The sequence below is a fragment of the Moschus berezovskii genome, chromosome 12, assembly GCF_049115385.1.
Source record: "Moschus berezovskii isolate FMDL1 chromosome 12, NW_MosBer_1.0, whole genome shotgun sequence".
Lineage (NCBI taxonomy): Eukaryota > Metazoa > Chordata > Mammalia > Artiodactyla > Moschidae > Moschus > Moschus berezovskii.
The window spans coordinates 69239087-69484133 of record NC_142471.1 but is presented as its reverse complement, the minus strand read 5'-3'; the positions used below and the strand labels follow the sequence as shown (position 1 = coordinate 69484133).

At 41.4% G+C, this 245047-nt stretch overlaps 3 protein-coding genes and 2 pseudogenes across 4 annotated transcripts; 1 reads left to right on the top strand and 4 right to left on the bottom strand.

Moving 5' to 3' along the window:
* Positions 1-10157: 10157 nt before the first annotated feature.
* CNNM2 (cyclin and CBS domain divalent metal cation transport mediator 2) lies at positions 10158-181460 on the bottom strand. Of its 2 annotated transcripts, XM_055424742.2 has the most exons (8): positions 179632-181460; positions 35812-35955; positions 32832-32969; positions 30651-30820; positions 18523-18616; positions 15296-15361; positions 11246-11430; positions 10158-10615 (listed from the first exon to the last, which is right to left on the bottom strand). In XM_055424742.2, exons 1-8 carry the CDS (start codon positions 181250-181252, stop codon positions 10406-10408), a joined length of 2628 nt encoding a protein of 875 aa, XP_055280717.1. In that variant the 5' UTR covers positions 181253-181460; the 3' UTR covers positions 10158-10405. The 2 variants fall into 2 exon arrangements, with proteins under 2 accessions (XP_055280717.1, XP_055280718.1); XM_055424743.2 differs by lacking the exon at positions 15296-15361 and having other exon boundaries at positions 179632-181458.
* LOC148776020 (ubiquitin-ribosomal protein eS31 fusion protein pseudogene) lies at positions 109416-109793 on the top strand (annotated as a pseudogene).
* On the bottom strand, positions 125418-131217 carry LOC129555388 (zinc finger MIZ domain-containing protein 2 pseudogene; annotated as a pseudogene).
* A 12492-nt stretch (positions 181461-193952) lies between the features above and the next one.
* AS3MT (arsenite methyltransferase) lies at positions 193953-212306 on the bottom strand. Its single transcript, XM_055424746.2, has 11 exons — positions 212134-212306; positions 211900-211940; positions 211517-211644; positions 210168-210318; positions 209526-209662; positions 208766-208835; positions 207384-207465; positions 205959-206090; positions 205488-205630; positions 202948-203082; positions 193953-196084 (listed from the first exon to the last, which is right to left on the bottom strand). Coding segments are annotated over exons 1-11 (1125 nt in total). The 5' UTR covers positions 212135-212306; the 3' UTR covers positions 193953-195979.
* A 5902-nt stretch (positions 212307-218208) lies between these two features.
* Positions 218209-225788, bottom strand: BORCS7 (BLOC-1 related complex subunit 7). The gene is made up of 5 exons (XM_088842290.1): positions 225602-225788; positions 221431-221493; positions 221291-221334; positions 219867-219887; positions 218209-219089 (listed from the first exon to the last, which is right to left on the bottom strand). The coding sequence occupies exons 1-5, from the start codon at positions 225764-225766 to the stop codon at positions 219038-219040; spliced, it is 345 nt and encodes a 114-aa protein (XP_088698416.1). The 5' UTR covers positions 225767-225788; the 3' UTR covers positions 218209-219037.
* Positions 225789-245047: the final 19259 nt, after the last annotated feature.

Below are 245047 nucleotides of genomic sequence, written 5' to 3'. Positions count from 1 at the left end.
GCTTTAAGCTACCACCCATTTTGTATCATTCTATTCACATAAGAGCTTACCCAAGAATTTCTTTTCAGCTAGATGAGTCTCTGGTAGTGGATCCAAAGACTGAGAAGTGAAAAAGCACACTCCTGAAATAAGAATTCCACTATTGGTCACAGCTTTCTTCAGGACCACCAAAATATATTTTAAAGACCTAGGATTCCATGAGTCTGTGACCCAGAGCAGATCTGTTGCTTCTTTGCACATTATTCATTCCTGTTGGAAGAGAGTGCTAGGAGGAAGTGGTCTATGGGCAGCTAGCAACTCAGAGTAGCTGTAACTGGACTTGTTAAAACATGAGTTTCTCTCTGTTGTTAATAATTAAGGAAGTTAAAACTATAATTTCCTTTTAGAAAAAACAAAAAACTTCAGGTGTTTAGGCTGAGAGGAAGCTCTCCCAACTCTTGTTTCTTTCCTGGGTATATGGTGAACACTACTTAGTTTCAGACTCCAAGGCCCTCAGCACCCCAGCATATGCAGCTGCTGGTCAGAACACAGCCTAACCTTTGCAGAAGGACGCACCTGCACATACATCTCTACAGAGGTGGTCAGGCAAAACTCGAATGGTGCACTTCAGAGAAGTTACTTAGTGCCAGGAAAGTTTAGTGTTCTGTTCAGACCTTAAGTTTTCTACCATTAGATCCTTTGAGACCTAAAATAACCTTTCTAAGGTGCTTTTAGGAAAAGCAGGTCTTCACAGAACAACTAAGAGCTACAAATCCTTTTGACATGTTAGTGTTGTTTTTAAGCAACCACTTTAAAAAGTCACTTGCAGTGACATGTCAGATTTAAAAGTACTTTGTCCATGTTTAGATATTCCTAAATCAGATTTATTTGTTTAAGAAATATTTTGTCAGCAACTTTAAAGCCCTGCAGTTTTTCCAAGGCTGCCACAGCATTTAAAAATACTCCCCCTTTCACCACAAATAGCCTGAGACAAACAACGGCATATCTAAGTCTACATTAAGGGTAGGAGCCTTGTCCACATTCCACATTATGGAAACTATTTAACCTTTCTTTGATGGTGGGAAAAATGATAACTATGATCTAACTATTGCCATACACTTAATCCCAACTCCTCAGTTCAGTAGTTTATGTCTCAACACTTAGGTTTCTCATGACATTCTTTCTTGGTGACTAGAGCATAGTGCTATTCTTAAAGTTTTTCCTCAAATGGAACAATGTCAAATGATACACAGCTGTGGGAGGCCCTGAAAATGAAATCTCAACCATGGGGCTACCTGAGAAGCCTTGAAAAAAAGACTCGGTGCACGGCCACCAGGGAGGACACGCGCATGCACAGCAGCCAGGTGACTTCCCAGAACCCACATCGTCCCAGCCCACGCCTCCCGGAACAGGAGAGCAGCAGGACACGGTGTTCTCACTGCTGAGCGTGGAGGCATAGCAGAAAGCAAGTCATCTGTGGAGAGAGAGCATTCATTTACAGGACGGACAAGGCTGTTGTTCTGTTTAGCCTGGCAATTTCAGGCATCTCCCCTGCCCTCAGACAGCATGTCTTCCTCCTAAGGCCACAACTATCTGACTTGTTCCCACAAAGGTAGATAAAAATATAAACAATAGTTTAAGTGCCTTCAAAGAGCTTTAACCCCAAAAAGTACTCCCGAGTGAGCACAGAATACTTCCTCTCAAGCTCATCAACTCTTACTATCAGTTCAGTTCAGTTCAGTCGCTCAGTCGTGTCCGACTCTCCGCGACCCCGTGAATCACAGCACACCAGGCCTCCCTGTCTATCACCAACTCCCGGAGTTCACTCAAACTCATGTCCACAGAGTCGGTGATGCCATCCAGCCATCTCATTCTCTGTCGTCCCCTTCTCCCGCCCCCAACCTTAAATGTAAGTAATTCTATTAATTTAAAATGACAGAAATATTTGGTCTGGTCACTGCCCATAAAATACCTTTGCTCCACTTTATGGATTAGACATCAAATTAGGTACATAGATATTCACCGAAATGCTCTCGTCTCCCACTGTGCTCTTCCCAAAGCCGCGTTTGGCTGGGGCTACAGATGAGGCTGTAGAGGCTAGGCCAATGGAAACCTCATCACCACACACTGGAGCCCAGGCAGCTTGAGTGCACAGTATTCGCGTGAAAGACGGTATTAGTCCTTGCGAGTCTCACAAGTTCCTGAGATAACTGGAAAGAGGACTTGTCATGCACACCTTCCCAGCACTGAAAAATAGTAAGTGTTCAGTGTCTGCGAGAGGGTTTGCACAAAAGATAGTGTTTGTGGGTGTGGAAATTTTGAAGCAAGTAACTTTGTTTTTGGACCCACTGCCCTCAGGTCAGTGATGTAGCAGAGTTGTCGCAGGGAAGCTGGCTTCATCTAAAATTCCTGCCATGTGTAAGCCTGTGAGTGCTTCACAGTCACTCATATCCTAGCAGGAAAAGCACTCTGATAATTCTGGTACCCAATTCCCCCTGCATCTTTAGGCTTCACAGTCATCCACTAGGGGAGATGTCATGCCACCAGAATGTCACAGAGAGGCACTATAACCACTGCTTTGTTCTGGGACTTTTTGAAAGAGCAGAGAGAGATGTGAGGATCTTGGGGGGAAAATGATAAAACAATCATACAAAGAAGCCAAACATTTATTAGCCATCTCATATGATTAAACATTTTGGCTTTAATAAGGAATTATCTATTAAATTACCTTCAAAAAGGGTGTTTCCAGAAACCAACTCCAGGCTACAAAAAGGTCATTTGTACTGGTCACTTTCTCTGTAAGCCCATCTGATCACTGTCTTTGTCCTCAGAAGTGCTGGGTTAACGAGAGGTGCTGGGGGGCATAATGCATTAGATGAAATAAAAACCCCAGAGTTTTTATCATGATACAGCTCGGGAATGAACCAACATGCAGGCAACCCCGTGGATGCAGAGGGAAGGCTTAGGCAAACCTCATCTTCACAGGAGGAAAAATAACATTTTCCTTTGAGAATTTCCTGATTTGAGCTCAGGACTCGCTTAGGCAAAGTGAGTAAAGCAGGAAAAACTAAGCAAAGCAGTGAACTGGGAGCAGACATGCTAGAGAGAATTCCTTCCCTGGCCCTGCTTTCTGCTCTTCTTCTAAGGAGAGCAAATAGGCTCCCCAGAAGATAACACTTAACTGGGGTGTAGCTCTACCTTGTTCCACTTTCAAGAAATTGGGGGTGATGATTGGGGAGGTGGGAGAGGTGGTATCTTAGCCAGTTTTGCCAGCAGTTCTTCTCTAAAATGTCTCCAATCCACAGGACTAGTGTAAGTAAAATAGATCAAGAACATTGTGGTTAAAACAATATGGTAGGAAAAACAAGGGACTAGTCACTAAGAAGCTCAATTCTCAGAAGAATGTAGAACTGAGACAGAGGGGAGGTAAAAAGGAATCCAAAAGGATGTGGTCTAGGAATAGATCACAGAGGGTCCGTGAACCTCGACTGGAAGATCTTCAGGATGTGGTCACGTGGGTGAGGAGGGTAAGGAAGAACAGAAGCCTGGAACAGAAGTGGCAGTGGAAGAGGATGGGGCTCATACAGGAATCAGGGAGGCCCACCGAATCCTGAAGAGCATCTGACCACGACTCACCACCCTTGATTTTAACTTGAGGGTAAACCATCTATGCCTCTTGCAACTATTGTCTTAGGCTTCCCATCACAGAGAAAGATCTGCAGAGCCATTTTCATCTTTAAGAGCCAACTGAGAGGCTTGAATGAGGCCTCTGGGCTTGCCTAGGGAAAAAACAGTTAAGACATTTGCCAGCTGAAGTGTTTTTAGTGATGGAGCTGCAAATGTCTGGGGCAGTTTGAATGGGTACCCCCAGCATCTTTATTTAGATGAACATCATCATTTTAGAATGAACTGATGGGGAACAGATTACGATCCTTGAAAAAGAGAATACAGCCCTGCTGTTGGCTCGAAGTTGGAGGCTCAAGTTCTAGCACCTGCTTCTCTTTTAATGTAAGTCTTGGTAGTGTATATCCAAAGGAAACGCCCTGCTGTGTTGCCTTGGTGACAATCAATTCCAGCTTTCCCACTAGGCAGGGGACGAGGCCTGTGTTGGCAGAGGTGATAGGGGATAGAGGGAACACACATTCGCTAGAAGGGTGAACAGAAATCATCATTTATCTAAATAGAATAATAGAAATGAACAAAATCCTTTTAAAACAATCACAAAATTTACAAATAAATTGATACAAAATAAATAGATTGTAAATCTACAACATCGTTTGAATTATAAAATGCATTCATTATGACAATCAGCTCATGAAACCTATACATGTTGTTTGTGCTTATTTAGGTTTATGTACACAGCTCTAGATAACTGTTCAGAAAACTCTGCTGCTGCAAAGCATGAAATGTACACTATGATACAGTGAGTAAAGATTGAGGAGGGTGGAAATCAGACTCAGAGCAGGTCTTCTGTGAGGTGCCAAGGCAGTGCTGGCATTGGACCTCAAAACCAAGAAAAGGCATCTCAGAAGCCCAGCTGGGCAGGCAGCTTCCCCAGTGCACAGAGATGGGTTCTGTGATCCAAGGTGGGAATTGGAGACCATCCCTGTTGTGGGACCAGGCCACCAACCTGGCTTCGGAGTGTGGGAGTGGAGGCCCTGGCCTCAAAGCCACGCTGTACCACTGCCTAGAGAACAGACCCAGTCACCACGAAACCACCTTTAAAGTATTTCACGGAGGTCCCTGAAGAGGCCCTGCCGTGAAGTAGGAAACCTGCCTCCATCCTCATCTCAAAACACTTGCTGTCAGGAACAGAGGTGGGTCCAATAAAAGGGCCTGGGACACTAGGACCAACTTAAGAGCAGCAACTTGTTTAAGACGAAAACAAACACAACTGCTCCTTCTCACCCACTCTGAAAGACAACAGAACCCTAGGCTCCACGGATGAGGGACTTGGGAACAGATCTCATCCTAGTCACAGACGTTGCACTAGCAGTAGAGGCGTATGTACATAATAAATAATAATATAAAACAAAGCATATACATTGGTGGACTTAAAGGACTCCGGAAACAAGAAAAGTTAATGGACTGACACACTCCACCTTCACAGTAGACTTTAGACATGGGGAGTAATGAACCAGGAGTGAGGCTGGGCTCTCTGGGGAATGAGAGTCCTGAGGCCTTACTTTTTTCTTCCTCTCCCTTCTGCTCTGTGAGCCTGAAACCAGCTGTTTATACCCAAGGGGCCTGGGCCTCCAACTTAAGGGCAGGTACCCAAGGTGCACCAGGTCCACACTTGATCGTTCTCTCCAGGGTAAGTCTGAAGAGGAATCCGGCCCCACTTCTCAAATGAATCCTTGTTGGTCAGATGTGGGCAAATGCCAGAAGATATGCTGCCAATGAAGACAGTACTCTCAGTCATTCTTCCAAGTCATTCATGTCTGATACCCAGTGGGTATTCAAGCTTGAAGATGAGTACTCACCCAAGTATTACAGTGCGTGTTGGATCTATGCACATATAAACCTTGGCATGCAAACTCCTAGAACTTTACTCTCTTGCCACTTGGAACTTTTTGTTTCCACGTTGCTTCAAGTACAGCCCGATATTTAAAATAATTCTTCTGAGATGATGTCAGTGGCTCTAGCATATACAGAGAGAAAGCTTACTTGAGCCGAGTCAACCACAGAAGTCTGCAAAGAAGGTCCCCAGCCCAAGATGATGGGATGGAAAGCTGCCTCAAGTGCTACAGCTGCTGTGAACTGCCCTCTTCCCTCCTGTTCTCAGGGCTGACCAGGGACTCCTAGCATCTCCAGACAGGGCAGGAGGAAAGCCAACTCATAAGCACTCCCTGTAGGAAGGATGCCTGCATGTGCTGGAGGTGAAAGGCCCACCGTCACAGCCTTGAGCAAGCTTGGTTGGGTGCCCTGCACATCCAAAACCAGAGGCAATGAAGAGCAAATGAACAACATTCCCCAAACTCATCCCTTCTAACAGCCCACTCAAATACAAAAGAAATGTGGAAAGATAAAAATCTGCAAATGGCCCTGAGGTATAAAAATCCACTGAGTAGGTTGCTCACTGATAACGTTTACATGGGAGAAGTTTCTAAATTCCCAAATCACTTTCATATTGAACTCCTTAAATCCCCCCTAATTCTGCATTAACCTGCCAGCCCTCCAAGATGCCCTTGCTGGCCTGAAGCACCACTAGTCCAGAGGCCGTAACAGAACCACACCTGACCTGGGACCAGAGCCCATGTCCTCAAGTAAGAAAGTGAGCAGTGGCACTTCAGAAAGCTCCATGCCCTGAACTGCCCAGCTCAGTCTGGCAGTCCCCAACGCTCTGCAAGAAAAACCATCTCCAGGATCAAAGTGGAGAGGGGAGTTGTTCCCGCCCTTTTGCTAACAAGGAGCCTGTGTCATGTGACATGCACCAGGCCAATCCTCCCTGGTGGCCTCCTACTTAGAATCCCAGGGAACAAGGTGAGCACCTTCCTGTGCCAGCCCAGGTGAGTCCTTCTGCCTGGACTGGGCCCTGGCGAACACTGTAGGGATACTGGTCTCTTGGCCCAGGAAAGGAGAAAGTGGTCAGATCCCTGGCTGGTTTTCAGAAGGTGACAGGGTTGGGTTTTGTTTTTGACCAGCCATGACACAGGCTCAGTGGGCCAGGGTCTACTTATGTCTGCTCCTCGACTTGAGGTAATTTGAGGACAGAAGTTCATGGTCCCTGCTTAGCCCAAATTCCTATTGCTTCATTTCCTAAGGGAAATGCACTTCTTGTATCTAGCACTGTTTTCCAAGACATGGAAAAGCTGGTCCTTTAACTGTATGGTACCGGGGACAGCACAGGTCAATATATTCACAGTTAATGTTCCATAATAGTGTGAAGTTTTACATTCAACACGTGCACTAAAGTTCCTTGAAATGATATTAGGAAATGGCAAGATGCCCTATTCTTCCCACCGAGGGAAGACAATCCTGTCAGTATGGGCACTGAGCTCTTCCAGAAGTGAGGTGAGGAGGGAGGGAAGTTACACAGGGTGCCCTTTCAAATTCCAATTATGTAAGAACCAAGGCTTAAGCTAACTGTAAGTTGACCAACATCCCAATTTCCATGCACAAATCTTAAGGTTCTGTTTTCCTAAAAGTTTATAAACACTTGATTTTGGACTTGCCTGATGTCAGGCAAGATGAACAGAGAATTAAAAGAGAGGGAACCTCTAAAGCACTAGGAAGTCTCATTTATGAAGAAAAAGCAGATTGTCCTCGGAACACCTGGATCCCAGAATCTGGATCCAGGAGGAAACTTCGGGATGCCGGAATGGCTGCTCAGGAGCAGGAGGTGGCCCTGTCTGGTCCCTCAGAGCCAGGGCTCGCAGCAGGGGCTCCAGAGGACACTGAAGAGGAGAGTGAGGCCCTGGGCCAGACAGTAGGGCCCCCGCACACTCCAGAAGCCCGGGCCCTGTGTCTGCTCCATGACCCACGCTGACAAAGCCAACAGCCCAAGGAGAGGGCGATCCACCGGTGGTGCTAAGGACTGGTCTCCACACATCAAGATCTCAACTATCTGAGGGTCTTTCTCTGCCCTCCTCCTGTTTACTTGACAGACATGAATTGCACAGACCTTCTAAGCCCAAGTCACTCTCCTGCTTGCCTGCCTCACAGAAGCAATGAGCCAGCATCTCTCCTTCAACAGCCTGAAGTTAGTTTCCAGAAGGAAAGTGGGTCCTGGGAGAGATATCTATCGTTCAGATGTTGAGTGTTACCATCTGAAGGGTCCTAAGCTTTCCCCAAAGGAGATGTAACTGTCGCCAAATGTTAGCTTTCATTCCTTCAGGCACCAAACAGGACCCACTTGGGATTCCCTGTTGATATAAAACAGTGTGAAAAATCAAAGGTAAAGAGTAGTTTATAGAAAATAAATACGAACTTGGGAGACTAAAATTTCATCCTCCAGGAGCCCCACAGCAAAGCCCTCCTGCCACCAACTCCTTTAGAGAGGACTTTTCCAAGAGCCACACGGAGCAGGTATGGCAGTGTGGAAAAGTTACCCATTTCTCCCTGAAGCCAAGGAGCCAGCAGCTGGAATCCTCTAACCAGGGCTGTCGGATTCTCAGAGGAGCAGGTGGACTCCAAATAAGATCCAACACACTAACAGGGATTCCAGAGGCTCCTTCCAGTGGCAGCGCACCTGGAGATGGACTGTGTGGGGAGGCAGACCGAAGCAGATCGGCCAGGGGAAGCTGATGCGCGGAGATCCTGGAGGCCAGAGGTACCTCGGCTTGGCAGCCTGGCTCCACCAGACCACTGGGATGGCAAGTGCTGTCCCAGCCCAGAGCGTGGCCCAGGGGCTGGGGCAGAAACCTTCCCCAGCAAGGCCCAGGTTTCCCTCATTACAGGGAACTTTCATTTCTGCACGTCCCCCTACACAGACAATCCCAGTTCCCGAGTCACACCACGCTGGCAGTGTGTTCAGCTCAACGCATCTTAAGAAAGACTTTTACACTTTATGTCAAGCCCGACAGTGGCAGTGCCATCCCATTGGTGGCATCCTGGGTGCTGGCAGCAGGCCACTCAGCCCCTAAGGGGGCACCCCAGCAACTTCTACCAAGTGAGGCAGTACTTCCCTCACCAGGGGACATGGCACCTTCTGGGAAGGTGCTCCAGGACCGACGTACCAGGGGAAGCCATCACCGGGCACACATGTGATACTGGAGCCACCAAGCTGCTCCCTGGGAGGCAAGCCCAGCGTGTTTCTGGTTCTTCCCCGACCACAACTCCCACCCACCAGCGCCCAGCCTGGGGTGCACAGTCCTACCTGGAGGAAGGAGAAGAAATTGCCGCTTAGCCCCGGGGCTTCCCTCCGTGCAGTGAGACCCAATGGAGAAAATGCTATCTTCTTGCCTAGAGACTGGACACAGCGCGGACTGACAGGTCTACATGAAAACCGTGGTCAGTAGGAAGTCACTTCAGTGTATGAATGTTGCCCCCAAAATGCACGTATCCCTTGGGTTAACACTTAAAACACAGCTAAGAGTTAAGAATTCAGTCATTCAAGAAATACCTCCTAACATTAATCTCACTACACGTGATGAATCTGGTATTAAAATAAGACAGAGACACACATGAAATGGCCATGACACACATTTGGTTTCTGAATCCCTGTTTGGGGCCAAACTGACCCTGGCTGTTACAGGCAGCCTCTCTGGCATGGGCCGAGTCTGAGGCGGAGGCACAGAGGTCCTCGGGTGGGGACACACAGCCCCTGCTGCCCCCATGGGCCCAGGGCTGAGGGGAAGAGGGACAGTTGGCTCCCTGGACGGAGGGGCAGGGGCTGGCAGTCCCCAGAGTTCCCTCCATGAGAGATACGGGTCTGGATGCACCTTCTCAGCGGAGCACACAGAGCACAGCTGGAAGGTCTGACTCCTTTTCTAACAACCACATACTGTCCCAGCAGGAAGGGCAGGCGCGTGGATGACACACCTCAAGTTTACTTGAGGGCCCCGTGGAAGATTTCCATTTGGCATCTGTGTAGCAGCATCTTGGGTTAACAAGAGCAAGGCCGGGGGTGGGGAGGGATGACGGCGCTCTGGAGGGTCAGACGGGGAAGAGGCCTGGCTGAGCCAGAGGTCCCAGGCTGGGGGAATGCTGCGGGGGATCCACCCTGGCCTCTTGCAAAGATAAACCATCAGTTTAAAATTCATTAACATTCATTTTGGTGATAAAAAAAATTCCTTAGAGTGGGAGCAAAGTCACATTCCAAGCAAATGTTAAACCTTTCTGAAGGGAAGGGACACCGTTAAACATTAACTTAAAACAACACTGAGCTCAGAGAGGCAACTGCGGGTCCCTGTTCGGGCTCCACCGCAGGGCAGACAGCCTTGGCAGGTCTATGTCATTCATCCTTCAAGTTCGACAGCGACACCCACTGGGGCACAGAGGGAGGGTGCCCCTCCTTGGGACGGTGGGGAGGGAGGGCCCAAGGGAGGCCACTGGAGGGACAAGTCCATCCTCTTGCGGTCACATCATGGGGTCACAGCAGAGTTCAGACAGAACAACTTAAAACTCTGCAAAAGACACTTTTTAAAAACATGATCTCTCCGAAAAAAAATAAATCGCGACAATTTTCAACTTCATGCAAATCGAGGGAGGAGGAGAGTGAATAACGATAAAAGGTACAGCTGAAAAAATAAACATGATTCTATTTGGGCGGAAGAAGTTCATCTCCATAATCTCGAAATGCCACGCCCTGGCTGTCGACTTCCTGTCTCCGGTTTCCGGGCCTGCCCTCCCCGGCCTCCTCTGCTGCTTCCAGGAAGGGGACGGAGTCTTTGGTGTCGGGACGTTGCAGGATGCAGCATGGCACACAAGCTCACGCTAGTGGGGTTCACGGTCGGCCGGCGGCCTGGCGTGGGGGCCGGGCGCCCTAGATGGCGCCTTCGCTGTGCAGGCTGTGGTTGGCCTTGGTGTGTGTCACACAGTTCTGTTCGTTGAGCAGGTTGGCCGTCTCATCCGGCAACCCGTCATGCAGCTCCGTAAGAGTCAATTCAATTTTAGTGTTTTCACTGTCTGAAGACTGAGGAGTCTTGTCCATCCGGGATGCCATCAAGGCATTTTGGTATTGCTGTCTTGAGATCTGGGGCCAGGAGATGGTACAGAAAACAAACCAAGATAATATTTTTAGGCTATCTTTTCTCCACATGGCATTATATTTATTACACCTTATATCCCCTGAAGGGCCCCGAGTAGCTGCCCTAGGTGAAAACCATCCTTCAGTCACTTTTTACAGTTCATGTTGACTCTATGAACAGGTCAGTTTATACTGGTATAAACTATACCCAAATTTTGTCTCAAAATTCCACCCAGACTAGAAAATGGAGATAGGCTTCCATCAGCTAAAGCTGGCTTGACCCCTCAAAGCCATCTTTATTCCAGACTGAGAAAAAAGCTCTGTCCCAGGGGAGGAAGTAAGGGTTCTCCCTAGCAAATCCTCCAAATTTCTCAGAAGTCCGTGAAGATTGGCTGAAAAGGTTTCCTCTTTTTCTTACCATCTCCAGCTCTCACTCCCCGAAAAAGCTACATCTGATTTGGTAGCTCACTGGACAGAGCCAGGGAGATCAATGGTCTTCCCCGGCAGAGGCAGGGGCACAGGAGCTGGAGGCAGGGCCCCCACGAAATGACCAGAAGGCTCCGTGCAGGGGCCAGGGAGCCACCTGCTCACAAGGGAAGCTGACCTTCCCCTGCCAGGCCCGGCCTTCCCTCTCACCTTAACAAACTGGAGATCGGAGAGGGCTCGCACTGAGTAGTCAGGGATGTAGACCTGGAGGAATGCAGAGTTGAGCTGATTGTTGCTGCTCCCCAGAGTTGGCGTTACCGCATCAATTCGGTCGCTGCGACTGAGAGAGTCCGAGTGATTCAAGCCGCACGGACGAGGAGGTGACTTGTTTTCACCTGGAAAAGGAGGGAAAAAAAAAACCCAGCTGCCTTTTAAGTGAGGTCAGATGTCACTCAAAGTCAGCTCTTTATTTTCCAAGTAAAGTAATAAACAAGCTCAACTGCAGGGTCTCTGACAGTGTGCTCACGGCTTCTCCTGCAACAGATTCCCAGCCCCATCCACGTGAACACACCGAGTCTCCAATAAGCAAAGACCTGTGGCTGCATGCTATGTCAGGCAAGGCGAGGCCCCAGACACAGAAGCTACTTGATAAAAGCCTGGGCTGCAGGAAGGCAGCACGGCATCATTTTGCCAGGAGCAAAAATGCTTGAGAATGTTCCTAAGTCAGTATGTGTTTTTAAAGGATCAAAACAGGTCTATCTGTTCATACTTCCCAGCCAAACCTGTTATATTTGCCTCTGACCCCAGTAAAATCCCAGAAAGGCAGGCTGAGGACATCTCAGGATTTTAAGCACCCTGCTGCTGCTGCTAAGTCGCTTCAGTCGTGTCTGACTCTGTGCGACCCCATAGACGGCAGCTGACCAGGCTCCGCCGTCCCTGGGATTCTCCAGGCAAGAACACTGGAGTGGGTTGCCATTTCACCCTCGGAGACACCAAACCCCTTTAGAAAGTTTGATTAGGTTAGATTAGGTGCTGGGGCAGTCTTCAATGAACTCTTTCATTAAAACAAAGTGAAAGGAAATCCAGGTGAGTCTAAATGTTGCTGCTTTTAAAGGCACATTCACCATAGCTTCTAACACTTTTCATTAAAAATAAAACTCACCTCCCCTCACCAAGGCTTCTTCCATTTTTACTTTTCTAGTCAAACCTATTGCACAAATATCAACTGGGTGCCCACACTGAATTGCACAATGTCACAGGATGAAAGGGGACCTACTCTCCCATCTGATGGCTGGCTCCTCTTTCCAATGGATCTGACTGGCTCTTGGCTGGTCCCACCCTTCAATGACTGGAAGGTCTGTCATCAAAGCCATCCAAATCTGCTTCCTCAACTTCAAGTGACAGCCTCTACACTCTATGGAGCTCTATCGAGTAGCTTCCACTCCTCTGCTACTTGGATAGCCCTGAGGAATCTGAAGATAGTTCTCTGAAGTCTCTTCTTCTCTGGGCCAAATAATTCAACCATTTACCTCGCATTTTATCTTTCCTTTGCCCATCCAGACCACCATCTGAGACACCATTGAGCAAAAAGTCCCTGTTTAAATATGACAAGTACATGGCAAGTACTCAAGGAAGCTCAAATGATGGGTTCATTATCTCCTAAAATTTTCATGTCACAACTTTCTCTACAGTTTTCATGTCAGGAGCCAATTTTCCATTGTTGGTCAAAATTAAACTCAACAGCACTTCCTCTTGTTGCTTCCACTTAAGAGAACAAGGCAAATTAATAATTTATCAGATATCTTCTATTTAGCAGGTGACCTAACTTTGATCAGATGGCCCAACTTTGCTAAGCCTCAGATTCCCTATCTATAAAAAGCAAACAGTAATAGCACCCGGCTTGTAAGGTCTGATGATGAGTCAACATGAGATAAGGTAAAGCGCTTAGCATGGTGTCTGACACCCAGTAAGTGCCGATGAATGAGCCTCATTAACATTATTATAGTCTTTCCCCTAAGCCCCACTCCAGACCTCTCCACCTCTCTCCTACCCTCAGGATCAAGCTTCTCTGTACTCCAGGTAACTCTGCACAGGCTGACAGATGCAACCATCTGTGAAACAAGGGCTCCCACTCTATCTCCAGGCTTTAGCCCCAAATTTACAGATACTTCTGAAATGGTGTTTACGTCTTTCAGTTTCAATTTAATGTTATGAAAACAAGACGTTCGGGAATGTTCTGGCTGTCCAGTGGTTAAGACTCAGCACTTTCACTGCTGGGGGCCCAGTCAGGGATCTAAGATCCCGCATGCCGTATGGTACAGACAATAAATAATAAATAAATAAAAACACTTTCAGAGCACTTTTGTTATTTGATCAGACTTTGTGCATTGCCTGATTGCTGTCATGAGGCTTTCTGCTTCTCAATCTCCTGTTACTTTTCTCCTGAGGAGGATTACAGGACAATTTCTCTGGTCTCCCAAGGTATCTATTAACTCCCAGTTAGCTTCCTTTCAGCCCACCGACCTCTGTTTTTTGAGAGATAAACCCTCCCCTTTGCCAGGAAACCACTGCCTGGCATCACAGCCACAGTCCAGAGCAACAGACCATTTTCCAGGACCTTTTCTGCAACTTAACAGAAACCAGCACGCTCACCTTTTATCATCATGTGGTGAGATGTGCAAGTCCTCACACCCAAAGATAACAAGACTTCAAGTTGCCACGCCCCAGTGCAGGTTTTGTTGCCAAATTTATGTGCCAAGGTTTTATGATGATAATTATGAAAAAAAATCAATTTTAATTGCTCTTATGCTTTCTCAGAATTTTTTTTTTTTTGTCTTGGTTTATTTTATTCATCCTACTCAGGAATCCTTTCATTAGCTAGTAAGCTAGAAAGACACAATAAAGAAACATCCCAGCCTCCTCCCTTAGAGCCGTGAGGCCCTGTGTGGAACTGGCTGCAAATCACTGGTGTAGTTCAACCTCCATTCATCAGGTATCTTATTATTGTAATGCCAGCAGCCCGAAGGCCTGGACCCTCAAAATGGATTTTCTTACGACTAGATCAGATGGAACAGGCTGAACTATGAAATCACTAAGTTCTAAGAAAAAGTGAAACACAAACGACATTTCCAGGAGCTTCATCCAAAAGTCAGTTTACTTCAGTATCTAGGACATTTTAAATCAGTAGCAGATGCCAGCAAATAAAAAGGGGAGAAAAAAATACCAACATGCATATAAATACATGTTTATGTGTACATATGTATGTACACATGTATAAACGTATTTCTGTCAACTGGCCGGATTCAAGCAGCCTGATAAGTAGTATCTTATGGCCAAACACCCTCAGATCTTTTAAGAACAAAGACCTGAAAAATATTACATTTCTTCTAAGACAATTAAGTATTGCCTCCTTTACCAAGTATTGGCATTTTAGACTTTTGCTGAAACTGGATGAGGAGATACAAATTTCAGTCAGATTTTAAAATATAAGCTGTATTGAACAAATTACAGAAAAACTGGACTACCAAGTAGGAAAGCCCAGCAATTTTAATTAAAGAAAGATTAAACCTTTGCTGTTCTCTTTAGCAGCTGGACATATTAGGAAGGCATGACCACATTCTCCTGCGGGGCAAGAACCAGCAGCTCCTTAAGAATGTGCACTGTACTAATTTCAAAAAGAAGAAAGCGAGACAGGAGAGGTGGGGCCACCTGCCTGACGGAGGGTGGAAATACATGCACCTCGTTCATGTGGACATCCGAAAAAAGGACCAAAGAAACAGGAACACTGGGGCCTCCGAGGACAGAGAACCAAGGAAAGTTCACAGTCCTCCAGCCTTTCGGCTGAATGCGTTCTGCAGAAGCCTCAGGTTTGGGGCCTCTGCAGATTCCACACACCATGACTCTGCTGAGGTCACCAAAAGAACCAAAGGGCAGCAACAAAAATCCAAGGTCAGCGGGATGGGTGGGACTTACAGAGAACACTGGTGACTCACGTTAGAACCACTCTTCTTTTCCCACTGTCGTCTCTGCTCATGTTTCAAGATTCCCTTCCCAGCTCCCAAACCCTCTCTGCCATCTGTTGAGGGCTAATGCTTTCCTGGGTAGCTCACTCTTAGGTCATAGAACCATGGACTTTAAGAGCTCAAAGAAAAATTGAAAATGGCCTTAACCGAACAGAAGGAGCAGATCTGGCCAGCCGGGCTTTGGTGGGGTCAAGGGAGGCAATCAGGAGAATTATGAAAAGGAAACATGCAGAATTACCTGGAGAACCTGCTGCTAACAACTCTGTTCTGCTGACAACAAAGGTACGAGACAGGGACAAAGGAACTGAAAAATGGAGAAGAACAGGGTGAGACCGTTTCCAAAGGCAAGACAGGAGCTCTGTAACCAGGGGACAGGAGAGGACACCTGTTCTACCCATGTGGCTGTTTGGTTCCAGATATGCAGAAGCCTATATGATATATAAACCAAAAGAACATACACTGCTTTCCAGGAAGAGGAATATAGGAAGGCTGAAATCAGGGGAAATTCCACTCACATGCTTCTTTACTAACCTAGAAACCTCTTAAGCCGTTAATACCCAATTGCAGTTTATAGCTCAAAATGTGCTCTTAAGGACTTCAATCACAGCTAGCCACACAGACTGGGAGCTCGACCCGTCATCTGCCCCAGGAGCATGACCCAAGCCGCTTTTGCCAAAACACCGCGATGTTCGTTCAGTGCACAGCCTACAGCATCCCCGTCTCTGCCAAGCAATTAGTTATTCAATTCATTTACACTCTTAATTAGTCTGACTGTAACTCTGACCGGATTGTTTGAAATTGCCAAGTATTCCAAAGCAATTCAAAGTATCAGAGGAAGGTACTGGGTTGGCCAAAAAGTTCATTCGTTCATTTCCCATAAGCACTTACCCAAATGAACTTTTTGGGCAACCCAATAAATAAATAACATCATACGCAGATTTCCTGGGAGTGGCAGACCAAAGTCAAACAACATGCCCTACCAGACAGGGGTCATATTTTCTGGGCAGGTTTTTTTTTTTTAATTGAGATATAATTTGACAAATAACTGTGCAGGACTTGATAACTGATTACCACAGGGTTTTACTAGGCAATCAATAATAACAAATAGAAACATTATCTTGAGATTATAATACTAACGCATCTCTCAATGGATATACAAAACCCTGAATCCTAATTGTAGAGTCAAGTAAAACGCTGGGCTTTTGTAGTAAGCAGGATGCTAAGTCTCTTCCTCCTGGGCATTTGCATACTAGGTAAGGCTATTGCAGCCCCACACGCTTTCTATATGGAAGGCCTGCTCTTCCTTTTCTGAACGCGATTTACCCCTATATGAATCCATAGTTCAGTATGAACTGGGCTAATATTTATATTTCAAGAACTAGTGACCAATACAAATGTACAACTTACATTTTTACATAGAGGACTAGCTTTCTGTACAAAGCCACCTTATACACTGAGCCTGCTAACCTGGGGCTAACATGAGGACGGTTGCCAAGCAAGAGTCGCAATCTCAGCACCTACTTGTTTAAAATAAACATTTCCTCTTGTGACTTAAAGGTTACAAAGCCCTTCCTTGTGTGAGTATCATCACATTCTAACAATCACAGGAGATGATCTTATATCCTTTTAATAGTGAGGAAGCCAAGAGCATTTCTCAGTTGGGAGACCCATAAATGATGGAACTCAGGCTGTCACCCAGGTCTTCTTGACCTAGTTAAGAATGGCCCTGTCCTCTCACTAGTGGTGAAAACAGAAGATCACCTTCAGGTTTACAGCAGACACCTACTAATTACGTGGGATTCGACAGGCTTGTGCTCACACTAGGTGTCAGTCGGCACTTGACAATGGAGATGCTGGCCCATGGAACTCAATAACCTGCACCAGGGCAGTGAGAAGATGTAGGGGGCAGGGGAAGCTTAGAGCCTCAGAATTCTTGGCCTTTCTCTTGCTTTCTGACTGTAACATCTCTGGGTGCCCGAGACACCGTGTGGCGCAGTAAATGAGGACCAAGGTCACAACACAGACTTGTCTGGAGACGTCCCCTCCCACTTTGAGACTGGTTTTCAGAAGTGAGAGCACTCTTCATGGGTGATTTTTAAGTTTGAGGTTTATGAGGAAGGTAGGTCCTAGCACACAGCATGTCATTAGGCATTCTGACCACAAGGTGGTACTCCAGGCCCTGTTTACCTGCCTGCCTTGCTGTGCTGTGCTGACTCCTGTTCAACTCTTTTTGACACCATGGACTGTAGCCCGCCAGGCTCCTCTGTCCATAGGGATTCTCCAGGCAAGAATACTGGAGTGGGTAGCCGATCCCTTCTCCAGGGGATCTTCCTGACCCAGGAATCAAACCAGGGTCTCCTGCACTGCAGGTGGATTCTTTACTAGCTGAGCTACCAGGGAAGCCCACCTGCCTGCCCAGTTAAAGCAAAGGAAGCTACACAGAGACCATTCAAGGCCCATCCCAGAGGTGAGCCAAGTCTCTGCAGCCACATTCCCACTAGCACAGATCCCGCTTTCTTGCATTTTGTGTCAGAGCACTGGATCGATACCCTGAGGGTACACCCACCCTTACTTGGCCGACTTAACTGGCCAACTCTCTATTAAGAAGAACTGGCTATAGACAATGGATATATATCAACAAACTCAATTATCCTCAGAAAAATGAAAAATTTTAAAGTCCAGAATAGTTAACACCTAAAAGATTCAACAGTATCCAGCGGTGGACAGGTGGATGTGAAGCATTAGCCCCTGCCCTCATTAGCAGGGGCAGGCATGTGGAAACTCCTCAGCCACTCTGGGAAACTGTGGGGCAATAGCTATCAACACAGGCCCCCACACTCTGCTCTTACATATAGACCTGACAGAAGTCTCTTCACCAAGGGACGTGTGCAGTGTTACTGCCACACAATTCACAGTGGCCTCCAACATGAAGCTCCCCCTGTGTCCACCAGCATCGAAAAGAACAAATGCATTGGTATATATTCACACTGTGGAACACGACACAGCAATGAGAAGAAAGAGGGTAAGCTCGCACAGCAGCACAGATGAAGGTGACCGGGACAACACTGGGTGGGAGAAGCCAGATTCAGTGCAATAATTCCACTGACCTGAAGTTCAAAAAGAGGCAAAACTTGTCAAGGCTCAGAAGTCAAGACAGTGGTTACTCTGGGAGACAGTGACTAAAGGGGAGGGTGGGGTGGGGTAGGGGGGCAGTTTCCTCTGAGGGTTGGTGATGCCCTGTCTCCTGATTTGTGAGCTGGTCTACACAGGAGAGCTGAGTTTGTGAAAATGCTCAGAGGTATATATGTATGAGGTAAGCAGTGTTTTTTGTATTCAACTTCAATAAAAAGTTCATAAAGTAGAGAAACAAGCGTGTTTAGCCAGCAGGTACAGGGATAAAAGTGACAGTACAGGGCGTTATTTCCTGACACCTAGCCCTGCCCTGAGGCTGACAAGGACACTCACCTGGGGATGCCGTAAGGGCCATCACGCCATAGTATGAAAAAGCACTGGCTTCAAACTTCATACCTTCTTTTCCAGCTTCTACTTCCACTTTGCCCTGTGAAAAGGAAAAAGGGAGCATTTTCAGCCTACTTATATGAACCCCTTCGTAAATTCTATGCAAGATTTAGTCCTTCCTCAGATTTTGGTCTAAATTCCTTTCCCAACAAAACCAAGGAAGTAAAAAGCCTCAGGTAGCCCTTTCCCACTTAGACAGAGGAGAGGGTTAACGCATCTTAAATATGAGAAACTGGATTTAGCTGGAGATGCACTGGGGATGGTAGTGTGATGTTTAATTTCCATGAGTTCACTTAGTAGTCCCCAGCACCCCAGTCTGTGGATTCAAGAGCCCTCCCAGGGACAGAAGGATGGGGCTTTTGCCCCATCCACGGAACAAACACTGAGAAAGTGCTCTGTGACCGTCAGCCAGGCAGTCCCATGGGAGGCTGAGTCGTAGCAGAGTCGGGGTCAAGGGCCAGCATGGTTTGTGACCATGAAACAGAGAGGACTAAACCAGTTCCTGAGGGCACAACTCACTCTTCTCTCCCTATCATAGTCCTGATCAATTGAGCAAACACCCCGCAGGCCAATCCCTGGTCACCCAGACACCCAAGAGGCACCGTGACACTGTGGTACTTCTCTTGTCTTGGAAAAGCACCTTAAGAAATGTCCTTCCATTAGGACAAGACCTTTTCTAAGGTTCTCCCTTCCTTCCTTCCTCTAACTTGATCACAACTTCTTCATTCTCCCCATTTCTTCTGGGACAGGCTGTGCTTTATTCATTCCCCCAGCCTTAGGGTTCACCATAATCTTTTCATGGTAACTGATATCAACATGCATTTTTCTGGGCTACTGGAAAACCCTCATAAGCAAGTTGTAGTCTAGATTTCTAAGCCAAGGATCAGGAAGGTTCTTGCTCATCTTACCTGTAATTCTTGCCTCTCTGGTAAGAGTGTACCTTCATGGTACATCCTTTACCATGGGTAAACAAAACTTAAGCTACCATTTATTGAAGAGGAACTGGGCCAACAATTCACACTGCTTTATTAATTAATGCTCACAATTCTATGAGGCAGATACAATCATTACCCTCATATAAATCAGGAGAATGGGGCTCAGAAGGATGAAGTGACCCAAGAACAAGCTCTTAATCGGTATGCTACACTGTCACTCACGAACGCAAACTCTTATCACTGTGATCACTCCCTTTTATTCTGCACTGAATTCCCATTTATGGAAGTCTTTTCTTGAATCCCTTCCTCAGAAAACCATCTGTTGTCTCTCTTTTAGGTTTTCCTTCACTCGATGGAAAATACTAGTTTTATCAACCTCCAACCAATTCTCTTGCTATAATACAAAATCAACCTGCAAACCAAAAGGTGCTAAAGCCCTGACCACACAGGGTCCTATAGGAGAGGCTGTGCAGCCTTGTGAGAAGGCAGTCTTTGTGCTCCAAGGGCACACAGTTCACGTAAGGGGAGAGCACTTGAAACGTCATGATACAAGGCAGTGAACAAAAATTCCACACGAGGAGAAAGACAAGAAGAACATAAGGAGTTCAGGGAGGGAGAAACAAAGTACTTCCTGTTCTTGTATAAAGACAAATTTTACACAGGAAGGAAAATCTGAGGAGGAGTAGGATTTGAGCCATGGAGAAGGAAATGGCAACCCACTCCAGTGTTCTTGCCTGGAGAATCCCAGGGACGGGGGAGCCTGGTGGGCTGCCATCTATGGGGTCGCACAGAGTCGGACACGACTGAAGTGACTTAGCAGCAGCAGGATTTGAGCGCAGAGAAGGGAACGGTGTTAAGGAAGGTCAGAGGTGGGCAACAGCAGGCTCAGTGGGTTTAAAAGAGAGTTTGGTGAGCAGGTCGGACTGTGGAGCTCCTTGAAGGAACGGCTAACGCAGTCAGGTTCTTGAGAAGGTTTCAAGGAGATCAAATCTAGATGGACACAAAGGCAGTAACCACAGGACTGGAAAAAGATCGCCATGAGAGGAGCCACGGATAAAGGGAGAAAAGCATCCGGAGAGAAATGGCGGGGGGGCGGGGCGCGTCAAAAATCGCAAGAAAAGTTTGCTCCGAGTGACTTGAAGAACAGGGACTCCACACGTGGAGGTGGAAACACTAGGAAGGGCAGTGATAGGAGCTGGAAGAGAGGACGAATGCCCTTCGAGAAAACAAGACCTTCTGAAGAGCCCATCAAAAAGGCTGAAATGGAAGAACAAAGGTCAGGGGAAAGGTCAGAACTGGAGATGGGGATGTGAGAGAGAAAAGTGGGTGGAAAGAGAAAAGGAGAAACTGCAGATCGTGACAGAGAGCAGGAGGAAAGAAGCCACCGGGAGCCCAAGGGCAAACAGACAAGCAGAACCAGATGAGCGCACCACCGCAGAGGAGGCGGGGAAGGGCCTCAGAGTGGAGGGACGGCCACGGCCACTGTCATGGAGGACAGCGCGGTGGCCTGAGGGGGTCCCTTCCCGAAGCAATCAGACAGCGGATGGAAAGGGAGGACAGGCAGGGCAAAGCACAGGAGGCCGGGCCACAGAGGGGAGATGGCAGCAGGGTGAGGAGGGCGCTGTGGGGTTAACGAGGGCTGTTCTGTTGTTGTTGCTGTTCAGTTGCTAAGTTATGTCTGCCTCTCTATAACGCCATAGACTGTAGCCCGCTAGGCTCCTCTGTCCATGGGATTTCCCGGGGCAAGAATACTGGAGTGGGTTGTTGCCATTTCCAGGCAGAAAGGGAGGACAGTTAGTGGAGGGAGAAGAGGTGGGAACTCAGGGAGCAAAAGTCAAAAGCTGGCGGGAAAGAAGGGGAGGCAGGGTCCCTAAGAGAGGTAGGGAAGGACAATATTCAGAGATGGTGAGCAACAGAAATGGAAGTGCCCGTCGGTGGATCCCTTCAGTTACTTATCCATTTCATCATGGACTAACCCTTGATTTTGTATCAGGGAGCTAGGATGCACGTAGATGCTATTTGAAAATGTCTGCCTTGGTGACTGTAAACTCAAAAGGGGCTGCAAGACCATCTCATAACCTGCATTTCTACACAGAAAATCAGGAGGCAGGATCAAATGCCATAGAGACTCGTAATGATGTCCATCTCGATGAACTGCCTATTGATCTGGATCTTTTTTTTTTTTTTAAAGAACAAATGATAGGGCCTTCTGTGTTCTATGTCCCTGCAAATGGGTATCAGCTCTGGAACCTCTGGGCATTCTGGCTTCTCGAGAGACTCCCCACAAGCTGTCAATTAGACCAGGACGGCTGTTCAAAGATTCTCAGCCCCCTCAGCTGATCTCTCCCTGCTCCCCAAGACAGGCTGGCAGGCAGAGGAAGATCAGCTATCTTCTTGTGGAGTCTACTGAGTCTAGATCCATCATCAGATTAAAGGCAGGTAAACTAGATCAGTGGCCACAGGACCGGAAAAGGTCAGTTTTCATTCCAATCCTAAAGAAAGGCAATGCCAAAGAATGCTCAAACTACCACACAGTCTCACTCATCTCACACGCTAGTAAAGTCATGCTCAAAATTCTCCAAGCCAGGCTTCAGCAATACGTGAACCGTGAACTTCCAGATGTTCAAGCTGGTTTCAGAAAAGGCAGAGGAACCAGAGATCAAATTGCCAACATCCGCTGGATCATCGAAAAAGCAAGAGAGTTCCAGAAAAACATCTATTTCTGCTTTATTGACTATGCCAAAGCCTTTGACTGTGTGGATCACAATAAACTGTGAAACATTCTGAAAGAGATGGGAATACCAGACCACCTGACCTGCCTCTTGAGAAACCTATATGCAGGTCAGAAGCAACAGTTAGACCTGAACATGGAACAACAGACTGGTTCCAAATAGGAAAAGGAGTATGTCAAGGCTGTATATTGTCACCCTGCTTATTTAACTTCTATGCAGAGTACATCATGAGGAACGCTGGGCTGGAAGAAGCACAAGCTGGAATCAAGATTGCCGGGAGAAATATCAATAACCTCAGATATGCAGATGACACCACCCGTATGGCAGAAAACGAAGAGGAACTAAAAAGTCTCTTGATGAAAGTGAAAGAGGAGAGTGAAAAGTTGGCTTAAAGCTCAACATTCAGAAAACTAAGATCATGGCATCTGGTCCCATCACTTCATGGGAAACAGATGGGGAAACAATGTCAGACTTTATTTTTTGGGGCTCCAAAATCACTGCGGATGCTGACTGCAGCCATGAAATTAAAAGACGCTTACTCCTTGGAAGGAAAGTTATGACCAACCTTCAGTTCAGTTCAGTTCAGTTCAGTCGCTCAGTCGTGTCCGACTCTTTGCGACCCCACGAATCACAGCACACCAGGCCTCCCTGTCCATCACCAACTCCCGGAGTTCACTCAAACTCATGTCCATCGAGTCGGTGATGCCATCCAGCCATCTCATTCTCTGTCGTCCCCTTCTCCTCCCACCCCCAATCCTTCCCAGCATCAGACTCTTTTCCAGTGAGTCAACTCGTCGCATGAGGTGGCCAAAGTAGACAGCATATTAAAAAGCAGAGACATTACTTTGCCAACAAAGGTCCGTCTCGTCAAGGCTATGGTTTTTCCAGTGGTCATGTATGGATGTGAGAGTTGGACTGCGAAGAAAGCTGAGCGCCGAAGAATTGATGCTTTTGAACTGTGGTGTTGGAGAAGACTCTTGAGGGTCCCTTGTCCTGCAAGGAGATCCAACCAGTCCATTCTAAAGGAGATCAGTCCTGGGTGTTCATTCAAAGGACTGATGCTAAAGCTGAAACTCCAATACTTTGGCCACCTCATGCAACGAGTTGACCCACTGGAAAAGACTCTGATGCTGGGAGGGATTGGGGGCAGGAGGAGAAGGGGACGACAGAGAATGAGATGGCTGGATGGCATCACCGACTCGATGGACATGAGTTTGAGTGAACTCCGGGAGTTGGCGATGGACAGGGAGGCCTGGCGTGCTGTGATTCATGGGGTCGCGGAGAGTCGGACACGACTGAGCGACTGAACTGAACTGATACTAGGTCAGTGGTTCCCAGCTTGGATCCCAAGAACTAGGAAAATCCATCTTCCTCCTCAGGAACAAAGAGAGGGTTGCCACATTTTTATTTCATAAGAGATTTTTTTTTTAATACACAGCTATCTGTGTGAGACCATGATTTCACAGAAGCCCAGATATTTTAAACCCCAATATATAAAATACATAATTTCAGAATGTGCGCTTAGTCGCTCAGTCGTGTCCGACTCTGTGACCTCATGGACGGTAGACCACTAGGCTCCTCTGTTCACGGGGATTCACCAGGCAAGAATACTGGAGTGGGTTGCCATGTTCTCTCTCCTCCAAGGGGTCTTCCAATCCAGGGATCGAACCCAGGTCTCCCGAATTGCAGGCAGATTTTTTACCAACTGAGCCACCAGGGAAACAAACTGAATACACACAGCTTCATGAAGAACTCATTGCCACTGTCCTTTTTACCCCTCATTTTGCCTCAAACGGGAGAAAACTTCGTCAAGTATCAAGCATTTAGGAACTGCTGCCCTAGGCTAGGAGAAGGAAATGGCAACCCACTCCAGTGTTCTTGCCTGGAGAATCCCGGGGACGGGGGAGCCTGGTGGGCGTCCATCTATGGGGTCACACAGAGTTGGACACGACTGGAGTGACTTAGCAGCAGCAGCAGCAGCCCTAGGCTAATCTTGCTTCATTTATAAAACGGCAGTAGAGAAGACGAACCCTACGGTTCTTTCAGTTCTAACATTCTGTGATTCTACAACCCCGCCTCCCCCAACCATCCAGCCCTCCTTCTCTAGAGTGAGGCTTTCCTGACTGGCAAGTTTTAAAAACATCCAGTGAACATTTTTTATTAATCTGTGTGTGTCAATGACTCAGAAAAGTGACCATTTTCAAGTAAACCTACCAGTACACAAAGCAGGGCTGCCCTTTGAGGAAATAAATATCTTGGCTGGGCTCAAAACTCCATCAAGGAACTTCTCAGATAACTACTTTCCATATAGAGAAGGGGCCACGTATCAATTTTACTTTTGAAACATTCATGGCTTTACTCTAGCCTGTCACCAAAAAAAAAAAAAAAATTGGTACGGGGCAGGACAGACTTCCAAAGGAAGGAGGGGCACACCTCAAGGATAAACTGACAAACAGGAAGAAGGCTTCACTGCCCCAGGCCAAGCTGGCTCCTCGAGTACAGTGACTCCCACAGGATCCCACCTTTCCTTGGAAAAAGGTGTAACTCCTTTCAAAGTTTCCAAGCATCCACAAAGTGCTCAGCGGTCGTGTGGACCAGGCCTTAAGGGAGAAGCCTCAGCTGTCCTCGCTGGCACAAACAAGGTCAAGTGATCAGTGGAGGCCATGGGCTCATGGCTGGAGACCCTCAGATCCCATATGCTGAGCAGCTACTTGGTCTCCTGCTCGCTCTGGAATTGAGTTCTCTTTTTATTTCCTGTTTTTCAAATCATCATCACAAAGTAGGCTTTGACACCTACAGGGAGACACCATTAAATGCCAGGAGCACAAATGCCAGGCTGTGTTCACCAGCAGCACCCAATAGGAAGAGGAACACCACCCATCCATTCTAAAGCAGTATTTTTCAATCTGGAGTCCACAGATGTAGTCCTGGGACTCAGCAAGTTTATAAATGCTTAAATTAAAAAAAAATTTTTTTGACAGTCAAAAATTAATGCACACATATTTCAGGCTATCTGGTTGACCATCACCTAACCAAGTGCTACCACCAGATGTCAGTGCCAGCACTTGCCTTTACTGCTCAAATCTGTTAGGAAGCTGTTCTTACTACATGAATCATCGTGGCTAAGCCTTCTACTCATCCAAATGGGAGCTTGTTAAGACTCCACCCTAGATGTAAGGAATCCTCAAGAGATTCCCAAGCACACTGAAGTGTGAGAAGCACTGAGCCAAAGAGAAAGCAGCAGAGGAGGACTAAGCATAGAAATAATCTGGTCACACCCAGCAGAGGGCAACTAACAGCACAACATACTGTACAAACACACAAAGTAGCTCAAACTGAGCACAGGGCGGGAGGGTGCCAACCTCACCAGGCACACGGGAGCCGAGTGCGCTGGATGCAAGAGCAACAGTCTGGGACCACTGGCACTTTCCTGTCAGCCAAACAACATCATTTAGACATTTAAAGTGCTAATTACAAACTTGTTCTCTTTATTGTTCTATACAAGAGTTCTCAGCTCAAAGGGTTCAAAAGGAGCTTATACTGGTTTCATATTGGGTGGACCAAAGAGTTTGTTGAGATTTTTCTGTAAGCTGTTATGGAAAAACTCAAATGAACTCTTAAGGCAACCCAATATTTATACATACTTTTTAAAAAAAAATTGGGTTGACTCTAGGTAGCTAATTTTTTTCTTTAACGTGACTGTGTTATCAGTAGATGCGTCAAGAGTGAGGAGATATCCGCTGAGACACATAAGATCCTGCAACTCAATACTCCATGAGAAGGTTTGATATTGAAGGCTTAAAATTCCTTTCCCAAATAACAGGTGAAATGACACTAAGTATTGTCTTTTTTGTTCACTGTTCATCATGGATTTTTACAGAGATTTTTTTTTTGGGGGGGGGGGTTGTTTTCTAAAACCAAGAATGGATGTTTACCTCTGTCAGTTGCCTTTTTGGTAACTATCGATAGTATAAAGATTTTTTCTTTTACTGCTTTCTTAATTAACATGGCATATTTTAGTTTTGTTGTCCTTCTATTAAACTGGCCCTGAATTTCTACAATAACCCTAATTCAGTCACAGTGAATAACTCTTTGGGTCTACTGTTGGTTTCTAACTGCTATCTTTTTATTTAGGAATTCTCCATCAATGTGGGTGAGACTGGCACACAATAGTATTTACTCAGACTTAATTAGATAAGGCCATATTGTCCTAAAGAATGCATCTGACTGTCAAATCATTTTTTTCTATTTGTGTAATATAGAAATTGAGTTCTTTAAAGTCTCAACTTTTCCCTCAAGCGATTCTTTTGATTCGAGCTACTTTTGGGGGGGGCAAGGGAGAACTTCTAGTTTTGCTTTTTCTCTTATCACATTAATTCTGGCATGAGAATACTGAGTTTGCTCATCTTTTAGAAGAACCAATCTTGTTTTGTTTATGTAAAGTTTTTTCATTTTAAAAGTTATTTTCATGATAATCTATTATTTAATTTGTTCTTTTGAGTTTGTTGCTTTGTTCTTTTTCTATTACAGAAAATTATAGGTATCTTTTATCTTATACAAATACTTAGAGAAATAAAATTTTAAATTTTGACATATTATGTATACAGTATTTATATTATTTTAATAGTCTTATGGTATTTTATGATAATCTATATATTTTCTCCCTAATTCAGTTGCTACTTAGGGTTTTTAGTTTGCCATTAATTCACAATTTTTAACATATTTAAACAGTACATACACATGGAAATTCAAAAAGAGAAGTAAGTTTCCCTTCCACCCTATTCCTAATCCTCCAAACCTCCTCCTCAGAGGCAATGATTATTGTGTGTGTGTAAAGGAAGAATGTAGGTTCCTTTAACACAAATGAGAACATATTATACTGTCTGTTCTATACCTTATATACACATCTTTGTAAGAGAATTGACCACAATTTTAAAATAGCTCTGTCCTTTTCAATTATGCATTTTTATGTTTAATTTTATTTCATTATGATCTGTGCAGATTGTTTTTATGAAATTTCTCTTTCTGAATTTACTAGAATTTATATGTGACAGCAAACGACCAATTTTTATGAAGTCACATAAAATGTTTTTAAAGTGTATTCCCCTAGCTTTATATTTAATTTTCTTCAACTTGGTTAATTTTGTTTTATTATGTACACAACTTAAAACTAATATTTTTTCTTCCTTTTTTATGATGGTAGTAAAAAATTTTCCATCAAAATTATGTTCCTATCCATTTCCATTATTTTATTAATTATTTAAGGTATGTAGAGCCAATAAAGTTTTCTTTCACTATTTACTGTGTTTTTATCAAAATACATTTTAGTTAAAAAACTATTTTCTCAGATAAAACTTGAAAGTGCCTTTTTATACATCTGTAGTGGGAGGTACGGAGAAGGCAATGGCAAGCCACTCCAGTACTCTTGCCTAGAAAATCCCATGGATGGAGGAGCCTGGTGGGCTGCGGTCCGTGGGGTCGCTAAGGGTCGGACACGACTGAGTGACTTCACTTCCACTTTTCACTCTCACACATTGGAGAAGGAAATGGCAACCCACTCCAGTGTTCTTGCCTGGAGAATCCCAGGGACGGGGGAGCCTGGTGGGCTTCCGTCATGGGGTCACATAGAGTCGGACACGACTGAAGTGACTTAGCAGCAGCAGCAGCAGCAGTGGGAGGTATGTGCCCCATAACCTATAGGATATTTTTTAAATTAAGTTTACTTAAGTGGTTTGCCCTTTGAATAAATTAAACTATTTCATCTAGGGTTTAAACTCAAAATGATATTTCTATTTATAATTATATTCCAGACATCAATCATTTGATAAGAGTTTTCAAGTGTCTTCAGAAGAGGGCAGCTCGCTAGCCCTGGGGCAAGAAGGGAAGGCAGCTACTGCTGCTTTCTCCTAATTTAATGCTCTTAAAATACAGTGGAACACATTCAATAACCTGGCATGAATTTCCAATGATGCATTAGTGATATTTTAGCTTGGACTATACTCTGTATGGGGCTTCCCAGGTGGATCAGTGGTAAAGAATCCACCTGCCAAGGCAGAAGACACAGGTTTGATCCCTGGGTCCAAAAGAATCCCTGGAGGAGGAAATGGCAGCCCACTCCAGGATCCTTGTCTGGGAAATCCCATGGACGAAGGAGCCTGGAGGGCTACAGTCCATGGGGTCACCAACAGTCAGACATGACTGAGCGACTGGGCCTATGTTAGACTGACAGGGTATTAGATTTCATTTTTTCATACTCTGGGCACCTCAGGTAACTGGCTGGCTCACAAGAACATGACTTTCACCAAACTCTATAATTTGAACACCTCTACAAATCCTGTAAATCTCTATAAAACCCTCATGACATCATCAGTTCCAAGAACTTGTCACATTTACAAAAATATTTAACATGACACAGGTATTCAAATATATTTACATAGACGTAAAGCCTTCTGAAAAATATCTTTAAAGATTTACTTATAAAGGGACAAAGATTATGAAGTCCCTCTTCCATAAAATCTACTTTTAGATCCATCAGCCAGGAAATAGCTTTCTTACATATCAATAGAGCATTAATGAATCAGAATTCATAAATGCTAACTATATAAAAATCAACAATTGAAAGCCATAGAGTTTCTACTATTACGGAAATTCACAATGTCAATCCTCAGAGTTCTCCAAAATAAACTGTCTTTAATGTCATTTAGCTTCTATAGGTTTAAGGAATATTCATATCGACCTTTTATGAGAAACATGAATGTTTTACTCCTTCACTGTAGTATATAAAATTAATTCCCAATAGCCCCCTCAGAGTTTCAAGCTTGTCTATCCCCAGAGAAACGAAAAACACAGTTCAGGATTGAATGAGACTAAGTTTAGGAGAAGCATCAGGGTACTGACTTAGAAAACCTGCAAACAGAATTTTCCAAGAAACACCCTATGAAAGCAGCATATACCCAGTTAATCCAGACTTTTCCACAGCTCCTCACTGCTGCATCCAGAATTCACTATACAGGCCAAACATGGGGCAGGAACACAACACTTCCCAGAGTTTCCAACATCTAGACATTTGATAAAAGTTACTTTCAAATAAAAGAACTTTAGTTCATTTAGATAACTAGGACTTGGTAGATGCGAACTGTAGATGGGCCTGCTGCTGCTGCTGCTAAGTCACTTCAGTCGTGTCCGACTCTGTGTGACCCCATAGACGGAAGCCCACCAGGCTCCCCCGTCCCTGGGATTCTCCAGGCAAGAACACTGGAGTGGGTTGCCATTTCCTTCTCCAATGTGTGAAAGTGGAAAGTGAAAAGTGAAAGTGAAGTCGCTCAGTCGTGTCCGACCCTTAGCGACCCCACGGACTGCAGCCTACCAGGCTCCTCCATCCATGGGATTTTCTAGGCAATAGTACTGGAGTGGCTTGCCATAGATGGGCCTACCAAGTACTAATTATACTCTTAAAAGATCCTTCCAATTCTTACTAGGAAGTAACCAAGAAACAGGAAAATGCTAAAAGAGCTAGTATTCTTGAACCGAAATACACTCAGAATTCCCATAAAAGTAACTGTTCACTAAAGAGGTATAAGAAATCAATAAAACTAGCACACTGTTCTTTGTACTATGCATCTTGGTCTCCATGCCAAGAACTGTGCTTTACCAGGTGAAACTGTGAGATATCAAGGGCTTCCTGTCAACTCAAGCATAGAAGCCCCTCTAAGAGGGCTCAGAATGGAGGGACCTTCTCACCTTATATAGTGGATTATGTTATAGTAAAGAAGGAGGCAAGTAACCATTGTCATTAGAGGCTGTAATTACCCATCAGTTGCTCATTAAAACAGAAGCTGGTTAGTAACCAGGAATAAAAACAATAAATTTGGGTTTTTTCCGTAACACCTTATAGAAAGGTGTTACGGAAAAACCCAAATAAACTTTTGGGCCAACCCAATAAATGGATTATTTTGACGACATTAAGAGAAGAGATAATAAGGAATCTCCAAGAAGCTGTGTAAGGCCAAGTCTTAATGAGGGGTGGAAAAAAGAAAAGACAATGAAAAGAAGACCCAAGGAACTCACAACACCGACATTTCAAATGTCCAGCCAAGATTTAGACACACACAGTTAATTCCCCAAACTCTTCCAAAAAACAAACAAAACACCTGAATTCACCCTTCTTCAAAGGAATGCCTCAATGCCACAGCAATCACCAAGTGCCTATCAGTATTGGAAATTAAAGTAACTAACAACACTGCTTTTGCAGATATGAAAACAGGGAGATGAAATTCTCCCACATATAGAGCCACCCCAGAAGTTAAGTGTGCAATCCTTGACACCCATTCACCTACACCAAGTCTCCTCATAGCTGGAAGGGTGGATACTCAATGAGATCAAACAACTATTGATTAATACTTCTGACCTGCAAAATGAGAACGAAGTAGTCTACAGGTTTGTTTCGCTGGTAGAGGTAGTATTCTGGAGCTTTCTTGTTCTTCTCATCATACTTCAGTTCCTGGATGACATTGGGGTGCTTTAGCAGCCTTAGAAGGATCTTCTCTGACATCTGGGATGGGCTAAATGCTTCTACTTCTATAGATATAAACACAACTTGATATTACACTTCAAATGGATGGAAAAAATGATGCTAGTGATTAAAGTGTTTAAAGAATACTTGGAATCGAAGCAATACAGCATGGATTAATGAGACTTCCGTTTTGTGATCCACTGGGGGCAGATAACCTGGGAGAAATTAGAAAATGCTGAATTCTCATGTTTGTTGCTTTAGAATTTTTCTTTTTCAACCTGTCATTGGTTTCAGGTATCATAAAAAGAAATACCCTCATTTTCTGACTGACACAAAGGAAAATCAACCAGAAGCAGGCTCCATGACTGCCAGGACACCCTGCAACAGGCCACAAAAGACTGACTGTCCAACAGCCAAAGGAAGAAGCAGAGGTCAGGAAGCGTCTAGGCGTGGGTTAGTACCAGGTGCTCAGACGCAGTGCTCACATCTCACTCTCCCATCAACTACCCTGAGAAAGTCTGGAAACAGAGGAAGGTAGAGATTCAGAATAGAAGCAAGGCACGTGCACACATCAACATGCACTCCAGCTTGCTATTAAAAAAAGTAATGTTGATCTGAATTGATAAAGATTGTGATTTCATTTAAAGTAACAGAACCCCAAGTTACTGACTTAAGGGTGCTATACTGAAAGTGGACTTTATGGTATCTCTGAGGCAGAGTAGGATAACATCTAAATTGTGGGTCTTAAATGATGAAGAACAATATTATCAGAAAGAAAAAAACTAAGTTAAAGATATTGTTCATATGTCTTAAAATGTTTTAAATTATATGTGAGACCTATAGATTCTGCATTAGTTCAGTGACTTTTTGTAATAACAAAATAAGATAGTACATCACAGAAGTTTTGGAAAATATAGAAAAAGAGAAAGAAGAAAATAAACCTATAAACCAACCACTCATAACCATTCTGAGCAATTGGTGAGTATTTCTTTCCCATACCTCACCTAGGCGTGAGTGCCATGTACGTACATGTGTGTGTACACTAAAAACTACAATGATAATCTTGTGTACACATGGTTTTATGCTGTTTCTTCTTACTTTACACTAAGTATTTTCACATGTGATAAATATTATATGATGAGCCTTTCGAAGTATCTGAAAAAATGATCTTAAAGAGTATATAACATTCCATCGTGTGGTTGCTGTTAGCCTTCTTTTCAAAATATCTCAAGTACACTGCATTCAGTTGAAAGGCACTGGCTGCCCATCTTGGACACAGACGTCTTCTATAGGCCACTGGGCACTCTCAGATTCTCTCACACTTCCCCCTGGCCAATAGAGCTCACCCTTCGCCTAGAGAGCCATCTGGGGATGTGAGCAGGGTTAGTCAGTCTCTCAAGTCCGTTCGACCTTGACCTCCCTGGAGCAGTCACTGCCGGCTGGGTTGGTGGTTTTAATAATGTGAACACTTGCCTCCTGGAATGGGCCTGAGTTAACAATCTGGTTTGAAGAGGCCATCAGGAAATCTATGTCAGAGTTCTGAGGATTTCTGATTTCATTACAACCAGAAAGGGTAAAGATTTAATTTTGAGACTTTATTGTTCTTCACTGCAAATCATAGCACTTGTGTCACCACTGATGTCCAACTGTTCTTCCGAGGCAAGCTGAAGAGAGAACTACTCAATGCCTGACACACGCCGAGATGGGGTCTGGTACGCACTGTCCGCCTGCTCCGCCAGCTGGCTCTCCCCTGGACCGAGCTGAAGCGGATGGCCTGGGCTACCATTCACATGCAGTGTGGCACTAACATTCATCCTTACCTTTCAGACCAATTTTAAGTTACTGGTCCACCCCTGGCAAATGTCTCAGAGGGTTCATGCCGACACTGAACATAGGAGAGGAGAGAATTTAAAAAGAAAAAAACAAAACAAACAAAACAAAAAAACAAAACACAAAAGTGGCATTACTTATCACCCCAGTTCCCAGGCTCCACCCCCAGCCCACCCCAGTCAGCGGTGGGTGAGAAACTTGCTCCAGGGTTGGCAGAGATTTCAAACTGTGATAAGCGGCACTTGCCTGTTGCTAGGAAACGGTGCATGGCCAAGAGAAGCTGTGGTGATATTTTAACCTTCATCTCGCTATCTGTTTGCTTAAAGGCAGAAAAATCTTGCTTTCTTTCTCGATGGGCCACTTTCTTTTTCGTTCTGTTATCAGCTGAGGGAGGAATGAGAAAAGGAAAAAGTAAGGAAACACATTCCATTAGATCAGGGCTCTTTCTGAATGAAAAATGATACGATATATTGGAAAGGCTAAGCTCGCTCTCCAGGTGGTGGGCACGCTACATACAAACAGCATGTGGAGAGGGGAGGGACAGAGAACCCTCATCGGATCAGTGCAGCACAGGCGTGGCTATGACAGGATCCAGAGTGCGAAATCACAGGTAACGTGATTAGGAATGGCTGTGGACACACGCTGGACAGATCGACAGGGCCATTATTAATGGGCAGCTGTGGACAAAAATCCTCCCCTCGTAGAGGCTTTACACAATCACACAACGACAGGACAGGAGCCCAAGGTGTACATAGGCTCCTACTACTCAGGCTGCCACACAGCAGGAAGGACAATCATGCTACAGAAGACACAGAGAAGCGTGTCCCTGCCTTAGTGTGTCCATGCCAGCCTCTGCTGAAAGAGCACATACACACACACACTGCCTCCAGAAAGGAACAAGAACACTTTCACAGAACAGTGATTATTTGTGATTGATTTTAATAATATTATCTGTTGATTTTAGTAATAATACCCCAGACCATGAGACCTTCAAGGTCAAGCAAATACGAAGGAAGTGATTCAGAACAGAGGTCAGTACATTTCCTCTGCAAAGGGCTGGGCAGTAAATATTTCAGGCTTGCGGGCCATGTATGCTCTGTTGCAACTACAACTCCGCTGTTGAGCAAGAAGAAGCCATGTGAAAATGAATTAGCAGGGCTGTGCTGCAGTAAAACTTTATTCCGGATAGGAAATTTTAATTCTGTATCATTTTTACATGTCACAAAATAATATTCTTTTGACTTTTTAACAACTGAAAAAATGTTGAAAAAAAATTTTTTTTAGCTTGTAAGCTGTAGTTTGCCAATCCTTGATCTTGAAGGTGTCAAATGCAAAACTTCTGAGTATTTTTCTGGACAAAGTAATGATCAAGAAAAAACTAGGTTAGAGACAATATGCTTGCTTTTCCTAATTGCTTGCTTTCCCCCCTTAAGAATCTTGAGTCTTTACATTACCATTTCACGCCTAAGGCAAAACAGTGATGACTAATCAGGCTTGTCCTGGGACGAAGGCAATCACAACCTGGAATTTTCCTCTGTCCCAAATTCTCTTTTAAGTCAGGCAGCAAAAATCAAGGCAAGCATTCTAAATCATTTTCTAATGTCAAAGGTTGTCATCATCCCTGAACTGAATCAAGACTATCCTTGAAACACAAGTTCAGTACCTCATCTCAGGAATCCATGTATGAAATCAGTCTCATCAAGGTTTAAAAGAAGTGAGCTGACGCATAAACATCAAAGTACATAAATGTCTAGATTATCTTTCTTACACTAAGGATCACCCCTGGGGAAACACATAAATATACAGAGACACACTTGGTATTAAACAGTCTCTGTGAGGAAGGATGAAAAGAATGTAAACACACAATTAACAATATTCTCTATTATGAAAGCTCTGATTATTCTCCAAGAGTCAAAAGGATAAAACACATAGGGACTGGGGTTGTTTAAAGAACACTATACAGATGTGAGGAAAAAAATAAGATCCATTCGGGAAGCAGGACAAGAGCTAAATATTAATTTTTTTTTAAGGGTGGATGGAAGACTTTAGTTTTAAAATGAGGGACATTTCCTTTCTAGTAGGACTGAATAAAATGACTCTGCTTTGAGCAAGGCTGGCTTTGTCCTTGGTGCTCCAGGCCATCTGAACGGTCCCTTTTCCCCTCCAATTCAAGCCTGAAAAGCCCAACAGGACACAAAGAGCCCAAATTCTCCTTCTCTAATATCACCTTTGACAGCCCATAACATCTCAGGCCTCGGGCCATCTTTGGCATTAAGAAATCCTTGAAAGTGTATTACTTTGCTAAGAGTGAGGCTGAGGAAATTCAACAGTTGTGGATTTAATAGGACAGAATGCAGGTTCAATACCCAGCCCAAGATTGAGCCTGTGTGTGTGTGCTAAGTCACTTTAGTCGTGTTTGACTCTGTGTGACCCTAAGGACTGCAGTGCACCAGTCCATGGGATTCTCCAGTTAAGAGAATCCTGGAGTGGGTTGCCATGCCATCCGCCAAGGGATCTTCCCAATCCAGGGATCGAACCTGCATCTCTTAAGCGTTTCCTACACTGGCAGGCAGGTTCTTTACCACTAGCGCCACCTGGGAAGCCTCAGGATTAAGCCTACTCCTGGGCAAACAGGTGTGGATACCCACCTTCCCCGATTCAAGCCCACCTCCCCAAAAGGCAGAGAAACAGAGAACGAGAAATTCACACTTCTATTGTGTGCCCTAACCTGTCCTGCTTTTGCTATATACTCCGCAGTGACACTACCCCAGCAAAACTACACCTGCAAACTTCACTTCTATCCTGACCCATGGGTACTAGAACAAGGAAATTTCAACAGTTGCTATCCACAAACTCTTCTCAGTTTTCAAGCATTTGAATTATGACTTTAAATAGAGACAGAAACTTAACTGAAACAATTTGCCTAACTGTGTAAAATGAAAGCCAAGAATGGAGTTTTCTGTTCAGGGCAAGTAATGCCCAGCTCAGAAGCAGTTGGCTTTTCAAAAAAAAAAACATGGCCAGTTGATATTACAGGACCAGCCTCTTCTTCCTCTGTGGTGGAAGGACTGGTATACACTTGTAGGTGGTTCCCAGCCTACACACACTGTGTATAATTAGAAACAGACAGACAACAGCTGGAGAGGTGTCAGATGACTCACTCACAAACAACATGGCAAATAAAAGCAAAGGTTTTGGAAAATTACACTCAGGCAACGGTACTCACTGTATAAATCTGTTTCATCTAGAATCTCAGATTTGATGATTTCTTCAATCACATCCTCTAATGTGACAATTCCCAGAACTTCATAAAACGGATCCCCCTCTCCCTCATTGTTTACTCGCTGCACAATAGCCAGGTGAGATTTACCTTTAAAGAAAAGAAAGCAAAGAGGTAATTTTCAGAGGTGATTTTCTGAATTTCCTGAATGAAGTCTTATAAAGGATTATGTTAAAAACAGCAGCAAACACAGATACCAGATTATCAAAGTCTACGTTTCAGCATTTAAAAATGGTTTGGAAATGTTTGTCCACAAACAAATGGAAAAGCTTCACTAGCCATCGAAAGTAAGACCAGTTAAGCCAAAACAGCATCACCATCTACCCACCAGGTACCACCATGGTGCCATCTGCTTCTAATGGTGTTGGTCTCGGTTATATCAGCTGTTCCTTTGTGACCACTTAGCAACTGCTGCTTTACTTGAGGACAGCAGTTCTCAAAGGGTGGTCTGTGGATCCCTAGGGGTACCCAGGACCCTTTTAGGAAAGTCAGAAAGGCCAAATCCTTTTCATTTAGATTACTAAAATGTTCCTGGATTCTTCTGTGTTGGTATTTGCACCAATGGTATAAAAGTGCCTCAGCACAAGTCAAGGCAGCGGTAGCAGTAGGTTGCTACTAGTGTCTTCTCCAACACACACAGACAGTAAAAGGGGGGAAATCTGTTCAAGTATTGTTTAAATTAGGAGTTTGGGATTAAAACATACATATACTACATATAAAATCTACAGCCATCAAGGACCTACTGTATAGCACAGGGAACTATACTTAGTATCTTCTGAGAACCTACAATGGAAGAGAATTTTAAAAAGTATATAAAACTGAATCATTTTGCAATACACCTGAAATTAACAGAACACTGTAAATCAACTGTATTTCAATTAAAAATTGTAAATTAATTCTTTTCCGGAGGGAAAAAATATCCTTGATGATGCAGTAGAAGTAATCGGCTTCACTGAATCTTGATTCTTGGGACCTGACTTTCAATATTGTACGTGACAAATTGAGAAGTACCATAAAACATTTCTGTTGCATTCTGAAGTATGATAGTTGTTTTGAGGAAAAGGACTCATGCAAATTGAGTTGCAAGTTGGATCAATTTTTTCACCAAACATTTTATTTAAACGAATAACTACCAAGCTATGGTTATTTAGATTTGGATATTTGGCAGACATTTTATTGAAAATGAACATGATGAGCCTATTACATTCAGGAAAACAACAGCAGTGTTCACTGCCAAACATAACATCTGCGCTTTCAAGGGAAAATTAGGATTTCGGGAAACTTGTATTCACCACCGTGAAACTTGAGAGCTTCTCAGTGAAGACTTACCTGATGAGATAGGTGGCGCTATTAACAAAAGTGATTTGTAAAGTATTGAACAATAAAAGGTGTCAACAGTTCAAAGATCTGCCTAACTCTGTGAACCAGTATTCTCCAAATGGCCATGATGTTACCAAAACATGCATGGGTAAACGATTTATTCAGAATGCAATGCATAACAGTGGATTTTTAAAAACTTTTTATTTTGCAGTAATTTAAGAATTACAGAAAAGTGGCAAAGACAGAGTTCTTGTATACCCTTTACTCAATTTCCCCCTCCCACTATTAACACCTTACTTTCAGTTCAGTTCAGTCGCTCAGTCATGTCCGACTCTCCGTGACCCCATGAATCACAGCACGCCAGGCCTCCCTGTCCATCACCAACTCCCGGAGTTCACTCAAACTCATGTCCATCGAGTCAGTGATGCCATCCAACCATCTCATTCTCTGTCGTCCCCGTCTCCTCCCACCCCCAATCCCGCCCAGCATCAGAGTCTTTTCCAGTGAGTCAACTTGTCGCATGAGGTGGCCAAAGTATTGGAGTTTCAGCTTTAGCATCAGTCCTTCACCATGACATATTCATCAAAACTAGAATTTGACACTGATATGGTAACAGTAAGTACATTCTAGATTTTATTTGTATTTCACCAGTTTTTCCATTAATGTCCTCTTTCTGTTCAAGTACCCAGTCTTGAGGACCACACTGCACTTAGCTGTCGTGTCTTCACAGATTCCTCTGGTCTGAGACAGTTTCCCAGTCTGCCCTTGTTTTTCATGAGCTTGACAATCAAGTAGTTCTGGTCAGGTACTCTGTAGAATATCTTCTGCTTTGGACACATTTTTCCGATGTTTTTCTCACAATTAGACAGGGGTTATAAGTTTTTTTGTTAGATGACATCAGGGCTCACATCATCACAGGCAACGTTCATGGTCATTATGTGGCCAAGGTAGTGTTTTCCAGGTTCCTCCACTGCAAAAGTTACCAAATTTCCCCTTGTCCTCATTCTCCTCTTTGGAAGCAAGTCATTTGGTCTAGCCCACCCCCAGGGAGGGTGAGTGGTAGGAATTAAGCCCTCCTTCTCGGAGTCAGGTAATAGCTACACACATTACTCAGAATTCTTTTGTAAGGAATATTCCAGACCAAAAAATTTTAATGGAACAGGGCACCACAAGTCCACTGGCATAGTTTCAGATGCTACATTGCAACTAACCTTTAAGAAACTATCACTTGGGGAGTTTTGGGTTATTATCAAAGAAGAACATCCAAATATTCATAAAGGTTTAATATTAAAATACCCCTTCCTTTTCAAATACATATCTGTGTGAGGACAGATTTTCTCCACATACCTCAATAAAAACAGTGTATAGCACAGACTGAATGCAGAAGAGAATCTAGCTGCCCTCCATTTAGCTTGACAATAAACAATACACAGAAAGGCAAACACTACTCTCTTTACCATTCAAGTTTTGGAAAAAGTTATTTTTAATAAAAATGCTACGTTAACATGTAATGGATTCATGGTTGTCCCTTATGGATTCATGGTTGTCCCTTAAAAATAAGTAAATGTTTAAAATTCCTCAGGTTTAATTTCAAATATAGTAAACATCAAAAAGATATCCTATAAGAACACATGCTGTGAAACTGACCACTTCTGGATGTGAACTCTGGCATCACCACTTTAGCTACCACCAGCTGTGTGATCAGGACAAAGGCCTATGTAACTTTTCTGAGCCTCAGTCTCCTCTTCTCTAAACCCAGGCTCATGATAATTGCTGCCATGCAGGATTATCGTTAACATCAGAGAGAATGTACCTAGCAAAGGCAGTGACTGGGATCAACTGGGTAATCAATAAATGGTAGCTTAATTTATCAATATTCTCCCTCAATTTTAAGGCACTATCAACTATTACCAGCTTAGTCAGAAAGAAAAAATCTACTACATTAAATGTTCATTGTGATAGAAACATAAATTACCATATGTAAAATAGACAGCCAGTGGAAATTGGCTGTATGATGCAGAGAACTCAAATCAGGTGCTCTGTGACAACCTAGAGGGGTGGCAGGTGGCAGGGAGGTTAAGAGAGAGGGGACATATGTATATATATGGCTGATTCACGGTGCTGTATGGCAGAAACCAACACAATATTGTAAAGCGATTATCCTCCAATTAAAAATTTAAAAATTAAAAAAGGATGCATTTCAATTTCAGAAAGATCTTTTAAAAATATTAAATGTATCTCATACACCAATAATTGGTTTTCCTAACCCAAGGCATGAGGGCAGCTGAAACGTATCCTTAAGCTAAGCCAAGGAGACATGATTATCTGGAAACTTCATGATCATTTTAACATTATATTATTTTCTTTAATTGGAACATAATTGTTTTACAATGTTAATTTTTGCTGCAGGACAACATGAATCAGCTATACGTATTCATATATCTTTCCCCTCTTGAGCCTCCCCCTACCCAACATATTATATTTTTAAATGACAGGGTGAGGTTTTTTTTGGAGGTGGTGGGAGTGAGGGCGTGTCATTTAAATAAAATTTACTTCAAACTGGGTGAGTTTGCTCAGACACAACCAGCCAAACTAAAAATATCCTGAAGGCCAGTTCTGATGAAGTTCCCAGCACCTACTCAGAGGCTGGCTTTGGGTCTGTGGGTTCATCTGCCCTTTCTGCTCTGCCTCAGACCCCTTTGCAAGAAACTGTCTGGAGACTGAGAAGTTAAGATTGTTACACAATTAGGCATCCTAACAATCTGCATCCTTAGCGTGCTCACACTCAAAGAATGAAAATATTTTGAGCAAATGAGACTACAAGTGAAACTTATCAGCAACAGATATATAAACACCGCATCAGGTCAAGTCAATTCTAGTCTAGTCAGTTTGGTTAGGTCAGTTTCTCCCATTTGCTTTCCCAAGGACCCAAACATAAGCAGTTAAAAATTCTTGGTGAATGCTGTCTGTCGAAAGTTAAATTCTTTTGCTATTCCCAGCTTGTGATCATTTAAAAGGAATTTTCCAAAGCAAGGTCTAATATTAGACTCAAAATGAAGTTTCCATTCCACTGAGGCGCTATTCTCACCAAAGTAACTACCGCATAATCAGATTGTCTTGGAGCAATTCGTTTAAATGCAGATGGACATACTTGAAATACCAGCTCGATAGCACCAACAGATCTGACTGGAAAAGGCCTTACTCTAGAAATTATTCATGTAAGCTAGGCTTCTTAGATGGAAAATTAAGTTTTCTTCCTAGCTCAGTGTTCCCTTTCACACCCCCACCTCCAATGTTGAAACTTCTTCATCTGCCCCAGAGTCACATATTTTTAGCTTTGGAATTCCTGGTGAGAAGTCTTGTTTTCTAACCTTCTTCCCAGTAAGCAGTACCAAAAAAAAAAAAAAAAGATATCCCTCTTCTCTAATCATGCTTTTGGAAGACAGCAATATAAGGTACCTCTTCCCCTACTTAACCATTCACTGCAGGGAGTTCAGCCTTTGACCTCATCAATGGAACCATCAAAGGGAAAATATAAACTTATCAAAACAGAAATTTAAAGAACTGAGCTCAAATAACATCGTTCTTAACCTGAGCATTGGAGGGATTAAGCCAGGATTGAAAGCAGCAAAGCAATCTTGGGGAAACTAATAAAAGATATTTATAAACCAAAAACTGGAAAAGATTATGAACTGATGGATTCTTAACTTCCAAAGAGAAGAATAAAAACACAGCAATCAGCACAATATGCGATTACAGGCATGAAATAGCACTTAAGCTTTTTAATATAGCGAGATTATATAAACTTGATTAATTATATATAGAATAAAGCAGACATTGCTGGCACAATTAGGGCTTGGAGACAGCCCTTTGTGGCTAGCTATAATGGGTCTTGCAGTATACATGTCATTTCAAACTGTCCTATACCTACAGTCTCTCTCCATCTAGTCTGGTCCTAGATGACTAACGGAATACTTAAATCAGACCTAAGAGAATCTATGCAGGCCTCTCTTCAGAGTATAGGGCTCCATAAACACATTTCTAGTCAAATTCAGAACTGTTAAGTTTACTAAGAAGTAATCTCCTAGATTTTAACTGCTATGTGTTCAAAACAGGGCACTTGCATAGAGGAAATTATAATAACACGTCTTCACTGTGAGGTAGGCTAAGTAAAATCATCTATATGCAATAAAACTAGGATCAAATTTCTGCCTCCGCCTGCTTCCACCTCTCCCCAAATCAAAGTACTGCATCATTTCTCTGGAGAATCAGCTCAGAATTGCTGCCGGTTGCCACGCTTGAATCTTTTAACCTTACCACAATGCTAGGCTCAGATTCTGAATGACAGACACCATTTGTATTTTGATAGGGATAATTAACTAGGTAATGATTAGGCTGACAAAGGGTACCTTAACTGCCTGAAGAAAATATGGACTCATTTGCTCTCATACAAGTTTGATGTCAATCAAGTGAAATGGAACAGCAGGCAGAGTAACTGAAACACCTAAGGAAGAAAGCCAAGTGAGCAGATGAAGTAGAATGGAATCAGGAAAAACCTGACACAGCTAAGCTAATAACAAGTGACAAGCAGTAGTCCAAACGACTGAACAATGTGAGTGCAAGGCAGACAGTCCTAAAAATGCCACCTGAACAGCAGGAAGAAAACAAACAGAAGATTCAACAATAAGAAACTAAAGCCAAACATTTTACGTCTGCCATGGCTGCTGTGTCCCACAACTGTAGGAGAGAAAGACCTAATGGTTCCCATGCAAGACCCAACGGTTCCCGTGAGGTTGTGCAGCGTCATGCGTGCGTGCTAAGTTGCTTCAGTCGTGTCCAACTCTGCGACCCCATGGACTGTAGCCCACCAGGCTCCTCTGTCCATGGGATTCTCCCCGCAAGAATACTGGAGTGGGTTGCCATGCCCTCATCCATAGGATCTTCCTGACCCAGGGATCAAAACCCCATCTCCTGTGTCTCTTACGCCACAGGTGGATTCTTTACCACTGAGCCACCAGGGAAGCCCATGCAGTGTTGTAGCCCCTCACTAAACAAGGGTATTAGGGCAAGGGAGGCATTTGATATGCCTCTGTTTTTAAACATTTCCCAGTTTATCTAACATAAGAATTATAATAATTCAACAAGTAGGAATCAATAAAGTTCCTAAGAATGGAACTAGTGATAAAATAAAGAAATGCTCTGTAAGTTAGAATTCAGGTCCCCCATCACTAAAACAAAACAAGATGGAGGATAGATTTGAAGGCCATACTTAAGATCTCCCAAGGAAACCAGTTTGCATATAGGCCGTCAAGGAAGTCAATACACTTTAAACAGCATTAGATTTAGTCTGATGTACAAAAATTGAACACACTGACCAATGATCTAATGTTTTTGAACATAATGTATAATCCATAAGGTACAATGCTATGTAAGTGTCAATGAACTACAGTCATAAACTCATTCACTTACTCAGTAAACATGTACTGATGTCTACTATATTCGCCAGGCTTATACCTCAGGGCACAAAACAAAGCTCTGGCTTTCAAGGAACATTCTAGTAGGGGAGACAAACACTCAGGGAAACAGTATAAATGCATGTCCGACTGTACAAAATGTGCTGTGCAGAACAAAAAAGCAAGAGACCAAATTATTTAGCTTAGGCTGGCCAGGGAAGGGCCTCCCTAGTAACAGTTGAACAATGCTGGAAGGCGTTAAGGAGCCAAATGAAGTAAGTAAGGGGTTGGGGAAGATGTTTCAGGTGGAGGGAACAATGGAGCCCTGGAGAGGAGAGGCCTGGTGTGCTCGAGGGACAGCAAGCAGTGTGGCTGGAGCAGAGTAGGCAGGAGAGAAAGAAGCAAAAACGAGATGGGGGTTCGGGGGGGAGGCCGGGGTAATTGGGGATGGGCGGTAGCGCAGATCACATCTCTATCACCAAGACTTTAGCTTTTACTGAAGTGTGTGTATTGTGTGTGTGTGTGTATGTGCACGCGCTTTGTGCACAGTTGCTCAGTCCTATCGGACTCTGCGACCCCATGGACTGTAGCCCACCAGGCTCTTCTGTCAATGGATTTTCCAGGCAAGAATACTGGAGTGAGTTGCCATTTCCTACTCCAGGGCATCTTTTCGATCCAGGGATCGTGTGTATAAAATAGATAGCTAATGAGAACCTACTGTAGAACACAGGGAACTTGACTCAGTGCTCCGTGGTGACCTAAATGAGAAGGAAATTCAAAAAGTAGTTGGAATCAAGATTCCTGAGAGAAATATCAATAATCTCAGATATGCAGATGACACCACCCTTATGGGAGAAAGCGAAGAAGAACTAAAGAGCCTCTTGATGAAAACGAAATAGGAGAGTGAAAAAGCTGGCCTAAAACTCAACATCCAAAACACTAAGATGACGGCATCTGGTCCCATCACTTCATGGCAAATAGATGGGGTAACAATGGAAACAGTGTTTATTTTCAGACAGACTTTATTTTCTTGGGCTCCAAAATCACGGCAGCCATGAAATTAAAAGACACTTGTTCCTTGGAAGAAAAACTATGACCAACCTAGACAGCATATTAAAAAGCAGAGACATTACTTTGTCAACAAAGGTCCATATAGTCAAAGCTATGGTTTTTCCAGTAGTCATGTATGGATGTGAGAGTTGGACCATAAAGAAAGCTGAGCACTAAAGAGTTGACGCTTCTGAACTGTGGTGTTGGAGAAGATTCTTGAGAATCCCATGGACTGCAAGGAGATCCAACCAGTCAATCATAAAGGAAGTCGGTCCTGAATACTCATTGGAAGGGCTGATGCTGAAGCTGAAGCTCCAATACTCTGGCCACTTGATAAAAAGAACTGACTCACTGGAAAAGACCCTGATGCTGGGCAAGACTGAAGGCAGGAGGAGGAGGAGACAGAAGACGAGATGGTTGGATGACATCACCGACTCGATGGACATGAGTTTGAGCAAATTCTGTGAGCTGGTGATGGACAGGGAAGCCTGGCATGCTGCAGCCCATGGGGATGCAAAGAGTCGGACAGGACTGAGCAACTGAACTGAACTGATATGTGTATGTATAACTGATTCACTTTGCTGTAGAGCAGAAACTAACACAACACTGCAAAGCAACTATACTCCGATCAAATTAAAAAAAAAAAAGTTATTTCGGTGATCTCAGTGACAAGGATGGTGGCCTGGACCAGATGGCAACAATGGAGGAGGTGGGAAGTAATTAGAATCCAGGTGTATATTTTAGATCAGAGCCAACAGGTTTGCTGATCGACTGAATGTAGTCGGGAGAGGAGGAGACAAGCCAGGGCTGACTCTAGGATTTTGGGGCCTGGGCAGTGGGAAGGATAGAGTTGCCATTTATAGAGGAGGACTGTGGAAGGTACTCGCCTGGAAAGAAGAAGAAATCAGTTCAGTTGTTAGACAAGTTAAGTTCAAGATGCCTACTAGACTTCCCAGTGGAAATATCAAATAGGCAGTTACATACCTAAGTGCAGAATTCAACAGAGTGTGAGCCATGTGGGTTACAGATGAAGAGTGAGAACTCCCAGAGAAGAAAGGCTCGTGAAGCCAGACACCAGTGGAGATCACCAAGAGAGGTGGTGTGCGCAGCCTGAGCCCAGGGCAGGCCAGCGTCTCTAGGGCAGGAAGTGGAGACCGAGAAGGAGGGGCTGGTGGCGTGAGCAGAGCAAAGAGAGATTGGTGTTTGGAAGCTCATTTTTTTTAAAAAAACTACTTCAAGCAGCAGAAAAGTGGCCAACATATCAAATGCAGCCAAAAGATCATGAAAGGTGACTTTGGGGACAAAAGATGTTCAAGATAAGAAAGGTCACAGATGAAGAATCCAAGGATCACCATCTCCGTGTGTGATCCCAACAGCCTTCCTTCTTCTGACACACTGGCCTGCCTCTGCCAGGGCGCCTTCGCCTGAGAGCAAAGACCTGTCTGTGCCTTTAGACAGTCTTTGTCCTTGCTTAGTAACACCTCCCTCTTCTAAGTGCCACATCTGGAAAGAGTGCCACTGGAGTGCCAAACTCTGAATCACCTTTGCCTCTTTTCTCCAGATCTTTTCTTCTTTCTTTCCTTTTGAATGAAGAGTGAATGAATGAATATATACCTACCTGCAATAACATGTAGGGGCACCGAGTGCAGCAGTACACCATGGGATCGCCATTATCTTCATTATCTCCACCATAGTTTGGCCTCAGGTCAAATAACAGGGAGGGAACACAGCCTCACCCATCAATAGAAAACTGGATTAAAGATTTACTGAGCATGGCCCCACCCATCAGAATAAGACCCAGTTTCCCTCTCAATCTCTCCCATCAGGAAGCTTCTATAAGCCTCTCATCCTTCTCCATCAGAGGGCAAACAGATTGAAAACCACAATCACAGAAAACTAACCAATCTGATCACATGGACCACAGCCTTGTTTAACTCGAAGAAACTATAAGCCATGCCGTGTAGGGCCACCCAAGATGGACGGGCCATGGGACGGGCCATGGTGGAGACTGGAGAAGGGAATGGTAAACTACTTCAGTATTCTTGCCTTGAGAACCCCATGAACAGTATGAAAAGGCAAAAAGATAGGACACTGAAAGATGAACTCCCCAATATACTACTGGAGATCAGTGGAGAAATAACTCTGGAAAAAATGAAGAGACGGAGCCAAAGTAAAAACACCACCCCGTTGTGGATGTGATTGGTGATGGAAGTAAAGTCCGATGCCGTATAGAGCAATATTGCATAGAAACCTGGAATGTTAGGTCCATGAATCAAGGCAAATTGGAAGTGGTCAAACAAGAGATGGCAAGAGTGAACATCGACATTTTAGGAATCAGCGAACTAAAATGGACTGGAATGGATGAATTTAACTCCAATGACCATTATATCTACTACTGTGGGCAAGAATCCCTTAGAAGAAATGGAATAGCCATCATAGTCAACAAGAGTCCAAAATGCGGTCCTTGGGTGCAATCTCAAAAACAACAGAATGATCTCTGTTGGTTTCCAAGGCAAACCATTCAATATTACAGTAATCTAAGCCTATGCCCCAACCAGTAACGCTGAAGAAGTCAAAGTTGAACGGTTCTATGAAGATCTACAAAACCTTTTAGAACTAATACCCAAAAAAGATGTCCTTTTCATTATAGGGGACTGGAATGCAAAAGTAGGAAGTCAAGAGATACCTGGAGTAACAGGCAAATTTGGCCTTGCAGTACAAAATGAAGCAGGGCAAAGGCTAACAGAGTTTTGCCAAGGGAATGCACTGGTCATAGCAAACACCCTCTTCCAACAACACAAGAGAAGCCTCTACACATGGACAACATCATATGTTCAATACTGAAATTAGATCTCTATTCTTTGCAGCCAAAGATGTAGAAGCTCTATACAGTCAGCAAAAACAAGACTGGGAGCTGACTATGGCTCAGATCATGAACTCCTTATTGCCAAATTCAGACTTAAATTGAAGGAAGTAGGGAAAACCACTAGACCATTCAGGTATGACCTAATTTAAATCCCTTACATACAGTGGAAGTGAGAAATAGATTTAAGGAATTAGATCTGATATACAGAGTGCCTGAAGCACTATGGACAGAGGTTCATGACATTTTACAGGAGGGAGGAATCAAGACCATCCCCAAGAAAAAGAAATGGAAAAAGGCAAAATGGTTGTTTGAGGAGGCCTTACAAATAGCTGTGAAAGAAGAGAAGTGAAAGGCAAAAGATAAAAGGAAAGATATACCCATTTGAATGAAGAGTTCCAAAGAATAGCAAGGAGAGATAACAAAGCCTTCCTCAGTGATCAATGCAAAGAAATAGAGGAAAACATAGAATAGGAAAGACTAGAGATCTCTTCAAGAAAATTAGAGATACCAAGGGAACATTTCATGCAAAGATGGGCACAATAAAGGACAGAAATGGTATGGACCTAACAGAAGCAGAAGATATTAAGAAGAGGTGGCAAGAATACACAGAAGAACTATACAAAAAAAGACCTTCATGACCCAGATAATCATGATGGTGTGATCACTCACCTAGAGCCAGACATCCTGGAATGTGAAGTCAAGTGGGCCTTAGGAAGCATCACTATGAACAAAGCTAGTGGAGATGATGGAATTCCAGTGGAGCCATTTCAAATCCTGAAAGATGACGCTGTGAAAGTGCTGCAGTCATAAGACAGCAAATTTGGAAAACTCAGCAGTGGCCACAGGACTGGAAAAGGTCAGTTTTCATTCCAGTCCCACAGAAAGGCAATGCCAAAGAATGCTCAAACTACCACACAATTGCACTCATCTCGCAAAGTAACACTCAAAATTCTCCAAGCCAGGCTTCAATAGTACATGAGCCATGAACTTCCAGATGTTCAACCTGGTTTTAGAAAAGACAGAGGAACCAGAGATCAAATTGCCAACATCCACTGGATCACTGAAAAAGCAAGAGAGTTCCAGAAAGACATCTACTTCTGCTTTATTGACTACGCCAAAGCCTTTGACTGTGGATCACAACAAACTGGAAAATTTTTAAAGAGATGGGAATACAAGACCACCTTACCTGCTTCCTGAGAAACCTGTATGCAGGTCAAGAAGGAACAGTTAGAACTGGACATGGAATAACAGACTGGTTCCAAACAGAAAAAGGAGTACATCAAGGCTGTATATTGCCACCCTATTTATTTAACTTATATGCAGGGTACATCATGAGAAATTCTGGACTGGATGAAGCACAAGCTGGACTTAAGACTGCCGGGAGAAATATCAATAACCTCAGATATGTAGATGACACCACCCTTATGGCAGAAAGCAAAGAAGAACTAAAGAATCTCTGGATGAAAGTGAAAGAGGAGAGTGAAAAAGCTGGCTTAAAACTCAACATTCAGAAAACTAAGATGATGGCACCTGGTCTCATCACTTCATGGCAAATAGATGGGGAAACAGTGACAGACTTTACTTTTTTGGGCTCCAAAATCACTGCAGATGGTGACTGCAGCCATGCAATTAGAAGACACTTGTTCCTTGGAAGAAAAGTTATGACCAACCTAGATAGCATGTTAAAAAGCAGAGACATTACTTTGCCAACAAAGTCTCATCTAGTCAAAGCTATATAAATACAGCAGTAGTCATGTATGGATGTGACAGTTGGACTATAAAGAAAGCTGAGCGCCAAAGAATTGATGCTTTTGAACTGTGGTGTTGAAGAAGACTCTTGAGAGTCCCGTGGACTGCAAGGAGATCCAACCAGTCAATCCTAAAGGAAATCAGTCCTGAATATTCATTGGAAGGACTCATGCTGAACCTGAAACTCCAATACTTTGGCCACCTGATGAGAAGAACTGACTCATCTGAAAAGACTCTGATGCTGGGAAAGACTGAAGGTGGGAGGAGGGGACAACAGAGGCTGAGATGGTTGGATGGCATCACCGACACAATGGACATGGGTTTGGGTGGACTCCGGGAGTTGGTGATGGACAGGGAGGCCTGGTGTGCTGCAGTCCATGGGGTCACAAAGAGTGGACACAACTGAGCAACTGAACTGAACAATAAAATGTATAAGATGCACAGTTCAATGAGTAGTTACAGAACTACCACCCACAAGGGACTAAAGGGCTCAGGGCCTAAGAGTGGACCTCAGGGTGTATGAGGCAGGAGGCAGGAGCAGGAACCGGGAACAGGAAGTGATAGGAGAAGTCGCTAAGGAAGGTGAGCAGACTTAGGCAGGTTCCAAGGGGGAACACAGGCCTACTTGTGGCCTCTTCACTAGGACCTCCTTCCCAGAACCCCTTCTCTTTGTTAATGGCAGGTCACCCCAGAATAGATGACTGGTGGCCCAGGAACATATTATTTCCTGGTAACTGAGTGCCAATACAATCTCAGAACAAGGGAAGCAATGCTCCTACTACAGTGAGTCTATGTGGAACACTGTGCTCAGGTCTGGGCCTCTTATATTAAGAGGCAAACTGAGAAGAGAACTACCCAGATCTTGTAAGATGTATAAACTATGCCACATGAAGAGGAAATGGAGGCTAGGGACGTTGAGCCAGAAGAGAAACCTGGGCCACGGTGAGCAGGACAGAGGCCTTCAAATCTCTGAAATGGAAAGCAAGCCTTTGGTTCAGTGCCTCCTCACCTGACCACCTCCTCAGCCAACTCATACCTCACTCACCACAAGGTTGTCTCCCCTTGTGATCATCAACAACACCGAGATGACAGGGGCCGCTGAGTTACTCGGATTTGTATCACCCAACATCCTCAGGCCCCACCAAGTCTAGCACGATACCCAACACCCCCACTGACGCACAGGCAATACTTACTCAACCACAACATAACCCCATCGTTCTACAATTCCCTTCAATGACTGAATTTCAAAGAAAATGTCTTTGAGTAGGGTTCAAAGGCCATCAAGAACCTGGTCCTTAACTGTCCTGTCTTTCCATCTTTTGGTCTCCAACATACTCCTCTTAGGGCTTCCCTGGTGGCTCAGATAGTAAAGAATCCACCTGCAGTGCAGGAGACCTGGATCCAATCCCTGGGTTGGGAAGGTCCCCTGGAGGAGGGCATGGCAACCCACTCTAGTATTCTTGCCTAGAGAATCCCATGGACAGAAGAGCCTGGCGGGCTACAGTCCATGGGGTTGCAGAGTCGGACACAACTGAGCGACTAAGCACAGATACTCCTCTTATGTTCTTCTTGTCCAGCCAATCAAATGACTTGATTTTCTCCAACCGTAACTTCCATGGTTTTATTCATCCCCACAGAACAGGTGGGAAGGAACCTCTCCACAGGGGAAGGGACCAAAGATCACAGGGGCCCAACCCCTGCACGCACAATCCCCAGGACTGCCCCCACCTTGGCCATACTGTGTCATATCACAGCCACACCTAACTCCTGCCAAAGCCACACCTGGGCTCTGGGATTGCCTGTGTCTCTACACCCAGAGTACATTTTTTTTTTAACTTTTTATTTTATATTGGAGTATAGCCAATTAACAATGCTATGGTAGTTTCAGGTGCATAGCAAAGGGACTCAGCCAATCATACACATGTATCCATTCTCTCCCAAATTCCCCTCCCACCCAGGCTGCCACACTCTTTACTCTTAACAGTAGATACATCCTTATCCTACCCCTCTCCCTCTCAACAAGCGCTAAATCAAAAGAAAAAGAAACCCTGAATTATAAGCTGTATTACACAAAACAGCTAATTTCTCACAGATTTTCATAATGGATACATAGATGAATTCTTACACATGCCTTGCATATCTACTGACTTACAGGGTGACAGATCTATTATTATAACATGAATAAAATGGTAAGATTTGCTTAAGGAGAAAGAAGCACCACAATTTCACTACTACCTTGCTATTTCTGTCCTGTTTAAAGACAAAATGAAGAAAAAACCCAAAAACGTCATTTCTTTTTAAAGTCTTACTTTACCTTACTATCCCCACCAGAGCTAAGTGCATTTTTTCCAACTGAATTTTCCCACCATAAAATACACCAGAAAAATGTGACACAGATCTTAAAATAGTCCTATATAAATAATACAGGAGTATATATATAGAAGCACTTGCTATATATAGAAATCACTGGTTTTCAGTGATGATAACTGTTGCTATTCCAGGAGACAAAAGCCCCCTTTCACCAAAAGTTCAACTACTTTTAAAAATTCCAATATCCACCCAGTTAAGTGGCCGGCTGAGCTCTCCCTAGCAGGACAGCTTCTCCACCACAGGTGTGTTGGGGTCCCTCCACCCCCAACAACCTCACTCCCAGTCATGTCTGCCAGGAGCTGACTGGGGTGAAATATGGCATCATGGTTTCCTAAACACTTTAATTTATGGGGGTGAGGGCAGGAGTTGATTTGATGCAGACAGTATTTCTTAATCAGGCCGTTTCCTGGGTATAACCCTAAATTTATCTACTAACTTAGATTATAACAGCTTTCAGGGAACAGAAACTGCTATTCATAGGCCAAACTCTGAAAGAAAGATGGCAATCACTTGCTGAGTTGCTCAGCCTCTAAGTGACTTTAAAAAAAAAAAAAAAGAAAAGCCTACACCTTCACTAAAGGTGACCACAGAGTCCTGGGCAAGGCACATGGAGCCCCCAGGAGTCAGAGCACTTAGGCGTGTTACCAGGGCCCAGGCCCAATGCTAAGGGCTTTCTTGGTGGTTCAGTGGTAAAGAATCGGCCTGCCAAGGCAGGAGATATGAGTTCCATCCCTGGGTTGGGAAGAACCCCTGGAGAAGGAAATGGCAGCCCACTCCAGTATTCCTGCCTAAGAAATCCCATGGACAAAAGAGTCTGCTAGGCTACGTGAGTTGGACACGTGAGTCATGTCCTACGTAAGTCGTGAGTTGTGAATCTCACGAAAGTCATGAGTCTGACACGACTTACTGCCTGAAGAACAACAACCGCCCCAGTGCTGGTCCCTGGAAGCTACCTGATTGTCTGAGCCTTCTCTCCATTTGCTATAAATACCTGCTTCTTAACATTTAAATGGAGTTTGGTCCCATGTTCCCATTCCTAACTGTAGTTTCCTATTCTATATTCCTAAAATAGAAATACCTGAAAGATATTTCAAGTAGAAAATATCTTTTAAGACAATCCATGAATTACATTTGTAGATATCTTTATAATGTTACTATTGAATTATTTTTGACTGATGGAATTTCACTTCTCCACAAAAATCTGATATAGTTGGATCAGAAATATACACTGAGAAAATCCAATCCACATGATTCTCAGATTTTGACAGCTGTATCAGTTGAGATTTGGGGAAGGCGTGGCTGCCATCAAGGACATCAATATCTACATCTGGAAAAGTTTCTGAAATACATGACAACTATAGATAGTTGCCTGGCAGAGAGGCACACAAATATTCACTAAATGAGTGAATCCACACATTTACCTAAATCCTTCAAACATAGTTTTATTTTCAATCTATACAACTTTCTGGGCTAAAATGGTATTTGTCCCACAGCTAACTACCCCCCTGCATGTTTCCAGTGGTTTCCTCTTGATTTACACTTTTAAGTTTGTTATTGTTCCGTCGCCAAGTCATATCCAACTTCTTCTCGATCCCATGGCTGTAGCACACCAAGCTCCTCTGTCCATGGGGTTTTTCAGGCAAGAATACTGGAGTGGATGGCCATTTCCTTCTCCAGGGAATCTTCCCAACCCAGGGATCAAACCCACTTCTGCACTTGCAGGCAGATTCTTTACCACTGAGCCATATGTAGTTTATTCAAGCATAGGACTAAGATATATAGATGTCTACCTCCTGAAGAAAACATGACTGCTTTTAAAAAATGGATTAAAAAATAATTAATCATATTATAAAAGGGTTGCTTTATAAAATTTTTTTTTTTAATTTATTTTTGGCTGCACCAAGTCTTGGTTGTGGCACGGAGGATCCAGCTCTCCTGACTAGGGATCAGACCCGGGTTCCCTGCATTAGGAATGTGGGGTCTAAGCCACTAGACCACATGGGAAGTCCCTAGAATGGATGATTTTTTTAATTAGAATTTTAGTTTGAAATAACTGTGCATTCTTCTACAGCTGTGAAAGATCTCATGTGTTTTCACCCAGGACACCACATACACTCTGGCCCATCACTTTCTGCCACCAAGAACATCTTGTGAAACCAAACTGTGTGACAGCACAACATAACAACCAGGATATTGACCCTAAAGCACATACAGAACATTTCTATCAGCACCAGGACCCCACTATTGTCCTTCCACAGCCTCATTCACTGCTCTCCCCAGAACAGATCATTTTAGTAGCTTCTCTGATAAAGTAAGTGCTTGGTTTTCCACTGGCAGTTGGCTCTTGAGCTTTAGCTTTTAAGTTTAAATATTTAAAAACTCACAAAATGGCAATCAGGAGGGAAGCATTTTTCAGTCAGCAAAACCCTGTTTTATGTGCAACTTTTGAAAACTCAAGAGTGGGGCTCGGTGCCGACAAGATTAACTAACCAGGCTCCCCTGGTGGAGGTGCTTGGCAGGCAGTGCTGCAACATGGGTGCTCAGAGAGGAGAGCTTGTAGACGCAGCGGACACCAGCCCTGATTCATGAACACTGCAGAAGCCCCTCTGTGGCAGTTATTTCTCGGGCAGCTCCTCTGGCTTCCCCGAATGGGATGGATTTTTGATGTGTCCATTTGGCTAGGCAACTGCCCTCAACAATTCACTTAAACATGAATCTAGGCACTGATGTGAAGGGAGTTTGCAGATGCAGTCAAAGTCTCTAATGGGTCGACTTTAAGGGTTGCTATCCTCAGTGGGACTGACTCGATGTGCTGACAGCCTTAAAAGCAGGGCGAAGGCTTTCTGAGGGAGAGATGACCTTCCACCTGCTGAAAGCAGCTGCAGACCATGCCCATGGGGGTTCCACCTGCTGGGATCTTCCCTTCCTGACAGCCTGCCCTACCAACTCTAAACTTGCTTAGACAGCCTCCACAATTCCATAAGCCTGCTCTTTATAAGAAATTCCTTAATGAATGGGTGTGTCTGTCTTCTACGGGTTCTGCCTGTTGAACCATGATCCACCTACTCAGGACCCACACCACAAAGGGATTTAGAGAGCAGATAACAAAAGAAAACTAGGATTATGGACTAAATTGTATTTCCCAAACCCAAGACAATGGATGACTGATTATCTAGGAAGATAATATGTACTTATATATGTACTAAATGCCAGAGAGACTTGCTGAATGAACTTCCTGGTAGAATAGCAAGTGAAGTAACCATTAGGAACAAAATATTAACCTAAACTGAAGTTGTGTTCAAAAGACAAGGAACCAAATCATTATGAAACCAATACTACAATGCAATTATCCTTCAATTAAAAACACATACATTAAAAAAAAAAAAAGCCAAATCATTTGCTTCAAACCATCTGCGTGGACTGCCCTATTAAGGAGAGCCCTGTGGTTCTCCCACCTAACTTAGGGTTCCAGGCCACAAATAATGGATGGCCTTGCATTACCACACCACCACCAGCTGTTCGCTCTCTTTAGCTTGTTCTTCAGTCTTGCTGCCAGATACATTAGCCAGAAACCCAAAGCGGGGCAATTAATATAAGATTTCAGTCACTATGTGACTTGCTTAAAGGCCCGTCCAAATGATTTGTGAGAAAAATCTTATGAACCAACAGAACAGAAACTGTAGAGTTTTTTCCATTATCTCCTCTCCCAGAGTATTTAAAGACTTGGACTTTCCCATCTTTAGGGGAAATATTTTCTTATAAATAGTGAGGCATGCCGGGCATCTCCACTTCATCTTTTTTGGTGGTCCGTACCACTCACTGCACACTCACTGGAATGTTTTCCTAGTAAGAGATCAGCAATGGAAAACGTGGCTAAGACAAAGGATGGCTTTCGGGATAAGATGATGGGAACCTTCCCATCTTTCCCAAGAGATAAGCAGTTCTATAGAACCAAGGGGCTTATTTTAGAACCAATGAGTCTATTTCTGTCTTTTCCTTCAGACTTGCAGCTTTCCTAAGGATGATAAACGAGGAATGACTGTGTTAGTGAGTTAACAGCCCAAAAGATGAGTAATTGCCCAAAATATCCAATAATAGGAGATTCAAAAACCAGAAATATATTTCCATTGCTAAGGTAAGATCAACTATCTGTGCTTTAATTCTTCTGTCCTTTCCTTGTGACTTAGTCTTTGAATCAATAACATTCAGAACTTTGTGTTGCAGTGCAAAACTCTCAATATTGACTGAACTAATTTCTTGGACGATTTTTACAACATAAGGAGGCAAGATCAGTAATTATACAAAACACATAAAAACATGGTTCTTTCGTGATACAGTGAATTAAAATTACCTAAGTCCAGATGATGTGCTAAAAAATATTACAGACCAAACTACCTCATACATTTGCCTTAGAAGCAGGCATTTTAAGGAGAGAGATGAGGTCATCACTTCTTTTAAAATCTGCTTAAAGGGAAAACTAAAGGCTGGTTTTGTTCAGAAAAACCTTATCCCCTTTTCTTATTCAAGTCTCCTCTTTTCAGAAGTCCTTTCTGATGACCTCGAATTGTAATGAGGAAATGGAATTGATATTATAAACTTGCTAATTAGGTATTATCATATCATTAATAATTACATGATATGAAGGAAAAGGGCTAGCAAAACTGCCAAAATATCACTGAGTCCCGATGTTGCAAGGAAAAATGAAAAGTCGAGTTCAAATTCTCATCCAGTGCCATTAAGTTCATCTGCAAATTTTGTGAAAACAATAAACTTTAAAAAATACAAAAGGGGGCAAAAATACTGAGTATTTTCCTTGCTGATCTGAGACAACAGAAGTCTTAGCATTTTACTTTTATGTTTCTTTTCCCCAGAAACCTCAAGCACTTCATCATCATCACAGAAAAGAGATAAAACCAGACTTTAAAAACCAAACCTTTTCTCTCTAAAATTCTTTCACAATTCCTCTCACCATTTCCATTATCTATCTTCCCCCGCCAAGTATCTCTTAAAAATATGTCAGAGATAAAAGAAGTTTTTATATTTCTATAAGGAAAAATATCCAACAACAGAGAACACTGATTGATTAAATTCTCAAAAATCCATATAATGGACTACTATGCAGTCATTAAACAAGATTAAAGTACGTCTACCTGTTAATGAAAAGCTACCCAAAATAAAGGAAAATAAAACCAGGGAGAAAAAAGGAATATTTTACATAGTATGATCTTATTTGTATAAATTGTATTTGTATAGGAAAATTCTGGCAAGGAATAGTTAGCAGATACTTAGTCTTATCCAAAATGTCTATGAGATGCCTTTGAAATTCAGTCTTGTCCCAAATCATGCGTCATGGACCAAAAAATGTGCAGGACATTTTGGACAGGACCAAATGGCCTCCAAGGGAACTATTTCACAGTACCATGTTGACTGAAATTTTTAATAGCCATGACAAGGTTGTGTTCTACAAGTAGGAATTCTGATAAAGTCTATTTTGTGTGATTGTCATCAAAAAGTAAAACAGAATGGAGATTTATAACAACATGCCCTGTATTAGCATATGCAATTCTAAAAACAGAGAATGTTTGACCATGAATGAATGAGAACAGAATCCTCTGTCAACATTAGATGGCTCTTAAGCGTCACTTCAAAATCCTCTTGGCCCACTGCTTACCCCGTCCATCCCTTCCACTGTCACAGTGACCAGTACCACACAGGCTCAAACTGGTTTCACACCCATGTAACCTGTGCAAGCAGTTTTCAGCTGTGAGGTCGTGTTGGACTCTTTTGTGATCCCATGGACTGTAGCCTGCCAGGGCTCCTCTGTCCATGGGATTTCCCAGGCAAGAATACTGGAGTGGATTGCCATTTCCTTCTCCAGGGGACCTTTCTGACTCAGGGATGGAACCCGTGGCCTCTGCATTGGCAGGGGGATTCTTTACCACTAAGCCACCGGGGAAGCCCAGTACAAGCAGACATCACCTCATATACAGCTCACAGCATAGCTCATTGCATCTCTCACTTCTGCTTTGGGACTTCTCAACAGAGAAGGAATTAACGCCCATGGGAGAATACGCCCCCCTCTGTACTCATGCACAGTTCTGAGAGCATCTCACAACGCTCCTTTATAAGTCCCAGGTAGAACAGAACACCTGTTACCTGCAGTCAAAAGACAACATACTATCACATCCTTGATTTTCTTCCCTTCCTTCCCATTTCACTTCCCTTGTTCTGAACTCCTGCACCTTGGGATCCCATTCCAAATAGACCTCCCAGCATGCAAGCCTTTGTATCAGGCAGATGTTCAGGCTATAATTCCATCAGAAGTTTTTCCACTAATCAGTTTCTGGCTTTGTATATTTCATCCTCGTCTATTTCCAATGATTCCAGTGCCAGAGGTGTAAAGATACATTCATATCTCAATACACTTACAAAGCTGGTTATGCAGCTTTGTATCACAATACCAGGTGAGCTGGCACAGTGCAAGAGTACTTCTCGAAGTCAGTCCTACATTGGGATGGCCAGCAATAACTACACACTGAAGTGACTGCAAACCCAAATTAAATGCATTCCCAGCTCAGCTTCTCCACAGCTAGAGTCCATAAAACACCTGTGACATTCCAATATTACCAGAGACAGAAAGAATGAAAGAGGGTAATTAAAAATGCCAAGAGAGGATTTTAGATCAACTGCAGTAATATCTGGCTTTTTCAAATTTCACAAAAACACATGACAATGTAAACACATTTGCTAGAGCCCTTCCTGAAGCCTGTGCATATGAGAAACATGTACGTTTAAAGTTAATTAGCTTTATGGTAAATCTACCTTTCACCATGTACAAATCAAGTAAGTGTAACAAAAGTAGACAGAACACGAAGACCGAAAAGGATCAAATCTATGTACTACCACCATCCCCAATCTAATCTCTCCTGAACTTCAGGTATAAAAACATCCCAGCTGCCAACTCTGTCCTCTTCACTTGTCCCATGAGCATCTCAAAGCTCAACATGCCCCACACTATCATTTTCTCTACCAAACCTGTTCCTCCACTTCTACTCCTCTTGCTGACTAATGGTACCCGTATGTATCATGTGTGGAATTGTGGGAGTCATCTTAGATTCCTCCTTTTTCTCTAGTTTCACCGTGCTATGACAAACTGGTCACCAAACACTGTGTCAAGTTGTAAACAGAAGACCACCTCCTAAATATCTATTGGCTCTAACAGCCATTGCATCTCTCCCATATTCTCCATCCCCATCACCAGCTCACTTTTTACAGGCCCTCAATATTTCTGTTCTGAACTGTAACAACCTTCTAACTTCTCTTTCTGACTTTACTGTAATCTCCCCATCTCCCCGATGCCATAGTAATCTTTCTGAAAAGCAAATCTGAACATGTTATACTACTGCTTAAAACTCTCTAATAGCTTCCCATTACACTTCAGTTCAGTTCAGTCGCTCAGTCGTGTCCGACTCTCCGCGACCCCATGAATCACAGCACGCCAGGCCTCCCTGTCCATCACCAACTCCCGGAGTACACTCAAACTCATGTCCACAGAGTTGGTGATGCCATCCAGCCATCTCATTCTCCGTCGTCCCCTTCTCCTCCCGCCCCCAACCCTTCCCAGCATCAGAGTCTTTTCCAGTGAGTCAGCTCGTCGCATGAGGTGGCCAAAGTATTGCAGTTTCAGCTTTAGCATCAGTCCCTCCAATGAACACCCAGGATTGATCTCCTTTAGAATGGAATGGTTGGATCTCCTTGCAGTATAAGGGACTCTCATTGGGATAGTCTAAATGCTTCAGTATGACCTACAAAGCTATCATGACATGATCCCTAGCTCTTTCTTTAATCTCATCTCCTACTTCTTTGGTCATTCAATATTAGAACACATTCTGCCACTTTCCAAACTAGATACGCTATTTTACAGTTCCTTCTGCCAAGAACCTAGACAGCATATTAAAAAGCAGAGACATCACTTTGCTGACAAAGGTCCATATTAGTCAAAGTTATAGTTTTTCTAGTAGTCATGTACAGATGTAAGAGTTGGCCCATAAAGATGGCTGAGCACTGAAGAACTGATGCTCTCAAACTTGTGGTGTTGGACAAGACTCCTGAGAGTCCCTTGGACATCAAGGAGATCAAACCAGTCAATCCTAAAGGAAATCAACCCTGAATGTTCACTGGAAGGACAGACGCTGAAGCTCCAATACTTTGGCCACCTGATGGGAAGAGCAGACTCATTTGAAAAGACCCTGATGCTGGGAAAGATTGAGGGCAGGAGGAAAAAAGTACAACAGAGGATGAGACAGCTGGATGGCATCACCGACTCAATGGACATGAGTCTGAGCAAACTCTGGGAGATAGTGAAGGACAGGGGAGCATGGTGTGCTGCAGTCCATGGGGTCACAAAGAGTTGGTCACAACTTAGTGACTAAACAACAACTGCCAAGAACACCCTTCTCCCCTTTGCTCTTATTCTCCTCAAGGATGCAGTTCAAGTACCCTCTCATGCTGGAAGTCTTCATCACACCACCTATGCCAGCTGGGTGTGCTGTCCTGTCTCTGCACTTCCACAGAGCCTTCATTAGTTCCATCAGAGATTTCTTATCCTGTATTACGATTTGCTCTCTTCTCTACTAGACTGTGAGATTCTTGAAGAGCTCTCTATCTAAAGTCTCGGAGGCTAGCACGGTACCAGGTATATAGCACTGTCAATAAATGTGGAATACATGGCTCAAATTAATCATAAGAAAATAAGAAGGAAGATGAAGATCGGGGGGGGAAACAGTATCATCTTTGCAAGCTTGTGTCATAAGAAGAGACTGTTTTTCTTCCTGGGACACAATACAGTAAATAGGGCCAATCAGTGACTGCCGGCTGATTGTAATTTTAGCAACAATTTCCCAGAAGAGTGACCAATTGTTGTTACCTAATCTAAGGCCTGGGACATAAAAGACTCTCATTTCCTATTTAATTTAATTGTACTGATTTTATTATTTCAGCTCCTATTGGCACCAACTTCGAGAAAAGTTACAATAGAGTTTGTCCCCAGTTGAAGCCAGCTTGAAAAACAAGTACAAATCAAACCCTGTGCTCCTTCCTGTTGAGTTTGAGAATATCTTCAAAGAATTTTCATTGTCTTCTTAAATACACAACATGAATTCAGCCTGGAAACTGAGACTCCAAATTTTGAAACATGATGGTTGTCAAATTAAGAGAGAGACAGACAGAAAGGCACTCAGCTTACCAAATGAATGAATAAATGTTCAAAAGAGGTCAACAATCATTCATTTACGTAAAGATCCTTCAAATACCTTTTGAGATATCTGCCCCTCGGTCAAGACAACAACCTATCTTAAGTTCTTTGGGAGCAGGTACTACAACTGCCTGAAAAGAACATCACCTTGGTTCCTGACAACATTCAGAAAATCTAGGTCATCCATCGCCACTAATCCTTCACCAAAAAAGTCAGTTTTAGAGCTCAAATATGTGTGCTGGGACCCCAGAGGATACTGTCAGTGGTGACTAAGGGCTCAAACTAAAATTAGACAAATCTGGGTTTGAACACTCTGGTTCTGCTACACACTTAGCTGTGTGACCAAAGACAAGTCATTTACCCTCTCTTGGCCTCTCACTTTAATCATCTGTGAAACAGAGATAAATCCTAGGCTTCCTATGAAAACTGAAGAAGTTTAGACTTTAACACAGGGCCTGGCATATAGCAAGTAATGCAATAAATGGCAATGAGTATATTCTTGATGAACTTTCTCCTGGTTCTCAAACCTAATAATCATCTCAAAGGAATATGTATAATACATTTAATATCTATAGAAGCAAGATCTTGGAATCATTGGGAAAATTCAGCTACAAGCTGCTTCTTTTAAAATAGAGGCTATGGGCTTCTATGAAAAAGCATAATTAACATCCCGTGAGCATTCAGTCCTAGACAGCCTTGTTTTAAAGTTCTTCAGCACAGCAACTCCACATATTGTTCACTCTGTTTCTCAAAACCAAAACTTTGCCTCTGAGTGGATTCAAATGGATTGTGGAGATTGTCCTCCACCCCCTCTCACCTCTAGAAGTGGTTGCTCCCGCTTACTGGATGGGGCAGTGGGGAGGGCGGCCCATGAAGGAAGCTTGTACAGCCATTGCCTTTGTCATATTTCCTCTGTGAAGAAACAGAAGACTTCAGTTCCTGGGATTGGTTAAGCCTTAGAACAGAGAACTAAGGAGCTACTTTGTATTCTCCTACGAATCTCATCTCTTTGTGTATAGCGCCATAGAAGCAGAATTGTTACACATTTTTGCATCTTGATCAGGAAACTGGAATGAAAAGGAACACAGGTAGCCTGCCATACACCATAAATGGAAGCTGGCACAGAGCAAAGAAAGACTCAAAGATTGAGGGAATGCAAAGAGGAAAAGACAGTGAAAGAATAAATTATACACAACAACCATGCCAACCTTGAAGTTTGCAAAACACTGTGAAGGTTACTATATTTAAGATCAGCATTGACTTGAGGTCAATATGGTCTCCTCTGGTGTTGGTTAAGGATTCATTTGACAAATATTTTTATTGAGCACTCATTACCTGCTGTACTAAGCTTTAGGGTTAAAATAAACACTTGAAAATAAGACTAGTCTTCACTGTTAAGGAACTAGAAGTCTAGTGTAAAAGACAAGTAAAGATTATAACATGGTAGACTCTCTTAAGGGACCTCCATGTGACAATGTGCTGATTAACTGAAATGTACATTCTCCCTGTGGAACACACTGACCGAATAGGTACTGTATAGGCCACTGAAAGCTTTTGGCTAGTAAAACTACTGTCCAGTACTCTGCATATCCTACTCCCATATATTAAGTAGACTGTTTATCAAGAATTGGTTAGTTTTGTTTTCAAACCTAGTTATGACATCTGTGCTTGATGCTACAAATTAAATGTTATAGAAACTGATGATAATAAAAAGAAATTGCTGTTTCTATGGAAACTATGATGAATCCTCTGGAAGGAATCAGCAAAAGCAAGTTGTTTTAATACACACACACACACAGACACATCAAAAACTGATAGTGAATTAGAAGTGGGCAAGAGAATCACAAAAAGTGAGGGGGAAAAATCTTTAACAACTCTTTAATTTGTACTATATGTTTAAAAAACCTTTGTAGGGACTTCCCTGGCAGTGCAGTGGTTAAGAACCCACCTTGCAATGCAAAGGACACCGGTGTGATCCCTGACCTGGGAAGATCCCACACGTCCGCGCACCACAACTGCTGAGCCCGTGCTGTGGAGCCTGCACACCCCAGAGCGCATGCTCCACAACGAGAAGCCACTGCCACTAGAGAGGAGCCCCCACTCTCTGCAAATAGAGAAAAGCCCACATGCAGCAAAGAAGACCCAGAGCAGCCAATAATAATTTTTTTTTAAGTCATAACATAATATAATAAAACTCGCTCAGTCGCGGTCGACTCTTTGAGACCCCATGGACTATCCATGGAATTCTCCAGGCCAGAATACTGGAGTGGGTAGCCTTTCCCTTCTCCAGGGGATCTTCCCAACCCAGGGATTGAAACCAGGTGTCCCGCACTGCAGGCAGATTCTTTAGTAACTGAGCTATGAGGGAAGCCCTTTAAAAGCCATAATTAAACAAAAAAAAACCTTTGTATTGTTTGTTCCACTTAAAAAGAAAACTCCAGTTTAGAGAACTGAGAGAAGATATAGATGTTGGATGAGTTCATTCAATTATTACAGGGAAGACAAATCAACCCACATTCAAAGAAAAGGCCTTGGTTCTGTACCAGAAGAACGATAATAATATTTTCCATTGCCTGTTGAAATCATACCGATTCAAGCAAAGAACATCAGTTCAGTTCAGTTCAGTTCAGTCGCTCAGTCGTGTCCGACTCTCCGCGACCCCATGAATCACAGCACGCCAGGCCTCCCTGTCCATCACCAACTCCCGGAGTTCACTCAAACTCATGTCCACAGAGTCGGTGATGCCATCCAGCCATCTCATTCTCCATCGTCCCCTTCTCCTCCCGCCCCCAACCTTTCCCAGCATCAGAGTCTTTTCCAGTGAGTCAACTCGTCGCATGAGGTGGCCAAAGTATTGCAGTTTCAGCTTTAGCATCAGTCCCTCCAATGAACATCCATGATTGATCTCCTTTAGAATGGACTGGTTGGATCTCCTTGCAGTATAAGGGACTCTCAAGAGTCTTCTCCAACACCACAGTTCAAAAGCATCGATTCTTCGGCAATCAGCTTTCTTCACAGTCCAACTCTCACATCCATACATGACCACGGGAAAAACCATTGCCTTGACTAGACGGACCTTGGTTGGCAAAGTAATGTCTCTGCTTTTTAATATACTATCAAGGTTGGTCATAACTTTCCTTCCAAGGAGCAAGCGTCTTTTAATTTCATGGCTGCTAATCATTAGAGGAAAGGGTGGTGGAGAAAATAATTTTCACATGGTGCTAAAGTATCACTCCATGAATTACCACAGTAATTCATGGAAAGGGGAGAACATATTTTTACAATGAAGACAACTGGTAGTTGCCACCTTAATCAAGTGACTCAACATCAGTAACAGTGAACGATCAGACCTGGTGCCCCCTGATGCGATATGTTGTTAAGTACATACAGCTCATTAAAATATTCTTGCCAAAGGTTGCTTAAGAATTTGGATTTAATTTCCAGTATATAGGCAATATAGGAGATCAGAAAAACTAGTTAAATGATAATGAGAAAATCATAGAAGCCAAAAATATAGAATACTCCATGAAAGAACTAGCTTGGCTTCTTTAAAAAGTCAACACCATTATTAATTTTGTTTGGTATCATTAAAACACCAGTTTGGTTACCTAAGAAAATGTTATTTTTTAGAGTTCAAAGGGATAAAATGACATGTCCTGAATTTGTTTTTAAAATATTCCAGCAAAGAAAGAAGATGAGGAAAGGTAAATACGGCAAAATATTGACAATTACTGAATCAATGGATATACTGGGGTTTATTGCCTATTTTCACTACTTTTTTATGTATGTTCAAAACACAAAAAACAGAAAACATTCAATGTCATGAAAAAACTGAGGAGGGGATTATTCTGGTTTAAAAGATATATAACAACCAGTTCAGTTCAGTTCAGTCGCTCAGTCATGTCCGACTCTTTGCGACCCCATGACTCACAGCACGCCAGGCCTCCCTGTCCATCACCAACTCCTGGAGTTCACTCAAACTCATGTCCATTGAGTCGTGATGCCATCCAGCCATCTCATTCTCTGTCGTCCCCTTCTCCTCCTGCCCCCAATCCCTCCCAGCATCACAGTCTTTTCCAGTGAGTCAACTCGTCGCATGAGGTGGCCAAAGTGTTGGAGTTTCAGCTTTAGCATCAGTCCTTCCAACGAACACCCAGGACTGATCTCCTTTAGGATGGACTGGTTGGGTCTCCTTGCAGTCCAAAGGACTCTCAAGAGTCTTCTCCAACACCACAGTTCAAAAGCATCAATCCTTCGACGATCAGCTTTCTTCACAGTCCAACTCTCACATCCATACATGACCACTGGAAAAACCATAACCTTGACTAGATGGACCTTTGTTGGCAAAGTAATGTCTCTGCTTTTTAATATACTATCTAGGTTGGTCATAACTTTCCTTCCAAGGAGTAAGTGTCTTTTAATTTCATGGCTGCAGTCAGCATCCGCAGTGATTTTGGACAAACCTTGACTGAATCCACGTTAGAAAAAAACAACTGTATATGATATTTTGGGAAAACAGAAAATCTGAATATGGACAGGGAGTAAATGATTTGGGGAACAATAAATTTTCTTAGTTATAATGGAATGATGATGATGTATAAGAAGTAATGCTGGGTCAGCTCTCATGACAACTACAATTTACTTTGAAATGGTTCATGAAAAATCATTCAGTTCAGTTCAGTCGCTCAGTCATGTCCGACTCTTTGTGACCCCATGAATCCCAGCACACCAGGCCTCCCTGTCCATCACCAACTCCCGGAGTTCACTCAAACTCATGTCCATTGAGTCGGTGATGCCATCCAGCCATCTCATTCTCTGTCATCCCCGTCTCCTCCCACCCCCAATCCCTCCTAGCATCAGACTCTAGACAGGTATATGAACATTAATTATACTAGTTGTTCAACTTCTCTGTATTTTTGAACATTTTCATAATAAGATTTTATCAGTCCGTCAAACACTTGCAAATATTTTTTTCAAAATAATATATTTAAGATGCGTATATAATTTTTTAAATTCTATACTTCAGTTAATTTTGTTATTTAGTGAACTGAAAGGTAGGAGGGGAGAGAATCCAGACAGTGGGGCACTGATATATGTTTAACAATAAGTTCTCTGGGGAAAGCAGCCCTGGTTTGTAGCATTCACCAGTTTTCATGGTATGAATATCCCTACCATGTCTGATTTCAAATTACTAACATGTCACTGAACTCAGAGGTGGGAAGAGATGAGTACAACTGGTCTTTCAAGCCATAGCCAGTTCAAACACATCAATGAATCCAGATCATAACAGAAGGATGCCAGCTGTAATAGGAGAGAGGGAAAAGATGGTTTGCAGAAAACAAAGCAGCAAGGTCATCAGCTGACAAGGGTGAGGCAGGGGAGGAGAAGGGTTTGAACACAGAAGACAAAGTATTAAATTATCTATAAATATTCAGCACAGTGCTTGGTATACAGTAATCACTAACTTACTAAGCAACTCCTACTATTGGACTATAAAGAAAGCTGAGAGCCAATGAATTGATGCTTTTGAACTGTGGTGTTGGAGAAGACTCTTCAGAGGCCCTTGGACTGCAAGGAGATCCAACCAGTCCATCCTAAAGGAGATCAGTCCTGGGTGTTCATTGGAAGGACTGATGTTGAAGCTGAAACTCCAACACTTTGGCCACCTGATGAGAAGAACTGACTCATTTGAAAAGACCCTGATGCAGAGAAAGATTGAAGGTGGGAGGAGAAGGGGATGACAGAGAATGAGATGGTTGGATGGCATCACTGATTCAATGGACATGAGTTTGAGTAAACTCCAAGAGTTGGTGATGGACAGGGAAGCCTGGCATGCTTCAGTCCATCGGGTCACAAAAGTCAGACATGACTGAGCGACTGAACTATTATTATTTTCTAGACTGATTTATAATCTAAAAGGTCATCTTATCTTTTTAAGACGGCATATGATGGTTGCTTCTAAGGAAGGGAACTGAATGACTGGGCAACTTCCATCAGGAGTGGGAAGAAGTCACTTTACTGCTCTGAGCCTTTTGAATTTTGAAAAATGTGAATGTATTATAAATATTCAAAATATAAATGAAATTGAAATTTATAAATCTTAGGACATGGGTCTCTTGAAAGAGCTCTTCTCTCACCATAAGCTCCTAATCTGACATCTATGTAGTCATGCATTTATTCCCATTATTCCTAATACAAGAATTTAAAAATCAACAGGCAACAGGGACCTCCTTGGCACTCCCAGTGCAAAGGGCATGGGTTTCATCCCTGGTCAGGGAAGTAAGATCCCACATGTTGCACAACGTGGCCAGAAAATAAAAATAAAGAATCAACGACAGTAAACTAGTACCAAAAAAAAAAAAGTTCCAAATCATCAAGCCCGGCTGACAGGGTAGAGGTTTCAGTTTAACAAGTTTATTCATATGTGGAAAAGTCAGAATCTTGGCTGCCTCAGTACCCATAAGATTCACACGAAGCCTTCAGTCACTCAGAATGCCACATTTCACTCCAAAATACAGTCATTCAACAAATATTCACTGAGTACTTTCTATGTCTTTGGGTCTGGGAACACACATGAACAGAATTCTCTCCAACTCTAAGGAGTTCTAATTTGGCTTTGGAAAATTTCCTCTGCGAGGAATTTATCTAATCTTAGGCAACTATCTTTAGGCCGAAATTACTATTTATAATTATGAACAGTAGAAGCAATTCTTACTTAGAGGAACAAATATTTTCTCATAAATGTGCTAGAAAACACATTTTGTTAAATGAATCCTGGTTTTTAAACCATAAATTAGAGATGTATTCTTCTCAGGGGAAAAGGCCACAGGAAAAGGAGTACGTTAATGTGACTCCTGGACTTAACCACTTAATCTAACTTTCTTGTAGGATTCCATGCTTCCACTGGCAGGAGCCAAGTGAAGTAGCAGAAATCAAAAGAGAATTGCAATCCTTGAAGTAAAATAACCCCCTGGCAGGCCAAAGTCAAGTGGGAGCCCCAGAACTCTGTAATTCTGACAAGACTACTCCAGGTCTCCCCTTCAATACCCATAGCCTCTCTGCCAGTGTCTACCTTGGGATAATCATGACTAATTTCATCATGCCCTTGACATCATTCACAAGAAGCCCAGGACTGCAAGGCCATTCCTTATTTTTTGCCAGCCTCAAGTGGTTTCCTCACAGGCATGTATTCAACAGTACTCTGCTAAAGACTCAGGAGAACCCTTGCAGATCTGTGCAATTCTCTCTTCTCCAGTATTCTCTGAATTCCAAGCTCTTTGACCTCCTTGAATTCTCAACATTGTCTCCTCAACTCAGGGAGACTGCAGTCTCTGTTTAGGTTGGCCCTTCTTGAATCGTGACCTCCATCTAGGTAGAAAGCTGGTGCAATCATAAGGGCTCATCTTCTGTCAAGATCGTCTTCCAGTACTGCCTGTTGTCCAACATCTGAAAACCACTATACGTATCAGTTCAGTTCAGTCACTCAGTCGTGTCCGACTCTTTGCGACCCCATGGAATGCAGCATGCAAGACTCCCTGTCCATCACCAACTCCCGGAATTCACTCAAACTCATGTCCATTGAGTCGGTGATGCCATCCAACCATCTCATCCTCTGTCATCCCCTTCTCCTCCCGCCTTCAGTCTTTCCCAGCATCAGGGTCTTTTCAAATGAGTCAGTTCTTCGCATCAGGTGGCCAAAGTACTGGAGTTTCAATTTCAACATCAGTCTTTCCGATGAATATGCAGGACTGATTTCCTTTAGGATGGACTGGTTGGATCTCCTTGCAGTCCAAGGGACTCTCAAGAGTCTTCTCCAACACCACAGTTCAAAAGAATCAATTCTTCGGTGCTCAGCTTTCTTTATAGTCCAACTCTCACATCCATACATGACTACTGGAAACACCATAGCCTTGACTAGATGGACCTTTGTTGGCAAAGTAATGTCTCTGCTTTTTAATATGCTGTCTAGGTTGCATATCTGTCTACTTATTTAAGGAAGGAGGGTAAATCTGGTCCCTGTTACTCCACAGGGGCACAAATGGAAGCCTCTTCTCTGTTTATTTTCCATCCTAACTTAGTCACTTTCTTCCACGGTCACTCCCTTGACCTTGTCATTTACAATTACTGCAACCCCTCATTATCTCAATTCCAAACATCTACTCCCCAGCCACCACCACCTCTCTCTCTTTTTTTTTTAGGACAGTCCTGCTAGTACAATTCCAGCAATCCTTTGCCTCACTTTCAATCCACTGTTTCTACCACCTTCACTTGTCTTCTTTCTCCTCCTAATCAAGCTCTACATCATTTTATTGTCAATCATTTTAACTAAACCCTCAATTCCCTGGCCCCTCTCACTTCATCTTATTTGCTTGGCTAAATAACAACCCAATTTAAATCCAACTCATTTTCTATGGAATAGTACACATTTTCTGTTTTTATCTTATTTACTGTCTTCTATTCCATAGAAGGACAGCTCCATGAAGACAGGGACTCTCATTTGCTTTTTTACTACTTTTGTATTCCCAGAGCTGAAAACAGTCCCCAATAAATGGATGATACCCAATTATTTCTTGACTGGTTTAAATAATAAAATCCAATGTTCAAAGTAAGTATTCAAGTGAAAACATGAAAAATGAAAAGCAACACTGTGCCTTAAAAGAGATCATTTAAAAAAGAAGCAGGGAATGTGTATATACTTCCAGTCCTATTTTTTTATAACCTCTTTAATGATTTTTTTATAATGTTATATACATGGTTCTGATAAGATGGCAAACTATAGTAGACTCCCAACAGAAACTTGGAGATCTCACAGACACGTTAATGAAACTGTCACACTAACAAAAGCTGTGACAAAAACCTCAGGCAACAGAAAACAGCCAGGTTTCAGCTGGAAAGAGATGCCATGGTAGGTCCTAAGCAGGTGGCATAGAGATCACTGGAAGGAGACAGGCTTCTCCACCATGTTTCCCTATGTTGTTCATGCCTTCTTGGCCCCCACTGCTCACAACACTCTTGCCCAGCTGGCTCTGACAGCAGGGTGGTATGCTTAAGTAGGCTGGGTTAAATAGAGGTACAAGCAGCTGTAAAGCCCTGAGTGTATCTTCCTCTTTCACCCTCCTTCCCAGCCAGAGTGAGGTAAGGACTGTCATCAAAGGAATCTCTCAGAGGCATAAGCCAGTGCCTCTGTGCTGTTCCACAGTCCAAGGATCCATGAAGAGATGACAGCCAGAAAAAAACGGACTCACAGTGAAGACAGATGAGCTCATCTCAGGGGCACAGCTGCCACAGAGAAGAACAAAATTAAAGCAGTTATATCAAATAAAAGTAAGTTAATGGATCAGTATTTAAAAAAATAAATTAGTAAACATCTTCCAAGGAGAACCACACAGAACTGGAGACATGCAGTAAGAACTAAGTGACAGTGTTAGCCGCTCAGTCGTGTCCAACTCTGCAACCCCAAGGACTGTAGCTCGCCAGGCTCCCCTGTCCACAGAGTTCGCCAGACAAGCATACTGGAGTGGGTTGCCATTTCCTACTCCAGGGGACCTTCCCAACCCAGGGATCGAAGCCAGGTCTCCTGCATTGCAGGCAGATTCTTTACTGTCTAATCCACCACAGAAGCTCATAAGTAAGAACAAGAAGTTTTAAAATAAACACCAACTAAAGTTAATGGTGTGAACATTTAAGGGCCAGGATAATAAAGAACGCAACAGCTGGGCTAAAGAGCCAAAGATTAGGAGAGGGAAAAAAGAGGAAAATAAATAGTGAGAGGTAGAGGTCAGAAGTGGAAGTGTCAATATATCTATGGAATGAGGCCCAGAGGAAAGGAAAGCTGTTTCTCCTAGAAAAACACAAGGAGAAAATTTTGAACAAGAAATAACTCGGGGTTCCCAGCTTTAGTAAAAGATGTGAGACCTCAGACTGAAAGGAAAAAAAAAAAAAAACCCATAAAAAGGATAAAGGTGTGAGGGGGGGCAGGGCGGGTATTTATCACCAGTCACAGTATAATGACTTCCTTTGTGGGAACTCATTATAATGCTTTCCTTGTGGCTCAGCTGGTAAATAATCCACCTGCAATGTGGGAAACCTGGGTTCGATCCCTGGGTTGGGAAGATCCCCTGCAGAAGGGAAAAGCTACCCACTCCAGTATTCTGGCCTGGAGAATTCCACGGACTGTATAGACCATGGGGTTGCAAAGATTCAAAAACGACCAAGCAACTTTCACTTCACAGTATAATGAAATTAAAGAAAAAAAGAAAAAGATGCCTAAAGTTTAGAGGAAAAGTAAATCACTTATAAAGGAAAAACAAGAATCAGATTGACTCCATAATTCTCAAAGGCAACACTGGTTCTAAGAAGTCAATGAAGTGATAGGTGCAAAGGTGTGAAAGAAAACCTTGAAACTTAAAAATAAGAAATACATATTCTGGAATACACTATAAAAAATGGGAAGGGTAATGATGAAAGTGAAAGAGGAGAGTGAAAAGTTTGGCCTGAAGCTCAACATTCAGAAAACGAAGATCATGGCATCTGGTCCCATCACTTCATGGGAAATAGATGGGGAAACAGTGGAAACAGCGTCAGGCTTTGTATTTTTGGGCTCCAAAATCACTGCAGATGATGATTGCAGCCAGGAAATTAAAAGACTCTTACTCCTTGGAAGGAAAGTTATGACCAACCTAGATAGCATATTAAAAAGCAGAGACATTACTTTGCCAACAAAGGTCCGTCTAGTCAAGGCTATGGTTTTTCCCGTGGTCATGTATGGATGTGAGAGTTGGACTGTGAAGAAAGCTGATCGCCAAAGAATTGATGCTTTTGAACTGTGGTGCTGGAGAAGACTCTTGAGAGTCCCTTGGACTACAAGGAGATCCAACCAGTCCATTCTAAAGGAGATCAATCCTGGGTGTCCATTGGAAGGACTGATGCTAAAGCTGAAACTCCAATACTTTGGCCATCTCATGCGATGAGACGACTCATTGGAAAAGACTCTGATGCTGGGAGGGATCGGAGAAGGCAATGGCAAGCCACTCTAGTACTCTTGCCTAGAAAATCCCATGGATGGAGGAGCCTAGTAGGCTGCAGTCCGTGGGGTCGCTAAGGGTCGGACACAACTGAGCGACTTCACTTTCACTTTTCACTTTCACACATTGGAGAAGGAAATGGCAACCCACTCCAGTGTTCTTGCCTGGAGAATCCCAGGGAAAGGGGAGCCTGGTGGGCTTCCGTCTATGGGATCACACAGAGTCGGACACGACTGAAGTGACTTAGCAGCAGCAGCAGCAGCTGGGAGGGATTGGGGGTGGGAGGAGACGGGGACGACAGAGAATGAGATGGCTGGATGGCATCACCAACTCGATGGACATGAGTTTGAGTGAACTCCGGGAGTTGGTGATGGACAGGGAGGCCTGGCGTGCTGCGATTCATGGGGTCGCAAAGAGTCAGACACGACTGAGCGACTGAACTGAACTGAACTGAATAACTAAATAACTTATTAACTATTGTCTAAACAAGGTATAAAACAAAACAAAAAATTAAACCCATAGCAATTCCAGAACTAGTGTTCTTTAAAAATCAAAGCACTTTTTTTTTAAGGTGGGGCATGGCTGGAGAGTAGAGAGAAAGATGAAAGCTTCGAACATACTAGTCTTTTTTTAAGTATGTGTGGGGAATACATACATTTAAAAGTTTAAAATAGAGACTTTTTTTTCAATAGGAACAAACACAAGTATATATATTATCAAATTAAGAGTTACAAGCATTGAAATTGAAGCTGTGATAAAAAATCTCCCAAAAAACAAAAGCCCAGGACCAGATGGCTTCACAGGAGAATTCTATCAAACATTCAGAGAAGAGCTAATGCCTATCCTTCTAAAACTCTTTCAAAAAATTGCAGAGGAAGAAACAATTGCCAAACTCATTCTTCAAGGCCACCATCGCCCTGATACCAAAACCAAATGAAGACAACAGAAAAAAGAAGACTACAGGCCAGTATCACTGATGAACATCAATGCAAAAATCCTCAATGAAATTTTAGCAAACAGAATTCAGCAACACATCATAAAGCTCATACACCATGACACCATGATCAAGTTGGGTTTATTCCAGGGATGCAAGGATTCTTCAATATACGCAAATCAATCAACGTGATACACCATATTAATAAACTGAAAGGTAAAAACCATATGATCATCTTAATAGATGTAGAAAAAGCCTTTGACAAAATCCAGCAACCATTTATGATTAAAACTCTTCAAAAAATGGGCACAGAAGGAATCAACCTCAAAATACTAAAGGCCATATATTATAAGCCAACAGCAAACATTATTCTCAATGATGAGAAACTGAAAGCATTCGCCTTAAGATAAGGAACAAGACAAGGGTGTACACTTTCACTATTATTATTGAACACAGTTCTGGAAGTCCTAGCTACAGCAATCACAGAAGAAAAAGAAATAAAAGGAATCCAGACTGGAAAAAAAGAAGTAAAGCTCTCACTGTTTGCAGATGACATGATACTATACATAGAAAACCCTAAAGATGGTATCAGAAAATTATTAGAGCTAATCAATGAATTTAGCAAAGTTGCAGGATACAAAATCAATACACAGAAATCACTTGCATTTCTATATACTAACAATGAAAAATCAGAAAGAGAAATTAAGGAATCAGTCCCATTCACCACTGCAACAAAAATAATTAAATATCTAGGAATAAACTTACCTAAGGAGACAAAAGATTTGTATGCAGAAAATTATAAGACACTAATGAAAGAAATCAAAGACGACATAAACAGATGGAGAGATACCAAATAGTCTACCAAATGATTACCAAACGCAATCTACAGATTCAATGTGATCCCTATCAAATTACCAATGGCATTTTTCACAGGACTAGAACAAAAAATTTCATAATTCATATGGAAACACAAAAGACCCCGAATATCCAAAGCAGTCTTGAGAAAGAAGAATGGAGCTGGAGGAATCAACCCTCTTGACTTCAGCTTATACTACAAAGTGACAGTCATCAAGACAATATGGCACTGGCACAAAAAGAGAAATATTGACCAATGGACAAGATAGAAAGCCCAGAAATAAACCCATTCACCTATGGGTACTTTATCTTTGACAAAGAAGGCAAGAATATACAATGGGACAAAGACAGCCTCTTCAAGAAATGGTGTTGGGAAAACTGAACAGCTACATGTAAAAGAATGAAATTAGAACACTTCCTAACACCATACACAAAAATAAACTCAAAATGGATTAAAGACCTAAATATAAAACCAGAAACTATAAAACTCTTAGAGGAAAACATAGGCAGAACACTCAATGACATAAATCAAAGCAAGATCCTTTATGACCCACCTCCTAGAGTAATGGAAATAAAAACAAAACTAAACAAGTGGGACCTAATTAAACTTAAAATCTTTAGTACAGCAAAAGAAACTATAAGCAAGGTGAAAAGACAACCCTCAGAATGGGAGAAAACAATAGCAAATGACACAACTGACAAAGGATTAATTTCCAAAATATACAAGCAGCTCATACAATTCAATACCAGAAAAACAACTCAATCAAAAAGTGGGAAAAAGACCTAAACAGACCTTTCTCCAAAGAAGACATACAGATGGCTAAAAGACACATGAAAACATGCTCAACATCACTCATTATCAGAGAAATGCAAATCAAAACTACAATAAGATATCACCTTACACTGGTCAGAACAGCCATCATCAAAAAGTCTATAGACAATTAATTCTGGGGAGGGTGTGGAGAAAAGGGAATGCTCTTGCACTGTTGGTGGAAATGTAAATTGATAGAGCCACTATGGAAGACGGTATGGAGATTCCTCAAAAAACTAGGAATAAAACCACCATATGACCCAGCAATCCCACTCCTAGGCATATACCCTGAGGAAACCAAAATTGAAAGAGACACAAGTATCCCATTGTTCACTGCAGCACTATTTACAATAGCTAGAACATGGAAGCAACCTAGATGTCCATCGACAGATGAATGGATAAAGAAGGTGTGGTACATATACACAATGGAATATTACTCAGCCATAAAAAGGAACACATTCAAGTCAGTTCTAATGAAGAGGATGAACCTAGAACCTATTATACAGAGTGAAGTAAGTCAAAAAGAGAAAGATAAATATCATATTCTAACACATATATATGGAATCTAGAAGAATGGTACTCAAGAATTTATTTACAGAGCAGCAATGGAGAAACAGACAGAGAATAGACTTATGGACATGGGGAGAGGCGAGGAGAAGGTGAGATGTATGGAAAGAGTAATATGCAAATTTATATTACCATATGTAAAGTAGATAGCCAATGGGAATTTGCTGTATGGCTCAGGAAACTCAAACAGGGGCTCTGTATCAACCTAGAGGGGTGGGATGGGGAGGGAGATGGCAGGAAGGTTCAAAAGGGAGGGGATGTATGCATACCTATGGCTGATTCATGTTGAGACTTGATAGGAAACAAAATTCTGTAAAGTAATTATCCTTCAATAAAAAATAAATTAATTAAAAAGGAAAAAAAGAGTTAAGGACAACTGCCAAAAGAATAAAAATAGGATGGATAACTTTCAAACAGGAGGGCTATTATATTTAGGCAATAGATGGTAGGAAAAGAGGATAACAAAAATAAGCAAACAGAAAACATGCAATAATATAGCTTTTAAAAAATCAAAATAAATATGTTATGATTATATAAATCAGTTCAGCTCACTGACATTCTCAGAATAACTTTTTAAAAGATAGAGGTAATATATGCTCAGTGTACAAAAACCATGAGGAAATAGTCTGGAAGACAGAGTCAAATGAAGAAATTAAAAATCACCAATAAAATCACCGACATTTTTCTCTACTAAAATGTGTATTAATCGTTTTTCATGAAAAATACTTTTCTGCACTTAAATCTGAGAATCTTTCCATATCAATCAACACAAACCTTCATGATTTTTACTGGGTAAACTGTAGTTCTGCATTGTATCACCATAATTGTTACATAGCCAATGTATTTCATTTCCTCTAGGTTAGACATTTCAATAGTTTCTGGTCTGTCATCTTTCATATGTTTGATACTTCCTCCCGGGAAAACTACCCTTCCCTGACTGCCACCTCCACAGGTTTAGAGAAGGTCCAAGGGTTTTATGTGGGAAGACTGTCCCCTCCATCACTTGGTTCTCCTCCTCTACTGGATAATTCTCATCAGCACATTCGAAGTCCAGGATATTTCCCATCTTTAAAACCAAAAAACCTCTCCAGCTTCTTTATCGCTTTCCTGCTATCATTCCATTTCTCTACTGCTCTTTATAGCAAAGCCCTTAACAGAACTGTCTCTATTTCCTCATCTTTCACATTCTAGTCAATATGCTGCAAACCACTCTTGTCCAATGAAACTACTCGTATAGAGATCTCCAATAAACTCTTATTTGGATACATTCAAAGATTAATTCTTAGCCCTCATCTTAGTCCATTTTTTATCACTCCTTTCCTGAAACCATCTCTTCACCTGGGTTACACCACACTTCTCTGGGTTTTCCCTTCCTTGACAGCCACTCCATCTCCCTGTTGGTTCCTCTCATTCCCCTGACCTCTAGAAGACAGAGTACTCTTGCTCTTCATTCTTGGATCTCTTCTCCACGGACACTTATTCACTCGAGTAATTCTCTCATTTAATCTCAAAGTTTTAAATATCTGTAAGTCGATCATCCCTCCATATAGTTCCAGCCAGATCATTCCCCCATCCCAGATTTATATATCCGATTGCCCACTTGACATCTCCATCAGACTGTGTACCAAGAATATGAAACTTTCTCTAAATCTGTTCTTCCTTTAAAGCGGGAAAAGATGTTATCAACATTCACCAAAATTAGTGGCTCAAGCCAAAACCCCAGGCTTCATCCTTAACTTTCTCCTCACTTCTAATCCTCTGAAAAATATCTAGAATTTGATCTTCTCTCACTAACCCCACTAGTCCAAGCCACTATCATCTCTCACCTGAACTGCAACAACAGCTAACTGTGGCCTCTCTGCCTTACTCTCGCTCTCTATAATAAACTCTTTTCAGAATAACCAAAGTAATTTTTTAAACTTCACTAAGAGTCTGTCACTCTCCTGTTCAAAAGCTCCCCATTGTGGGACTACCCTGGTGGCCCAGTGGTAAAGACTCCACGTTTCCAAGGCAGGGGGCACGGGTTCGATCACTGGTTGGGCAACTAAGATCCCATGTGCTAAATGGTGCAGTTAAACCAACCAACCAACCCTCCACCATACTTAGAGTAAACACAAATCCCTCACTATGACCTGCAAGGCCTTACTGATCCCCACTGATCTTTGTGGCTTCATCCCCCCATCACTTCTGGTTACTTTCTTTAGACACTTCCTGCTCTTCCTTAAATAGGCCAAGCATTCTCTGGCCTAAGGATCTATGCTCTCCCTGTTCCCAGTTGTGAACCACTCTTCTCTCCATTCTCGTGCTTCTTACTCCCCCACTTCATTCATGTCTCTGCTCAAATGTCACCCCCTTATGTGGTCTTCCCTGACCATCCATCTAAACTAGCTTCCCTCGACCCAGTCAAAGGTACTCTTTCTATGCAACATGTAGCACTTATTAGTAGCTGATATTATATTCCGTATTTATTTGCTTAGTGTGCTCCCCACCTCAATACAGAATGCACAAAGGCAGAACACTCTCCTAGTGACACTATATCCTTTGTGTCTGGAACACTGTCTGGCCCATAACAGGCACCATATCTGAGTAATACTGACTGCATATCCTCAGCCACACATCTTCATGCATTTGTCTATTCAGAGCTAATGATGCACCTTTTCCTATCCCTACAAAAATCAAGAGATTCAGACAAAAATTTTAAATAAAGAAAAAGTGTTATTATAAAATATTTCAGACATAAAAACAGTATAAAGAAATAAATACCCATGTGCCTATTTAAACTACCCAGTTTAAGGAAAAAAACATAAATATAATCCCATGAATACTGACTCACTCCACTAAGGCAGCTTAATATCAGATTTGAAGAAAAACAAAGGAGAGAAGTGTGTTTTTTGAATCGTCTATTTTTTTCTCACCTGCTTTTTAAAAAAATTAAAATAAAACTATTTAACACATTCTCCAGTAGTTTTCCAATAAAAGGAGTTTGGGAGATGGGGGAAAAAAAACATAAAATTTAACAAAGTACTATAAGTACCCCTTCCTCCCCCACCCCAAAAAAAGGAAAACAACTCCATGTCACAGGGAGACTGGGGGTTTTGAATGGAGAAAACAAAAGAAACAGAAGAAACACTAAGTTAAGTGAGCAGAAGGAAGCAGAGGACTGGTGGCGTATTCATGGCAACACTAGGAGGAGCAAGGCCTTAACGTCAGGAACCAGGTGCTGGTCATCTGTCTTCCCTACTGAACATATGGTCACAGAATGATTACAGACGAAGCCCGGCTAAGCACCATGATCTAAGGAGGCTCATATCACAGAAGGCTTAGACAACATGAAGGTCATCCCAGTTCAGCACAGGACCACACACTGAAGTTGGTAAGTGAATGCTGCTGTATATAGAGAGGGCAAACAAGCTGGTGGCTCAAAGCAAAAGTGAAGAGAGATGGAAATTTTTTTTAATTAGAAGAATACTTTAAGGGTTTAATAGAGTTAAATCGGAAACTCCGTGATCCATTAAAAATAGATCTTTCAGATCTTTGTCACTAAAGAGCAGTATCAGTAATCCAACGGAACAATTTCATACATAATCAAATTTCAAACATATCTAATAGCATCTAACACTATTCTGCCACAAAAGCTACTGGCTCTGCAGATAATATCTAACTCTAGTCTTGGGCAGGGGTGGGGGAAGGGATACATCAGGATGGGGCTAGAATATCTTGTTTTTGCCAGAAAGTCTAGAAAGGAGCCAGTTTAAAAGATCAAATGGCAAACTGACCATTAATTCTGTGAAAATTCATGAGTCTTAATGGTACTCAAAAAGGGAGTCTTTGAGCTATAGGGTACCTGCGGCAAACAGGGCAAGCCGGAGTAAAAATCTAGCCAGGCTTAGCTAGCTGAACCTTGAGTCGTGACCTGAGGCCTTTTGTAATTATTTCATCTACCTAGATTGGTACCTTTTAATTCACACAGAAAGTACTGTTTGTGCTAGAGATCGTCCTGGGTATGGGATTACGGTGTATGTGAATTTCCAAAAGTACTTATTTTAAAATGTTATGTGCCAATCTGCTGAAATGACTACCTCTGACTACCTCTGGACAAGGTCCTGTTGATGCAAACTCAACAGGAAAGATACCATCTAGACAAGGTCTACAGAATCCTGTCATCTCTTACATAGATTAAGAGACTATGGTCAAAAATTAGATAAGTACAGGGACTTCCCTGGTGGTCCAGTGGGCTAACACTCCTCGCTCCCAGTGGAGGGGGCCTGGGTTCGATCCCTGGTCAGGGAACCAGATCCTACATGCTGCAACCAAGACCAAGCACAGCCAAATAAATAGTTTTTTAAAAATTAGATAAGTACAAAATGAACTTAGTTACATAACAGAAAGAGTCAGACATAGAAACAAACGTATGGGGGGGAATAAATTGGGAAATTGGGATTGATACATACACACTACTATAATAGGCAACTAATAAGAACTTACTGTATAGCACAGGAACCTCTACTCAATACTCTGTAATGATCTGTATGAGAAAAGAATCTAAAAGAGTGGATATATGTATATGCATGGGCTTCCCTGGTGGTTCAGGTGGTAAATAATCTGCTTACAATGCAGGAGACCCAGGTTTGATCCCTGGGTCAGGAAGATCCTTTGGAGAAGAGAATGGCTACCAACTTCAGTATTTTTGTCTGAAGAAGTCCACGGACAGAGAAACCTAGGAGGCTACAGTCCATGAGGTTGCAAAGAGTCAGACATGACTAAGTGACTAACACGTATATGCATAACTGATTCACTTTACTGTACAGTAGAAACTAACACTGTAAATCAACTATACTCCAATATTTTTTTTTAATTAGATAAATACAAGATACAGAAAGAGGCAGAGGCTTGGGCAGTCCCATTACTATAAGGCGTTTAGGCCAAGAAGAACAAGCCTAGAATTACTGACCCAGACATGTATCTCCAACCTGGAAAGCTATAGTAGCTTCAGAAGTAATTCTGTCCACTTTGGTTGGGTACATTTGTAGTCTCTGAATGAAGAGACAGTGGTAGTGATAATTTTAAGTTGTATTTATACCGTGTAGTAATAACTTTTATTACCATTACAACCGTCAGTGGTTGTAATGTTAAAATGTTTAAAATTCTTAAGAGACGATGACTTATCTGTCTCTACTGGAAGTCTGAAGTACTTGAGGAAATCAGACATTAAATTTGTAAGTACAGCTTGAAATGTTTAAGGAACTGTAACCAAGTTTGTAAACAGTATTAATATGAGAATTTCATCTCATATTTAAAAATATTTGAGCATCAAAAAACTAGGAAATGTGTTTTTCCTTATTTATTATTTGTGGCTGTGCTGGGTCTTCACTGCTGCACAAGCTTTTTTCTAGTTGCAGCAAGCAGAGGCTACTCTTTGGTTGCAGCGTGCAGACTTCTCACTGCGGTGGCTTCTCTTGTTTTGGAGCACAGACTCTAGGGCTCAAGGGCTCAGGAGTTGCGGCTCCCAGGCTCTAGAGCACAGGTTCCGTAGTTGTGGCCGAGCTGCTCCTCAGCATGTGGGATCTTCCCCACCCAGGGACTGAACCCACGTCTCCTGAACTGGCAGGTGGATTCTTTACCACTGAGCCACCAGGGAAGCCCCAGATGTGTTTTTATTAACAAGTTTCATGGATTTATTAGAATTTTATTTTACCGGATTTATTTTTGTTGTTGTTGTTGGGTTTTAAAGGTTTAAAGAAAATAGGTTTTAAAAAAATCATAAATTTAAGGACTTCCCTGGGGGGTCCAGTGGTTAAGACTTCACCTTCCACTGAAGGGGTGCAGGTTCCAACCCTGGTTGGGAAACTAAGAACCCACATGCCTCATGGCCAAAAAAACAAAACATAAACAGAGGCAGTATTATAACGAATTCAATAAAGACTTCTAAAATGGTCCACATTAAAAAAAAAAAAACTAAATTTTTTTTTAAATTAAAAAAAGCTAAAATTTTAATAAGCTAAACTCTGACCAAAGCATACTGTCGGTACTCAGTGGCTGCCTGCATAGTAGAACCAGACAGCCTACATTCAAATTCCTGCTCTCTACTCCACTTTAGGCAAGCTACTTGAATTTTTGTGCCTCAAGGTCTTCATTTGTAAAACAAAATAAAAGCACCTGCACCAAAGTCCTTGTGAGGACTGAGTCAACACATACAAAGCACTTGCCTAGAAAACTGTAAATCCTCTACAAATGTTAGCTATTTTTCCTATAGTCATCATTATTGATAGAACCTGACAAGGCTACAAATGCCTTGAGGACAAGAACAATGTCTTATTTGTCTCTATATTTCTAGCATTTAGCACACTGCCTGGTACCCAACAGGTACACAGTAAATATTGCCTGAATTTAACCAACTAATCTGAAATTCTAGCTATTAGGTTGTAGGTTGCAATCAGTAATACAAAAGGGAACTACCATCATAAATGGCAATAGGAAAGATAAAAGGGCCAATAAAAACAAGACCCCAAAACTTATATGGTCAAAAAATATTGTTTCTTAGCAGGGTTTTTTAAAAATTTATTCCGGGTTTCTCAAGGTTCAACTCATTAGTAAGGGAGTTCAATTGGGATCAGATAGTAATAGTTGATCAAAGGCTAGACCCTCAGTCTAGAATTACACAGATTCACTAGAAAATGAGATTCCTCTCCCAATAAATTTCATCTAAGAGTTCATGGTCAAATTAATTACTTTAGCTTTTTCCAACCACAAAACTTGTTTCTGAATTAAAGTACAATACAGCCTTAACCCTTCAATTCGGGGCACCCTTTTGATTTTCCATTGCTCTCGGATTTTCCAGCAGTTTAGTCTCATTTGGGCTAATTACCAGTACTCTAGATGGAAAATTCTCCTAGTAGATTGTTCCATTCATAGCCATTTAGAAAGCACTGCTTGCGTCAGACTGTTTTCTGCTTGAATAAAGGGGGCTGTTACTGCAAACCCCAATTTTTCTTGGCGTCCAGCAGTCACACTTCATTGAGTACACCCTGTGCTTGCCTTCTACTAATGACCTCTCATAGCAAAATGCTTTATCTAACCCACCAAGTTGCAGATTTACCTTTCCTTAGAGTACTGATTAAGGCCAGAGAGGCGATAATTCCATCAACAGACATCACATGACTGCAGTACTAGTAATAATAATTCACAATTACTGAGGGCCTGTGTATACCAGGCACTAGGTTTGTATATCTCATTTAATTATCCAAGAACCCCAAGAAGAAGATACTAATTCCATTTTATAAATCACAAAACTGAGACTTAAAAAGGCTAACATTGCCTGGGTTTCTGTCCTTGTTTCAAAGGACTCCAAGTAAATTATTCAAAACAGTTTCCTCAGACAGGCCCACTGAACTACTGTCCTCATTTTATAAGAAACTGAAGATCAAAGGTCTTATAACTAAGAAGTATATAAAAAGTATATTCAAAAAACTAAGATCAAGGCATCCGGTCCCATCACTTCATGACAAATAGACAGGGAAACAATGGAAATAGTGACAGACTTTATTTTCTTGGGCTCCAAAATCACTGTGGACAGGGACTGCAGCCACAAAATTAAAAGACGCTTGCTCCTTTGGAGAAAAGCAATGACAAACCTGGACAGTGCATTAAAAAGCAGAGACATCACTTTGCTGACAAAGGTCCGTATAGTCAAAACAAACAGATGTGAGAGCTGGACGGTCCATAAAGATGGCTGAGCGCTGAAGAATTGATGTTTTTGAACTGTGGTGTTGGAGAAGACTCTTGAGAGTCCCTGGGACAGTAAGGAGATCAAACCATCAATCCTAAAGGAAATCAACCCTCGATATTCACTGGAAGGACTGATGCTGAAACTCCAATACTTTGGCCACCTAATGCAAAGAACTGACTCATTGGAAAAGACCCTGATGCTGGGAAAGATTGAAGGCAGGAGAAGGGGATGACTGAGGGGTTGGATGGCATCACTGACTCAATGGTAAATGAGCTTAAGCAAACTCCAGGAGACAAGTGAAAGACAAGGAAATCTGGTATGCTGCAGTCCGTGGTGTCGCAAAGAGTTGGACACAACTGAATGATTGAACAAAATATAGATAAATGTGAATTCTAGTTGATTCCAAAATTCATAGTTAATTATTTTGCTATGCAATCTATACAACTAAATAGAAAGTTCCTTTCATAGAACTTCCTTCCACTCTCAGCTATGAAAAAATCTGCCTGAAAAGGCTCTATTACCACTGGAAAAACCATAGCCTTGACTAGATGGACCTTTGTTGTTAAAGTAATGTCTCTTTTTTAATATGCTGTCCAGGTTGGTCATAAATTCTCCTCCAAGGAGTAAGCGTCTTTTAATTTCATTATTACAGTCACCATCTGCAGTGATTTTGGAGCCCAGAAAAATAAAGTCAGCCACTGTTTCCCCATCTATTTGCCATGAAGTGACGGGACTAGATGCCATGATCTTAGTTTTCTGAATGTTGAGCTTTAAGCCAACTTTTTCACTCTCCTCTTTCACTTTCATCAAGAGGCTCTTTAGTTCCTCTTCACTTTCTGCCATAAGGGTGGTGTCATCTGCATATCTGAGGTTACTGATATTTCTCCCAGCAATCTTGATTCCAGCTTGTGCTTCCTCCAGCCCAGCGTTTCTCATGATGTACTCTGCATATAAGTTAAATAAGCAGGGTGACAATATATGGCCTTGATGTACTACTTTTCTTATCTGGAAACAGTCTGTTGTCCCTTGGACTGCAAGGAGATCCAACCAGTCCATCCTAAAGGAGATCAGTCCTGGATGTTCACTGGAAGGACTGATGTTGAAGCTGAAACTCCAATACTTTGGCCACCTAATGCGAAGAGCTGACTCATTTGAAAAGACCCTGATGCTGGGAAAGATTGAGGGCAGGAGGAGAAGGGGACAACGGAGGATGAGATGGTTGGATGGCATCACCGACACAATGGACATGGGTTTGGGTGGACTCCAGGAGTTGGTGATGGACAGGGAGGCCTGGCGTGCTGCGGTTCGTGGGGTCGCAAAGAGTCAGACACGAATGAGCAACTGAACTGACCTGAAACCCACAGCTATATGCTGCAATCTAATCTTACATAAAAGTATCAATTTCACAGTTTAATAAGTGTGTTCACAAAATTGAGCCCAATAAATGATCATCTCCTTAATTAAGGAAAGATAATTTACTGAACAGTTTATTCTACATTAATAGTATAAACTGACGACAATTCTATTAGACAGTGTTTAAAATAGACGAGAGGTTTATTTTAGTTTGATATATATTTCATGAAACTGCTTTCCAGAAAGAATGAAAGCCTATTACCCTTAATGATGGATCGTCAATCTTTGTATTTAATTTAATGAAATATATAAAATGTCTTGTTGATTACTAGGTTAGATTTAACATAGTTTTATGTTGTTGACCACTACTATTTCTTTTTTTCATATTTTCTATTTTTCTCCTAGCATATTTATCCTTTTAAAGATTTAAAAGCTTTTCATAAATTACATATTTTGTCCTATCATTTGTCTTGCAAATATTTACCCCAATCTGTGGTTGCCTTTTAACAGATTTGGTTGCAACCCATAAACTATCAATCTTTTCCTTCATGAATTCTGGGATTTTAGAAAGGCCATCCAACCAGAAGTATAAAAATAATGTATTCTCCTACAGTTTATCCATCTGCAATTTGTTCTGGCACTAGAGGTGGTCACTTCCTCTTTTGAGAGTCCTATATACTCCTAACTTCTAAAACTCTAAGACAGATTAATCAAAAAGTGTGTGCACATTCATATTTTTCATGACTCAAAAATTTAGATGTATTCCACCCTTGTGTACGTGCTAAGTCACCAGTCCTGTCTGACTCTGTGAGACCCTATGGACTATAGCCCACCAGGCTCCTGTGTCCATGGGATTCTCCAGGCAAGAGTACTGGAGTGGGTTGCCATGCCCTCCTCCAGGGGATCTTCCCAACCCAGGGATGGGACCCACATCTCTTACGTCTGCCTGCATTGGCAGGCAGGTTCTTTACCACTAGCTCCATCTGGGAAGTCCAAAGATGAGATAGTATGAGCAAATATTAGGTGTCTTCCATGTGCCAAGCACTGTGCTGGATGTTAAGACATAGTTTCCGCTTAAGTTATATCACTATTATAATTTCTTTTCCCCAAGAGGAAGTATTTTCCCCCCGATTACAAAGAAAATCACATAGGCTTATTGCTTTTTAAAATAGGCAACAGAAAAACATGAAAATCAGGTTTAATCCCACTATCAAGAGACAATGATTTTTAACATTTCATGCATCTTTCTAAAGTTTCTCACTTAAGATATATCTTTAAAAAAAAATGGGGATCATATTATATTATTTGGCAATGCATATTTCCATTTGAAGAACACAGATAAACATTCTCCTATGTTATTAAATATTATATTTAAATGTTTCAAATTTTGTTTTAAATCAATGTGTTTATGATTAAACATCCTCCTACTTAAATCTTCTAAAATGTTCAACTTTTTAGCAGTTTCTTTTGTCATTATTCCCAGCTCTGATGTTTCTACCATTATTTCTTTTTTGAAAATTTGTAACACTTTAATAAAATAACCTGAATTAGTGAAGTCCAACGAGATCCATGCATTGTAAGTGTTAACTAACTGTTCTTTAAGGGGGAGGGGCTTACATCTCCTTTATCTGCTTGCAAAAGCTATGAAATCTAGATTGATATGGGGGTGCTGCATTGATGACACAAAAAACACCTCAAGATGAATGGCGTAAAGCTTTCAAAGTGGCAAACTGCTCTATTCACTATTTCCTGACTTAGCCCTTTTAGCCATGGTCTATGGAGATCAGCTCACTGTGCATCATTTTTATCACTGCCCATATAAAATCCTCCGTGTTCCCAATATACTTTTTATTAGTTATACATTCTTTATCGCTACCTTATAACCTTGGATAATATAATCATTACCTTCATTTCCTTTTCTATTTTAAGACAGTAGCCACTGCCTTACCACTTTTAAGGTAATGATGCTGGCACTCTTTCTATTTAGTTCTCTTCACCTCAATTTCCCTCTCAACTTGTACCATTCTAAGTCTATTCTTTTGTACAATCAAGCAACCACTATTAACTCTAATGGTTGCAGTGCTTTCCATTGTATGAATACACCATAATTTACATGATGAAACCTCTACTGAATTTTTCACTCTTAAAAACAATGCTGCAACAAACATCTTATATGCACCTTATACATTTGTTCAGTTTTTTCTTTAAGGTAAATTCTTAGAAGTGGAGCTTTCTGAGTGAAAAGAACCTTGTTAAGGCCAAACTACCTTGCAAAAAGATTTACAGGCTTTGAAATTGATTAGAAAAATGATCATCTCTGAATGTTCATACTTTCTTTCATTCTTTTTCCCAAAACTGAATTTTACTGGAAGGTCTGGTTCTCATTAAGTGTCATACAACAAATTATTCATTTACCTAAGTATGCATTTGCATATTTCTATTATATTCTGAAAACAAAATGAAATGGTTGGATATATTTACATATTCATAAGCTGATGTTTTTGACAGTTTATTTGGCAACTTCTTTTTTTTTTTGACTGCACTGTGTAGCATGAGGTAGCTTAGTTCCCCATCCACTGCGATGGAAGCATGCAGTCTTATCCACGGCCTCCTGAGGGAAGTCCCAAAACTGTCTTTTAAACATAAATCATAATTTCTTATAAAAGGTGATTATTATATAAGCAAATTTCATACTTCTCTAAATTTCAAAATTGATCAACCAGTTTAAAGACACATTTTATACACACACCCACCCCTAATGAAGTCATACACCTTTTTTGAGGCTAACAATACCTAGACTTTCCTCATATTTTTCCTTTAAATTTTGTCTCCAAAATCTAATACTGAACAACTTTCCTGAATCAATTGGTTTTTTAAAAGTCTACTAAAATGTCTTAAATCAACACAGAATTTCTCTTATTTTTGTAAACTGCTCATATTTTTAAGAACACACAAAATGTTCTCATAGTTGAGTGTATCAGGTTGTCTAAACTGACAGGCATTTAGCTAATATTATAAAATTTTATAATTACAGTGGAAATTTAAAAATCTGATTTTTCAAATGCTTGGGAGTATGCATCTCAGAGTTCAAATTTATGAAAATACAATGTGAACATCTGAAAATTTTTCAGAAAATTTCTTATTTCTGTTTTAATACAACTATTTAAAACTAATCTATACACAGTGATGACAGCAGAGCTGGTCATGAGCATGTGAGCAATGGTCAGGAGGACCCCATACTTGGTATATTATTCTGCTACTGCTGTCTTGAACTTCTTAATTTTTGAGCAAGATACCTCACATTTTCACTCATCCTCTACCTCACAAATTATATAGCAGATCCCGAGTAACAATGAGGTAACCCCGCAATTCATGGGGTCACAAAGAGTCGGACATGACTGAGTGACTGAACTGAACCCCCCCAATAATTTGAAGCCAAGATGAATAAGGTTTCTCTCTAGAATTAAACACAAAAACTGGTAAAAATAACAAAAACACACTAGCAGTTCTCTAACACAAGAAAGTGCAAATGTATTTGGAAAAAGATCTGTAACACACAAAACTCCACTTGGCAGGATTTAGGAACAATCTTAGAAAAAGAGAGAAATAATGCATGTATTATTTTAGTGAAAAGAAATTTAACAATATTATATCGAGCTTCATGAACATAGCTGAAAAGGCAACCCGTTAAAGATGAGAGAGAAAAGAATTAAAAAAAGGTTAAATTACAATATTTAGCCATGAATTGTACCTGAGCAAAAATATCCACACCTCATATATCCCTATCACTGATGAGTCACTGGGCTGTCAGAGTTTAAGGCCTTGAGAATCAAAATCATAGAAATACCTAATTAATTAAAAAAACAAGATATGCCATCAGTTCAGTTCAGTTCAGTCGCTCAGTCATGTCTGACTCTTTGCGATCCCATGAATCACAAGACGCCAGGCCTCCCTGTCCATCACCAACTCCCGGAGTTCACTCACACTCATGTCCATCGAGTCGGTGATGCCATCCAGCCATCCCATTCTCTGTCGTCCCCTTCTCCTCCTGCCCCCAAACCTTCCCAGCATCAGAGTCTTTTCCAGTGACTCAACTCGTTGCATGAGGTGGCCAAAGTATTGGAGTTTCAGCTTTAGCATCAGTTCTTCCAATGAACACCCAGGATTGATCTCCTTTAGAATGGACTGGTTGGATCTCCTTGCAGTACAAGGGACTCTCAAGAGTCTTCTCCAGCACCACAGTTCAAAAGCATCAATTCTTCGGCGATCAGCTTTCTTCACAGTCCAACTCTCACATCCATACATGACCACGGGAAAAAACCATAGCCTTGACTAGATGGACCTTGGTTGGCAAAGTAATATCTCTGCTTTTTAATATGCTATCTAGGTTGGTCGTAACTTTCCTTCCAAGGAGTAAGCGTCTTTTAATTTCATGGCTGCAATCAGCATCCGCAGTGATTCTGGAGCCCAAAAAAATAAGTCTGACACTGTTTCCACTGTTTTCCCATCTATTTCCTATGAAACGATGGGACCAGATGCCATGATCTTTGTTTTCTGAATGTTGAGCTTTAAGCCAACCTTTTCACTCTCCTCTTTCACTTTCATCAAGAGGCTTTTGAGTTCCTCTTCACTTTCTGCCATAAGGGTGGTGTCATCTGCATATCTGAGGTTATTGATATTTCTCCCAGCAATCTTGATTCCAGCTTGTGCTTCTTCCAGCCCAGCGTTCCTCATGATGTACTCTGCATATAAGTTAAATAAGCAGGGTGACAATATACAAACTTGACATACTCCTTTTCCTATTTGGAACCAGTCTATTGTTCCATGTACAGTTCTGACTGTTGCTTCCTGACCTGCATACAGGTTTCTCAAGAGGCAGGTCAGGTGGTCTGGTATGCCCATCTCTTTCAGAATTTTCCACAGTTTATTCTGATCCACACAGTCAAAGGCTTTGACATAGTCAATGAAGCAGAAATAGATGTTTTTCTGGAACTCTCTTGCTTTCTCCATGATCCAGCGGATGTTGGCAATTTGATCTCTGGTGCCTCTGCCTTTTCTAAAACCAGCTTGAACATCTGGGAGTTCACGGTTCACATATTTCTGAAGACTGGCTTGGAGAATTTTAAGCATTACTTTACTAGCGTGTGAGATGAGTGCAATTGTGTGGTAGTTTGAGCATTCTTTGGCATTGCCTTTCTTTGGGATTGGAATGAAAACTGACCTTTTCCAGTCCTGTGGCCACTGCTGAGTTTTCCAAATTTGCTGGCATATTGAGGGCAGCACTTTCACAGCATCATCTTTCAAGATTTGAAATAGCTCCACTGGAATTCCATCACCTCCAATAGCTTTGTTCGTAGTGATGCTCTCTAAGGCCTACTTGACTTCACATTCCAAGATGTCTGGCTCTAGGTCAGTGATCACGTTATCGTGATTATCTTGGTCGTGAAGATCTTTTTTGTACAGTTCTTCTGTGTATTCTTGCCACCTCTTCTTAATATCTTCTGCTTCTGTTAGGTCCATACCATTTCTGTCCTTTATCGAGCCCATCTTTGCATGAAACATTCCCTTGGAATCTCTAATTTTCTTGAAGAGATCTCTTGTTTTTCCTATTCTGTTTTCCTCTATTTCTTTGCATTGATCGCTGAGGAAGGCTTTCTTATCTCTCCTTGCTATTCTTTGGAACTCTGCATTCAAATGCTTATATCTTTCCTTTTCTCCTTTGCTTTTCACTTCTCTTCTTTTCATAGCTATTTATAAGGCCTCCTCAGACAGCCATTTCGCTCTTTTGCATTTCTTTTCCATGGGGATGGTCTTGGTCCCTGTCTCCTGTACAATGTCACGAACCTCCATCCAGAGTTCATCAGGCACTCTATCAGATCTAGTCGCTTAAATCTATTTCTCACTTCCACTGTATAATCATAAGGGATTTGATTTAGGTCATATCTGAATGGTCTAGTGGTTTTTCCTGCTTTCTTCAATTTAAGTCTGAATTTGGCAATAAGGAGTTCATGATCTGAGCCACAGTCAGCTCCTGGTCTTGTTTCTGCTAACTGTATATAGCTTCTCCATCTTTGGCTGCAAAGAATATAATCAATCTGATTTCGGTGTTGACCATCTGGTGATGTCCATTTGTAGAGTCTTCTCTTGTGTTGTTGGAAGAGGGTGTTTGCTATGACCAGTGCATTCTCTTGGCAAAACTCTATTAGCCTTTGCCCTGCTTCATTCCGTGCTCCAAGGCCAAATTTGCCCGTTACTCCAGGTATTTCAATAAATTTCAAAAGATTAAAACTTAATTTTCTCTGATCACAATAGCGTGAACCTACAAACTAATAACGAAAAGGTAACCAGAAAGATAGTTCTGAATTAACTATGAGAAATAAGGAAATTAGAAAATATTTTCAGCTAATATTAAAAATAAGGCATAAAAAGTTGCAGAATGCAGCTAAAGCTGTGCTTCAAAGGGATCCTAAAAAAGAAAGCTGAAAAATTCAATAATTCAAGTATATATCTCAATAAATCAGAAAAGTTTAAGCCCAAAGAAATGAGAAGAAAGGAAACAATAAAGCAAAAAATGAGATAGACAACATGCAATAGAAAGTTTAAAAAAAAAAACAAAACAAAGTTGGTTCTTTGAAAAGACAATGTAATTGATAAGAATTTGGCAAGTCAAGGGGAAAAAAAGAAAATGCAAATTATCAACGATAGGAAAGTAAAAGGGCCATAACTAAGGTCCCGAAGATGTTAAAAAGATACTTAAGTGCTTGTTTTGAACAATTCAAGTACCTATATCAGAATATTTTTAAAAATATGTTTGTAAAATTCTAAAAACAGAAAAATTCCTAGTAAAACACCAAAACTAATTAAGAGATCGTATACAGTTCTAAATCTACAAAATGTATTAAATCCAGAACCAAAAACCTTCCCTAGAAAGACAACTCAAGGCCCAGTTGCTTTGCCAGTAAACTCTTCAAAACATTCAGAGAGGAAACAACTATTTTATATAAACTCTTCCAGAGACAGAAAAAGAATACTTCCCAATTCATTTTATGAGGCAAGCACAAAATATGATAAGCATAACAAGGAAGATTCTATGCTCATCTCCCTCTTTAACACAGATGTAATAATTCTTAACAAAGTATCAGCCAATCCAAACATGTGTGAAAAAGGAGCAAAACATTTCAAACTCCAAGAAAAGAGTTTGCTTTGACATTGAAAAAACTCAATGTAATTCATCACATTATCAGAGGAGAGGAGAAAAGTCACATGTAATCACCTCAATAAAAGAAGAAATAGCATATGACCAAATTCAGTATCAAGCATGACTTCAAAAACAAACAAAAAACCCCCAAAAACTCTTGGCAGTTAGGATTATACAGAACCTTTTTTGATCTGATGAAGGGTATCTACACAAAATCTAAAGCAAACATCATTCTTAATGGTGAAATACTGAAAGCTTTCCCCCTGAAATGGGAAATACAAAAATACCCACTATTTCTTTTAGTATTCAACACTAAATTGGAGATACTAAGCAGAGCACTTAGGTTGAAAAAACCAATGGTATACAGTTTGAAAAGGAAAGAAATATCACTTGTTATTTGCATGATGTGATTGAGTTCACACAAAAAAAACCCCACAAGAATCTATATATAAACACTTAAAATTAAGAGAATTTACCAATATATTTGATTAAAAGTATAGTTCTATGTATCAGCCTTGACAATTATGAAATATTTAAGAATAGAACTATTTACAACAGCATTAATAAATGAAATACTTAAGAATAAACTAACAAAATAAAACTTCGTCACAGAAAGTTAAGTGTCGTTGAAACAAATGAAAGGCTACATCAATAATGGAGGGTGATATACCATATTCAGAGATCTGAATGTTGGAAAGACATCAATTCTTTCTCAAATTGATCTCTAGAATCAATATAATCCCAATCAAAATTCCAACAAGTTTATGCACATGGAAACTGATCCTAATCATAAAATGTAGATTAAAATGCAAAGGTTCAAGAAAAGTTGAGACAATCTTGAAGAAATGCAGAGTTCAAGGACAGGACTCAAATTAGCAAATATCAAGTCTCACATAAAACTGAAGTAATCAGGAGTGTAGTACTGGCATAAACAGAAAAACCAATCAATGCAACAGAACAAATAAATGTAAACAAAGGAATCTTATAAAATGCCGGTAAGAATGTAATCTGACTCAACTACTCTGAAAACATGGTGTTATTTACTAAAACTGAGTATATCAGTTATGAGTAGATATATAAGTACCATAGGATACTATAACCTTGCTAACTCAAAGTGTAGTCCAGAACTAGCACATCTGGAATTCCCTTAAGCTTGTTAGAAACACAGATTCTCAGGCCCTATCCCAGATCTGCTGAAGTAGACTGTGCATTTTAATAAGACCTCCAGGTGACTGATACACACAAGATAGTTTGAGAAGCAATGCCCTAGGGTCCAGCAATTTCACTCCTCGGTATACATACGCCCATCAGAAGTGCGTTCTCTTGGCAAAACCCTTGGTAGCCTTTGCCCTGCTTCATTTTGTACTCCAAGGCCAAATCTACCCGCTACTGAAGGTATATCTTGACTTCCTACTTTTGCATTCCAGTCCCCTATAATGAAAAGGGCATCTTTGCTGGGTGTTAGTTCTAGAAGGTCTTCTATAGGTCTTTACAGAACCATTCAACTTTAGCTTCTTCAGCATTGCTGGTTGGGGCATAGACTTGGATTACTGTGACATTGAATGGTTTGCCTTGGAAACCAACAGAGATCATTCTGTCGTTTTTGAGAATTCACCCTAGAACTGCATTTAGGACTGTTTGTTGACTATGAGGGCTATTCCATTTCTTCTAAGGGATTCTTGCCCACAGTAGTACATATAATGGTCATCTGAGTTAAATTCACCCATTCCAGTCCATTTTAATTCACTGATTCCTAAAATGTTGATGTTCACTCTTGCCATCTCCTGTTTAACCACTTTCAATTTACCTTGATTCATGGACCTAACATTCCAGGTTCCTATGCAATATTGTTCTTTACAGAATCGGACTTTACTTCCATTACCAGTCACATCCACAACTGGGCATTGTTTTTTGCTTTGGCTGTCTCTTCATTCGTTCTGGAGTTATTTCTCCACTCTTCTCCAGTAAATAGCATATTGGGCACCTACAGACCTGGGGAGTTCATCTTTCAGTGGCCTATCTTTTTGCGTTTTCATACTGTTCACGGGCTTCTCAAGGCAAGAATACTGAAGTAACTTGCAATTCCCTTCTCCAGCGGACTACATTCTGTCAGAACTCTTCACCAACAATATAAGAGAAGACTCTACACGTGGACATGACCAGATGGTCGATACCAAATTCAGACCGATTATATTCTTTGCAGCCAATATGGAGAAACTCTATACAGCCAGCAAAAGCAAGACTGGAAGCTGACTGTGGCTCAGATCATGAACTTCTTATTGCCAAATTCAGACTTAAATTGAAGAAAGTAGGGAAAACCACTAGACCATTCAGGTATGACCTAAATCAAATCCCTTACAATTATACAGTGGAAGTGACAAATAGATTCAAGGGATTAGATCTGATAGAGTGCCTAAAGAACTATGGACGGAGGATCATGACGTTATACAGGAGGCAGTGATTAAGACCATCCGCAAGAAAAAGAAATGCAAAAAGGCAAAATGGTTGTCTGAAGAGGACTTGCAAATAGCTGTGAAAAGAAGAGAAGCGAAAGACAAAGGAGAAAAGGAAAGATATACCTATTTGAATGCAGAGTTCCAAAGAACAGCAAGAAGAAATAAGAAAGCCTTCCTCAGTGATCGATGCAAAGAAATACAGGAAAACAACAGAATGGGAAAGACTAGAGATCTCTTCAAGAAAATTAAGAGATACCAAGGGAACATTTCATGCAAAGATGAGCGCAATAAAGGATAAAAATGGTATGGACCTAACAGGAGCAGAAGATAATAAGAAGAGGTGGCAAGAATACACAGAAGAACTGCACAAAAAAGATCTTCCTGACCCAGACAACCACAATGGTGTGATCACTCAGCTAGGGCCACATATCCTGGAATGTGAAGTCAAGTGGGCCTTAGGAAACATCACGACAAACAAAGCTAGTGGAAGTGATGGAATTCCAGCTGAGATATTTCAATTCCTAAAAGATGATGCTGTGAAAGTGCTGAACTCAATATGCCAGCAAATTTGGAAAACTCAGCAGTGGCCACAGGACTGGAAAAGGTCAGTTTTCATTCCAATCCCAAAAAAAGGTAATGCCAAAGAATGCTCAAACTACCGCACAATTACACTCATCTCACACATTAGCAAAATAAGTCTCAAAATTGTCCAAGCCAGGCTTCAACAGTACATGAACCGTGAACTTCCAGATGTTCAAGCTGGATTTAGAAAAGGCAGAGGAACCAGAAGTCAAATTGCCAACATCTGTTGGATCATGGAAAAAGCAAGACAGTTCCAGAAAAACATCTACTTCTGCTTTATTGACTACGCCAAAGCCTTTGACTGTGTGAATCACAGTACACTGTGGAAAACTCTTCAACAGGTGGAATACCAGACCACCTTACTTGCCTCCTGAAAAGTCTGTATGCAGGTCAAGAAGCAACAGTTAGAAATGGATATGGAATAACAGACTGGTTCCAAATCAGGAAAGGAGTACATCAAGGCTGTATATTGTCACCCTGCTTTTTTAACTTATATGCAGAGTACATCATGTGAAATGCCGGGTTAGATGAAGCAGAAGCTGGAATCAAAACTGCTGGGAGAAATATCAATAACCTCAGATACGCAGATGACACTATCCTTATAGCAGAAACTGAAGAGGAACTAAAGAACCTCTTGATAAAATTGAAAGAAGAGAGTGAAAAGCTGACTTAAAACTCAACATTCATAAAATGAAGATCATGGTATCCGGTCCCGTCACTTTATGGCAAATAGATGGGGAAACAGTGACAGACTGTTGGGCTCCAAAATCACTGCAGATGGTGACTGCAGCCATGAAATTAAAAGACGCTTGCTCCTTGGAAGAAAAGCTATGACCAACCTAGACGGCATATTAAAAAGCAGAGACATTACTTTGCCAACAAACGTCCATCTAGTTAAAGCTACGGTTTTCCCAGTAGTCATGTATGAATGTGAGAGTTGGACCATAAAGAAAGCTGAGTGCCAAAGAATTGATGCTTTTGAACTGTGGTGTTGGAGAAGACTCTTGAGAGTCCCTTGGACTGCAAGGAGATCCAACCAGTCCATCCTAAGGGAGATCAGTCCTGAATATTCATTGGAAGGACTCATGCTGAAGCTGAAACTCCATTACTTTGGCCACCTAATGCGAAGAGCTGACTCATTTGAAAAGACCTTGATGCTGGGAAAGATTGAAGGTGGTAGGAGAAGGGGACAACAGAGGATGAGATGGTTGGGTGGCATCACCTATTCGATAGACATGAGTTTGAGCAAGCGCTGGGAGATGGTGAAGGACAGGGAAGCCTGGAGTGCTGCAGTCCATGAGGTCGCAAAGAGTTAGACATGACTGAGCGACTGAACTGAACTGATCAGAAATGCAGACAGATGTCCACCAAGAGACATTACAAAAGTATTAATAATATTAATAGTCAAAACCAAAAACTACCCCAATGCCAGACAATGGAAAGAATCAGTTGTGGGATAATCACCAAAAAATGAGAAGGAACATTCTAATTCACAAATACATTACTATATAAAAAAAGCAGACCAAGAGGATACATCCTGTATATTTTCATTTACAGGATGTACAAAAACAGGAAAAACTATGCATTCTGAAGTTAAGGCAGTGGTTATTACCTTTAGGTGACCTGGGAACATTACTCTCTCTTAGTTACTATTTCATGAGATGCAGTTTTACATAGATGGGAAAATCCATCAAGCTGTATATATACTTGCATTTTGTATACTTTCTGTATATATACTTTTTTAAAAGTTCTTTAAAAAGTGCCAGAATATTAAATGGGTCACCTATATAGAAAATGAATTCTCTCTCAATGAGTTTGCCTTTTCTTTTTTTAAAGTTCTGAAAGGAAATACACCAAAACCTAAAAAATTTTTTCCTCTGGGAGAGAAGGTTTACAATGGTTGAATTCTTTTGTTTACTCTTCTAAGCTTCTCATTTCTTATTTTCTACCACTAAGGACACTAATTTAGTAATTTATTTTACAAATTTTTGTGGAGGAAGATCGGGAGATTATTCCTAGCAATGACTTCCCAAGGGTTTCAGTGACTCTGAGAAACCATTCAAAAATTAAATAATTCTTATTGTAAGTGAATAAAAACATTGTAGTTCTAAAAGCTAACTTATGGTGCTTACTAAAATGTAAGCAAAACTAAAAATGTACCCTGTGAATTACCATAATGTTTTCCAGTTTTCAAAAAGTTCCTAAAGAAAACAGGAGTCCAGCTAGTTTAGGCAGAAAAGATAAATACAGGCAAAATTTCAATGCCTCAAGTTAAGCTCTGTGGTGTTGGAAAAATTTTTTAACTAGGAGTATATGTTACTTTTACATTGTGAAGCTATAGATACCTTTTCGTGTCAATATTTTAAAGTTTACTTTATCTCCCTCCCCTTTGTTTAAAAACTTCTATAAGAAATAATTCACAGGCTGTTTCTTTCACCCAAAGTACACACTTCAATGGTTTTCAGTATATTCAGGAGTTGTATGACCATCACCACTATCTCAGGTGGGGCTAGTGGTAAAGAACCTACCTGCCAATGCAGGAGACACAGGCTCGATCCCTGACTCAGGACGATCCCCTACAACAGAGTGTGGCAACCCACTCCAGTATTCTTGCCTGGAGAATCCCATGGACAGAGGACCTGGTGAGCTACATTCCATAGCATCACAAAGAGTCAGAAACAACTAAAGAGCATGCATGAACCAGTATCTAAATGGCAGAGCTTTTTCATCACTCCCAGAAGAAACCCATTCCAATCAGCAGTCACTCTCATGTCTCCCAATCCCTTACCCTCACCATTAGGCAAGCACTAATTCACTTTCTGGGCTTCCCTGGTGGTTCAGAGGTTAAAGTGTCTGCCTCCAATGCGGGAGACCCGGGTTTGATACCTGGGTCAGGAAGTTCCCCTGGAGAAGGAAACAGTAACCCACTCCAGTATTCTTGCCTGGAGAATCCCATGGACAGAGAAGCCTGGTAGGGTTTCAAAGAGTCGGACACGACTGAGCGACGGAACGGAATTCACTTTCTGTCTCTACAGATTTGCCTACTCTGGACATTCAACAATTTTTTGTAGTTTGCACAGTACAAGTTTTGCAATTGTTTTGTAAATAGATTCCTAAGTATTCTGACTGTAAATAGAAATGTCTTAATCTCATTGTTGAATTGTTCATTGTGAATGCATAAAAATACAAATGACTTTCCTATACTATTGCTCTTGTACCCTCCCCTGACATCCAGGTGAACTCATTCACTAATTCTTACAGTTCTGTACTGGATACCTTAGGATTTTCTATAAATACATACAAGATCATGTCATCTGCAAACATAGTTTTACTTCTTCCTTTCCAACCTGGGCACCTACCTCATCTTTATAGGGGCTGGAGAATATACATCACCTATCACCAACACACTGATATTCTAAAGACTATCCTGCCTAGAGGCACCACAGTATTTTTCAAGTTCCATGAAGCTGTTCACTCTTAATTAGCATATACACATTAAGGATACATGTTAATTTCTAGAACAAGACAGTAGCCTAGGAATAATACACGCGGTTACATTTGATAGCGAAAGAAGAGTGGAAAGTACTTATCTTTAGGAGTATTGAGTAACTTGTCAATTATGCATATTGATGCGGTTAGCCAGGACATTCTAATTTCCTTTGCTATTACACTAAATACAGTCCTGAGGGACTTCCTTGTTCTAGATGCTGGTAAATCTACTTTGCAAATATAAGAAGTATGCATCTCATGAGTTCCCACCCCACCTGAAGTCACATTTGCATTGTGAGTAAGAAAGCCAGTATAAATAAGGAACTGATCCTGCTTTTATGAAGCAGGAGATAATTACTCATGAAAACGTTTCTATAAAAGCCACCTCGGTAGGTACCATTTTATGTGGCATCGAAATAGATTTTTACAAACTTTCTAACTTAAAGATATCCAGAAACAGGGGGAAGAAATAAAACCTGAATGCTGACATAAGGCTATAAACATGGGATAGTGCAAGTCCTGTGTAGTGCAAGTCAGGCTAAATATATGACTTTTCATGCTCAGGGAGATATCTGTTCTAAACCTTCATGAAGTCCAGAGGTAACATCAGTTTACCCTTTTATCCTCTCAGTATTTTCATTCCTTTAGTTGTTATATATTACTACATACTTGGTCATTTTTTAAGAGGGAGAAAATGAAATCACGCTAGAAATCTAATGGGACTGCCAAGAACATAAAAGTAAACATATCCTGGCTTAATATTGCAGTTTTCTTTATCTCTGAATAAAATACATTACACTGATTAGAACCTTCATACTCTAGCACATAACAGTACTTTTAACCTATACTGTATGGGGCTTTTTCCTGAACTGCTTTTCCATAGAAATTACACTTAACAAATATTTAAACAGACAACTTAAATATAGCTGGTCTATAGCCTGTGAAACTTAACAGTTTAGAATGCTGCTGCATACATAAATATTAAAACCAAATCACTAGACTTTACATGTGTAAATTCCAGTATATTTAAATTATTCATCAGAATTTGAAACAAAGTTTAACATACACTCAATATCTAAATTATAGCAGGTTGTATTATGTTTCTAAATCAGAAATAAAATTTCCCATAGAAATAAGGTCGTAAGTTGTGATAACATTTTTTTCATAGAAAGCTGTTTATGGGAGAGGCTTCCCTGGTGGTCCAGTGGTTAGAACTCTGTGCTCCCGCTGTAGGGGACGCAGGTTAGATCCCTGGTCAGGGAGCTAAGATCCACATGTCATGTAGGAAAAAAAAAAAAAAAACTGTTTGCTGGAGAAGACTCTTGAGAGTCCCTTGGACTGCAAGGAGATCCAACCAGTCCATTCTAAAGGAGATCAGTCCTGGGTGTTCATTGGAAGGACTGATGCTAAAGCTGAAACTCCAATACTTTGGCCACCTCATGGGACAAGTTGACTCACTGGAAAAGACTCTGATGCTGGGAAGGATTGGGGACGGGAGGAGAAGGGGACGACAGAGAATGAGATGGCTGGATAGCATCACCGACTGGATGGACATGAGTTTGAGTGAACTCTGGGAATTGGTGATGGACAGGGAGGCCTGGCGTGCTGTGATTCATGGGGTTGCAAAGAGTCGGACACGACTTAGCGACTAAACTGAACTACTTAAATAACAGTATTGGACTCAGCAATAATACAGTCAACAAACTTTTGTGGACTATTCTAGCTACCAAACTATGATGGGCTCAATAAAGGACAGAATTGGTATGGACCTAAAAGAAGCAGAAGATATTAAGAAGAGGTGGCAAGAATACACAGAAGAACTATACAAAAAAGATCTTCCTGACCCAGATAACCACGACGGTGTGATCACTCAGCTAGGGCCAGACATCCTGGAATGTGAAGTCAAGTGGGCCTTAGGAAGCATAACTATTAACAAAGCTAGTGGAGGTGACAGAATTCCAGTTGAGCTATTTCAAATCCTAAAAGATGATGCTATGAAAGTGCTGAACTCAATATGTCAACAAATTTGGAAAACTCAGCAGTGGCCACAGGACTGGAAAAGGTCAGTCTTCATTCCAATCCCAAAGAAAGGGAATGCCAAAGAATGCTCAAACTACCGCACAATTGCACTCATCTCACACGCTAGTAAACTGATACTCAAAATTCTCCAAGCCAGGCCTCAGCAATACGTGAACCATGAACTTCCAGGTGTTCAAGCTGGTTTTAGAAAAGGCAGAGGAACCAGAGATCAAATTGCCAACATCCGCTGGATCACTGGAAAAGCATCTATTTCCAGAAAAGCATGTATTTCCAGAAAAACATCTATTTCTGCTTTACTGACTATGCCAAAGCCTTTGACTGTGTGGATCACTGTGCAGAAAACTCTTCAAAAGATGGGAATACCAGACCACCTGACCTGCCTCTTGAGAAATCTGTGTGCAGGCCAGGAAGCAACAGTTAGAACTGGACATGGAACAACAGTCTGGTTCCAAATAGGAATTGTCACCCTGCTTATTTAACCTCTATGCAGAGAACATCATGAGAAACACTGGGCTGGATGAAGCACAAGCTGGAATCAAGACTGCTGGGAGAAATATCAATAACCTCAGATACGCAGATAACACCACACTTATGGCACAAAGCAAAGAAGAAATAAAAAGCCTCATCATGAAAGTGAAAGAGGAGAGTGAAAAAGTTGGCTTATAGCTCAACATTCAGAAAAGTAAGATCATGGCATCCAGTCCCATCACTTCATGGCAGTAGATGGGGAAACAGTGGAAACAGTGGCTGACTTTATTTTGGGGGGCTCCAAAATCTGCGGATGGTGACTGCAGCCATGAAATTAAGACGCTTACTCCTTGGAAGGAAAGTTATGACCAACCTAGGCAACATATTAAAAAGCAGAGACATTACTTTGCCAACAAAGGTCCATCTAGTCAAGGCTATGGTTTTTCCAGTAGTCACATATGGATGTGAGAGTTGGACTATAAAGAAAGCTGAGCACCAAAGAATTGATGCTTTTGAACTGTGGTGTTGGATAAGACTCTTGAGAGTCCCTTGGACTGCAAGGAGATCAGTCCTGAGTTTTCATTGGAAGGACTGATGCTGAAACTCCAATACTTTGGCTACCTGGTGTGAAGAGCTGACTCATTTGAAAAGACCCTGATGCTGGGAAAGATTGAAGGCAGGAGGAGAAGGGGACAACAGAGGATCAGATGGTTGGATGGCATCACTGACTCAATGGACATGAGTTTGGGTAAACTCCAGCAATTGGTGATGGACAAGGAAGCCTGGCATGCTGTGGTCCATGGGGTCACAGAGAGTTGGACACAACTGAGCGACTGAAGTGAATTGAACTATGATATTCTAGTTACCTAATTGTGATAACACAGAACATTATTTTTAATACTTAGCAAAGGCATTTTTCAAGGTCTTTTAAAAGTACTGTGACTTTTGTTCCCCTTCACAGTCATTTAAATTAATTCTTTAAGGTTCTCAATGTCTATAATGTCAATTGAAAGAAAAATATAGAAAGAAGAAGTAAAGAAATACAATAGCAGTTAATTGGAGAAAAGACAGAAATAATATTTCCTTCACAGGAAAAAGGAAAGGAAGTTGAAACTTTAGGAATGCAGCTTTTCTTCTTTAACCCTTCTGGTAAGACTGTGACCATGTGGCAAGAAAATAACAAAACTGAAGAATGCCCATCAGCACAGGGTAGGAATGTTCACGCACGACATTCAAGTCATGCACTTGCTGTACTTCAGAGTGTACGTATTTCTTCAAAAGTATTTCGAATTCAAACAGAAACATCTTTACCTTGTACTTGAGTATACAAAAAATATCAATGGATTAATTGTACATGACCAGATAAATTATTTACTATTATGAGTATATTCATTCTCCTTACTTTGAAAAAAGGATTTATTTCATCTACATTTCCCAATGTTCAGTGAGGTTTTTTACACGGGTGACAAAGACTTCTCTCTTGTTTAAGCAATATTATGTTAGTCGCTCAGTCATGTCCGACACTTTGCAACACCGTGGACTGTAGTCTTCCAGGGTCCTCTGGTCGTGGGGTTTTCCAGGCAAGAACACTGGAGTGGGTTGCCATTTCCTTCTCCAATGCATGAAAGTGAAATGAAAGTGAAGTCGCCCAGTCGTGTCTGACTCTTAGCGAGCCCATGGACTGCAGCCCACCAGGCTCCTCCGTCCATGGGATTCTCCAGGCAAGAGTACTACCAATGGCCAACAACAAATTTTAAAAGGTTTATGTCAAATGTATCATTGCAATCTCTCAAAGATCACATATAAAATCAGACCTCTATAATGGAACAAGAATTGGGATAGGACTGGCCTCCTCATCATTGAGACTGGATGCTAACAGATAGTATAGCAATCCATCAGAATTCTCAGAAAAAAAACCCAACCCAACCAGCCATTATATGAACAGAGGGAAAAAAGGACTCAGTGGACTTCCTTCACATTTTTCAATAAGGTGGTTCTTAAGGATATGTTCCATCATAATCAGGGAGTATGTCAAGAAAGAATGACATTTTAGAAAAAAGACCACAGAAGAAAGAAAATGTAATCAGGGTACAGTACTAGGATGAGAAGTGAACAGTATTTATATAGTCATAATCATGTAAGTGACTTATGATTCAACCTATATACAAAGCAAAGACATCTTAATTGCAGTTACATTACAGAATGAAATAAAAGTCTCACCAGCTTTGAGGAAGTCCTTTACTTTTAAAAACAAAAAGTAAAAAGATACCACAAGTTGGAATTATAAGAGGGAAGATGAAAAAAAGGTAAAGGCACTACTGTTCTAACCACTAAAACAGGTAAAACCAAACTTCTGGGTTTTTTTTTTTAAGTTTACAAAATTGATAAGTCTCTAGCAAGAATAACACAGAAAAAAACAGACAACACGAATTTTTATCAGGAATGAAAGGAGGGAATTTCAATACAGGCAGTAAAAGAAGAGAATACTGCAAACAATGCTACAACACAAATTCAACAATTAGGTAAAATGGGCCAATTCCTTAAAAACTCCAAGCTACCAAGACTTATCCAAGATGAAATACGTAACTCAAACATTTACCAAATTTAACGATAGATAAAAAACCTTTTGTCTACATCTCACAGATATAGAGAACAAACCAGTGGTTAACAGTGGGGAGAGGGTAAGAGAGAAGGGGCAATAATGGAGTAGGGAATTAAGAGTATGAACTATTGGGTGCGTTACAAGGATATACTGTACAATACAGGGATTAGAGCCAGTATTTTACAGTAACTATAAATGGAGCATAACCTTCAAAAACTGTGAATCACTGTTATACATCTGTAACTCAAAATATTGTAGAGCAACTACACTTCAGTTTTAAAAAAAATCCTCTGGGGAAAAAGTCTCCAGGCCCCAATGATTTCACTGGTAAATTCTCCTCTCTCTTCCTCTTTAGTGGTGAAGTCGCGTCCGACTCTTGTGACCCCATGGACTGCAGCCTGCCAGGCTCTATCCATGGGATTCCCCAGGCAAGAATACTGGAGTGGGTTGCCATTTCCTTCTACCAAACATCTAAAAAAGAAGTCATGCTAAATATATATAGTCATATATAGTCTCTACAGAAAATGGGCTTCCCTTGTGGCTCAGCTGGTAAAGAATCCGCCTGCAATGTGGGAGACGTGGGTTCAATCCCTGGGTTGGGAAGATCCCCTGGAGAAGGGAAAGGCTACCCACTTCAGCATTGTGGCCTGGAGAATTCCTGTACAGTCCCCGGGGTCACAAAGAGTTGGACATGATTGCATGACTTTCACTTTCACTTTTCACTACAGAAAATATAAGAGGAGGGTACATTTCCCATCCTATTAGACCAGCACTACTCAGATTCCAAAGACAGACACTGAAGGAAAACTACAGACCAATATTCCTTCCTAATAAACCTATATACTCAAAATTCCTCAATATGTATAATACAGCCTGCCCTCTCCATATGTGGGTTCCACATCTGAATTAAACTCACTGTGGATCAAAGATTTCATGGGAAAAATGCAAAATAAAATAACAAAATTTCAATTTCCCTCATAGCCAACTATTTACACAGTATTTGCATTATATTTACAGCTACTTATAAAACATTGGTGGCTCAGATGGTAAAGAATCTGCCAGCAATGCCAGAGACCCAAGTTCAATCCCAGGGTTGGGAAGATCCCCTGGAGAAGGGAACGGTTACCCCCTCCAGTATCCCTGCCTGGAGAATTCCATGTACAGAGGAGCCTGACAGGCTACAGTCTATGGGGTCGCAAAGAGTTGGATACAACTGAGCAACTTTCACATAAACACACACACACAACATGTAAATGCTATGTAAACAGATGTAGATACAATATAAATACTATGTAAATGGCAAGCCACTCCAGTACTCTTGCCTAGAAAATCCCATGGACGGAGGAGCCTGGTAGGCTGCAGTCTGTGGGGTCGCTAAGGGTCGGACACGACTGAGCGACTTCACTTTCACACATTGGAGAAGGAAATGGCAACCCACTCCAGTGTTCTTGCCTGGAGAATCCCAGGGACGGGGGAGCCTGGTGGGCTGCCGTCTATGGGGTCACACAGAGTCGGACACGACTGAAGTGACTTAGCAGCAGCAAATAGTTGTTGACATATACAGAAAATTCAAGTTTTGGTTTTCAGAGCTTTCCAGAAATTGTTTGAATACTTTGTATCCACCAGTTGGCTCCACACAAGGATGGGGGACACGCAGATTCCCCATCTTCCACTATTGAAAATCCATCCTTGAGTAACTGTACCTGGTGAGGGTTTAATTATGATCCCCCTTTTCTAGATTTTCTAGATCAGGAAAATGAAGCTTGGAGAGATTAACTAGATCTGTTCAAGACAGATCCCACAGCTGGAAAATGAGAATGTCAAGGTTCAAATCCAAGGCGGACTATGCTTATGGTGTGGCAGCAAGAGAATAGGATCAGGAACAGGTGAGGAGTCACAGCCCACTCACAAGAAGGCAGACTGCACAGCTCAGCCTCCCAGCCTTCCCCCAACACAAGGCTGCCCCCAACTAAGGTGGGCACCAAGCAGTCTTTGGCAGATATGTTTACACTGGAAGAAGAATGCCAAGGGACATGCTTCCTGCCCTCAGAAAGCTTGGTCTAGTTTATACCCAAAGATCATGTCCTCAAATTGCCCATAATACATGGTGTGCTCAGGGACTGTAATACATGTGCACATACACATCAGTGTGTGCAGCAGATGTAACAGTCATGCAAATGCACATGTATATGGAGAGCACTAGAGATTCTCCTGAAGTCCTAATAGTGCCACTCCAGTCATTAATGATATAATAATTCATATAACTGAGCTAAATGGACTCTCACCCTGGCTATGAGAATTAAAAAAAAAAAAAAGCTTACTAAGAGCACATCCAAGACTTTAAGAATTACTACTGGTTAAACTACTAAGAACTCTTTCAAAGTAGCCTCAAGCACTTAAACATATCTATAAACATGCAAAATCAAGACTCAGGTTGCTGCAAATTCCTTAAAGATCATGCAAGGTAATATGTGGTTTACATTTTATACATACATATATAAATATATATATAATTATTTATATGAAATTAAAAGATGCTTACTCCTTGGAAGGAAAGCTATGACCAACCTAGACAGAATATTAAAAAGCAGAGACATTACTTTACCAACAAAGGTCCTTCTAGTCAAAGTTATGGTTTTTCCAGTAGTCATGTATCGATGTGAGAGTTGGACTATAAAGAAAGCTGAGCACCAAAGAATTGATGCTTTTGAACTGTGGTGTTGGAGAAGACTCTTGAGAGTCCCTCGGACAGCAAGGAGATCCAACCAGTCCATCCTAAAGGAGATCAGTCCTGAGTATTCTTTGGAAGGACTCATGCTGAAGCTGAAACTCCAATATTTTGGCCACCTCATGTGAAGAGTTGACTCACTGGAAAAGACTCTGATGCTGGGAAAGACTGAAGGTGGAAGAAGGGGAAAACAGAGGATGAGACGGTTGGATGATATCACCGATGCAATGGACGTGAGTTTGAGTAAGCTCCAGGATTTGGTGATGGACAGGGAAGCCTGGCGTGCTACAGTCCATGAGGTCGCAAAGAGTCGGACAGGACTGAGCAACTGAACTGAACTGATACATACTTACACACACAAATGATAATATACATTCCTTGAAAAATACTGTCTAGCAAAGCAACTGACAAAGGATTAATCTCCAAATAAACAAACAGCTCATGCATCTCCATATCAAAAAAACAGCCTAATCAAAAAATGGGTGGAAGACATTTCTCCAAAGAAGACATACAGATGGCCAAACACATGGAAAGACATTCAACATCATTAGAGAAATGTAAATCAAAACTACAACACAATATCAGCTCACATTGGTCAGAATAGCCATCATCACAAAATCCACACAGTAAATGATGGAGAGGGTTTGGAGGAAAGGGAATCGCCCTGCACTGCTGGTGGGAATGTAAACTGATAGAGCCACTATGGAGAACACTATGGAGGTTCCTTATAAAACTGAAAATGGAACTACCATGTGACCCAGCAATCCCACTACTGGGCATATACCCAGTTCAGTTCAGTTCAGTCGCTCAGTCGTTTCCAACTCTCTGCAACCCCATGAATCACAGCACGCCAGGCCTCCCTGTTCATCACCAACTCCCGGAGTTCACTCAAACTCATGTCCATCGAATCGGTGATGCCATCCAGCCATCTCACCCTCTGTCGTCCCCGTCTGCTCCTGCCCCCAATCCCTCCCAGCATCAGAGTCTTTTCCAGTGAGTCAACTCATCGCATGAGGTGGCCAAAGTATTGGAGTTTCAGCTTTAGCATCAGTCCTTCCAGTGAACACCCAGGACTGATCTCCTTTAGAATGGACTGGTTGGATCTCCTTGAAAAGCCTAATTCAAAAAGACACATGCACGCCAACATTCACTGCAGCACTATTTACAATAGCCAGGATGGAAACAATCTAAACGTCCATTAATAGAGGAATGGATAAAGAAGATGTGGTACATATATACAGGGGAATATTAGTCAGAAAAAGGAACGAAACTGGGTCATTTGTAGAGACAGCTGAAAACAGAGACTGATATAGAGTGAAGTCAGAAAGAGAACAGCAAACGTCATATATTGCCCCATGCGTACATGTGGAACCCAAAAAAACAGGTACAGACGATTGACAAAGCAGAGACAGAGACAGAGACAAAGAGCAAATGTATGGATACCAAGGCAGGAGGCTGAAACTGACATACACACACTATTGACACTATGTATAAAATAGATAACTAATGAGAACCTTAAAAGAATAAAATATACTGGATATGTAAAAATGTAAAAAGCCGTTAAAAAAACAAAAATACTGTGTTTATGATTTTAAGCTAGTTAGTTCAGACTGGCCTTCCCTCTACTCCCTCAAATATTTGTAAAGTTAGTATGGCTTTTTGACATATGATGGAATCTAAGAAACAAAGTAATCAAAATTCTAAGAGCTAAGCAAACCAATGACGAAAAATGGGAGATGACCGTAATGGGAGAAAATTAGACATCACAGTTCAAATCCTGAGATCATATACCACAATTTAAAAAGAAGGCAGTCCAAAATAATTAATAAAAACATCCATTTTAATCAATGTCTTACTTCCTCCAATTATCTCTATCCCATTTTAGCTAGAAAGGATTTCATGAGAGAGAATAGAGACAACACACTCATTGAAAGTTACAAATCTCCTAGGACCACAATTTTTGAGGCCCCAGCCCAGTACCTTACCGCATTTCTTAGTTCAGGATGGCACGTGTACTTCATTTTACCTTTCTGTCTCTCAATCTCTCACATATATAGGGGCTCTGACCCTCTCACGTATATGCAATTTTCATACGTAACAAATACTTTTCTTCCAATTTTATTGATATATACTTGATATACATCAGCACTGCCTAAGTTTAAGATGTATATAGTATTAGGATTTGACATCATGAAATGATTATCACAAGATATCCATGAGATGAATGTTTACTAATCTTGTGACAATTAGTAAACATCCATCATCTCATATAGATACAAAAACTTTTTCCTTGTGATGAAAATTCTCGGTAGTAAATCCTAACAACTTTCATATGTAACACACTATTAACTGTCACATCCCTAGGACTTCTTTTTTTCAACTGAAGGATAATTGCTTTACAGAATTTTGCTGTTTTCTGTCAAACCTCAACATGAATCAGCCATAGGTATACATAGAGCCCCTCCCTTTTGAACCTCCCTTCCCATCCCACCCCTCTAGGGTGATACAGAGCCCGTTTGAGTTTCCTGAGCCATACAGCAAATTCCCATTGGCTATCTATTTTACATACGGTAAGTGAACTCCGGGAGTTGGTGATGGACAGGGAGGCCTGGCATGCTGTGCTTCATGGGGTCGCAAAGAGTCGGACACGACTGAGCGACTGAACTGAACTGAATGTAAGTTTCCCTGTTGCTCTTTCCATACAGCTCACCCTCCCCTCCCCTCTCCCCATGTCCATGAGTCTATTCTCTATGTCTGTTTCTCCACTGCTGCTGCCCTATAAATAAATTCTTCAGCACCATTTTTCTAGATTCTGTACATATGTGTTAGAATATGTATTTATCTTTCTCTTTCTGACTTACTTCACTCTGTATAATAGGTTCTAGGTTCACTCACCTCATTAGAACTGACTCAAAGGCATTCCTTTTTATGGCTGAGTAATACTCCATTGTGTATATGTACCACCATTTCTTTATCCATTCATCTGTCAATGGACATCTAGGTTGCTTCCATGTTCTAGCTATTATAAATAGTCCTGCAATGAACAGTGGGATACATGTGTCTCTTTCAATTTTGGTTTCCTCAGGGTATATGCCTAGGAGTGGGATTGCTGGGTCATATGGTGGTTTTATTCCTCGTTTTTTTAAGGAATCTCCATACCATCTTCCATAGTGGCTGTATCAATTTACATTCCCGCCAACAGTGAAAAAGCATTCCATTTTCTCCACACCCTCTCCAGCATTTATTGTTTGTAGACCTTTAGATGATGGCCATTCTGACCAGTGTAAGGTAATATCTCATTGTAGTTTTGATTTGCATTTCTCTAATAATGAGTGATGTTGAGCACCTATTTATGTGCTTGTTAGCCATCTGTATGTCTTCTTTGGAGAAATGCCTTCTTTAGGTCTTTTCCCCACTTTTTGATTGAGTTGTTTTTCTGGTATTGAGTTGTATGAGCTGCTTGTATATTTTGGAAATTAATCCTTTGTCAGTTGTTTCATTTGCTATTATTTTCTCCCATTCTGAGGGTTGTCTTTTCACCTTGCTTACAGTCTCCTTTGCTGTGCAAAAAGCGTTTAAGTTTAATCAGGTTCCTTAGGACTTCTTTTTCTGATAACTGGAAGTTTCTACCTTTCCATTGCCTTCATCTAATTCCTCTTCCCTCTTCCCTTCACCTCCAGTAACCACAAATCTGATCTCTTTTTCTATGGTTTATTCTTGAAATATAGTTAACCTATTATTAAATGTTAGTTCCTATTACACAACAGTGATTTGATAATTCTAGACATTTCAAAAGGATTACTGCAATAAGTCATTATGACCTATCACAATACAAAGATACTACATAATTATTAGTTATATCCCATATTGTACATTTCATGACCGTGACTCATTTATTTTGCAACTGGAAGTTTGTACCTGTTAATATCCCTTACCTATTTCTCTCCCCTCCATATTCCCAACCCATCTGGCAATCCAAAGTGAAATTTTAGTTTTTCCAAATGTGGAAACTTACATTATCATGTGTAAATTAGATAGCCAGTAGGAATTTGCTGTACAACTCAGGGAACTCAAACTGGGGCTCCGTAACAACCTAGAGGGATGGGAAGGAAGGTGGGAGAGAGGGTTAAGAGGGAGGGGATACATACATACATACATATGTATGTGTATATATACATACATACGTATACCTATGGCCGATTCATGTTGATGTTTGGCAGAAACCAACACAATTTTGTAAAATAATTATCCTTCAATTTTAAAAATAAATTTAAAAAGTTTTAGTTTCTCCTGTTGATCTGACTCATGTCAATTTAATTCTTAGGCTAACCAGAAGAACCTAGAAGGGTAGAAGAGAGTTTTCTTCATTCCTGACAGGTCTCAGTCTTAGAGATCTCATCTCACTCTCCAAAGATAAGGCAAACTCTCCATTTGGTTGAAGGATGGGGTAAAAGAAATAATATAGTACATTTCTGCAAAGAGCTTTAAAAGTCCACCCCCTCAAACAACCAATCAAGGCACTGCACATTAAGGAAGGGATGAAGACACTCCTCTCACACCTCACAATTCAAAAAGGGGACAGGTCAGAAAGAGGATCGAGATTACACTAAATCCACCATCCCTCGAGGAACAGCAGCCAAGATACAGGTTACCGTGATGACCATCACTCTGGAGGTTGAACCCCTGGGTTCAACAGAAAACGTAAAGACCAGGATCCAGGATAAAGAATTTCCTTCTGATCGAAGACTTCTCTTTGCTGGCAAGCAACTGGAAGACGGACTCTGACTTCAACATTTAAAGGAGGCCACTCTTCATCTTGTGTGGAGACTTCACGGTGGTACTAAGAGAGAATCTTACACCACTCCAAAAAGAATGAGGGAAAGAAGGTTAAGCTGGCTGTCCCAACAGCCACCTTCTGAGGGAGCGCCCTTCAGATGAATGTGGGTACTGGTTTTTATGGCCAGTCACTTTGACAGATGCTATTGTGGCCTATGTGGTCTGATCTACTGTTTCAAGAAACCAGAAAACAAGTAATTTTACACTGGTTAACAAAAGACATGAACTTAAAAAAAAAAACAAACATGAACTAACCTGCTAAAAAAAAAGATTACACAAAAGTATGAAGGGTTGGTGAGGAGTGTTCTAGATTAGGAATTGGGTTTGTTCTGTCCTCACTGCTATTACCGGTCTTACGCCCTGGCCACCTGAAAGCCCAAGGGACTGGAAATGTAAGGGACTGCAATGACACGGGGGACTTCCCTGGTGATACAGTGGTTAAGACTTTGTGCTTTCACTACAGGGGACAGAGGTTTGATCCCTGGTTTGGGGAACTAGGATCCAGTACGCTGTGGAGCATAACCAAAAATAAAAATTTTTTTTAATAAATGACACTCTTCCTACCATACTAATTACCTTCAAAGAACCAGGAGCCCTAGAGTTTAACAAATGAGTGAAGAGGACATTTTAAAAAACCCAAAGTACATTTAAGTGTTTCATCTTCTTAGTGTAGTTAGACATCACTCACTTCAACTAGGAACTCACACAAAACAAGTATTTTTTCTTCCCTGGCACAACAGGCCAGCCTCAATTTAAAAAAAATTATTTGCTGAAGCAACCTCAGGGAAAAAGGCAAGGAAAAAAGACCACAGCTAAGTTTTTAGATAAGACAGAACTTACTCACTGAAGGAAGAGTACTTTTCTTCAGGAGTTTTTCAAGATGACCGACAAGATAACGAACAGTTCCCCGGTTCATCGAACATGTTGCCTGGGCTTCAGCGACGGGGGGTTTGCTCGTCTGCATGGACAGAAGTGATTCAGGGAGAGGGCTTTAAACATACTTCTGTTGACCTGATGGAACTCAGTGTTTGGAATGCTCATCTCTCTCCTTTATCCATCTGCTTTCCTGGTTCACTCACCACAAACAGGAGCTGAGGTCACTGCTCAGGAAGAAGGGGGGCAAGACACTACCACACACCAGTAATATTTTATTTTTCCTTTTCACCCAGGCATGTGCATTTGGCAATGCTCTTTGCAAACATCTAAAGCATTATAAAACTACATAAGGTGAATAACCACCATCAATTAATTCACCAATCCTAATAATCAATGGCCTGCCTTGACACTCTGCTTATCACTGATACAAAAAAATTTTTGCACCAAAATTCAGAAACTCAAATCTGGTTTCCATCACATAACACACATGTTTAAGGACTTAGAGGGGAAGATTCTTACCATTTATCTGATAAATACATTTTGCAGGTGACTATTTTCAAGCCTCTGGACTTTCTCAGTCACACTCATACCCCACACCCATCATTTTTTAGTCTTGTCTTCAGCTCTGTTTCAGTCACACTCCCATCATACTCACCTTGCTCAGTCCCATCTAAGCGCCCGTGCTGAAGCCTCCACCATCAGCCCTGGAGGACCCCGCTCTTGTCTATGACTTAGCACATGTCACGCACTGAGATATTCGGATCCCCTTCCTCAAGGGAGGGGCTCCTCTTCTCCCCTCACATCTGGCGTAGGCGGCCTCAATTCATGTTGTAGAATAGTGAATAAATGTTGTCTCCCCACCTCTGAGACACCAATTCACACCCATTACTCTTTTCTCAGACTCGCTGCAGCTTCTCTATTGGAGTGGCTCCACACCAATCCTTCTTCTGTTACCATCACCACAAAGCAGTCCTTCCTGCAACAGATACTCACTGAGCCTCTATCAAAGCCAGGCACTGCTGTCCAGCTGGAATAAAGCAATGAACCAAACATAAAAAACCCTGCCTACATGGAGCATGCATTCTAATAGGGAAGAAGTGATGCCCTGGACAGTTCACATTCAATAGAATTTCAGTATAATTCAGTTGTTTTGATTCTATATTGAGTCAAGTGACTGCCCAGATTCCTGTGGTAGATATTCTGCAAAGACCGGTACCACCAACTCCTCCTAAACCTGCAGACACGGGACTACTCCTCCCATTAAGAGGCACAGTATGTTTCCTCTCTATCTGAACCTGAACTGCCCTGTGACTCGATCAACACAATTCTCAGAAGTGACTGCTGTGTCAATTCTGGGCCTAAGAAACCCAACAGTTTCCACCATCCGGGAAACCAGGCACCACGTGAAGAAGCTCAGCCTATCCTGCTAGAGAGAAGGTATGCGGAGAGAAGGGCCCCAAGGAGGAGAACCGTGGCACCCCGGGTGACAGCCAGGACAAAGGCCACAGACACATGAGTGAGGCCACCTCCTACCTACCAGCCACCAGGTGAATGCAGCCCCTTTAGTGAGCCCAGCAAACATCACTGGAGCAGAGACCACCACCTATGATGAATTTCTGAACTACAGCACTGCAATCAGTAAAGTGGTGGTGGTTTGAAGCTACTAAATTTGGGAGTGGTTGTTAGGCAGCAATAGATAAGGGAGATCTTGCCTTCATGAGACAGAGTTCTTAGCCAGAGTCAGGGTGGTATCTTCTACGTGTTTCTAGACCTTCATTATATAAACCATTACAGTTAGGCAAAAAAGAAATACCCAGCCAAGATCTGATGAGTAACTATTTTTTGTTTGTTTTTTAAAACAGGTTTATTGGGTTAGAAATTACGTACCTTCAAGTTCATCCACATAAAGCGTACAGTTTAAGGGCTTCAAGTAAATATCACAGAATCTAACTTTAAAATCTTTTCATCACCCCCCAAAAAGAAAGCCCACAATCGCTAGCAATCACTCCCTATTTTCCACCAACCCCCAGCTCAGTCCTAGGCAACCGCTGATCTACATTCTTTCTGTCTCCATGGATTTACGTATCCTAGACATTCTGTATAAATGGGATCATACACTATATGATCTTTTATTAATGCCTTCTTTCGCTTAGCATGATTTTAATTGGGGTATAGTTGCTCTAAGGATGAGTGAATATTTATAAAACTAAATGGGGGAGAGGAATCTGGAGAAGTTGCCAAAGTATAAAACACCAGAATCTGTCTTCCCACCTAGCCAACAGCTGCACAGGTGGAATCTATTTAACTAATTTGGAACCTTGAATGCTTAGGAAGGTAAGATGATAAATTGTGATGAATTCCAGTCAATTTTGGCTCTTAGCACAGTAGCAGCCACCCGTTCATCATCCCCAGACCCTTGGCAGACAACTGCGCGTGTGTTCCTGGAACCACTGCCCACAGCCTGTGGGAGCTAGGATGGGCATAAAGGACCCTGCGCTCCAAACACCGGGGGTCCCCACTGTGACTGCCAATAACTGCTTCTGATCACAGAGGTGAGCAGCCACTGTGCCTCCCCCTCCCTGCTGCAGTCCCTTCCCTTCTAGCTGAGATGACTTCCAGGGGATTTAAAAGGCCAGGTCCCTTCTCCCCCTTCATTTTTCACTTTTTTCCCCCTTTGGAGCCTGACATTAAAGACTAGGACATTTAAAAACAACTGCATATATGAAAAAAATTAAAAAGTGACTATGTGTGCCCTGAGAAAGGCTCAGAAAAGACCTGGGAAGACCTTTAGTTTCCATCTCAGTCTGATCCTCAGCAAAGGGACTGTGTACAACAATTAAAATAAAAAACAAACAATAAGAAAAACAAGCAAGCCCTAGGGAAGGGGGAAATCGGATTTCCAGAGTTACCACATTATTATATTCAAGAGTCCACTAAAATAAATCATAAGGCATGCAAAGTAACAGCAAAGTATGGCTCATTCAGAGAAAAAAAAAATCAATAGATGATGTCCCTAAAAAAGACATAACGGCTCATACTAGACAAAGATTTCAAAGGAAATGTCTTAAAGATGCCCAACAGACTAAAGGAAGATATGGAAAAAGCCAAGAAAACAAAGTGTGAATGAAAGGAAATATCAATAAAATGACAGAACCAAAAGGAAGTTCTGAAGCGCAAAAGTATATAGCTAAAATGAAAAATTCCTTAGAAGGATTTCAAAAGCAGATTTCAGTAGACAGAAGACTCAGTGAACTTGAAGAGAAGACAATGGAAATCACTGAGTCTAAAGAAAAGAAGAAAGATAGAAGAAAAGCCAACAGAGCCTGAGGGAACTGTGGGCCACCATCAAGAAAATCAACCTAAGTAGAGAGGAAGTCTCAGAGCGAAAAGAGAGAAAAGGGAAGAGAGAATACCTGAAGAAATAATGGCTGAAAACGTCCCAGATTTAACGAAATACAGACTACAAACATCCAAAGAGCTCTGTAAACTCCAAGTAAGAACACAAAGAAACCTACACCAAGACACATTCCAATCAACCTTTCAAAAGACAAGAGAGTCTTGAAAGCACAAGACACAAGTGACTCCTCACATAAAGGGATCCTCAATAAGATTACCAGACTTCTTGTCACAAACGCAAAGTGAAGAAAACAGATTATCAAATGAGAACCCTGTTTCTGGCAAAACTGTCCTTTAAGAGGGAGGGAGAAAGCAAGACTTCCCCAAACAAAAGCTGAGAAAGTATGTGACCACCAGACCTACCCTGCAAGAAATGCTCAAGTAGTCCTACAGGGTGAAATGAAAGGACACTAGACAGTATTTTGAAGCCTATAGAGAAATACAAACCTCAATAAAGCTGAGTGTATCAGCAATTACAGAAACCATAGTATTATTTTAACAGTGGTTTGTAGCTACATTTTTCTACATGATTTAAGAGACTAAAACATTTAAAGAAAAAAATAGTACAGTAGTACTAGTATAGCTAGTATTACTGTAACTTGGGTTTCTCACTCCAAATCTTATTTTCTATATAATTTTAAATCAGTGCATTTTAAGGAATTACAAGTTCATTTTAGAGTGTGTCATGTATAAAGATGTTAGTTTTGTGACATCAACAACCGAAAGGGGTGGGGACAAAGCTGTAAAGATTCACATTACTAAAATCAGAAATGAAAATAGGGACACTGGCTCTACAGACATAAAAGGGATAGACGTGAACAACTGGATGCCCACAAATCATATCTAGATGAAATGAACAAATTGCTAGAACCACAAAAGCTACAAAGATTAAATTTTGAAGAACTGGAAAATCTGGTTATTCCTATAGCCAATAAGGAGACTGAATCAATAATCAAAAATCTCCAAACAAAGAAAAGCCTTGGACCTGATAGCTTGACTGATGAATTCTACTAAACATTTAAAGAACTAACTCCAAAAGTTCTCAAACATTTCCAAAAAACTGAAGAGAAGGGGTATTTTCAGACTCACCCTGAGAGGCCAACATTACTTTGATACCAAAGCTGGATAAGGACACGGCTTCCCTGGTGGTTCAGAGGTTAAAGCGTCTGCCTGCAATGTGGGAGACCTGGGTTCAATCCCTGGGTCAGGAAGATCCCCTGGAGAAAGAAATGGCAACCCACTCCAGTATTCTTGCCTGGAGAATCTCATGGACGGAGGAGCCTGGTGGGCTACAGTCCATGGGGTAGCAAAGGGTCGGACACGACTGAGCGACTTAACTTTCAACTTTCAAGAAAACTGCAAACCAATATTCCTTATGAACACTGATGCCAAAACCTTCAACAAAATGCAACAAACAGACGTCAGCAGCATATTAAAAGGATTATATGCCATGAATAAGTAGGATTTATTCCTGACATGTAAGGATAGTTCAACAGACCAAAAAAGTAGTACACCATATCAACAGAATGAAGGAAGAATATCCACATGATCATCTCAATTAAGCAGGAAAAGAATGACAGAAATTTAACACCCTTTCATGATAAGAACATTCAAACTAGAAACAGAAGGAAACTACTTCAACACAATAAAAGCTATATGTGAAAACCCACAGAGATCATCATCTTCAATGGTTCAAGGCTGAAAGCATTTCCTCTAATATTAGGACCAAGGCAAGGGTACCCACTTTAAGCATTTCTGCTCAACACAGTATTTGAAGTTCATTCACAGCAATTATGGAGAAGGCAATGGCAACCACTCCAGTACTCTTGCCTGGAAAATCCCATGGACGGAGGAACATGGTAGGCTGTAGTCCCTGGTGTCACTAAGAGTCAGGCACAACTAAGCGACTTCACTTTCACTTTTCACTTTCATGCACTGGAGAGGGAAATGCCAACCCACTCCAGTATTCTTGCCTGGAGAATCCCAGGGACAGAGGAGCCTGGTGGGCTGCCATCTATGGGGTCGCATAGAGTTGGACACGACTGAAGCGACTTAGCAGCAGCAGAGCAATTAGGCTAGAGAAAGAAAGGTATCCAAATTGGAAAAGAAGTAAAATTCTCTTTGTAGATGATATGATCTTATATGTAGAAAATCCTAAAGACTCCACACATATCAAAAAACTATTAAAACTAACAAATTCATTAAAGTGGAAAAATAGAAAAGCCAACACAGAAAAAATTCAGTTTCATTTATCTGTATATAACCATGAACAATTTAAAAAGGAAATTACAAAAACAATTCTGTTCACAGAAACAATTCTATTCACAATAGTATCAAAAAGAATAAAATACTTAGGAATCAACTAAGAGAAAGATTTGTACAATGATAATTACAAATATTGATAAAAAGAAATTAAGGCCATAAATGGAAACATTCCAAGATCATTAATTGGAAATCTTAACACTATTAAGATGTCCATACTACCCAAAGCTACTATAGATTCAATGCAATCCCTACCAAAATCCCAATCATGATTTTTGCAGAAATAGGAAAAACAAAACAAAAAAACCCATCCTAAAATTCATATGGAATCTCAAAATGACCCCAAGTAGCCAAAACAATCTTGAAAAAGAACTGGAAGACATACTTCCTGAATTCAAAATTTACCGCAAAGTTACAATAATCAAACAAGTGTGGTATTAGTAAACGGACATATACACAATGCAATATACTAGAGGGCCCAGAAATAAAATCCTTGCATATATGGACAAATAATTTTTGACAAGGGTGCCAAACCTTCAGTAGGGAAAGGATATTCTTTTCAACAAATATTTCTGGGAAAAATGGATATCCACATGCATGAGAATGAAGGTGGACCTTTATCTAACACCATATGCAAAAATTAACTCAAAAAAATGGATCAAGGACCTAAATATGAGCCCTAAAAGTATAAAACTCTTAGAAGAAAATGTAGGCCAAAGGCCTCCCAACAGTGGATTGGGCCATGATTTCTTAGATATGACACCAATGGCATATAAACAAAAGGAAAAAAATAGACAAAAAGGTTGCTGGGAAATTTTTTAATGCTGTACATCAAATGATACTATAAGAGTAAAACAGCAACCCACACTATGGGAGAAAACATTTACAAATTATTTATCTAATGAAGGCATAATATCCAGCATATATAACTCCTAAAACTCAAACAATAAAACAACCCATTTAAAAATGCGCAAAGGACTTGAACAGACATTTCTCTAAAGATCTATGAATGGCCATGAAGTACACAAAAAGATGTTCAACACTACTAGTCATTCGGGAAAAGCAAATCAAAACTACCATGAGATGCTACCTCACACCCACTGGGTTGGCTACGATTGAAAAACCAGAAAATAAATATAGACAAGGATGTGGAGAATGTAAAATTGGTGGGAATGTAAAATTGTCCAGGTGCTATAGAAAACTGCCTGGTAGTCCCTCCAAAAATTAACAGTAGAATTGCAGTATGATCCAGCAATTCCACTCCCAGGTCTGTGCTAAGAAGAAAAACCAAAAGGAGGGTGTGGGGGAACTGGCTGCATCCCCATATTCATAGCAGTGTTATTCACAATAACCAAAACATAGAAGCAAGCCAGTATCCATGGACTGAAAACTAGATAAAGAAAATGTGGTATATATACATAATGGGATATCCTAAAAAGGAAGGAAATTCTGCAATACGCTGCAATAATCTTGAGGATATTCTGCTAATTAAGCCTTTTTGTATTTGCTAAAATACCAAAAGGCAAATAGTGTCTGATTCCACTTATATGAGCTACTTCAGGTAGTCAAAAAATCATGAGGAAAGAAGGTAGAATGGTGGTTACCAGGGGATGTGGGTAGGGGGGAAATGAGAGTTACTGTTTAATGGGTATAGAGTTGCAGTTTTATAAGGTGAAAAGAATTATGGAGCTAGAAAGAGGTCATGGTTACACAACAATGTGAATATATTTAACACCACTGAACTATGTGTTTAATGATGGCTAAGATGGTAAATTTTATTCTGCTTTAAAACAAAAAAACTTTTTAAACTTAAATTGGCTATCTATAAGCACAGAAGAGACCTAGAGCATTTTATTTTTTGGACAGAGGACTCAAATCATTTTTTACTCAGTATTCTGTTAGTTAAATGTTGACCATGTCTCCTCTATATTTTTATTAATTGTATACAAATATTACTAAATTAATGCATTATATACATTAGGAAATACCTTCAATAATAATAAGCATAAGTGTTTATACATTTATGTTTGAATAAACATGCGAGTCCTACTGCAATCTGTTGGTTAGCTATGCATGCAACTCACCTTGGGGACAACTGCTTAAGGGTAAACCAGTTTCTATGTTATTCTCTAATTTCTTCTTCCAACTGTCTCCCCTTGGCCTTTGTACTCTAAACTATTTCAGTTTTCTTCCTCTCAATGTTTTCCTTCAGCAGTTCCACTTCCTGCTTTCACCTTTTAAATATGGGCTTTGGTACTAGCCTTCTGCTCTTTCAAGTACACCCTCCCCCTTGGCAAATTCATCTTACTAACAAATCGCCAGAAGTTTTGTCAACTTGTCTACTCTCTGAATTAGTCTGCAACCACTGAACATTTACACCTGAGTCAAAAATCTCACCACTAGTGTATCATCTAGCCTACCTCACCCACATTGTCAATGCCCAACAAAACACTCCAATTTGCTTATCTACCTTCTGCTGAATCACCCAATGTAACTAGACATCTGGAGCCAATTCAAAACACTTTCTAACAGCTCTACTTATTAGAAATTCTGCTGGAATTAGGCTAAAACTGACTTCCTTGTAACTTTCATATTGGGTCTAGTTCGGGGTTCTGAGGTCTCACAAAATACCATCACTGCATGCACGCGTGCTTAGTCACTCAGATGTGTCTTTGCGACCCAATCGGCCAAAGCCCACCAGGCTCCTCCAGCCATGGGATTTTTCAGACAAGAATACTGGAATGAGTGATCATTTCCTCCTCCAGGGGATCGTCCCGACTCAGGGATCGAATCCGCATCTTCTGTGTCTCTGGCACTGCAGGCAGATCTTTACCCACTGAGCCACTGGGGAAATCTAAACACGCAAATCTAAACCAAATGCACCATTTTTGTCATCTTTAGGTTTCAGTGGCAAGACATGAGGACCTTTTCCAAGCAAAACAGGGCAGGTGGAACCTCACAGCTAATCTGTGTCCTATAAACCAAAACAGGCACTGAACACTTCAGGTGAGTGAATCAGGACAAGCGCAGAATAATGTCCAGGACTCAGACCCAGTTTAGCAGGTATAAGAAACTATGGGTCTCCAAGCTGATGGATGATACAAAGTCTGAGGCCTCTCATCAGTTGGTGGGGCATGCTTATTCTCTGCTTAGAGAACCAGGCAAGTCCTCCACGCTCCCAATTCTGCTTTTACGACTGTCCCTTGATGACATGTTGTGAACTGATTACACTGTAGCGTAAAAAGCTTTTTCATCAACCTGATCTAGTAATTTAAAAGCAAAACAAAAACACTCTATTGTGGAATAAGCCATCTTACTTACTTAAACACTAGGCACTTCTGGGTACTGATGACTTGGTCATGACATTGGAGTAGTTGATGACTAGAAGGAATACAACTAAGAGTAGTCAGTGAGACCCCAAGGAAGAATCTGAAGTGGTACAGAGTGGCACATTAGCCAAGAATATACCCAGAGAATACCAAAGAGAACACACATGAGACGGTGTGTTCCAGCCTGTCTTGGGTCATTCACACAGAAGCAAGGGACGAGAAAGACTTCTGATATCTAGCTCTGATGATGAGGAACTGGGAGGAAAAATAACTTGTGTGTTCTCCATAATGTTTTAAAAATAATTGGCTGTATCAGACAAACTATGTAAATACAGAAGAGGAGTCCTAACTAAGTTAAACATGAGGGTGAGAAGAGGAAAAACATGTAGAAAGAAAAAAAAAAAACTTAAAATTCTTCTGAGGGAAAAAAAAGGCAAAACAATTAGAGCAATTCAGAATTCTCAAGGTCTGCCAAGGTTTCCTACACAAAGCAAGAATTTTGTCCACTTGCTGTAGAAAAGAAAGATTTTTCTCCTTTACATTTCTCTTACATGTTAGAAAATGTAAGCAAAATTCAGTCTTTCAGTCCTTAACAATGACTAAAATGTAATCACACAATTACATTTAAGTTATATTGTGGTCTTGAACTGTCAAAGAAATATCGAGAATATTTCGTAAACTTTTAACACATACTTCTTTAAAATCACTAATAACATCAATTTTTTTTTCCCTGCAAAAATTTGGAACACATATTTGAAGCCACTGCTATAGCTTAAAATACTGGAATTCCCTTAATGGTTACTGGGAACTATGATAATAGAAATTATTTTTACTAGTGTTTCTCTGAATTCTATTCATTTCTAACACTTTCTATAGTCATGCTACTCCTCAGCTTTCTTAAATTGGCCCATTTAGCCTTGGCTATCCCACTAATTATATAAGCTTTTTGAATCCTGACTATTTTTTTGGGCTCCAAAATCACTGCAGATGGTGACTGTAGCCATGAAATTAAAAGACGCTTACTCCTTGGAAGGAAAGTTATGACCAACTTAGAGAGCATAGTAAAAAGCAGAGATGTTACTTTGCCAACAAAGGTCCGTCTAGTCAAGGCTATGGTTTTCCCAGTGGTCATGTATGAATGTGAGAGCTGGACTATAAAGCCGAAGAATTGATGCTTTTGCTTTTGAACTGTGGAGCTGGAGAAGACTCTCGAGAGTCCCTTGGACTGCAAGGAGATCCAACAAGTCCATCCTAAAGGAAATCAGTCCTGAATATTCATTGGAAGGACTGATGTTGAAGTTGAAACTCCAGTACTTTGACCATCTGATGCGAAGAGCTAACTCATTGGAAAAGACCCTGATGCTGGGAAAGATTGAGGGCAGGAAGAGAAAGGGATGACAGAGGATGAGATGGTTGGATGACATCACCGACTCAATGGACATGAGTTTGGGTAAACTCAGGGAAATGTGATGAACAGGGAGGCCTGGCGTTCTGCAGTCCGTGGGGTTGCCAAGAGTTGGACACCACTGAGCAACTGAACTAACTCTCTAAAATCTCTTGTCTTCATTTTTTACCTATAATGTATGTTTATTTACTCATTCAACAAACATTTACTGAACAACTACTGCCAGCCAACAGCATTCTCATAAAACTTACAACCCAAGTGCTATATAAAATGGAAAGGTTAGACTGAGATGCTATTGTCCCTTTAAGATCTAAAATTTCATTATATAAGAAATCATCTACATTTACCATTTTAAATGATCAAAAAAGCAGAAGACAAAAACTTGGCATTAATAAGAAATAGAAATATTTAGACTCCACCCAAGCAAGGTCTGCTTCAATCCTGGGTGCAAATTCTAGCTCTATCACAAATACCTGTCCAAACAAAGTCAATGTCTGTGTTGATCAAACAATGGGTCACAAACATATGAATCTCTTTGCAAATTATGAAAAAGCTGGGAAATGATTAAATAGTACATTGTAAATTGGATATTTATTTAAACCTACATAAGCTCATGTTTGAGGAGCAGTTTTTTTACAGTTAGTTTCTGAGTTCATTTAGAGAAGACCTTCTATAACTTAGGTTAGTTTAAGGTTAATTTTTTATACATTCAAAAGTTCATACTACAGTAGAAGTTTACGGAATACAATACCAACCACAGAAGTGTACTGCAACTCAGTCACTGAGTTTAAACACATGTTCTTCAAACACTCATCTGAAATAACAAAGTACTGTCATCTAATTCAGAATAATAAACATTCATATATACCAGTAGAAACACTCTTGTTTCCAGCTGTTTACAAGTCCCAGAGTCATAACTAACACACTGTTGAAAACTAGTCCTTGTAATCTAAAGGCCCTAAAGCCACAAACAACACTCTACTAATCAAAGCTTCACAGCCTTGATTACTCAGGGGAGTGCAGCCGCCCACCAAAAAGCCCAAAGAGAAGCAAGCTTATCTTTCCCACAAATTGGCAATGTTTTTCTCTCTTTTCTGCCAAATCCTTGAAGAAGGGACACACTGCACATACAGATTCAATAAAAAGAATCCTAATATTTCCTGTTCCTGAGAAGTAACCAGACTCATTTAGCTGACACATATTGTATGCTTCACTATGGCAGGCTCTAGGCTAACCTTCTGAAAGACATGGCCCCTGTCTCCAAGGAAAGTTAAGTTCTAGAGGGATAGACCAGTACGAACAAATAACTAGTGTGATAAATACTGTGAAAGAACAGTAACAATGTTAAAAGACTTCGAGGAGAATTTTACTTAATATAAGAAGGGAAAGAACACCACCCCCTGAGAAAGTAACATTTAATCAGGTATCTGAAGGACGCTGCTTATCTTAAATTTTTTCTCTGCATATTTGCACAGATATTTGTTTTTGGTCAAGTAAGTTACATATTTAAAAACATCCTATTTTGGAATTATAGTCAGCTGGTGTATTTAAAATACAAGAAAGGCACGTAAGCATACCTCGTTGCCTTCTGCCATCACCAAGTAAATATCACACCTTGGCTAGTCTGCCTGTCCCCAGGGAGGATGAGACTCCTGAAACAGAGCTAGGTCACACCAACTGTCCCAGCCAAAACCAGCAGGTAGCCAGACAACCTCCCAAAGTCAGCAGAGCCCCCAAACCAACCACCCTAGACATGTTTTGAACGAATACTTACTGTGAGCAACTGACATTTCTCAGTCATCTGTCATGCAGCATTACTATGGCAACAGATAACTGATAGACAAGATCTTCAAAAATTACTAAAATTACTAAAAATTACCTGTATCTTTTCTCTGGAAACTACTGAAGGATATGTCCTCCCAAGAGAAATGAGTAAACCAAGAAAGACTGATTTGGGATCCAGAAGTGAAAGATTTAAACACAGGAAAAAAGATAATTTTTAGGTTAATTTGTGAAGGGAAGATTCAGAGCAACAGGCTGCTACAGTTCTATAGTTCCTATTGGCAATTCTAGGACAAATGCTTCCAAAACAACCTAAAGAACTAATATATAACCCCAGGTGTGTTATTGTTAGAATCCTGGCAAGGAGTATGAGGACAGTAAGTTAGTTATGTGAAGAAGAATAAGCAAACAAAAAAAATGAGAATTATGGAAAATTCCAGGAAAAAAAAACTAAGATGTGATCATAACATATAACCTAGCTCACATGGAACAACTTCATGTTTACAATAATGTATACATTAAACATTTGACATGAGAAGCTAGAGAATAATTTCCTGAGAAACTGACATTTGTGAAGACAACTGAAAGCATGTTTCAAGAACTTAAAAACAAATTTTTAAATTTTGGACAATTATACTGGGAGGATAGGGGAAAAGGGTGTGTGTGCTGGAGAAAGAAAGAAGTTTAAGAAAAGTTGATCCGTATCTTCCAGTGTAGAAAGCCTTCAAATAAGATCTAAAACTGAAATATAAAAGACAGCGATTTAACCATAGATTTTTTAAATATCAAATTTAATAGCATAAGAAACAACTAAGCATTGAAAGTAGTCAAATCTGGGGAGCTGGGAGGAGACAGAAGGCTGCTATTTTTGAATCATAAGCCCAGTGTCTTTTGAAGCTATTATTTTAATAAAAATTAAAATTTTCAATAAAAATTAAAATTTTCACCAATTTTTAACCTCATTTGCCTTACTTCCATTCTCCCCAAATTTCTATCTCTAGACACCTTTCAGTTCAGTTGAGTCACTCAGTCGTGTCCGACTCTTTGCAACCCCATGAATCACAGCACGCCAGGCCTCCCTGTCCATCACCAACTCATGTCCATCGAGTCGGTGACACCATCCAGCCATCTCATTCTCTGTCGTCCCCGTCTCCTCCTGCCCCCAATCCCTCCCAGCATCACAGTCTTTTCCAGTGAGTCAACTCGTTGCATGAGGTGGCCAAAGTATTGGAGTTTCAGCTTTAGCATCAGTCCTTCCAATGAACACCCAGGATTGATCTCCTTTAGGATGGACTGGTTGGATCTCCTTGCAGTCCAAGGGACTCTCAAGAGTCTTCTCCAGCACCACAGTTCAAAAGCATCAATTCTTCGGCGATCAGCTTTCTTCACAGTCCAACTCTCACATCCATACATGACCACGGGAAAAACCATACGTCTATTACAACTAGAACTATTTCCTGAATTCATTTATTCATTCAACTATTTACTGGGAAGCTACTAATGTTCACTGTTTTTGATAAGCAATTAACAAAAACTAAGTCTAGTGGGGACACACAAAATATTTTAGATATATTAAACATACAGATAGGCCAAGAAGTAAGTGGTAAGAAGAAAAGTAATGCAAAACAAAGAGATGGTTGTGTGCATGCTCAGTCGTGTCCGACTCTTTGAAACCCTATGTACTGTAGCTCCCCAGGCTCCTGTCCATGAAATTTTTCCAGCATTTATATATGTTGGTGGCATTTAAGCAGACATCTGGAGTTAATAAGGGAGCAGTCCATGCAGATATGTGGCAAGAGAACAGAGGAGGTGGGAAAGCAGCTAATGCAAAGGCCCTAAAATGTACATGCACTTAGCATGTTCAAAGGCAAGTTGGAAAACCAGCTATTTAGGGTCTTATGTGCATTGTAAGTATTTTTACTATTACTCTGCATGAGCTAATGAACCATGGGTCTTCAAATTAGTTACAGCAATAGGAGTTAATTTTTACTCTTTAGAAGATGACTTGCTGGTGTAAAATCACTTGCAAAAAAAACAAAAACTGGCAATATATGCTAAGGCTTATATATATATATACACTATATGTTAAGGCTGAGGCAATATACACTAACACTGGACTTCCCAGGTGGCATGGTAAAGAATCTGCCTGCAATGCAGGAGACCCGGGCTCAATCCCTGGGTCGGGAAGATCCCCTGGAGAAGGAAATGGCAACCCACTGCAGTCTTCTTGCCTGGGAAATCCCAGGGACAGAGGAGCCTGGTGGGCTACAGTCCTTGGGGTCGTGAAGAGCCAGACACGACTGAGCACACATGTACACGCCATGAGGCTAGTACATACTGAACCAAAAATCTCACTCCTAGGTATATACCCATCATAAATTTATACATAAATGTATACACGTATATCTCAAAATCCAGGTACTAGAACATTCATAGCAGCATGATTTATAACTGCCAAACACTGGGAACTATCTGAAAGTCCATCAACAGTAGAACAGATCAATAAATTGTGGTGTGTATATGTTAGTCACTCAGTCGTGTCTGACTCTTTGCAAGCCCATGGACTGTAACTCACCAGGCTCCTCCTCTGTCCATGGGATTTTCCAGGCAAAAATACTGGAGTGGGTTGCCATTTCCTTCTCCAGGGGATCTTCCCAACCCAGGGCTCAAACCTGGGTCTCCCGCACTGCAGGCAGGTTCTTTACTGTCTGCACCACCAAGGAAGCCCTAATAAATTGTGGTACATTAACACAATTGAGAAGGAAATGGCAACCCACTCCAGTGTTCTTGCCTGGAGAATCCCAGGGAAGGGGGAGCCTGGTGGGCTTCCGTCTATGGGGTCACACAGAGTCGGACACGACTGAAGTGACTTAGCAGCATCAGCACATTAACACAAAGGGGACGACAGAAGATGAGATGGTTGGATGGCATCACCGACTCAATGGACATGCATTTGAGCAAGCTCCGGAAGTTGGTGATGGACAGGGAAGTCTGGCATGCTGCAGTTCATGGGGTTGCAAAGAGTCAGACACAACTGAGTGACACAACTGAACACAACTGAATAGTTCACAGCAATGAGAAGAAACCAAATTTCATGCACCATCATGGATGGATCTCACACACATAATGTTGCATAAAAGACAGACTCAACTTACACACTGTATGATTCCATTTACATAAAGTGTAACAGTAGACTAGACTAACCTGTGCTCTTAGACAGTGGTCATCCTTGGGGGATCAGTGTCTGCAGGTGAACATGAGGAGTAGCTAGTCACACGCCGATTTTAGCTCTGGGTGCAGCATACATAGATGTAACCAACTTGTGAAAATTCACCACAAACCCATAATATGTGCAATTTTCTGTATATAAATGTAAGGTTCTTTTTAAAAGATGAATCTGCTGTGTGGAAAATGGATTCTAAGGAGGCAAAACAACACGGAGTTAGTCAGGAAGCCAGTGTGATTCTTCAGAATTACACTGGCTCAAGCAGGAGAGGCAGAGACTGTGCTGAATGGCCACATCCTGGAATATTTTGAAGCTAAAGTCAGCGTGATTTCCTAACAGACTACACCAAATAGTAAAAGCAACAAGGATAACATGAAGTGGTTTATTTGTTGTTGCCTGGACAACTGGAAAACAGAAGTGTCTTAGCTGAAGTGGAAAAGACTATAGAAAATGTAGACTTGGAGAGCATGGGGGGAAAATGTCTAGTTTTGAGAACCTTATGTTTGTGAGGGGTCCAAATAGAGCTGTTAAAACCTGTAGTTGGATGCATAAATCCGGACTGCAAGAAAATCTGGATTGCAAAATAAATCTGGGAGTTGAGAGCAAAAGCACAGCTTTAAAACCAAGGGACTGCCTACCTCTGCCAAGTGATCAAAGTTAATATCAACACTCATGAAGTCATGTACCCCTGACACAAGATGACGAGAGAGACACCGTGCAGCCCTCTCCTCAAACCCTTAACTCCTGACAAATCCTTCTGCAAGATACCTAACTAGTACTCCTTAAAACTGTCAAGATCCTCAAAAACAAGGGAAGTATGAGACACTGAGAACTGGGGATTCTATTAGCATCGTTCCTCCCGTGACCTGTTTTCTCACTTCTTCCTTAATCACCTTCACACTGCCCTTGCTTCCACTGTTACTCCCTCTAGGGCAGCACTGTCCAACAGAAGTTTATGTGATAATGAAAAGAAACATTCTATACCTTGGCTGACTAATACAGTAGTCCTGAAGCACATTTAGCTACTGAGCACTTGCAATGTGTCTAGAGTGACTGAGGCACGGAGTTTTTAGTTTTATGTAATTTTATTTTTTTTTCCCACCACGAGGGAGTCCTTTAATAGAGACAGGCAGACAGGGGACACGACTGGGCCCTGCACCTAGAGTGTGGTGGCCCCTCCTCCCCCACCTGGCATGGCCCCAGGGTGGATGTGTTTAAAAAACACTATGGGACCAATTCTTCACTCTTACAGAAAAGGGGAACTTGGGGGGAACAGGCTGCTGGAGAATCTGAACATGGAGCTGAGTCTGAGCCCAACCGCCAGCAGGAAGGAGCCTGCTGCCCCCCACCCCTCCAGGCCTGCACATGGGTGAGGGCAGGAACCCATGGAGACCCAAGCTGCAGAGAGGGACCAGTCACCCTACATCTATTAGTGTTTCTACACTATGTACACTGTGTGCTTTAGAGACCCCCAACCCAAGCCTCAGCCTGAAGCCCCTGCCATAGCGGGTTGGGCGAGACCAGGCCCCAGGACAGAGTAACCTACTCCTTGTTGGCCGAGGACCAAACAGGTCATTGAAACAGAAAGGTCAAAGCTGGGCAAGATGTAGGCTGGTGGGAGCAGGCGGGGTGGGGGGCCTGAGTGAGGCTGGAGTTCAGGGGTGGTGGGTATGCATGAACCAGGCAGGGCTGGACAAGCATGGGCTGGTACAGATGGGGGCAGGGCTGGGCATCTCCTCAAAAACAGTTCTGCAGCTGCAAACTAGGCCAGTGAGAACCCTGCCCCAGGGCTCCCCTCCCAGCCAGTGCAGTGCAGCTTCCAGCAGCCAGGTGTCAGGGGCGGGTCCCAGCTCCAGGTGTACACGTGGGGAGGGCCGCTGGTGTCAGGTGGGGCTGGGCTGGAGAGAAGGGTGCAAGACATTGGTGGACATGTCCCTGCCAGCCAGGTGGTCAACAGATAGGATCAGTTGTTCTCGAAAAGAGAAAGCAGGTCATCGTTGCTGTTCGTGGGGAGGTCAGGTGGGCCCAGGTAGGACAGCAGCTCATCGGGGTTAGTCAGTTCTGGAAGCAGGTCCAGAGCCGGTTCCAGGGCCTCCCCTGCCCCAGACACTGGGGGCCCCATCATGCCTGTGGCAGCACTGAAGGCCAGCTCGCTGAGAGGCACCGAGTTCACTGGGCCCAGAGCTGGCCGGGATGCTGGGGGAGGGTTTGGATGATGCAGCTGGGGCCCTGGGGGGCCTCCAAGGTTAGGGGCGTGCAGCCCTGGGGGCCCGGGGTTATGGGCTGGGTCCAGGTGATCTGCTGGTGCCATCTGGCCTGGGAGGCAGGGGCCGGACTTCTCTGGCGTCAGGAAGTTGCTGGGAATGTCGGATTGATAGGAAACAGGTGGAGGCCCTGGGGTGAACTCAGTCAGGGTTGGGGTGCTGGGCGTGGTGGGTGGGAAGGATTCGGGGAAGGTCCCGGGTCCCAGGAAGCTGGAACCCTGGCTAGGGTAGTCACCAGGGGCAAGGGCTGAGGGGGGCTGCAGGGGTGTGAAGGGCGTGGCACCCAGGCCCAGGGTGGCAATCATCTCCATCACACTGGGCATGAGCATGTGGGCAGGGCTCACAGTGCGGCAGCGCTTCAGCACTGGACCATCTGGTTCTTCCTTGACATGTAAGTCAGGCTTCACCGGCACTGGCTTCCAGCTGCACGTGGGGTCGATGGTGATCTCCTCACAGTCAGAGTTCTGAATGTAAATAAGGATGCCCAGCATATACTGGTCCACCTCCAGGCCCTCCAGCAATGCTGTCTTGTTGCACACGGGGCACCTCTAGGTCCCTCGCTCACAGTTAAGCTGTAAATAGGACTCCAGGTCAAAGCACTGTATGTGGCGACAGTTGTGGCCCCGGGCAGGGAGTTGGATCCTGCGGAAGGTGATGGGGCACTTGAGGGCTACCTTGATGGCCGTCTGCTCCACCCCATCCTCTCCGTTGGGCCCTGGGGTGCCAGGAATGGTTCCGCTGCTGAAATTCCACTTTATCTTGGTGATGCAGTGCTCGGCGGGCAGGAGGTGCTTCTTGAGGAGGCCCTGCAGCACTGAGCAGACAGATGGCTGATGCACCAGCTGCAGCACGAAGAGGTGGGAGCAGCAGCAGGCGGTGACGGTGATCTGGATGGTGTTGCGGCCCGGCTGGCACACGTGCTTCAGGTAGAGGGGCTTGTGGGAGGTCTTGTTGTCGCCGCACTCAATGCTGAGCAGGGTGGCGTTGACGCTGACCTGCACTGAGGCCGGCCAGTTGGTGTTCATCTGCCGGTCCTTGTGGTGGTAGCACTTGAACTGCAGCTCCAGGTCAGGCCTCAGCATCAGGGTCTTGTAGACAGAGTCTCGGAGCTGGAAGGCATGGTTGCTCACTGCCAGGTTGTGCTGCAGGCAGAAGGGCTCCAGGACAACCCCGTCCCACACGGGGAAGGTCAGCCGCAGTTCGTTACAGGGGCCACTGCCGGGCGGCGATGGGTGCAAGTTGCTCACACTGGGCTTGAGGTCAGGCAGGAAGGGAGACTTGACCTCCTGGCTGGTAGACATGTAGGGGATGCTGCTGCCAGGGGTCATGGGTGGCGTGGGGCTCCCGGGCAGTGGGGAGCTGGGGTAGCCAGGGATGGAATGAGCGGGCCCACTCAGGCCAGGCTGGCTGTAGTTGATGCTGCCCCCGTTGAAGCTGGCACCCTTCCCATTGAACTGTTCTGCAGGCTTGTAGTGTGGTCCTGCAGGGCTGGCGGTGGACAGGGACGGGCTCGTGCCCTGCTGCAGGGGCAGCCTGTGCCCGGGGTAGGAGGATGGGGCAGGGGGCTGCCCAGGGCCAGGTGCGTACTGGGTGGCACCAAGCATATACTGGCCTCCTCCTGGCAGGTACTGCTGCCCAGGGTACACCTCGCCCGAGTAGGCTCTCTTGACACCCTGTCGGGGCAGCGGCTGGGTCTGGGGGGGGCCCGGGTACCCTTGCTGGGGCAGGCGCTGCCCTGCATAGAGGGGTGCATGCCCATGCTCATGCTGGAGGGGCCCATCAGCCCTCCCACGCTGGCTGGGTTCATGCTGCTGGGCACGCTGGGCCCTCTGGGACCACCATGCTGCAAGAACTGGCTGTTAAAAGACTGTCCGGTCCCCATCGCTCCATACTGGCTCAGCTCCTGGCTCTGCTTCTCCTGGAGGGCGGCCACGGTGGCCGTGGTTGTGGCCGTGGCGGCAGCGGCCGCTGCTTGAGTGAAGTCGGTGGATGGCCGTGCGGCGTGTGAGGGGAGGCCCAGGCCCCCCGGCGCCCCTGGGCCTCCCACATACCCAGTAGTGAAGTCAGGGCCCCCGGGGTAGCCCCCGCGGCCATACACCCCTTGCGGCACGTAGCCCTTGTTGGCACCACCCTCACCGAACGCCTGTCTGAGGCACTGTGGGGAGCTCAGGGCGGAGCTGCCGCCTGCCATGCCGGCATCACGGAGCTGCCGGGGGGGGCTCCCTGCAGGGCCCATGGGGTTCCCCAAACCTGGCTCTGTGCTGCGTTGCCGACTCCCTACACGGTTGTGACCACAGACAGCGATCCTGCTGGCTGAGTGGCACTCTGTTGCCAAGGCACCGCCTCATATGCGAATGGACCATCACTGTGTGGTGCGGCGGGCAGGGCAGGTTTCATGGGGTTCATTGGCTTGGGAACAGCCTGAAGGCCAGGTGCTCACATGAGACTCGGCTGTTCGGGCTCCTCGCCTCCCGGCCCGGCCCCTAGCCGCCGCGGCCCCCGGTCCGCGCTGCTCCACGCGCTCAGCCAGCCCTCAGCGTTGCCCGCCGCCCCCGGGCTGCCGCCTCCCGCGCCATCGCGCCGCCACCCACTCTGAGGGCACAATGGACTAGTTTTATGTAATTTTAATTGCAGCCATGAAATTAAAAGACGCTTACCCTTGGCAGGAAAGTTATGACCAACCTTGATAGTATATTAAAAAGCAGAGACATTACTTTGCCAACAAAGGTCCGTCTAAGGCTATGGTTTTTCCCGTGGTCATGTATGGATGTGAGAGTTGGACTGTGAAGAAAGCTGATCGCCGAAGAATTGATGCTTTTGAACTGTGGTGCTGGAGAAGACTCTTGAGAGTCCCTTGGACTGCAAGGAGATCCAACCTGGGTGTGCATAGGAAGGACTGATGCTAAAGCTGAAACTCCAATACTTTGGCCACCTCATGCAACGAGTTGACTCGCTGGAAAAGACTGATGCTGGGAAGGATTGGGGGCAGGAGGAGAAGGGGACGACAGAGAATGAGATGGCTGGATGGCATCACCGACTCGATGGACATGAATTTGAGTGAACTCCGGGAGTTGGTGATGGACAGGGAGGCCTGGTGTGCTGTGATTCATGGGGTTGCAAAAAAGTCGGACACGACTGAGCGACTGAACTGAATTTAAATTTAAATAGGCATGCGTGGCTCCCAGTTACTATTTGGACAGCACAGCTCTGAGTTCATGATCTCTTATTTGATCCTTTCTTTTCTTGACCTTTTATAAACCCTGATACGTCTCCATACTTGATTATCCTGGCCATAGACAATCCTTAGTTCAGTAAGTTCAGTTCAGTCGCTCAGTCGTGTCCGACTCTTTGCGACCCCATGAATCACAGCACACCAGGCCTCCCTGTCCATCACCAACTCCCGGAGTTCACTCAAACTGATGCCCACCGAGTCGGTGATGCCATCCAGCCATCTCATTCTCTGTCATCCCCTTCTCCTCCTGCCCACAATCCCTCCCAGCATCAGAGTCTTTTCCAGTTAGTCAACTTGTCGCATGAGGTGACCAAAGTATTGGAGTTTCAGCTTTAGCATCAGTCCTTCCAATGAACACCCAGGACTGATCTCCTTTAGAATGGACTGGGTGGATCTCCTTGCAGTCCAAGGGACTCTCAAGAGTCTTCTCCAGCACCACAGTTCAAAAGCATCAATGCTTCGGCGATCAGCTTTCTTAAATCTTCTTAAATCAGACAATCCTTAAAGAACATCTAAAGTCAGATTTCACTTGGCCTTTGCTCCTATCTTTTTATACCTACACAGTACAACTGGAAAAGGACAGAAGCCTCCTGGGCCAAACAAGCTCCCTCCCTCATCTGCCTGTTAAATTAGGCCTCAAAGATCACTAAGAGATTGATGCCTATGAATTCAAGGAAAGATTTCTCAAATGTGAATTTTTTTAAAAAACAAAGAAAAAAAAGACTCCAAGTGTTAATGATAAACTAGATATAAGAAAAAAACTCTTTTAGAGACTCACAGACTTAGAAAACAAACTCACAATTGCTGGAGGGAAAGGGCAGTTAAGGACTTTGGGAAGGTCATGTACACACTGCTATATTTAAAATGTATAACCAACAAAAACCTACTGTATAGCACATGGAACTCTGCTCAGTGTCATGTGCCAGCTGGGATGGGAGGAGAGTCTGGGGGAGAATGGATACACGTATATGTATGGTTGAGTCCCTTCACTATTCACTTGAAACTATCACATTGTTAACTGGCTATACCCCAATAAAAAATGTTTATGGTGTAAAAAAAATAAAAATTTAATAACATTTTAATAAATAAAACCAAAAATAAAAAACTCTTTTACAAATATAAAACAAAAATAATACCCAGATTAATGATATCAACTCAGTGAGTTAAGGAATATTCTCCTCCTAAAACTAAATCACTATTCACAATGTATGGTACCAGCTTACACAGCATATACTCTTGCCACTTTCCTCTAGTCAAACAACTGTAAAATCCTCATTTGTACAGTGTGTCTTTACAGCTATTAGGCAGGAAGACAATTCTATTAAGACCTTTTCTCACGAATATACAATAATTAGGGCAGCATAATCTGGTATGGGTGACAATATACAACCTTGACGTACTCCTTTTTCTATTTGGAACCAGTCTGTTGTTCCATGTCCAGTTCTAACTGTTGCTTCCTGACCTGCATACAGGTTTCTCAAGAGGCAGGTCAGGTGGTCTGGTATGCCCATCTCTTTCAGAATGTTCCACAGTTTATTGTGATCCACACAGTCAAAGGCTTTGGCATAGTCAATGAAGCAGAAACAGATGTTTTTCTGGAACTCTCTTGCTTTCTCCATGATCCAGCGGATGTTGGTGATTTGATCTCTGGTGCCTCTGCCTTTTCTAAAAACAGCTTGAACATCTGGGAGTTCATGGTTCACATATTGCTGAAGACTGGCTTGGAGAATTTTGAGCATGACTTTACTAGCGTGTGAGATGAGTGCAATTGTGCGGTAGTTTGAGCATTCTTTGGCATTGCCTTTCTTTGGGACTGGAATGAAGACTGACCTTTTCCAGTCCTGTGGCCACTGCTGAGTTTTCCAAATTTGCTGGCATATTGAATGCAGCACTTTCACAGCATCATGTTTCAGGATTTGAAACAGCTCAACTGGAATTCCATCACCTCCACTAGCTTGTTCGTAGTGATGCTTCTTAGGCCCACTTGACTTTACATTCCAAGATGTCTGGCTCTAGGTCAGTGATCACGCCATCGTGATTATCTTGGTCGTGAAGATCTTTTTTGTACATTTCTTCTGTGTATTCTTGCCACCTCTTCTTAGTATCTTCTGCTTCTGTTAGGTCCATATCATTTCTGTCCTTTATCAAGCCCATCTTCGCATGAAATATTCCCTTGGAAACTCTAATTTTCTTGAAGAGATCTCTTGTTTTTCCTAGTCTGTTGTTTTCCTCTATTTCTTTGCATTGATCACTGAGAAAGATCCTTTGGACTGCAAGGAGATCCAACCAGTCCATTCTAAAGGAGATCAGTCCTGGGTGTTCATTGAAAGGACTGATGCTAAAGTTGAAACTCCAATACTTTGGCCACCTCATGCGACGAGTTGACTCACTGGAAAAGATTCTGATGATGGGAAGGATTGAGGGGGGGAGGAGAAGGGGACGACAGAGAATGAGATGGCTGGATGGCATCACCGACTCGATGGACATGAGTTTGAGTGAACTCCGGGAGTTGGTGATAGACAGGGAGGCCTGGCGTGCTGTGATTCATGGGGTTGCAAAGAGTCGGACACGACTGAGCGACTGAACTGAATCTGGTATGGGGGCTTCCCTGGTGGCTCAGCAGTAAAGAATATGCCCACCGATGCAGAAGAAGCAGGTTTGATCCCTAGGTCATGAAGATCCACTGGAGAAGGAAATGTTAATCCACTCCAGTATTCTTGCCTAGGAAACTCCATGGACAGAGGAGTCTGGTGGGCTACAGTCTATGGGGTCACAAAGAGGACACGATTCAGTGACTAAAGAACATAATCTGGTATAGATTCAAAATGAAGTGCCAGGGCTCAGCGATAATCTGATCATCCAGAAGATCCAGACTTTATTTATGCTAGTTTTGAAAGATAATTGAAATAAAGGCAATTTTTAAAAATTTTATGGAAAACAAGGATTCTGAGTAAATTCCCAAAGAACTATAGCTTGAGAAACAAACTATCCCCAGCTGAAAATGCTAACAGCCATGAAAGAGTAACTAATAAGAGCTTGTTATAGTTTAGCTATCAGATGCTTTCCTCTCTGCAGTCAGATGAGAATAGCTCTTCAGAAAATTACTTCCACAGAGATCAAAGTTCTTTTGTTTTTTTAACATTTTTATCTGTTCACTTAGTTCAGTCACTAAGTCACGTCCAACTCTGAGACCCCAAATGACTGCAGTGCACCAGGTTTCCCTGTCCTTTACTATCTCTCAGAGTTTACTCAAACTCAGGTCCATTGAGTTAGTGATGCCATCCAACCATCTCATCCTCTGTCATCCCCTTCTCCTCCTGCCTTCAATCTTTCCCAGCATCAGCACCTTTTTCCAATGAGTCGGTTCTTCACATCAGGTGGCCAAGTTATTGGAGCTTCAGCATCATTCCTTCCAATGAATATTCAGGGTGGATTTCCTTTAGGATTAATCTCTCCTTAATATTTTTATTAGGAAGAGATTAATACAATGAGCCTCCCTGTACCCAATACTCAGCGTGAACCAATAACCAGCCTGCAAAGGTTGTTTTAATGGCAAGACAAGTGCATGATGAGGACATCAGCAACATCTCAGAGAAATGCCAAGACAAGTAAGTATTACAATGAAAGAGAAGGTAAGTGAAGTGAAAGTCACTCAGTCATGTCCGACTTTTGCAACACCATGGACTATACAGTCCATGGAATTCTCCAGGCCAGAATACTAGAGTGGGTAGCCTTTCCCTTCTCCAAGGGATCTTCCCAACCCAGGGATCAAACCCAGGTCTCCTGCATTGCAGGCAGACTGGCAGACTCTTTACCAGCTGAGCCACAAGGGAAGCCAGAGAAGGTAAAGGGGCTCCTATTTATTCAGTCAACAAACATTTATAAAACCCTTACCATGCATCCAACCAACCCTGAAAGTTCACAGACACAAATCTGGTCCCTGTCTTCTTGATGTGTATAGTCTAGGGGGTTTGAAAACCACCAGCCAATAACAACGCAGTGTAAAACATGTTATAACAGGCTAAGTAAAGTACCAGACGGGTGCCTAACACAGAATCGAAGATGGGGGAGGCTACAGCATGAAGGATGAGTAGGAATTTGCTGAGGGCAGCAAAGTCAGCATCACTCTTGACTACATTCTTCTTTAATCATAAGATTCCATGCACTGTGTCTTTTCTTCTCTTTTTAAATCCACCACCCTTCCAAAAAGTTTGTGAAATTGAAAGAAAATTAGCTTAAGGAAGTATGTTTTAGACTGTTTGAGGCTCAGACTGCTATAAGATCTCTTTCTCAGCTTCTAAACCCTTCAGTCAGCTCAATGAGCTTAGACTCACCAAATATTATTTTCATTAACCATCCAAATCTCTCTCTCCTTAAGAATGTCGAGGTTTCCTCAACAGAAAGGACCCAGTAAGGTTCTTTCACGAGAAGGGAGCAGAATTTCACTTCGGACTGGAAGCGAGGACACCTCCTTCTCCTATGTTAAGAACACATTTCAAACTGCTGACTTCATCGTAACTGTGCTTCCCAAAGCTGCGGTCAATTTCAGAGGGACCAATTATAGTCCACTGAAATTTTCAATTTTAACTGGCTATGATTCTATTACTCTGAAACCCTAAACTGCTGCTTAACATTTATTACAAGATTATATACCCAAGATTCTTACAACTGGAAGGAGTCCTTAGAGATCAGTTAGTGCCAAGGTTTGCAGACTGTTCCGGAGAAGTGCTTCACAGGCCCTGCCAACACAGACACTCAAATTTTAACATGAAGAATTCACTCCTTCAGTTTTATGAAGTTTGGCGTATAGCTCCCCACTTGACTCTTCAGTGCACATATATTTGCAGGTTTTTATAACTGTGTCAGTGATGAGAAAAGGCTATAACTGTTTTAAAAAGATTCCAGCTCACACAGTCCACCTAGGGAAACCTACTCAGGTAGGTCCACTATCCATTACTGACACTGAACTGAGCAGAGCAGCAAAGAAAGCTGAAGTCCATCTGCTGGTTCATGCTCTCTGAAGGCATTCCTATCGCTTGCAAAATAATCAAACTTGATAACGTTACATCAAGAAGTCTATTAAAATTTGAGCATGATCAACTTTGGATGTTTATTGCCTTTTCAATTTACAGTAAGGAAAAGAGAGCAGCTAACAATCCAACTTAAAATTCCCCTAAAACATGGCTGCCAAATGTTTGGTCAACCAATGCCCTCACGCCTCTAGCAACAGCAAATTTATCTTCTACTCGATCATTAGACAGCTTTCACTGCCAATTATTCCTTAAATTGAACTATGTCTTTCTTCCTGTAGCTTCCATCCACTGGCCTTAGTCTGTTCCCTGGAGATACAAGGTACAAACCCTTTTCCTTTACAATATTTGACTGTGGCCTCCTTCCCCAGGCCCCAAGTTCTCTCACCTCCAAACCAAATATTCTTTCATTCTTCTGTATGTGGCTTTCCAGTCCCTTCATCACCTTGGCTACCACTTTTGAACATATTCAAGAATAGACTTGGATTCAATGGTTGTATTTTATTCTGTTCTAGAGTGGATACAATCATCATCTCCCCCAAATATAGACTTCTAGATTTTTAATTCCTTTTTAAATAAAGCATCCGAGTCTGGCTTTTTTGTTGCCACACCTCCCGGACTCACACTCAGCTGCTGACCATTGCCCCAAAGTGCCTCTATCATCCACTTATTCCTCTACATCCTCCAGGGCTTACTTATGCAGTTGGTTTCATGGACCAAAAATAGTTAAACTCCATCTGTATTCAATCCTCCATCATCTTAGTTTGACAAAAATACGACAATTCCAGTTTGGACATGTACACATCCTCAGATCTTAGGTCTGTGTTTTCTCTCCCTCTCCATTCAAAGTAAAGGCCTGACCGGATGACCTAGCTTCAGATTTACACATACTAACCTAAACATCCCTTCCAATCCCTCCATTTCAAGCTAAAAAATCATTTCAAACAGTTTCACCTGGAATTCAGAGAAACCTGGCAGGCTACAGTCCATGGGGTTACACAGAGTCGGGCAAGAATGAAGCAACTTAGCATGCAAGAAATAAACTTTGCCAAGTAAATAAACTATAACGTGCTATTATCCCCATTTCATAGATGCTAAAACGTGGAAAAAAATGTACCTTTACAATCAATGAGATATAGCCTACAGTTTTGAGTTTTAGCACACAATTGGCTCAAGATCAAGGAAATTTAATTATTTTCAGGATACAGTATACAACAGTTTTTCTTTTTATCAAGTACATGAAGTCTCTCCTTACTAATTCTCCAGACCTGTCACAGGAATTCAGTGGATGCAGGTGAAAATAACCTGCATCAACTTCAACAAGCACCACTCCATTTTAAGAAAAGACATATACTTTACATATTGGGATTTATAACCAGGGTTTGACATCACAAGGAGAGCTTCTTCCTCTCCTTTCAAAATAAAACAAAACACAGAACTGGACCACAAAGCTGATCTACCAAGTAAGAACATATGTACTGGAAAAACTTGCCTAAGTTATTCTTATGCTTCTCTAATTAGGAAACATTAAACTAAAAGATAACTACACCTAAAATACTCAAGTCCAGAAACTTTCTAAGCTTAACTCCAAACTTAAATGACTGCTTGGCAAATTTGTCACAAAAAATATAAAACTTTTGTAAGGAAAAATTGCACCATAAAGAAAAATAAGTTGTAGAAAATACTTGCAGGTGCCAAAATATATAAAGACTTCTTCCTATTAATTAGAAGATAAACCCAAAAGAAAAATAAGCAAAGCAACTGGCAATTCAAAGTACAAACGGCTAATAATTACAAGAAAAAAATACGTTCAGTTTCACTACAGAAGCGCAAATTATAACAATGAGCTATTTTTCACTTATCAAATAGGCAAAAATGTTAAAAGATTAATAACAGGCAGTCTTTGGTAAGGCTACCTGAAACCTATGAGCTTTATCTTATAAGAACCAAAAATTCACCATCGGTTCGGTAAATTACAGTAGAATCGTACAAACAGTATGCTGCTAAAATCAGGCAACTCCAAATGTATGCATGTGGAAAAAACGGCCATTACAGACTATGCCAAGTTAAAAAAACTTTGACGTTAAAACAGTATGCATAATTTGTTGTAAAAACCACAAAATCCAGAAAGAGGTAAACGTAGACTTAATTCCTAACAGTAATGACCAGTAAGAGTATAGTAAGGGGGTGGATGATGGAGAGACGTAACTCTTACTTTACAGACTTCTCTATATAGTCTTGATTTTTTTACAATAAGCAATTTTTTTTTATTTTCCAATTAATGAAAAAGTTGCACATCATCACTTTCCAAACTTAATATAAACAGTTAACATGATACCTTCCTCTACAAAAGCTCCTGTCCTTTCCCCCTTTGTTTTCTGAGAGCTTTTTCTAACTTAACCCTTCTAACTAGAGCCACCAGCCAGAAAAGAGCTCATTAGCAAACGAGTCTTTTAACGTTCCAGTCTCTTCTCTTCCAGGACGCCAGTCGACAAATGGATTTGGGTTTTTCAGTAACAAACTGGAGAACCAATGCAAGAACTGAATAAAAAGGCCAGAGTAAAATCTTTTCTGAAACTAGGCAAGAGATGGAACAGGTGAACGAGAAGTAGGAAAAGTTGGTAAGCATTTTCTGTGAAGGACCAGAGTAAATATTTTAGGCTTCACAAGCCATAGTTTCTGTCATCACAACCTAACTCTTACCACCACAGCACCAAAGCAACCAAAGATCACACTTAAGGGTAAGCTTCATTATGTTCCCGTCAAAATTTGACACTGAAATCTTAGCTTCACATAGTTTTCACAAGTCATGAAATATTATTCTTTTGATTTTCTATTCTTCTGATTTTCAACCATTTAAAAGTGGAAAAAAAAAATTCGTTACTCTGCAGGCATATGAAAGCAGGTGGTAGGTCACATGCAGTAGTTTGCATTAGAAGATAATCTTACAAACCTCAGAGTAAAAACAAGCAAATAAACAAGAAGTCTCTAGTAAAATATTATCCAGATTCTTTACATAGAAAATTTCTTTCAAGAGGTCTAAAATTATATGTTGAACCACAGTATCAATTATCACTATTATAAAATGAGCTTTTCCTCAAATGACTGGCAGAATTTATATTAAAAGGGGTTCCTGGGATTTCCCTCATAGTCCAGTGGCTAAGACATTGTGCTCCCAACGCTCGGGGCCTGGGTTTGATCCCTGGTTAGGGAAGTAGATCCCACATGCAACAAGTAAAAATCCTGCATGCTGCAACTGAGACCCATTGCAGACAAATAAATAAAAATAAACATTTTTTTATAAAAGGGGTTCCTAGTCACTAGTGAAAGTGAAGTAGCTCAGTCGTCTCCGACTCTCTGCAACCCCATGGACTGTAGCCTACCAGGCTCCTCTGTCCATGGGATTTTCCAGGCCAGAGTACTGGAGTGGGTTGCCATTTCCTTCTCCAGGGGATCTTCCCGACCCAGGGGTCGAACCCATGTCTCCCGCATTGCAGGCAGACGCTTTACTGTCTGAGCCACCAGGGAAGCTCTCTTAGTCACTACAGAAATGCAAATTAAAGCCACAATAAGGTATCACTACATTTCCACTAGAGTAATTTTACTGCAAAAGACTGGCAACAACAAATGTTGAAGATCTGGAAAAACCAGAATCCTCAAACATTGCTGGTTTGTAAAATAGTACAGCCACTTTGGAGAACAGCTTGGTGTTTTTTATAAAGTTAAATATATACTTACTATATGATCCGGACACGACTGAGTGACTGAACAACAAAATATGATCCGGCTATTTCACTCTTAGGTATCTATTCAAGAGAAATGAAAACATATGTCCAGACATAGACAATTATGTAAGTGAACACGGAAGTATTATTCATAATAGCCCCAAACTTAGAAGCAATACAACTGCAATCAACTAGCAAATAACTGTAGTTTATCCACACAATAGAATAAAATTTATCTTTAAAAGGAACAAGTTGCTGACACATGAACACGGCTGAACAAAATACTATGCTAAGTGAAAGACGCCAGACGTAGGACTACATAATATACAGCATTCAGTACCCAGTTTCAGTGCATGGGTTTCCCCCACGTACACACCATGCTATTCTTTGACACCAGTTGGGTGCCCTCAGTTCAGTTTAGTTGCTCAGTCGTGTCCGACTCTTTGCGACCCCATGAATCACAGCACGCCAGGCCTCCCTGTCCATCACCAACTCCCGGAGTTCACTCAAACTCATGTCCATCGAGTCGCTGATGCCATCCAGCCATCTCATTCTCAGTTGTCCCCGTCTCCTCCCACCCCCAATCCCTCCTAGCACCAGACTCTTTTCCAGTGAGTCAACTCATTGCATGAGGTGGCCAAAGTACTGGAGTTTCAGCTTTAGCATCAGTCCTTCCAATGGACACCCAGGATTGATCTCCTTTAGAATGGACTGGTTGGATCTCCTTGCAGTCCAAGGGACTCTCAAGAGTCTTCTCCAACACCACAGTTCAAAAGCATCAATTCTTTGGCGATCAGCTTTCTTCACAGTCCAACTCTCACATCCATACATGACCACAGGAAAAACCATAGCCTTGACTAGACGGACCTTGGTTGGCAAAGTAATGTCTCTTCTTTTTAATATGCTATCTAGGTTGGTCATAACTTTCCTTCCAAGGAGTAAGCGTCTTTTAATTTCCTGGCTGCAATCAGCATCTGCAGTGATTTTGGAGCCCAAAAAAATAAAGTCTGACACTGTTTCCCCATCTATTTCCCATGAAGTGATGGGACCAGATGCCATGATCTTAGTTTTCTGAATGTTGAGCTTCAAGCCAACTTTTTCACTCTCCTCTTTCACTTTCATCAAGAGGCTTTTGAGTTCCTCTTCACTTTCTGCCATAAGGGTGGTGTCATCTGCATATCTGAGGTTATTGATATTTCTCCCAGCAATCTTGATTCCAGCTTGTGCTTCTTCCAGCCCAGCGTTCCTCATGATGTACTCTGCATATAAGTTAAATAAGCAGGGTGACAATATACAACCTTGACACACTCCTTTTCCTATTTGGAACCAGTCTGTTGTTCCATGTACAGTTCTAACTGTTGCTTCTTGACCTGCATACAGGTTTCTCAAGAGGCAGGTCAGGTGGTCTGATATTCCCATCTCTTTCAGAATGTTCCACAGTTTATTGTGATCCACACAGTCAAAGGCTTTGGCATAGTCAATGAAGCAGAAATAGATGTTTTTCTGGAACTCTCTTGCTTTCTCCATGATCCAGCGGATGCTGGCAATTTGATCTCTGGTTCCTCTGCCTTTTCTAAATCCAGCTTGAAGTTCATTGTTCACATATTGTTGAAGCCTGGCTTGGAGAATTTTGAGCATGACTTTACTAGCATATGAGATGAGTGCAACTGTGCGGTAGTTTGAGCATTCTTTGGCATTCCCTTTCTTTGGGATTGGAATGAAGACTGACCTTTTCCAGTCCTGTGGCCACTGCTGAGTTTTCCAAATTTGCTGGCATATTGAGTGCAGCACTTTCACAGCATCCTCTTTCAGGATTTGAAATAGTTCAATTATAATCCCATCACCTCCACTAGCTTTGTCTGACACTATCCAGAGATAGTATCAGATTCCACAGGTTTAGGGCTCAGTCCCACCAGACAGCACCCCACTTCAGATGCCACTCACAAGTCCAGGTTGTTACCTGTGTTTCTGACCAACTGATGGGAATCAGAGTTTCCCATCACCCATGGGTTCAATTCAGAGAACTCTGAGAAGCAGTTTACTAACTAGATTTATCAGTTTATCACAAACAACATTAAAGGTTACAAACGAACAACAGCCCAATGAAGAGATACGTAAGAGATAAAAAAAGAGCCTCTGTACCTGTGGGGTTCAAGGCGAAGCACAAGGTTGCCTGAGTTCTGGTTCAACAACCTGAGAGCTTTCCAAACCCAATCCTTTTGGATTTGGCGGGAGCTTCATTACATAGGCATGATTGATTAAATCATTGACAGCTGGTGACTGCATTCACTCTCCAACCAATTCAATCTCCAGAGGGAGGTGAGGGAGGGGTGAACTGAAAATTCCAGCCCTCTGATCTCCCTGGCAACGAGCCCCTATCCTTATGTGCCTTCCAGAAGTCACCTCATTAACAAACTCAGGTGTGTTTGAAAGGGATTTGTTAGGAATATCCAAGCATCTTTAGAACTCTTGTCACTTGAGAAATTCCAAGAGTTTTAGGAGTTCTGAGCCAGAAACAAGGGACAAAAATCATCTATTTATTTCCTATGATACATAACAGTGTCACATTACATGAGTCCTATTTATATGCAATTTCTAGAAATGGCAAATCTATCCAGACAGAAAGCAGATCAGTGGTTGCCTCAGAGGTGAAAGCAGAGATCTAGTAAATCAGGTGGGTACTCTGTAGGAGGAAAGCAAGTGAACACAACTAGACTGGGTGATGGTTGCACAACTCTACAAACTGACTTTACAAATATGACTTTTATACTCACAATGGGTAGATTTTATGATATGCAAACTATACCTCAAGAGACTGTTTTAAAAGGGGGAGCGAGATCCCAGACAACCCTGTGGGCCCATCAGTGGCTCACAGTCAGCATGCCCCAGGCACTTTCCTGATTCTATGCCTTTGCTCTGGAAGGTCCTAGAAAGCCTCCTTAACCAAGAACCTCCCCTGGAAACTTCACTCCACCCCCACTTCGCTCCCAAGGAGTTGGCTGCTTCTTTGAACCATCCCAGCAGTTGTGCTCGAACTTTTATCACCACCTTTAGTCCTAACCTCTTACCTGTGATAAATTCCTTGAGCAAAGAACTGTGTGTCATTCACCTATCTGTTCTTTATTATGCTCTACATAGAGCAGGTACTCAGTGACTATTTGTAATAGTTAACAGAATGGACAGGATTAGGTGCTATCTAAAAACCCTCTTGCAGCATGAAAAGTGGCAAAAATCTAAACCTTGAAAACTCACTCATCCTACCCTACATCCCCCACTCACCTCCAAAAAACCATTATCTAAATCCCTTCCAATTGTTCAACATTTCTAGTATGCTCAATCCAGACATTTCCATTTTAATCACACAAATACAGGAATCACAAATCCCATTTCAATGCTGAACTCGAGCAAACCTGACAGCTAGTTACTAAATCTGCAAGTCAATGGAAACTTAGGGAGACTAGAAAATATGGCTTCATACACTTCAACCAAAGCCAAATTTCAACTCGTAAGAAATTTCCAAACTAGTAAAAACATCATCTTTAAAAACGTTTCTGGTAAAAGCCTGGTTGAAATGAAGCTCCTCTGCTACCTTTTATTGTAAGAAGTGTTAGCACTGGTGGTACCAACTGAACGTGGGTACACTTGCCAGCCTTGCAGCAAAGCCAACTTACTGACGTTGGGTTGTGGTGAAGGAAGGAACATCTGCACCCAGCAAGGAGATCTGGCAGCTCACTGCTCAAAAGACCCAATGGCCTTCAGCAAAGGGTTTTTTTAAAGGCAATGACAGGGGTGAGAGTGGCAAGATGCATGACTTTCTTCTGATTGGTTGCAGGTAAAGTAACAGGTGCGGTTCTTAGCAATCAGCCTGCTGCTGCTAAGTCACTTCAGTCGTGTCCGACTCTGTGCGACCCCATAGACGGAAGCCCACCAGGCTTCCCCCGTCCCTGGGATTCTCCAGGCAAGAACACTGGAGTGGGTTGCCATTTCCTTCTCCAATGTGTGAAAGTGAAAAGTGAAAGTGAAGTCGCTCAGTCGTGTCCGACCCTTAGCGACCGCACGGACTGCAGCCTACCAGGCTCCTCCATCCATGGGATTTTCTAGGCAAGAGTACTGGAGTGGCTTGCCATTGCCTTCTCCGAGCAATCAGCCTAGATTGGTTTCAATCAGTCTGGGGTCTAAGTGCTCCTGCCCATCACATAGTTACCTTCGTCACCTGGGTAGGGGTCTTAGTTCCAGCAGAACAATTCAAAGATAAGTGTCAGAATGCTATGCACATCCCTTGAGGAGGAGCTAGGACTGGTTTTTAGCTGCACTATTATTTCTTGACTGCTTTCTCTTTGTTTCTGCAACTCCCTTCCCTAATTAGTAACTGCTGGAGTCTGTTCTTTGGAACTCTGGGAAGGCTAAAGAAACTAAAGTCTTTATCTACAAGAAATGGGAGACACAGAGGGGCTTCTGCACCCAGGAAGGCCCTACTAGGTCTTGCTTGGTTTCAATCTCTCCTTTTCTTTGATACTCTTCAATCCAGAAGGTAAGGGAAAAGAAAGAGAATAAAGTGTTTTTTCTAATTTATTTTTTAATTGAAGGATAATTGCTTTACAGAATTTTGCTGTTTTCTGTCAAACCTCAGCATGAATCAACCACAGGTATACAGTTTTGAATAAATAAAGTTTTGAACAGAAAGGTTAACCATAAACTCGGCAGAGGAACTTAGTTTTAGGGGGACCTGATTTCACTGGTCACTCTTGCCTGAAATGGACAATAGAGACCCTAAAGCTTAGAAATGTTCTAGCAGCTTTGTAGTGTCTCAAACATTGGCCATAGGTTTTTAAACTTTATATATAAGTGACTTCTGGAAATTATTTGCTCTTACTTTCAAAGAAGGTAAGGCAAAGCAAGTTATTTTTAAAATCACAATTTGCGTCAGATGGAATTTAACTCTCCCAAAAATGATGCACCGAGACAGAGGACACAAAGGCCAAACACTGATAAGGATAAAACGCTGACTCAACACTTAAGAAAAACAAGCTTTCAAATGGTGAAACTGATACTATGCGGGATTAAAAGCCATCTACTGGTCATCTTCAAGGAAGGAGTCTGAGAGTCTAAGAACTTCTATCTCCAGTCAAACAAGCAAGCACTAACTGTGAAGACGTCTGAAGATACCACTGGGACAGAGGCACACGTCTGTAACTAGTGGAAAAGATTTGCCACGATTCTTTTCACTCAGACCTGCTAATAATTAAGACACCTATTTTAAACATCTATGGCTGCAGTAAGTGTAAACCTTCTACTATTAAATATCTGTGCTTTTATTAAATAAACACAAGCCATCCCAATATGTGACGAAGAGGGAGGAGAAATATTGAAAGCATTTTTAACTTTTCATCTTTTAATGGCTGATGCTTCAAATAAGATCAGGCAGGGTGAGGAAGAACCACAGTTATTGACAACCATGTGTCAGGTGCATTACATATAATATCTCATGTAATCCTCACCAGACTCCTACAAAGAGTTTTAAAGAGGAGAAGACTGAGGAACACAAAGGTGAAGTAAAACTTAACAGCACTGGGAAACAGCAGAGCCAAAGTTTCTGTCTGTCTTACCATCTCACATCACCTCCCTAAGCTGAATAGTTTGTCTAGTTAACTAGCTCTCACTGTAGTTAATTAATTACAGGACACCTGACGCCAATCCTACTCTCTTCATTTCTACACTAAGAACATCTAATTAGCCCATTAAGTGAAAATTTTTTTCTCTTTCTGGCAACACCCTGCAGCATGTGGAATTTTTAGTTCCTCAACCAAGGATCTAACCCATACCCGCTATATTACAAGGCAGAATCTTAACTGCTGGACCACCAGGGAAGTCCCAAGTGAACATTTTCTGTAAGTGACTTTCAATGTTACTTTATTCATAAAATTACATTCTATTACAGTTGGCAGACTACAAACTCCTTGAGAAGAGGCTCAATAAATATTTGTAGAATATTTTAAAAAAATCATTAAGCCACTCTTAGGCTCCTTACCTAAAATAATAGCATCCAAACATTTTCACCTTCCCTTCATTTATCCTAAAGTAAAGAAAAGCAATAAACAATGGTCTATTTAATTAATTTCTAAAAGAAAACTCAAAATATATGATTCCATGACCAGAAATAATTGCCTTATTTGAATTCCCACACACTTTGTGTTTGTCTCTTTGAGCCCTGATCATCTTCTATGTGGATTAAAATTATTTCCATGCATTATTTACCTTCTTGACCAGACTGTAAGCAACTTTAATATACCTCACAGCACCTGGAATAGCAGATGCTGAATAAATGTTTAAATAAATGAAATTATTTCTCTTTTTTCCCTACATTTCTGTCATACAGATGCTCAGAATAAATGTTTTTTATAAAAAAAAAAGATTTATACAATAATAAATGAAATTCTCCTGGAACAATCAGTCTTGAGTCCAAGTTGATTTCTGTCATCAGGTTCTAATTAAGAACGGCAGATAAAGCAGATGGAGAACAGCTTTAATCTTCATGCTAAGTTGATCCTTCTCTGGTGAAAACACAGAAAAATTGTTTGGACAAGCCAACTGAACAAACATGATATTGGATGTCTAGAGGAAAGTCATTCTTCAAGAGTCTTCTTTCCACTAGATGGCTATCTGAGCTGGTCCAAGGGAAAAGGACCACTTAATGTTACTATGTACTCCAGCGAGGCCAAAGAAAGGGGGCGGTGGTAATGGGGAAAAAATTAAGGACAGGGGGGATTTTTTCCCCCTATTTTAAAAAGGTTTCTCCTTTTGCAACTACATACTTAATCCTCTTCCCATTTTACTTGCTCAAGTCATTTACTCAGCAATGTAGACGTATTTTCAGAGAACTGATGAAATTTTGCCAAACTTCTCATCAAAAAAGTTTAGGGTTCCCTTACACTAAGTTGTCATTTGATTTCTGATTAAAGTTTATTTAAATGTGAAGTCTTCCTTTTTTTTTTAAATAGATGGCCCCAAGATAAAAGTAAACATTAATTATTAAATGCTACCAAATAGTTTTTCCATTAAAGATAATGTACTGTAATCTATATAGTAAAACTCTGGCCATCTAAAGTGAATCACATAGGGCCATTTGTCCAAATCATTATTTTATACTAATGTTTATTGACTTCTTTTTGGTTATAGAATAAAAAGCTCATGAAAAAAATTTGGAAAATTTTTAAAATATTTAAGTTTGTTTCTATATAGTCTTAAAAAAACTTTCTGTGCGAATAAATTGACTCTTACAAAATTGACATAATACTGTAATATAGAAAGTATACCAACCACATTGTGAGAATTTCCTCATGTTATTAATTATGCTTTTTAAGCACATCATTTCAATAGCTATATAATATTTCATCATTTGCAAATATCTTGTTGGACATTTGAACTGTTTCCAGTATTTTTCTGGTTGAATACTACTTTGATAAACATCTCTGTGCACATTTCTATGTCTGAGTTAGACCACGCCCTCAGGAAAAAAGACTGAAAGAATAACCACATGAATTCCAAACAAAAATGTTCACTGGAGAGGGTGTGTCAAATCCCACCAGCAGTGAGGATGCCCATACCCTCATTACCCTGAATGTTTTGGGCTTTTTTTGGCTAATTAGCCAAAAACCAGTATCTGGCTGTTTCAATTTTATTTTATCATCAAAATGGAAATTATCTTCACTTTTTAAAATTTAAGTGACTTATTTCAAGTCAGAAGTCTGTTTTTCATTAGCATGATTACACAGTCTTCTTTAAAAAACTCTGGAAAATTGGCTCTAAAAGGCTTTATTCTTATACCACAACAGACTTGGCTATTCTTAAGATAGATTAACTACTGCAAAATTTAAAAAAGGAGTAATATCTTTAAAACAAAATTTCATATCATATCTTTATGTAATTTAATTGTAAAATTTTACCATTGAATTTTATAATTAAAATGCTAAGGTTAAATCCAGGAGTTAAAAACAATGTAAAATTCCTCATTTTACAGGAAGAAAAGCATTTTGTGAATGTTTCCTTTGCTAAAAATGTAAATATTTATTTTTAAAGACATGCACAAAATGAGTTACTAAAGAAATAGCCTCAGCATTGCAAAAAAATACTATTAATCCTTCAGTTTAAGTAAATGTTCTTTCTTTTTATAATTTCAGCTTCTTATAAATGAGAGAGATTTCTTGACTTATCAAGAACATTTAAATATCAGTTAAAACTGCAGAATAAAATTACTCAGTGATCTATTTCGATAGCCTGGTGTTGCCTGCTACAGTATTTGATGGAGAAAGAACAACATGAAGGTTAAGAATGGTCTGCTCTATCTGGTGGGATGTTTCTGTGTAGCCATTTAAAATGGCGTTGAGTTTAAAATATAACATCAAATGAGGGGAACAGATACAACACTATAATCCCTGTAATTATGTTAAAATCATAGCACATAATCCCACTATAATTATGTTAAAGATAAATAAAAGATAAATATGCACTGGGAAGAAAAAAGATACATCAAAATGATGAAGAAAAACAAATGACAAGGACTCCTCTGGTGGTCCAGTGGTTAAATATCCAGGATCCCAACGCAGGGGACCCAGGCTGGATCCCTGGTCAAGGAACTAGATCCTGCATGCTGCAACTAAAGATTCTATATGCTGCAACTAAGACCCTGCTCAGCAAAACAAAAAAATATATATTTTTAAGACATTGCTTTCAGTAGTTGAATATTGCTTGTTTTATGAAATCACATTATGTATTCACGTAACAGTGACAGACTTTATTTTCCTGGGCTCCAAAATCACAATGGTGACTACAGCCATGAAATTAAAAGACACTTGTTCCTTGGAAGAAAAGCTATGACAAACCTAAACAGCATATTAAAAAGCAGAGATATCACTTTGTTGACAAAGGTCCATCTAGTCAAAGCTCTGGTTTTTCCAGTAGTCATGTATGGAAGTGACAGTTGGACCATAAAGAAGGCTGAGCACCAAAGAACTGATGCTTTTGAACTGTGGTGCTACAGAAGACTCTTGAGAGTCCCTTGGACTGTAAGAAGACCAAGCCAGTCAATTCTACAGGAAATCAGTCCTGAATATTCATTGGAAGGACTGATGCTGAAGCTCCAATATTTTGGCCACTTGATGTGAAGCGCTAACTCACTGGAAAAGATCCTGATGCTGGGAAAGACTGAGGGCATGAGGAGAAGGAGACGACACAGGATGAGATGGTTGGATGGCATCATTAACTCAATGGGCTTGAGTTTGAGCAAACTTTGGGAAATAGTGAAAGACAGGGAAGTGTAGCATGCTGCAGTCCATGGGGTTGCAAAGAGTCAGAAATGACTGAGTGACTGAACAACAATTCATGTAACAACAACAAAAGATTCCATAATTATTTAGTTACTGCCCCTTCAATAACTCTTCAGTCATGATCTGCAGAGTATGTACACACTCGTACACACTAGTATGATCATTATAACAGGAAGGTGGTACTTAAACTCTCAAAACTATACAAAGCACTGGCCAAGTTTTAAATGAAACGTGAATAATAAATCAAAGTGGGGACCTCTTTGGTGGTCCGATGGCTGAAACTCTACACTCCCAATGCAGGGGGCCCTTGGGTTCCATCCCTGGTCAGGAAACTGGATCCCATATGCTCTAAGACCTGGCAAAGCCAAATAAAAATAATATATAAATTTTTTTTTTAAAAAAAGATCAAACTGCTTTTTAAAAATTATTGAGCTCACATGGATTAGTTCATTTAACCCTCTCACAAATCTAAACGATAACTATCACTATTCTCATTTTAAAGCTGAGGTGCTGAGGCTTACAGGTGAGCTGAAATAACTAGCCCATGTCATACTATCAGTGGAGAAGCCAGGGTTCAAAGACAGATGTTTAATGGCAAAGCTCATGCTTTTATTGAAAATGAGATGCTGGCATTTCTTCATTAATAAGCACACATCCAACACCCCAGATCCAGATTATAGCTTCCTGGATTATAATCACAACTCAGATCTCCCACAGAAAGCTGGAGAATCCCTCCTAAAGAACATGTTTAATTCATTTTTCATGTGTAGTTACATTGGCAAATATGCAACAGTAAAATAAACTCACTCAAACCTTCCAAAACCAGGATAACTATCTCTGCCTCTGAAAGCACACACTGAATTCTAGATATCGTTTAAAAGGGGTTTTTTAAAGCACCAATCTGAAATAGCCATCACAAGCCAAAGCACAAACTCCAAATTGTAAAAAACAAACACAAGTTCCTAGAATTTAGAACAAGTCAATTCATACTCAACAGTCTATACAGGAAAAGGGAATAGCATGAAAACAAGGCCATGCCAAAAACTACTTCAAATTATATTCACTTTAATTCCTTTGCTGTCCATACAATATTACTTTTTGAAACTAAGTATACTGAAGAGTCTCAAATTGTTCAACATGGGAAGAAAAAAATGAAAATTGGACCTTCTAAAATAATACACAATTCAACTTTGTCTCCCAAAGCAACTGCTACTCAGTATTGCAGTATTCTAGATTGTGGTAGGTGTAGGCGATTATTACAGAGAAGCAAAAAGTAATGCCAAAGTGAGTAGTTCTCTTCCAGTCTAATACACCTCAAAATGCCAGATTAATTACTATATGGCACCTGAAACTGTATCAGAATTAAACAGAGAAATCAGTCCCTGTCTTTAAAAGATGTTTTTCTTCCATTAGTGCTTAATTCCAGGGACAAAAGTCAAGATCTGAAGAATGAAGGAAATCCTGACCTAAATAAAGGCTATCAAAAGAGCCTTCTTTGTGAGAAGAAAAGCCATACAACCTTAAAAGAAAGTTTGCTGATTTCCTAAATTGAAAGCAGTGACTGAGCATAAGAGATGCTTGATAAATGTTAATGAACATATAATCAACTAGTACATAAAGTTCAAATCACTCAACCTTGCACTCACACACTTTTCTTTCTAGATCAGTTTTCCTTTCCAGCCCATACCCCCACTACTTTCTATTCCTTGCCTGCCTTCCACCCTCCTGACCTACTCCTCTCTCTACAAGTGGAAATCCTACTTATCTCTCAAGGTCTTCTTCAAAAGCCCACTTCTACTTGGAGTCTTCCCCTCCCACAACTGGTTGTTAACAACATTCCCTCATCCGTCTCAAAGCACCAGTTTATCCAATAACTACCAGCAATGTCTTTCTTCTCTGCCAAGATGCTGTTGCAAAGCCATGAACCAAACATGGGGCGAAGATTTCTTCATCTTTGAGTGGTCCACCTAAGCCGAGCAGCTTTCTGACTCTCACACAGTCGGTTCAATAAATACTTTTTAATAGGTGTAAGAAAGAAAAGTGAAGTTGCTCAGTTGTGTCCTACTCTTTACGACCCCATGGTCTGTAGCCTACAGGCTCCTCCGTCCATGGGATTTTCCAGGTACTAGAGTGGGTTGCCATTTCCTTCTCCAGGAGATCTTCCCGACCCAGGGACTGAACCCCAGTCTCCCGCATTGTAGGCAGACGCTTTACAATCTGAGCCACCAGGGAAATAGGTGTAAAAGGAAACATGAAAGGTTGATCGATATCAGGGCCTTCACTGTCTTCTAAGTAATTATTAACTGATTTATGAACTTACAAAAACTAAATTGTTTTTAAAAAATTTACATACAGAATAACATGGACAAAAAACAACAGAACCAGAGATGGAACAACAGACTGGTTCCAAATTGGGAAAGGAGTATATCAAGACTGTATATTGTCACCTTGCTTTATTTAACTTATATGCAGAGTACATCATGCAAAATGCCAGGCTGGATGAAGCATAAGCTGGAATCAAAACTGCTGGCAGAAATATAAATAACCTCAGATATGCAGATGACACTATCTTTATAGCAGAAACTGAAGAGGAACTAAAGACCCTCTTGATGAAATTGAAAGAAGAGAGTGAAAAAGCTGGCTTAAAACTCAACATTCAAAAAATGAAGATCATGGTATCCGGTCCCGTCACTTTATGGGAAACAGTGACAGACTGTTGGGCTCCAAGATCACTGCAGATGGTGACTGCAGCCATGAAATTAAAAGACACTTGCTCCTTGAAAGAAAAGCTATGACCAACCTAGACGGCATATTAAAAAGCAGAGACATTACTTTGCCAACAAAGGTCCATCTAGTTAAAGCTATGGTTTTTCCAGTAGTCATATATGGATGTGAGAGTTGGACCCATAAAGAAAGCTGAGCGCTGAAGAATTGATGCTTTCAAACCGTGGTGCTGGAAAAGACTCTTAAGAGTCCCTTGGGCTGCAAGGAGATACAACCAGTCAATCCCAAAGGAAATCAGTCCTGAATATTCATTGGAAGGATTGATGTCGAAGTTGAAGCTCCAATCCTTTGGCCACCTGATGGAAAAGCTGACTCATCAGAAAAGACCCTGAACCTGGGAAAGATTGAAGGCAGGAGAAGAAGGGGACAACAGAGGATGAGATGGTTGGATGGCATCACCAATTTGATGGACATGAATTTGAGCAAGCTCCAGGAGTTGGTGATGGACAAGGAACCCTGGCGTGCTGCAGTCCATGGGGCCACAAAGAGTCGGACACAACTGAGCAACTGAACTGAACTGTTTTTGAGCAGTTTGAGATTCACTCCCACTCAGCCACTTTCTCATGGAAAAATCCTGAACAGTTACTTGGCCTTTCTGAGCTTCAGCTTCCTGACTTGTAAATTAGGAATAATAATACCGATTTCATTGGGCTGTTGTCAGGTAAAATTAAACAGCACGCACGGTACCTGCCTTATAGTAAATGCTCAGTAAATGGATCTACAGTCACTATTACATGAAAACTCTTCCTTTTTGCTAGGTAAGTTTTAAGTAGCAAGCTGAATAAAACCTGAAACCGGCAATTTTTACTTTTTAGAACTTTATTTCAGGTAAGTCTTCCCTGAGAATCATAAGTCACTGTCCATAAAATTCCATACTATATAACCGGTAGGATACTAACTTATTTAAGTTTATTAATCTGACTCAATAGTTAAATCAATACATACGAAAGTAGGAAATAATTCAAAGTTTCTCTGTAATATACCCACTGATCTTACAATGAGATCACCAACTAACCCTATTAGCACATTTTATGTTTCCAGCACAGAACCATCAAGGTCTTTTGGTCAGGTAACAAGGGAAAACTACTTTTCAGTTACAGCTTCATTGATATATTAATATTTCACAGATGTACAGAACATGTCTCATGGGCTTCTACCAGGAGGTGGGGGATACCGTGCTGCCCTAACACTGAGGCGGCTCAGGAAACAAGCCTCACGTTACCCCGTATGCCACTCCACTAATAAATCCCAACAGGCTTATCTGAAATGGTACTTAACACTTTTTTTAAAAAGTACTGAAATCAGTATCTATAAAGTCTGGATAAATCACCACACTAACCTTTCAGTTCCTTGAACATACAGTGTTAGCTCCCACCCCCTCAATGTATCTCCTTGTAATAGTCTCTTTTCCACAATCAGATTTCCCCTAGTTGACTCCAACTTAACTGTCAGATCTCAAGTCATTCAAAAGTCACTTCCTTCCTCAGCTGATATTCTCTCAGGGCACCAAGCACTTTTTCTCCAGAGCACATCCCATGATGGTGAGTGTATCTGTGTGATTATCCAGTCCACGTCTATCTCCCACACTTAACTGTAAGCTCCAAGAGGACAGTGACACACTTACTCGTCAACAGAAATACGTTTAAAATAAATGATTTTTCCGAAAATTGGTAACAGAAAATTATGAGACCAGTATTTTTAACTTATGGAATTTCAGTGTTCTTCTACATTTCTTCTTTACAACTATTTCTGAATATTTTAAAAAAACCCAGTCAGTATCTAAAATCATGATGTGACACCCTGGAGGACAAATACATTTTTTTAAAACATAGAAACAAAGGCATTCCACATCAAAAGCTTTTGCCTGCCTGAACTCATTCACAGCTTTAGAACTCTGTGAAGCATGGCTATTAAATATAAAATTGAACCTTTTATAGGTTTATTTTAAAACCCAGGAAGCTATAAAAGGATTATAGCACCTATGAAGCAGTAAGAAAACAATTAAAATGTATGCCAGAGAAGAGATTACAGAACATATGACTGGGGAATTTATGGCAACAAGATTAGTAACTAGAAACCTATTTAGAGTAAGCCAGTATTTAAAAGGAAAAAAAAAAATCCATTCTTTAATGGTTCACACTTCCCATCTTACCAACACTTACTATAAGCAAAAAGTTCTGGCATTTGGTGAAGAGTTATTCAAAATATAAGCAGAAGTATATTTTAGAGGGAAAAAACAGACACTAATGTATTAAAAAGGCACATGTCTAGTTCTTTCTCAGAAAACATCGCGTTCTTCATGTTGGTACCTTATATTAATAAGTTACAGTGTTTTCTCCTCATTTGAAAAGAAAACAGCTAGAAAATAAGTATCATGGTGAAGGCTCCAGGCCTTTCTCAATGTGCTTACATCTCAACATTCTGGATGTAAATTGGGTTAAGTTTTCAGGCAACAGAAAACACTGAAAGTTCAGAATTGAAGCAGTAATGCTTCATAGGTTTTCAATCATTAATGAACTTTACCTATCTAACCTAAAAGAATGAAGAACCTGGGCTCACAGGTGTTACACAAGCAGTGAACAGATCTTTAGAAAAATACTTGGGTTGGAACAACAGCTACCCAGTGCTTGCTTTAAAAGTCCTCCGTGGTAGAAATTATCCCAACAAAAGATTTTTCTGGCAATACAGGTGTTCAATTAACAGAACCAAAACTTTGGCCACCTCATGCGACGAGTTGACTCACTGGAAAAGACTCTGATGCTGGGAAGGATTGGGGGCGGGAGGAGAAGGGGACGACAGAGAATGAGATGGCTGGATGGCATCACCGACTCGATGGACGTGAGTTTGAGTGAACTCCGGGAATTGGTGATGGACAGGGAGGCTTGGCGTGCTGTGATTCATGGGGTCGCAAAGAGTCAGACACGACTCAGTGACTGAACTGAACTGAAATATACCCTACTTTTCTCTAAAAGCAAAATGGAAAAGACTCAGGATAGCAATCAATTCGTACAAAGAACCATCTACGTGTATGTTATTTATAAGGCAAAGAAACCAGTCAACTCAACTGCTCGAATTCTTCCAAACACAACTTTTCTGATTCTAAGCCTTCCGCAGATTGTTCTCTCCAACGGAAATGCTCCAACAGTCCCCTCAGCCTCTGGCCTCCTTTGGGACTGCCCTGAGGACACTCTACCCTCCCAGCGCTGGAGCAACACAGAATACTCCCTATAGCACCAATTAACTGATTCTGTCTTTTTTATAACTATAGTAGTTTCCCCTCCACGTTCCTTGAGGACTTGCCACATAAAATAGCTTTCCATTTTTCATACTGCCTTGCACATTCTAGATCAAATATTTATGGAAGCTATCAGAACTGGAGGGATGTGGAGTTCTGAATCTCAACCATGTCTTTATGATAAAGCAATCAATGATCACAGAGCTGAAATGGCTTCACTATTAGAGCACATATTGATTGAGCATCTAAGTGGCACTCCGAGAGATGAACTAAACAGAAATTCCTGACCTCAATGAGCTCACAGTCCAATAAAAGAGAAGATAACTGCAAACAACTATTAGCAAAAGGAAAAAAAATCCACACAGTGATACAACAGATATGAATAAGGTCCTATAATAAAAAAGGAGGGCACCTAACTCGGCCAGAAGGTGGGTAGTCAGAGGCCTTCTCAGTACAACTCAGTTCATTAATAGTTAAAGAGTGAAGGGAAGTAGGTGAAAGGCTCCTTGACGCTGGCCTTGGCAATGATTTTTTGGAATTGACACCAAAAGCACAGGCAACAAAAGCAAAAATAAACAAGCAGGACTACAGCAAACTGAAAAGCTTCTGCACAGTAAACAATCAACAAAATGAAAAGGCAACCTATGGAACAGGAAAACTGTATTTGCAAACCATGTATCTAATAAGGGGTTAATATCCAAAATATAGAAGGAACTAATACAACTCAATAGCAAAAAAAAAAAAACCAAACAAACACAAATAACTCAACTTTAAAAATGGGCAAAGGACCTAAATAGACATTTTTCTAAGAAGACATACGAATGGCCAATAGGTAGATGTAAAGACACTCAACATCACTAATCATCCGGGAAATGAAAATCAAAACCACAATAAGATATCACCTTATACCTGTTAGAATGGCTATTATCAAAAAGTCAAAAGATAACAAGTATTGGTGATAATGTGGATAAAAGGGAAGCTTTGTACACAATCTGTGGGAATGTAAATTGATAGAACCACTATGAAAAAGAGTATAGAAGTTCCTCTAAAAATTAGAAAATAGAATTACCATATGAACCAGCTATCTCACTTTTGGGTACACAGCCAAAGAAAATAAAATCATGATCTTGAAGAGATATGTGCACTCCCATGTTCAGTTCAGTCACTCAGTCGTGTCCGACTCTTTGCAACCCCATGAACCGCAGCACGCCAGGCCTCCCTGTCCATCACCAACTCCCGGAGTTCACCCAAACTCATGTCCATCAAGTCAGTGATGCCATCCAACCATCTCATCCTCTGTCGTCCCCTTCTCCTCCTTCCCTCAATCTTTCCCAGCATCAGGGTCTTTTCAAATGACTCAGCTCTTCACATCAGGTGGCCAAAATATTGGAGTTTCAGCTTCAGCATCAGTCCTTCCAATGAACACCCAGGACTGATCTCCTTTAGGATGGACTGGTTGGATCTCCTCACATTCCAAAGGACTCTCAAGAGTCTTCAACACCACAGTTCAAAAGCATCAATTCTTCAGTGCTCAGCTTTCTTTATAGTCCAACTCTCACATCCATACATGACCACTGGAAAAACCATAACCTTGACTAGACGGACCTTGGTTGACAAAGCAATATCTCTGCTTTTTAATATAATGTCTAGGCTGGTCATAACTTCCCTTCTAAGGAGTAAGCGTCTTTTAATTTCATGGCTGCAATCACCATCTGCAATGATTTTGGAGCCCAGAAAAATAGTCAGCCACTGTTTCCACTGTTTCCCCATCTATTTGCCATGAAGTGATGGGACTGGATGCCATGATCTTAGTTTTCTGAATGTTGATCTGTAAGCCAACTTTTTCACTCTCCTCTTTCACTTTCATCAACAGGCTCTTTAGTTCTTCTTCGCTTTCTGCCATAAGGGTGGTATCATCTGCATGTTCACTGCAGCATTTTTCACAGTCACCAAGATATGGAAATAACCTAAGTATCCATTAACAGATGAATAGATTTAAAAAATGTTACACCATGGGACTTCCCTGATGGTCCAGCGGCTAAGATTTCGAGCTCCCAATGCAGGGAGCCCAGTTTTGATTCTTGGCCAGCGAACAGGATCCCTCATGTCGCAAGTAAGAGTTCACGTGCAGCAACTAAAGATCCCACGTACCAAAACTGAGACCCAGCACAGCCTAATAAATACATAAATGTTTTTTAATGTCACACATACACACACATCCCACAGAGAGGAATATTATTCAGCCTTAATAAATAAGGAAATCCTACCATTTGCAACAACATGGATGAACCTACAGGACATTATATAGACGGACAAATATTGCACGATCTCACAGTTATGAAAACTGAACATTGGAACTCATACTAACACAAAGTAAAATGGTGGTTACCAGAGGCTGGGGGGTTATCATAAGAGAAAAAGGGAGATGTTGATCCAAGAGTACAAATTTTCAGTTTATAAGTAAGTTCTGGAGAACTAATGCACGGTGATTACAGTTAATAATGATGTCTTGTATACAGAAATTTGCTAAGAGTAAATCTCAAGTGTTCTCAATACATACACACAAGAAAGATAACTATGGGAGGTGATAGATAAGTTAATTAACCTGATTATGGTAATCATTTCACAATGGATACATATATCAAAACATCACACTGTATATCCTAAACATATAGACTTTTTATTCATTAAAAATAATAATTAAAGGACTTCCCTCTTGGTCCAGTGGCTAAGAATCTGATCAAACACAGGTTTGATTCCTAGTTGGGGAACTAAGATTCCCCATGCTGAGGGGCAACTAAGCCCACGCACCAAAACTACTGTGTCCACGTCCTCTGGAGCTCACAAGCTGCAACTAAGACCTGATGCAGCCAGATAAATAAATAAGTAAATATTTTTAAAATAATTATTATTAAATTTTTTATTTTAAAAAATAAAATAAAAATTAATTTAAAAAAGAGAAAGGAAAGATAAATGTAACAAGCCAAAGGAACAGCACTTAGGAAGACAAGAGAGCTGGAAAGCATGGAGCTCAGGTTTAGCTGGGCTGCACCATGAAGGATATGGGAGGGGCAGGTAGAAGAGCTAGATCTGCCTCTTTTGAATAAGTGAATAAAGGAATGAATGCAGAAGGAAAATGAATATATGCTTTCTACTTGCAAAAAAATTATACTCTATTTCAGGTAATATATATATGCTTTGGGTTTTGCATTATTGGTTAAGAGTCAATAGAGCGCAGCTGGAAGTAGCACTGGATTAAGAAAGGAAATCCAGGTTCTGGTCAGTAACTTTGTGACTAACTACAGGACTGCTCTGGGGTTGGGATGATCCCCTGGAGGAGGAAATGGCAACCCACTCCAGTATTCTTGCCTGGAGAACATCCCATGGCTAGAGGAGCCTGGTGGGCTACAGTCCATGGGGTCAACTGAGAAACTAAGCACACATGCATGCATGTGACTGCTCTTGGGCAAAACATCAAATGCTCATCGAGAAAATAAGTTTGAAACAGATTTACTACTGTCTCTTCCTATCTCAAATGTCTATTTTCATGCTCAAATAGAAGAAAGACCAGATTAATATAGAAAAGATTGATGAGAGAGACTTTGTAGAATGATACTTTTAAAAGGAGTAAGATATCAAAACCATTGGATGAAAAGTGTCCAGAGAGTCCAGGGTATATACAATCTCAAAATATCACCCCACAGCTTACTCACTACAAGGGAGAAAGGTTGTCTACAATGTAGCATTCTTGCCAGAAAAAAAAAAAAAAAAAAGAGTTAAACTGATTTTAATTATGAAAGGAAAAAATCGGATAAATCCAGATTGTGGAACATTCTACAAAACAACTAGCCTGGACTCCAAAAATGTCAATGTCGTGAAAGAAAAAAAGGAAAGAGAACTATTTCAGATTAAAGAAAATGAAAAGAATGCTCAACAACACTAATCATCAAAAAAATGCAAATCAAAACCACAAAGAGATATTACCTCTCATCTGTCAGAATGGTTATCATCAAAAAGAACACAACTAAAAAATATTGGCGAGAATGTGGAGACAAGGAAACTCTTGTGCACTGTTCGTGGGAATATAAACTGGTGCAGTCACCATGGAAAACAGTATGGAGCATTCTCAAAAAAACAAAAACAGAACTACCATATGACCCAGCAATTCCACTACTGGGTATATACTCAAAAAAAACAAAAACACTGAATAGAAAAGATACATTCATCCCAATGTTCATAGAGGCATTATTTATAATTGCCAGGGTACAGAAGCAACCTAAGTGTCCATCAACGAAAGAGTGGATAACTATATATACATATACGTGTGTGTATATCACACATACAATGCAATACTACTCAGCCATAAAAAAGAATGAGATTTTGCCATTTGTGGTAACATGAATGGACTTGGAGGGCATTATGCTAAAGTGAAATAAGCTAGACAGAGAAAAACAAATACTATATAAGATCACTTATACGTGGAATCTAAAAAATACAACAATCTAGTGAATAAAACAAAAAAGAAGCAGACTCACAGATACAGAGAACAAACTAGTGTCTACCAGCAGGGAGAGGGTGGTGGTGGTGGTTTGGTCGCTAAGTCGTGTCCAACTCTTGCGACCCCGTGGACTGTAGCCTGCCAGGCTCTTCTGTCCATGGGATTTCCCAGGCAAGAACACTGGATTGGGTCACCATTTCCTTCTCCAGGGGATCTTTCCAACCCAGGAATCAAACCCAGGTCTCCTGCACTGCAGCCGGATTCTTCACCAACTGAGCCACCAGGGAAGTCAGGGAAAGGTGCAATAAACAGATGGGGGAGTGAAAGATATAAACTATTTGCTGAAACACAGGCTCTAGGGTATATTTTACAACATGGAGAACAGAGTTAATATTTTGTAATAACTTGCATAAAAATAATAAAATACATAAGGACACCAAATGATCAGACAATCAAATGAATATGGACTGAATATTAGACAATATGTTTGTATTGACATCAAATTTCTTGAGTGTAATAATATTACTGTGATTATTTGGGAGAACATCATTATACTTAAGAGATCCATGCTGAAGTATTTAGGACTGAAATATCATGATATCTGCAACCTACATTCAAATGATCAATGGTTTAGGAAAAAAAACACATATATTTGTACACACACGATATATATGGAAAATGAAGTAAAAGTGGTATAAAAATATTAACAATTAATAAATCTAGATGAGAGGTATACAGGAATTCATTGTACGATTATTTAAACTTCTCTGTGCTGGAATTTTTTTCAGAATAAAAAGTTGTATAAGGGGAGGATGCGTGAAAATTAGGCAGAGAAGAATAAGGTCAATCTGGAGACAGGCAGCATGAGAGATACAGAAGCAGCAATTTAAAGACTGGAGAGAATTAAGAAATAGAGGGTTAATTAATAGGACATAAATATAAGTAGTGTAAAGTTAGAGATCAGCAGAGATTTAAGGGAAAAAAAACCCAGCACTTTAACAAGGTACTAAAGGCACACAGAGTCGGACACGACTGAAGTGACTTAGCAGCAGCAGCAGCAAAGGCACAGCAGAGTCTTAGATGGGCAGAACTAGGCGTCTATTAGGATAATATGAGTAGAAGTGTGCAAGCCACAGTATGTGTATGCAGAAGCACATATACATATATATGCATATATTACATATATGCAGTCATGAGATGCCCTTTTGGACAGAAGGTACAAATATGGGTGAGAGTCAGGGTATAAAGAGTTCTGAAAACTCGAGAAGGGTTTGGATTTTATACAGGAGATACAGGGAACTCCTGGAAGCTTTTGTATTTTCCCCTAAATAACAAAGTAATGCCTGCTTGCTTTGGGGGACAGATTACTGTCATGTGTTTGTGTTACTTGCATTCACTCAGGTTCCAAATGACTTGGGGAAAGAAGAGGAGCCCTATCTAACTTCTTTGCAATCAACACTTGATGCTTCAGGTCCTTTATTGGGCAGGGAGAGTTGGTGGAGTAATATACTATTTTTGGAAGATAAGGCCAGACCATTTGAAAATGTTAAGTTTGGGCACAATGTTTAATTCTGGAATTCCACCTTAAAACCAGGACAGTAAATAGAATGTTCTATAGCTTAAGTGCCCACTGAAATTTATAAGGAATTGCAGAAGACACTGGAGTGTGGGCAGGTCTGTCTTTTGACCTGGGAGGCCCAGAGATCCTGCCAGATTTCCTATGAAGTGAAAACTTGTCATAATGACATTAACATATTACTTGGCCTTTTTTTTTTTTTTTTTTACCATTTCCAAGTGGATTTTCTAACTATGCAACAATGAAAGAGCAGATGCTATGAGAACCTAGATGTCTTATTAAAGAGATCCATGTCAGTTTCTAACCTATTTATAAATTGTAATAAAGATGACTATATGCTGCAGTAATAGAAGCAGGAATGGAAAAAAAAACAAGTATATAAGAGGCATTTTCAAAAATGTCAATTAACTTTGGTAACAAGACACAGGGGGCAAAAAGACTGTAAAGTTCCTATGTCTCACAGGTTACTCAAGAACAGGAAATATATCTAAATCACCTTTGCATCCTACAGAGTTCTTTTTTATTATGATACTGAATAAATGCTTATGAATTAAAAGTGAGTCAAAGAAAACTTCCTAAACGTGGAAAGAGACCATGGAAGATAAAGACAAAATCTTGGGGAACGCTCGATTACAGACAGAAGGAAGAAATCAGGAATTTAAAAGGAAAAAGGAAAGAGAGAAACAGGAGGAGAAACAAGACTGTGCTGAAGAGCTAAGCTGGATGTGACAAGTAGCTCAGGAGTCAAGGGAGTGAGGAAGGATAACTAAACATAGGTCTGGCAATAAAGGGAGTCCTGATCGCAGTTTGAAGCCAGACTGTAGAGGATTAAAGATGAAGGGAGACAAGGAAAGGGAAGTAACTACCTAGTCCTTAAGAAATCTTGAGACTTCCCAGCTGGTCCAGTGGTTAAGAATTCGCCTTTCAATGTAGGAGACACGGGTTTGATCCCTGGTCAGGGAACTAAGATCCCACATGCAGCAGGGGAACTAAGCCCACTTGCCACAGCTAGAGAAGCTCAGGCACCACACCTAGAGAAAGCCTGTGCACCATAAGGAAGATCCAGCACAGAAAGAATTTTTTGTTTTTAATTTTATAGTAAAGGAAAAAGGGAAAATAGGTAACAATTCCTTAACACACATAACTGCCAGAAATGCCTACATTGGCCTCTGCACATGCAGTGAGGCTAAGGAAGCTTTAAGGGCTTACTTAACAACATTCGTCCTAGTTGGGAGCCTCAACCAACCAGGTAGGCTGAATGAATACAGGAAAGATTCTATCTGTATTACGTATGAAGAGACAGCAAATCTTCACAGTTGCTACTAACAGCTGGTTTCCTAAGTGCCCTTAAGAGGTCAAAGAAAGTAATACTTGTAAGTGACTTGGTTTGTTGGACTTTAGTTAATGTGTGCTAACCCTTATGGCAGAAAGTGAAAAGGAACTAAAAAGCCTCTTGATGAAAGTGAAAGAGGAGAGTGAAAAAGTTGGCTTAAAGCTCAACATTCCGAAAACTAAGATCATGGCATCTGGTCCCATCACTTCATGGCAAATAGATGGGGAAACAGTGGCTGACTATTTTTCTGGGCTCCAAAATCACTGCAGATGCTGATTGCAGCCATGACATTAAAAGACACTTAATCCTTGGAAGGAAAGTTATGACCAACCTAGGTAGCATATTAAAAAGCAGAGACATTACTTTGCCAACCAAGGTCCATCTAGTCAAGGTTATGGTTTTTCCAGTGGTCATGTATGGATGTGAGAGTTGGACTGTGGAGAAAGCTGAGCACCAAAGAATGGATGCTTTTGAACTGTGGTGTTGGAGAAGACTCTTGAGAGTCCCTTGGACTGCAAGGAGAGCCAACCAGTCCATTCTAAGGAGATATCAGTCCTGGGTGTTCATTGGAAGGACGGATGCTAAATCTGAAACTCCAATACTTTGGCCACCTCGTGCGACGAGTTGACTCACTGGAAAAGACTCTGATGCTGGGAGGGATTGGGGGCAGGAGGAGAAGGGGACAACAGAGAATGAGATGGCTGGATGGCATCACCGACTCGATGGACATGAGTTTGAGTGAACTCTGGGAGTTGGTGATGGACAGGGAGGCCTGGCGTGCTGTGATTCATGGGGTCGCAAAGAATCGGTCACGACTGAGTGACTGAACTGTACTGAACTGAACCCTTAGGCAGAAAGTGAAAAGGAACTAAAAAGCCTCTTGATGAAAGTGAAAGAGGAGAGTGAAAAAGTTGGCTTGAAGCTCAACATTCAGAAAACTAAGATCATGGCATCTGGTCCCATCACTTCATGGGAAATAGATGGGGAAACAGTGGAAACAGTGTCAGACTTTATTTTTTGGGGCTCCAAAATCACTGCAGATGCTGACTGCAGCCATGAAATTAAAAGACGTTTACTCCTTGGAAGGAAAGTTATGACCAACCTAGATAGCATATTAAAAAGCAGAGACATTACTTTGCCAACCAAGGTCCGTCTAGTCAAGGCTATGGTTTTTCCAGGGGTCATGTATGGATGTGAGAGTTGGACTGTGGAGAAAGCTGAGCACCGAAGAATTGATGCTTTTGAACTGTGGTGTTGGAGAAGACTCTTGAGAGTCCCTTGGACTGCAAGGAGATCCAACCAGTCTATCCTGGGTTTTCATTGGAAGGACTGATGCTAAAGCTGAAACTCCAATACTTTGGCCACCTCATGCGAAGAGTTGACTTACTGGAAAAGACTCTGATGCTGGGAGGGATTGGGGTCAGGAGGAGAAGGGGACGACGGAGAATGAGATGGCTGGATGGCATCACCGACTTGATGGAGGTGAGTTTGAGTGAACTCCGGGAGTTGGAGATGGACAGGGAGACCTGGCGTGCTGTGATTCATGGGGTCGCAAAGAGTTGGACATGACTGAGCGACTGAACTGAAACCCGCTTAAGTCAATTAAGATTCTTTTTTCTGTTTGTTTAGTCTCACTATGAGACTATTAGAGGCTCTCCTCAAATATCCAGAGATGTTTAGCTGTCCATTCATATTGAAGAAGCTTATGCGGAAATGCTGGCTGAAGGTTCTGTGTCAACTGATGAGTTTCATTGTAGAGGAAGCATGCCAAACCTTTCATATATTTTCAGATATCAAGGAACTGAGTAATAATAGATTTGACTCCCTAATATGCATGGGACTATTTAAGAACACTACTGTTTGTCACAGTCCATGGGGTCACAAGAGTTGGACACGATTTAGTCACCTTTTGTCAGAAGTGAAAGTGAAAGTCACTCAGTTGTGTCCCACTCTTTGCAATTCCATGGAATTCTCCAGGCCAGAATACTGGAGTGGGTAGCCTTTCCCTTCTCCAGGGGATCTTCCCAACCCAAGAATCGAACCCAGGTCTCCCACATTGCAGGCAGATTATTTACCAGCTGTCAGAAAGCAAACATCAATTTCAGTTCCTAAAATGATTAGCTTTCTTGGGAAGTTAGATAAAAGAGTAGAGGCAAAAATCCACTGTCATAATTTTACCTCATCTGAAAAAACACTTTAGGGACTTCCCTGGTGGTCTAGTGGTTAAGAATCCACCTGCCAATGCAGGGGACACGGGTTCTACCCCTGGTCTTGGAAGATTCCACATGCTGCAAGGCAACTAAGCCCATGAGCCACAACTACTGAGCCCGTGCTCTAAAGCCCTGGCTCCAAAACAAGAGATGCTACCACAATGAGAAGCCTGAGCACTGTAAGTAGAGAGCAGCCCCCTACTTGTGGCAACTAGAGAAAGCCCCTGTGTAGCACAAAGACCCAGCATAGCCAAAAATAAAAATAATTTTTTTAAAAAAAGAAAACACACTTTAGGAAAGATGCCTAAATGACAACTAACTTATCCTACAAAGAAATATAAAGTTTCTGTATACATTCAGAAAAACAAAGAAAATCACATCTTTTTTATCTACCTGAGATAAATGATGTATATAACAGGTATATAATTTTATAGAACTACAATCAAGTATCTGACATGATCAAAGTTAAAAAGTCTTTTTATGTAGCAAATGTATAAAGATAGTCTGGAAACTACTGAGCTTCACGTACGTGTGGTTCCAAAATATTCCTTTTTTCTTTTAATAATTATTACTGCTTTTACAGTACTGATTTCTATAGATAAAAGGAAGTATCAGTTTCCAGAATCTCAGTGTCCCTAAATGAGAGGTATCTCAGTATTACAGCTTTATGCTAAAAGGACACACCTAGGTGAAACTCAACTACTTCACCAACCTTTTATTTAATAAGAGCAATTAAGTAAGTATCAAATCGCTTCACTCCATATAGTCCAGGTAGAAATCTAAACCTGATTTTGTCAAATGATAATGTTTTGAAAACGAAGCACAAAAACCTATTTTGTTTTTCAAATACAAAATTAATTTTGCTAAGCTGTTTTACACGTTCATGTGCACTCACACACATGTACACATATACACGTATATTTTATGGGTTTTAAAATGCATCTTTCATTCCAAACGCTAAGAATTCTAAGAGGATAAAATGGCACAAATAACAGCATGGCTGCATTATGACAAAATAGTCCATATTCTGAAGGAAAAAGGATAAATTTCACCTAAGTATACTGAATTTCACTTTAATACCTAAATTAGTGATTCAAGTTACAAAATGTATACCTTTAATAACATTTTAACATTTCATTTCCCTCCAAACATTACAAAATACATGCTTAAAAAAACAATGTGGCAACCCACTCCAGGACTCTTGCCTGGAAAATTCCATGGATGGAGGAGCCTGGTAGGCTACAGTCCATGGGGTTGCAAAGAGTCGGACACGACTGAGCGACTTCACTTTCACATGTATAAAATAGATAACCAACAAGGATAGCTGTTGATATGTAGCTCAGGGAACTATATTCAATAGTATATCTGAAAAAGAATATAACTGAATCACTGTGCTGTACACTTGAAGGTTACATGATATTGTATTTTGGTAAATGTTCTTCCAGCCTTCGAGGGTAAATGTAGATACACATGAACAAAGAAATAAAAATTTTAAAGAAAAAACTTAGCAGATGGCCCACCCAGTATGATCATAATAGTATTTTACCCAATTGATTTGCTTGCAGCAGAATCTCACTCCCTACACCAAACAATCCCATACCCCTAAAGTATAACCACCGGAACAGGAAAAATCTCTGCTCAGTAATCAGCTCTACAGAGACCAAATTATTTCTGCCATGCCTTAAATCAAGGATGTCGACTAGTGGCTATTACTACCACCAGTGACATTACTACTAGAAGTGACTGCTCAAGAAACAAAACTTGAAGGAGATGAGAACACAGTCTCATTTCAGCTGTTTTCAGTGCTACCTCTAAAAACCTGCTCAAATATTTCCATCTCCTGCATGGTTTTCAAGACTGCCTAAGCCCCAAATGCCATTCTGCAGAGGCTCCAAGTTGAGTCAGCACATTGTTTTTATGATTGCAGATGGGCAAATGGAAAAACTGAGGCTTTGCACACTCCCATAAAGATCAGATGATGCCCTCAATCTGTCTTGATCAGATGATGCCCTCAATCTGTCTTTGCTAGTATGGGAAAACATTCTCCCTCTCAGATTACCAGCCCCCCACTCCCCACACAAAAAAAGAAAAAATAAAAGAGCAGAGAATTTCATTTTGTCTCTTCCGGTTACCTGATACCTAAAAACCTTAAGGATTACATTGACAATGGCAGTATGAAATGCAGAGCGACTAAAAGTCAGGGTTTTTTCTAGTCTCTGTAAAAATGACCCAAAGAAAACCTTTGGTAAAATGGCCCGGAGAAGAAAGGCACATTTAGATAGCAAGCAAACACAGGCTTTTCTGTGTTCATCTCCTAGCCCAAATCCCAAGTCTTATACAAAACCACTCCAAACATTAAATACAAACAGATGAACTTTTAAACTCCCAAGCTCCAGCCAGCTGTATTTTTGGTCTCTCTAAAACGTTTCACACAGCCTATTTCTTTTTTTCCTACATCTAATCTGAGAAAGAATTTTATTCTTTCCTATCATCTTTGCCGAAGAATGACAATGTCAGTCATAGATAGAGCTTCACTCTACATACATGAAAGCGGTAAGTAAAAATGCCTAAATTTTTTAAAGAAAAAATTAAGTCCACTACAATCAAATGAAACATAGGATAATCCCCTCCAAACTCACATGTTTTTGAAAAGCACTTTCCTATTTTACCATGCGTTATCTAATAAATGAGTTCATCAAGGCTGCAGGCTAAAAGATCAATATACAAAAATAAATTATATTCTACATACTACCTATGAAATTAATAAAATGATTCCATTTACAACAGTATCAAAAAACTTTTATTCCAAGTATTTTATTTAACAAAAAGATTGCAAATGCACTGAAAAATACAAAACACTGTTGAAAGAAATTTAAAAAGACCTAAATAAATGGGAAGATATCCCATAGTCATGGATGAAAGATTTAATACTGTTAACACTGTAATACTCCCCAAACTGACAGGTTCAATGCAATCTCTATCAAAATTTCAACTGCCTTTGCAGAAATGAACAAGAATATCCATGAAAAATTCATATGGAATTGCAAGGGATCAATTTCATCAAAATTATCATGAAAAAGAACAAAGTTGGATAATTCATTTGTCCCAATTTCAAAACTTACTCTAAAACTACAAGAACCAAAAGAGCGTGGTACTAACATATGAAGATATGTATCAGTGGAACAGAATTTAGAGTCCAGAAATAAACTTTCACGTTTACGGTTAATTGACTTGTGATAAGAATGCCAAGACAAGTCTTTTCAACAAACCGTGCTGGAACAATGAGATATTCACATGCAAAAGGATAAAGTTAGACTGCTATCACATACCATATACAAAAATGAACTCAAAATGGACTAAAGATTCACATGTAGAAAATAACCTATGAATGTCTTAGAAGATAACATAGGCAAAAAAGTTTGTGACCTAAGACCAGACAATGGTTTCTTAGAAATGACAATAAAGACAAAGCAAAAAAAAGGAATTGGACTTCATCAAAATTAAAACTTTTCTGTTTCAAAGGTTACTACCAAGAAAGTGAAAAGACAACCAACAGAATAGGAAAAAATATTTGCAAATTATATACCTGGTAAGAAACTAGTATGTGGAATACATAAAGAACTCTTACAATTAAATAATAAAAAGACAATGCAATTTTTAAAATGGACAAAAGAGATTGGAATAGACTTTTCTCCAAAGAAGATAAACAAATGGCCAACAAGATGAAATGATGCTCAACATCATTAGAGACTAGGAAAATACCAATCAAAACCACAATGACACACCACTTCACACCTATTAGGATGGCCATAATTAAACAAACAAACAAACAAACAACAATAACAAGAGTTGGCAAGGATATGGAGAAATTGGAATGTTTATACATCTTCAGTGAGAATGTAAAATGGTGCAGCCATTTTGGAAAACAGTTTGGCAGTTTCTCAGGGTTAAATATAGAATTACCATAGACCCAGCAATTCTACTCCTAGGTATCTACCCATGAGAATTGAAAACTTACATCCATACAAAAACATGTATACTAATATTTATAATAGCCAAAAACTAGAAACAGTCTGAATGTCCATCTATTGATGGGTGAAAACACAAAATGTGGTACATCCATAATATGGAATACTATTTGACCATAAAAATGAATGAATGAAATATTGATACATGTTACATGGATGTACATGCATGAACCTTGAAAACATTACACTAAGTAAAAGAAGCCAGACACAAAAGGCCACATAGTATATGATTTAATTTACATGAACAGTCCAGAACAAGCAAATACATAGAGACAGAAAGTAGACTAATGGTCTCCAGGTAAGAGGGGAATGGAGAGTGACTATTAATGTGATTCTTCCTGGAGTAGGAAATGCTCTAGAAGTAGACAACAGTGATGACTATACAACCTTGTGAATACACTAAAAACCAAGTTGTACACATAAAAAGGGTGAATTTTATGGTTTGTTAATTATATCTCAATTTTTAAAAAATTTAAAGGAACCATTTATCTCAGCAGCAAAATGTTCCTAAGGAGAAATGGAATGATATGAGTTCTCCATTAGTAAAGGTCACTTTTCCCAAGAACAGGACTCATAATGTTCTCAGCAGATTTGAATTTTTGCCAGGTATGTTATTCTGCAAAGTTAACAAAGGGATTTTTGAAAAGATGATCTATGATCACCCTATCCTAACACATCAACTATTAACTTGTCCATGTTCCCTTCCAGTCTATACACATGTATATTTTCACATATCTATAATCTATACAAAACAGTCAGTATAAATTTTCCATATTGCTACATGGCCTTTAATGACCATATGATCATTAAATGGTTGTGATTAACTGACACCTATCATTTTCTTAATTCCTTTTCTTCCATGTCCTATCTTAAAGTATTAGATATATTTAAGTCATCTCTAATTTTTCACTATAGGTATTTTTGCAATATACATGCAACATGAAAAGCCAACATAGCTCTTTTCTTCTCTTGAACTGTACCACTGAATTAAGATTTCCAGGGGAAAAAAATTACTAAACCCTTTGAAGGATATTTTTATGATTCCTGGTTGCCTTCCAAAAGTATTACAAAGTTACATTGCTATTAGCAACAAAAACTTGCTATATTAGACACTAATTATGTCAAAAGCATAAAAAATGGCAATGTTAAAAAGTTTTATCCGATTAATTTGAGATCTTTCTTTAATCTTCTAACTTTGATTATTCAAGGCTTTCCAAAATCCTTGAGAATTTGGTCTATTTCTTTTAAACTTTGCTGTCTTTTTCAGTCACTTACAGTTAAAGAGAATGAAGATTTTTTTAAAATTCAGCATTCTTACTCTAAAGAGGACAGAACATGTAATCAATTGCATTGTTCTCCTTAAAAACATATACACATGTGGCCATCTCATAAGTAAGAGCATCAGCTAGAAAAGCCTAGAATTCAATCACAAAAAAGAAAAAAAACCAACCTACTACTATTAGCTACTTTTCAAAATTTCGACATCCAGGGCAATTCCAGACTCAGCACTTCCCTGAAGTGGCCCCAGTTCAATCTCTGGTCAGGGAATTAAGATCCTGCAAGCCGCATGGCCCCACCAAAAAAAAAAAAATTTCAACTTCCATTAACAACTTGGTGCACACATGACCCAAGGTGTCTCTCTTGACTTGCAATCATTAGTCTAGAGAAAGACCAAGACCACCACCAAAGAGTGTACAGAATCATTACATAAAAATAATGGTTAACTGAGCTCTGTGGAAAATTCTTAAAGAGACAGGAATACCAGACCACCTTACCTGTCTCCTGAGAAACCTGTATACAGGTCAAGAAGCAACAATTAGAACCGGACATGGAACAATTAGGAAAGGAGTTCACAATTGGGAAAGGAGTACAACAAGGCTGGATATTGTTACCCCGCTTATTTAACATATGTGCAGAGTATATCATTCGAAATTCTGGGCTGGATAAATCACAAGCTGGAATCAAGAATGCCAGGAGAAATATCAACAACCTCAGATATGCAAATAATACCACTCTAACAGCACAAAGTGAAGAGGAAATAAAGAGCCTTTTGATGAAGGTGAAAGAGGAGAGTGAAAAAGCTGGCTTAAAACCCAACATTCAAAAAACTAAGATCATGGCATTCAGTCCCATCACTTCATGGCAAATATGAGGGGAAAAAGTAGAAGCAGTGACAGATTTGATTTTCCTGGGCTCCAAAATCACTGCAGATGGTGACTACAGCCATGAAATTAAAAGACACTTGCTCCCTGGAAGGAAAGCTATGACAAACCTAGACAGCATATTAAAAAGCAGAGACATCACTTTGCCTACAAAGGTTGGTATAGTCAAAGCTATGGTTTTTCCAGTAGTCATGTACAGATGTGAGAGTTGGACCAGAAAGAAGGCTGAGCACTGAAGAACTGATGCTTTTGAACTGTGGTGCTAGAGAAGACTCTTGAGAGTCCCTTGGATTGCAAGGAATCAAGCCAGTCAATCCTAAAGGAAATCAACCCTCAATATTCTTTGGAAGGACTGATGCTGGAAGCTGAAGCTCCAATACTCTGATGCAAAGAGCCAACTCACTGGAAAAGACAAGTAATGCTGGAAAAGATTGAGGCAAAAGGAGGGGGAGGCGGCAGAGGATAGATGGTTAGATAGCATCACTGACTCAAGGACATGAATCTGAGCAAACTCCTGGACACAGTGAAGGACAGGGGAGCCTGAGTGCTGTAGTCCACAGGATCACAAAGAGTCAGACACAACCTAGCAACTGAACAACAAACAGCAAAGTGACTGGTACTGGTATAGAAGCATTTTCACATTCATTATCACATTAATCTTTACTAAGTGCAGTATGAGTTAGAAAATATCCCATTTTACTATGAAAACACTGAAACTTAAAGAGGCTAAGTTACCTGTCCAAAGTAGATTCAGGAAGAACACATATTTTTTAACCTTTACACTAGCAGGTAGTAGCCTCCCCACAGGATGTGAATTCAAACAAAGAAATATTCCCATCTAGGTCTGACGGCAAGAGAGGGTTAAGTATGAAGAAATGAGGATCTCATCATCATTACATCAATATTTATGATCAGTGGTCGCACTGATGTCAAAGTGGGAAAGAGTCAGCACCCCCATTATGTCCCTCAAGCCCTCAGCCAGTCTAATAAACACATCATCTTCAGAGGGTGCTTGTTCTTAGTCCCCTTTCTCCCCCTTCCGCAGCCTGCCTCCCTGAACATCCCTCTATGCAGATACTCTAGAGGTGCCAGTGATGTGATGTTGAAAGAATGCTTCCTATGGTCTCTCCTTTGCAGTGTTGGTAGGATTTGGGGTTTCTTGTTTGTGTTCTGAGAAAAGATGAAAAGACAATACTGAAATTGTATTCAATCCCAGTCATCCATTTCTATGTATTTAGTTTAATAACTGTCCTTTACGTGCCAAGCAAATCTTAACTGGAATTGACGCTTACTACCAATAAAATGTGTATTCAGAGGAAAGGGCTCCTCAGAAAGAAATATACTACTTTATATGTAACTAAAGTACTGTAAACATCAAATCAAGTCCAGAGGTTTGCTCTTAAGGGTTGAAGTAGTTCAAGAGCAAATAAAATCATAAAATACTACGTTGGCTCAGTCTATTTTGTGCATTTTCCTGGTTGGTAAGATTTTAACTTGTGTTTAGGGCTGCTAATAATTAAAATTAACCACTACCTCCTAGTACGGTACTGGTTTGGAATGATAAAAACCAAGAGAAAAAGCAGAACAAGACCCCTTCCTATTTCATCCAGGTTCCCTGGTGGCTCAGAGGTTAAAGCATCTGCCTCCAATGCGGGAGACCTGGGTTCGATCCCTGGGTCGGGAAGATCCCCTGGAGAAGGAAACGGTAACCCACTCCAGTATTCTTGCCTGGAGAATCCCATGGACGGAGAAGCCTGGTAGGCTACAGTCCACGGGGTCGCAAAGAGTCGGACACGACTGAGCGACCGAACGGAATACTAAGTCAGACCTGGTATTCATCTATGGCATGTCTTGACCTAAAAGGCTTCAGTGACACTAACACAAACAACCGTCAAAATTCAGACTGGATCCTCTATAAGAATTTTGTTTACATGATAAAAAAACCTGAAAAGGGGAACACACAGATGAATGGGACACATGCTTCAAATCCTTTAATGACCTATCACAGACCTGCACCTTGAACAAAAATGAAAAGAATCAAAGAAGTTTCATCCCATTCAGTTCAGTTCACAGAAGAAACAATAACAACGAAATTACTCAGGGATATCTAAAACAAGTTAGTTAACTCAAAAGAAATAGTTTACACTTAACTACCTAAGGCTTCAATCTAGATATCAACACCCATTTCATAAAACACGCTTCACAGTATAATCTTAGCAGAGGAGAAAAACTAAAAAAAAAAAAAAAAACTAAAAGAAAATGAGGTCACACATTCAGACTCATTTTCTATGTAACAAAATGCCTGTCAAAGATGACTTGAATGCCAGATATCAAAAATATTGATATCAAAATCACAAGGCAAATAAAAACCAATGGCAAAGCTGAATATTTGTTTTCTCAATGATGCAGCTGCCTTTAACTCTGACAAGAGTTTAAAGGTACCCTGAACTTGGAACCAGAAGGCCTGCTTGTTGGAATGGAAAGACCTCCATGCTAGAGTCAGGTTCTAAGGCTATTGATACTACTAGTTAGGTGGGTAGCCCTACACAAGTCGCTTAGCTTTCTCTCCTCATTCTCTCCCGCTCAAGAGAGGCTGACTAGACCAAAGTTTCCTAAACTCACCTCATCACAAGAACTACCTCACAATAACTGTTTACACTAACAGTGTAAAGTCCAAACCCCCTTCCCTAGAGACTCTAGTTCAGGGGGTCTCTTAGTGAAGCTTAGGAAGTAATTCTTAGTAAGTGATCCAAGTGAGTCTCATCATTTGGTAAGCTTCACAAACTGGACTACATGATCCATGAGCTGTTGCCTGTCTTCCAGCTCTGATTCTATACTATCCGGATATTTCAAAATTATGTTCTAAAAATGTGCAAAATTATACTAGTATCACATTTGCTCATTAATTTGCAAAAAATTAATAAACCTACAAGATCAAAAAAACAAATATATCCACCCCCACCCCTACACCCTGGACACCATTCATACCTTTCAGTTCAGTTCAGTTCAGACGCTCAGTCGTGTCCGACTCTTTGCGACCCCATGAATCACAGCACACCAGGCCTCCCTGTCCATCCCCAACTCCCAGAGTTCACTCAAACTCATGTCCATCGAGTCGGTGATGCCATCCAGCCATCTCATTCTCTGTCGTCCCCGTCTCCTCCCACCCCCAATCCCTCCCAGCATCAGACTCTTTTCCAGTGAGTCAACTCGTCGCATGAGGTGGCCCTTTAAATATCAATAAAAATATCTTCCTAGATTCTAGGCAAATGGAACACTGTATATGGTGAGGAAAAAGTTTTCAATATTAAGCTCTCAGTACATTAATACGGAAAGACTTGTGTTACAGGAAGGGAGAACTTGTACACCTAATGTTTAAGTGAAACTTACACACTGCATTCTTCCCTTAAAGAACATTATCTGATGAATTTACCTGTTTCGAGTTTTAAAAAAATAGTCCGGCAAAGTCTGCAGCAGCTATAAAAGAGCGTGCTCTGCAATATTGGAATACAATTGTTACAAAGCTAAAAGAAACAAAAGGAAGCAAACAAACTGCAGCGGCTTAGGGCCCACAGACTTTTGTTAGGTTTTGCCAGGTAGAGTAAGAGCCTCCAGGGCACTTTCTGCACACAAAGGTAGCAACCTTTAATTTAACTTTTCCTTCCTCTACACTACTGTGCTTTAGGTGATTTTTCTAAAATTCTCGTAATCCACTAGTGGGATTTACTTTTGTTCTCTTTTTTAGATTTATAAGTAACTATAAAGCTTACAAAGAGAAAGGCTGATGGTGTGGCACACTCAGGGTGGCGGGGTGGGGGGAAGGCTGTACAGGAGGCTCGATGGCAACCAATTATCACAAAAGTGGCTACAAAAAATGTAAATAAAATCAAAATTAAAACATAAAACTGGGTTTGAGTTAGCCCTGCAACACAAACAGATGTGAGACTAAGAGTAAAACAGGACCACATACGTTAGCTACTAGTCAGGGGTTAGAGGAACCCACTACAGAGGCAGCTGAGTACAAAATACAGAATACCAAAGTGAATCTTGACCTACAATACTGGAAATAGAATTGTTTAGATTTAGGATCATACACATCAAAAACTGACTTATTTTAACGGCAAAAGTGGGGATGCCAACTGTTAGGTACCACATCACAAAAGCACTGGTTTAAGGCCGTGTTTAATGTTTAAATACATTTCTATGTCTGCTGCTTTCAACAAGCCCTGAGGCAGTATTTTGACCAAACCTCACCTCAATTAAAATAAAAATGTAAAATCGGGATCAAGGGATCAGCATAAAAGAACGGTTAAGAGTATGGGTCTAGTTGTCACACCAACCCCAAAACAACAAATTACTCAATGACCTTGAACACATCATTTCACCTATCCCTCAATTTCCTCATCTGTAAAATGGGGATGATGCCTCAATCAGTTATCAGAAGATTTAAACAAGGCGATTCATGTAAAGCACTAAGCCCTGCACTTTGCAGAGAGCAAATAAGTCATAATAATGAGCTAACTGCAAAATTAGCATAATTACTGTCTTCTAACTTGGGAAATAGATTGGGAAACAGTGGAAACAATGTCAGACTTTATTTTGGGGGCTCCAAAATCACTGCGGATGCTGATTGCAGCCAGGAAATTAAAAGACGCTTACTCCTTGGAAGGAAAGTTATGACCAACCTAGATAGCATATTAAAAAGCAGAGACATTACTTTGCCAACCAAGGTCCCTCTAGTCAAGGCTATGGTTTTTCCAGGGGTCATGTATGGATGTGAGAATTGGACTGTGAAGAAAGCTGATAGCTGAAGAATTGATGCTTTTGAACTGTGGTGTTGGAAAAGACTCTTGAGAGTCCCTTGTACTGCAAGGAGATTCAACCAGTCCATTCTAAAGGAGATCAGTCCTGGGTGTTCATTGGAAGGACTGATGATAAAGCTGAAACGCCAATACTTTGGCCACCTTCATGCGAAGAGTTGACTCACTGGAGAAGAGTCTGATGCTGGGAGGGATTGGGGGCAGGAGGAGACAGGGTCAACGGAGAATGAGATGGCTGGATGGCATCACTGACTTGATGGAGGTGAGTTTGAGTGAACTCTGGGAGTTGGTGATGGACAGGGAGGCCTAGCGTGGTGTGATTCATGGGGTCGCAAAGAGTCAGACACGACTGAGCGACTGAACTAAACTGAACTGAACCTCACAGAAGTTCCTGTTTCCTGGCAGCCAGGCCTGCATGCATGCTAAGTTGCTTCAGTCCTGTCCAACTCTTTGCAACCCTATGGAGTGTGGCCTGCCAGGCTCCTCTGTCCATAGGATTCTCCAGGCAAGATTACTGGAGTGGGTTGCCATGCCCACCTCCAGGGAATCTTTTCCACCCACGGATCAAACCCGTGTCTCTTATGTTTCCTGCACTGGCAGGCGGGTTCTTTACCACTAGCACCAAAGCCAGGCAAAAACATCTAATAATTAGAAAGAAGATTATTTACATATACTACATAACACAGAAAGGTGGCTGCTGTTTTAGTTGCTTAGTCATGTCTGACTCTTTTGCGACCCCGTGGACTACAGCCCACCAGGTTCTCTGTCCATGGGATTTCCCAAACAAGAATACTGGAGTGGGTTGCCATTTCCTTCTCCATGGGCTCTTCCTGACCCAGGAACTGAACCCACATCTCTTGCATTGGCAGGGGGATTCTTTACCACTGAGCCACCTGGGAAGCCACTACATAAAGGTAGCTTTTCATTTCTTTCCACATTACAGAAACTTTCCCCTTCCTTAGTAATGAATAACTGAGACTAATGATGCAGACCTATATCCAGGAAAGGCTTCAATGCAGACATTTTTAATTAGGAAGGATACTTTTCAATGAGATGTGGATTAAGGGTCTAACCTGTGTGGGGGAGTTATAGTTGGTGTTGTTAGAAGAAAGAGGAAAAGAGAAGTAAAAGTCTTCAAACCATCCCACAAAGCATTATTCAATGGAGAAAAACAGTGGCAGGTTGACTGTTCACATTACTTCATAACTGAATCAGAAAATGAAGAAGGAAAAAAAAATCAGGTGAAATATTTTAACACAGAAAAAAGAAATAATGCAGCTATTAGTAAGATTAAAACGGCCACACTCATCCAAAAAAAAAAATCAAGGAAAGGAAGTTGAAAAATCAATTATTTCGACAGTTTAAGCAACAAGCACCCACTCTAGCCTTTTATGATCATGGCTTAAATTTCCCATTTGCAACCAACTGTCATTGCCCACTCTTCCAAATAAGCTACTAGCATGAATGCACCTTTAATTCATACTGTCTTCTTAACTGAGTACATTATTCTGGTTACAGACAAAAATAAAATCTTGTGCATTATCTTTTTTTTTTTTTAGAATTCACAGGAAAATGTAAAGGATACATTTCACAGAAAGTACTGTGAGAGGTAATTTGGGGAAAGGGAAAAGTTCCTAGTAAAAATAAATCATTCAGAGGAAAACTGTTCAAGGACAATCAAAAGCAAATTTCAAAATAATGCAAATCTTGAGATTTTGAGAGAGGGGGCAAGATTAATGAGTTGCAAGGGGCAGAACTAAATTCTCAAAGAAAAAAAATAAAAGATACAGAAGTGAAGAGATTTCAGCAGGGAGTACACAGCAGTGCTGCCAATCCATCAGCAGATATGCAAAAATTCTTAATAATAAAAAAAGAATATATTATCTCTATCAATATTGGGAAATTTAGCAACAAAAGGAAAATAAAGTATTTCAAAGCCATTTTCAAGCATTTCAAGACATTTTTCTGTATTCCACATTCTACTGCAAAATGAAAAAAGAGACTGGTTAGATGCTCTAATTAACAATTTAGTAGTGAAAGAATAATGCCATCTCCAAAGAAGCTCTGTCACTTAAGAGATAATGGACATTTTCTTTTTACTGTTTAAGAATCCAGAAGAATCTCCTTCTGCTTTTAAATGCAAATTACCCCATCTCTGAAGCGCATTCTGCTCTATCTGAAAATTACTGCAGTGTGATCCTGTTCCAGAGAGGACAGCATTCAGGGAGGAAAATGGAATTAGGACAGCTGCATACTCTATGTTCATATCATCACATCCATCGAGCTGTCACCACTTACACATGGCCTTTTTCAGTGGAGAGACCACTCTCAGTGATCAAAATTCTATTGGAAGAAGGAAAAGTTAGTTTTGAGGACTATTGATTCATTAAAAGGTTATGTACACATTCTCATACATGAACATGCACCTGCACAGTAACCATTTAAAAACTCAGTATCAAAACTTGGCTTTCAATTAACAAAGCTAGCTACTTACTGGAAACGTTTTTAAAGTCAGAATTTCAGTGATAACACTGTGAGCTTACAGAAAATACCACTAGGCAAGAAAGGTGAGTACACCCTCTGTACTTCTCTTTCCTGGTAAAACTCCCTGGAACAGTGAACAATGACTCGCAGACACACTTCCATTTAACATACCAGGTGATCAAGGTTAAAAAGAACACTTTTAAACCAGAAAGTCTCAAGAAATAGACAAACCATATACAGGAATTAATCCCATTGTTAAAGATCCAAGCTTTCTGCCAAAACCACACTTGGTTTGGGAAATTTTATTTGTTGTCAGGTAAATGTAAACAAACAGTGAAGAAAGCTAAGCAATATAGAGCCTCATAAAAGGTTAACTTATCTCTAGTCTTTTCAAGTTATATATTAACAAATAGCTTTAGTTTAAAAACAATAACAACAACAAAACACCTCTTTTCCAGTTAAGGCAAGTCAACCAAATGAGTGATTTTATCTCTGGTGATACCTGGCTTATCCCATACATACCCTGTTCTCAAAAGTAGGCCCTAATCTCTCCCACAGGTCACCAGACAACCAGGAACTGAAGCAACTGAAAATGCACTTCCAATCTCGGAAATATCAACTGCTTGCTCTGGGTTTAGAAAAGCCATTTAAACCTTCTCCAAATGCCTGAGATTAGTACATGGCAACCAAATGGCACAGCATGGCATCAGCGGGTCCCTTTTTTCATCTACCCACTCAGAATCCCGCAATGAATGCAGCAGATCTCTCAAGGCCAGAGTGCAGGGGGTAAGAGTACCATGCACAGAAAATAGGAAGCCTGCTTTGATAGAGGGGGAAGCAAGCCAGGGCAGTCTTGTGGTTTTAAAGAACCTAGAAGCGCTTACTACTTCAATCCACCCCCAAATCCATGCCACCCTTTCAACTTTACAATTAAAAGAGAGGAGAAATTCCGGTCAACTCGCCTTGGGGGGTTGGTCTGAGGGTAGAAGACTCAAGTAGGGAGGAGGATGGAGTGAGAAAGAGCAAGCCAATGAAAGGATACCAAAATTTTCCCACCTTTCTTAAATTCTTCCAGCATAGCGTCCAACTTGGTGTCATTGAAAACAAAGTGCAAGGGGTGGTTATAAAATTTCGTGATGGTTTTCAGGGGAGTACAGTCATCTGGATCCACGAAGGCCAAGTCTTTGACGAAGAGGAGGTCCACGATGTTGGAGCGTTCCCCCTCAAATACTGGAATGCGAGTGTAGCCGCTCTCCATGATCTCCGACATGGTGTTGAAGTCCAGAATGGCTTCGCCGGTGATCATGAAACAGTCCCGGAGGGGAGTCATCACGTCCTCCACCGTCTTGGTGCGGAGCTCCAGCGCCCCTTGGATGATATTCAGCTCCTCCTTTACGAGGTCATTGTAGGGGTCTGTGACCCGGAGCATCTCCAGCAGCTTTTCCCGGTTATAGACGGTGCCTATCTCCTGGCCCAGAACGCAGTCCAGCAGCTTGCTGACCGGGTAAGAAGCGGGAAAGGTCATCATCATGAAAAACTTGGTGAGGAAGATGGTGTTGGCTCCCACAGCCAGGCCGTGCCGGGAGCAGATGGCCTGGGGCACGATCTCCCCGAAGATGACGATGCCGATGGTGGAGACCACCACCGCCACCAGGCCTGAGCCAGCGATGTCGTCGAGCAGGATGGTGAGCGTGGTGTTGACCAGCACGTTGCCCAGCAGCAGCGAGCACAGCAGGTAGTTGCCCTGCCTGCGCACGGGCTCGATGCGCTTGGCGTAATTCTTCTCCTTCTCGGTGCCGCAGTTCTGCACGATGCGCAGCTCCATCGGGTCTAGGGCCATGAGTCCAAGGTTGAGGCCGCTGAACATGCCCGAAAGGCAGAGAAGCAGCGAAATGAAGATCACCTGCAGCCAGAAGGGCAGCAGGAACTTCTTTTCCTCCCCCACGATCATCTTGGTGTCCTCGCCATCGTGATAAATCCAGGTGGTCTCGGCCCACGGGGGCGGTGGGAGCCCGGCCACGCCGGAGCCGCCCTTGCCCCCGACGGCGCCACCCGAGGACCCCGAGCCGCCGGCGCCTAGGGCTGGCGTGGAGAGCGACGTGCACAGGTAATAGGACTTGCTCTTCTCCATCTTGCGCAGCGGTTTGATCTCTATCTCAATGATGCCCGATGTACGGCGGTTAAGAATGATATGGGGCAAGATGATGATATCTGATGTGCGGATGCCGCAGCGCTGGGGGCCGCTGTCCGGCTCCGGCGGCGCGGGGCCCCCCAGCCCGCGCTCGCCGGGGCTGTGGCGCCGCCGCTCGTGCTCTGTGAAAGCAATGCGGGACCATGTCTCGTTGTTGATGTTCTGCCCGTACACCCGCAGCTTGACCCGGGTCCGCTCGCTCACCCGCAGCGCCCCCCCTTCCATGAACGACACGTCGTTCGTGTCCTCCAGCCGCAACCCGATGATCACCGTCTCTTCGTTCTCGCCCACCGCCGTGCAGCCGCCCGCGCCGCAGCAGCAGCTCAGCAGTAGCAACGGCAGCAGCCGCCCCGCCGCCGCCTGCAGGACCCCCCGGCCGCGGGCGCTGAGGCTGCGGCGCGCCGCCATCTTCCAAGAGGGCAGTGCGGCGGCTGCCTGCCCGCCCGCCATCTTTACTTCGGGTTCACAAGCGCCACAGCCAATCATAGGGTGGCTGCTCCAGCTGCGGCTTCATCCTTCTCAGCCGGCGGCGCGGGCGCAGGCACCGGCCCGGGGCGAGACTGCAACGCAGTGTTCGAGCCCACTGCTCAGCAACCCGCCTCCCTGACTGACACTGACTCGGCCTGGGCCCGCACCGAGACCTCGAGGCTAGCGGGAGGGGGGAGAGGGTGGGGGGAGTGCCAGCGGCTCCTGCGAGAGGCAGGCCGGCCAGCCAATCACCAGCAGGTGCCCGCCCTCCCAGCCAGGGGGCTGGAATGGGGGCGTGGCCGTGAGCGGCGCCGCGAGCCAATGGCAAGATAAGTGGGTGGGGAGACGAGGGACAGCGTCCTCCTCTGCACTCCAAGTTTCCAACTGAAAGGCGCGTGACTCTTGTGTATGTGCGAGGGGAGGAGGTGTGGCCAGCCCGGGCCCAAGAGCCAGTCACAGATGAGAGCCGTACGAGGGGCGGAGCCCCCCGTCCCGGCTGCCAATGCACAGGGGCCTTCTGCGAGTCTGACGACCCCGAGGGGCCTCGGTAGTAACCCTGTCCCTAGGTTGGCCCGCTGGACTAATGTCCTGTGGCCCGAGGTGGCCGGTTCTCGCCGGGCCACGCTGCCGGCTCCCGCGTGCTCAGTGCCCGTGCAGAGAGGGCTGCGCCTTTCTAACCCAAGATGCACATTAGCCTAAAATGAAACCGAGCCACCGGCTGCGGCCCGCTTCTTTACTCCTGCGCGCCTCTCCGCTCGGGATGAGCGGTGGCCCGTGGGCCCCAATACCACACCTGCGCGCTCCGCTGGAGCCGCTCGCTTATCCATAAGGGACAGACGCCCTCTGCAGCTCACGGTCACGTAGCACCACCTGCCGGTAGCACCGGCTCCCTACAATGCTTTCCAAGTATGCTGCAAACCCAAAAAGGTGTTCGGGAGGTGGGGCAGTTTCCCATTTTCCAAGTTGTAAGAATCCCTTCACTTTCTTACTGAAAATATATATTCCCTGGTCCAATTCCATACTTACTGGATGGGTTGGACTCAGGAATCTATTTCTAGTAGGCACTTGGGCAAATCTGGGAAATGGGAGGGGGCGGACATCCTAAGCAGACCCATAAAGACTCATTCTTAAACACACTGACCAAACCCTGCTAGGTTCATTGGTGGCTCAGGAGAAAAAAAATTCTGAAGACCAAGGACTCCCAAGTCCACTTTGTATCTGGAGGAAACAGAGTAGCCAAACTGGTTTTTTTTCTTGCAACTTAAACATCCAAAAAATAATTATTTCCGTTTTTTCTATGCTGCACATTTTCCTTTCTGTAAAATTTTTATTAATTTCTAATAGATATAACTGCAAGGGCCTCCTCACTGTTCTAGTCTCTTCTACACCTGTTCCCTTCCCTTCTCAACCCACCAGCCAGAGTAGTTTTGCTGTCCCTTCTTTGTTTGAAACCCTACTCTGGCTTTCCAAATCATCACAGTAAAAGCCACTGTCAGTTACCATATTGAAAAGGGTCTAAAAGACCTACTGTGCCCCACTCCCTGCTTTCTTCTATAACCTTATCATCTGGTGCTTCAGCCAGATTCTTCTGGTTATTCATTCTCTCTAGGGATGCTCCCTCGGGGAGCCTGTACACCTGCTGCTGTTGCCTGTGCCTGGGACTTTCTTTCCCCCAGATGTCAGCACAGAACCCTAGTCTACTTCCTTCAAGACTGTTTCAAATCCATCTTTATAAACCAGTGACCAAACACTCCCTATACTCCATCCTTACTGTATTTTCCTTAATTTGGTTTATATCTGTCTCCTACTAGAACTTTAGTTTCCTAAGGGCAACGATTTTGTCTGTTTTATTCACTGCTGTATCATCAGGGCCTAGAAGAATAGCAGATGCTCAAAACAGTACTTGTATTTTAAAAAATGAAAGAATTTTTATTCTGAGTGTTCCAAATAATGTCCCCAACTGTAGTTTCCAGTCCTTCAGTCTCTCTTTTTTTTAATAAAGTTGACTTCTCTCTTATATGGAAGAGGACTGAAGGTCTGCATTCAGAGCTGCTATGAAGGTGATTGCAGCCGTGAAATTAAGACACTCCTTGGAAGGAAAGTTATGACCAACCTAGACAGCATAGTAAAAAGCAGGTCCGTCTCATCAAGGCTATGGTTTTTGGTATGGATGTGAGAGTTGGGCTATAAAGGAAGCTGGGCGCCGAAGAATTGATGCTTTTGAACTGAGGTGTTGGAGAAGACTCTTGAGAGTCCCTTGGACTGCAAGGAGATCCAACCAGTCCACCCTAAAGGAGATCAGTCCTGAGTGTTCATTGGAAGGACTGATGCTGAAACAGCAACACTTTGGCCACCTGATGCGAAGAGCTGACTCATTTGAAAAGACCCTAATGCTGGGAAAGATTGAAGATGGGAGAAGGGGACAACAGAGGATGAGATGGCTGGATGGCATCACCGACTCAATGGACATGAGTTTGGGTGAACTCCAGGAGTTGGTGATGGACAGGGAGGCTTGGCGTGCTGCGGTTCATGGGGTCACAAAGAGTCAAACATGCCTGAGTGACTGAATTGATACTGAACTGATGAAGGTTCCTTGGTCATCAGGTATTTTTGGTTCATTTTCGTGTTTTTTGTTGTTTTGGGGGGTTGACTGTGTGACATGTGGGATCTTAGTTCCTGACCAGGAATCAAACCCAGGCCTCCTGCAGTGGTAGCACAGTTTTAACCACTGGACCACCAGGGAAGTCCTTCTAACCCTTCAGTTTCTGACGCTGCTTCCTGCACCCACAATTCTTATACTGGTACATCTGAAAAACAAGTTTAGATTTTAAAAAAAAAGCCCTGATTCACAGACTTGGCATGCATTTACAAAAACACATTTTCAAAGTTTGGAAGAAATGTTGAGCTTTGGGGGAATATATGACAAAGGTTAAGGATAGACATGGTCTTCTAAATGAGCTGATTAAAAACACAACTGTTTTACCTTCATTAAAAGTGTCAGCACAAGTCTGCTTAAGGGAGCTAAGAGGGAAGATGATTAAAGGCTCGTAAATGCTGAACGCATACTTTTGGAATAAGAGTGTAGAGAAGAGGGTGAGGAGAGGCTTGCCAAACCTACAGACATCTCCTGTGCATTTCAGAGAAAACTAGAATAGTCAAGAAAGTGTGGCATTCAGCAGTTTAGAAGCAAGTTAGAAGTTCATAACAAAATGTCAGAAAGCACCCAGCAAGACAATTTACAATATAAAACAAAGCAAGCTCAAATTTACACACAAGTTCAACAATTCCCTGTGTGAATTTAATGTTTATCCTGGATGTGAATGTGGTGGGGGGCGGGGGGAATCGTGTTCTCCATGAAGGAATTCCCTGGCGGTCCAGTGGTTAGGATTCTGCTGTGCTTTCACTGCTGAGGGCCCAGGTTCGATCCTTGGTCAGGGAACTAGGATCCCACAGGAGGTGCTGTGTGGTCAAAAAGCAAACAAACAAAAATACATTCTCCATGTACACCCAAGACACAGAGCAATCTTGACACCCCAGCCAAGTAATTTTTCCATAGCAAGTGGGATCCTGCTTCAAGTTTGGAGGCTTTTTAGCTGGCCTACCCTCTCTTTAGTGAGGGGCCTGCTAATACAGACTTGACCTTCAGGAGCTTCCCAGTCTGTCCATCTGGATGAATCGAGGGCAGGGGCAGCACCTACTTGTCAGGATCTCTTTTTTAAAAATCTGGCAGAAAAAAAAAAAAAAAACACTGAATTCTGAACATTTTTCATCTCCACAAAGAGCTACAAAAGGCTCAAGACTGCTTACTGGTTGCTACAGATGTCTAATCCTAGGTAGGCGCTGACTCTGACCTTCCACACCTCCTTAGGTAAAGCAGAACCTCCTACCTTCCCTAACTAACCCTCTCTTGCTAGAATCCATCACTATGTCCTCCAGGGGTAAGGCGCCTGTTCAGTTCTCTCATCTGCCAGGGATATGCTCCCCTGTCTGCAGGTTCAGAGACAGGAAGGCACTGTATCCAGACCTAGAAGTCTTTTCAAGTTTGATTTTTAAAGATAGCAAGTAGAACACCAAATGCCTCTCTGTGCATTTGGTTTCTCAACATAAAGCTCCAGTTTTATAGAGAAACTTTTTCCCCCAGAAAAATGCCTATTTGTAGAAAAATATTCAAAATGACATTTAATCTCACCGAAGCACTAGGTCTTTTAAGGAAAATTAGGAACTGGTTGATGCTGGTGTCGTCCAAACTTACCCTCCAATCAAATCAGCTCCCCCTGAAGCACAGAACTCTTTTAGCTCAAATGAGAACTCTTCACAACAGAGGACAAACAAATTCAGCAATGCAGTTTACCTTCACTAGAGGGCTTTTCAGGCTTTTTGTTTCAGGCTTTCCTATTTCCCTCCTTTTCTAGATACTTTCTGGACATGGTCACTGGGGTAAAAGAGAAGGGAAAACATGACTTTTTGATAGAGTTGTGAGAAAATCTTCCTCCTTTGAGAAGGACCCAAGCTCCTCAGGAGAGAATCCCTGCCAATGGTGGGTGGCCCCCTGCCACTTAAAATTCTGCTGCTTCCTCCCTCCCTCACTGCCCTCCTCCTGGCCCCGCCCCCATGGTGCATTGGACAGCACCCCACCTCCTACCCTTCTCCCAGGGAACTTGCCCCTCCTAAACCTCCCGTGGCGTCCTTCTTCTGCTCCAAGTTCACTATTTGGCCTGCCCTGTGTCCTCCAGACTGCCAGGCCCTACAACTGTGGGACTTTCTAGAATCTTCTAACATGTTCTTTCTGACTTCTATATCACCTCAGTTCCAATCTCCAGCTCGGTCTTGGACAAAGTTGTAAGAGATGTTCTGTGCTCCACTATCCTTGTCATTGTGACTAAAAGATTCAACCCAGGTTGCAATTTTAGGTTTTAAAATGTTGCTCCCTATGAATATTGCCCATTCAAAAATCTAAACATAAAAACCACACTTGGGGAGTGAGGAAGGTGTGGGAGGTAAGGCAGACTCTGACAGGAGGAAGGTAATTAGGAATGAGACCACAGGACTGCAGGAAAAAGAACAGATCCCTGGATCTGATACCCAAGCTCTGATCTTCTATTATGCCTCTAGGCATAAAATGCTAGTTTTTCCATATCAACTGAATTCATTCATATGGTCTTTTTTCCAAATCAGTTGAAGTTGTAGCAAAAACTCTATTCTAATAATTAGTCAAATCTCCACGTATAGACAAATAATATACCAGGCATCAGTGAGGAAAAATTCTGCTCCTATTTTTAGTTCCTCTGAGATGTTTGTTTTATTTGAAACACCACTACACTGAAGATTTAACTTCTTCCCACTTATTAATACCACATCTCAATTCTCTTTCTCTTTAAACTTTAAGTGTGTGTCTTATTTCTCACCCCATTTCTTTTTTTCTCTTTCATTCATTTTTCCCCTCATTCAAAGCACTAGGCACTGTGTACTAGGCATTGTAGACCTAGAGGTTACCCCAAAAATCTTACTAGTAAGGACATCAGGAAACATGTACTAAATAACTACATAATGCAGGGTAGAATATCGAATGTCTTAAAAAGAAATACAAATAAAATGGAGGAATTGAGGGGAGTTTCACGGTCAGTCGAGGAACTTCATGTGTCAGTCGCTCAGTCCATGTCCAACTCTTTGAGACGCCATGGAACCCGCCACGCTCCTCTATCCATGGAATTCTCCAGGCAAGAATACTGGAGCGGGTTCCCATGCCCTACTCGAGAGGATCTTCCTGACCCAGGGATCGAACCCATGTCTCTTAAATCTCCTGCACTGGCAGGTGGGTTCTTTACCACCAGCACCACCTGGAAAGCCTCATAAGAAACATCGTAAAGGTGCATAAATGTATAGTAGCTGACCACATAATTTATTGTTTAAAACAGAACCTGTTTTAGAGTAAAAAATAAAGGTACTATTAATAACTAACCTAGTTTGAGGCTAACTGGGACAGTCCCAGGCAAAGACTTTGTTGACTTTGTAATCTTTTATAATGGTAACAGGAACCACCCCCTCGTTGAGAAAACTATCTGTCCCTTCTGGATCACACAGGTTCTTTACCCTACATAGTGATCCTTGTGTGTGTGTATTAGTCGCTCAGTCGTCTCCAACTCTTTGCAACCTCACGGTCTGTCCATGGAATTCTCTAGGCAAGAACACCGGAGTGGGTTGCCATTTCCTTCTCCAGGGGAATCTTCCCAACCCAGGAATTGAACCCCGGTCTCCTGAATTGCAGCCAGATTCTTTAGTGTTTATGCAGGCAGATTGCTTACCATCTGCACTACTATAGTGATGCTTGCTTTTGTACTAATCATTTCCCGTCTTAATTCTATATTTTAAAATTTTGGGATCACCTAAAGGAGAGCAAGGACAGACCTTCTGAGGCAGTGGTGCCAGAGTCAGAAGAGCCGGGTGCCTTGATTCTAACATTTCTGAGACTGCACTCCCACTGAGAAAGTCATTTAAATACCTGCAGCCTCAGTTTTCTCCTCTGTAAAATTAGAAAAATAAGAATTATGAGGGAGGTGTAAGGGAGTTCTTTTCAGAAGACAAACAACTTGGGATATTTGGCATGCTTTATATGCACACAAAGCAGTGAATTTTCCTCCTCCCCAGGAGAAATCACCATTTGTGAAGGGCTGCGTCGGTGGGGTCCTGTTACATTATTGAAAAGCAGAAATAAAAACACCTCCTTTACAACATTTCCCTAGTTAGATCTGACTGAAAGGAATAATAAGGTTAATAAGAGAAAAGAAAGACAGTTAATAAAAGATTAACTATTAAGCCTAGAAGCCACACAAATCCTTCTGTGCTCACTGTGCAAAACCTTTCCTCCCGAGCAACTTGACATTTTGAGGCTTTGCTTTCCTGGGGTGCTCATCTCATATTCACAGAGACACTGATGTGATGGAAGCCTGTTAACTTGGAACAGAGAATAAACCATCCAGGTCGCCTCACCTGACACAATCAAGCTCCGAGTTATATGTCAAATTACCATAAGCAGCTCCAGCGCTCTTCAGTTCCCTCCTGTGAGCACCCCTGCCCAGCTCCATGTGCCCTTCTTAGCTTCTGCTTGTAATGAATTAAATATATGTCAGAGTCATAGATTAAGCCAGAGGTCAGCCATAATTTGAATTATAATGGGGGACAGACCCTCACTTTTAATTATGATGAAACTGTGCTAAATTCCAGTCCTAAAATGGGGCCCTTTGCCTACAGGGGTCAGCAAAGTTGACTGGGTAGGGATGATGCCTAAAGGGACATGCCCTGTGTAACAGGGAAGCCAGTATTCACTGGGGCCGTGGCAGCTGTGCAGAAATGCAGGATCAGGTTGCCAATTTTTCAAGAGAAGCCAGAAATTCATATTTTATGGAAAACCTTCTGATTTATAAATGTTGGCAACTAGTTCAATTGTTTAAAACTCTGTGACTTCCCCAGAATCTAGACCCATTAAGTCTGTTTCTGAGATGGAAGGGAACTTATGCAGAGTTCAAAACCTCATTTTACAGCTGAGCAAAGTGAATCCCAAAATGGACAAATTATTTTCCAAGGGGAAAGTGACAAATTCAGCAGCAGAACCAGAACTAGAAAGAACCTGTTTTCTGTCTCCTGCATCCCTTTTCCTTCCATGAATGAGGTTAATGCCTTTAGGCAAAGTGAGCAGACCCAAGTCTGGCTTACAGAGCACCCAGAACATCATCCATTTGCCATTCTACTTACTCTCTCTGGCTTCTGGACAGTGTATAGGAAGCATTCTCCGCTATTATATGAGGCAAGAAGCAGAATGCTTCTGTCCCCAATTGATTTTCCCCTCACCTGGAGCCTGTCACTGTGGTAGGGCTCGGCGTCATGAAAGGATGGGCAATCACGCCCGTGCCTGTTGGAGAAGGGGACTGGGATGGTCAACAGTCCAAGACAAGCAAGGCTCACTCAGCAGGAGAAAATGAAGAACAAAACTTACATTCACATAACACTCCCACTAACCTCAGTGGGAGTTGTGCTTACGGGAACTGCAGGATCAGCAGTTAAACAGAAACTGGAATGAATCAGGAAAGCTCAATTCATAGGTCATTATTAGGACTGTCTAATTCCAGCTTCCAATTTACAAAAGAGTTCACTATCTAGGGAGATCTCCCTCTGCTGACTCTTAGGGCAGGGTCTACAAAAGAACCCTGGTTTAGATCCAAATGGTGGTGTGTGTACAGTTGAAGAAACTTGGCAAATTAGAGAAGCAAGGACAGATGCCAACACAGTTTGGAAAATATGCCTAGTTGGTTTTGTCCTGTTGGCCCCCAAGGTGCATAATATTCCTGTGTGAGGAATCGGAGCCTGGGATGGTGCCTGTAAACAGCAGGTCCTTAATTAATACTTAGTGGCCAAATGAAAGTGTAGACTGAAAGAAAAATGCAGAGTTGAGCTGAGTTTTATTCAGGGTCTTACTGAAGAATCTAGCTTGGGAATCATCTCCATAGCTCTGGGGGGATTGCTCCAAAGAGACAGGGAGAAAGTCAGTATAAAGATGACTTTGACTAGGGAATCGGTACAGTAAAGCATGCATCTCAGTAAAAGGTTACTGTTAATCCAGAGGAACAGATATCTCAGTTAATAATTTTAGTGCTTTTCTATGTATGTGAAGATACAAGAATCTGCGTTCATAAAAATTTTTCTTGAGATCTATGTAACTGTCTAAGGGAACTGTTTTGCCAAAATATAGAGTGCTTCATCCTGTTTTTCATCCTTAATTCTTTCCAGGGCACAGTGTCATCAGTGACTGAAGTAGCTGAAGACTTGATCCCTGCAGAACCTGACAGCAAGCAACATTCTTTGACTTACAAAAGGAAAAAAAAAGGATAGACAGGTTCACGTTTCTTGCTGGACTCACGTAATAGGCCTAATAAGACAGAACTAGTCACTACATTGGCTGCTTCTTGGGAGCCATCGAAGAAAAGCCAAGAATCAATAGGAGGAGAGGGTTCTGCTGCTGTCCTGGCACAAAGCCATGACCTTTAAAGCTGTGTGTGGCTCAAGGCGGGGTGGGAGTGGGGACCCAGTTCTGGCTGTGGCTGGGCCTCCCCCAGTAGGTAAACGGAAAAGCCTCTGCAGGCTTCCATAATTTTTAAATAAATCCTCCTCTGTGATAATGAAGGACTGAAAATATTGTATTTGATACAATAATCAATTAAGGAAAAATCTGCTTCTTAAATTTTTAAGTCCAGCATCTTTTGAAAAGGATTTGAAGTGAGGGAAGAATGTTTCTGTGGCTCTACTGTCAGTAAATATAATGTTAAAATGTATGGAATGACTGCAGATGGTTAACAAGTCTTTTTTTTTTTTTTTTTGATGGGGCTAGGTAAATGGGTGATCGCTACAATTCTTTAAACCTTTCTGTATGTTTGAAAACAGTTACAGTAAAATGTTGGAAGTAAAGCTACCCACAGTCAAAAGACCTGCAGGCAGCTTCATAAACCATGTTCTGGCAGCAAAAGGATCACGTGTCCTGACATCACATGCTCGCAGCAACCATGTGGATCTAAACGTGTACTCTCTCAAAGAACTTCATACAAATCAATAAACAAAGGCATGGAGATGTTAAATGATTTTCTCAAGGCCAAAATGCTAAACGGCAGAGTTGAGAAGGAAAAAAACTGTAAAGTGTCTGGCATCAACTTTTGCCCTTGTCATTCCATACTGCCTCTCACTCTCATAAGGGTCAAATATTTCTAGTTGTCTATTTCACCTATTTTTGAATATTTATGTAACTGTTTATGGCATTTTTCTGGGTAAAATGCATCTAATTTTATATTGTCTACTATATATCTCTTCTAGGTTCTAGATCAAATACAATTCTTAACATGCATAAAGTATGTTATTCTTTGGAAAAGAACAGTGTGAAAACTCTAGCCTAATCTCATTATTCAACCTCTTTTGGAGGAACTAAGAAGTTCAGAATGACAAGCAAAAGGTTAATACTTCATCCTCCTAAATTTGTTGATGTTGTTTAGTTGCTAAGTCATATCCAACTCTTTTGCAACCGCACAGATTGTAGCCCACCAGGTTCCTCTGTTCATGGGATTTCCCAGGCAAGAATACTGGAATGGGTTGCCATTTTCTTCTCCAGGGGATCTTCTCAACCCAGGGATCAAACACGTGTCTCCTGCATTGGCAGGTGGATTCTTTACTGCTGAGCCACTGGGGAGGCCTGTCCTAAATTTAGAAATGCGTAATAAACCAAATTGACTGTGTGGATCACAATAAACTATGGAAAATTCTGAAAGAGATGGGAATACCAGACCACCTAACCTGCCTCTTGAGAAACCTGTATGCAGGTCAGGAAGCAACAGTTAGAACTGGACATGGAACAAGAGACTGGTTCCAAATAGAAAAAGGAGTACGTCAAGGCTGTATATTGTCACCCTGCTTATTTAACTTCTATGCAGAGTACATCATGAGAAACACTGGGCTGGATGAAGCACAAGCTGTAATCAAGATTGCCAGGAGAAATATCAATAACCTCAGATATGCAGATGACACCACCCTTATGGCAGAAAGTGAAGAACTAAAGAGCCTCTTGATGAAAGTGAAGAGAGTGAAAAAGTTGGCTTACAGCTCAACATTCAGAAAACTAAGATCGTGGCATCTGGTCCCATCACTTCATGGCAGATAGATGGGAAACAGTGGAAACAAAGGCTGACTTTTTTGGCCTCCAAAATCACTGCAGATGGTGATTGCAGCCATGAAATTAAAAGACGCTTACTCCTTGGAAGGAAAGTTATGACCAACCTAGACAGCATATTAAAAAGCAGAGACACTACTTTGCCAACAAAGGTCCATCTCGTCAAGGCTATATATGGTTTTTCCAGTAGTCATGTATGGATGTGAGTTGGACTATAAAGAAAGCTGGGTGCTGAAGAATTGATGCTTTTGAACTGTGGTGTTGGAGAAGACTCTTGAGAGTCCCTTGGAATGCAAGGAGATCCAACCAGTCCATCCTAAAGGAGATCAGTCCTGGGTGTTCACTGGAAGGTCTGATATTGAAGCTGAAACTCCAGTACTTTGGCCTCCTGATGTGAAAAGCTGACTCATTGGAAAAGACCCTGATGTTGGAAAAGATTGAGGGCAGGAGGAGAAGGGGATGACAGAGGATGAGATGGTTGGATGGCATCACCGACTCAATGGACATGAGTTTGGGCAGGCTCCGGGAGTTAGTGTTGGACAGGGAGGCCTGGCGTGCTGTGGTTCATGGGGTCACAAAGAGTTGGACACGACTGGGCGACTGAACTGAACAACTGGTGTCAAAGAATAGCTTGGTGTGTACATGGGGGAAACCCATGCGCTGAAACTGGGTACTGAATACTGTATATTATGTAGTCCTATGTCTGGCTTCTTTCACTTAGCGTAGTATTTTGTTCAGTCGTGTTGTTCATGTGTCAGCAACTTGTTCCTTTTAAAGATAAATTTTATTCTATTATGTGGATCAGTTCAGTTCAGTTCAGTCGCTCAGTCGTGTCCGACTCTCTGCGACCCCATGAATCACAGCACACCAGGCCTCCCTGTCCATCACCAACTCCCGGAGTTCACTCAAACTCATGTCCACAGAGTCAGTGATGCCATCCAGCCATCTCATTCTCTGTCGTCCCCTTCTCCTCCCGCCCCCAACCTTTCCCAGCATCAGAGTCTTTTCCAGTGAGTCAACTCTTCGCATGAGGTGGCCAAAGTATTGCAGTTTCAGCTTTAGCATCAGTCCTTCCAATGAACACCCAGGGTTGATCTCCTTTAGAATGGACTGGTTGGATCTCCTTGCAGTACAAGGGACTCTCAAGAGTCTTCTCCAACACCACAGTTCAAAAGCATCAATTCTTCGGCGATCAGCTTTCTCCACAGTCCAACTCTCACATCCATACATGACCACGGGAAAAAACATAGCCTTGACTAGACGGACCTTTGTTGGCAAAGTAATGTCTCTGCTTTTTAATATACTATCAAGGTTGGTCATAACTTTCCTTCCAAGGAGTAGGCGTCTTTTAATTTCATGGCTGCAATCAGCATCTGCAGTGATTTTGGAGCCCAAAATAATAAAGTCTGACACTGTTTCCATTGTTTTTCCATCTATTTCCCATGAAGTGATGGGACCAGATGCCATGATCTTTGTTTTCTGAATGTTGAGCTTCAAGCCAACCTTTTCACTATCCTCTTTCATTTTCATCAAGAGGCTTTTTAGTTCCTCTTCACTTTCTGCCATAAGGGTAGTGTCATCTACTACATTTGCTAGTTGATTGCAGTTGTATTGCTTCTAAGTTTGGGGCTATTATGAATAATACTCCTGTGTACACTTGCATAATTGTCTGTGTGGACATATGTTTTCATTTCTCTTGAGTAGATACTTAAGAGTGAAATAGCTGGATCATATTTTGTTGTTCAGTCACTCAGTCGTGGCCACCTGATGCGGAGAGCTGACTCATTTGAGAAGACTATGATGCTGGGAGAGATTGAGGGCAGGAGAAGGGGACGACAGAGGATGAGATGGTTGGATGGTATCACCGACTCAATGGACATGAGTTTGGGCAAACTCTGGGAGTTGGTGATGGACAGGGAGGCCTGGCGTGCTGCGGTTCATGGGGTCGCAAAGAGTCGGACACAACTGAGTGACTGAACTAAACTGAATAAACCAAATAATCAGAACACCATATCTTTCCATCGTTTACTGTTGCAGGACCACCAAGCATTTATGAATAGCAAAGTAGGCTTAATCCCAGCTGTACCATTCTAAGTGATACTGTCACTGAAGTAGGTTATGATTGAATAGATATTGAACTCTACAACCAAGAAAGCACTGTTTAGAATCAAGGTCACACGGATGCATCGGCCTTAAAGTATACCACCAGTCCTTTCCTCAGTTTATAGTAGTAAGTTAGTGTCTGTACCTGAACCCATTCAGAAATCTGAGAGGTTTTCCATTTTGTACAGCTCTATTAAAAGAGGGTTCATGTCCCATAAATTCATTCCAATGTATTCCGTTCCGTCGCTCAGTCGTGTCCGACTCTTTGCGACCCCGTGGACTGTAGCCTACCAGGCTTCTCCGTCCATGGGATTCTCCAGGCAAGAATACTGGAGTGGGTTACCGTTTCCTTCTCCAGGGGATCTTCCCGACCCAGGGATCGAACCCGGGTCTCCCGCATTGGAGGCAGACGCTTTAACCTCTGAGCCACCAGGGAAGCCCCTCCAATGTATTAGAAGACCTAAAAATTTTCCTACTTCTAACAAAAAAACTCTTCAGTCCTATGTGTTCCCCCCTTATTCTTTTTGCACTGAACTCAGAGCAACTAGTTGATATTTCCTTGTTAAAATTCTTCATTGCTAGAAGGTTGTTATTTAAAAACTGAACCATTAGCTCCTGATGACCAGGGCTTTGGCTTATATATGACTTACACGTTCTGTCCCTAACAAAGTCTTCAAGTACAACTGGTCTTCAATTGATCTAATCATTCTTGAAACTTCCCTTAAGGTTCTTAATTTCTAATGATACAACCATCCTTGAAATCTTCAACCATCCTTGAAGATTGAGGAGAAAAGAATCCCTCAATCTTCTTTAACTTTGGAAACTAGGACTAAACCTAATACTTTCCTACAGGTTTAACTAGGGCATTTTATAAAGGAAAAGAAAACCCACCATTTTTACATCTAGTTTGTCTTTTAAAAAGTATGAAACTCTTTTCCTGATCTGGTTAAGATTTACTGCATATGGTCACCATGTTGTCTTACGTTAGAGTAAACTGAAGTCAAAAAAATTAATACTTGGGTTTTTACTTCATTCAATTGCACATTGGAGGAAAAAAACTAATATAAAAGACCATTATCTCAAGAGCACTCCTACCAAATTTGATTTGGCAATCTTTTGGTATGATTCAAATAATTTCAGTAGGAGCTTTGTTTAATGAGCACACATGGTGAAAAGTCCAAAAGGTTCTATGCAGGTCAGAAGGAAGATGTTTTCCCTGAGACTCGGCCAACTCTCTTTTCTAAAGCCTTCCTTGCCCAAGGGCCAAGCTTTCAGACTGCTGCTCAGTTCCATTTCTGGCCACCAGGTGGCACAAGAATCGGGTAAGAGGAAACTGGCTTAACGGGTCTTTACGTGATTTTGATGTAAACCTTTAATACTTCGTAAAGAACTCATTTTTTTTCCCATCATCGCCGAAGAATTGATGCTTTTGAACTGTGGTGCTGGAGAAGACTCTTGAGAGTCCCTTGGACTGCAAGGAGATCCAACCAGTCCATTCTAAAGGAGATCAATCCTGGGTGTTCATTGGAAGGACTGATGCTAAAGCTGAAACTCCAATACTTTGGCCACCTCATGCGAAGAGTTGACTCACTGGAAAAGACTGTGATGCTGGGAAGGATTGGGGGCAGGAGGAGAAGGGGACGACAGAGAATGAGATGGCTGGATGGCATCACCGACTTGATGGACATGAGTTTGAGTGAACTCCGGGAGTTGGAGATGGACAGGGAGGCCTGGTGTGCTGTGATTCATGGGGTCGCAAAAAGTCGGATACGACTGAGCGACTGAACTGAACTGAAAGAACTCATTTATTTTTATCTAGAAATCAGTGGACTTCTGCCACTTGTTCTTTCTTGTGGCATGGGATATGGGAAAGGGTGGGTTAAGACATGTGTAACTCATTCTTTCACCTCCTGCCCACTGTCTTCTGGTCAGCTGTTGTTTTAGGAGCATTTCTTTGTACTGCAGCAGCCACCAACAGCGAGGGAACTTCTGGATTCCGCACTGTCAGACCTCCCTGCAAGCTCAAATGGATCTGTGATCACATCCTGTCAAAAGATAAACCAAGACAAAAAGATAAGTTAAAGGTGTTTTGACAGACACATTTCAGCTGGACTTAATGCTTATTTCCTACAAGGAGGACAAAATTGTACAGTTCTGTGGGGTCCGGGAATAGCATCAGTGACTCACTTATCAAGGTGGCTGTCTTTTCCTGAAGTCTCTAATCAAGTTATCGCTATTTTCAAGGTAAACTTCATTTAAAGCTTCTGAAAGGTCCCTTTTGGGCCAGAAGAGTTGATTTTGGGATTCCCATTTGTTTGTGCCTTTTACCTTTTTGTAACTGAACTACTGACATGCTGGATCTTCTTCCCTTCCCTTGGTCTAATCTCTAGAAACATGTGTGCAAGAGAAGGGAAGTCCCAGATACCAGGGCCCTCATTAGCAATTGCTGATATTCAGATGCTGAGATTGCCAACCACAACCAGTAAGATTTCAGGGCAGAGTAAGTGGAACTTTCAAAAGATAAGACAGCAGTCTTTATTTTTCCTCCTTTCACCTTCTAATGAGATACCTCTACCAGCAGTGCCAGCAGAGTCAGAGAAAAACAGGCACAAAGACTGCACATCAAGAATATGCACAAGCCACCTTATTAATGAAAGTGAACTCATTAAACATGATCTGACACTCTTGTTATTTGTTGGTGGACTGCAACCTATTTGTTTGTAACTGCAAACAGAAAGATGTACAAGTAATATCAGTACCACTTCCAAATGTCTGCAACCAGCCCAAAAAGCTCTCAAAACTTGAAGGAAATAGAAAGTGGGACACCCTGACAAGCAGTCCTTTCCAGCACTAACTGTGCTTCTATGAACAGTATAGGTATGAAGAGCTAGTGCAGCATACGGGTTAAGAATGTCCGCTCCAGAAACAGATGTGGGTTCAGATTTACTCCTTGCTAGCTGTGTGACCTTGGATCAGCAAATTAATCTCTCTTCATTTTACAAATGAAGAAAAGGAGTATTATGAGGACTAAATGATGAGGTGCCTTCAACATATTAACTGTTTGATAAAGATTAGGTCCTCTAGACTACAACCAAAATCACTGTAGACGGTGACTGCAGCCATGAAATTAGAAGATGCTTGCTCCTTAGGAGAAAAGCTATGATAAACCTAGACAGTGTATTAAAAAGCAGAGACAGCACTTTGCCAACAATAATCTGTACAGTCCAAGTTATAGTTTTTCCAGTGGTCATGTATGGATGTGAGAGTTGGACTATAAAGAAGGCTGAGCGCCGAAGTATTGATGCTTTCAAACTGTGGTGCTGGAGAAGACTCTTGAGAGTTCCCAGGACAGCAAGGAGATCAAACAAGTCAACCCTAAAGGAAGTCAACCCTGAATATTCATTGGAAGGATGGATGCTGAAGCTGAAGCTCCAATTCTTTGGCCACCTGATTTGAAGAGCCAATTCATGGGGAAAGACCCTGATACTGGGAAAGACTGAGGACAGGAGGAGAAGGGGGCAAGAGAGGGTGAGATGGCTGGATGGCATCACTGACTCAGTGGACATGAGTTTGAGCCAACTCCGGAAGATAGTGAAAGACATGGAAGCCTGGCGTGCTGCAGTCCATGGGGTGGCAAACAGACACAACTCAGTGACTGAACAACAGCAGCCACTGCTGTCATGTGATTACTCCCACGACTATTAACTAGAGCAAGACAGGACATAGCACACATCCTATCTGCATCACTGTAGATGCTGCAGGGTTTTAACAATTCTTTTAAATAGCAAAATACACTTTGCCTGTCAGGATTAAAAAAGGAGGAGGAGAAGAAGAAAAAAGAAAAACGAGGACTCTCAAAGACAGTCATTATGGAGTCAAGTCCCAGGAAGAAGCAGTACTTTCATTTCTCTACTGCACCAACTGATAGGGTGACAGAAATACGAGCAATCCCCTACATGCCTCCTGCCTGTGGTTCTCAGGAATCTATCACAAAGGTCTTCCATAAAAAAGATAAGAACGTCCTCCTCCGAGAGCCCAAGGCTGTATTTCTAGGACACACAGCTGTTTCATTCTTCAAATCTTCCTTCAGTGTCAATTAGGCCCATTTCAGAAACACGGAACTGACGGCACAGCCGCAGGCTGAAAGAAGTAAGGCGAGAGAGATGGGAGATGGTTCTGATAAACCAGTTCAAACATGCAGAAAGCTGCATTCCTGCCAGAGGTCAGGCATCCTCCTGCACATGAGGTACTGGAGAGCTCTGCTGGCAGAAAATCAGTTCCTGCAGAAGCAAACACATCTCACTACAGTTTCCCAGCCAGAGTGGGCTGGGGGAAAGATTCTGCTTACTTGTAACTAAACCTCTGACAGCCTTCAGAACCAGGATTCAGGAAACCAAGTAGAAGAGAATAGAATGATGAAAGTATTTCCAGATAAACACTGATTTTGACCAGCAAGATTTTGTTATCAGTAAACAAATTTCAAAAGACCAGTAACACATTCATGAAATGCAATGGACTGAAAAGTCAGAATTCAAATTTCTCTACTTTTCCCTCAAAAGTAGAGTGCTCAAGAATCAAATAAAGCAAAAAATAAATAAATAAAATCACTTTCTACCTCTAGAGATGGCTTCTACACTTAGCTCAGACTATGCCACTAGGGAATTCCCTAATAAGCTTCACTCTTAAAAGACTGCTTGGGGACATCCCTGGTGGATAAGAGTCCACCTGCCACTGCAGGGTCATGGGTTTGATCCCTGATCCAGGAAGATCCCACATGCCTCAGAGCAACTATGCCCATGCGCCACAACTACTGAGCCCACACTCTAGCGTCTGGGAGCTGCAACTACTGAAGCCCATGCGCCTTACAGCCTGCGCTCCACAACAAGAGAAAACCGTGCACCAAACCAAAGAGTAGCCCCCTCGCCGCAACGAGAGAAAGCCTGTGCAGAGTAACAAAGACCCAGCATGGCCAAATAAAAAAAGACTGCTTGGGAATTCCCTGGCAGCCCAGCGGTTAGGACTCAGTGCTCACTGCTGGAGCCCAGGGTTCAATTTCTGGTTAGGGAACTAAGATCCCACAAGCACTGTGGGAAGAAAAAAAAAAAAAGACTGCGATGTAAAAGGTGGAGGAAAAGGCACAAGAGTTACTTGTGTATCAATGTTTGCCCCATGCATCTAAAACTTCTACAAAATATAAAGAGCAGAAAAGTAAAATTCCTGAAGATTATAGAAATTCCGAGCCAGGAGAAAGGGTACATGAGAAAATGATGAAAGAATCCTGCAAAGAGGATCAGAATTCAAACACATAGTACACAGTTCCAAGATACCAATAATCTTCAGTTTAGTTCAGTTCAGTCGCTCAGTCGTGTCTGATTCTTTGCAACCCCATGAACCGCAGCACGCCAGGCCTCCCTGTCCATCACCAACTCCCGGAGTCCACCCAAACCCATGTCCATTGAGTTGGTAATGCCATCCAACCATCTCATCCTCTGTTTTCCCCTTCTCCTCCTGCCCTCAATCTTTTCCAACATCAGGGTCTTTTCCAATGAGTCAGCTCTTCCTATCAGGTGGCCAAAGTATTGGAGTTTCAGCTTCAACATCAGACCTTCCAATGAACACCCAGGACTGATCTCCTTTAGGATGGACTGGCTGGATCTTAGTCTTTAGTTGGACCAAGAATCTTAGCAAATACAAATCCATAACCATAACCACCTCTGTTTCTTGAGTATGTTATTACTCGCCAGGCATTGCCTAACATTTACATGTATCATTCCATTTTACTTTCACAATCTGAGGGGAAAAGGGATTATTATCTTGCCATTAAACATGAGGAAACCGAGGGTTTGAGGAGCTTAGGTAAGGAATCCAAGATTACACATAGGCGGCAGAGCCGAGATATGTACTTAGTCTATCTGTGTACATACACCCCACCATCCTGCCCAAGAAACAGCAGTAGCTTATTCTGCTGGGCAGGACTTTGGTGAAGGTTAGAAGTTCTGTCAGACAAAAAAGACTTGAAATCCATCACCAAGCCTATTCTAAATAATAGAATATTATAAATTAACAAACGGATTAATAATTATGAGAGCATGAATGGGGGAAAGGTAAAAATAAATGAAAGATGCCACTATCTGTTATCACTCCCTATCCCCCTTCTTCATAGGGAGGTTGTGAGAGATGACTGGAGATAACTTATGATAAAATGCTTTTAAAAAGTGCTACACCAATATTTCAGTTACTAGAATAATTTTTAAATAAGAATCTAAGATATTTTAGAAAATATTCATTTTAAGAAAGCTTTGGTACATATACACAATGGAGTATTACTCAGCCATTAAAAAGAATGCATGCATTTGAACCAGTTCTAATGAGGTGGATGAAACTGGAGCCTATTATACAGAGTGAAGTAAGCCAGAGGGAAAAACACCAATACAGTATACTAACGCATATATATGGAATTTAGAAAGATGCAAATGATAACCCTGTATACAAGACAGCAAAAGAGACACAGATGTATAGAACAGTCTTTGGGACTCTGTGGGAGAGGGTGAGGGTGGGATGATTTGGGAGAATGGCACTGAAACATGTATGTTGTCATATGTGAAACGAATCACCAGTTCAGGGTCGATGCATGTTACAGGATGCTCGGGGCTGGTGTGCGGGGATGACCCAGAGGGAGGATAAAGGGAGGAGGGATGTGGGAGGGGGGTTCAGGAGGGGGAACTCATGTACACCCAGGCGGAGTCATGTCAATCTATGGCAAAACCAACCAATATAATATTGTAAAATAATTAGCCTCCAATTAAAAAAAAAAGAACTCTCAAAAAAAAAAAGAAAGAAAATTTAAAAAAAATAATATAAGGAAGGAGAAAAACCAAAAAAAAAATAGACTATGCTGGAATATTGGCTCAAATACTTCACACTAATGAAGATGGCTACAATCAAAACAGAAAATAACAACTGTTGGCAGGGATGCAGAGAAATGGGAACTCTTACACATTGCTGGTAGGATTGTAAAATAGTGTAGCCTCTGTAGGACACAGTTTGGCAACTTCAAAAAGTTAGATGGAGAATTACCATATGACCCAACAATTCCACTCCTAGATACAGACCCAAAAGGATTCAAGACAACCACTCAAACAAGTACATGAGGCACATATACATGCACAGTCACAGCAACAAGACTCACAATAGCCAAAAAGTGGAAACGTCTATCAACTGATGAATGGACTAAAAAGAAAAAAATGTGGTATAGCCATATAAGGGACTATTATTCAGCTATGAAAAGGATAAACACTGCTATATGAATAAACCCTGAAAACGTTATATTAAGTAAAAGAAGCCAGACAAAGAAGGTCACAAAGTATTTTATGATTCCACTTATACGAAATGTCCAGAAAAAGCAAATCCAGAGACAAGAAAACAGATTAGTTACTGCCAGGGATGGGGGAGGGTAGGATTGGGGATCAGTGCTTAATGGGAATAGGATTTATTTTGGGGATGATGAAAGCTTTCTGGCACTAGATAGTGGTAATGGTTGTACAACATTAAAAACAGACTAAAAGTCGCTAAATTGTACAGATTAAAATGGTTTAAAAAAATGATTAAAATAGTGAATTTTGTTATGCAAATTTTACCTCAAGTTTTAAAAAGCACTAAAAGAAAACAAGTAAATTTATAATGTTCACACAGAGCAGATCTTTCTAATGGTAACACCAGAGCCAGAAACCATAAAGGAAATGACCACATAAAAACTGAAAACATCTATTCAGGAGAAAAAGCAAATAAAAAGGGGAATCCCCCTGTGGTCCAGTTGTTAAGACTCTACGCTTCCACTGCAAGGGGCATGGGTTCAATCTCTGCCCCGGGAACGAAGGTCCAATATGCCATGTGGCACAACAACAAAAAAAAGCAAATGAAAAGATAAATGAGAACAAATTTGCAACATAATAATAAAGTCTTATATTACATAGGCAGTTCACAATAGACGAAATGTAAATGCTCAATAAACATAACCAAAAAGTTCAATGTACATAAATAAATTACATCCTGCTTATCAGATTTTTAAAAGTTGTTGTTCAATCACTCAGTCATGTCTGACTCCTTATGATCCCATGAACTGCAGCATGCAAGGCTTCCCTGTCCTTCACTATCTCCTGGAGTTTGCTCAAACTCATGTCCATTGAGTCAATGATGCCATCCAACCATCATCTTTTTAAAAAAGTAATACCCATATTAGTAAGAATACAGGGAAAAGGTATTCTCATACACTGCTGGCAGGCATGTAGACTGGTACCATCTTTCTGACTATTCATATTAAAAGGTCTATTGTTGCTGTTTTGTCACTAAGTTGTGTCCAGTTCCTTGCGACCCCATGGACTGTAGCCCTCCAGGCTCCTCTGTCGGTGGGATTCCCCAGGCAAGAATACTGGAGTGGGTTGCCATTTCCTTCTCCAGGGGATCTTCCTGACCCAGGGATTCGAACCCACGTCTCTTGCACCTCCTGCATTGGCAGTGGATTCTTACCATTGAGCCACCACAGAAGCCCACATTAAAAGGTGTATGAATGTATGTATACTTTGCATAATTTTTCCCAAGGTAGCTCTTAATCTTTTTTGTATCTGTACCTCTTTGGAAACCTGATGAACCAGACTCTTTCCCAAGAAAATACACATACAATTTTAAGGGGTTCATGGATGCTTTAAAGTCCACTGATGGATGTACCAAGTCAGCATTGGAAAAATGAAGTTATGAAGTTAAATCATTTTATAGGTACAAAAATACTAGAAATAAGTTATGGTGGCCAACTAAAAGAGTAATGATTTGTTTCTTTAGCAGTCTGTGGTGATCACAACAATTTTTTAAATGGTTCTCTGTTTGAGGTTAGGGAATTAAAAGCCAAGCCAACCTTTACTTCTAAAGCAGTACAGCCTCCACATGTTGGCAACTTCTCTTCATCTGGTCCGATCAGAAAATCTTGGGCAAATCGTGAATTCTTCAAGATAGCCGCCGTTTCTTCATCTACTTCAACAGCTTCATCTTTCTGAAGGGAAGCATGAAAGACATTCTTAGAGATGCCACTTTTGTCTGAATAGAAGAAAAACACCCTGAATGGTTTTTCTATTTACTACTATCGAGTAGTATCTCAAGATAAAAGACTACACTTTTTGACATAGTATTTTCTCACGTTCAGACCCTGCTGCTAGTAGCTTCATGCTTATTTCTCCATGGAATTGATCAGTGTCATTATCAGTTTTCCTTTGGTGGCAACGTCAAAAAAAAAAGGACACTCATCGCTCCAGTGTCTAGTTTCTGCTCAGAAGCATATATAGAAAACCACTGCCCTCCGAGTTTTATCTTATTTGTTGCTAAAATGAGGCATTTGGACTAATGGCTTTTATGGAGTGTTTCCTTGAGTCCCAATGTGCCTGGGAGGTGCATAAAGGGTCCATGCCTTGGGAACCAGGAGTTAACACAGGAGATCCTGAGCTGTCCAGTCTCTGCTCCTGTCCGATAAATTCTGCTTGTATCCCTTCAGATACTGGGGTTACATAAGGCAAGGACCTACACATAGTAAGTATTGGTCTTTTAAATAAAATTTTGGGCTTCCCTGATAGCTCAGTTGGTAAAAACTCTGCCTGCTTTTGCTGAAAAAAAAAAAATTCTGGGGATAGGTAGAGGGTGGGCAGATTGGCTGATGGGGGTCAAAAGAGACAAACTCTCAGTTATAAAATAAATAACTCATGAGGCTGTAATGTATAGCATAAGGACTGTAGTTAATGATACTGTTTTATATATCTGAGAGTAGCTGAGAAAGATCCCAAAATTTCTCATCATAAGAAAAAAACACTTTGTAACTACCCATGGTAATGGACATTAACTATAGACTTACTGGATGATCATTTTGCAATATATACAAATATTAAATCACTATGTTTTTATACCTAAAGTTAATATAATGTTATGTGCCAACTGTGTCTCAATAAAAAATAATTCTGCCATTAGAAATGTTTTTTTTTTGCAAGCCTCTAGACCAGAGTGATGATTTTACTGATTCTGTGAATCTACTGAGCAGGCAAGTGGCAGTATATCAATGAAAAAGCATTAGTGGCTCTGTGGCACCAGGAGTATTTAAGAAATCTGAAAATGCTATCTAGAGAAAAACATCAGAGTAGGGAAACAGTTAAGTTCTTCCACCTTTGGAACAAATAATGACTGTATCTTCTATCTACTGAGTTCCCAGTACCAATGTTTTACTGATACTGCTGCTGCTAAGTCGCTTCAGTCGTATCCAACTCTGTGTGACCCCATAGATGGCAGCCCACTAGGCGCCTCTGTCCCTGGGATTCTCCAGGCAAGAATACTGGAATGGGTTGCCATTTCCTTCTCCAATGCATGGAAGTGAAAAATGAAAGTGAAGTTGCTCAGTTGTGCCCAACTCTTAGCGACCCCATGGACTGCAGCCTACCAGGCTCCTCTGTCCATGGGATTTTCCAAGCAAGAGTACTGGAGTGGGTTGCCAGTGCCTTCTCTAAATGTTTTACTACATTATTGCTAATCTTTATAGAAAATCTGCCACATAGTATTATTATTATCCCTACTTTTACAGTGGAGCAAACTGTTTCTCAAACAATTTTGGTGGCATATTCAAGTTTACTCAAGTAATAAATAAATAACAGAGCTAGAATTTGAAACCAGCTATCTAGTTCCAAAGCCTGTACTTACCTATTTTGAGAAAACAAAGCCTACTCTAAAAAGAGTAGTAGAAATATCAGTGTCATCATTAAACACTAACAATTCCTTAATGCAGAAATACAATTAAGCAACTGAAATATTGTTACTCAGTACTCTCACAGCTTACCATCTTTATAATACCATTACTCTGATGTATGAATGATGTTTCTCATAGAAAAGTTTTTAAGGGGTCATAATGATATTTGGTTACATAGGAGAACCTTCTATTCTTAGGAGATGTATGCTGAAATATCTAAAGGTAAAATGTCATGATATCTGAAACTTACATTTTAATGGTTTAGCAAACATATATATATATTTATATACATTCATATGTATGTATATATTTGTTGTTGTTTAGTCACTAAGTCGTATCTGACTCTTTTTCAACCCCATGGGCTTTAGCCTGCCAGGCTCCTCTGTCCATGGGATTGATTTCCCAGGCAAGAATACTGGAGTCAGTTGGCATTTTCTTCTCCAGGGATCTTCTTGACCCAGGGCTTGAACTTGGGCCTCCTACATTGCAGGCAGATTCCTACCACTGAGTCACCGTGAAGCCCATAAGTATGTGTGTGTGTTTGTTTGTGTGTATATAGATAGACACATACACATATACCAAGACCAGAAAAGTGAGAAGCAATGCAAGATTAAGAAAAGGTTTGTGGAACAAAAGTAAGAAGAAGAATGCTGGAAGTCATGGAAGTCTTTAGTTACCTTAAATGTGAAATTTGCATCAAATATTAGTTCTTTTTCGTGCCCTGTGATTCCTCCATTGTAAATGACTTGGCATTTTTTGGATGGTCCTGTCTTAGGGAGTTTGAAGAGGCGGTATGTTGCAGAAACAAAACGGCAGTCACCTAAAAACAGAATATACTCACGGTTTGTCTCCAGCACTGCAGTGGTTATTGGTCTGCTCAACAGATGAAGACTTAAATATTATAAAGATGGTTTCTTCTTTGCATGCCATCAGTCATCTTTCTGGGCACATGACTCTATTTACTGAGTAACTTCAAAGTGCTTTATTAAACACCAAACTTTGGGAAGCTGCCATTAAAGGGGAGATAAGATGGAGATTTCCAGATGACACAGTCTCCTTCAGTGAGATTCACTGAGGAGATACTTGCTAATCACCAAATCTGAACCATTCAGGGTGGAGTTATAACAGTCCCTGCTACTGTTTCTTACCAATCATGTTTTCTAGCTCCTTGTTTTGAACTGTAATGAAACTGGCAGTGACCAAACGTGGAGGGCAGAACCCAATTTTTTTGGCAAGGATAAAAAGGTCCTTCCAGTACAAAGCACCACCCAGGCACTCACCTGAAGAAAGAAAAATCACAGATCAACCAATACAACTAGATATTAGGGAGTTATTCTTCTGGTATAATTGATTAGGCTATGGTATTACTTAGAACACAGGTCCTAGAAAAATAGAAGAAGGACCTGAGTGTCCCCCAAGGTCTAGAAAATCAAGGTTAAGGCTGGACATGCTAACGGTTCTGTCAATCAGAATATTCATGCATATATTAGGTCACATTCTGAAAATCACTATGTTATATGAGTAAAAAAATACAGGAAAAATTACAAAACTGCCTCTTAGTTCCAGATTAACCTTATAACAATCTGCTACTAGAACAGTAATTACTATTAACATTCATAAGGCATTTACAGTTTTTAAGTTCATTACGTCAACAAATTAGAAACAACCTAAATCATTACCAAGAAAGAAATAGCCAAATAAAATATGGTTCAGCTGTACAATATAATTGTATAATACACTTTTAAATATTTTTAAAAATTTTAGGCTTAGGAAATATGCTAGACAAAATTGGAATACTAAAGTCTATATGCAGCATATTCCCAATATTTTTATACTCACCCACAGGAAAAAAAGCAAACCTAAAAGTATATATACTAAACTATTAAGAGAGTTATATGTTTATTAGTAATTTTTTCTTTCTGTATTTTCCAACTTTTTTTTTTTGGCCACGCCACTCAGCATTTGGGATCTCAGTTCCCTGATGGGGGATCAACCCTGCACCCATTGCATTGACAGCACAGAGTCTTAATCACTGGATTTCCGGGGGAGTTCCAACAATATCTATGTCTTACTTTATAATAAGAAAAAAGTTAACATAATTTATTTTAAAAGAACTTTTGATTTCATAGCCAGACTGACCAAACACATGCCATTTATCTCCTCTATGTCCAGAAACTCCATGAAAATGACAGTCAGGGATCAACAACAGAATAATGATGAAAATACAGGGAATTAAGGACGCATCAACTCTGGAGCAACTGGCGTCATTTCCACACTACAGCTTTTAAAAGAATTTTTCACACACATTATCCCATTCAATCTTCATGACAGCCCTATGAGGCAGACTGAATTATTACCTACATTTTATAGTTAGGAAGTCATGACTCAAAGAGATTAATTAAATTGTCCAAGGTCATATCAGAGTTGAGTGTCAGAGGATGAGAAGAATCTAAGCCTGCTACCTAACACCATGTGTTCCCACATCACAAAGCCTCACCCTAGACATCAGCAGGATGGAATGCTGTACTTGAACGAGTGTCTGCCTCAAAACAAAACAAAACACAAACACCTACCCCATAAAACTCTGTGTGTCCTGATTTCTTCTGGCAATTCAAGGCTAGCATAGACGTCACTGAAATATAGCTCCCCACCATTCTGAAACAGCAGAATTAATCCAAACAAGGTTAAAGATTACATTAGTCCCTGATAGCAAAGAAAGGCATGAGGGGATAAAATCAAGTTTTAAAAAAACAAGAGAAGTTCCTGAGTTGACCCTTTTTGAACAAATAACTATTTGCTCCCTCTCTAGTTACAATCAATAGCCAACTGCCAAGATTTTTTTTCAGTGCCTCAGCCAATAGCTAATAAAGTAACTTTACAAACTTAATCAATCTGAAGCAAAGCAGACCAGGCTTTCACAGAACAGAAGTAAATGGTACTCATAAAGTCTCCTTCCTTAAAAATTATATAACTTTAGTAACACTGTTATTTATTTTTGTAATAACACATTACCTTTTTGAAACGTCCTTAAAAATCTCAGGCATATGAGTTATCAGGAATTTTTAGATTTTATTTAGCTAATTTCAAGAGCATGGAGGTCTAGATTCTACAGTAATGTCTCTACCTTCTACAAGTACACCCTGGTGAAAGTAATGAGCTGGTCTATATAATGGCATACTAATTAAGACACTGTTAAATCATTTCTGCATAGTGTCCAACTCTTTTCAACCCCATGGACTGTAGCCTGCCAGACTCCTCCGTCCATGGAATTCTCCAGGCAAGAATACTGAATTGGGTATCCATTCCCTTCCCCAGGGGATCTTCCCAACCCAGGGATCATTTAAACCCAGGGATCATTTAAATTCGTCTCCTGAATTGCAGATGAAAGCCCTTGATCTCTGCAACAGTATTATAAACCAAGAATCTCAGAATCTTCTATCATGAAGAGATACATCTCATGACACATACAGAGGGTGTGGAGCGCCTGCAAGTTTTCCGTTTAAGAGTAATTAGTGTAAAAAACTCACCTTCTGTAATTTCCCAAAGATAATGGAATACTGATGGGTACAAAATAAGGAGCCCTGAGAAACACTGTCCACGCTACGAGAGTATATTCAAAATAACCTTAGGAGTTAGTCCAAAGGTCCCCGCAGCTCTGCAGATGCTATTCTAGGCTCCTCTACTGCAGCAAGCAGGAGGAAAAACAGTCAAAAAAGCAAATTTTAACATATTCAATCACAATCGTGACTCTCAAGATTTATCACCTTTTGCAACCTGAGAGAAAAACAAACTCATATCTCAGGTATTCCAATCACCCTCTCTTTCTGCCGCTCTTTCTAATTTAATGGATAAATTAATAAGAGTTGGAGCTGTCAGCTCAAGGGGACAAGCACAGGACAGATTCCGTGTGTTCTCACTGATGTTCAAAGACAGCCTGTCTCCCTCTTCTTCTCACCTTTAACACTAGATATACCTCCTGCAGCACTTGCTGTTTATCAGGTACAAGGTTAATGACACAATTGGATCTAAAAAAGAACAGAGAGAATGTCAAGCACACCTTCAGACTACTCTGACACCCTCAAATCCTTTTAGTCCCTAAAGGTGGTTCCCACCATTTTCTCAAAGCTATACCATTTTTCCCATCTCCCTCTTCCCTTCCCCACACTCAACTTTGTCCCAAGATAAGGAAGATAGAATGTTTAGAATCTCAATAAACTGTTAGCAAGTTTGAGTGTGCAGAAAAAATTCTGAGACATGATGTTGGCCATGCAACAAAATGACCTGGGACCAGACGCCTGTTGCACAAGGCATTTCTCATATAAATAGGTTGAGTTCCTCAAAGGCAGCTTTATTAAGGCTGTCACTTGGGCATGATTTGACAACTCGGAGGAAAAACAGAAACACAGAATCTTATCATTTGCCTTGAAAATAATACTAAAAATAACAGATCAATGTATATTATACAAGCAGACTCAGGAGTCTTGCTGGTCTTTTGGGCGCATTCATAAACCACAGTTCAGCTTAAAATCTGTTCTCTCTTAGGCTAGTGTGTTAGATAGCTAGTGGACTACAAGTGCCTCAGGCTAGCTCCATCCTTTTGTTAAGCCAGGATAAGTTTAAGCCCCTAAATGAGAATCCATTCAATAAAAAGTGGTGATGTTTGTGTGTTCAATCATAAATGGACTATATTCACAACAGTAAGGATGCAAACCTACATAACAATATCATAACTCTCATTCTTGATTCCAGACTCTTCCAACTTTTCTATGTAGCCATGAATAAAAGTCACATTGGGTGCCTGGAACCCATATTTTTCCATGTGATATTCAATATACTTGTTAGCTACTTCCACCTACAGGAAGGAAAAAAAAAGATTTGATAATCAACATTTTTGAATGCACTAATATTTTCCTAAAATTTCCTATTACTAACAGAATATACTCTCCCCAGACTATTTTAGGTAAGTAATCAAGGTTCATCTGGGCAAGGAGAATTTACTACAACATAGGACAATTCAATGAAGCATAAACCCCCTGTTTGATACATGGGTTTTATTTGAATAAACTCTTCATTCAAGAAAATCTTTAAGGATAAATGGTAGAAAGAAGGAAAAGATCAAACCCCATTCAGACATCATGAGACTCATATATCAGATCAAACCTCTGACTCCCTTCTCCCAGAGAGGCCCCTAAACCTCAAAGTTCTCAGCCTCCAAGTCAGGAAGCAGTAATGGCAGAAATGAGCATTGCATTTAGCATCTTTCTTAAATTATCCTTGACACGTAACAAGGAAACAATTTCATCTCTAAAAGACTGCTTTTCAGAATTTTTTCCTCCTTATCCCTGAAATTGCCTCACCTGACCTTCTGTCATGTCTATTCCAGTGACATGTCCCTTCTCACCAACCAACTGACTAAGAGCATAGCAATCTCTGCCACTTCCACTACCCAGGTCCAAAATCCAGCAGTTTTCCAGACACTCAGGGATGACCAGACCACAGCCATAATACCTGGAAAATAGAAAATATGTACATGTGTCTATTATTTTCCCTCTAGAAACTGGAAGACATGGAGCCACTAAATCTTATAAATCCTCCCTCCTTCCCTCCCTCCTTTCCTTCCAGCATTCATTCAATTTCTCTTTCGGAGCTTAGTCTCCCCCGATACACTGGAAGCTCCATGAAGGCCATCACTGCTTTGTCACCATTGAATTGATGGGCACCGCTCCAGGTAGTAAGACAAATAAACCAACTGAAATATTTGTTAGGCACTAATTGAGCATCTAATGCAGGTCCAGGGAAAGCTCATTACTGAAGAAGAAAGGTAAGACAAGCGTATTTAATGGAGGAGGTAAAACACAAACACAGAAAACATTTTCTATGATTTAATGAAAAACAGCGGCACGGGAAGTAAGTGCTATAGTGGTTTGGGGAAGCAGTGCTCAAGGACTGAAGATAGCTTCTCAAAGTAGGTAGGACATGAGTGAGGTGTTGGACAGGCGGGATTCAGAAAGCATTCCAGATTGATAACAGCATGCTGGGCAGGCAGAAATCATCTTGGCTGCGTTGATGGTAACAGGAAAGGAAAGGTCGGCCTAGAGTAGTCCAGGAGATCAGAGGGAGCCAAGATTGGTTAGGAAGGTAGGGCCAAACTGAACATGTTGGAATGTTATGTCAAAGGAGTGTGAATGTATCCTGTGAGTAAAGGGTTGTACATTGGGAGGGTGGGGGTATTTGAAGCCAGCATGTGAGAGGGTGTCACTGGATGTTCTTCAACAGAGCAGTAAGATAATCAGTGCTGTGCTTTACCGATTTTATGACAGATAAGGCAAGCCCCCCGGAGAAGGCAATGGCAAGCCACTCCAGTACTCTTGCCTAGAAAATCCCATGGATGGAGGAGCCTGGTAGGCTGCAGTCCGTGGGGTCGCTAAGGGTCGCACACGACTGAGCGACTTCACTTTCACACATTGGAGAAGGAAATGGCAATCCACTCCAGTGTTCTTGCCTGGAGAATCCCAGGGAAGGGGGAGCCTGGTGGGCTGCCGTCAGTGGGGTCGCACAGAGTCGGACACGACTGAAGTGACTTAGCAGCAGCAAGGCAAGCCCCATGGACTGGAGGTGGCGGGTTAATTCTAGTGACCTGGCATCACTATCTTTTGAGAAAGCTGCTCTCTGGGGTCTTCATGGAGGCAGCACAGAGCACTGTTACCTCAAGGATACTTCCTCGTGTACATTCTGCAGGGCTTCCCGGATGTGCTGGGGGACCGGCCTGGCTGCAGTGACACAGACATTGGTCTGGAGGTCTGTTGATTTCTTCAGCACCTTCCCATAGTAGGTCTGACCCAGGGGCCAAAGTGGGGTGGGGGTGGGGAAAGAAGAGCTGGTGTCCATTGGGGTAAGGCCCCCTGCACCCGCCCAACTCCACTCCAACCCACTGAGGCCTGGCCGGCCTTTGCTCCCTGTAAAGCTCCAAGCCCGGAAGTAGCCCTGCCCCAACCCCAGGAATCCTGGCGGGCCAGGCCGGGCTTCCAAAGGCCTAATGTCTCCACTCAGCCGATGCACCACCGCAACCACTGGCCCTACTGCTGGCACCTGCACGTCCTTCCGGATCTCAGCGTCGCGCGGGGTGGCCACTGCCGGGAGGAAGAAAAGGCAGCTGAAAAACCAGGGCGCTGAGCCCAGAGTGGAGGTGGGGGACCGCGGGGCAAAGGGGTGGCCTAGAGCCGGAGCTCCCTAGTGGTGGCGACAGTGGGAGGTGGGGGGAGCAGAGTTTCGGGCACAGCGCCTGCTCTGGGGGCGGGCGGAGAGGAGAGGGACTACACTCACTGTCTCCACGGTCTCCGGACTCCAGGACTTGAGTACCCGCAGACCGCTCTCCAAGCCCAGCGCTCCCGAGGCCCCGCCCCGAGGCAGGCAGGCCTGATTCCCCGCCCCCGCCGCCGAGGCAGGAACCCACCTGTGCAGTAGGCGGGGCCACGTGTCCCCACGTGCTGCTCTGGCCCTACTGGGCCTCACGTCAATTTGGCTTTCGGTCTTTCCAACCAGGAAGAGGCTATTACTGTTAATTAGTATCTTCCTTTATTGCTCGACTGTAATTTTCATTTTATAACTTTCATATTAACACCCATACATACATTGATTTTTGCCCCTTTAGGGAATGAAATCACCTTTTCTCAATCTAGTTTTTAAAGTCAAGTGTATTGAGATATAATTTACAGTCAGCAAAATTCACCTTTTTTTATAATGTGTACAGTTTTGTGACTTCTAACAAGGTACACATCACTATAATCGAGACTCTCTCACTCAAAAGTTTCTACGCTCCTTTGTATAGTAAATCTCCCCACCTCCAGCTTCTAAACAACCATAGATCTATTCTCCCAACTTTCCCAGAATATCACAGCAATAGACCCATACATTATGTAGTTGTTCACAATCTACAGTGAATTGTATTTAGGGAAGCAACTTTGCTAGGTTCATTTTTAAACTCTAGTATTTTTTGGTCAATTTACTTGTTTTCTAGGTATTGTCATCTCATCTTGCAGAAAATTTTTTTAATTTAGTTTTTCCTCCACTAATACATTTTATTTTGTGGTTACAACAAGAGTTCCAATTCATTAGGATAGTACGGAGATATGAGGTTTCAATTAAAAGGATATCTGAATGGAAATTTTACCAAATTTTACTTACTTTTCAATCTCATAATAAGAATTTTCCCAGATGTCAGTTAGTTTTTAAATTTTAAGAGGAAGTTGTTGTATTTTTTTATTTTTAACAAACTAAAGTCATGGAAATGATCCTTGTTGGAATATTCTTATAGGTCAGAATATGTCTAACTATTAAGAATGTAAAAAGTTTTTTAAAAAGTAAATATTTATAGATACCTGGTTTTTGGCAATCATTTAATGGTGAAAACACTCCTGAATATTGGACTTCAAGTCCTTGGACTGCAAGGAGGTCAAACCAGTCAATCCTAAAGGAAATCAGTCCTGAATATTCATTGGAAGGACTGATGCTGAAGCTGAAACTCCAATACTCTGGCCACCTGATGCAAAGAGCAGACTCATTTGAAAAGACCCTGATACTGGGAAAGATTGAAGGAGGAGAAGAGGACGACAGAGAATGAGATGGTTGGATGGCATCACCGACTACGGACATGAGTTTGAGCAAGCTCCGGGAGCTGGTGATGGACAGGGAAGCCTGGCGTGCTGAGTCCATGGGTTCACAAAGAGTCGGATACGACTGAGAGACTAAACTGAACTGAACAGTAAGTTTTAAAAACACTCTCTCCATTTAAAATTAGTTCCCTTAGAAAAGTAGTCACTTTCTCACTCATTGTTAAAATGGTAACTTTATCTTGAAAGGACAGATGAGTAGGAGGTTAAGGAAAGAAATTTATCATTTTCTACTTGTTCACTTGTGCCTGTTTTATTATATTATCTTCAATTTGCGGTTATTCACAAGAACCATTTGATAAGCCTTAAATCCACTTAACCACACACAGATATGCTACAATTAAACAAACCACCATCAACTTACACTGGGTTATTCCCAGTTTTCCCTGAAGTATCTAGTGTGCAGGGCTGGTTTTGGACCAGATGGCTTGTGAACATCACTCATCGTGATTGGTCAGGGCCTCAGTCACAGAATTTTTTTGTTTTTAGTATCATGCCTTGGAGAAGGAAATGGCAACCCACTCCGGTATTCTTACCTAGAGAATGCCATGGACAGAGGAGCCTGGAAGGCTATAGTCCATGGGGTTGCAAGAGTCGGACATGACTTAGTGACTATACCACTACCACCACTACCACCACCACTCCTGCTGAATGGCACACATGCCATGTAGACTGAGGTAGAGCTCTCAAATCAAGCCATATTTAAAATATTAGCAAAAGCTAATTTTCTCTTTTTTAATATTTATTTGGCTGAGCTGGATCCCAGTTGCAGCACATGGGTCCTTCTTATACTGTGCAGGACCCTTTTAGTTGCTACATGTGGGATCCAGTTCCCTGACCAGGGATCGAACCCAGGCCCCCGACAGTGGGAGCACAGAGCCCTAGCCACTGGACCACCAGGAAAGTCCCAAATTTTCTCTTTTAAAAATAAAACATAAACATACACATATATTTTCACGTTTTCTTTCCTTACCTCCAAGGATGGCCTTGTATAGAACTCCACACATCTAACCTTGTAAGTTACTGATCTGACAATTCCAGCATGGTCCAGAAAGGCAGATTTTGGTTCAATACACAGAGCCATCTTTCAAGTAGAGCTTCCAAAATGGCCAACACCCCCAAGTAAAAGACTCTCCAAATATTAGAAGTATTTAAACAGAAGCTATTAATAGAAATACCCACTGGTTGTTTACCTACCAGAGATGAAGCAGCAGGGGTAAATGGGTTAAGATTCAGTTCCAAAAATCTTTCCTTTGTATGATGCTAAATACTAGAAATGACAGGAAGCATCCTTGTTTCTGGGGCTTCCCAGGTGGTGTAGTGGTAAAGAATCCACCTGCCAGTGCAGGAGATACAAGAAACAAGGGTTCAATCCCCAGATCGAGAATATCCCCTAGAGAAGGAAACGGCAACCCACTCCAGTATTATTGCTGGAAAATTCCATGGACAAAGGAGTCTGGGGGGCTACAGTCAATGGGCCACAAAGAGCCACTATTGAGCACACACATATACCCTTGTTTGTTTCAATTTAAAAGAAAAGTAACAGATAATAGCAAGCTAGACTAGCAGTCAAGACTGCCAAGCTCAGAGACTTTGGATATAAGTCACTTCATTTCCCTGCCTATGTGTTTTCATCTGTTAAACATGGGGCCAGAATTTAATCACTTGTGAGGCCCCATACAGCTATAACATTCTGGAGTCCTATGATACTTTCCTCTAAAACATACTTTTAGAGAGTTTTTTAAAGTTTTAATTATAAATAGAAGTTGAATTTTTTCTAATCCCCTTTGGGTGTTTATTACAGTGATGTATAATTTTTATTGTTTCCTAGTAATCTAATGTATTTTGCAGCTGTTACATCAACTTTGTAATTCTGGAATTATTTTGGCAACTCTTCTAAATATTTCTCTATTTGACTTTTCAGAGATTTTATTAGGATTTTTGCATCTATATTCATAAATAAGTATGATGGCTAGACTAGTATCTAGTATCTCCTAAATAAGTATCTCTTAAATACCTTTATGTTATCTTGATTTATTTTTTTTTAATGAAAATTACATTTACTTTAGCAAAGGAACTGGGTATCTTGCTATCATTTTCTATACTTTGGGAGCATATGGAAATGATTTGTTCTTTGATACTCTGGAAAAGTCTCAGGATAGCCATTACAAACAGATGACATTTTAACTGGTTATTTTTGATAAGTTATGGATTATTTCTCATAACCAGATGGGACATATTCTTTTTTAAATGTCGGTTTTATAATACTATGTCTTTATAATGAGCCAGACATTTTGATACTAATAATTAAATTTTTTTAATTTAATTATTATTTTAATTTTAATCAGCATCAAACTGATTTGTTGTCGTTCAGTCACTAAGTTGTGTCTGACTCTTTGCAACCCCGTGGACTGCAATGCACCAGGCTTCCCTGTCCTTCACTTTCTCCCAGAGTTTGCTCAAACTCATGTCCAATGAGTCGGTGAGGCTATCCAACCATCTCATCCTTTTTGTCCCTTTTCCTCCTGCCCTCAATCATTCCCAGCATCAGGGTCTCTTCCAATGAATCAGCCTTTTGCATCAGGTGGCCAAAGTACTGGAGCTTCAGCTCAGGGTTGATTTCCTTTAGGATTGACTGGTTAAATCTCCTTGCAGCCCAAGGGAGTCTCAAGAGTCTTCTCCAGCACCGCAATTAGAAAGCATCAATTCTTTGTGCTCAGCCTTCTTTATGGTCCAACTCTCACAGCCACACATGACTACTGGAAAACCTATACCTTGGTCTGTACGGAATCAAACTGATAATTCTTTTCATATCTAATTGATTTATATATCTCCTATTCAATTACAAATTTACTAATTTATACTTTTATGATTGAGTCGACATTTTACCAGTTTAATCGATAAGAACCAATTAATGGTTTCATATATTTTTCAAACTTTTGTAACACATACTTGGTTTTCTTATTCTACTTTGATTTCTTTGTTTGCTTTCTAAATTCTAACCACAAACCCCTTGGGTGGGGTGGGGGGAAACATTATTTCTACTTTATCCCTAATATAGAGGGCTTCCCTGTCCTTCACTTTCTCCCGGAGTTTGCTCAAACTCATGTCCATTGAGTCGGTATGACTTTAAAATATGACTTTTATCTTTTATACTACTGCTTGGGTGTCACCACATAAATTCACTTGCATAAAATTTGAATTTTCATTATTTTGAAATTATCCTCCAACATATCCTCTATAACCCAGATGTTATTTTAAAGAAATATCTTTTGTCTCCATATGTTTGATCACCATTTAATTCTATATAACCTATTTCTATAAGAAACAAACTATTAAATGATGTATACATTTCTGCCTATTCTCGTATTTGTCTACTTTTCTTTCATGTATTTTGGCATTATGTTCTTTGTTGGAGAAGACTCTTGAGAGTGCCTTGGACTGCAAGGAGATCAAACCAGTCAATCCTAAAGAAAATCAATCCTGAATATTCACTAGAAGGATTGATGCTGAAGCTCCGATACTTTGGCCACCTGATGCAAAGAGCTGATTCATTAGAAAAGACAGATGCTGGTAAAGATTGAAGGCAGGAGGAGAAGGGAATGACAGAGTAGGAGATGGTTGGATGGCATCACTGACTCAACGGACATGAGTTTGAACAAGCTCTGGGAGATGGTGAAGGACAGGGAAGCCTGGCATACTGCAGTCCATGGGTTCACAAAGAGTCCAATATGACTGAGTGACTGAACAACAACAAACAACTAGGTTTTCATTATTTAATGTAAATTTCATCTTTAATTGTGAAAATTAAGTTGTAAAATTTATCTTATCATATACAACATAAACAATAGTGTGTATGTGTTCAGTCACCAAGTTGTGTCCCGCTCTTTGAGACCCCATGGACTATAACCTGCCTGCCTCCTCTGTCTGTGGGATTTCCCAGGCAAGAATTCGGAGTAAGTGCCATTTCCTCCACCAGGCGATTTTCCCCATCCAGGGATCTAACCTGTGTCTCCTGCATTGGCAGGTAGATTCTTTACCACTTGAGCCACCTGGGAGGCCTAAGCAATTACTGCTTCTTTAATATTTGTTCCAGCATACGTTAATTTTTTTCTTCTTAAATATTTCTTTGCTTTGTGTATATTTGGATGGTTAAACTTTGTTTTGTTTTCTAAACTGGTGACTTACAAAAAAAAAATCAGTCCGTGGATTTTCTAAGATAATTCTACTATAACAATTTTGTCTCTTCACTGCTAATAGTTACATTTAATTTTAATTTCTGCACTAGGTGTGGCTTCCAGCGAAATGTTAAACAGAAACTGATAGTAACATCCCCAGATAATATTTCAGATGTTTTACTCATAATATGACAATTGATATAAGTTTGCAATCATTCTTTTTAAGGTAAATTGAGCCTTTTTACATTTAATAATTGTAATAAATGTTTACAGAATGAATCTAAAAGTGAATTCCTTCATACCTATTTTTTACTTTAAGTTAATGTGCATATATATAAAATGAGGAATATATATATAATCTAACATGATTAGTCAACTTGATGATAGAGAATATGAATTAAACTGGACTCATATTTGCTTTTCTTCTTTCAGTAAAAACATTATTTTCTTATGTCAGCTTTCTCCCAATACTTTAGTGAATAAGAACAAAGCTAAACCAGGTTGAAGTCCCATTTTAAAATTCAAACAAAGTATAGACATTCAGACTTGAGAACAAACACAATGACATTTAATAAGATAAGTTCAGTGAACATGGATATATGTCTACAAACATAAGGTTTTCTACATGGCACAACCTTATACTGCAATCTTGGTAATTTAGCTGCGTTCTCACTTGGCAATAATGTCATACAAGTGAATTTGCTGACGACCAGCAAAATTACAAAATGAACCCAAGGCCACTTAATCAAGAGTCACAACAACAAAGAAACCCTAGGAATGAAGGTCAAGGCAGGAGGTTGCAGCTGGCCAGATATGATACCATTTGCCTAATTTTCATGAAGGAATTTGCTCCAACAAATAAAATAAGTATCTCTTCTTAGTTACTTGAAAAGAAAACAACCGGTATTACCTAATCATCATTCTGTGACCATGAAATTAAAATATTTCCTGAAAGTATGATTAAAAGAAAAAAAGTCTTTAAAAAATATTAATCACTCTTATAAATTCACAGTAGAATCTCTAAGTCTGAATTTAAAACACTACTCAGTATTTGCTTAAGAAACACATTTAGACAACATGGCTTTTGACATATTAAAATTCTGTGGGAAAAACTAAGACATCTTTTAATTTTGCTTTAATATCAAACTAACAGAACAACTTAAAAATTCATTAAGAGCATGGGTTGGTTTGATTTAAGAAGTGCTTCTAAAATTTAGTCACCTAATTTCCTTTCAGGAGAAACTGTTCATCATCACAGATCTTTTCTAACTTAACTTTTGGAGAAGAAAATGGAAGATCAAACCCACAGCACATGGTTATGTAAGATACTTCCTCCTCAGCGTCAGGCAAAGAAGTGCTTTTGCCCTCTTCTAACTCGTTCTATTTCAATAGATGATTCAACTGGTCCTGTAGATTTGAAGACTGCTCAACACTATAAATTAGGATAGAGAAAAAAGTTTATCTACAATGGGCATCTTGTCATCATAGCAACCCCTCTATGCAATCACATTTTCTTTTGGCTTTAAATGTGGGAGCTATTAATGGGCTCAGATTCATGACTGGGTGCAGAGTTAGGGGTATATTTCTCTACATTCTTTGTTTATAACGGTTTACTATCCCTGAAAGTACAATATCATGTGTTCTCCCTAGAAAAATGGAGAACTAGATACTGAAAAAATAATCAACCAATGTGAAAAAAAAAGACATTTCATTGTGCAAATGATTTGCACAGAGTATTTGCACAAAACATATATGCATAGTTCTGTTGAAGCTAAATCAAAAATTTATACTGGTCCACTGGCAGGGACCAGACATGTTTAAAATATGAAGAAAAGATCTGTAAAGCCAATTATTATATAAACAATATTGCAAGGGGCTGATTTATTCCACTTTAAAAAAATACACACAAACACACAAGTCTGTTCAATGACTGCAGCACATTTACTCTACTTAATATTACCAATGTAAAAAGTTGTCTTAAGGTTGGTTCTCTACACCCTGTAACTTTTGGATAGCCTGTGCTAGAAGTGAATTGACTTACTGCATACCTTTGAAATAGTCTTTATATTTTCAGTGAGCTATCCTAGAACCCAAATCAATTTAAGAGTCTATGTCAACAAGAGTTTTATACTAATCCTAGGCCCAGCAGTCCCTCTGGCTTGCTAACAGTTAGTTGGCCCCCTACTCCTCTACCTTTGGGGTTACTTACTTCTTCTGAATAGCTTCTTGCCTAAATCAGGAAAGGAAAGAGGAAAATAAACATAAGAAAATGTAGCAACCTAGAAGAAGTTATCTATGGTCAGATAAATACATAGGAAGGACAAATATCCAGCTTATCACATTTTCTATTTCTGTCCATCCTATCCTAGGACTGTGCTATTGAATCCCTCTTCACTGAGTGCAGAGTTGCTGAAAAGATGGATTTTACACCTAAAGATGTAATAATACTCTATCAGAGTGAGGGATGTGGTCTAACCGACTATAAGGATGGCTCAAATTCAGTTTGGAGACATGGAGCTGAAGGGTCACATATCCCAAAAATGAATGTTTTACCTATTTAAATATCAACAGTTAAATTCCCAATCAGATATTTCCAGTAGGGAATGAGATGGCTGGATGGCATCACTGACTCTGTGGACAAGAGTTTGAGTGAACTCCGGGAGTTGGTGATGGACAGGGAGGCTTGGCGTGCTGTGATTCATGGGGTCGCGGAGAGTTGGACACGACTGAGCGACTGAACTGAACTGAACTGACATAAGTGTAATTATCAACTGCATAAAATAAAAAGCAAAATGAAGTAAGATTAAAAGTTAATTAAATTGTAATTTTGTCCAAAACTAAAATGGATAAGGGAGTCTCTATATTTCAGAATCTGCTGGATGATTTATACATAGTTAGGGCTCATGCCAATCCATCCAGTATTCTTGCCTGAAGAATCCCACGGACAGAGGAGCCTGGAGGGCTACAGTCCATAGCATTGCAAAGAGTCAGACAGGATTAAGGTAACACAATTGCAGTGACTTAGCAGGCACATGCATTGGAGAAGGAAATGGCAACCCACTCCAGTGTTCTTGCCTGGAGAATCCCAGGGACAGTGGAGCCTGATGGACTGCCGTCTATGGGGTCGCACAGAGTCGGACACGACTGAAGTGACTTAGCAGCAGCAGCAGCAGGCACATGGCAATGTAAGATAAAGGTCATTGATGTACTCCATTCCCCAGGGAAGGTGCAGGAATTCTGAGAAAGCCCTCAGGCACAGTTGACAAATACCACTTAAGTGTCCACCAAGTGCCAAGGGCTATGCATGTGTGTAGTCCTGGATGGGCCCGGGCCTTATGGGGTCTGCAGTCTCTCCTTCCAAGAAGCCCTCAAAATATGAGTGAGTTTCACAAAGGTGATTCCCACTCTGATCACACCCTGTACACCAACTTCTTCTGCAGTCTCAGGCATCTATTCCAGAGGGAACATATCGTTGACTACCCCCCTCCCCACCCCACCCCCACCACCCTCCTGACACTTTACTCCTGGCTCCCGCCTTCAGGAAAATAAGCAAAAGCACAAAGGCCACAAGAAGCAGCCTGCAGAGAGTGACTGTGTAGCAAGTACAGCAGGCACTGGAGAGCGCATACTCACTGGTACTGAAGATGAGTTGTTATTATTGCCATTTTTCTCAAACTCTGCATTAAAAGAGAGAGAGAGAGAGCATTCCACTTCCCTGAAGCCACACAAACTGTGCACATAAAACTCAAATCGTAACAGAAATTGTTTCTTACATCTTCTGAGTGTAAAATGGCATCTTCCTGTAGTACCATGTTTCGAGCTGCCTGACCTAGCAGCTGGAAGACAAAAATAAAATGGTAATAAACAAAATTTCCAAACTTCCTGTAATCTTCTCTCTGCAGCTGTTCTCCCAGGGCCCTCTCTCCTCCCCCTACTTTGCCACCCCATACAAATACAAACCCTCCGAATGTAAAAAAAGATAATTTCCCATTTGTTCATGTTGAAAATCCATTTCATTGTCACTATGGCAGTGCTGGCATGGGCTCGACATCTGTTCCAAAGGCCTGATAAATCAAGTCCTCCAGAATGCTGAGCTTATTCATCAAGTGCTGAGAGGAAAAGTCTGAGAAAACAAACTTTGGCCCCACAAGCCCAGTGAGAACCTAACTTCTGACTCTCTAAGGCAAATTTGAGATTTGGAGTTGTCTGGGGGGAGGGAGAGGACAAGAGTTAGGATAGGGCTTTAAAGGACAAAGGGATGTAGCTGTTTAGAAACGGAATGAGAAAAATAGATGTAGGGGTGAGGAGGAGAGGAGGGTGCTCGGGAAAGACCTGGGAAGAAGTTTGGGATTCACAGTGGCAAAGCACCAGGTGAAGAATGATCAGATGGAGCTGTGGAAGAGAAAAGAGAGGAGGAAGGTGGCAGCGGATTTTAATGAATTCACTGATAGCTGGGCCCTGCAGTGGAGACAGAGAGAGAGAGGTTGAGTGAGCTCTGTTTCAGCTGGGTGGCCTGTGGTCAGCAGATCTGACTCTGTGCTGAACAGCAAGAAGAGATCAACAGAGGTGTTCCGCTTCCTGAGGCACCCTGTTACTGGCAGACATGAAGTCCAGCCAGGAAAGGGAGCTCCTGTTACATGTGTCTACCGATCTTCCCTGTTCCCTTGTGCCAGATGACTTCAAATTAACAAGAAACCAGCACTGATCCAGCCTCCCGACTTCTCTCCCTATAGCAACTTTTATTTTTCTTTTTAACTTCAAAAGTTAGTAAAATTTTACGTGCTTCTAAAGGCAAAACAATAAAATAAGACCTTCTATCCAGCCTCTTCCTCTCCTGGTATCTCTCCTGCATGCATACATATTTTTTAAGTTAGTTTTTGGTTTATCTTTCCATTGTTCCTTTATAAAACAATGGACATGTGTATATATTTTGCCCATCTTACATAAAATGTACCCTCCCATATGCACTCTTCCACATCATGCCCTGTTCACTTGATAATATATACTGAGACAGACCTACAGCAATAAATACTGAATCTCCACCTGTTCTTTTAGGGCTGCTGAGCACTCCACTGTACAGATGTCTCATAAGATTATTTAACCAGTCTTCTACTAAAGACTTTGGGGCTGTTTCCAGTCTTTTGCTATTATAAGTAGTGCTAAAAAAAATACCTTACATATCTTTTTATATCTTTTTGCCGGCATATCTCTGGATAGACTCAGAATCTTGATTGTGATTGCTGGATCTGCTGCTGCTGCTGCTGCTGCTAAGTCGCTTCAGTCGTGACCAACTTTGTGCGACCCCATAGACGGCAGACCACCAGGCTCCCCCGTCCCTGGGATTCTCCAGGCAAGAACACTGGAGTGGGTTGCCATTTCCTTCTCCAATACATGAAAGTGAAAAGTGAAAGTGAAGTCGCTCAGTCGTGTTTGAGTCTTAGAGACCCCATGGACTGCAGCCCACCAGGCTCCTCCGTCCATGGGAATTTCCAGGCAGGAGTACTGGAGTGGGGTGCCATTGCCTTCTCCGGATTGCTGGATCAGAGGGTTTTAATTTTGCTACATATTGCCAAATCACCCTCCCTGTTAAGATTATACCATTTTGCATTCCCACCAAGCAAGAGAGTTCCTGTTTCCTCCCTGTGGCCACTTTTAAATGTCAAACTCCAAACTCCTACAGACGAGGGATGGTGACCAACAAATTGAAGATTCCGAGGGATGGTGACCAACAAATTGAAGATTCTAATAGTATCTTCCTCATTCATTCAACAAACATTTATTAAGTGCTTATAAGCCAGTAAGAGACATAGCCCCCATCCTTTCAGGGCTCACAGGCTGGGATTACAGAGGACAAAGGTCCTACGATACCTTGTGGTAGGTGCTGAGGGGGATGCACTAGATGCCAGGGGAGCTTGGGGGCAGTGGTGACTAACCGATCACAGGGTAGGCGCTCAGGGAAGGCTTCCTAAAAGAAGTGACTTTTTTCATTCCTGATTTCATTATTTATTTATTCTTCTTGGCTGTGCTGGATCTTCTTTGCTACATGTGGCTTTCTCTAGTTGCAGCGAGCAGGGGCTAGTCTCTAGTTGCAGTGCATGGGCTTCTCATTGTGGTGGCTTCTCCTGTTGCAGAGCACAGGCTCTAGGCATGCAGTCTTCAGTAGCTGCATCTCCCAGGCTCTAGAGCTCAGGCTCAATAGTTGTAGCCACAGGCTTAGTTGCTCCATGGCATGTGGGATCTTCCTGGACAAGAGATCGAACCCATGTCTCCTGCACTAGCAGGTGGATTCTTTACCACTGAGCCACCAGGGAAGCCCAAAGAAGTGACTTCTAAGCTGACACCTAAAGGCTGGTGCTTAGAATTCAGAAATATAATGTTACAAAAAAAGTGGCATGACTAGATTGACTGTTCTAGCATATGGTGAGCAAGACGGATTAGATGGGGGGGAATGGGGGAAGCAGGCTTGAAGGTGGAGAGATTGGCTAGGAGTATTAACATAGCAGTATTCTAGGAAAGTAATGAGAGTGACCTGAACCACAGAAGTGACAGTTTAAAAACGCAGGGTGAGGGGCTTGAGAGTTATTCAGAAGATAGACCTGATGGGACTTGTGATGGCCTGGAATGCAGGGGCTGTTGGCATGTAGGACCAGGGCCCTTTCTATGAGCAAGACAATGGTCTACAGGAGAAATTATAGAAACCTAAAGACTCTGTCCCCAGATTATTCTGCAAGCATATTTAAGATATCTTCCATTTTAAAGAATTCAAACCTGGACATCTTACATGATACATCATATGCATGGCTGGTCTCTGTAACAAAACGATGGACATATTTTCTTTTCTCCTGGGTAAAAACCTATAAGTTTTTAAAAGTTTTGAAGAAGTTTTTGAAAAGCTGAGTCATTAGACCTATTTTGTTTGTCCAATCACCTGCCATATAGGCATCTGGATTGCTTCCAATTTGGTGCTATTTTGGATAAATGTCTATGAACACGTACAACTCTTTGTGTGGACATATAGTTTCATTTCACTTGGTTGAATTCTCAGGGTACAATGGATAGGTCTCTTTTAGGAGAAAGCGTACATATATAAAGCCTGCTGGTGTGAAAAGCCATCAAACAATCCCATTCATGGAACTAGCCAGAGGATGATGAGAGGAAAATCACGGCAAAGGAAAAAGCTAACAGAAAACCAACAACGTGACCAAAAAGACAAGTCAGAAAAGAATGAATTTGTGGTCACACTATATAGAAGAGTCTTCAAGAGGGCTTCCCTGGTGGTCCAGTGGTTAAGAATCCGCCTTGCAATGCAGGGGAGGCCAGTTAGATCCCTGGTCGGGGAGGATCCCACACGCTGCAGGGCAACTAGGCCCCTGCGCCACAACTACTGAGCCCACGCGCCCTAGAGCCTGTGCTCCACAACAGAAGAGGCCACCGCAATGAGAAGCCCGCGAACCGCAAAAGGAGAGAGGCCCCTCACTCGTCCCAACTAGAGAAAGCCCCCAGTGCGGCAATGAAGACAGCGTAGAAATAAAGTCTGAAAGGAATCTGGGACGTTGAGGGCAAAACCACGCGGAATTTGGGGGCCAAAAGGGACAGATCTTCACAAGAGACAACTCTGAGAAACAAATGAGGAACTCGATACACTATCTCATCCGTCTCCTAGCGCAATGTATGTTTTAAAGCACTAATTCTTATCCTTTGGTTTCTTCCCTACCGCATTCCCCTCCACTCCCTCCTCGGCTCCTAGAACCATTAGTCCTGTCCAGAGACACACCCCAGAGTGCAGAGCGCGCCCTCCGCGAATGAGCTCTCCTCTCGTCTCCGAGAGTTCACGGACTACAATTCCCAGGATGCAATGCGGCCACCCCCCACCTCCTTCCACACAGACGAGGAAGAAAAGAGATTTCCAGGGTGCTAGGCCCAGAGAGGTCACTCCTAGCTTACCTCGGAGCTCCGGGAGCCCTTTAGAACCTGCTTGGTTAGAGCGATCACGTCGGTACCACAGGTGTTCACCTTCTCCGTCAGAAGCCCCTTCACTGACTGACCGAATCGCGCTTGCGAATCTGGGGTCCCGGTCGCCATCACTTCGGCCAGTGAACGCCTCCCCATGGGCGACGGCGAGTCGCCCGGGCCAAAAGATGTGCAAAGCGGAAGGCAAGGAGGTGGTGTCTTTTTTTCCTACCGTGGGAAAAGGAAGGGACGCATGCGCCTAGCGGAGGTTGCGCTTTGCTCACTTTAATTTAAAATACTCAATTGATATCCTGAAGAAGACGCGGCACAGGGAAACATCAACGAAGAAGATGGAAGACATATTCAGTAAACCTATGGTTTAAAATCAAAAGGTGTGATGGATTACAGTCCCAATTCTGCTGGTTAGTTGTGTGACTGCAGATTCTTCAGCGTTTGCATCGTGTTCCTCATCTGTAAAATAGAAATAATAAAATTAAATCTCCCAAGCGTTCTGAGAATTAAGATCATTCAATTTTAACAAACATTTAGTCAGCGAAACACCAAACACTGTTGGACTGAGGACAGCAAAATGAGATGCAGTCCTTGTCTTCAGTAAATTCCCAGGCTGAGGAGACAAGTAAACAAACAGAAAATCCAGGAGGAAAAAGCCAACAGAAAAAACTGGCAAAGTTCACAAAACAGACGATTATAAAGGTAAATAAGATAGCCAATAGGTATGAAAAATTCTTAACCTCTCTAGTAATTTTCAATGATAAATGACCCCTTTGTTCTATTAAAGCAAACTGATTATCATCTTGAAAAGAATTAATATCTGAAGTGTTTTGTGTAGCTGTTTCTTTTCAGGCCAGTGCACCAGAGAGAGATAATGGTACATTGGCAAATTTTGTTTAAAATCACCTATACTAAATATCAACATTACTTTATCTTCCAAGTGTCTATATTCAGATGTCTCTGATTCTTTCATTTAATTCTTGTTCTTAGTCAACATTATTAAAGTATAATTTATGTTCAGATAACTACATTCTTTTGAAGTGTACAATTTGGGGATTTCTCTGGTGATTCGGTGGTTAAGACTCTGAACTTCCAATGCAGGTGGTGCAGGTTGATCCCTGGTCAGTGAACAAAGGTCCCACAGGCCACACAGCATGGCCCCCCAAAAAATTTTTTAATGTACAATTTGATGAGTGTGATGGATGTATACACCTGTGAATTACTACAACTATTATGATAGAGAACATTTTCATCACTCCCACAAGTATCCAAGTGCCCCTTTGTAGTCCATCTATCCCTCACTCTAGGCAACAACAAATCTGCTTTCTAGTACTATAGGTTAGTTTGGGTTTCTAGAAATTTATACAAATGGAATCATACAGGAAATACTTTTTTTGGCTTCTTTCTCTCAGCATAACAATTTTGAGAGTTATTCACTTAGTTGTGTGTATCCCTAGTCTGTTCCTTTTTTTACTGCTGAGATATAGACCATTGTATTGATAGATCTATTTTGTTGATCCACTCACCTGTTGATGGACATTTTGGCTGTTTCCTTTTGGGGGTTATGATGAATACAGTTGCTGTAAACATTCACATACAAGTCTTTATGTGAGTTTATTTTCATTTATCTTGGGTAATATCTGGGAATGAAATGGCTGGGTCATATGATAAGTCTTTAACTTTTCAAAAAACTGCCAAACCATTTCCCAAAGTTATTTACCACTGCATTCCCAACAGTAGTGCAGGAGACTCCAGTTGCTTCACACCCATAAACTTAGGAAAAGATCAGTTGTTCTAGAGCCATGGTAACAAGTAGCCACCTGTGGTAAGTAAACTGGCCACCGACAGCTGGCTTCTATGATCCCTCTCTCCCAGTGTTCATGCCCTGTGTAATCCCCCTCTCTTACTTGTGGGCAGGACATGTGACCTGCTTCCAAACAATCGTATATGCATAGTTGATGGGAGATATGTGATTACATGTATGAGATTATGTGATTGCATTGCATAAGATTGTAAGGCTCATCTAGCTGGAGTCTCTCCCTCTCAAGCTGTGAGGAAGCAAGCGGCCATTGGAGAACTCCATGCAGCAAAGAACTGTATCATCTAGTGCCTAAGGGCTGAGCTCCAGCTGACAGTCAGCAAAAAATGAGGCTCTCAGTCAAACAACCGAAAGGAACTGAATAGTACTAACAACCAGGCAGGTAGAGAAGCAGATCCTTCCCCTGTCAAGCCTCTAGATGAGAACCTGGCCACAACCTTGACTGCAGCCTTCTAAGACCCTGCATGGCCCAGAAAAGCTGTCCTTGGATTCCTGACCCACAGACATGATAAGGTAATAAACATGTGTTGTTTTAAGCCACTATGTTTGTGGTAATATTGTTATGCAGCAATAGAAAACTAATAGAAAATCATCAGAACTTGTCTGAAATATGTTCATTCAATGACAGCTTACCTCAGTGGATCCTTTTTGCTAACCAGGATATCAGAATCTGTCCATTGTCCTTTGTTCAAGTTCATTGAGTCTTTTGTCTGCTTAAATCTCCTTGAATCTCTCTAATGAATTTTTAATTTCAATTATATTTTTTAGCTCCAGAATTTCTTTTTGGTTCTAAGTTTTCTGTCTCATTATTGATATTTCCATTTTGTTCACACATTGTTTTCTTTACTTTTTCCATATCTCCCTTTAGTCCCTTGGGCATCCTTAAGGCAGTTACTTTGAAGTCTTTGTCTAATATATCAGACATTAGGTCTTTCTCAGGGACAGTTTCTGTTGATTTGTTTTATTCCTTTGAGTTCCTTAGTACGCCTTGTGATTTTTTTTAGTGAACACTGGACTTTTGAGTTTAATAATGTGATAACTCTGGAAATCAGAGTGCAAAGTGAAAGAAGGCAGTCATAAAAGACCATATAGTGTATGATCCCATTTATACAAAATGTCTAGAATAGGCAAAACTATGGAGACAGAAAGAATGTAGATCAGTGGTTGCCCAGGGCTGGGCTGGGGATTGGTGGAAAATAGGAAGTGACTGTAGTGGGTGTGGGTTTCTTTTGGTGAGGCGGGGTGATGAAAAGCTTTTAAAATTGGATTCTGTGATGGTTACTTGAAGTCCTTAAACTGTACACTTTATGTGGGTGAACTTTACAGTATGTAATTTTTAACTCAATAAAGCTGTTTAAAAAACAAACAAAAAAATAGTCACTCATCAGATCTTGGCTGGTTATTTCCTTTTTGCCTAAAGTGAAAAGTGAAAGTTGCTCAGTCATGTCCGACTCTTTGTGACCCCATGGATTGTTCAGTCCATGGAATCCTCCAGGCCAGAATACTGGAGTGGGCAGCCTTTCCTTTCTCTACGGGATCTTCCCAACCCAGGGATTGAACCCAGATCTCCTGCACTGCAGGTGGATTCTTTGCCAGCTGAACCACAAGGGAATCCCTAACTGTAATGGAATATAATGAAGGCCTAGAAACATGTAGAAGATACCACCCCTGACTCTGGCTAAGAACTCTGCCTCGTGAAGGCAGGATCTTCGTTATCTATTGCTGCCTAACAATCACCCCCAAATTTAGTGGCTTAAAACCACCACCACTTTATTGATTGTGATGCTATAGTTCAGAAATTCATCATGGGTAGTGGTCTCTGCTCCAGTGATGTTTGCTGGGCTCACTCAAGGGACTGCATTCACCAGCTGGAAGGTAGGAGGTGGCCTCACTCACAAGTCTGTGGCCTTTGTCCCGGCTGTCACTCGGGGTGCCACGGTTCTCCTCCTTGGGGTCTTTCTCTCCACATGGCCTTCTCTCTAGCAGGATAGGCTGAGCTTCTTTACATGGTACCTGGTTTCCCAGACGGAGGAAGCTGTTGGGCTTCTTAGTTCCAGAACTAGCACAGCGGTAACTTCTGAAGATACTGTTGATCGAGTCACAGGGCAGCTCAGGTTCAGGTAGAGAGGAAACAGACTCTTCCTCTCGATGGGAGGAGTAGTCCCATGTCTGCAGGTTTAGGAGGAGTTGGTGGTACCTGTCTTTGCAGAATATCTACCACAGGAGTCTGGGCAGCTGCTTGACTCAATGTAAAATCAAAACAACTGAATTATACTGAACTTCAAATTGAATATGAGCTGTCTAGGGCATCCACTTCTCCCCTGTTGGAATGCACACTCCATGCGGGCAGGGATTTTTATCTGTTTGGCTCATTATTTTATTCTCAGCAGTGCCTTGCTTTGATAGAGACTCAGTGAGTATCTGTTGCAGGAAGGACTGCTTTGTGGCGATGCTAACAGAAGAAGGATTGGTGTGGAGCCACTCCAATAGAGAATCTGCAGCGAGTCTGGGGAAAGAGTAATGGGTGTGAATTGGTGGGGAGACAAAATTTTTTCACTATTCTACAACATGAATTGAGACCGCCTACACCAGATGTGAGGGGGAAAGAAGAGGCATCCCTTGAGGAAGGGGATCCCAACATCTCAGTGCGTGACATGTGCTAAGTCATAGTCAAGGTCCTCTTGGGATAACGGAGGCTTCAGCACAGGTGCTTAGATGGGACTGAGCAAGGTAAGTATTGCAGAAGTGTGACTGAAACAGAGCTGAAGACAAGACTAAAAAAGATGCGTAGGGGGTATGTGACTGAGAAAGTCCAGAGGCTTGAAAATAGTCACCTGCAAAATGTATTTATCAAATAAATGATAAGGCTCTTCACTCTAAGTCCTTAAAACATGTAAGTTATGTGATGAAAATTAGATTTGAGACAGGTTCCGATTATTTGGTGCAAAAATTTTTGCATTAGTAACAAGAAATGTGTCAAGGAAGCCCATTCATTTTTAGAATTGGTGAGTTAATTGATGGTGACTATTCACCTTAATGTAGTTTTATAACGCTTTAGGAATTTGCAAAGATCATTGCTAAATACTTGTGCCTTGGTGAAAAACAAAAATAAAAGATTACTAGTATCTGGTAGTATCTTTCTTCTCTCCCTCCTTCTGCCCAGGGAAATTATCTCAGCTCTTGTTCACGGTGAGTGAACCAGGAGAGGAGGTGGATAAAGGAGTGAGATGAGTGATTTCCTCTAGGAGATCAAAGGCTGACAGAGAGAGTAAGAGGCAGGTTAGTTGGGGTAGAACTGGGGGAAGAAATCCATGGTTCTATCCCAGAGAGGCAGGACCTCATGGGGTGGTTATAGAGGAAGGGCATTTCTAGGTACCGGTGTCCTGAGTTGTTATAAGAATCCTCCTCGAAGAAAGTACTAGGGTTGTTTGTTTGTGGGTTTGTAAATGAAGCTTTGTTTGTTTTGCAGGGACAAGTGTTGACAGTGTTATTAACTGCTATGCTGAAACTGGCATCAAGATGGCAAAGTCTGTTGGGAACATTAGCTTCTTTGGTTCAATACCAGTTCAACTTCCAAGAATTATATGCAGTGTTTGGTGCCATTATTATCATTTTCCCTAAATTAGAGGACACTGAGGCTCTAGAGGGGCTAAGATGACTCCAGAGGAGTCAGAGATGAGAGTGCATGAGCTTCTCTGTGAGGCCTCAGTGTGAAGGCCTGAACTATGGCTACAGATCATTCTGGAGGCATGTTGTTAGGAATCCACTGTGTGTACTAGATTCCTTGATTTGGAAAATTGGAAAGGGTTGTACAAATTAGCCCCCAAATTCTCACTGTGGTCAGTGGTATTAATACTTTTGGATGAAAACCTGTGGATGTTCAAAAGCACAAACAAAAGTTAATGACACACATTCTATGACAGTGCTTTTGTTCACTCACAAGGACACCCCTAGGTCTGCAGTTCTTTAAAAAGTTTTGTTTACATGTTCTGAGAATTCTATCAAAATTGTGGTGCTTTTCCCAGAAGAATGTGCACATGCACACACGCCATGTGACATACAATTGTAGGGAAGATCTAGGTTCTGCAACCAACTTAGAGCATCCAGTGAATTCAGCTCATTCTTTGCTGACTTCACCAAGGTTGCTTGAATAGACTGAAATTATCTTCTATCATAAAATTCTTTACATCTTTCAGGCAGTTTTAAGCTTAACCCAAAAATAGCATGAAGGAAAGTAATCATTCCATCTACAGTTAGAGACAAGATTCTTGAGTTCAGCATGGAAACCATGATGGTGCTTTGATCAATGAGATTGTTCTCCAGGGAGGGAGGCTTTAATGACTTGTGACTGACTTCTCCTCAGTTGCTCCAGCAGCCACCTGTGAATGAGTCCTTTCAAAGAGGGTGATATGAAGTGGGCTCAATTTTAATTCTGAACATTGAATTTTATTAGGTAAACGGGAGTACTTTTCAAGTCCTCTCCCCTGAGTCACTTCTATGTAGATGCTGCTGCTGCTGCTAAGTCACGTCGGTCGTATCTGACTCTGCGACCCCATAGATGGCAGCCCACCAGGCTCCTCTGTCCCTGGGATTCTCCAGGCAAGAATACTGGAGTGGGTTGCCATTTCTTTCTCCAATGCATGAAAGTGAAAAGTGAAGTGAAGTCGCTCAGCTGTGTCCGACTCTTCGTGACCCCATGGACTGCAGCCTACCAGGCTCCTCCATCCATGGGGTTTCCCAGGCAAGAGTACTGGAGTGAGGTGCCATCGCCTTCTCCCTATGTAGATGAGGAAACAACTATCACTGAAGCCCTGGCAACATGTTTGGGATGAGCAGGGGAGAAACTTCCATTATCTTTGTGATCATCTTGAACAGATCCTGAAGAAAACTACTCCCATCAGTGCATAACTTTTGTCTTACCTAAATACTTAGCTGTGGTCTTCTTTTTTCTTCTATTTTTTTCCTGAGGATATTTCAGCAAAAAAAAAAAAAATTAATTGAGGTTTGTCTGTTATACCAGGGAAGAAAAAATATTTGTTTTATGTGAGTTCTTATTTGAAGTGAGTCATGGCTAACTACACTAAGAAGATGAAACACTAGAGATACTTTGGTTTCTTGTTGTTGTTTTTTAATGTCCTCTTCATTCATTCATTAAACTCCAGGAAACCTGGTTCTTTGAAGGTAATTAGTGATGGTAGGAATAGTGACATTTATAATAACAGTCATCACAGCCCCTTACATTTCAAGTCCATTGGGCTTTCAGGTGGACAGGGCACAAGGTCAGTAAAGGGGGTGAGGCGCGAGCAAGCCAAATTCCCAATCTTGAACACTTCTCACCGACCCTTCATACTGAGTTTTATAATGTAGAGAAGCAAGCTTTAGTGTAATCTTGAGCCCCTCCCCCTTTTTGATTTGTGAGGTGTGAGGGGGGTGTCTTAGTCCCCTCCTTAATGGGCAGTACTTTGAATGGTTGTTGAGGATGTGGAACTTTAAAAAGCACTGAAATGTACCTTCTCATTTTTTTTTTATCATGTCCTCCAACCAAATGGAGAATTTGCATTATTGTTGGAGAATAAGAGATCTCTCTCTTTTCAAGACTGAGCCTCATCAGGAAGGAAGAAACTATCCTCTGCCCTTCCAGGTTCTTCTGGCTGGTCTAAGAATTAAATGAGACAGATTACCAGGAGAAAATCAAATTTAACTTCATATATATAGAAATGCACACACATAAGAGGTCAGAGATTCCACATATGTGAGACAGAAAGGTAAAAGGAGGTACTTATGCCATCCTGAGCTAAGGAATGAGGTAGGGGGTCTAGGTCTTCCAAGGACAGGAGGGTCATTCTCAAGAGATTAAGAACAGCAGATATTTAATAACTGGGTATTTGTTCTGTCATAAAGATGGGGCCACTAAGATAAATTTTATCTCTGGTAAATACTTTTTCTAAGAAAAATATCCAATTTAAATTCTTCTAGGTAGTTAAGACAGGAGCAATGAATTTCTCCTGAACCCACAGGGTCTCTATTGCATTTAGTTCAAAATAAGTCTTGTGTAAGAGTAGCCCATTTGGGGGATGCTTGTTCTGAACCCCTATAGACCAAATTTTTATGTTTTTCACTGTAGTCCTAGGATATTTCTAATTTTTCAAGAGTGGTCCCTTTTTATCACTTTGTCTCCCTTGTGAAATCCTAGCTAAAATGGGATCCAAATAATTAATGGAAGAAAGTAAGACACTGATTAGATATTTGTTTTTATTATTTCTTTTGGATTACTTCCACATTTCATATTTAAATTGTGGTATATGGTCTTAGAATTTAAGCTGTGACAACTAATTATCTCCATTATGCTGATCTCCCACTTTTCATCATTGCTTAACTCTTAGAATTTTGATTATTTCTTAAATTTCATCATGTGTAATAAATCCATACTAACTTGCAATATTTGAGGAAGTAGAGTGAAGCCTAGACTGAACTAACTAGCTTAAAATCTTAAATGCAGTGTTTTTCAAAGAATGTTATATTTTCATTTGTGTGTATCAGTTCAGTTCAGTTCAGTCACTCAGTCGTGTCCGACTCTTTGCGACCCCATGAATCACAGCACGCCAGGCCTCCCTGTCCATCACCAACTCCCAGAGTTCACTCAAACTCATGTTCATCGAGTCGGTGATGCCATCCAGCCATCTCATTCTCTGCCGTCCCCGTCTCCTCCTGCCCCCAATCCCTCCCAGCATCAGACTCTTCTCCAGTGAGTCAACTCGTCGCATGAGGTGGCCAAAGTATTGGAGTTTCAGCTTTAGCATCAGTCCTTCCAATGAACACCCAGGATTGATCTCCTTTAAAATGGACTGGTTGGATCTCCTTGTAGTCCAAGGGACTCTCAAGAGTCTTCTCCAGCACCACAGTTCAAAAGCATCAATTCTTCGGCAATCAGCTTTCTTCACAGTCCAACTCTCACATCCATATATGACCATGGGAAAAACCGTAGCCTTGACTAGGCGGACCTTGGTTGGCAAAGTAATGTCTCTGCTTTTTAATATGCTACCTAGGTTGGTCATAACTTTCCTTCCAAGGAGTAAGCATCTTTTAATTTCATGGCTGCAATCAGCATCTGCAGTGATTTTGGAGCCCCCAAAAATAAAGTCTGACATTGTTTCCACTGTTTCCCCATCTATTTGCCATGAAGTGATGGGACCAGATGCCATGATCTTTGTTTTCTGAATGTTGAGCTTCAAGCCAACCTTTTCACTCTCTTTCACTTTCATCAAGAGGCTTTTTAGTTCCTCTTCACTTTCTGCCATAAGGGTGGTGTCATCTGCATATACATAAAAAATATAAATCACATATTACCTAGCATGATCCTTAAGGAATTTGCAATTACCTTAGTCTTGGTTTTGCATGTAAATGGAAAACTTCTAAGTGCTTGAGGTTACTTTGAAAGAGTCCTTAATAGTTTAACCAGTAACCCTTAAAGCTTGCTGCTGCTAAGTCGCTTCAGCCGTGTCCAACTCTGTGCGACCCCATAGATGGCAGCCTACCAGGCTCCCCCCGTTCCTGGGATTCTCCAGGCAAGAACACTGGAGTGGGTTGCCATTTCCTTCTCCAATGCATGAAAGTGAAAAGTGAAAGTGAAGTCGCTCAGTCGTGTCCATCTCCTGCAACCCCATGGACTGCAGCCCACCAGGCTCCTCTGTCCATGGGATTTTCCAGGCAAGAGTACTGGAGTGGGTTGCCATTGCCTTCTCCGAACCCTTAAAACTTAGGTATACTCTTATTTAGTAAACCGTCTTTATTTTTCTCATAGCTAGGTTGAGAGTCCATTTAGCTCAGCTGTATGAAGTATTACATTATTAAGTAGAATGGAGCTGCTAGGATGTTTTTAGAGAAAAATTTACAGTGCTCTCCATATACATGTGCATTTACTTGACTATTACATCTACTGCATGCATTGATGTGTATGTGGACATATATTACAGTCCCTGAGCACACCGTATATTGTGGGCAACTTGAGGACATGATCTTTGGGAATAAACTAGACCAAGCTTTCTCCTGAACACAGGAGGCTGTTGAGCTACAATCCATAGGGCCGCAAAGAGTCAGACCACTGAAGTGACTTAGCACACACAGAACATTTTCTAACACTATATACAGGCGTGCTGTGATTCATGGGGTCGCAAAGAGTTGGACATGACTGAGCAACTGAACTGAACTGATATTAGAAAAACTCAAAATGGATTAGAGACCTGACTGTAATACTGGAAACCATACAACTCCTAGAAGAAAACATAGGCAGAACATTCTTTGACATAAATTGTAGCTATTTTTTTTTTGGATCTGTCTCCTAAGGAAAAGCAAATAAAGGCAAAAATAAACAAATGAGACCTAAGTAAACTTAAAGCTTTTACACAGCAAAAGAAACCACCAACAAAACAGAAAGACAACCTACTGAATGGGAGAAAATATTTGCAAAACAATATGACAGATAAGGTATTCATATCTTAAATATACAAACAGCTCATACAAGTGAACATTTAAAAAACCACAAACAACTCGATTAAAAAATGGGCAAAAGACCTGAATAGACCTTTTTTCCACAGAAGACATATGGCCAACAGGCACTTGAAAAGATGCTCACATTGTTAACCATCAGAGAACTGTAAATTAAAACCACAATGTGATGCCATTCATAATCAGTTCAGTTCAGTTCAGTTCAGTCGCTCAGTCGTGTCCGACTCTCCGCGACCCCATGAATCACAGCACGCCAGGCCTCCCTGTCCATCACCAACCCCCCGGAGCTCACTCAAACCCATGTCCACAGAGTTGGTGATGCCATCCAGCCATCTCATTCTCTGTCGTCCCCTTCTCCTCCCGCCCCCAACCTTTCCCAGCATCAGAGTCTTTTCCAGTGTGTCAACTCGTCGCATGAGATGGCCAAAGTATTGCAGTTTCAGCTTCAGCATCAGTCCCTCCAATGAACACCCAGGATCGATCTCCCTTAGAATGGACTGGTTGGATCTCCTTGCGGTACAAGGGACTCTCAAGAGTCTTCTCCAACACCACAGTTCAAAAGCATCAATTTTTCGGCGATCAGCCTTCTTCACAGTCCAACTCTCACATCTATACATGACCACAGGAAAAACCATAGCCTTAACTAGACGGACCTTTGTTGGCAAAGTAATGTCTCTGCTTTTTAATATATTATCAAGGTTGGTCATAACTTTCCTTCCAAGGAGTAAGCGTCTTTTAATTCATAATAGCTGTTATCAAAAAGATTGCAAATAACAAACGTTGGTGAGGCTGTGGATAAAAGTGAACTCTTGTGCCCTGTTGGTGGGAATGTAAATTCGTGCAACCACTGTGAAAAACAGTGGAAGTTTCTCTCAAAAACTGAAAGTAGAACTACCATATAACCAAGCAATTCTACTTCTGGGAATATATCTGAAATAAAAGGAAAACACTAATTCAAAAAGATACCTGCGGGGATGTCGCTGGTTCTCCAGTGGTTAGGACTTGGTGCTTTCACTGGGGAGGGCAGGGTTCAGTTCATGGTCAGGGAACTAAGGTGCTATGAGCCACATGAGTGCAGTCAAAAAAAAAAAAAAGATACACCCCAATGTTCATTGCAGCATTGTTTACAAATAATCAAGATACGGAAGCAACTTACATGTCCATCAATGGATGAATGGATAAAGAAGATGTGGGATATGAATATATACATATATATACACACACAAACACACAATGGTATTTGATTCAGCTACAAATAAGAATGAAGTTTTGCCATTTGCAACAATATGGATTGACTTGGATGGTATTATGGTAAGTGAAATAAGTCAGAGAAAGATAAATACTGTATGATATCACTTATATGTGGAATCTAAAAAATAAAGCAAAGTAGTGAACATAACAAAAAAGACACAGATTCACAGGTACAGAGAACATACTAGCGGCTCCACTGGGAGAGGCAAGAGGGGAGGGGCAAGATGGGGCAAGGGATTGAGAAGTACAAACTACTATGCATTAAAAGAGCTACAAGGATATACTGTATATCACAGGGAATTTAGCTAATATTTCATAATTGTAAATGAAATATAGCCTTTAACATTTTTGAACCATGTTATACACCTGAACTATTATAATATCAACTATATCTCAATAAGTAATAGATAGATAGATGGATAGACTGTCTGAAAGACATCCTATGGATCTACCAGTGTAGTGGGTCAGAGGCCAAACTATAAGTGTACAATGAATGGGGAATAAGATAGAAATACAAATGTTCATCATATTATTCTACCAAGAAGTCTGATTGTAAATTGGAGGAGAGAAATTAAAGGAAAATTAGAGGGGAACCTAGCATCAGTGGAGGATATTAAAATTTTGTTTGCGATAAAAGTCTTAAGCGTATTTGTCAACTGAGGAGAAAAGGCCAACCAAGAGGGTGAGTTGAAGATGCAGGAGGAAAATGATGAATGAAACAAGAATCTCTGGGAGGTTTGAGGGAACAGGGTGGTAGGTGGAGGCATCAATTTTTTCCAAAAATGTATTAACAGTCAGTTAATACAGTTTCTATTTCTATTCTCCTTTTTCTTCTTGCTTTAATGTTTAACTCAACTTTGAAATGGTAATGCATTTACATGGTTCAGTGTTGTTGTTTTTGGCTACACCACATGTAGAATCCTAGTTCCCCCAACCAGGGATGGAACCATGTCCCCTGCAGTGGAAGTCAGAGTCTCAACCACTGGACCACCAGGTAAATCCCCTCAATGTTTTAAAAGGTATAAAAGGGTAGGCACTGAAAACTCTTTTTCCCACTACCACCATACCCCCAGCTTTTGTGTGTTCTTAATTCTTCTTCCCATTGACAACCAAATTCATGAGCTTTTTGAGTGTTCTTCCAGAGACACCTTATATACTAGCAAAAAGGTACATATATTCTTCTTTTTCACACAATTGGAATTCAGTATACATCATTCTTATTTTTGGTTTTTAAACCTAACAACATATTTGGGAGATATTTCCATAATAAGTATATAAAGTGTTTCCTCCTTTTCCTGACTGCATTTTATTTCCATTTCCTATTGATGGAGGCTGTACATTGTTAATTTTGTACATTGAACCATGAGCCATCTGCAGTATAAATTCCTAGAGTTGGAATAATTGGTTCAAAATGTATGTACACAAAAAATTTAGATCTATATCATGATGGTGTGATCACTCACCTAGAGCCAGACTCTAGGTGGAGTCTTCAGACTCCAATCCTGAAGTGTGAAGTGAAGTGGGCCTTAGCGAGCATTACTATGAACAAAGCTAGTGGAGGTGATGGAATTCCAGCTGAGCTATATCAAATCCTAAAAGATGATTCTGTTAAAAGTGCTACACTCAAAACACCAGCAAATTTGGAAAACTCAGCAGTGGCCACAGGACTGGAAAAGGTCAGTTTTCATTCCAGTCCCAAAGAAGAGCAATGCCAGGGAATGTTCAAACTACCACGCAATTGTGCTCATTTCACATGCTAGTAAGGTAATGCTCAAAATCCTTCAAGCTGGGCTTCAAAAGTATGTGAATCGAGAACTTCCAGATGTACAAGCTGGATTTAGAAAAGGCAGAGGAACCAGAGATCAAAATGCCAACATCTGTTGCATCATAGAAAAAGGAAGGGCATTCCAGAAAAATGTCTACTTCTGATTCATCGACTACGCTAAAGCCTTTGACTGTGTTGTCATTGTTTAGTCACTCAGTCATATCTCTTTGAGACCCTATGGACTGCAGCACACCAGTCTTCCCTGTCCTTCACCATCTCCTAGAGCTTGCTCAAATTCATGTCCATTGAGTCAGTGATGCCATCCAACCATCTCATCCTCTGTCTTCCTCTTCTCCTCCTGCCTTCAGTCTTTCCCAGCATCAGGGTCTTTTATAATGAGTCGGCTCTTCACATCAGGTGCCCAAAGTATTGGAGCTTCAGCTTCAGCATCAGTCCTTCCAATGAATATTCAGGGTTGATTTCCTTTAGGATTGACTGGTTTGATCTCCTTGCAGTCCAAGGGACTCTCAAGAGTCTTCTCCAGCACCACAGTTCAAAAACATCAATTTTCTGGCACCCAGCCTTCTTTATGGTCCAACTCTCACATCCATACATGACTCCTGGAAAAACCATAGCTTGTGGATCACAACAAACTGTGGAGAATTCTGGAAGAGATGGGAATGCCAGACCACCTTACCTGCCTCCTGACAAACCTGTAGCAGGTCAAGAAGCAACAGTTAGAAAAGGACATAGAACATAGAATGGACTGGTTCAAAATTGGTAAAGGAGTACGTCAAGGCTGTATATTGTCACCCTGCTTATTTAACTTATATGCAGAGTATATCATGCAATATGCCCACCTGGATCACAAGCTGGGATCAAGATTGCTGGGAGAAATATAATATCAACAACCTCAGATATGCAAATGACACCACCCAAATGGCAGAAAGTCAAGAGGAACTAAAGAGTCTCTTGATGAAGGTGAAAGACGAGAGTGAAAAAGTTGGCTTAAAACTCAACATTCAAAAACTGAAGATCATGACATCTGGTGCCATCCCTTCATGGCAAATAGATGGGGAAAAAATGGAAACAGTACAGACTATTTTCTTGGGCTCCAAAATCACTGTGGATGGTGATTGCAGCCATGAAATTAAAAGACACTTGCTTCTTGGAAGAAGAGCTATAACAAATCAAGATAACATATTAAAAAGCAAAGACATCACTTTGCCTACAAAGGTCCGTATAGTCAAAGGTATGTTTTTTCCAGTAGTCATGTACAGATGTGAGAGCTAGATCATAAAGAAGGCTGAGTGCCAGAAAACTGTTGCTTTCAAATTGTGGTGCTAGAGAAGACTTGAGAGTCTCTTGGACTGCAAGGAGATCATACCAGTCAATCCTAAAGGAAGTCAACCCTGAATATTCATTGGAAGGACTGATGCTGAAGCTGAAGCTCCAATACTTTGGGCACCTGATGGGAAGAGCCAACTCATTGGAAAAGACCCTGGTCCTAGGAAAGACTGAAGGTAGTTGGAGAAGGGGAAGACAGGATGAAAACTCTGGAAGATAGTGAAGGACAGGGAAGTCTGGCATGCTGTAGTCCATCAGGTTGCAAAGAGTCGACTGAGCATCTGTAAAACAAACAGAAAAATATCATAAGAAGCAAAATAGCACTGCAGTTAAAGACTAAGAGTTCTAGACTGCTTAAATTCCAGCTTCACTGTTGACTAGTTATTTGCCCTCAAGCAAGTCCTTATGTCTGTCTCACTGTAAAAAGGAGATACTGATAATAATAGCACCATTTTAGTTCAGTTCAGTTGATCAATCATGTCTGACTCTTTGCAACCCCATGGACTGCAGCATGCCAGGCTTCCCTGTCCATCACCAATTCCCAGAACTTGCTCAAACTCATGTCCATTGAGTCAGTAATGCCATTCATCTATCTCATCCTCTGTTGTCCCCTTCTCTTCCTGCCTTCAATCTTTCCCAGCATCAGAGTGTTTTCCAATGAGTCAGTTGGAGATGTTGAAAATAATAGCACCATTTCAGTTCATTTCAGTTCAGTCGCTCTGTTATGTCTGACTCTTTGTGACCCCACGTACTGCAGCATGACAGGCCTCCCTGTCCATCACCAACTCCCAGAGTCCACCCAAACCCATGTCCATTGAGTTAGTGATGCCATCCAACCATCTCACCCTCTGTTGTCCCCTTCTCCTCCTCCCCTCAATCTTTCCCAGTATCAGGGTCTTTTCCAAAGAGTCAGCTCTTCACATCAGGTGGCCAAAGTATTGGAGTTTCAGCTTCAACATCAGTCCTTCCAATGAACACCCAGGACTGATCTCCTTTAGGATGGACTGGTTGGATCTCCTTGCTGGGATCAAGATTGCTGGGAGAAATATCAATAACCTCAGATATGCAGATGACACCACCCTTATGGCAGAAAGTGAAGAGGAACTAAAAAGCCTCTTGATGAAAGTGAAAGAAGAGAGTGAAAAGGTTGGCTTGAAGCTCAACATTCAGAAAACAAAGATCATGGCATCTGGTCGCATCACTTCATGGGAAATAGATGGAGGAAACAGTGGAAACAGTGTCAGACTTTATTTTTTGGGGCTCCAAAATCACTGCAGATGCTGATTGCAGCCATGAAATTAAAAGATGCTTACTCCTTGGAAGGAAAGTTATGACCAACCTAGATAGTATATTAAAAAGCAGAGACATTACTTTGCCAACCAAGGTCGCTCTAGTCAAGGCTATGATTTCTCCAGTGGTCATGTATGGATGTGAGAGTTGGACTGTGAAGAAAGCTGATCACCAAAGAATTGATGCTTTTGAACTGTGGTGCTGGAGAAGACTCTTGAGATCCAACCAGTCCATTCTAAAGATCAGTCCTGGGTGTTCATTGGAAGGACTGATGCTAAAGCTGAAACTCCAATACTTTGGCCACCCCATGCGATGAGTTGACTCACTGGAAAAGACTCTGATGCTGGGAGGGATTGGGGGGCAGGAGGAGAAGGGGACGACAGAGAATGAGATGGCTGGATGGCATCACCGACTCGATGGACATGAGTTTGAGTGAAGTCGGGAGTCAGTGATGGACAGGGAGGCCTGGCGTGCTGCGATTCATGGGGTCGCAAAGAGTCGGACACGACTGAGCGACTGAACTGAACTGGTTGGATCTCCTTGCAGTCCAAGGGACTCTCAAGAGTCTTCTCCAAACCCACAGTTCAAAAGCATCAGTTCTTCTGCACTCAGCTTTCTTTATAGTCCATTTAATAGCACCATTTAATAAGGATTAAATGAGATAGCACATATTATACACAGCAAATGCTCGATAAAATTATTATTTTGCCGAAGTGTTAGATTGATTAGAAACAGAAGTAGCAATTCTTTAAGGTGAAAGAAAGGAAGTGATAAAGTGGAAATTAAGAGAGATAGAACTTAAAAGTTTTCCGATTCCTTAAGTAAAAGGAAAGATTATCTGCTGAACATGAAAGGAAAGGGGTGGAGAATGGGACTTGAAATTCAGAGTAATTAAAATGAAAGGATGAAAATCCTTGGATTTGAAGTGAAGAAACTAAGGACGGGAAGTTGAATGATTATCCTCCAAGGACCGTAAAGTCCAGTATGATTACAGCAAGAAGAGAGGAATCATGTAAGCCTCATGCCCAAAATCTAGGCTGGGAACTGCAAAGGAGCAAGAAATCACTCTCAGAGGTGGAAGTGTGGTGATCTGGAGTCTGTGGGCATGAAGAGAGTATCAGTTCCATTGCTTTACCTGAACACCAGGCGATAGTGAAGGACAGGGAAGCCTGGTATGTGCTGCAGTCCATAGGGTCTCAAAGAGTCGGACACAATTTAGTGACTGAACAACATCAACAACCTGGACGAAAGGTGTCTTCATTCAAAATGACAGCAGGGGTATCAACTCACACCCATTAGAATGGCTGTCATCAAAAAGACAACAAATAACAAATATTAGGAAACCCTTGTGCACTCTTGGTGGGAAAGTAAATTGGTGCAGCCACTATGGAAAACAATATGGAGGTTACTCAAAAAATTAAAACTAGAACTACCATTAGATCCAGAAATTTCACTCCTGGGAATTTATCTGAAGAAAACAAAAGGACTAATTAAAAAAGATACATGCCCTATGTTCACTGCAGCATTATTTATAGTAGCCAAGATATGGAAGCAACCTAAGTGCCCAACAATAGATGAATGGACAAAGAAGCTGTGATATATATATATACAAATATATATATATATACAAGGAATACTACTCAGCCATTTAAAAAATGAATGAAATCTTGCCATTTACAATGAAATGGATAATGGATGGACCCAGTGGGTATTATGCCAAGTGAAATAATCAGGCAGAGAAAGACAAATTTGGTACTATTATCACTTATCTGTGGAACCTAAAACACAAAACAAATGAACAAGCATAACAAAAGAGAAACAGGATTATAGATACAGAGAAGAAGTAGGTGGTAGCCAGATGGAAAGGAGGTAGGAAGAGGAAAGAAATAGATGAGGGAGATTAAGAAGTACAAACTTCCAGCTGTAAAATATATGTCACAGGTATGAAATGTACAGTGTGAGGAATTTAGGTAGTGTATTATCTTTGTATGGTGATAGATTGCAATTAGCTGTCATGGTCATAATTTTGAAATATATGTAAATATTGAATCACAAAATAAGGAAAGTAAGGAAGTATGCTTGTTCTAGAAAGAGAGGATACCAGAGCAGTTAGGGGAAATTTTTCAGAGAGAGGGAAAGAAGAGATGGGAGGATACGTGAAGGAGGAGACTGACAAAGCAAGATTAGGGTAGGACTAAGTGAGGATATAGGAATCCCTGAGTCAATGATGAAGTCACTGTTGCAAGAAGTTAATGCAAACTGTGAATCCTCTCTCCAGAAAAATATATATTTATATGTACATGCAAATGTTGCATACAATCTCAGGAGGTCACAAACTCCATAGACACCCCAACATTTGAAAGTAAATTTTTTTCTTCATGTTTTATTACCTTAGAATGCTTTATTTTATATTGGAGTATCATTGATTTACAGTATTGTATTTAAAGTAAACTTTTCATTGAAGTATAACGTACATATGAATAGTTGATGTCCCACTTGAAGTGAACTTCCCTGTGTTACTAGAAACCAGATCAAGAAGCAGAACATCACCTGTCCCTCAGAATCCCCACATTTCAGCCATGAACCATCCTGCAAGGATGACCACTATTCTGACTCCTATAACCATAGACTAGTTTGATCTGTTTTTAAATTTTATATAAGTAGAATTATACAGGATGCATTCTTCTAAGCCTGGTTTCTTTACTCAGTATTATGTTTGGTATATGGAGCTGTACTTCATTCGTTCTCATGTCTATATCATATCCCACTTTATGATGGATGTCAGTTCATCCATTCTACAATCCATAAATATTTGGGTTTTTCCTGTCTAGGAGTATTATAAACAGTGCTGCTATGAGCACTCTTGTACATGCCTTTTGATGAACATATGTACACATTCTGTTGGTTATACACCTAAGAATAGAGTTCCCAGGTCATAAGTTCTAGTAGATAATGGGTCTTACGTTTTTTGACAAGGAAAACAGGGATGCAGGGGAAGCGGAATTCATACAAGCTTTCAGTCTGAATCCTAGTATAAAGTTATACATGTTTTGCATTGATCATTTATCCACACTGAGAATGAAATAAGACCACAACAATCAAAGACTTGATGAATAAACCCAAGGAGAGACTCACTGAAAAGATTAATAAAAGTTCTGACAAGTCAAGAAAAAAATAGAAAAAAAAATTTAAGAAATATTAATTGCCAAATGGATTCAGGAAGTCTCAAAGAGTTGAGGAGATCAATATTACTGAAGAAACTGGAAAATAATGTTAGAGAATTGTCTCTCCCCAAATGTGGTAGGGCCTGACACTTCTCACGGTCAACTTTCTTTAGAGCTTCAAAAAATAGATAATTCCCATGCTATTTAATCTGCTTTAGGACATAGAAAGAGATTGAAAGTTTCTCCAGTAACTTTACATAACTAGCAAAATCACAATACTAAAACTT

Coding starts and splice junctions, on each gene's coding strand:
- CNNM2 (XM_055424742.2), bottom strand. CDS start 181,252: ATGATTGGCTGTGGCGCTTGTGAACCCGAAGTAAAGATGGCGGGCGGG. Junction 32,970..35,811: donor AGATGAAACAGATTTATACA/GTGAGTACCGTT, acceptor TTCCTCCCTCAG/CTGATAACAGAACGAAAAAG. Junction 11,431..15,295: donor GTTAGCAGCAGGTTCTCCAG/GTAATTCTGCAT, acceptor CTCCTTTTCCAG/GTGAAAACAAGTCACCTCCT.
- AS3MT (XM_055424746.2), bottom strand. Junction 210,319..211,516: donor CACGAGGAAGTATCCTTGAG/GTAACAGTGCTC, acceptor TCTATTTTCCAG/GTATTATGGCTGTGGTCTGG. Junction 209,663..210,167: donor TAGACATGACAGAAGGTCAG/GTGAGGCAATTT, acceptor TCCTTCCTGTAG/GTGGAAGTAGCTAACAAGTA.
- BORCS7 (XM_088842290.1), bottom strand. CDS start 225,766: ATGGGGAGGCGTTCACTGGCCGAAGTGATGGCGACCGGGACCCCAGAT. Junction 221,335..221,430: donor CCATTTTACACTCAGAAGAT/GTAAGAAACAAT, acceptor CTTTTAATGCAG/AGTTTGAGAAAAATGGCAAT. Junction 219,090..219,866: donor CAAGAAGCTATTCAGAAGAA/GTAAGTAACCCC, acceptor CCTAATTTATAG/TGTTGAGCAGTCTTCAAATC.